The 221,956-nt window shown below is 50.5% G+C and overlaps 1 protein-coding gene, 1 long non-coding RNA gene and 2 pseudogenes across 5 annotated transcripts; 3 read left to right on the top strand and 1 right to left on the bottom strand.

The window, feature by feature from the left end:
• Positions 1-9,084: 9,084 nt before the first annotated feature.
• On the bottom strand, positions 9,085-136,382 carry TTC7A (tetratricopeptide repeat domain 7A). Of its 4 annotated transcripts, none has more exons than XM_058278502.2 (21): positions 136,002-136,382; positions 128,723-128,886; positions 120,744-120,912; positions 101,219-101,349; positions 97,449-97,564; positions 83,502-83,580; positions 82,597-82,754; positions 81,882-81,945; positions 73,796-73,933; positions 72,237-72,320; positions 67,802-67,906; positions 59,852-59,969; positions 57,738-57,795; positions 56,687-56,759; positions 51,306-51,466; positions 35,721-35,837; positions 30,627-30,724; positions 28,829-28,963; positions 20,798-21,000; positions 15,644-15,824; positions 9,085-11,170 (listed from the first exon to the last, which is right to left on the bottom strand). In XM_058278502.2, the coding sequence occupies exons 1-21, from the start codon at positions 136,183-136,185 to the stop codon at positions 11,025-11,027; spliced, it is 2,682 nt and encodes an 893-aa protein (XP_058134485.1). In that variant the 5' UTR covers positions 136,186-136,382; the 3' UTR covers positions 9,085-11,024. The 4 variants fall into 4 exon arrangements, with proteins under 4 accessions (XP_058134485.1, XP_058134488.1, XP_058134486.1 ...); XM_058278505.2 differs by lacking the exon at positions 136,002-136,382 and adding an exon at positions 130,659-131,124; XM_058278503.2 differs by lacking the exon at positions 15,644-15,824 and having other exon boundaries at positions 136,002-136,380.
• Positions 136,383-187,644: 51,262 nt separating this feature from the next.
• Positions 187,645-196,171, top strand: LOC139436748 (uncharacterized). The gene is made up of 2 exons (XR_011646096.1): positions 187,645-194,878; positions 195,277-196,171. It is a non-coding gene; the product is annotated as an uncharacterized lncRNA (long non-coding RNA).
• Positions 196,172-202,509: 6,338 nt separating this feature from the next.
• On the top strand, positions 202,510-203,285 carry LOC101419520 (putative monooxygenase p33MONOX pseudogene; annotated as a pseudogene).
• A 7,611-nt stretch (positions 203,286-210,896) lies between these two features.
• LOC101419084 (rRNA-processing protein FCF1 homolog pseudogene) lies at positions 210,897-211,639 on the top strand (annotated as a pseudogene).
• Positions 211,640-221,956: the final 10,317 nt, after the last annotated feature.

The following is a 221,956-nucleotide window of genomic DNA, read 5'->3' as shown; positions in this document are numbered from 1 at the left end:
GCCTCAAACCATGTGTACAAAAGGGTTTAGGAAAACCAGCGAGCATGGCAGATGGAAGGGAGTGTGGTGTTTAAGGGATCCTGCAGGGTCTTGAACAGCCGGTCACTTCTCCCCTCCCGTTAACTGCGGTGACCCCAGCTTTTCTAAGTCCCTGCCCTGGTTTCCCTGAACCTCCCTCCACGTGCCTCCCCATGCATAATCCCCCAACTACCCTCTGAATTTGGCTCCAAAGGGAATGGCTCTCCTGTCTGTAAAATATATCCCCCTGTTTCCCTGTGAAATCCTCCCTGCATTAAGTCAGAGCATGTCAAAACTCACAGCTGATGTCCTCTTCTCCCGCTGCTCTCTTTTCCTCCTTCCCCACCCTCACTCCTCACTGCCCTCTGGGCCCACAGGGACTCCTTCAAGACCTGGAGCCTGAGTGGCAGGCATAGGCTTTGAGGCTGAGGGCCTCAGGTTGCCTAGGAGACAGGCCCCGTCTCTAGACTCTGTTGTTGTTGTTTTTTAAGATTTATTTTCTTTTCTAGCCCCTGCCCTTGTTGTTTTACTGTTGCTGGGTCAGTTTGTTGCCTGCTTGTATTCTTATTAAGAGTCACCGGAACCAAACTTGGGACTTTCCATGTGGGAGGGACCAATTGCCTGAGCCACCTTTGCTCCCTGCTTTGTTGTGTCTCTCATTGTGTTCTTCTCCTTGTGTCTCTTTGTTGCATCATCTTGTTGCATCAGCTCGCCATGCCAGCCCATTGCACCAGCCTGCTGCATCAGTTTGCTGTCTTGCTTGTCTTCTTTAGGAGGCACCAGGAACCGAACCTGGGACCTCCCATGTGGTAGGTGGGAGACCAATTGCTTGAGCCACTTCTGCTTCCCCAGAATCACTTCTAATGTGCTTGATGCCACCTTCCTATGGCTTGGAGATGCCTGGTCTTGGGCCCACATGCCCAGGATTACTTTAGAAGCCCTATTAACTTGGAAACACAGTTCACAACCTACAAGATGAGAATCAATGTTCCTACCCTAAGCTGCATATTAGAATTCCCTAAAGAGCCTAAAAAAAATCTTAGTTCCAGGTAGCTCCCAGACCAATCTATCAGACTTCTGAGGGGAGGACTTAGGCCCAATTTGTTTTTTTTTAGGTACCAGGGGCTGGGGAATGAACCTGGAACCTTGTATATGGGAAGCTGGTGCTAACCACTGAGCACCATCAGCTCCTCTGAGTTGTTTTTTTCTTTTGTTTTGCTGGTTGTTTGTTTTTGTTTTTTCAGGAGGCATTTAGAACTGAAGCTAGGACCTCCCATGTGGGAGGTGGGCGCTCAACCACTTAAGTCACATCCACTCCATGGCCCAGTATTTTTACAGCCCATCTCCTACATGATTCCAATAACAAGCCAAGGTTATAAGTCACTGCTGGGATGATGTGAAGACACCAATTGCCCATCTCCCGGCCCCAAACAGTTAAGAAGAAGATGGAATTACTGCTCTGGGAAGTTACTTGCTAAGCTAAATTTTAGCATCTGGCTGAGTTCTAAGGGAAGAGATAGCACAGGGCTGATTTTTGGGGGGGGGGGGGCAGCGAATAGTACCTGGAGCATTACCAGGTGTAGGTTTTTCTGGATAGAAAGAACACCCAGGGGCCTGAATCTAGGCACTTCTTGCCACCCTCACTTCTGGCTGGTGGCCCCCAGACACTTTGATTTTGCCCAAGGGCAAGGCTGCAGGCATGCAGAAGGGTGTGGGTTCTGGACTCAGGGCAGCAGGGCCTGCCTAGCCTGCCCTCTGCTTAGTGGGGTTGAATGGGCTTGTGGGGACCAGTGCTGGAGACCCAGACCCTGGCTGGGCCGATACACAGCCTTCCCCGATATAGGCAACTCTGGATGGCAGGCCAAGCCAAGACTGGAACCGTGGGAGGCTGGGAGGTTGGGTGGTCAGTATTAGAGTGGACAAGGAGGAAGATGGGAGGGGGGGAGCAGAAGTTGGAAAAGAGGAATAGCAAGAAGACAGGGAGGCATTGGGGATGGACATGTGGTGGAAATCTTCCAGCTGATACCAGTCATTGCCTTAACAATGCCCTTGACCATATTCGAGCCCAGAAAATGGCACTTTCCTTCTAAAGAGTGGGGAGACCTCAAGGGGTCCAACCAGCACGGGAGGGGAGAGCACCGTGGCTGCTTTGGGTGGGAGTGTGGCTAAGTTTCTGAGAACTGTAAGCAGATGGGCTGGCTGCAGGAAGGTGGGCTGAGGTCCCATGGATGTCCTGGCTAAGGATGGAGCCTCCTCACATGTGGGCCACCTTGGCTCTGACTCGATCCCCACTGCATCTTCTGGTCACCAGAGTCGGGGAGGGACTGACAAGGCGTTCCATTCAATTCCCTGGGACCGAGAGGCTGGTGAAGGGGCAGGGTAGACAGCAGGACAGTGTGCTGGGAGCTGTGTGGGTTACACCTCGGGCTCAGGCCCAGTGAGGCTGGTCACTGCTACCTTTCCTCTTTCTGAAGTTTCCCAGAGCTCAGAGCTTCTGCCCTGCAACTGAGGGTCAGCAAGGAGAAGGGAAGTTGCTGAAGCTTCCCTGATTCAATAGGGCCAAGGGGATGCTTGGAAACATGTCAGGCAGAGCCAGGCCTGCTCAGGCTTCTATCCTCACCCCCCTGCTGGCTGGGCATGGGAGCCACTCCGCAGAGCCCAGGTTTACAAGGGACTCCTTGAGCCCTGTGTGCCCAGCCCTGTGCCAGGGGTAGTTCTTCAAGCAAATCCTTTATATGAAATTCCCATGGCTGCTTTAACAAACCACCCCCAACATAGTGGCTTCAAACAACACAAATTTATTACCAGAAGTCCAAAATTAGTCTTACTGGGCTGCAGTCAAGGCTGGGTTCTTCTGGAGGTTCTGATGGAGAATCCATTTCCTTGCATCTTCCAGCTTCTGGCAGCGAGCCTGCAAAGCTTGGCTCATGGCCCCATCCTCACGTGACTCCAACCCCTGCTTCCATCATCACATTTCCTACTCTTGAGTCTGGCCCTCCTGCCTCTTGTTTTAAGGACTCTGGTGATTATATTGTGCCCACCTATGTAACCCAGGATAATCTTCCCATCTCAAGAATCTTAATCACAACTGCAAAGTGCCTTTTGCCATGTAAAATAAAAGGTTCCACAGGTTCCAGGGATTAGGGCTGGATATATTTGGGAGCCATTATTCTGCCACCCACAACAGCTGGGCTGGGGGCGAGGCATCCTTCTACCTGAAATATTACCCTCACCCCTGGCCCTGGGTGTGCTAACTCCAACATCCCCCCTTGTTTCCACCAGGCTGGGTGGGTGCCTCTCACAGGTGCTCCAGCAGCCCCAGACACTTGTTTAAGGTCATTGTTGGGTGTGGGTTCCGTGGTCAGCGTCGGGGAGTTTTCTAGCACCTAGCACAGCATTAGCATGTGGTAAGTGCTCAATGAAGATATTTAGTACTAATTGAGAAATCATTTCTGGAGATTTGACCTTAAAATTGCAGGTGTAACATACAACAAACATATGCCCTGAACAGTAATAACAAAAAATTGCAGGTATTAGATGTTATAAACAAGCCCTTAAAAAGCAATCTATTTAGGGTGATAAAAAAGTTTTGGTGAAGGATGGTGGTGATGGTAGCACAACATCGTGAATGTGATTAATACCACTGACTTTATTCTTGAAAGTAGTTAAAATGGGAAAATTTATGTTGTAAATAAAAACTTAAAAACAACAACAACACCCAAAAAACTGTAACACAAAGAGGGAATCCTAATGCAAATGATGGATTTTAGTTAATAGTACAATTCTAATAATATTGGTTCATCAATGATAACAAATGTACCTTACACTAATGCAAAATGTCAATAATAGGGAAAACTGAGCTGGTTCAGGGAGTGGTATGTGGGAATTCTGCACTTTCTTTTTTCTGTAAACCTACAACTGCTCTGAAAAAAAAAATAAAGCGATCTAGATAAAAGTTACATTATGACAATCCACAGATGTTCTCCTGTGGGAAATTTGGTGTGTGGGGAGGTATAGGGAAAGCTCTCCTAATATTTTACAGATGGTACTTATGGCTCCAGATAAATCTAGAATGGCCACATTTCTCAAGGATTTAAAAAGTATCCTATTTTAAATACCTTAGATGGAAATGAAAATGAATGTTCTGGAAAATTGTGTTGAATGCCCCAAGCCTATAGCACTGACAAAGATCCTAATGGTAAAAGCACATATTTCTAAAGTAATTTAATTTATATAATATGATTTAGATGCATGTGTAACTTTATTAAGAAAATATAATAGACATTCATGTTGTCTATTTCGTCTGCCTGCCTGTGCGCTGATCCCCATTTCCGCGCCCACGCTCCCCAGAGTTGGCGTGTGCCATGGGTGAATGCATTGGGCCGAAGGTCTGGAACGCACGCTGCCTGGCTTCTAATCATTGTTCTAACTGGCTGAGGGACGTGGCACGTCACCTCCTTCCTGCACCTTGTTTCCTCCCTGAGATGGATACCTTTCAATGCCCTCCTGAGCCCTCTGCTTCTTGTGGGAGGCCTCTGCACCCTCATAGGTGGGTGCCCTGGAACAGGCACCCCCCCAGCCCCAGCTGGCCCCCAAATGCACAGGTGACAAGGCAGGGAAGAGGGGAAGAGGAGCATGCTCTCTGGGTGTGTGTGTGTGTGTGTGTGTGTGTGTGTGTGCAGGGCCACCAGGAACACACTCGGGGGCCCCCAAGCCTTCATGCAGCAACTGAAAGGATATGAGGGAACAAGGCAGATGGGAACCTTGGCCTCAAAGTTAGGCTGTAGGTGCCAGAAAGGTCATTCAGATTATACTGGCACTCTAGTGATTCCATCACCCTTTTGCCCCCTCAAAAGTGGGCGTCCATTTCTTTTGATTCTAGAGCTCTGCCTTTACGGAACGTCACCTACTCTCCATTTTTGCTTTTACCTTCCCACTCCTACCAACCAGCTGCTCACTGTTCTCTCTGCCCCGTGGTTCTGCTGCTTTTTAGCTTCTGCTGCCACCACCAACTGCTTCCCTTTTTATCTGTAGAACTCAAGATAGATGCCAGAGCCTCTGCATTCTTCAGCAATGGCAATGTCAGGAAAGGAGAGAGAGGCAGAGGGACTGTTCTAGAGTCAAGCAGACTGAGGAAGAATGAAAAAGAATGGCATGTGTGGTCCTGGACAAGAGGAAAACAGGGCTATAAAGATTAGTGACAAAATTGGAATAGTGATGGCAGGTTAAAGTATTGTTATTGACATTAAATTTCCTCACTTGTTAACTGTGCTATGGGTATGTAAGAGAATGACACTGCTCTTAGTAAAAACACTCTGAAGTATTAAGAGGTAAAGGGGCATGATTCATGCAACCTATTCTCAAATGGTTCAGGAAAAAAACCATATATTTTAAAAGATTTTTTAAAAATTTATTTCTCTCCCCTTCCCTCCCCATTGTCTGCTCTCTGTCCATTCACTCTGTGTTCTTCTGTGTCCACTTGCATTCTTGTCATGCGGCACCAGAAAACTGTTGCCTTTTTTGTTGCGTTATCTTGCTGCATTGGCTCTCCGTGTGTGCAGTGCTACTCCTGGGCAGGCTGCACTTTTTTCGTGCTGGCAGCTCTCCTTGCGGGGTGCACTCCTTGCACATGGGGCACACCTACGTGGCACAGCACTCCTTGTGCGCGGCAGCACTGCACATGGGCCAGCTCACCACACGGGTCAGGAGGCCCTGGGTATGAACCCTGGACCCTCCGTATGGTATAGGTGGATGCTCTATCAGTTGAGCCACATGATCTTCCCAACCATATGTAGTTTTAAAAGAAGTCCACAATGACTCATTTCTTGCCAAATGCTGGAGAGAGTTAAAAGGAAAAAGTGAGGGCAAGAGCGTGAGTGAGGACAAGAGAACAATGACAGTCCCTACCAGGGTGGGGGTGCTTCTGTACGGGCTGGCCCCATCACCACCAGTATAGTACAGGGTGCCCTGTCCTTCTCGTAGGCTGTGGCCAGCCTGTGGAGGGCAGATTTGGGTCCTGGAGCCCATCATGGTCCAGTCAGCAGATGGTCAGGACAGTGGAGTCAGGTGGCCCACACACAGGTCCCGTGGGGGGCCTTTACAAGTGTTCCGACTGCCTGGCATCTCTGAGGCACCGTTGGTATTTTGGGGGGAACCTCCAGCATCTCGAGTGACCTCTAAGTAACCTCCCCCTCCGGCTGTAGAGGGGGCTGAGTGGTGTGGGCACTGAGGATCACCACTAAAGCAGGGCCCGAGCCTCCAGCCAGTGGGGAAAAGCTTTCAGTGTGTGTGGGGCGGCCTGTGGGGCAGGACTCCTGGTGCTGCAGGTTTCCCTGGATCCCCAAGGTTCTGCCTCCCAGGTTCAGGTGGACAGGTGCTGTGAAAAGCCTCTCTGAAAGGGAGGTAACGGTAAGAGCGCTGGCTTGGAGGCAGGGACCTGTGCTCATAGGCCCTGCCATATACCAAGTCACGGTGGGTGCGGGCACCGTGAGCTCTTCATCTTAAATGGGGACAAAAGCCACCCTTTATGACTACGAGTGATGGGTGAAGTGCCCTGCAAACAGCACAGCACAGGGAGAACTTTAGTATTGTGTCATCTGTACTCTAAGAGAGCAGCCAGGCCAGGAGACCCCTACCATGGCCGCGCCAAGAAGTGGTGGTGATGGAAGGGGTGCTCCGGGGGGTGTGAGTCTGTTGTCTGCCTCTTCCAGGGGACCTGCATTGTATCTGCTGCCCAGAAAGGGCAAGGCCTGAGGGGTGATGCCAGTGTTAGTAGGGGCTGGGTCACTGCCCACCCACTCCACCTGCCCAAGTGGCCATAACTTGTACGGTGAGGCCCGTGCCTTCTGGGCACAGCTGCTGCATCAGGGCGAAGCACCTACCCAAGGGAAGTCAACCTACAAGCTGCTCGGTGACCCAGTGGGAGATGAGTGGGGAGGTGCCGCAGTGCTGCAGGTGACAGGTCAGGGCTGGGGCTGGAGGGGCCAGGGTGGCTCTGCGGCAGGCCTGAGGAAGCCAGCCTTCGCGTGACAATAGCCAGTGGCAGGGAGGGGAGCAGAGGGCAGCCAGGAGCAGACGCAGTAACTGCTCACCAGTGGAGTTTTTCCTTCGGGCCTGGCACTGTTCCAGGCTCTTTACACGTTTTCCTCATTTAATCATCGTAATGCACAAAGCAGGCACTGTTCAGTGTTATTTCACAGATGAAGCACAAAGAGGCCGAGTGACCGGCTCAAGGCCACACAGCTGGCCTTCCAATTCAGACCGGGGGACAGCAGTGGGCCCTTTCCTCCCGGGTTCTGCTGGCTCCACAGAAGGGCCACGCAGCTGTCGTGGCTGCACTCGGGGTCCAGGGGGATGGCTCTTGTCTCCTCACCTGAGCTACCTCCAGGGGAGCTCGGTTCCTGGCAACCACAAGCAGCCTGTTGAAAATGTGAAGGAATTATGGCCGGGGACAGCGGTCAAGACCTCCCTTGATCCCGGAGTCGCCCAAATCAGTACGTGCGGGTGGTCCCCAGGGCGCCTGTGCGTGATGCTCCCTGACTGTGGATTGCCATCAAGGGCTGGCGGCACGGGCCAGGCCAATGCGGAGGTTTGTTCGGCATGACGCTTCCCGTAGCCAAGAAATGTTTGCAGGGTGACAACACGAGTGCTGGGTGTGGGGTGTGTGTGTGTGTACGCAACGCTGAGCATTCTGGTACCAAAAAGGAGTCTCTGTGCTGGTGGCTGAAATTCCACTCATATTTGTGCCTGCCAGATAAACACTAACTATTGGAGTGCACAGTGGGGGCTGTGTCCTGGAAAGTGGGGGAGGGCCACGGGGGTGACAGGGCAGCTCCAACTCTTTTCCCCAGACTTTAACCCTTGTTGAGGACATGTGTTTGGACACGGAGGCCTGCTCCCTCCTCTCCAGTGCAGGCCTGGTGGGGGAGAGGTCCACAGACTGGGTGGGATTTGGGGGGTCAGGAAATGCCTGGGGCTCAGCACGTCTCCATCACTGCCAGGCATTCCAGCAATCTACCGACTGCAGGGCAGTGGAGGGCCTAGGAGCCCTCCCTTCCCCCATCCCTCCACTCTCTTCCCTATAGGATGAGCTTTCTACTTTCTTGCAGGCTGGCAGACAACACGACACCGCTGTGGCTTAAAGCAGTCTTTAATTTTCAACTGTGATGGCCAAGAGCTGGGATTAGGCTGTGTGATGAGTAATTTGATAACCAATTACAAAATCACTAAAGTTTTTTAATGTTACCTTGAAAAAAAAAAAAAAAGGAAAAAGTACCACAGCAGAAAAGCAGCTGGGTGCCCAAAGGCCCCAAGAAAAGCCCTTCCTCACGAGGACAGTAAAGCCATAGGGCTCGGACGGGGCTGGAGGTGCAGGTGCAAGAGGCCAGGGCACGGTGAGGCCGTGGTGGCTCCAGGGCGGCCGAGCGGGGCAGGCAGGCCTGGCTGTACCAGTCCTGCCTTCAGGGGAGGCCTCAAGGGCAGCTGTCTCCAAAGGGGGGTACACGAGAGTGACCTCCTCTGTACGTCTATCTCATCCTTGAGAGGTTTTGGAAGCATGTGTTACGATACCCCCAGTGTATTGGCAGGTGGCATGACGTCACTAGACGTTAGGGATGTGTTGGCGTGGACATCTCAGGGAGGGTGGCCGATCGGGACGCCGCCTAGATCCTCGCCACACCCCCCTCCTGGTGCTTTTCCACCAGGTGCTGATGGTGCCCCAATGGCAGCACCCACAGGTCAGGCCTAGCGGGGTCCTCCCTGGGGCTGTGCCCTGGATGCAGCAGGAAGCTCAGGCCCACGAGCCTCGAGGCCAGGGTGGAGGTGAGACTCTGCCCTGCGCCAGCCCGCCCTGCCTGGAACCCTTTGTCCCCTCCCCAATCTCATCACAGCCTTCCCGGAGGACCGCTCCCTCCCCACCTGCCGCCCCACTGTTTCCTCCTGGCCTGCCTGGCCCCCGGCCCTGGCCTGCTGGCTTCTTGGCCTCTCCAGAGCCCAGCTCAAGGCCTGCCCTGGGGATCACCGAGGACCTGGATGAACGAACGCGCCGCTTCAGACAGACATCAGAACCTGCTTTTCCCTTGAAGGGCCTCTTTATTTGATTTGCAGAGACAATGCCAGCAACCTGGCCTGGCCCTCTGTGGCTTCCTGTGTGGGAATATGTTCTAAGTCCAAGTACATTTGGAGTCTTGCCTATTGTCAACAACTGATTATCAGCATCTCTGGGCATCCCAGGGCAAATCAATAGCTTTTTCTTGTTTACTTTTTTCCTAACAGAATAAAAATAGAGCTCTATCATATATATATATTTATATACACACGTACACACAGAGAGCCTTCAACCAAGAGGCCAAGGATTCAGCGGCTGCCGCAGGGGCCCGCGGCCGCGTGGGAAGCCTGGGAGACCCAGGCTCTCCTGGGAAGTACCTGGGGGCGTGCAGTGCTGGGCCACTGCTGGGGGTGGGCTCCTCTCTCCTTCTGAGGAACAGACCGGGCTATGACAAACCAGGGCAGCCTCTGTCCCACCTTTCCACATATCTTAAAATGAGAAGCTGTATCAGACGGAGCTTCTAAAATGAAAACCCAAAGGACAAATAAAAAGGGAATTCCCTGATGTGTGCCAGGGGGACGACTTCTTGGGGAGGGTTCCAAGCCCACCTCCCAGCAGGGCAGACACTGCCCAGCAGCCCCTCGACCCAGCAGTCAGGAGCCGCCCGTACCCTGCAGCTGGCTCGACCTCAAGAGGGAGGGGTTGGGGAGCCCATCTCCACCCTATGAGCACCTGGGGCAGAGGAGCCAAATGGCCAGTGTGGGGCCCATCACCCTGGACCAACATGAACAATGGGGGGGTGGGGGGAGGCAGGGTGAAGGGAACCGGGGAGACTCTAAGAGACTGCCCACCTCCACAGACATCACCTGGAGAGGTGCCGCGGGCCTGAGCAGGCTACCTGGGCTGGGACTTGTTTCCCAGGGGGAGAGTGGGCAGAGATGGAAGGCTCAGTTAGGGCCGGTGCTTGGTGGCCCTGGGAGACACCAGAGGCCCTGAAGGCACTTGAGAGCAGAGGGGGGAAAGCACACCGGGGCCCACCTGGCCTCAGAGGGCAAAGAGGGGCATTGTCCTTTAAATCAAAGATCACACCCTCTTCCCACTTGCCAGCAGATTCTTCAGACTGTGACTGTCCCTGGCAAGACCTGAGTAATAAAAAGCCCTGCTTGCCACCCTGAGACTGGGAAGCGACCTGGTGGAGTGAGCGCCTGAACTCCAAGGCACAGAGGCACGGGAGAGGGAGAGAGCACAGCTGCGAAGCCCTGTGCCTGAGCTTGGGAGAGCCAGAGCTGCCACAACTCCACAGTCACCTAGGGATCTAAGTCAGACTGTCTCCTGAAGCCCTGAAGGGAATTTGGGAAAATTCTCTGGGCCCAGACAGAGGGCAGCTTGTGGGGTGCATCTTCGGTATTAGAGAGCAGAGAGCTAAGCTTTGAGTCTAAAGTGTACACCGAGCTGGGAAATCCAGGGGTCAGGGATGTCGGAAGGGGCAGGCAGGGTACAGAGGCTTCTAGGCAGGTGGGGGGAGACCCTGAGTGCACATTTAGGTGATGCACTGACGCCCGGCGGGGAGGGGTACACCATGGAGGTGAGGCCTCCCCATTGCCTTCTTGTCCATAAACGGAAAAATATCTGAGCCCCAAGGAGCAAGAGATTGGGTTTGGACGCAAAGCATTTCCACCCAACTCCAGATGAGCAGCTCTCGGGCCCAGCTGGCTCTGGAGGCAAAGCGGAGGCAGGAGGTGAGAACTGGGGCCGCTGCAGCCTGCAGAGGTGTTTGCTAGAGATGTATTTACCTGAGCTGGACACCTACAGTGCCGCCGTCCCTCCCCGGCCCACGCTCCCTGCTGCCTGCCCGCTCCAGGCGCCCTGGGCTGCAGCCAAGTGTCACAGCTCTCTGGGGATGACAGAGAAGGGCAGCACAGGGCTGCTGGCCTCCAGGTCGAGGGCAGTGAGGAAGCAGTCAACGGCGGCCTCGCACTGGCCCTGGGCCTGCAATACCTCGCCCAGGCCCTGCCAGGCCTCGTGGCAGGTGCTCTGCCTCTCGACGGCGTCCCGCAGCACCTTCTGGGCCAGGCTCTTGTGGCCCAGCCGACTCAGCATCAGACCCTGGGGACCAAGCACAGGCAGGATTAGCAGGGGTGCCCGGGGCTGAGGATCTGGGGGGCAGTTGCTGCCTGGGTCTCTGGCCTGGGCACTCTCTACCCATGAAAACCCTACCTGTCCCCGTCCAAGCCCTGCTCCCACCCCGGCCTTGGATCAGCCACAGCAGGAGCTGTCTTCCTCCTGGGCCTGAAGGGACAGGCCCCCACGTCAGCCCACCTGGCTTTGAGTCTCCCTATTACCAGCAGGGGGTCATGGACAAGCCACACAACTCCCTGGCCCTCAGTTTCCCCATCTGTAAATGGTAGGAAGAGAGTACCCACCCCAAGGGTGGTTGTGAAGTCTAAGCGCTTGGAACAGTGTCTGGCAGGCCATGAGCTCTCGATAAAGGGGACGACTGTCCCCAAGTCCTTTGCTGCCTGCCTCACGGAGATGCCCTTCGCCCCGGGGATGCCAATGGACGGAGGAATGTACATTGAACAGCTTCATTCACACAACCTGACAGGACCTGTCAGGAGGGGCAAGCTCCTCTGCCGGCATCCAGCAGCTGCTCTTCCTGGGGCCTCTGGGTTCTGGGATGCCCAGGTTCCCAGCCCAGCCTGGCAGGGGAGGATCAAGGAGGAGAGGCGGGTGGCCTGGGATAAGGGCAGGGGCTGGAAGAAAAGGCTAGATCAGCTCAGGAGAGGAGAGGCTCTGGAGGAAGGGGTCAGGAGCAGGCCAGGAAGCCTGCTGTTTGCCTCAAACAACTTGGTTGCCAGAGAGAAAGAAGATGTGACAGGAACTGACACAAGAGAAGTGAGACTGGCACCCTGTCCCCTCTATACCGTCTTCCACTGGGGACCAGGGCTGCCCTGTGGCAGCCTCAGGTCCCAGAAAGGCTGCTCTGCACCGTCCCATGGATCTGTGTTCCAGCCCTTGAAGACAGCTTGGGGAGGCACGACAGTCGGGCCCTCCTTCTCTCACTCAAAGACACGCAGTGAAGCCATAACCAGGCGGACTTCCTGGAAAGGCGGGGGCAGAGGTGGGGGTGCGGAGCTGCCTCCTGGGTGCCTGGAGGCCCCCTCTCCGGTGCCCGCCCACTGATGGCCATGTACATTTTTAGCTGGAACATTTTCCTCCTTGCCATGCTCCCCAGAGTTCGGCCCTCCGTTGCTATGGAGACCCACTGGGGAAGATGCACATGCCTGATTTCATAAAGTCCTCTGAGAGCCTGGAACACAACCAATTAGGCAGGAGTGAAAGGAGGCCCTGCGGAAGTCCCAGGAAAAGCCTCTCCCTCTCCAGAGGGGCCGGCTGGAGGTCCTGCACTGGGGCAGGGGCAGGGGAGCCATAGTCACAGTGCCTCTCCCAGCAACCTGGGGCAAAACCCACCCAAGGATCGCTGGGGCTGTGGCAGAGGACCAGGGGAGGACTGGGGGAGGACCACGGGAGGGCTGGGGAAGGCCAGGGGAGGACCAGGGAGGACCGGGGGAGGACCATGGGAGGGCCGGGGGAGGACCAGGGAAGGACCACGGCAGGGCCAGGGAAGGACGAGGGAGAAATGGGGGAGGACCAGGGGAGGACCAGGGGAGGACCAGGGGAGGAACGGGGGAGGACCATAGGAGGGCCAGGGGAGGACCAGGGGAGGGCCGGGGGAGGACCGGGGGAGGACCACGGGAGGGCCAGGGAAGGACCAGGGGAGAAATGGGGGAGGACCAGGGGAGGAACGGGGGAGGACAAGGGGAGGACTGGGGAGGACTGAGGAGGACTAGGGGAGGGCCAGGGGAGGGTTGGCAGACCGGGGGAGGACCACGGGAGGGCCAGGGGAGGACCAGGGGAGGACCACGGGAGGGCCAGGGGAGGACCACGGGAGGACCACGGGAGGATCGACGGAGGACCAGGGAGGAGTAGTGGAGGCCAGAGGCCGGGCAGGGTGGAGCGCAAGCCCAATGGTGGTGGCGCTGACTCAGGCCGGCCGAGGCCAGGGGCAGCGTCCAGTCTGGCCAGCAGGGCTCCAGGCCAAGCCGTTCTGCCCATACGACCGGAGCTTGGCGGCTCCCAGTGGAACGGGGCCCACAGGGAGAAGGGAAGGAAGGCGAGAGGACAGGCCGCCAGACACCCACACTAAGCACCAAAAATGGAAGGTCTGAGGCCTGTGAGTGCGGCCCAGGGGGAGCGCGGAGGAAGGCCGGGGAAGGCCGGCAGGGCGCTGCCAAGCCACAAGTCCCGGGAGGAGCGGGGCTGGAGGGGCCTCCGCGCCTTCCTCATTGGCTTCCACTGGAGGTTTTGTTTGAAAAAGGGCTCCTCTGCTAAAAGCACGCTGGGAACCACTCGGTGTGCCCTCAAGCAGGGCGTGCGTGCTTGGGACGCAGCAGCTGCGCCTCTGGGCTCCGCCACTGGGGCCGGCTCCCCTGAGCGCACCCTCGCCTGTCACTGGGCAGCGTCTGTCCTGCCCTGGTACTCTGAGGCTCTGAGAAGATGGATTTGAAGATGAGGAGCCTGGGGGCATGTGGGGAGCAAACGGCGAACGGGAGCTTCCCCAAGATGGGCAGGGGGTTCCTGTGGGGGCGGGAGGGGGGTGAAACAGCCCACTCCTCTAGTGGCTGGGGGAGCACAAGGCTCTCGGGGTGCGGGGGACCAGTGGTGACCTTAGATCCTGAAAGGAGACACCAGGCCGGGGTCAGGCTGGGGCCCAGAGGCCCGGGGCCTGTAACAGGATCTGCGGCCACCTGCCCTGACACCAGTTGCGTTCATGTTTGGTAGCAACTCTGAGCTGTTTGCTGCCTGGCAACGGGGCTGGGCGCAGCCCTGGGGAGATGCAAGGCCTCACCTCTCTGCAGCCTGCCCAGCTCTGCCCTGGGGGTCTGCGGACATCTTCCCGGTACCCCCCCATCCCACCCAGCTGTCCAGAGAACAGGTCTCCAGGGAGACAGAGGGAACACAGAGCCAGTGTCTCAGCACCATCCAAATGCCCCCACTCCCTCCTCCCCAGCCCTCACCCTGGTGCGGGTGCGGGCGCCCCACCCCATGGCAGGGGACCGGGCCTGCAGAGTGGCTCGCCACTTCTGAGCCCTCAGAGCTGGGAGACAGAGAGGCCATCGCCTGCCGCCCACCCACCCTCAGGGATGAGAAAGGCATGCTGGTGGTGACGCAGCACTGTGCCCACAGGGGTGCCTGAGTGGACCGCAGCTGCCGGCAGCTAAGGTAGGGGCGGGCTGTGGTGGGAGTCCCCAGGGACCCCGACCTGCCCACCCCACCTTCCCTACCTGGACCTCAGGGAGGAGGGAGTATCTGGCCACACCCCATCTTCCTAGGAAGTTGAGCCCCGGGGGCTCTTGTGGGAGGCCCCTGCCCTTCCCCGGCCTCTCCCGCCTGCTTTGCTGTCCTGCACAGGAGAGCAGCTCAGGGATGCTCTGGAGGAGGGTCCTGGACTCAGAGCCAGGTACACCGGAAGCAGTTAATAGATGCTCACTGACCCGGAGTTGCTGGCTGGGCCAGCAGGACAGGCCACCTGAGGGGCCCAGGGATCTGCTTGGGTCTGGTCCGGCCATTGTCTGTATGGAGACTCTGAGGGGGATCCCCCTTAGGAGGCAAAGGAGGTGCTCAGGGGCTGCGCCTGGGATGGGGACGGAGGGGGAAGAGGGCCCCGCTTTTCTTTTCGGAACTGCCACGGCAGACCCTATTAATTCAGCACCTGGCGACACTCCCCAGAGGGGAGAGGCTGCAGGAAGGTCCTAGGGTGGTACACCTTTTCTTTTGGGGGGAAGCCTGCTCTGGGAAGCAGCCTTAGTGCTAGGCTGGCTGTGACACCCCCACCCCCTGGTCCCCGGCCCCACTCTTAAGTGTTTTATTTATAGAAGTTATTTTGGGAATTTTCTTTCTGAGCTCAAGGCACATTCCTGGGATTCTGTAACAGTCTTTCCAGCTGGGAAGCCGGGAATCAGCTGGAGTCTGCTGGAGCCTCCAGGTCCCCGGGGCCCCCTGCCTGGGGACACTGGGGCTGTGAGGAGGAGCCTTGGGGGCTACCTCTGCGCCTGTCCCACAGGAAGGGCCCGAGGTACCAACACACCCCGCAAGGACAGTCAGCACATCCACGCCACCCGAGTCTGCGGCCCGCACCGCCAGCCCCCGCGTGCCAGCCGGAGAGCTGGTCTTTCCAGACATTACCAGTCCCCTCTGGTGTCAACCCCAACCTGTCCCACCAGACGGGGAACCAGGCCCCTCTCTGGGTGAGCACCTGCCCCTCCAACGCCACATCCCCCGCAGCAGGGACAGCTCGAGGCACAGGCTGGGCCTGCTTCCCCGTTGGAGGAAGGGACACAAATCCTTCTAGACCCCACCCAATGCCCAGCGGAAGTGCTCGCCGCAGAGCTCCCTGAGGCTCTGGCGTGAAGAGGACCCCGCTGGGAAAGGTCCCAGACTCACTTTGGGGTTCTAGAGGTGAACACGCTGTTTTGGGGGCAGGGCAAAGGTCAGGCAGGTGTACACTGGGGCACTTACTGCACAGGGAGGTGGAGGCACGTCCTGCTCTCCGTGGTCTGCGCCTTGGCCGGCCCCACCCAAGCAGGGCAGGGCCGGGTGGGCTCAGGAGGGACCTGCTTTGCTGTGACAGGTCTCTCGGGCTTGACTCAGGGCTTCCACGTCCCCCGTAAACCAAGATCATCTGAACATGGCCTGGGAGCTATGCTCCAAAATGAAAAAAGGCAAACACAATCATGCTGATGGACCAAACACGGACAGGATCGATTCACCGAATTCCAACAGCAGTCTTGGGGGCTGGCGTTGGGATCCCCACTGTGCAGATGAGGCCTCTGAGGCTCTGAGAGGTCAGGGAACTTGGCTAAGGTTCAACAGTAGGCAAAGGCAAAGTGGGGCTCCTGGCAGGTCAGTCGGACTCAAAGGCCAGGCTCCAACCTCCAGGCCCCACAGCTCTAACGCTGGGACTTGCGGTCAGTCCTCAGAAGCAACCCCAGGGCTGCCAAAAGGCTGCCCACCCCACCCTGCCGGTGTCTGGGAGCTGACCCTGCCCAGGGCCCCCCTCCTGCCTTCTCAGCATCCTGCTGGTGTATGGGACACCCCCGCAGCAGAAGGAAATGTGGGCCAAAGATAGATCTTCACCCCACTGTGAGGGCCATCAGGCCGAAACCGCCTGCCTCAAGGCAGGCTCAGGCTCAGGCCACTGGTCACCAAGCCTGTCACGCAAAAGTGCCTAATGCTGACTTAATTTTTCATAGCTCTCGGCTCACCTGAGCCCTAAAACTAATCTTTGAGGACACAAGGGCCTGAATTATTATCCCCATTTGACAGAAGAAAAAACTGCCTCAGTGAGATTTCACCCCAAGTGCCGCTCAGTATCTCCAATGAGGCAGGACTGGTTCTACCTTTGGTCTGTCACCCTCCTGTCTGCCCTGCCCTCTAGGACTGGGGACGGGGCCAGTCCTGGGATGGCATTGGATGAAATGACCTGTGCAGCGAGAAGGAGCACTTTCATCTTCAAGATCGATTCGTGGAACACTTGCAAAAAGCCCCACCTAGAACCTCAGGAGCTGGAGTGCCCAGAGCCTCTGGGCTCATGACTCTGCCCGTCCCCAGTGGGGCAGCGGGGACGGTGGTGGCAGCTCCAGGGGACTTAAGGTGTGCCGCAGCATGGCCCAGCCTGGGAAGGGTGGAGGCTGTGGAGATGGCTGCATGCCAAGGTCGTGCTCGAGCCCTAAACCCATTAAAGAATGGGATGCCCTGCTCCCTGCGGTGAGCAAGGGAGAGTAATTCATTGCCACGCTCTCACCAGAGGGCAAGAGAGGAGAGCCGTGCTGTTGCCCCATCTTTGCAGGGGCATTTGGAGAGAGAAGGGGTCAGGCCACATGACTAGGATTGCTTCGGAAATATATCCAAGGAATTACATCACAAGAGCCAAAACACAGGCAGAGCAGCCTCCCCACTGCTGCAAGGGTCCTTGACCAGGAAAGAGCCCGGGGGGGGGGATGGGGTAGTGGCTTTCCTCTTGGTGATGGAGCTACGGAACTTGGTCACTGAGAAGAAAGCACAGCCGCGGTCACCGGTAAGGGGCAGGGGAGTCCAGACTGAAGAGGGGCCAGGAAGCCCCTACGCTCTGTGTGCTCCTGGGAGAGGAGGGGCAGAGTGCCATCCGCCAACACAGGGACGCAGCCTCACCTGCCCACTTGGGCTGCGCCAAGACCCCCACGTCCCCTGGGAGGGTGCTTGGTGGCCTGGCCGCACCACCATCTCTCCTGGGCATTCCTTCTTCCCTCATCAGTGCCTTGGAGGGACACGGGGGGCCTTTCTCCTGTGGCACAAGCCGTGGAAGGTCTCCTGCAGGGGTAGCACTGAGGGGATCCTGGGAGGTGGCGGGGCAGCGACAAGCTCAGAGGAAGATGGGCAGCTGGCCTTGGGAGGGACCCTACTTCTTCCTCACTTTTCCTCAGGGGTGGGCAGAAGGCGGTCAGGCTTCCCCTTCTTAACTAGATTCTTCAGCCAGAAAGCAATTTCTGAATACCCTGGCTGAGTGGGCTTTCTGGCCACCTGGGGGGAGGGCTGGAGCAGAGCTGGCATAGATGCCAGGACCTCCTCTGGGATTCCCATCTGCAGAGAGCACGCCTTTTTCCTTCCGCTCTTGGTGGTCTCCTGAAGACCCCTGGCTGGGCTTGAGCCTGGCAGGGGCAGCAGCCTGCAGGACCAGAGCCCGATGGCACTACTTCCCCTGGAAAACTGCGATGGGCACGGTGAAGGCTCACCCTGGCAGAGCCAGGATTTGATATTTGAACCCTGGCTCCTAAAAGCAACAGCCTTCGACTCCCGAGGTCCCAGGGCTGGCTTCCTGGTGCCAGTCCCACCCTGAGGACTGTGGGGCTGCACCCTGCACTTTCACAGCACGCTAAGAATATCTCACCCTCCTCCTTCCAGATGTCAGGGGTGGCGATCACCCTCTACCTCCAAGGGCACGAGGGACCCAAGCTCCTCCAGTCCAGGCTTGGGTGTGGGGGGCACACTCTAGGGGGTGGGGTGGCTCTCCTCTATTTGTACCTATCAGAGGCTGATGTCCTATAAGGTCACATGCAAGGCCAGTATGTCCTGCCTGGGACAATGGTTCTATAGGAGGGATACCAGTTCTCCTCAATGTTCCTTTCTCTGATTAATTCTCCAAAAATGCACCAACCTCCAGAGGCCACAAAGGCTGAGACAACTAATGTGTCTCTCTCATGATCAGCCCTTGACTATTTTTACAATAAACGCCTTCTATAAACATCAAGCTGACAGAGACTGACTGAGAGTGGCTCCCACCAGGCTGTACCATGTTGAAGAACATCCCGCTGTCACACCTGGGCTCAGTGGAGATACCTGCTGTGTGGTCAGTGACGGCTGGCCTGGGCGAGGACCGCAGGGTGGTGGGACACAGGCCATGCTCTGCCTTCCCTGGTTCTGCAGCGCTGACTCTTGCAAGCATGTTCACATGCACCCTTCACTGATCGGGACCACAGTGTGGTCTGGGAACAATGAAGACTGACATTCATTTTACCAAAAAAGGACCTCAAAAGCAGGGAAGTTAAGTCTTTTCCTAAATCACCCGAGTGAATCAGGGCCAGAACCTGGATTAGATCCCAGATGTCCTGAGTCTGTGGCCAGTACACAGAAGATACTTAGCTCAGGGAACCCCTGAGATGGATACATGACAAAGTGTTTGTGGGTCTTTGGGAAAAGAGTGCTTTGTGAATCTTCCCCAGGGCTGAAATGTGCTATTCTTTATTCATGTGTGTGGGATGCAGGCAGGAGCGGAGCTTGTGGAAAGAGGATGGGCCGCCCACACTGGCGTCGACGGCCCCTGTGGTTGCCTGTAACTTTAAAAGTGGGCAGGCCTGGCTCCCACTTGCTCCAATTTCATCAAATCAGCAAGGCACCCCAGGAAGAGGAAAGGGACCATTTCAGAACATCTGCAGGGAGCCACTCTGGACAGCTATCCAGTTACCATGGAAACCCACTCTGGGAAACGGCTTCAATTTCAGGAAAACAGCTACAAACATTAATAAGCATAACTGAAAAATGGTACACCGCTACTTCAAGACTGTCCTTTTTATTGGATTTCGTCGGGTTTTAGGGACTGAGACTGAGGGCTCAAATCGGTGGACCCAGCGGAAGGCCGACGCCTCTGCCTGGTGGCAGGTCTAATGACAGTCTACATCCTCCCTCCCACTGCCCTAATCAAGTTTCTGGATGTGACCTCTGGCGAGGCATTTATCAGACAAGCTCATGTCTGAACTGCGGGAGGAAGGAGGATATGCTTTGCAAAAAACCAAACATTGGCTGGGCAGTCTGGAAGGCAGCATGGAGCCCCGGGGAAAGGCGGCGGGGCCGGGGCTGGATGTTGCTGCTTGGCTGTCTTCAACCAGCACTGCACACTCGCATGAGCCTAAGCCAGACATCCTGAAAGAAATCAGGCGGTGGGGGAAAAGCGCTGAGCTGGAAATCTCTGGTCTATTCCCTTCACAAGGACTCTGGGGTTGGAGAGGAACTTTTAACCATGACCTGGCCCAGCCCCAACCCCCACCGATGTTTACGTTCTCCTTGCAACATCCTCACTGAATGATAATTGAGTTGTGCTGGGCCTATTCTAAGAATTAGAATGTTTTTTCCCTGACACTGAGCTGAAATCTAATTTCCTGTAGCTTCTACTCATGAACAAATCAGATTCCTCTTGGCAATGATACCCCCTCACCCGTCTGTAATTATTCTCCTGATCTTTTTGTCTTCTCCAAGTGGGAGATGTTGGAACCCTAACGGCTATTCTCAACCGGCTCTCAAAAGGGACACCCAATGCGGAACCAGATGCCTAATGAGACTGGGCTGCTAAGTGTGGGCTCCTAATTATACTTCAAAAATCTCTTGTGTATGTGCAACCTTGTACACTTTTTAGACCATTACATTTATCCTGACAGTCACTCTCTGAAAGCAGTAAAGGAAGGCAGGGGAATAACGGTTATCTCTGGGGTGGACGATCAGCCATCAGGGAAGTTCTTGATAAATGTCTCCTGGACCAGAGAACCCCCACTGGACAGATAAGTACACCTGAGGATCCGGGAAGGTAGCTGGCTTGCCCATGACCCCCTGGGAGGAGATGGCCCAGCCAGGAGCCCCAGAGCACCAGCACCCTGCTTCCCCGGCTCTGAACCTTTGCCCCGGAAGGACCCTGCACGCTGGGTCAGCGGGCACCATGCCCTAGGACGGAGGCTGCTGGGCCCTTCCTACCACCCGAGGGCTCATTCCCGAGCCCGGCCGACATGAAAGTTCGTCCCAAATACCACTCCTCTGAAATAGGACCCCAGTCCCTGGCTGGAGGGAACAGCCCAGGGACCCCAGGGAGAAGAGCATTTCGGTACTTGCCTAGAATCTGGATTAGCCTCCAGGGCAAGGATCTAATGAATTAAAGCCTTTTGGGGCCAGATGGCCTTACACAGACTGACAGCAAAATAGAGGTCACCAAGAGTCCCCTCTCCTAGATTTTTTCATCCACCCAGGCGCTGCTGGAGTGGAGCAATCTGCCTCTACAACCGAGGGAGTTCTCTCTCCCAACCGGACAGGAGGAAGCCGCCTCCCCCACATGCCGGGGGCTGGCAAGGCCCTGCACCTGGCGGGCCGACTCACCAGGCTGTGCATGATGCGCACGCCGTCCGGGTTCACCGTGAGCGCCTCCTTGTACAGCTGCTCAGCCTCCTCCAAACAGCCCTTGCTCTCGGCCAGCCGGCCCCGCATGTAGAGCACTGAGTGCGAGGTGGGGAAGAGGCCGGCCGCCTCCTGGATGCAGAAGCCCGCTTCCTTGAGGCGCCGCTGCTCCATGAACAGCTCAGCTGCGAAACCAGAAGGGCGGTGGGAGGCGTGAGTGGCAGGAAAAGTCAGAGGCAGCCGCCCCTCCCTCACCCAACCAGCCCCCAGGGCTCAGGAAACACCGAGGTGACAGAGTGTCCCACTGAGTCACCGCACAGAAAGTGCTTCCTCCGGGGTCTGGCAGTGACATCAGGTGGTCGTTTCTGATGCTTCCTCTGTGGCGGGCCCTGCGCTAAGTGTGCATGCGGGGTGGCTCACTCAGGCCCCCTGAACCCCTGCAGAAGGGGTGCTTCCCTGCCTTACAGGGGAGGGCGCCTGGTCTGGAGAGGTTAGGTAGCTTGCCCAGGCCCCGGGGTCTCCCCCAGAGAGCCTGCTCTCGGGGAGCCTGTCTTCTTCAGCGTCTCACCACGTGACGCTGGGGTGAGGGAGTGAAAGCAGATAGTGTGGCTCTCCCCGAAGCCTCTGTCTCTGAGGTGGGTGAGGGCTGACCCTGAAGAGCTAACTCTACCCCAGCATGGTCGGGACGGGGCCAGAAGGAGAAGTCGCTGACCCTGCCTGGAGACGGGCTTGGGAGGATGAGGGAGAGAAGAGGCTCCGGGAGGGAGGCCACCCTGGGGCCGAGCTACAGGAGCAACCCCCCGCTTTCACTGTGATCCCACTGTGTGCCAAACCACAGGCCCTGGCAAGTGTTTCCTCTCAGTTAATCCTCACAACAACTCTTGGGGGGAGGCAGGTGCTGTTGTGGTGGAGAGAGGTGAGGCGCTCACCCGAGAACGGGAAAAGCTGGAACGGCCATCCCACCACGCTCCTCGGCCGCCCGCGGGAGCCCAGGTCCTTCTGGACCACCGAGCAACAGTGAACTCCCATACTCTTGCCAGCAGGAGTAAAGGATCTGGCCCAGAGACAGTTTGGCCTCCCCACCCCCAAGATCTGTCAAAAAATGGGCAGTTTTTCCAACCACAGCCACTCCCCATAAAAGTGCATTTTGAACCGATGCTGCACAGGTATACACCCAGAGCAGGTGCCTTTAGAAATGGGGCTGCGGGGTTGCAGCTCGGCCTCATGGCCCATCCAACCTTCCTTTCAAAGCAGCCCCCAGGCTTCGCTCCCTCTCCTGAGTTCACAGACGGGGAGCACAGAAGGGTAAGCAGAGCCTGGCTGCTCCAAGAGCTTTTCCTAGCAAAGGCCCAGGGGAGAGGGAGCACAGAAGGGTAAGCAGAGCCTGGCTGCTCTAAGAGCTTTTCCTAGCAAAGGCCCAGGGAAGAGGTTACACTAGTTCAGATTATGTCCGGGCTGGGGTGGAAAGCAGACTTCCCCAACGGAAGCTCCCAGAAAGAGGCAGGAAACCCAGAACCCGGGCCCAGGCCTCCTGCCTTCACATTCCGATAAGCAGGAAGGACTGACAAATGCTGACTGCAGCTCTCAGGGTGCTTAGCACCAGCATTTGCCTGAGGTTTGTCGTGCAATAAAAATAGCCTGCAACAACCTAAAACACTACCAAGAGCTCTTTGAAGGGCACTCTTTTTCTCTGGTGGAGGTGGGACTTCAGAGGAATCAGAATTAGTTAACCAGGCTCCCATGGTAAGGTGAGAGGGAAAAACACAGGCTCTTGTCCCCAGAGACAGTCTGAAGCAGAGATTACCAAGGCAGAAAGGCCAGGAAGTGGAGGCCAGGAAATGCAGGCTCTGAATCCGGGTCTGAGTGCCCTGCTGGGGGCAGTGGGAGGGTCATGGGTTAGGCTATCTCAGCCTCAGCAATTTTCTCCTGCTCTGCTACCACGTTCCCTTCTCAAGCCGCTGCCTGGGGTCCAAGCTGGCGGCCTTTATAACTGAGCATCCAGTGTGCAACTACTGGGCACTGACTGTGTACCTAGCCCTCCCAAGAAAAATAGAGTGTGTATGTGGGGGTGTTGCTGGGCCCTCAAATGGCTTGAAAGAGTGTTGTGGGCACTCAGGTAGGGTCAGCCTGGGCAGGCAAGGTCAGGGAAGTCTTCCTGGGGGAGGCAGCATTTGGGCTGAGGCCTGAGGGCCGTGGCAACATTTGGACTGGCAGAGAGGAGGAAGGCCGAGCTGACGTGGAGGACGAGGTCCACTAGAACAGAAGCAGTAGAAGCCCCCAGGCCCATAAGAAGTGAGGAGACACAGGAGGAAGTGTGGCTGGGGTGGGGGTGGGAAAGCCTGTCCCACAGCAGCCCCTCTGAGGCTTCCTCCATCACCAGGAGCACAGTCCAGCCAAGGGGCCAGGGAGCAGGCCCTCCACTCCCCTGGCGAGGGACGCCGGCGCAGCTCATTAGGCTGTTTACAACTTGCCACCCTGTCTCCGGCGGCTGTCTTGGCCCTTCCTTGGGGAGTGCCTGCACATCAACAGATTTCAATTACAAGGACCCTGGGCTCGCTCCTGCCTGGGGACCCAAGGGTTTCCTGAGGCCCTGGGCCTGGCTGAACTGGCCAAACACCAGGGAACAGGCCTTGCAAACAGGCCTGGCAGCTGGGCTCTGATGGCCTTTGTCACCCTCCAGGCAGGACACCAGACGACACACTAGCGAACCACAGAACGGAGGTCTCCTGATGGCCCCCGGCTCCCAGGGGCATGAGTGGGCAGGGCCTCAGCCCTGCAGATAGGCCCCCAAGACTGGGGCTGGAGGGAGCACCCCTTCCTCCTCTCCAGGCCTCCCGAGCAGTTGCCCTTGGGCCCTGCTTGCTGCTTTACCAAACATGGTGCTCCTCAGTCAGCCAGCCACGCAGGGCCGGAACTGCGTGGCACCACGCCCACCCACAGCCCTGATCCGCTCCCCCCGCCCCCCAGCCCTGGACCTCCCCTGGCCAGGGCTGGATGAGGCTCACTGTTGCTGAATTGCCCTTGAATTTCATCGTGGACGACATCACCCCAGCAAATGGGGACTCTGCTGCACCCTCAGTGTCCCAAGGCCCTGCTCCCCATGCCTGGTAGCCCCTTCCCCCTCTTTTCTTGACGTCCATCTCGGGGGGGGGGGTTCTGCCTCTTCCCACCATCTCGCTTTACCCCCACCCCCACCCCGAGCCTTGTCTGCCTTCCTCTCGGCAGACCACAAATGGAAAACATCTGCTCCCTGGAGCTCCGCAAGCGTCCCTTTTATGATTTTTCGGAGGCGGCCTGGTCTAACCCTATGCGCAGAGCTGGCTCCAGGCTTCCCAGCAGTGCTGGCTCCCTCCTATCTCAGTCAGCACCCTGGCCTGAGGCTGGGGCTCTGTCCACATCCCTCTGCAGGGAGGGCTCTGCCCTCGGGCTGGCCCTGACCTTAGCAGGGTGAGGGAGGGCTTAGGGCCGCCCCTAAGGCCTTGTAGGGCCTCTCCAGGTGAGGTCTGCATCCCAGAGAGACCCTCTCTGCTCCCCTGAACCTCAGAAAGGAGAGGGGGCCATCCAGGGAGGATGGGGGCAGGAGGGGGCTGCGGCTGGAGAGCAGCAGGCTAGCCTGGCCTCAGCGGGGCCAGCAGGCTGCCCCTCAGGGGAAGAAGCCTCATCCCCCGGGGAGCACCAAAGGCAGGAGAGGAGTCCAGGAGGGAAGCAGAATCCAAGGTCCTGAAGGGATGTCTCGGATTGGTGGAGGGACCCTCCCCGGTACAGACTAGCTGACTGACACAGAGCAGGGACGAAATTTGCCTGCAGCCACAAGAAGTCAGAGGCTGGGGGAGCCTGACTTCTCCTGTCACAGATTCAGGAAGCTGGAGGAGGGCGATGGGGGCAGTGCGGGGAGGAAAAGCCAGAGGGAGGAAAGGGGAACACAGGGAAGGACTGAAGGCAGGAGGGAGCGCGGAGGGCAGGAGCAGGGAGCAAAGAAAAGAAGGGAGGGGCGTGCAAAGGAGCCTGCAGGGCCAAGGGTAGGAAAGGCTTCTCCCCTGACGATACCTTCCTGATGATCATGAGCTTAGCCCTGCCCCAGCTGCCCAGCCCGCCCGGGCTCCCCGCCACCTACAGGACCAGACTGCGCACTTGGCGCTGGGGAGCTCAGACTCAGAGCAGAGAAAGCCCGTAGCCGCCCGGGACCCCTGGACATCCAGGCCAGGGAAGCTCTCCTTCACTCATTTTCCTCTCTCCAGCACACTCTCTGGAAAGCGCCCCCAGACACTCAGCACCCTGGAGCATTTGTGGGTGCCATTCTGCTCCCATTCTCACACAGACCCACAGAGCCAGCACTCCAGAAACTGGTCTCTCCAGAGCGGAGAGTTTCTGTGAAGCTTCTATGGGACTGGACTGGAAGGAGTCTTGAAGGGAGTAGGGGTGGGGATGGGGGAAGGGTTGGGAGAGGAAGAATGTGACATTTCCCAACCCGAGTGGATTAGTGATGGGACTTACTGCCCAAACAGACTGAGAAGCAATTTACCTTGAACCAAGCCAGGGGTTAGCTCATTCCGAAATGATAAAGGGATCTTTTTCCCTTCCTGCAAATTTGCTGCAGGGGTGTGTGGTGGGGAGGGCTGCTGATAATATTCTTGGCTGGGTCGGGTGGGCTAGGGAGAAGGCACTGCCTTGGTGTTCTGCTCCTGGCAACCCTTCAATCACCCGTGTTCGGGAGATGCTTGCTGTGACGGTGGCGGCCGAGGGAGGGGAGAAAGCTCGCGGATCAGGCGGTCCAGAAGCCTCCCATGCTCAGCACCTTCTCACTCCCCCTTCCAGGCTGTGGCAGCTGCCCCCCAAAATCTATCCTTCCTTCCACTACAGTGACAGACTCCCTGATTTTTAATGGAGCATATGGACACCCAGAATCATGGCATTTCTCAGAGTCCTTTGGAGTTAGACGTGGTCATATGACCAAGTTCTGGCCACTGGATCCTGAAGGTAAGTGATGTGTGTAAATTCCAGGATATGCCCTTACAGGCAAGGGCTGTATCCTTCTTCCTCTGTTCTAGTTTACCTTGGAATGTGAATGTGGTGGGGAGCCATCCTGGGCCAATGGATGAACTTAACATCCCGGGGATAGGGGCAACGGAAGTGGAAGGGGCCTGGGCACCAGGACCCAGGACAAAGCCGTCACAGCTGCCGAGGCCGTCATCTCCAAACTGTTACACAAGGGGGGAGTAAGTATGTGCCGTGTATAGTCACTGTCACATGCTCTCAAACCCATACCTGAATACTACAGCCAGCACTTACTTGGCACCAGGGTCAAACCATCTAGATTTTGTTCTTCATCTCTGGGGTCGATATTCAGGATAATATCCAGAGAAGGTCACTGTGCCAATTACTGAAGGGTGTGTGTTTATGTTGATATTCCCAAGACTAATAATGACAGGCTTCTGGAAAGCCATGCACCTGACTGGAGTCCTGAGAACACACTGGTATCCCTAACATAAAATAGCATATCTGAGAAATGCAGGCAGGCTTGTGAAATGCAAAACCATTTTCATTTGCAGATGGCAGTAAACAAGTAAAACCATGAAAACAATAGGCCTTGGGAGCCACAGTTTGACTGGATTGCTGTGGAATGTGGGTGCCGTGTTAGTGAAATAATCCCATTCCTGGAGTTGGGAGTGCAGCTTTCTACCCTGGGCGCAGGTGGTCTGCCCCACCCAAAGCCTTTATGGCTCTGTGTCTTAGGAGATCGCAGGGGAACCTTTGCCTAAGAGGAAGGCTTGTTTACTATTCCTCTCGACTTTTCAGCATTCCTCTACCTACTTAAGATGCAACAAGCTGTCAAGCCCAGCCCCACATATCACCTGCTTCCTGAGGGACTCTGGTATGTTAGCTGGGGCAATATTTGCATTATTAAAATGTTTCCATGTCTAGCCTTTCCGTGGATCCTGGTCGTTTTTTTTCCCAGATTCAGAACCTACAATGGTGGGTAGAAAGGAGTAGCCATAAAAACGTGTCTCTGTGAAACACAGGCAACGGAACACCTTAGGTTCTTAGCTAGCAGGCACATTCCAACTGACTCACCAAATCCACACATCCCAGTGTGGTGGACTGAGTTGTGCACCCCAGTTTAGTTCTTGGTCTTGGCCTGTGTTCTGGTGGGTGTGGACACATTGTAAGTAGGGGCTCTTGAAGGTGCTGCTTCGTTAAGGTGTGGCCCTACAGAGCCAGGCTGGGCTTTAATGACAAAGTGAAAGAGAGAGAAGCCACAGGGAGACCACAGAACTCAGAAGAAACCACGCGAGGAGGTGGTCCTGAGCCAAGAGCTGCGCTTGGGCAGTTCTAGAGGAAGGGTCATGTGGGCCCAGTGGCACTTTCAGGATTCCACTTATTCTACCATCTTCCTCTTTGTTCCTCTGCTGCTGCTGCCATTTTAGTTCAGTAAGCACTTACCTCCTGCCTTGATTCTCTCTCTTTTCACTTGAATCTACCGCTCACACCACTGGCACACAGCATTTTCAAACACTGCTCTCCAGCGAGTCACTCACTGCGCATCCCTTAGCCGAGCATTGAGGCATTCACGGCTTTGGTGGCAAACGGCCTTGAGCCCACAGTGACGACCGTGGACACGACAGCAGAAGCCAAATGCCATTCACTGGGCACCTGCTAGGTGCCATACGCGGTGTTAACTGCTTTACACAGGTTAGCTCCTCTGACCCCTTCAGGCCTGCGTGGAAACCAAGGCTCCAAGAAAGCAGGCTAGCTAGAAGTGAGCTGCTATTGGAACCCAGGTCTGTGGCACTCTGAAGCCAGGGCTTTCTTAAGCCTGCCTTCCTGATACTAACTACCCTTCCATCTCCAAAGTGGCAACAGCACCAATTATCAAGAAGGTCTGTCACCTGAATTGTAATGAACTTCGATGAACTCTGCCACCAGACTCCACTTTCTTTGGGGCCCTGTACTGGTTTGAATCTTCAATGAACATGAGAAAATCATGTTCTTACTTGAATCCATTCCTGTGCATGCAAGCTTATTATGCGTGGGAACTTTTGATTGGATTACTTCGGTGACGTGTGACCCAGGGTGGGTCTTGGTCCTCTTGCTGGAGTCCTTTATAAACAGAGGACTGAAAGCAGAGACACACAGAAAAAAAGTGGCAGAGACAGAGGAAGGCTGAGGGAGAGGTCCCGGAGGCCAGAGGCTGGAATAAGTGGGGCACTGAGACACAGAAAGAAGCCCCCAAAAGGCTGGAAGAGAGATGGCCCACAGGAGAGGGGAGAGATGAGTCATTTGCCTGATCACCCACAGCTAGGCTCAGGGAGAAAATAAGCCAGGAGTAGACGCCAGGAGTAGGGGCCCAGACCAGACAGCTGCCATGTGTCTTGCCATGTGGCAGGAGTCCAGGATCACCCGCAGCCGACCTTTGGTGAGACAGCATCTCTGATGATGCCTTGATTTGGACATTTTCACAGGCTCAGAACTGTAAGCTTTTAACCTAATAAATTTCCATTATAAAAGCCAATTCATTTCCAGTATATTGCTCCCAAATATTGCTTTTACCAAATGAAAATAGGCCCTCACCTCTCACCTCTTCTCTAGCTTCTCAAGGAGCTCTCTGGGGTTTGAAGTCCTTACTAGTTCTACTCAGAAGGTAGGCAAGAAGGAGAGAGGGGGCCTGATTTTGAGACTGAATGGACTTCCCATCTGTGTGGTCTACTATGACCTCAATACCTCTACGAGGTAGGCAGGCAGGTGCAGTCCTCATTGGGGGGACAGAAGGCAGAGAGCCAGATGGATGAAGTCACTTGCCCAAGGCAAACAAAGACAGAATTGCACTGAGAGCTCCAGGTTCCCGATCCCCAGCCCTTCCCGTGAACGTTCTGGAGCCCGTGGAAGCCTTGACAGGAGCCACATCCCCACACTCCCTTCTCCGGGAGAGGACGTGGCTCAGAGAGCCTGGGTGGCCTGCAGGCGGGTGGGTGGGTGTGCGGGACGCGGCTCCCCAGCTGGGGCTGGGGCACTCACCAGCCTGGAGCCAGATCTGTTCTAGCGTGGTCCACAGCTGCATGGGGCCCTGCTTCAGGACCGAGCTGGGCAGGGTCAACTCTGACATGGCCTCCTCCAGCCTGGAGGCTGCGATGGACGACGCCCGCTGGGAGCCTGCAGATAAAGAGGGCAGAAGCTGAGCAGCAGACCAGAGAGCTGCTCGCTGCAGGTCCAGAGCAGTGTCGCCCAACCCAGGGGAGACACAAGGCACCCGAGTCAGGGCAGGGTAGCATGGCCTAGCAGCCAGAAAGGGGCTCACAGACCACCAGGCAGGGCCCATCTGGTACTCTCACACAGGCTGATGACGGGAGCTTTCTGGGGGCTTCATAACTAGGCAGAGATTTCACAACTGGGGATCTATTGTTAAGGAAAACAATCATAAATACAGGCAAAGATGCTCATTGTACCATAGCCTGCAATACCGAGAAAAATAGCTATTACCTGAATGGCCAACAACAGGGATCAATTAAAAATAAATGGGCGTATGTACACGACAACATAGCCATTAAAATAGCAATGTATTAATACAGATGCCAATGCAGAAAGATGCTCACATTATACAGTGAGCAGAAGGAAGCAGATTAACAAAAGAGCACGGGCACATTGTGGGATAAAAGCATAGGCAGAGAATAAAATCTGCTAGGCCATTTATGAAGGTCTGGGGAGTGAAATGATGATTTCCTTTTCTTTCTTTTGATATTTTTACTTCCTATTTCACAACAGTGCGCATTACTTTTTTCCCACCTATAAAGTTCCCATTTGAGATTGATGGGTGAAAGATCCCTAGGAGCAGCCTGAGCCAAACCCTGTGACCGCTGGAGAATCTCGCCCCAGGGCAATTCTGGGCCACTGTGAGCCCTGTTCAGAATGCGTAAGCTATTGACATGTACAATTCACAAGCAGGGGATACTGAGCACTTTCTCTCTCAGGCAATAATAGCTCCAATAAACTCAGGAGACCTTAGGGCAAACCACAGGTCTCATAACTTTGTTCCTGGTTCTTCCCTCTTTAAGGCAAGGCAGTTCCTCCTTCCCTGAGCATTCCCTCCTTGGACACCGCAGCTCCACAGCCAGGCCAGCGTTCCTGAGAGGTGTGCCCGATAGGAAGCGCTCGGTTTGCCTTGTAAAACCAACACTGTCACTTGACAACTTGGCTTGGTGCCCACGGAAGTGAAAAAAAAAAGAGCAATCCCCACTAACTCCATTACGCTTTCATCCCCATGACTAATTCTTCTTTTTTATTTTAAAGAAGGGCTCTGCTTTAACCAGGTCCTCAGTTGAAAAAGTGAGCTTGCAGTTTCTGAACTCATTTGAGTTTCACAAGCCTTAGTTTTCAGGATGAGTTTTACCAGGGAAATGCCAGCTTTGAGCTCAGAGTTGTAAATATAAGCTTAATCCGTTCCTTTCCATCGAACTAGTAGTCTACTGAGAACATTGGGTAGGCTTTAGGCTCTAGCTTTAGTTTGAGGGGACAGTACCTGTGCTCCACAGATGTCTTCCTATCATTTCCTCTCTTTCCACCTCCCTGTCTACTCCAGCTCCCACTGCTTGCCCCAGGACCTGGAGCATCCCTCCCCAGAACCAGGGGCAGGCCCGAAAGATGCCCAAGGTAGCTTCTTCACTCTAAGGCCCTTGGGCAGCAGCCAGCAAGGAGCAGGGGTGGGTATGACCAGGCTGGGCAAGGTTCAGTCTAAGATGCCACACTCCCTGTCTGTGTTATAGGCCAGGGGGGCAGGCAGGGGCCCCCTGGAGAGCGGCCCCACAGGGCCCGTCCTTACCAGAGTCCACATCGTGGGCATCGGGCAGAGTCAGGTGCATGCCACTCTGCTTCTTCAGTGTGGGGCTCTCGCCAAAGCTGCTGTCTTTTTCTAGGCCTCTGGAAGGCAAGGGAGAGGCAGGGCTTGGTGAGGATGAGGGCTGGCATCACCCAAGGCCCAGCAGGGAGAATGAGGGAGGCTGGCTTCAGGTGTGCTCTGGGGCTGAGAGGCCAGGTTTGAGAAGGACCATGACAATGAGAATGGCAGGGCAGATCAGAGTTCAGACTTGGGATTCTAGAATCTGGCTTGCCTCAGAAGCTAAACTGGCATTCTTTTACTCCTCAGAACTTATACACACACATACACACACAGGCCTTCTGTGGGCCTGTCAGGCCATCGGTCTCTTCTCTTCTTCAAAGCTGCCACATTTTGTTCCCAAACCTTCATGCTGTTCATGCTGCTGCCATCAAGAATGTTCTTGTTTTCCCCTCTCCACCAAAATCACACCAATCCTTAAGGCCCAGCCACCCGGCCTGAGTGCCTCTCATCCATGTCAAGAGCCTCCCGAGCTCCTGGGGTCCTTGATGCTCCTTGTCTGCTCCAGGTGGGGAAAGCTGCTGGCACCACATGTGCACAGTGCCAGAAACTCTCCCACTGTCTATTGCCTCCTCTTAACGCGGCTGAGACAAGAAGCACCCCCAGGCCAGGGGAAGGTCTTTTCTACATATTGTTGCCCCCACACTGTCTAGCAGAGTGCCAGCCACAGAACAGGATCTGTGGACTGATTTCCAAGGAAAGCCTGATCTTCGCAGGCCCCAGCCCTCCTCGGTGAAGGAAGGCCCACGTGCCACTTCTCTGCTTCAGGTTCCCCCACTTCTAGCAATCAGGGTGGCCCCACAGGAGCCAGTGGGAGCCCCTGGAGTGGCAGACAAACAAGCACAGTGATCCCATTTCACCCCCCTCCCAATGTCCTGGGTTCTTGCAGCTCCCACACTACTTGGGAGGTCCCTCTTTTCTCAACGTGGGAGGTAGGAGGAGCCAGAAGTCAGCCTAGTCTGATATGCCCATCCTGCCAGACCCCAGGCAGATCCCTCCCACTGCCAAGGAAGCCCATGGCATTGAACCTGCTGGTGGGGTTACATTTGATAGAGGAACATCAAATTGGAAAGGGCAGTAGAGGAGAAGGCAGACCCTGCTGGGGCCAAAGGCTTCATTTCAGAGGGGCACCCAGATGATGGTCCCACAAAAAATGCCAGGACCAAGGATATGCTTGTGCACACTGGCTCAAGCTTGGGCATGAGCACGTGGGGCCATTTTTATGGGCAGTAAAGAAAATATATCCACAATAACACAGCGGTTCAGGGCTGGTTCCCTTCCTCCCCCCGCCCCTCCTTTCCATTTGTGGGACTTACCCATGTGTGGTGCAAAAGAGTCAGAGATACTAAGTTAAAATCATGGGACACCAGAGGTGACGACTTCTGTTTGACCACGAGAGTAGAGTGAGATGTTCCAGGGTTCCATAACCCTACAGAACCTGAGTCATCTTTCTCAGACTCTGCCAATCAGTTAAAGTGTTGTATTAATTGAGCAAGCATTGAATCAAGAAAAAGACAACCTAAAAGCAGTAGGGAAACCTTGTGGTACCCTTGCTGCACCTCCCCTCCACCCCCTGCTCAGTGTGGAGGCGCCCTGTGCACTCAGGGTGGGTCCCTGGTTCCAGTTCTGAAGGGAGCTAATTAACCTCTATGTGCATATTGGGATGTATATATGTCTGGGCCAATCTAGCTGGTGGCAGCCTGAAAGACTCAAGCAGGACAATCATTTCTGGCTCACCATCCCAGAACTTGCCATCCTGCCTGCAGAAGCAGCTTATATTGATTGACAGCTAAATCAATATAAGAAACAACAAAATAGCAGTAGCCTGGAGCAAAGGATTACTGGCTTTAAGAAATACAAGAGTGCCCTGGACGAGAAGGAAAGTCTACTTCATTGGGAGAAGGGGCATTCAGATCCCTGCAAATGGGGGAATTCCTAAGGCCATGACACATGCAAGATGCATGCTCAGAAAAGGCTGGAGATGACTTCATACGTTCACCTCAGGCTGCTCTTCTTGATAGGAGGGTGAAGCTCTGAAGGAGAGTACCAGCCAACACAGAACCAATCTGCAAATACTCAGAAAGGGGGTGCTATGAGAAAGTAATTTCCAGCAAAGATGCTATATTCAGTGATACTGTCTTTCAAAAATGAGGGAGAGATTAAGACATTCCCAGACAGACAAAAGCTGAGGGAGTTTGTCACAATAAGACCTGTCTGACAAGCAACATTAGAGGGAGTGCTTCAGATGGAAGGGAAAGAACACTACGCAGTGAATCATAGCTGCATAAAGAAATAAAAGATCACTGGTAAAGATAACTACATGGGTAGTATAAATGCCAGGACTTACATTTTTGGCTTGGAACCCCACTTTTTACTTTTTACAGGATCTAAAATACAAATGCCTAAAAAGTAATTATAAATCAATGGTTTTTGAAGCACAAAGCACAAAGATGTAATTGGATGGAAAAGTTGGGGGTGGGGGTATAGGACATAGTTTGTATATACTATTGAAGTTAAGTGTCAAACCAAATGAGATTGCTACAGATTTAAGATGTTAAACCCTATGCAAACCACAAAAAATTTTCTGAAAAATATACATAGAAGGAAATGAGAAGGGGTTCAAAATGGTTCACAACAAAAGATCAATTAAATACAGAAATAGGCAGTAATGAAAGATCTGAGGGACACAAAAGGTATAAGCTTTACAAAAACCAAATAGAAGAAAAGTCCTGCATTATCACAAGTTATTTAAAAATGTGGGGAGTGGGGATATGGGAACCTGTTATGCTTTTTATGTTTTTCAATGTAACGTTCCTTATGATCTATTAACTTTAATTTTAAAAGAGTAAAAAATTAAAAAAAAAAAAAGCTTTTGTATTTAAAAAAATGTAAATGGATTAAACTCTCCAGCCAAAAGGCAGAGATTAGTGGAATGGATGAAGAAAGCATGACCCAACTATGTGTTGTTTATAAAAGGTGCCCCTTAAATTCAAATATACAAGTAGTTTGGAAGTGAAAGAATGGAAAAAAATATTCCATGAACTAGCAAACAAAAGAGAGCTGGGGTGACTATATTAATATCAGATAAAATAGACATTATGTCAAAAACTATTACAAGGGATAAAGAAGGACACTACATATTGATAAAAGGGTCAATTAGTCAAGAGGATGTAACAATTATAAATACATAGGCATCAAACAGTAGAGGCCCAAAATATATGAAGCAAATGTTAACAGATTTGACAGGAGAAATTGTTATTTCTACTTTAACAGTAGATTTCAATACATCACTTTCAATCATGGATAGGCCAGCATCACCCTAATACCAAAGCCAGATAAAGATATCACAAGAAGAGAACAATATAGAACAATTTCTCTTATGAATATTGATGCAAAAATCCTCAACAAACTACTAGTAAACTGAACCCAACCATATAGTAAAAGGATTATACTCCATGGTCAAGTGGGATTTATCTCAGAAACACAGGGGTAGTTCAACATAAGAAAATCAATTAATGTAATACACCACATTAAGGGAATGAAGGGAAAAAGCCACGTGATAATCTCAATTGATGCAGAAAAGGCATTTGACAAAAATGTAACACCTTTTCTTGATAAAAACACTCAAAAAGCTAGAACTAGAAGGAGACTTCCTCAACATGATAAAGGGCATACATAAAAACCCCATAGCAAATCCCATACTCCATATCTCTAAGAGCAGGCACAGGCCCTGCCTTAAATCCAGGGAGACAAAGCTGAAGCTCAGACGGGGCCCCATCAGCCACTCAGCTTTTTTTTTTTTTTTTTTTTTTGTCTCTGGGCTACTTCCTGAGGCAGCAAGCTCTGGGGCAACTCCTCCACAGAAGAGGAAGTCCAGCCCAGGTGCTGCACCTGCCCAAACTGCTGCTGCCCCAGCCAGTGAGCAGCAGAGGGCGGGGACTTTGAACGCAAGGCCTCACGCCAGAGCCTGGCCCTCACCTGCACAACACCCGGCACCCCATCTCCCTTCTGAAAACTCCCTCATCCCAGAGCCTCCTCTGGAGAGCCTCCGTCGCTGACCCTGCACCACTGCAGCAAAGGCTACCGCCTGAGGGCTGACCCTGCTGGTCAGATGGCCCGGGCTCCTCCTCCATACATTTCACCAGGAGAGACTCCTCTAAGGGTTCTGCAAGCCTTCCGGGCCCCCAGAGTCCCTGTGAAAATGCAAATAACCACAAGAGTAGGTTCCCTGGAAGGCCTCAGGGAGATGACTCAGCAAGCAATCCCAGAGAAGGGAGGGGGCGCAGAAGCACTGGGAACCCGCAGGAGGTCCTTTCTCTTTGGGCTGCACAGGCTGGGTCTAGCAGTCCCGCTGTGTTTGAACAAAGACTTTCTGCAGTTTCAGGCAGGACAAGAGTCCCTTACTCTGGCCCAGGAAAAAGCCTATGGCAGGAGATCAGACCCTTGGAAACAGGATGAGTGGCGAGGGCCGGGGTGGCCCTTCAGGACCCCCGTCTCCTCCTCCTCCTCCTCCTCCAGCTTCCAAATGAACTAGGAAAGAAGGGGCAGTCTCCAAGGGCAAGGACTCAGGAGAGCAGTCCATGTCCCAGCACAGCTACTGATGAGGTGAGTGACTGTGCAGATGATATACGATCTCCGAGTTCAAGCCCCAGCACTGGGGTGAAAATAAAATCTGATGAAGTACAAAATGTAAGCAGCTGAGGTGCACAGTAAAGCAACCAGTCCAGCATTTGCCCTGCTGCTCAAGATCATTTCACTTCCTTCTTTCTCCTCAGGACTTTCAATTTCCTAAACAGGGTCCTTTGGTAGTTGGAAGAGGACTGTCAAGAGGTTTGAAAAGCCTACGTAAAAAGCCCCTTGAACAAGTTCCACACTCTTGCAGTCAAACATTATCACCCTCCCCCCCCCCAACCAGACATCATGGCTGCTCAGCAGGGGATCGTTGCCTTGACAACCCCCACCTGCCCCCCCTGCTCCCCCCCCCCCCATGGCAATCCAAGGGACGATGACAACACTCACCCCAGCTGGGAGAAGCTGTACAGGGTCTGCCAGAGCCGCAGCATCTGTCTGCAGGTCACGAGGGCTTCCTCTGGGCCTTTCAGGACCTGCTCCAGCTTCACCTTGGTGAACATCAGGCTGTGAGGAGACAGTGCAATCAGCCCCCTGCAGGGTCTGCTTTCACCTGGCTCTCCTCCCTGGGTGAGATCCTGAGGGCTTCGGGCCCACCCGAGCAGTCCCTGCCTGCCCTCCTCCCCAGCCCACGGCAGGCAGGGTGGTGGCCCCTGGGGTGGCCCTGGATGACTTGCTTTCTCTGCTCCTCGGTTTCTCCCCATCTCCACTGCCCAAGCATGAAGCATTAATCAGTGCCCACACTGCTCGGGCCACGCGCCTTCTTCACACACTGTCTCGCCCATCCTCTGAAGCACTGGCAAGGGTGATTATTAGTTTTGCTTTGTTTGCTGTTTCTATCCACATCCTCAGCTATCCAGCATCCTCTCTGAACACATGGCTATGTTTTGTACTTCCATGTCCCACAGCACCCAAGTCAGAGCCTTGTATAAAAGATAGGCCTAGGGTAGTGGACTTGGCCCAGTGGTTAGGGCGTTTGTCTACCACATGGGAGGTCCACGGTTCAAACCCTGGGCCTCCATGACCCATGTGGAGCTGGCCCATGAGCAGTGCTGATGTGTGCAAGGAGCGCGCCCCGTAAGGAGAGCTGCCCAGTGCAAAAGAAAGTGCAGCCTGCCTAAGATTGGCACTGCCCACACAGAGAGCTGACACAACAAGATGACGCAACCAAAAGAAACACAGATTCCTGGCCACTGACAACAACAGAAGCGGACAAAGAAGATGCAGCAAATAGACACAGAGAACAGAAAATCGGGGTGGGAAGGGGGAGGGGAGAGAAATAAATAAATAATCTTAAAAAAAAAAAAAAAAGATCGGCCTAGAAAGCAACTTGGAATTAATGAGTAAGGCTAAACAAGAAATGCCAGAGTTCTGCTTCCCATGTTGCTGGCATGTAATAGGTGCTCAATTAAAATCTACTAAATTGAATGGCAAACTTGATTTCTTGATTCTTTTTCTTAAAGATTTATTTTTTATTTATTTCTCTCCCCTTCTCCCCTCAACCCCCCCATTGTCTGCTCTCTGTGGCCATTCGCTGTGTGTTTTTCTGTGACCACTTCTATCCTTATCAGCGGCACCGGGAATCTGTGTTTCTTTTTGTTGCATCATCTTGCTGTGTCAGCTCTCAGTGTGTGTGGTGCCATTCCTGGGCAGGCTGCAGTCTCTTTCGTGATGGGTGGCTCTCCTTACGGGGCATAATCCTTGTGCCTGGGGCTCCCCTATGCAGGGGACACCCCTGCGTTGCAGGGCACTCCTTGTGCGCATCAGCACTGCGCATGGGCCAGCTCCACACGGGTCAAAGAGGCCTGGGGTTTGAACTGCGGACCTCCCATGTGGTAGGCAGATGCCCTATCCATTGGGCCAAGTCTGCTTCCCCAACTTTTTGATTCTTGATCTTCGAGGAGGGTCATGTTTTATTTTATCTCAGGAGTTCCCACTGAATTCCCAGCTCCCTTATATGTTCAATAGGACTAAAGCTAAATGAAATCCTATTCAATCACCATTTAGGAACACGGTTTCTGGGCAAAGGGAGAGAGCAACTATGGGATTTCTTTCAATCTGAAAACCTGGAGTCCTCTGAGGAAAGAAAGGTGTGTGGATGTGGCTGTCGGCGTGGATGGGAAGAAAGGGAGGGGCTGCGTCCCCCTGGAGGCAGGACCACAGTAGAAGCCACAGCCGCGACAGCCAAAGTATTTGACACAGACCAATCAGAACACTCGCTCGCCGAAAAACTGGGGTGAGGACCTGAAGGCCCTTGGCCCTTTGGAGCCAGTATTAACCGGTCAGTTGCTGGGAAGGTCTGGGGGTCCTGAAGGAGGCGTCCAGGCAGCTGGGGGCACTTGGTTTGTTCAAGTCAGTGGCCATTTACCAACCAGGATGGTAGTTGCAATATTTTACCACCGGTGCTTCCAGTAGTACTGACGCATACCAGCTGCCTGGGCGGCCTGTGGATTTGGCTGAGCCGCTGAGGCCCCGTTTCCATTCCCAGCTCTCACTGAGTGGTGAGCAGTGAGGCCTTTCTATTAGCGGCACCCACATGGGCAAACGTGACTGTCAGGGCCTGGAACTGACCGTGCCTGGGAGACCTGTCGGCCCACCTGAGGCTGGCACGCAGGTCTTCACTGAGGCCACACTGCACCAGACAGGCGGGGGCTGGTGGGGCGGGGAGGGTCCCCTGAGGATCCCCCGGAGTGTCCCCGTCAGATCTCCTCCCTCAGCTGGGGTCTTGGCCTTCCTTTCCTCTGCTGAGACCTGGCCTCTGGCTTTGGTCGGCTGGAAGCCTGGCCCGGCAGCCCCAAAAGGACTTGGATGTCCTTGCTCTGCTCCTTTCTTGTCACAGGTTGTTTTTCTTACATGGTTTTCTTGTTGATAGAGAAAGGAGAAAGCGGCGTTTGCCCTAGTCCTCTTTTCAGCGGGGGGGAAAGGGGGGGTTGTTTTAGTTTCCCGACTGCTAAAACAAACATCATTCCATGGGTTGGTTTAAGCAATGGGACTGTTTTGGCTCGGGGTTTTGTGGCCAGAAGTCCAAAATTGAGGCATCAGCTAGGGGATCCTTGGCTTGGCGCTTCTGTCACATGGCAGTCTCCTTTCTCCTCCGGCTTCCACTGACGTCTGGCTTCTCCTCCAGGCAGCTTTCTCTCCCATGTCCAATTTCCTTGGCTCGTAAGGACCTCAGCGGGACTGGGTAAGGCTGGGCACGCCCTAACATCTTCAGAGGTCCTGTGTACACATGGGCTCTCACTCAGAGGGTCAGGGACTGGGGCCTGGACATGCCTTTGTGGGGGGCATGATTCAATCCCCAATAGAGGATTCTGGTTCTGGGGCAAGTACTTTCTTCCTCAGTTTTCCTAAAAAATGCAATGTGCCTATTCTGCCTTTGCTCCCACAGTTCCCCCTACCTACAGGGCCTCTCCTTTCCCTTTTCCATCCGCACCCCATGCCTGTTGTTAATGCTCATGCCCCTCCAGCAGCCTTCCCCAGGCTCCTAGAATGCCCCATGCCCTCCTTGGGACATTTACTAATGATCCGTCCGGGAGGCCTCTAAGGTCCCCGCAGATATGGTGGCCTGAGCAGACGGCAGGCGAGGGATGCACCCTCCAGGAGGAAGGGGTGCAGCCCCCAGGTGGGCAGCTGCTGGGGAGGACTGGTCCTGCCATCCCTCCTCCAGTCCTCAGATTCTCAAAGGGGTGCACACTCCAAAATATCAGGGGCCTCCGCTAGGGAGCATGGAGCAGCAGCAGATACAGTCCTGCCCTCAAGGAATAATGAGAGTGCTCTCAACGACAAATCGCCCAGACAATCAAGGGCAGGATTATTGGACCAGACTCAGTGCAAGCGAAGAACAGGGACGGGGTCTCTCTGGGGTTGGTGTTTGATGAAAAGGAGGGGGTGGGATTTGGGGGGGGGGGAGGAATGGGGAGAGAGACACTTGGGGCTGTGAAGGGGACCAGCCCAGGGGAGCAGGAGGGAGGTAGTGAGGCGTGAGAGCCCCTCCTCTGCAGGGAACATCCGGGCCCAAGCTTGCCCCATGGCTCCTCCTCCCCAGGTAGCCAGAGGAGGGAGGCCCCTGGGCTGGCTGGCCCCAGGGTCAGGGGAACCGGGCTGAGCTCCCTGGCCGCAGACACGCCTCCTCTTCAGCTCACTCCTCTGCCAGAGCACCCCTTTCCACCCCTGCTCCGAGACCCTGACAGCCAGGATGGGTCCTGGGCAGGCCACACCATGTGCTTGGAACAGAAATGGCCGGAAGCCGAACTGGCGTCGCAGGGACTCTCATGCCAACAGACAGGCTGTGGCCTTGCGGCTGCTGACATTCCATCAGCATGAGTGACCCAGGGCGGAATTTCTCAACCCAACCACATCCTCTCCGGGCTGGACGAGCGTGCAACAGTCACCCTCTGGTCTAATCCTTTACTCCCAGACCCGGAGGCTGCAGATGAGCTGTGGGGGCGATTTCTGTGGTCTTGCAGTTCAGCACTGCCCACGACACAAAGTCCTCCTGCCTTGGCACGGCCTCCTAGGTGCTGGCCGTTCTGGCTCCACCTTCAGTCCTGCCCTCCTCCACACGACCTTGGGTGCCCGGTGCTGATCACATGGGTACTCGCAGTTCCCGGAGCTGCAGGACAGACTCCTGGGCTCGTCTGTGCTTCGCTTTGCTCTGCTGGGAACCACCCTACCCCCTCCGACATCCAGCCAGCTCCTGAGCAGATGTCACCCTTCCTGGACCCTGTGTCCCACTGGGCTGTGCACACACCACGTCCAGCAGAGCTGAGGCCGCACTGGGACGTGGACCTCTGTACACCTGCCGGCACGCCTCCAATTGACCTCTCCACTCTTGCCCTCTTGCAGCAGAGATCACCCAACAACTCCGCTCTGCTGGAAGGCGCAACGGCGGCGCCTGCTTTCCCGAGACGGCCAGCCTCTGACCCCGCCGGCATGCGGGGCTCCCTCTCACAGCGTCGGCTTCCTGCGGGCGCTCCTGGCCCAGGGTTTCAGAATGCCAGTGTGGGAAGGCTGACTGCTCTGGCGGCCGCCACGGCTGGGGGCAAGGCTTTCTGGCCCACATGATCCAGGGGGTCAAAGCTGTGGCCACGGCCTCCGCAGGGCTCCGCGGTTCCTCAGCGGAGCTCTGGGAGGCTGCTGGCAGTGGGAACTGGGGACAGAGCGGTTGAGCCTCCGGGTTCCCCACCCCCCACTTCAACCAGCCCAGAGCCTCCCTTTTGTGTTTTATAAACGGAATGTCTACCATAGCATCTGAAGAAAGGATTCTGAGACTTTTAAAAAAGCCTGCTCTTCAACCCAGCAGCTCTAGAAGCCCCAGGAATCACCACCCCTGCCCTCCTCTGTGCAAGATGATGTTCATTTTGCAACTAAGCACACACTATATTTTCCCCCTTTGCCACATTAGCTTAAGACTTTAATAATGAAGGTAAATTTATGACAAACATTTTAAAAGCCAGACATTCTAGAGACAGGCGCGGCCAGGCCTGCCTCTAGAGGGGCACGCTGCCATTCATGGTGTCCTGGGGGTGCACGCCCCCCGGGATGGCAGGTCCCTGCAGGACGGGGCCACGCCTCCCTACCCATCAGCACCACCCCCTCCCCAGCACCTAGCACGGCGCGGAGGCTGCACGGGGACCCGGCGCTGTGAAACGCACAGTTAAAACCCCCCCGCCTCGTTCTGGGTCTCACTCTCCATCAGGGTGGGTCTCTGGCGCCGCCACTGCCCAGGGCGGGTCCTGGCTAGGAGGCGGGAGAGCCACCACTTCACTCGCGAGGCCAACAGTGCAGCGCTGGCCGAGGCCACTTCAAACTGAAGTGACGGTCTCCTCTGCGTGGCACAGTGCCTCCGCGGCCAGGGGAGGAACAGGGGGTCTGTGCGGGGCCTGATGGGTTCCGCCCCTCCTCCCCGAGGGGTCCTCTTCCTAGGGATGTCACCCGGGCAAGGCCAAAAGCACAACTGAGGAGCGTCTCTGAAACCGGGATGCTGCCAGGTCAAGGGGCAAGTCTAGCAGCCGCCCACGTTTGGGCCTTCTGACGAAAGGCAGGCTGGAGCAGGAACGGCCACACCACCATCCTCAAACCCTGTGCCGCCAAGTCACTCAGAGTGGACAGACACTGGACCGCAATCAGACCCCCTGGCCAAAGTCCCAGCTGCTGCCGCCAGAGCTACAACACGGGGGCGAAATTTCCTGTCCCGCCTGCTCCACAGGACTCTCACGAGGATGAACTGTGATGACCCAGAGGAGCCACCGAGAAAACCCCACAGCTGGACGCGGATCTGAAGCCTGGGCCCCGAGAACGAGGCCTGCGGGGGCTGTGCCGGCAGAGACTGCCCAGTGCTGCGGTGCCCCTTCCCGCCCTCAGTGCCTCTGACGGCTCTCAGGAAGCCCCCAGGCTTCGTGCCCTGCCAGGAAGCCAGTGGGTTCCTGGGACCCGAGTGTGGCCAGTGAAAGGACGAGGCCAAGAGGGGCACAGAGCCATGGCAGCCCAGGCCCTGTTGCAAAGCTCTCCCTGTTAGTGAAGCTGTAGAAGTCAAAGGGGAATAAACACCCAAGTCTTTGAAGGCCAAAGGCCCCCGCCGTGCCATTAGCATCTGAAAGGAGATGTGAAAGTGCTCTCAGGGAAAGAGGCCAGGCTCAGCGCCAAGGCTGGGTGACCCTGCTGCGACCCCGGGGAGCACCTCCATCCATGCCCCCACCCGCCTCAGCCCAGCTGTGAGGGCACTGCCCGTGCTCACGAGCCCTGGATCCAGCAGGGGACGTCAGCGCAGCTACCAAGCCCACTCTTAAGAGCGCTGAGAATGTGGCCACGGAGACTTTGGTGGTCGCAGGGACTATTCCTCCCCCATGCCCACAGCTCTCGCTGCTTGACTCATCTGCTAACTGCATTTGGGCCAAGGAGGGAACCTGCCACCTGCTGTGGCACCCACACAGTCCAGGTCTCGGGGGTGCAGCCAGTGCTTGGCTGACCTGAACAGAGCCACGAAATGTTTCTGCCCGGCAGTGTCTGTCTATACCTGCTCTGGGGCCGGCCCCCTCTCCTGGCAAGGTCTGCTCCTCTGCTAACTGTTTTCAAAGGAGTGGTGCCACCTGTCCCTTGGCTGTGCCAGTCTTCCCAATTGCTCCGGCCAGGGGCTGGGGATAGAGACTGGCCTAGCAGCCACCTCCCCCACCTCCCTTCCAGGGCTCTGCCTAGCCAGCCGCAGGAGCAGGCTGCTCACAATTTGTCAAAGGATTAAGACTTGGAGCCTCTCCCATCTGAGGCAAAGACAATTTCCTATAGAGGAAAAATCTTAGGGTAAGCCTCCTGAGAACTGCGTGAGCGTGAGCCTTGGCAAAACCTTCTTTTAAAAAAAAGAAAGATTTTATAAACCGGCGATATTTTTGTGACAACGTCTCTGGCAAAGCAAGCCCTGCCCAGGGGCCAGCGGTCACCTCCTCTCTCCCCCTCTCCTGGGGCCTCCAGTCATGCTACTCCGGGGTGTCCGTCCATGCCCCATTTTTGGAGGGGATGGGTGCTGGCAGAGCAGAGCCAGCTGTGGAAGAAGGGCATGGCTTGTGGGTGCGGGGCACCCCGGGCCCACTTTTACTCATATTCCTGAAGGCAGCCCTCTGTGAAATCACTCAGCATCCGCAACAAAAACTGGACACGGTAACTGCTATGCACCTGAGGGAGTGCTCTGGCCCCGGCTCGCTTTCCACCAACCGGGAGGACGCGGTGCTGAAAACTCAGCCTTTGGCATCAGATGATGGGGGAAGGCTTCCAGGCCCTGCCACTTACTAGCAAGTTCCTTCACCTCTCCAAACTCTGCCTGCTGGCCAGTAAAGCAAAGCAATGGTACAGGTGAAAGGGCAGCTGGGCGGGTCAAGGCCAGTCAAGCCATCACCCAGATCACCGTAACCCCCAAGGAAGACTGTTCTTCTCAGCCTGTGGTGTCCAACCTGTCTTCCCCGCGAGACCCTGCACTTGGGCATGGGCCAAGTCTTTGCTGACTTTGCACCCCCAGTGCCTGATAGTATCACTCAAAAAGTCTTTGTGTAATAACCACAGACGGCAGTTGAGGCACAAGGACTCACGGAGGCTGGGAAACTGGCTGTTCCCAGTGCCAGGACCAGAGCAGCTCCACAGAGGTACAGGTGCAGCATCCCGTGCATGCCCTGCCCTCCCTGCCCTCCTGTCGCCGGGTCTGGGCGGCTCGTCCAATCCCACTGGCCGCTGTAGGACCCCTTCATGGTGGGGGGGGGGGTGGGGGGGGGGAGGTGGGTGTCAGGTGGGGTGAATGCCCAAAAGGGGGTATTATACTTTAAAGGACAGTAATTGGTAATTCTAGCTGATGGCTGTACCACTCTGCTTTAATGAAGAGTTCTATTTTTACAGAAAACACATAATTGAGTGAAAAAGCAGGCTGTTCTCTGAGTCAGGTGGCCACGCCTCTGGAAAGTCTAACTCCTCGGCCAGGGGCCAGAATCTGCACTCAGCAGCAGGGGGGCCCGTCCAGGGGGGCCACACCATGTGGGACTCAGGTGAAAAGCAGGGTACAAGGTTAACAACTCACATTCAAATCCCAGCCCCCTTCTCCTAGCCAAGTGACCTTGGGTGAGTCACTTTAACTTCTCAAGGCCTCAGTTTCCCTATCTGTAGAACGGGAGGACAGTATCTTTTAGCTCGGGGTTGCTGTGTGGAAATAATGCACATCAAGGGCCTGGCACTTCAGAGAAGACTCAATCCCTGGTTGCCACTATCGCCACAACCCAGGCTATGTGCAGGTGCTCGTTTATTCCCTCTGTGCCTCCTCATCTGCAAACAGGAATGCCGACAGTACCTCTACCTGAGGGGATGCTAGGGGACTCAATGGTGCCTTGCTGTTGTTACTCCTGAAGTCCTTGGGGTGAAAGCACCCCGAGGCTGTTTGACCAATCAGCCCAGCTTGAGCTCCAGGCCCTGCTCTGCCTTTCCTGGGCTCTTTGGCCCTGAGATGGTATCTAACTTTCCCTTTAGTTTCCTCACCTTGACAATAGGACTGTTGTGAAGATCAAAGAGGAAACCAATCAACCTAAAACAACCAAAACAATGCCCTGAAGGGGCCTAGCAGGGGGCTGTGCTTGTAAAGGTTGCGGTCATTCCCGCTGACCCAGCCAGGAGAGCACCCAGAGAGCTGGGAGCTGCCAAGCCGCAGGTGCCGCCTTCCTTCCTCCCAAATAAGACAGCCCACCTGGTCTACTCATCTGAGGGTCTCCTGGGGTGAGCTGTAGGCAGAGCAGAGGCCACAGTCCTGGTCCCAAAGCTGCTTCTAAACTCAGAGCTCACACTGTGCATTGGAAGCAATTAGGAAACAAGAAGACAAAAGAACAGCTTTGAGGCGCAGGAGCCAGAGGGGAGTCTCAGGATGGGCAGGATGCGGATGCAAAGAGGTGAGGAGGGGAGAGCCGAGCAGTAGGACCAAGGCATGGGGGTGGGCAGAAGGCAGGCGGCAGCCCAGAGCCCTGCCCACAGCTCGCCCAGGGCAGGAGGGGCAGCCAGTGCCACCTGGCTCACAGGGATATGGGACCAGAGGGGCCCCTGCCCTGGCCAGGAACACCAGGGAAGCAGCAGGTGGCTCAGGTTCCCCAGAGGCCTCCAAATCCCTTGGCTCTCTGGAAAAGCCTCAGCTGCAATGAACGAATTAAACCCACATTTGCCCTTTGGGGGTGTTCTTTTAAAGTGACTCTGACAGGAGTGACCTCCCTGGAAGGCAGAGGGCCCTACTTAGCCCCAGCTTCATTGTCTTCCGACAGACTAACCCCAACGTGGAAGGAACAAGTTGACTGTCGAGCAGCGCTTCTTAACCCTGAAAACCCAGGATCCCTCCTTGGGTCTGGAGGATTATAGTGACCCACAACCCGGCAGGCTCCTGCAGACCCGCCTCCTAACTCACCCAATGTGCTTGGACTTTGAGGCTTTAAAAATCCAGAGCCTGTGAGCTTCTGCTTCCTGCAGTTAGTTCCTCCTTCCTTGCCAGGCCCCGCCCGACTGGAGGGCCACCCCGGGCTGCCCCGGGCCCCAGTGCCTGCCTGCAGCCCTTGTAAGCAGGGAAATCAAGCAGCCAGTAGCTGGAAGCAGAGGGCTAAAACCACCTTTGAAGACAAATGGAGAATTCCTTCTGGGATATAACCTGCAAATGTCTGTCATCCCTCCTTCCTTTCTTCCCTCCTTACTGAAGCAAACAAGAAACAACCTGTCTTCCCAACTGAGTCTGAATATACTAGGCAGACCACTAACCCATAGATCAAGCTACCATGGCTTAAATCTACAGTGTCACACAGAGCGAGATCACAGGAAGTTTTCACGGAACAACCAATGAAGGGGAATGCTGAATGTCAAACCAGCTTAGCTGATGAGGAACTGACCTTTGGAGAAGAGATATGGTGATGTCCTGGTGATTATGCCGGGCTTAACACTTCCCCTAACCACATAAATGGCTTGCAAGTTTAACTGCTGTCTCATCAGGGGATATGGCAGCCAAAAATGTTTAATGAATTCAGCAAAGTGGAAAAATATATTTGTATTAATACCTTTGATTCCAATTCCCTCATTGGACCACTGGTATTTTAAGCGTTCTTTTGATGTACTTCAAGTGCCCTAATAAAAACAATCAAATAAACACCCAGGCTTTAAATCAGAGATGTGTACAGAAGCCCCAGGAGGCTCTGGCCCCTTCTGCTCGGTGAAATGTACCATTAGAAATACACCACGCACAACCGGAAAGCAAGGTGAGGCAGGCCAGGTAGATCAGCGAGTGCCCGTCAACTTGAACTTTCCATCCAGCCAGTCTGGCCTCAGCTAACGCCTAGTAATCAGCTCAAACATTTTCCTAAACAGTCTTGGTTTCTGGGGGAGACGGCTGTGATGGGTCCCATTTCTTTCGGTGCTGCAAGTTTCAGCTTGCCGAGAGGGCCATGTTGTCCCCACGCTGGGGAGAGCTTCCTGGGGCTCCCAGGAGCTTCCAAGTCCCCTAGGACCTGGGCTGGGCAGAAACTCCCAAGAGGGCTTTTCCCATTGCGGAGAGAGGGGCAGAGAAAACCAGTTTGCTCCCTGTCACCCCGTGCTCTAGGCTTTCCAAACCGGCGTGGCAGGTTGCCAGGCCTGGGGTGGGGTCGGTGACTGACAGGCTGGTTATCAGAAAGCACCCATCCTTAGGAACTTTGTTTGGTTACTATAGTGACCTTTACCACTGGCGGCCTGATTAAAGCACAAGGAATCTGTTACCTAAAACCAGCACCCCACAGAGCCGTGGCTTCAGGAACAGCTTATCGCTTAGCACAGGCCCACTCCCCTTGACCCCATCTGCCTGCCCCTCCAGGGTTGGGCCTCCCAGCTGCCTCTCACAATGAGAAGGCTAAACACGACCTCTCAGAGGCCACAGCCTGGCTGGGAACCAGGCCCGCACAGGGAATGCCGCCGTCCCCTGGAGGCCCCTGCAGGCCTGGGCCCCCTGGACAGCTGGCCGGGGCCGGCTTGGCCTGCACATGTTTCCAGGGCTTAGTCTGAAGTCCATGGGATTTCAGGGAGCTGCACCGGCATCTGGTTGCCACAGCGCCAGGTCCACGTTGTACCCTGAGGGGCCATCAGTCTCGGCCTCATCACGTTTCTGTTTTTCTAACTATGAGCTCTGCTAACTAAAAGGTCATCCCACAGCACGGAAGTCAAGATCTGCTTTGTTTTGCTTTCTAATCCCTGAATTCAGGAGGATTTTCCAAAGTTCAGCTCCGCAAAAGCTGAGGTTTACTTCGGGACTCCAGAGACTGCCTGTACAGGAACAGTGACCTCTCAAGCAGCTAAGGGGCCTGGAAACCTTTTCCTGGAGCTTCCTTGCCCTCATTCCGAGTCCAGCCTGTCCTCCTTCCAGCCCCTGGGCTCCTGCACTCACTGCCTCCCCTGGGTCTCCCCTTACAGTCGTACGCTGCCTGGGGGCAGGTCTTTTATACCCACCTGCGCTGCCTCCCCTCAATCCCACCTGGAAAGCAATTGTATGGCCTGCTCTTGTCTGAGTCTCACAACAGACCCTGGAAGCAGAGGCTTTGCTGCCCTCCCCATGGGCTTAGGTGAAAGGCGCCCGCTCCACCCTCCACATGCTCCCCTCTGCCAGGTCCCCTCCATGCGGCAGCCACAAGGGTCACACTGGCAGACCAGCTTCCCCCTTCAGTATGGCAGGTTCTACAACTAATGCACTGACGGTACCCACAGAAAGGAAAGACCCCAAAAGACATGCAATAGCCATCTGCTGGGGTCATGGTAGAGTAGAGACCCGGACCACTGGCCTTTCTGTGTCCCACGAATACAGACCGTGTAGGGGAGGATAAGATCAGGGAGAAGGGGTTTTATTTTTTGTTTGACTACAATGATATTTACTGGCTGTTTGTTTAATTAACTGCCATGGTAACAGCTGGAGGCACACATGGCTTGTTCCTAATGCAGAGAGCAGCTGGAGAAGCAAGACGCAGTTTCAATCGATGAGCAATGACATTTTTCCACGGTCCCTGACCCGGAATAGACTCAGTGACATTTCCGGCTAATCCATGGGTTTCATCTGAGGGGAAGAGTATTGATTCATTTGCAAGAAGCCACGGCCATACCCTGCGGTGGCTCAACACAGCTGATGGTAGATGGATTTTCTAGCTTTTTCCGGCCAGCTCAGATCAAGCCAGAGATCATGATCCTGAAGGCGAGGGCCTCATGGTGGCTGGAGAGAAAGAAGCCTGCCCTGCTTCTCCTCCCTTGCCAGCTGCCGCCTGCTGTGCTGAGCAGACCACACACAGTGAGGCACCGCAAGGGGACGCTCTTGTCCCCAGAGCCCGCTCACTAGCTCTGCAGCACAAATCCCTGCCCTGAGGGTGACACAGAAGCACCCCAGGAGGCCTCGAGGGACACGGGACTCAAGCGCTTTCCTGCCTTCTGCTCTGACTCCATAAATGTTTCACTGCTGCCAGCCCCAACGAGGCCGCAGCCACGGAAGGGCCCTCCAGCAGCTCTGCCATCCTCTGGATGGATGGCTCTGCACCCACAGCAGAAGCGGCCTCTTTAGAAGCTTCCTGCCTGGAGAAGTGGAGACACTGCATTCCAGTCCCATTCCTTGCAAGCCTCACGGAAACACCCGAGATAGAAGGCCTATAAATTTGTCAGTTCTGGGGGGTGGGCTGGAGTGGGGAGGTTAGGGCCTCTTTGAGAAACTGCTGAAAGCCGTCTCCTTGGATACGTGCACTTGCCCCAAATGTCGGTGCAGGTCCAGGGGTCCTTGGAGTCCTAGAAGCCAGCGCACAGACCTCCTGGGGGAGGGTCACCACCAAGGGGCAAGGACCCCCTGCCTGATGAAGAGCTTTCAGTGAGTCCAGCGTTTCCCAGGAAGGAGGAAGGAAAGGGGCAGGGTGGGGGGTGTGCCTGGAAGAGATGGCAGCAGCAGGAGGGGTCCAAGAACCCAGGAAGACCAGCCCAGGAAGACGGTGGAGGAAGGAGGCAGCCGGGAGACCCTCCTCTGGGGTGGGTGGGGTGAGTGCCGGGAGAGCCAGAGGGCCAGGCCCACACGGGCACAAGCCCCATTCCTCACGGCACCTCGTGCTGCTTCGCTCAGATTTTCAGGAAGTGGCTTAGCCTCTCCATACAGTCCAGGGGAGGTGCTGCTGCCTGTGGGAGAGACGCTCAGCAGCACCAACCAGCTGCTCGGCTGGCCGGGGCCGGGGAGGGCCTGGTGGGCAGGGTGCAGAGCCCCTTCCTTTGCTTCCGGGAGAACACCTCTCCTCGCCTCTGCTTCACACTCCTAATTTCCACGTAAAGTTTCATCTGGAAAACGGACTTGCTCATAAAACAGTGTCGGAAGCCTAGCCCAGCCTCTAGACTCTTCAGAGTCAGGATAAATGTAAGATGTCTTCAGACCCACAAGAGAACCCTGAGCCTTTTGCTCGACAGTTTGTTTCTGTCTAGGCTTAATGGAGAGGAAACCACACATGCGTGTGTACACACACACATGCACACACAGCACACATGCACACACTCACATGCAGCACACATATACATGCACATGCAGCACGCATGCACACACGCACATGCAGCATGCATGCACACTCACATGCAGCACACATGCACATACACGTGCATGCACATACACACATGCACACACACAGGCACACACATGCGCCAGCAGCAGACAGTGGGTCAGGCCCTGCCAGGTATGCATGAGGGCGGAGCTTAGAAAAAAGCAAGCCAGCTGAGACCAGGAAAGGACAATATTTGTCCTTCATGTACTTTCATTAAAAGCTAAAAATAAAATTAAAAAATGTTACCACAGTAGGTCCTGAGGTATTATGCTTGGGATTAATGAGTCAAGGTCAACAAACCTCTTGTATCTGTATTTCAGGATTCCCTACACAGGCTGTCTTTGAAAGAAGTGACTGGAAGTTTCGTATTTTCTTGAATGCAGTCAAGGTCAAGCGTCAGGGCTGCCTCCAACCACAAAGGGTGGTTGAGTTGGCCACTATCACCTCCGCTTACACCTGGCTATTGGCAGCTGGGACCCCTGCGCCAGGGGAAGGAGGGGTGGGCTCAGGAGTCAGGTGTGGGTGAGGTCTGTCTGGACCAGCACAAGTAGGTCCGGCTCAGCAGGGCCCGGGCTCCTGCCACTGGCTCAGTTCACCGGCGCTCCCACCCACTGAGCTCCCTCTCCTGTGAGCCATGTTGGTGAGTTTACGGTGAGGAAGCTCCACTCCCAAAGCACCTTTCTTCCAAGAGCCCTGGTGAGGTGGGAGCCCTCAGCTCCCCGGCCAAGTCCACTGCAAAACCAGCTGCAGTGCCAGGCCAAGGGCACAGGGGGCCCGAGCCTCATCCCGTGGTCAGCCCTGCCTCTGACGGCTGGAGGACAGAGGTGGAAGCCCAGGCTCCTCACACGAAGGGAACCTCCCTGGTCAGGGACAATCATAGCTTTCCTTTGTCCGCCACCTCCGCCGTGACCCCCACCTAATTCTTCGTGAACGTGTTTACGCTGCCAGTGCGAGTCACCTCTCAGGGTAACCAGGACCTGAGCCACCTCCTTGCTGTCTGAAGCGAGAGCCAAAGGCTGCTCCTAAATGGCCTTCCCTCAGACCCCAAGGTGGAAGAGGTGGGAATGTGGGTGCCTGGCCCTCCTTCTAGGTTTACAGGAGTGAAAGAAACAGGGTCTGTTACACCCAGTGTCAGCTGACCCTGAGGGGAGGAGGGCAGAAACCAAACCACAACCTCCCCACTTCCTTCCTGCAGAGCAATGCCCTCTCCTGCCTCAGTGGGCCCAGGAGGGCCCCATTCCTCATTACCCTGTTCAGGTGGCAGGAGGTCCTGTGTATGGGAGGGGGGCGGGAGGGTCTAATGCTGCCCCCCACCCTCCCACCCTTGGGCCAAGGGTAGCTTGGAGAGCCCTGATCCAAGAGGATGGGCACCTGGGTGATGGGGGTGAGTGAGGGGCCATAGAGCAGGGATGTTCTCCCACATGAGTGGACCACTCTGGAGCAGAAACCTCCCGCCCCCAACTGCCAGTAAAGAGCAGCCAGTGGGTCTGTTTGGAGGCAGGGGGATGGCGAACTTGAGTTCCACCAGCACAGCCAGTTTTCAAATCCCATCCTTTGCAGACTGTGCCACAAGTAAGATTAGAACACACAAGTTGGTGTCCTCGTGAGGCTGGTACGCAGAGCCCAGGGAGGGGTGCAAGCAGATGGAGCACACATATGGGAGCAGTCTTCCCTGAGGTCTGCGCAGCCCTCCCTTGAGCCTGCAGGTGCAGCCTGGAGTTTACCCCCCAACTACTCCCTGACCTCAAGCAGAACACTGGAGCCGTTCTACAACCCTAGGGGTCCTCGCCCCGCTGCCTCTCTCCAGCCAGGAGTGTGCCTGCCATGGGCGCCTAGCAGCGTGGGATGGCTGAGGGGCAGGGCGGCGCACACGGGTCCCTGCCCGGCAGTGTCCACGGGACCCGCTCACCTGAAGTTCTCGGGGTACTCAGTGAGGGCCATGTTGATGACATCCAGGGCATGCTGGTAGTGCTTCTGGGCGGAGAAGAGGAGTGCCAGCAGGTGGAGGGCATTGGCGTCGTCCCTGCACACTTTCAGTGCCTCCTGCAGCTGCTCGATGGAGCTGGAGATCTGCCCAAGAAAACCGCTCTTCAGTGACCTTCCCCATCGCCGGTCTCGGAGGCTTTGTCCCAAAGCACAATCCTGTCCCACGACTTTGGTGCCAACAAGGAAGGCCCCGACTGAACTCAAGTGAGAAAACAACCCCCCTCCCCAAACCAGATACCATGGCAAGGGGGGGTCCATTGCTACCACCACTCAGGAAGAGAGAAGCAGCTCCACAGTGCAGCAGAGGTTTTGGGTATATGCACAGGGGAAGCTAGAGGAGCGTATGATGTCAGGAGAGGCCACCATGGCTGCATGTGGAAATGCTTTCCTGGGCACCTTGGATGAAGGGGAAAGGGGGTGCCTGCCCTCCAGATGGGAGGTGATGAAAGGGGGTTGCTGCAGGCAGGGCGTGGCTTGCCCAAAGGCAGAGAGGCACGCAGAGGCATGGGGCCCAAAGTCAGGGAGACATGCCTCGAACATGGGCAGTGGGGGGCCTGCCCAGTTCTAGTTTTGTGTTGTTTTTTTAAATTCAACAAAAAAGTATCAAGCCTGGCTGTGCTCAAAGGAAGCAAGATCACCCAGACAGGATGGAGCTAGATAACAAAGGGTGTGGACCTGGGAAGTGGCGGGAAGCCCCTGCCAGGGTCCTCCAAGAAGCGGCCTGAAGACTTTCTAGCATGTCGGCAGAGCTCACCCAGCAGGAAGGGATCAGGGCCATCCTGACACACAGCTCCATTGCCAGGGGCTTCCCACCGCCCTTCTCTATGCTCCCTATGGACAACAGGTCCCACCTGCTCCAGAGAGCCCTGCTGTGAGCCCAGGAGGGGCAGGCGCAGCAGGGACGAGCACCTCCGTACTCCTGCCAACCCTGCCGGGGGGACCCCGAAACCCGGCCTCATCACTTGGGGCGTTGGGTGATTTGCAGTGGAGGCTGCGAGCCCAGTGTGCAGGTGGTAGCAAGGTCATCATGTCGGTGAGTTCCCAGCAACACCCCTAGGGAGACGGCTTCACGTGAAGCCCACACGCCTGCCTGTCCCCTCCCCGTGAAGAAATGGAAGGTGCAAGGAACTCTTGGAGACACCATTCTTGGTACAATATCCCCTGGGGTAGGTCCCAAGATCCCCCTGCATTGCTCTCCCCTCACCCTGAATCCCCTGAGCACCTCCACCCATCTCCTGCTCTGCTGGGAGGCAGCTACTCTCCGGGAACGGGTCCCCCGCTGCTGTGTTCTGGCCTGCAGGACCCCTGGCAGAGTCCAGGGAAATTTCCACAAGCATTAAGAACTTCGTGAGTCACCAGTAAGCCCTCTGCTTCACGGAGAGCGAGGCTGGAGCCTTCGGGGAGCGCGGTAGCCCGGCAGAGGCCCGCGTGGCCCGCAAGTTGCCGCTCCCCTCCCGGGCTCTGATCCTCCTCGCTCCCACCAAGCCCCCACCCTGGCTCTTGGCTCCCATCGCTGCTCAGGGGCTGTCCTGCCCGAGGCTCCTGAGGACCCACTTTCCTGCTGCTTCACGTGACGGGTCATGCTGCTCATTTCGGGGGCAGCGGGGGTGTGGTAGAAAGTGCATGATACCTGTGACTCACAGCCCTGGGTCCTAGCATTGGCCCTGCTGCTCGCTAGCCTTGTTTCTAGTGTCCCCTGGCTCTCTGATTTTAGTCTCCTTATCTGCAAAATGGGGACTGCTTTGCCTCAAAGGATTAAAAGAGCTGTGTAGGTGCAAGTGAAACCTGCTTATTCATTAGCCCCATTTGTCTTTTCAAATGTCCCGGCCCTTCAAGGTCCAGCACCATGGAGCTCCAGCAGCAGGGGCTGCCACATGGGGTGCCAACTCTGGGCCAGTGCTCGTGCCTGAGCTCACGGAGGTGGTGAACCTGTGCTGGGGGAACCAAGAGCCTAGACTCAAGGCTCACCCAGGTCAAGGTCATCCTCCCCCTTGCTGTGGGCCCAGTGCCCATGTCTCCTCTTTCCCCCCCAATTCTAGCACCTCCGGCCTGGACCAGTTTCCCAGGAGGCCTGTTGCTCCTCTCCCCAGCACCTGCTGCATCATCACTGCTCACCCCATGCTTAGGGCCCCGTTCCCTGCTGGAATGCAAATCCCTTCCTCTCCTGACCTTCAGCCATCTACCCCTTGGCCTGGAGACAGGAGCTATAATGCGCTACTCCTGGAGGGCTGAAGAGGAGGTTACAGCAGGCAGGAGGATGGAGGCCTGGGGGAGGGGACACACCAGGGACAAATGGCAGGCACCACCTGCCACTGTCTCGGAGGCCTGGCCCTGTTACCATCCACTAACCACAGACAGAGCAGACCACACTCTTCTTGGCACCTCTTCCTGCAATGATGGGGAAAGAACAACCTGACGTGTGGCTGACAGGTACATCCTTCCTCCTTCTCAGAGGGTCCTAGTGGCAAGGGCTTGGGTTCTGGGGTCAGACCCCAGCTCTCCCGCATCCTAGCAGGTGCCTTAGGGCAAAGGAGCTTGCCTCTACGAGCTGCAGCAAGTCTGCTGCAAAAAGAGACTGATGGTCGTGAAAAGCACCGGGCACAAGACATGTTTGAAGATGTGCATCTCCCTCTTTAAGCCCCCAAAGCCCTGGCAGGTAAGATCCTGCCTTCCAAGCCCAAAGCACATGCCGCCTCACCCTCCCAGGCCTGGGCATTGGGCTGGCTCCAGCGACTCTAACCACATCAGGGCTCCATCCTCCCCGAATCTCCTGAGTCTTTATTGGAAAGTCCTGCTCCTGACCAGACCTCAGATGCCAGCCTCCCCCGGCTCCCTGTGGGCCACAGGGCAAGCCAGACGGGGCTGGGTCCTAGTTGCCTGGCCGCAGCCCTAGCCTCCACCCCCGGCCTCTGTGCAGACGGCAACACAAGTGCCAGGCCCTGAGCTCTTACTCTGCAGACAGATCAGGGAATGGATGGAAGAAGAAACTAAGTTCGAGGTGGCCGCCTGCTTGTCTTGTCTGTGCCTATGTGATGCTGTTCCTGCCCTAGCGATTCTGCCAGAGCCGACCCTATTATTCTGGGTGGGGTATCCAAGTCCACAGCCGTCACTGCTCAGGGCAGCCAGACATGCTGTGGGCAGGAGAGGCCAGGAGAGGCCAGGGGGCCTCGGAGACCCAGGCAGACAGGGAACCACTGAGAGTCCATTCAGGGCCCTCAACCCCCTTAGGGTGCCAGGGCCTGGGGTCCCCAAGGAAACCAGGCAATAGGATCCACTGGCCTGGCCCAGCCTTGCCTCTGGGAGGACAACACCCGTCACTGGAGCTGGCTGAATAATTAATGATATTAAAAAATGCATTACCAAAGGGTTATTGTTAACTTGGTTGGCAAGAAAAGCCCAGGTTCATTTACGGAGGCCTAAAGATACGGTCTCAGATAGCTGCGACCATGCGTCGTGCTCACGGGGCAGGGAGCAGAGGGGCACCAAGGGCTCATCCAGTGATGACACCGGGGCCCAGACATCAGGAGCTGTGGGTGCTGTGAGGGGTCGGAGTGGGGGCACAGCAGCCTGGAGATGGAGTGACTCACGGGGGACAGGGGGTGCAGCAGGGTACAAGGGGCAGGGAGAGAAACAGCAACTGAGGAAACGACAGCAGAGCTGCTGGGGGAAATGGCTGAGACACAAAGACCCGGAGGGTGAGACGGTGACTCAGAAACAGACAGACATCAGGTCAGGACAGACAGCACTAGGACAAGGGTTTGGGTGTGAAGGGAGCGGGGAGGGAGTCCCGGCCATGAACGTGACTGTGCCAAGGAGAAGAAAAGCCAGGATAATTGGGAAACACAGTTTGAGGGGAAGGTGAAGCGATGGCCAAACTAAGAGCCCCACTCATCCTGGAGTCAGGAGAACGGAAGGCGAGACTAGAAGTCAACACTGACCAGTAAGAGCTGCCTCCTGGCCGGTGAACCAGGCTCCCGGCCCCCCATTTTCCAATGCGTCAGGGGAGCAGAGTACTTCAGAGACCACTGGGGTTCCCTTAACTGATCCTGGCAAGGACGGTCCCTAGTTGCATAAACATATACAAGTCAGAGAGCTGGCCTGAGCCTCTGTTTCCTCAGGTGTAACACCTGGTGTGGCCTCATCAGGTGGGGACACAGGCCCGCGAGGGACACGCAGTGGCTTCCACGTCAGCCAGGGCCACCCTCATCTGAGTAGGAGCAGATGGAGAGTTCTGCTGGCTTCTCTCCACAGTCTGGAGCTCAGCCCATTTTTTGGATGGCACAGGGGAGGAGGGCTGCGCTGCGGGAGGCCACGGCTGGTCTGCAGTGCCTGAGCCATCGGGGAGGAGGAGTCTGAGCCAGCACTCACCGCATCAAAGCCACCTGGAGGCTGGGGATGCGCACAGAGTCCAGGCCTGGGAGCCAGCTGGCACATAGCAGGAGAGACTGAAAGGCAGGGAGAGGGAAGGGGGTCTGCCTAGAGAGCTGTGCGGTCCCAGGGTTGAAGCCCTGAGGTCACGAGGCAGGCCCATCCAGAACCAACTCCATGTGCCAATCACTCTTTCCCTCCAGGCCTTGGAAAAGTGCATCAGAAGGTGAAGACAGGGAAGTAGACTTGGCCCAGTGGTTAGGGTGTCCGTCTACCACATGGAGGTCCGTGGTTCAAACCCCGGGCCTCCTTGACCCGTGTGCAGCTGGCCCATGCGCAGTGCTGATGCGCGCAAGGAGTGCCGTGCCACGCAGGGGTGTCCCCACGTAGGGGAGCCCCACGTGCAAGGAGTGCGCCCGTAAGGAGAGCCACCCAGCGTGAAAAGAAAGTGCAGCCTGCCCAGGAATGGCGCCACACACACGGAGAGCTGACACAAGATGACACAACAAAAAGAAACACAGATTCCCGGTGCCACTGATAAGGATAGAAGCGGTCATAGAAGAACACAGTGAATGAAGAAAGAGCAGACAACTGGGCGGGAGGGGAGGAGGGAGAGAGATTGGAAAAAAAAAAAGAGGGTGAAGACACCAACAAATTCTCGTCATGGTCACTCATCCAATTCTCAGGAGATGGAAATAGTCGAGGGGGAGTAAGGGCAGAGAATAATCCCCTCCCAAGTCACAGGCCAGCGGCTTTACCCACGGCTTCATCCTCACTAGGTCCCTCTGAGGAGGCGTATGAAGGTGCTCATGATACAGAAGGAAATAAAGGCTCAGAGCGCTTAAGCCAGGTGCAGAGGGTCACACAGCAGGTGCGCAGTGGGACCAGCACATCAGCAGTCCCCAAGGCCTGGGGGTTAGGAATCGTGCAACCCACCTGTCGGACGAGGGCCAGCTGCAGGGAGACATAGAGGATGACCTGGGGGTCGTCAGGTGCCAGCTGCTGGGCTCTGTGGGGGGAGGAAGTGACAAGTCAGGCACCAAGCGAAGAGCAACCAGCGTGTGACGTGGGCCTCGAGCATGCCCGCTCCATGCTGGGCATGAGGACGCAATACGCCAGGGGCCCTGCCTCGGAGGTCGTGGCACAGGCAGAAGGGAAGGCCCACGGCAGCCCAGGCAGGGTGCAGCTGGCTCCAAGAGGGCTGGGAGGGCAGCCCTGTGGCGACCTCCCTGGGATGAGCGGGCAGGAGGCGGGGTGCTTTCTCAGCTGCCTAAGTGGCAAGGAAGGAAGCAGGAGCAGCGCAGAGCCAGGGAGGCAGGGGTGTGTCCCCAGTCCCAAGAAAGCTCGAGGAGTCCGGGCCAGGCCCTGCCCGGCCATGCTCAGACATCAGGGCTTGGGGCAGGGGCTAGACACACCCAGGGGCTCAGTGGAAAAAGAGGCGGCGGGGACTTGGGGGCTATGGTGGGAGAAGGAGGAAGGAGCAGGCGTGGGCCTGGGGGAGGGCGGCTGCTGACAGCGGCCTTCTCTGCCTCCCGGCCCACCCCTGGCCCTGGGCTGAGGCTGGGCTGGGCAGGGCCTGGAGGTGGAAACTGCCCTAGCCTCCACCCCGGCCTCTGTGCAGACGGCGACACAAGTGCCAGGCCCTGAGCTCTTATTCTGCAGACAGATCAGGGGATGGATGAGGAAGAGCACCTGCTGCAGGTAAGGCACTGGGAGAGGTGCTTTCCTGCTCGGCCGTGGAATGCTCACAGGAGTTCTGAGTTACGGGGTATTATTCCCTTTTAGAGAGTGCGGCTGTAGCCCGGGCAGGTGCTCTTTCTGCGAGCAGGGCTCAGGCCTGCCCACCTGCCCCCAGAGGCCTGTCCCTGATCCCCCCAGCTTCCTTGTCAATAAAATACAGACAGTAACCTCTGGTCTGTGAATCTCAGAGGGTCCAATGAGGGTGCCACCAGAGGCAAAGGGGTGCTGCGAATGGGGGTCTCCTCACCTCTCCAGGGACTGCAGGGCTTTCTTGTGCAAATCATCCTGTTTGGATTTCAGGGTCGCTGCGGGAGACAAGATGGAGATGGCCATGCAGGTTACTGAGGGGTGCCGACCCAGCCCTGCACGCCCACGCCCCAGCCCGGGGCACACAAGCCGTGCAGGGGGCACCCCCAATGGCCCTGTCTGGCAGAGGCTTGCACTCCAGAGGTCCTGCACTGATGCCATCATTCGCCCCCTGCCCAATTACTGAGGGAGGGTCCGGGTGCCTGCCTGGCCCCAGCCTCCAGCACCTCCTTGGCATCCCAGCTCCTTCTACTCCACTGCCTTCTTCGCCACCTGGGCCAAGGTGACCCTCTCAAAGGCCCAAGCCTGCAGGTACTCCACGCCAGGGTGCTCTACCCAGGAGCCCAAGCTCGAGAGAGGCCACCACCTCTGTCCTGTGCTCTTCACCCGCAAGGCTCTTTGCTTAACCCCAATCCAGGCACCTCTCTGGCAGACTGGCTCTGACTTTAAATGGGCAAGGTAGGCGTTCTCAGCCTTGACCGCTCACTGTGCCACCTGGGAAAGTTTTGTGAATGACGGGGTGAGACCACATCAGAACCCCTGCTGCAGGGGCCCAGGCGGTGACAGTTTTAAGAGCTCCCAGTGTAGAAAGCAACCCTGCTTCTGAAGCGCAGCAGGAATTAGAAATACTGCTTGTGGAGGGTTAAAAGCCCAAGGCAGGGAATTCTCAGGTCAGAGCAAACCAGACTTTTCCAAAGGGACTGATGGCTCCCTCATTTAACTACGTGGACACCCCAGCTTTCCCTTCTGAGGCTCGCCAACCCCCTGAAGAAAACCAGGGCTCTCGCTGAAGAGCAGCAGGACACCCCCCCCACCCCCTCACCTCCCCCCTCCCCAGCCCCCGTACAGTTAACCCTCGCTGTGCCTGTCCTCCCTGCACATAGCCCGCTCCCCGGGGCTGGCGTTCAGGGAAGTGTGGGTGCCTGCCGGCTACTATTCCAGGCCCGCCACGCCCCTTCCCTCAAGCTGCAAGGAAATAGCAGTGGGAGGCTGCCTGAGGGCTGGGGGGAGCCACACAGCCGAGTGGGCAGAGGTGGGGGAGAACTCCAGGCTCAGGGCAGGTAGGAGTGGAACCCATCAGCCAACTGCATGTATTTATTAAGCACCTGCATGTACCTGGCAGCGTGCCATGTGTTGAGAGGGATTTGAAAGACCTGCAAAGTTTACAGGGGTGCTGAGAGTAAAGGCAGGCTGTGGGATTGAGGGCGGATGGTGTGTTACGGACCGGAAGTCCTGCGGGAGGTCAACAGGGGCAGAGGCCAGGAAGGCTTCTGAGGAGCCGGGGCTGGGCCTCAAAGGGTACGAAGAACCGGATGCAGGAGGAGAGTGTGCCTGAGAGGGGTGGCAGCCTGCGCAAGGGTGGGCCTGAGCTGTGTGTGTGTGTGTACCCCAGAGCAGGGAAGGTGTGTGTGTGTGTGTGTGTGTACCCCAGAGCAGGAAGTGTACGTATGTGTGTGCCTGAGCTATGTGTGTGTGTCTACCCGGAGCAGGGAATGTGCGTGTGTGTGTGTGCCTGAGCTGTGTGTGTACCCCAGAGTGGGAAGTGTGTGTGTGGCTATCCCAGAGCAGGGAGGGAGGGTGTGTGTGTGTGTGTGTGTGTGTGTGTGTGTGGAGGGTGTGTGTGTGTGTGTGTGGCTATCCCAGAGCGGGGAGGCTGTGTGTATGTGGAGGGTGTGTGCGTGTGTGTGGCTATCCCAGAGTGGGGAGGGTGTGTGTGTGTGTGTGTGTGTGTGTGTGGCTATCCCAGAGCAGGAAGGGTATGTGTGTGTGTGTGTCTGTGTGTGGCTATCCCAGAGCGGGGAGGCTGTGTGTGTGTGTGGCTATCCCACAGCAGGAAGTGTGTGTGTGTGTGTGTGTGTGTGTGTGGCTATCCCAGAGCGGGGAGGCTGTGTGTGTATGTGGAGGGTGTATGTGTGTGTGTGTGCGCGCATGTGTGTGGCTATCCCAGAGCGGGAGGATGCCCGCAGGAGGTGGAGGGATGAGGGGCCTCGGAGGCGGCCTGACTTAGGGAGCCGAGCCATCCTGAGGCGGAGGCCGTCTGGGCCCGGAGCTCACCTTCGGTGGCCTGCAGGCTGTAGGTGAGACCCAGCGCCAGGTAGCCCTTGGGGAGGAACTCCCCGGCCTTCTCCCCAAGGCCGATCACCATCATGGCGAAGCGCTCCGCCTTGTCCAGCTGCAGAGAGGAGAGGCAGAGGTCACTGGGGAGGGCTTTGCCGGGCTCTGTGTGGTCAGCCTGCTCAGTCCTGACTCTTGCAGTCATTTTGGAACAGAAAGTTGGTTCCCTGGGCCCTGGCACAGCAGACAACTCACACTCAGCAGCCCGGGACCCGTGGCAAGTGCAGACAACAGTGATTCCTCCTGCGTGGGCAGCATGGCCGGAGAGGACACATGCCACTGAGCTGAAGAATCACAGCCGTGTCCTCTCTAGCAGCCCCTGGACCCCCCCCCCCCCCCCACCGAGAGGCCTCGTGCTCAAGGTCACAGGGCTATGCCTCTGCTGGGCCGGCCCTAAACGCAACAGGGAGAGGCTCCCCTTGCCCTGGCCCCAAAGCTTGCTCTGGCTGATGGCATGAGCCCAAGACCAGGCCCAACTGGGCCAGCGCCTTTCTGTAGCTGACTGCGTCTGTCCCTGCCCTTCCCAGCAGAGGGGACACTGCCAACCCCACGGGGCAGGCAGGCTGCCACTCGGCTCTGTCTGTGTGCACGCTCACTGAGACGGGAGCGCCAACTTTTCAAGGGAAAAAGGCCAAGACTTTACGTCCTGGGAGTGGGAGGGACTGTTCCAGTTGGAAAGGGGCCAACTGGCGCAGGGCACGTGTGCACACACCATCACCCACAGCGCGTGAGGAAAGGGCAACAGGAGACAGGTGTCACGGGGTGCAGGGGGTCCACAGGGGACAGCTGGGACTCCAGCCGTGCCCACCCACAGCCCACGTGCCTCATGGTCCAAGAAAGGCCTCCTCCCTCCCACTCCACCCAGGAAATGTCACCCACTCCTGTGCCCAGCGTGGCTGTGTGCCGGCACCTGTGTTACCGACGATGCCAGCTTCCAGAGGGGGCAAGGGACCCCTGTGTTGCTGAGATTCACACCACCCCACAGCAAGAGGCAGATGAATCATCCCCAAACCCTCCAGACCACCCAGGTACTAGAGCCCCCTAAGCCCACGTCAGAGGTTCACAAAGTCTATCAACCGGGGAACAAGATTCAAAGCCAGCGCTGCCCCTGCCCCATTCCCACTCCTGCTCAGGCCTGCCCGCCCTGCTGCGGGGGGACGCTCTGCGCCTCGCGTGGCCCTGATCACAGGCCACACTAGCTGGGCCAGCAGATCCTCTCTGCCTTTACTGGGGAGTGACAGCCTGAGGCTGGAGCTGATGCCAACATTCAGTGGAGCGGTGTACAAATGGCTAGATGGAGCAGAGGCCCCATTTAAGAGAAGAGTGGCAACTTGACATTGCAGAGATGGCAGAGGGGCAGCTGAGGACGGCTGTGAGCCCTCTGTGGCCCAGTCCCACCCCTCCTTAGGCTGACCTGGGCAACGTTGGCAGGGCAGATCCCTGGGCCCCATGTGGTCACGCTCGAGCAGATGACCTGGAGGGGGGCTGCCTCCAGGTTGGTGGGCTGCTCGCTGACAGGAGGAAAGTGCTGGGGGAGCTGGGCTTCTGCCTTGGGCGTCATCAGGCCCGAGAACTCCAGGGTGGGGTAGAGTGGGCTGTGGCTGAGGGTCCTGATGGGACCACGGCCATCGGTGCTAAGATGGGTTTCCAGGGCCGTCTTGCCTAGCAGACTCAGGAAGTCTGCAGGGGCCTGAAGTCAGAGCTGTCTTGTGAAAAGAGCACTGGAGGACAAGTCCCCAGACACAGGCCCCAATCCTGGCTCGGCACCTGACAGCCATGGGGCCTTGAGCAAGGCCACTCATTTCTATGCCCCTCAAATGGGGAGTAGGACCCCCCCATCACCCTACTCCTCCCTTCCTCCCTGCCACAAACCTCTGCTGAGTGCTCTGTAGTTTCAGGCTCTGTGCTGGGCCCGCTGGGAAGGTGCACTGACAGGAAGACAGGAAGGCAGGATGCCTGGGTGGGCCGGCCTGGGGCACTGGAGCCCCCTGCGTGGCCCTGGCGTGGGGCTGGGAGGGCCCCAGGAACACGCAAGTGCGTGGCTGGGCGACCACAGGAGGCCACACGGCATTGGGGGCATGGGGCGCCATGGGCGGCCAGCAGCCATGGGCAGTACCCTCCCTCCTTCCCACCAGGCCCCTGCTGATGTGGCTCATCTCACACACTGTCTTCAGGCATTAAGAAGCAGAAGCAAGCTTTCTCATAAACCCGCAAAAACAAGTTCTAAAAAGAATCCAGAAACCCACAGCACCTCGTGCACATGCACCCTTCCCACGGCCACGTCCCTCAACTCAGCACATGTCGCTCCCAGCTCCTGCAAACTCATGCCGAGAATGGCAGGAACAAAGCTCAGCAAATGCTGACAAGCAGGGAAGTTCCTCTCCAGTTCACAGCCGGCAGAAGCTGGGTTAACAGGGCTCATCGCCCCTGAGCTTTATTTAAAAAGTGAAAACACACATCCCTGGCTAGTCTGACTTGTGGCCCGCCTGTCTTGGCCTGCATGCATAAGTTAATCTGGTCTCTAAGAGTGCTTCCACCTGTGTCTCAAGTCAAAGTCCCACTAGGCTTTGAGGCACCATTTCCCTCCGTGGCCAGCACCATTTTGTCTGCTCTCATCATGCCACAAAGCAGGGTTTTGCATGTGGAGCCATTGCAGTGCTTATGAAAGAAAAAACTTGTTATTCAGTTGTGTTAGGTACAACCAGGTACGATATAAGACACAGTCTTAAAATCCGTGAGTGCTCTGTCTAATCAACACAAGGGGAAAAGGCTGTCACAACACCAGCGACTTCATAGCACACCATTCTTCCCTCTGAGACAACAGTGGGAGTCTTCAAACCCTTGGGAATTCAGTTTGGCCACCTCTGCTCTAAAGTCCTATCATTCTGCCCGACTCCAGAATCAGCTCCACATCCATAACAAAGCTCTGAACGAGAGAGGCAGGGCAGCCTGATAGCCAAGAACACGGGCGCTGGAGCCCGAGTCCGGGTTCTGCCATTTACTAGCTGTGTGACCTCGAGCAAGTCAACTCACTTTGCTGGCCTTAGTTCCCTTTTCTGTCAAAGGGGATGATGACAGTGCCCATCTCACGGGGTGGCTGGGAGGGCGGAATGAACTAAGACCCCGGTAAAGGCTCAGAGTGGGGCTTTGGACAAATGCACACTATTACGAGTAGCAGCAATGGTATATGATATAGATGATTAGGTAATCATCGGGGGTTTTTAAGGTCTCAGCCTAAGAGATGGGGCAAGTGTCGCCTGCACTGAGTTCCTGCCCCCTGGAGCTGAATGATTTCACGAGCAAATTAGGAAGTGGCAACAAAGACCCTCTTGGAATCCAGAGAGGAGGTGACCACCGTCTGCCTTGTCAATTATGAGATGTACAAAACGAAGTTTAAAAAAGAGAGTTAGAAGTGGTCAGGTCAAGAGGCAGATAGGAAATAATTTTAGGAGATACAATTAATGGGCATCCGTGGAGGATTGTATCTGGACAATGTGAGAGACAGAAAATGATGAAAAGGTGCTGCACTGAGAAGGAAGGATTCTCAGAGTAACCTGACCCTGGGGGGTCAGGGAAGGGGAGTGACACGCTGGTGTCAGGCTGACCCCACGCACGGTCCAGCACACATAACCACTAGACCTACCCACCTACCCACTGTTGTGGTACTCACCCCCACTGCGCGTGATACCCTTGGGTATTTTTTACCCTGTTCTCTGACAGTCTATTTCAATTTTTGTAAGAGTTCTACTACCTAACCCCCGAATGAGTCCCAACTGTGATCTGAAAAACTCACCAAATGAATGGCTGACCTGCCCAGCACCTGACCATCGAGAACTGTCACAGGCACCCTTCTCCCTGCCCAGCACCTCACCTGCCCTTCTCCAGCCCCCAGGCACTTGCCCTGTGGTCTCAAAGGCTAACGGCCGGCAGCTGGCAGCTCTGCGGTCACCGTTCTGCTGCACCGGAAGCTCAGGTCACAGCACTGGGTCCTCCCTGCTCACCAAAGTCTTTCTAGGTGAGGGATTGGCAAAGTTCTTTTCAACCCTTCTCCTTCCAAAACTACACCGCTCTCGAATACCTTCTTTTCATTTTTATTTTCTATACAACCTAACATCTCCCCTTTGAATAACATTCAAATACATAATTCAGTGCTGTTAATTATATTCACAATGTTGTGCTACCGCCACCACCACCCATTACCAAAACTTTACAATCAACCCAAAGAGAAACTGTATGACTCAAGTGTTAACTCCCATTCCCTCCCTCCAGCCTGGCCCCTGACTTCATGAATTTGCTTTTTCTAATTCTTCCTTATCAGTGGGGTCATACGGTATTTGTCCTTTTGGGTGTGGCTTATTTCACTCAACAGGATGTCTTCAAGATCCATCCATGCTGTTGCACGGATCCAAACTGCATTCCTTCTACGACTGAATAATGCTCCATGTGCATATACATCACATTTTGTTTATCCTAGTACCTTCTTTACCTAGGGCAGGCCATCAGACTTTGCCACAAAAACCCAGGTGAGCAGCCTCTTCCTCCTGCCGTTTTAGATCTGCCCGATTCATAGCTACCCTCTGCGGTTTTCACTTTTCTCCTCTCTGGTCCTTGGGCAAAAGGATGCGTTTAAGGATATATGTTTTGATGGTTTGTTTTTGCTTTGCATAAGTAAAGAAAAATTTGCCGTGCCCTTACAAGTTCCTGTCTCTCTCCAGCTTTCCTGATTGGGTCCCTGCACAGACAGCCTCCTTCCCTGTCCGCTTTCCTCGTGCTCGCGGCTGCCCCCTTCAAGGGCTGCCGCTCTCATCTTGCAGGGGACCAAAGAAGATGCCCTTGGAATCGTCAACCTCTCCCCGCTTCCTGGACACTAGAGGACATTCATTTCTGAGCCTGCAGAGCTGTCTAAAGAGCTCCTCCATTCCTCCTGAGTTCCTTCCCACAGAGTCTGGAGCCTGCTGTTAGCTGTTCTACTGAAATTTCACCCCTCTTCCCAGGAGGAGCAGGCACTCTTTCTAGTCTGTGGCAAGATGGCTGGCATTCTTTCTTCTCTGTCTCGTAAACACTTAATCTTCCTGGCTCTGCTCACCCTGGATCTGAAAAAATGGAGGCAAAACCCAACAGCGAGTCCTGTCTAAGCACCTGCTGTTTAAGGGGCTGTAGCAGGGACAGCTACCTTCACTGGGCACTGGCGAGCAGCCAAGCAGAGGGCACTCCTCATCTCTGACATTCACGGCCACCCTGGGGCACATGAGGGCTCCAGCTTCCAGATGTGGAAATCAAGGCACAGAGAGGGTCAACTATGCCTTTAAAGTTGCACAGCTAGTAAGTGGTGAGGCAGGGATTTGAGCCCTCGCCCCCTCTGACTCCAAAGACTGTGCTCATCCCACGACCTCACATGCCCCCCTCAGACCTTTCTAGAATGAGCAAGCCTGCTTTTCACCATTTCACAACCTCCTCTCCGGACTGTGACACAACACCCATTTCTGATCTTCCCTGCCTCCTAAAATGGCCTCAATTTTCTTGATTATGTGAATTTTACATAATTGTGTTTGGAGGGATTTCAAAAAATACTTCCACCTCCCTTTTCTCCTGCCCCAAATGACTGGGCAGAGGCCACTGGCAGAGCCACGCCAAGACAGGAAGGCTGCCGTGCAGGTGCCCACTGCCTCTCTGGTTTCAGCCTGTTGGTACCAGGTCAGAGTTGGAGAAGCCCACCTGGGGTGGGTGGGATGGGAGGGAAACCTCAGGCCGACCCAGGGGGCCAGTGCTCTCCCACGCAGACCCCACCCCTGCTCCAGCAACTCCCGCCACACTGGAAACCCCCAGCACAGTGAGCGCGTGGCCATGCCAAGGCCTCTGTGGCCCCGCCCTCCTACCCTCTCTGGGGCAAACCTGCCCTCAGACCCGGCCCAGCCTTGGGCATCCCACGCTGGCTCTGAGCATGAGGACAGGACGTGGTGACAGCAGGTGCTCCGCCTCCAGGCACATGGCCACCCAGTTGGGTTTTACCCAACATGGCTCATTTTTCAAATGTCCCAGTTTTCAGCCTCCATTCCCGCAACCCAGGCCAAACTGTCCACCCCCAGACTTATGTCCCCTTCTTTTGGGCTTGACTGGGTGACAGCTGGGCCTGCCAGGGGCTGACACGAGCCAGAGGAGCCGAGAGGGCATAAGATGGGGGCACTGGGACCCTGCCCACCACGTCAGCACCGTCTTCCCGCTTGCAGGCCTGGAGAATGGAGAGCTGGGCTCCCGCCTCCTGGCTCCCTGGCAACCCCACGACTTGCACTGCCCAGTGCCAACCCAGGAGGGGAGGATTAGCCGCAGAGCCAGGGGCCAGGAGCACCCAACCAAACGCAGCCTTCCCATACCTGTCCCTGCTCGACGGACGGTGCCCCGCGAGGGGTCTTGTTAGCTATTAGTGAACACTATGTCCAGGGTTCTTGGGGTGGGGAGAGGGAGACAGGTGGTCAGAGATCGAGACCCGGTTAAGTGAGGACGTTCCCCTCTGGATGGGAAGGCAAATACCATACAAGGGTGAATTCATGGCCAAGGGATGCACCCATCTTAAGCAGGATCCATCCAACAAGCGCCAGGCACTGAGATCTGGGCTGGGGTTTCAAAGGAGAGAGAGAGAGTTCCTGCCCTCGAGAAACACACAGATGGTAACAATGTGATATGGGAAGTGCTCCCGGGCAGGGGTGAGCAGGTGCTCCGGGCAGCGACCGAGCAGGACTTCAGGACGTGCGGGGCCCTGGAGCCCGCCCCTCCCCTGGGATCTCGCTGGAGCCTGCACTGGACTCAAGCCCTGGCTCAAAGCAGCCCCTGAAACCCAAATATGTCTTCTCAGCTGACGTTAAACAGCTCTTCCTTCTCCCGATTCTGACAAGTCTGCGTGTTTCGCTTTCCTTTTGGGCTTTTCTATTTATGTTGTCATTGATTACTTTGCTCCTAACTCATCTGATTTCAATTTGGACTGATTTGATCCTAATTTTATTACCATGTAATCTGAATGCACATAATTACTGTAATTATGCTGCTGAGGGAAACAGCTCCTCCACGGCGGGAAGACCTAAATTTAGGGCTTCCTGGCAAGGGCGGCCGCTGGCTGGGTGGGCCCACTGCTCCCGCAGAGCTGGCAGCCTGGAGGGGCACAGACGCCCTCCCCCACGTCCCCTCCGCGAGACGGGTATTTCGGGCTTTGTCACAATGATAGGCTTGAGGCCCCTCTCAGAAGCCCTGGGACAAGGGGTCTGAGCTGAGGGTTGGGGAGCCCACCCTCCCTGCATCTGCTGGCTCATGCCCCCGCTTTCTGCAACAGCTCAGTCTGGGCCTCTGCCCACACCCAGAAGTGGTTCACAAGGACAAGCCCCCTCCAGAATGCCAGAAGCCAAGAGTCTTCCTAAAATCCTTGAGGAGCAAGGGGGTCTCCTACAAGCCATGGGCCTGGGGAGAGCAAGTTGTGATGGAACCAAGAGGAAGGAGAGGGGCGGAGAGAAGAGGCCACCTTCCCACTGTGCGGTGAGCTGGCTCTGACCCTCAGAATCTCTTCTCACAGCCCGGGTGTGCTGGATGTTAGGGGATCTGAAGCCTCACCTCCAAGGTGAACCCAGAAGTACCACCACCATCTCAACCGCTACTCTCTGTTGGCCTGTAGGGGCACCTCTACCCTCCCTACATGAGACTCTCCAGATACCACGTTGACAAGGCTGAGTCCCCAAACCAATGCCATCCTGAGCTGGGGGACTGCAGCTGGAGATGGAGGCTACCGTTTTTCTCCGGAGCCTGCCTCCCCACGCTTCCCCCCTCACCTGCCCACCTGCTGCCCTCCTCCCACAGGAAGCAGCCAGGCCCTGGCCCTGCCCGCCCCGCCCCCCACAGCGCACTCACCCAGTGCAGGGGCCCGATGCAGACCTTGGCGGCCATCAGGGGCACGGTGGGGTCGGAGGGCCGCAGCTTCACGCACTCGCACAGCAGCGACACGGCGTAGGCCGACTGCAGGAGAAAGGGCAGGAAACGCTGGCACTTGCGGCCCTGGGGTGCCTCCTGACCATGGTGGGGGGAGCCCCCGCACATCCAGCCCTTGCTCTGCACCCCTGTCCTCCCAAGAGCCAAGAAGAAGACTCAGCGGGAGGAGCCCAGGCTGTGTTGGTACCAAGTCCCTCCTCGGGCCTCGGTTTCCTCAACTGGAGAAAGGAGGCTGTGACCCTTGCCCAGGACACTTACAGGATGTGGTGAGAAGCTGATGGGGCAACAGATAGATGCTCTTCCACAGGAATTCAAATTTGAGCCACAGACTTTTTAGAGGTAGAAAGGGGCTCTCTCAAACTTCTGAGTTCCCCACCCTCAGCTTACAGGGAACAAGACGAGGCCAAACCTGCCCAGGGACTCAGAGGTTGGGCCAGGACAAGTGTCTGAGGCTCCTGCAGCAAGTCAGGGTCAGTACTACCAAGAGAATGGACCCGCCTGTCCACCCATGGGCCACCCCATGGCCCACCCATAAGGCGGGAGAAGGAAAGGCTGGCAGGGAAGGAGTTGCGGAAAAGAAGCCAAGCTGGCAGAGCCAGAGAGAACTTCCAGGCAAGCACCTGGGAATCCCCCAAGGCTCCAAGGCCTCAGGCGTGCAGATGGCCCCAGTCTTGACCTGCAAGAAGGTCAAGTGAGGAGGGAGGGGCCAGGAAGGGAGAGCAGCCAGGGCCAGTCCCAAACATTCACAATTACAGTAATGAGCCCAAGAGTAAGAGCAGGGGCTGGCACCTAGATAGAGCCTACTACGTGGAGGCAGTATTCTAAGTAAGTCAGGGTCAGCAAACCACTGTTCAGGCGCCACATCCGCCTGTCTTTGTAAATTTATTAGAACACAGCCACACCTATTATTTACATATTGTCTATGGCTGTTTTCATGAAACAATGGAAGAGTGGAGGAGTTGTGACCCAGACCACATGGCCCACAAAGGCAAAAATGTTCACCAGCTGACCCTTTACAAAGAGTCTGCTGACTCCAGTTCTGAGTGCTATACAAATATCAAGCCATTTCATCTTCCCAACACTTCTATGGGGTAGGTATTGTGTTCCTACTTCACAGACAAGAGACTGAGGTGCAGAGAAGTTATGTAGTTTTTTCAGGTCACAGAGCTCATGAGTGGCCAAGCCGGGATCCGAGCGCTTTGTGATTCTCGATTCTGTGCTCTGAGCCATCCCCTCTACTGCCTCTGTGGTGACGACCTCGGCCAGGGAGGAGGCTGCTTTGCCCTGCCTCCCTGCCCCACACACCAGCAAACAGCACCAGTACACTACACACACACACACACACACACACACACACACACACACGCCCAGGGCTGGGGCCTTCTGAGTGCAGCGCTTTTCCAGGAAAGCAGCCGTATCCCAGCATGCACATGCCTGAATGCCTGTGACCCCCAAAGAGGAGGGTGAACTCTGCGAACTGTGTCACTTCTCACTTTCTGGGGCCCCGCTCTTGACCGTGAATTAAGTCTCAACCTCCCCATCGACTCTGGAGGTATCACTGAGGAAGAGGCCCCCTGGGAGGCTCACCTGTCCATGGCACAGGCAGACACGGAGCTGGGACCTACTTGGTCTGCTGGGCACCCTGGAGCCCCTGCCTCTCTCTGGCTAGTCCCCTCCCCACCATCTAAGGAAGAGCTTTCCCAGCCCCAGACACGGGCACATTTCTCTAGGCTCTTGGGACTTAGTCAGGCTTTTTAGGCCAATTCCCAGGCGTCTTCCCCCAGGGTCTTGCTCAGAGCCCGGGGCTGGGTGAGGGGTTATGGCAAGACCACGGGAAGGGGGCAGGTGCATGGCTCTGGCCTGTGAGGAATCCACAGAAAGGCTGGGCAAGAAGACACACCCACCCCACCTCCTCCACAGCTCTCAGAAAACAAGAGGGCAGGAAATCACGTGTCAGAGGCCCGGAGACTGCACTGGGCCCTGTGCAAGCGGGACAGGGAGGCTGGGCGAGTGGGCTCACCCTCCACCTCCTCCCCAATCTCTCTCCAGGGAATGCAGCTCCCGGCAAACAGGCCATGGCTGCCCCGTGTCCCCTCCCCCCAAAACGCCCTCCAGCAGAGAGGCTGGGAAGGGGAAGGGCCCCTGCCATCCTCCGCTCATCCAGCAAGCCTCAGGCCTCTCCTCTGTCCTTCTCTGGGCTGCTGACCTCTGGGCCCTTGAAATACTGGATTTTCTACCCCTGACCCTGCACATTCCACCCCCCACCCCTCCCTCCCCCACCCCCACACAGACCAAAAACCGATGCTATTTAAGGAACCATTTGAGGACTCAGCAGTCAAGAAGTTGGCTCTTTTTTTGTCATCTGGTTACTTAGCAACGCAGCCCAGGCGTTTTCCGAGAAGAAACGACCTAAATCATGCGGTGGAACTCATCCATTATTCCTGCAGGATGGGGCACAGGATGCATCTCTCTCCACCCAACCTCGCTTTCTGGGAACCTTGATTCCCACCCCAGGTCTGGCCACTCTCCGCCCGGGACAACCAGGCAGGCTGATTTGTGTACCCAGTTTCCAGGGGGTGGAGAGTGCGCTTCCAGAACAATTTCCCCCTCGCCGACCGCCCTGGAGGGTGGCAGGCCTGTGTCTCCAGCCTGCTGGGACCTCATGCACTGCAACCTCATGCATCACCCCAACCCTGCATAAGCCCAGCTCTCTGTCCACCTTCTACCCACAGAGGCTCAGAGCCACGCATCCCGTCAGACACCAGCTCCTGGAGTCCTCAATCAGGGCCAGGCTGTGTCTCCAAAAGAAGGCCAAAGCCCTGACCTCCCAGGCTGATGTGACATTTCTCTTGACGCCAGGGGCTGCCAGAAGCTTCCCCAGAAATGAAAGCTAAAGTCTGTGTGGGGTGCATTTTTCTGAAGAGTACCCCGCTTTCCTCAGCTACCCAGCAGGGTCCTTGACCCCTCCCTGTAGATGCTCATTACTGCAAGATCAGAGGCAGCTTTCTCTGTTTCCGAGAGGGGGAGGAGCCGCCACATTTGCCTGGGCACCCTGGCAGCTGCCCCACACCCTCTCCCCTCAGCCCCAGGCAGGCTCTGCCCTCCCCACCTTCCTTGGCCCACCACAAGGCTCCTCCTTCCAGCCACTGCCCCTTTGCACCTGCTGCCTGCCTGCTGGCAATGCCGTCCCTCTCACTGTTCTCCATCCGCCTAAACCCTCCACAGCTCCTAGATGGGTTCCTCTCACTCCCTGGCCCCAGGTGGGCCAGAGCTGCACCCTATTTGTGCTCTGAATTCTCCATGAGCCAGACCTGACCCTGCTGAGCCAGGGCAAGGGTGGCTCATGCTGTGACTTCGAGATGCTCTGGGAGGGGGTCGACGTGATGGGGGAGGCGGGGCAGTAGCTTGGGAAGACAGAAGCAGGCGGGGACCCAGATGGCTCCCTCAGAGATTCTTGGCTGTACCTCCCGGCCTCTCCCCGCCTCGTGGAGGCAGCATTGCCGAGCCTCGGAGGGCCCTCCTCAGAGACCGCTGCGGGGCCCGAAATGGAATGAGGCACAGATGGCCGCAGAGGGGGAGTGGACAAGGAATTCCCTCAGCCCCATGAAAGGGTATTTACAGCTCCTGGAACAATCTGCAAGCTCATGCCACCTTATTTCCTGGATTCGTAGCATCCTCAGCCCCAACACCCTCAGCCCCCAGCTCCGGAAAGGCTTCCTTTCATGTCACTGCTTAAAATAGAGGCTTATGTAAGTGTGACTGATCTGAGAAAAACCAGGGGGTGCTGCAACGGGGGCCTGGGTGGATCGAGAACAAATGCACACCCAGGTTCCTGGGGATACGGCCAGCCCTTGCTGTGGACAGAGCGCCTTCTGGTCCTTCCCTGGCCCAGTGCCACACCCTTCGCTCAATTCTCCCAACAAACCCCCTTCTGGAAGCCGCTGCTCCACTAGCACCTGAGCCCTTCCCTAGACAGGTCCTGCACCGGGCAGGGCTCCTTTCCTGATGCCACCCTCGGCAGCAGGCAGCCCAGAGGGAACAACGTGCCTTTTGCCTGGAACCCACGTCTCGTGCAGTCGTGCCCACCGACTCGCCAGCAGGAACGCCGATGTCCGTATGCACACGGAGGAAAACACCCAGGAGCTCACTCACACACCTGGCCACACGCGGACACCAGATTCACAGACACTGTCCCCGTGCCGCGCGTGTCCTGGGGATGAGAACTGACTGGTGGGTAACGTTTCTGAGTCTCCATCCCCAGCCTGCCCTTCGACCCCTAGCTCCAGAGAAGACCCTGTGCCCACCCCAGGAAGAGGCCAGGGCAGAGCAGAGCCCCGTGGGAGTGAACGTGCCTTACCTTCCCACAGGCCACCATGGAGAGGGCCACTTGGTACCAGAGGTGAAATTCTTCGAATGCAAACTTCATGGCGCGCTCCAGGCACTGGGGAGGGAGATGTGGTCAGAACCTCCCCCACACCGGGTGCTCGCACCCTGGCCCACCCATGCCCTTCAGGGGTAGCCTCTGCCCAAGTCACTGCCCACAGGAGGCTTTGGGAGGCTGTACTCGGTCCCTGTTGGAAAATTCCAGAGAAACGCTGTTGCTGGTGCAGAGGTCTGTGTGGCCCTGCACCGTCTCGCCCTCTCCAGCCCTCAGCTCACACGTGCAAAACACCCTGGAGGGTGACCGTGAGGAGCAAACGAAATGAGATTTCTGAAAGTGCTTTCTCAAAATGTGGACCTTCAACCAAAAGATGGCCTCTGTTATCAGCATGCACGGCACCGTTCTCAGCCTTTTACACTTGGTAACTCACTGAATTCTCCCGACAGCCCCGTGAGGTGGGTTCTCTAATTACCCCATTTTACAGATGAGGAAGCTGAGGAAGAGACAAATTCGAATCTGGACAGCCTGACTCCAGAGCCCGTGAATAAAGAGCCTCCCCGATGTAAAGGTGCTGCCTCAGTCTGCTGCGCTCTACGGCCACAGAGGAAACGCACTGTTCCCCCGGCCTGCTGTATTCCAGGGGACCCCAGATCAGGGGTGGCCACCGTCAAGCAGGACTGGGGTATGGAGCTGGGTGGGGGTCCCAGGCCCAGACAGCTCGACATTCCAGTCCACTTATCACTGGATGCACGCTCCCTGTGAGGTCTTAGGAAGCAGCCAACCTGGGCCTCGGCTTCAGCATTTGTAAGCTCAAGAGAAGATGACCTACCCCTCTCCGATTAAAGAAGGCATCCCGCGAGAAAGCACAGTGCAAGGCACTTTGCACAAGCAGGGCTCAGCAGATGTCACTTTCCTTTAAGAAGCCTCAAACACTCGGGAAGAGGCTGGAGACTACCCCAAGAGGCCCACTCTCTTCGCAAGGGGATGCAGTCCCCAGAGCCGCTCTTAGTCTCCTACTCCACATGTGAAAGCTCAGCAATGTGGGAGGCCAGGGGAGCAGGGGAGTGTGGGCAGGAGGTGTCCCTTGGTCCCTCACCCCCACCCCGGGGACCACGCCCGGGGCCCAGCGCCCTGGCAGGTTTTCCCAGCAGGCTTGCCCAGGGGAAGCGGGTGGTCTGTCCCGCCTGGGCAGGAGGGAGGCCCAGGTTTCAGGCACACACCCAGCAGAACCTGCCAGGAGACGCAGTCCCCAAATACCAGCGTCACATCTGGGGGGGACAGGGGTGGGCAAGTTTCTTACTCGGGCTTCTCTGTACAAAGGCCACACGTTACTTTCAAAAGGAAAGAAAACCACACAGCAACAGTAAAACAAAAACCTCCTGGGGACGGTCAGCCGCCTCAGCACTGGGAATGGAAAAGTCTGCAGCCTGGGTTGCCCAGGTGCGGAGTGCACGCCTTGGTGGGGACAGGGCAAGGGGCCTCAGCAGCTCCGCAGATTGCCGCTCTGGGCCACTGGGCTCCTGGCCCGGCCGTACCTCTGCAAGCATGACGTACTGCCCCCTCCTGCCCAGGGTGATGCTCAGGAGGTCGTAGATGGCCGCGGCGTTCTGCAGGCTCACCGCCCGGTCCTCCTTCTGCTCCGGGGCCCGGCTCAGCACCACGTCGCGAGTTGCCTGTGGCGGGACATGGTTGGGGAGTGAGGATGGAGCACCGGCAGGCATCTGCCCCGCAGTCCCACTCCCTGTCCCGATCACCGCGGACCCAAGCCGGGCAGGTGGCCGCACTCCCGAAAACAGTCCAAGCCCCCCCTTCCCACCCCCACTCCCCCGCAGGATAAAACCCTCAGTCCAGGCTGGGGTGAGGGGGCAAATGCCGAGGGCTCCAGCACCTGGTAATCAATAGTTTATTCCAAAAATTTTCAAACCTACAAAAAAGTTGTAAGAATAATGCAATACCTATCAACCCTTCACCTCGATCTGCCAGTTGTTAACATTGACTGCATTTGCTTTTGCCTTTCTCTAATATTGCCGTTCTTGTTATTATTTTGCTGAACCACTTGGAAGTAAGTTCAAATGAAATGACCCTTCACCACTAAACACGAGAGGATAGTCAATCGCTTGTATCACCACAACAGGAATGCCAAATTCAGGAAACCTGACATCCATAAAATAGTGTTATCTACTACCAGTCCATACTCAAATCCCACCACCTAAGCCATTAATGTCGTTACAGCAATTTATTTTTTTCTCATTCTGGAGTCCAGTCTGGGCTCATGCCTTGCCATCCCTTTAGCCTTGCCACACCCCTTTAGCCTCCTCCTCCATCTCTCCCTGTTCTTCTGGACATTGCCATTTTTGAGGCGCTCAGGCCAGTCGTTTGGGGAGCAGGTCCTTGTGTGCTTATAATTGTCTACAAGCTGCAAGAGCTTCAGCTCGTATCTGAAAGTCCTGCGCCAGCTCTGCCGTGGCCCCTTGGAGCCCTCCTCGGCCCTCCCCGCCCCTTCCCGAGCCCGCGACAAGGAGCCCTCCCATGTGCCACCCTGTTTCCCTCGCCTCTGCGTCGGAGCTGTCCTTGGCGCCCTCCAACCGCACCACTCTCCTCCTGTCCCTAAAGAATCTCCCCTCACTCAAGGGCTCTGGAGGTTCTTGGCACCAGCACTCGACGGCAGCAGCTCACGGAGGTGCCAGATGGCTGCTTAGGGAGGGGAGGGGGCGGCAATGTGCATTATGAGTGGGCGACTCTCCACAATTTGAAGAGGGGGAGCTCTGTGTCACCAGGCCTGAAACCCCACCATCAAGGACTCGGGACCCTTCTGCCTTCCTGACAGGAAAAGGGAGCCGCTACCTCGGGCCTCACAGCCTCCCTCTGGACACAAGTACAGATTAGGGACCGAGGCCCCCAATCCAGGGAGGCCAGGAGCCCAGTGGCCTGCAGACTGCAGCTCTGGGTGTGTCCTGCCACGCAGGGACGAAGTACACTCTCACAGAGGCTTCTGGAAGCCAAAACCCAAGACCCAAGGAAGTGACTCACCCAGGAGGGATGCTAGGCAGTGAGGCAGGCCAGCGGCCACAGGAGGCGAATGCCGCCCACTCCCTGTGGGCACGGAGTAGCCCCAGGAGCGGGTGCTGGGGCCGGGGTCAAGGGAATCCCCAGCAAGGCTGGTGAACGAGCGCTGGTCAGGTGCTCCAAGAGGCCGGGGGGTAAAGTGGGGAGTGTCAGAGAACAGCCCCCTCCCAGTGAAATCCGCCCACGCAGGAAGAGAAAAGAAGTTCTGAGGAGAGGCTCGGCAGGAGCTATTGCACTGAACAAGTGGGAACACAAAACTCCTGTCCCCAGCCATGCACCTCCCACCCCTCCACCCACCAGCAACGCCCAGCACTCGCCACCCAGGGTGGGGCCCGGGGACGCCCCCACCAGGCACAGTGGGGGTGGGGGGTAGGGAATGAGAGGGTCGGGGTCACAGTCCCTGCTCTCAGGGAGACCCAGGGGGAGGGGGAGGGGGGCTACGGAAAAATGCAAGAAGCGTCAGCACAAGAGCCACAGACAGGAGTGAAATCTGACCCAGAACTTCAGTGGTGGTGGTGTCACGGTGGGGTGGGGCAGAGCCAGGCCATCTGCGGGGGAAGAGCCGTCCCCACAGACCTCAGCTCCGATTGGCCTGTCCTCAAAGAATACCCCCCACCAGACCCCCAATTCCCAATCCCCCCACCCACAAGACTGCCCTCAGGACAAAGTCTAAACTCCTCTCGTGGCTGCCCTCCGAGGTCCTTCACCTTGAGGCCTCGTCCAGCGCCCCCTCTTGACCTGCTCCCAGCCCTGCCCCATCTGTGGTCCTGCAGTGGTTCCCTCTGGCAACCAGAGCAGGACACCTGCTCGTTCCTCAAACTCAACTCGGGCATCCCTTCCCCCAGCCGTCAGCCTGACCTGCCCCCCCAGGCCAGCTCAAGGTCTCTCTCTACCGTCTCTGCACCCAGGCACACACCTCCACCTGGGCACACCCGGCCCTGTGCCAGCTCTCGCAGGCAGGGATCGCGTCCGGCTGGCCTCTGGAGTCCAGCCCCCAGCACTGCACCACACCACACCACAACTGCATGCAACCCATGGCATCTGAGGGAGAGCGGGTGGCATTTGAGGGAGAGCCCCTGGGCATGGTGTGGTTGGCATTTGAGAGCCCCTGAGCATGATGTGGGTGGTATTTGAGGGAGAGCTCCTGGGCATGGAGCGGGATTGTAGTCCTGCCCACCGCAGACCTTGACTGTTGAGAGAAGATGCCTCTTACTGTGTGTTTGGTGGGTGGGAGAGGGTGGGGACTGTCATAACCAGACACAAACTAGGTCGGAAGAGCAGGAACAGGAGAGAGACGAGCACAGCACATCTCAGCCTGGTGACCAGGCGGCCGGCAGGGAGGGCGTCTCCTCAGGGGTCCTGAGGGCTTCTGTGGACTCCCGCCTGTCCAACAGGGAAGCACAGCTCCTCAGAGGAAGGCTGCCCAGTGGGCACCACGGCCTGGGGGCAGGGCTGCTGTGAAATGTTCGGTGGTGGTTGCTGGGCAGCCACTGTGTCTGTAACCAGTGGCAACAGGGTGGGGTTGGAGGAAACCCTGGAAAGAAGGAAGTCATGGGGGCTGGCAGAAGATGTACAGAAGGGTAGGAAATTCTGTGCAGCTCTGGGGTCACAGCAGACCCCAGAGGACAGGGCCTCAGCACTGAGGAGGGTCGAGCCCTGTACCCACCCCGCCTCGCCCTCCTGCTCGCTGCACGGGACACACGTGCTCCGGGAGCGCAGCCGGACCTTGAACTAACCCCTCTCGCCACAGCCACAGTGTCTCCCCTACACCATTTAAATGGCAGCAGAATCCCACCTCCTAGGAAATCCTCCAGGTGAAATGCAGTTAACAGGCGTAAGGGCGCTTGTGACCCATATGCCATTGTCCTCCTTCCTCTTCTTGGAATAATGGCAGAATATTCTCCCCGGGTTTCTCTCTGCCTAGTGCACCCACTGCCATAACCCCGTGCCCACCCCTAGGCTCCCACCCCAGGGATGAACTAATCCCAGGCCTGCGTTTAATTCCAGGGCTTACCAGCTGTCCCTGCTCCTCCCCCTGTGGTCCCTCGGGGCAGCGTCTCCTAGAGCAAGAAGACTCCCCTGAGGCCTTCCAGCAGGTCAGAAGAGCAGTCCAAGAAACCACACTCCCCCCCCCACCCCCAACACCATCATCCAACAGCGGTCACTGCTGGCATCACCCACTTACGGTCTTAGGACCATGAAGCCAACATGGGCCCGTGAAAAGGCCCACGAGACAATCTCTACTTCCCCAGGTGGGCTGGTCTGCCTGGCACCTAAGGCAAGGACAACCCTTGTTCAAACAGCCATCCCTCCTCCCCTTCGTGTGTCCTTCAGGCGCTGAGCTTTCATGTCCACCATCTGTCTCATCCAGCCAAGCAATAAGCGCACGGACGGGGCAGGGATGAAACCACTGACCTCTTTTTGCAGGTGAGGAGGCTGAGTCCCAGAAGGTAAACTAATACAAGGTCCCAGGAGTGGAGGCTGAGCCTCTGCCTGCCAGTTCAGGACAGCTTCCCAGGGCCCAGACTGACCCCGGGCCTCCTCTGCCAGCTCTTCTTCCAACTCAGCAAGGCACAAGTCTAGTTCTGACCCTGTGCTGGCCCCAGGGCCTCAGGCAGCACTTTTGCTTCTGCCCAGTTCTATTTGTCCCCTCTAATCCTGGATGTGATCAGGGCTCCAGACCAAGAGAAGGAAAGGGAACCAGCCAGCCTTCAGAGCACTTTGTAAGTGGCATCTTGTATAACTCTGGCCACAACCTTGTCGTGGACTATCTTTCCTGTTTAGTGATGAGAAGACCGAAAGAGGCCCAGGCAAGCTGCTAAGCTATCCAAAGACACAGCTAGGGGTTTGAAACCCAGATTAGAGTGAAGCCATTCTGAGACTTCACTCCTTGGCTTCCTTTCCAGCCCCCAGCTGCCTCCGAGGACGCGTCCAATAGACTCGTCATCCCCATCAGAGGCTCTGAGAAGGCTCTGCTTGTGCTTATGAAAGAACCAAACTGAAACACAAGTCTGGGTTTTACCAATCACGGATTGCTCCTCAGAAAACGTGTCCCCAGCCCTGCTCTGCCCGGGGTTCAGAGCCAGCCTCTGCACTGGCAGAGGGGCCTCTGGGCCTGCTGCTGACACCCCACTGTAACCAGCCCCAGAGAGGAGTCTCCTGGCAGCATCTGTGCCCAGCACCCACCCCCTCCCCCGAGGATGCTCAGCTCGTGCTGCTAGCCCCACCAGCGAACAGAATTACCACCAGCTCTCAAGCTGCCAGGCCACAGAGCCAAGAAATAACAGACTCTGTGGCAGGCCCCACCTATCTAGCCACCCGGGCCAGGCCCACGCCAGCCCTTGCCCTCCTGCCACGTCAGTCTCCTGGGCAGAAACCACAGCCCTTCCCGCCAGCTAGGGAGCATGGCTCTCCCACCACTGCAGAGCAAAGTACTCGGGGCTGATCTGAGTTGGCACCATCATTATCCTCCACCAGCTGCAGCCTTCACCAGAGCAGGGCTTGTGTGAGAATGAACCAGGTGCCAAAGCTGGAACAAACTTTGCTCATCTGCAGAATCCTCAATGGATTCAAGCCCAGGAAGCACTTTCTTTTTTTACTTGTTAAAGTGAATGCTAATCTCAAGCCAATTTTTCTCCCAACCACATCTGCACCGAAGTATTTTCTAAAACAACTAAGTCAAAACCAAGTCCTTATCAGGACAAATGAACAGACAGCACATGCTCAAGGTGCTGGGCTCCTTCATGTGAACTTTCTTCCATAATTTGCTTAAACCCCCTCAAGAGGCCTTTTAGCCCCGTTTTACAGGTGAGGCAACTGAGGCTCAGGGAGGTAAGAAACTTGCCCAGGGCCACAAAAGTTGTGAATGGCAAACTCAAGGTTCAAACTGCCGGGTGCCTGGTGTTGGGTCTGAAACAAGGTTAATCTGTTCACCTGCAGGGTCCCAGGCCTCAGAGTCTAGCCCACCGCACCCTCATTAAACACCAGCCTCAGGCGCTTTCTTTCCAAGGGCCTGACACCAGCAGTAACGTCTTCCCCAGCTGAACGCAACAGGGACCCAAAGATTCAGTTTGCTTTAGCAGGTATTTTTATGCCACAGCTCAGTAATTTAAAAATGACAAAGGCTCTTGTACCTGCTGGTTCCTCGACTGTGTGAGAAAGTCAGACCGGTTTGATAGTTCTTTCGAGCACTAGAATTTGTAACTGGCATCCAGAAGATTGGGGGACTTCCTTCTGATATGGGGACCAGCAGTCCCTCTGCTGCCCTGGGCACACACTGCGCTAGGTGGGGTACCTCTGGGACAAAGGCTTTGAATGAACTTGTCATCACTGTTCCTCCAGTGCTTAGTAAAGGCCCAGCCCATTGTAGGAGCTCTAACAAGTCTGGATGGGTGGATGGGTGGGTAAGGGATGGAATTTTAAATGTCCTTATAGCTTTGAAGACTCAAAACTGGGTCCCAAGCACAAACCTTCAACCAGTTATACCACATATCTCTTGCACTGCTGTGAAGGTGTTTGTAAGGTTTCTATTTGCCTCCTGAAAGACAAGGGCTTCCCCATTCATTCTGATCACACACACTCAGCTTGTAACAAAATATTCAAGGGACCAGCCCCATACTCAGACACCAAGCAACTATTCCTCTGGGCCCCAAACCACGAAACATGAGCCGAAGAACTCAGGAAACCTGCAAATGCTCTTTCCTGTGCAGCTGCTCTGGTAATTCCCTAGGTGAGGAGATGATGAAGTCTCGTGAATGGCTGTACTGGAAGAGCTTTTACTGCAGCATAATGAATTCTGCAGGTATCAGGAGAAGCCAAGTAGCAGGCAAGGCAGCCAGCTGCTGTTCTGGGAGATTTCTTCCTCGGCTCATCCCCAGATATACAAAGGGAGATGAGGAAAACTGCACAGGTACTAGGAGGCCAGGCTGACCTGCAGGGCCCAAGCTGAAGGGCCAGGGAGGCTGGCAGAGCTGGAATCTACACCCTAGTTTCCTCACTAACCAGGAGTGGAACCTGGAGGAAAGGAGGATATGAAACAAGGGCAGGAGAGAAGCCAGAGGCAGTCTGGTCACTCAGAAACCGCTCCTAGCCCTGGAGGCCAGATCCAGATCGCAGGTGGTTACGGCTCTCTGTAAAGAGACACCAAAGCCAAGTCCATTGCCAGTGCTCTCCACCAACTCCTAAAGTTTTCCAACATCATACAGGCTGCGTGCAAGCAAGAGGGCACGACCAAGCCAGACACAAGAGAGGTGCCTCCTCCCAGACACAGCGCAAAGAGCACTTGAGCAGTTCCTCTGCCTTGTGTCCCAGCAGGGTACTTCCTGGACACCCTCCTGGCCAGCTGGCCTGGACCTCCAGACCCTTGTGGGCATGCCAGCCATCCACACCCACTTGCAAAAGGGAGGAAGAGCTGCTTGGAGGGCAAGCATTTTCAGGAAAACTCACCTGGCTCTAGTGTGGGCCACTTTGTAGTAAAAGGCCATTCTCTCGCTTTGAAATACAGGGCAGCTGGAGGTTTTGGGGGGGGGGGAACCCCGATGGAAAGGCTTCTGAATTCTGGGTCCCAGGGAAATGGCTTGGGGAGACAGAGCAGACTCTCCATCCCTGCTGACACCAACAGGCACTTTCCTATTTACAAACCTGTTCCCAAGGCTTGTCTCACTTGCTCCTCAAAATTACCCCCCTGCCCCTTTAACATGAGAAAACTGAGGAGGAGAGCAGATAGAAAGTGGTAGAATCAGGATTGAAACCCAGAAGCTGGGAATCCATGTCCTGTGCTTTGGAGGCTGTTCAGGGAGAAGAACGGGGAGTCCATTCATGACTGCAAGGGTTATTAGTATGTGACCTTGGCCAAGATACAGACCCGACCTGGACCTTACTTTTCCCATCTGTAAGATGGGAATATATTAGTATTAGATTGAACCATCTGAAACTGTTGCTATTAAACAGTGGTGTCCCGTTGTTTGGTCAAGCACCAGTCTGTCTGTCACTATGAGGGCACTGTGATATGAGATCTGCACCTATAACCAGGTGAGGTCATCGACAACCCACAGAGGGCACTGCTCAGTCATGGGCAAAGTTTCCTCCTCCAGGCAGGTGGAAGTCTTAAAAGCCAGAACGGAGAACTTCAGAGGTCAGAAGAGGAATTCAGATTCAACTTCAGCACTGGCTCTTGCCAGCAGGTCCAGCCAGCCGGCCAGCTTCCCCTGGGGAGTCTGGACTGCAGACTTCAGCATCACCTTTACAGAGTTCCAGATAGTGGCCCGCCCTCTGGAGACCAGAAGCGCCAGCCCCATGGTCACCGGAGCCAATTCCTTGCACTAAACCCATATATACCGTTGGTTCCCTGGAGAACCTTGACTGATACATGCAGCCAGGCCCAAACCAACGAGTGAGGTGCGTCCACGTGTGGGGGGCAGACCCAAGAAGCTCCCCTTTCAGGAACAGCCTGGGAGGCAGCGTTCTGCCAGGACCTGGGCGGCTGTGCTGGAGCCCCACAGCCTAACCCCACGGGGTCAGAGGGTCAGCGGCCCTCAAGGGGCCCCTTGAGCTCACCATGGACTCACTGATGAGGAGGAGCAGGAGGGCTTCCTCTATGTTATCCTTCGGGCAGTAGAGGCTGAAAGACACAAATGGCAGGTCTGGCTCAAACACAGTAAAGCAGCAGCACTGGTTCCCAGGCCGGCCCATCTGCACGAGTCAGCACCAGCCCTGGTAAGGTGACCCTGTCCTGCATAATACACAGGCACCAGACACCAGCTGCGGCTCCAACAGGCCCCAGAGTCATAGCCCTGCAAGGCTGCTGCCGGGGTGGGTAGGGGGTGGGAGGGTGCTGGGCCAGACGTGCTGCAGATGCCCCCAGGGGAAGAAAAGCCCTTTCCAGCACCCAGTGCAGCCTCAGTGGCTGGGGCAAGGGGTGGGAAAAGCAAGAAAGCTCTGGTGGGTTGGTCACAGATTCCACCTTGGATTACAGGTGTAAATAAGAGAGAAGCAAATTTGGTAGTAAGCAAGACTATTAGGGAGGCAGATAACCCCCAAACAATGTTTGGCTTTTGGGTGCTTATGGGAGCCTCCCCTCTCCCCCATCCCCTGCCCAGAGGCCTCCCTTCTCTATTCCATTTGCCTTCAGTGGACACTAAAGAGCCTGCCAGGAAGTGAGCTGGGTGGAGGTGGCAAGAGAGCTTGGGGCAGAAAGAGGGGCCACCCGTGGAGACCTGGCTGTGCCTGGGAGATAGCGGGGTCCACCCCGGAGGCCAGAGGCCGGGCTTACTTGTCTCCTTCGTAGAGGTGAGGTTTCCGCAGGGCCTGCGTGACAAAGGAATTCTCCTCCTTGCTCATGAACTCGGGCAGAGGCTGGGACAGGGGGCTCCAGTAGCACTCCTCACTCAGGGAGTGGAGCAGAACTCCTGCCAGGTGCTTGGCCGCCATCTGGCAGAGAGAGAGGGGCTCGGACCCAGGCACCGCTCAGCTCTCTCCCCATCCTGGCTTGGAATACCCTCCTCCCACCACCCAGACAAATCGGCCCACCGCGCAACGAGCTGCCCCTCTGGGAGGCCCCCACTCCCCTCCCAAGGGCCCCTCCACTGCGGCTACCCCATCCCTGGTGTGGGCCTTTAACAGGTCCTCCTCTAATCTTTTCTCTCTGTTTCTAGACAAGAGGTGCATTTCCTCCTCCCCCTGACCCCGGGAGCCCAGCACAGCCCTGTGCACTTAGCAAGCCCTCGAAGTGGTGGGGAAAAGAGCGTCAAGCCGCACGTGCAGGCAGCTCCTCTGCCAGATGCGTGTCCTGATCTCTCACCAAAAAGTCTAGGGCTAGCAGCAGCTGTGGCTCTGATTTTGAAGTGAGGTGACTTGAGGGCCTAAGGGGGCACCGAGTTGGGGCAGGAGAGCAGAGCCAATGCTTCTCACTAAAATCGGAAATCCCTAAGAACTAGCAGGCCACCTGGCAAGGACACCATTTTGCCCTGATCTCAAGCCAGGGGCTCCCTGCCGTGCTGTGACAAGGATGCTGAGGGTGCTTCCCAGGCTGAGGGGGCAAGAGGGCCGAGCTTGATTAGCCATGCCTGCCGCGAGCACGGAGGGGAGCGGGAGCGGGCAGGGGCCCTGCCAGGGCTCCTGTGGTCTCTCGTGAATAAACCCGCCCCAGCCAGCAGCAGCCCGGGGCCTCCCCGTTACCACTTTGAAGTTCTGCGTAGCTTTGGTCTCCACAGTCCGGAGCACCTCCCGGAGCTCTCGCATGCCTTTCACGATGTTCCTAGTGGGAGGGCAGCAGAGGCAGAGTCCTTGTCAGCCTGCTGCCCACAATGACAGCCTTGGCAAGCCACAGGGGCAGGGGGCCTGCCTGGTGGAGGCTGGAGGGTTAGTCGATAACAACCGATAAATGGAACAAAGGTCAGAGTTGTTACACCAGGACCCAGAGGACCAGGGCATCAACGCCCAAATGACGGGGGACACCGGCTTCCAGCTGACCACCAGCACCTCAAGACTGAGTGTCTCAAACAAGACATTAGCTTGGCCCAAGAACCCTTGTATTTGAGCCAACCTCCGGTTCTCCTTCACCAGCCACATCCCGTCAACTCCGGGATCCGTCCTCAGCCTTCGATCCCTTCCACCAGTGCCCTAGACTGGCCAGCCGGCAGCCCCTCGGGCCACACCAGCCAGTCGCAGCCCCTCCACTCGGCCCTCTATGTCCTGGAGCATTTTTCAAGTTTTTGAAAAGATGACCCACAGTAAGAATTACATTTTACATAGAGACCCCATACATACACACTCTTTCCTTACAAAAAACCTACGCAAGTTTCTTGAAATGATACCACTCTCTCCTGTGTGCAATTCACTCTGCTGTTTTCTGTTTTACCTCCTCCCATCCCTTTTTATTAAAATGCAGGCTGCAGCCCACTAAGGAGATTCTCACAACCCACTAACAGCTTGTGGCCTGTGCTTTGACGAACAGGGCTCCTTCCATCGATAGAGTACACTACCAGCCAGGCAGAAGCCACCGTGCTGCTCCCAGCTTAGGCCCCTTCAGCCTACCTGCCTGGAGCTTACAGAATCTGGGCTGGCCCTCTGCATGGCTGCCCACCTGTCGGGCCTGCCCCTTGCGTGTTTCAAACTCATCACCCACCACTCAAGCCCTTCCCGAAAAACCCACAGGTCCCATCGCCTGGAACAGCCTTTTCCCCATTCACCCTTCAAAAACCAGTTCCAACCTCCATGAAGCCCTTCCCAGGTCCCTCCACCCCTCCTCCCTGCATCCTCTTGCACCCCGTCAATGCCTCTTCCATGCGAGTGCCACATGCCTGCCTATTTCCTATACACAGGTCTGACTCCCACCCCAGCCCCCGTGAGTCCCTCCTGAGAGCAGGTCCTGTATCCAGTTGGTTCCTGAAATGTAGCCTCAGCTCCTGGCACACGGCACATGCTCAGGACATGTCTGGAGAGGGAAAGGAATTGCCTTTCTTGTGTGCTCAGGGGTTCCCAGGTTCTCACCACACAAGGGACAGTAGGGACTGCCAGGCAGCAAATTTAGAAAAGGAAAGACCACAGAGAGTGCAAAGTCAAGGCTGGCAGCAAGGCAAGTGGCACGAGTCTCCTCTCCAACTTAGTGCACAGAATGAATATGCTGCTGGGTGTGCCTGGGACCTGGGGGCCGTGAAAGGTCCCATTTATAGATCAAGTTCCTGCCTTCCAGGAACCTCTGGTGGCAGACAAAAAGCCCCAAATGCACAGCCCACCGGCATTACAAACTCAGACCCTGGTTTGGGGCCGAGCACAGACACGAGGACCCAGGGGTGAGGGAGAGTCACAAGGACCTTTCCTGGCCTGGCCACTGCTTGTGAAGAACCTGGAGGGGCAGGCAGGACAGGCAAGCGCAGCCCGCAGAGGCAGGCTTAGGTCCCGGCGCTGCTGCTGCCCCGCCGTGGCCCACCTCTGCCAGCCGCGGCGCCCTCGTCAGCAGGGCTAATGGTCGTCTGCATGCCACTTGCACGATTTTGCCGCTCTCTGCATCCCACCAGTTCTATTATTCATTTAACACTTTTCTTTATACCTTCTTTTTACTTCAGTAGCTATCTCACCCTAGTAAAAAATACTGGAAATCATGGATTTGGTGTCATAGTTATTCTTTGGCCAATACATAATAGACATGTAGTTTTAAAAGGTTAGTCTGTGCATCAGTTAAAATCCCTTAAAACTGCAAAAGGTCCTCATCCTCTATTCTGAGAAACAATGGCATAAATGAGTGGTTCTTAAAGTGTGGTCCCTGGGCCTGCAGCCTCAGCAGCCTGGGGCATTTACTCGAAATGCAAATTCTGAGGCTTAGCAACAGACCTCCAAAATCAGAAACCCAGGGGTAGGGCCCAGCAATTAGTTTTAACAAGCCTCTAGGGGACTCTGAGGTATAACTTGGGGAACCCCTGGTTTAGACAATCTCTCGCGTCTTCTAGTTCTCCTGGTCAAAGGGAGACAATCTGAAACAGAAACCCCAGCTTCGCAGCCACATCCGGAAGTGTAACCTTGAGAAAGCGAGGAAGCCTCGGAGTCCCACCTTCCCGTCTGTAAGAGGAGATGCTTCCTCACTACCTCATAGTGTTCTCAGGCAGAGGAACATACCGGAAGCCCCGAGCATACCCCAGCACTTCAGGGCCACACGAACCCAGCCCGAGCCCCCCCACAAGCCTGAAGGAAGCATCTGAGGTGGAGACCCTGTTGTCCCACTGAGGCCTTCACCTCAGAAAGAAGCCCAAGCTGCGCACAGGTCCAGGCCAGTCTGGTCAGATTAGAGAAGAGCCCTGTACAGTCCCCACCAGGAGAGAAACAGAAAGGACACTGGACTGCATGAGCTCTCCAGAAGAGAGCGACGAAACGGCCGACTCTGGGAAGCCGGCCTGCTGGGGAGCTCTGCCCTGACAGCTAAGCCACGGCGCAAGCTGAGCCGGGGCTGCCCCAGGCCCAGGCGGCCTCGGCTCCCGGGGACTGCGGGTGATTTTCCACTCCACAGGCTCCCTGCCAGCCTCCTCCCTGTCAGGCCTGGCCCGGGCGGCTCCTGCAAGGCCGGAGCCAAGAAGCGGCTGTGGTCCTTCCTCCCCACTGCGGCCAGCGGGCTCTCGCCCTCTGCCCCACCTGCTCAGGGCCCCTCGAGGTCACCCTTCAGTCTACATCCTCCACACTCAAAAAGCGTTCCCGGGCCCTGCCCCGGCAGCACCTGGGGGCTGTGAGAAAGGCAGGCTCCCAACACACACACAGCAAGGAGCTGGCCCTGCACTGCAAGGACACCATGTCCCAACAGCTGTGTATTTTGACTATTTTCAAATCTACAAGGGATTCTGGTATTTAAATAACTCCCAGGGATCCTTTAACAAGTAATCACCCTCAGGCATCTTTTGGGTAAATCCCAATTTTTATTCAGTGTGCTTAAAGGGAAAAACCAACACAGGCTCCAGGGGGCAGGGCAGGATGGGGAGAGGTTTGGGACTGTCCCTGTCACTGACACCTTCTGAGATGTCTGGAATACCCGTCTACCTCCACTTGCCACTCTGGGAAATGAGAAACCAGGCAGGGCTTTGCAAGGCTTTCCCTCCTCGAGATGTCAAGCAATCCCATGGCGTGTCTCAAGTTGCCTGTGCCTGGTAGAGCTGCGGCTTTGCTGGGCCATTTTTGGCTGCCCAGAGAGGCCAGCTTGAAAGATCTCTTTGTTCTCCGTCCCTCATGCTGACCTTTCTGAGCAAAGCTGCCCACTTTCAACAATATCCAAACAGGGCCTCAAACAAACCCTGGCCCCGAGACAGGCTGCGTGGGGAGAAGCAGGAAGCCATTTATTCCAACTGAGGTTGAACCCATTTGGCTAGGAACAGAAATAAAGGAGAGGTGCAGTGATGGGTCAAGAAAAAGCGTTCGTCTCGGGGAGGTCTGCAGGTGCACTGGCAGGAGGAAGTGGGAGGCGCTCTGTCCCCTCATCGGGAGCAGGCAGCAGGGCAGAGCTGTCGGGGGTTTCGCAGTCTGTGTGAGGTCAGTGCAGCAGGTTTCACTGTCCCAGGTACAGCATGGTGCGTGGCGCAGAAGGCAAAATAAATCACTGCTGAGTATGTGCATTAATCCCCATTTTCCAACAGAATTGAAGCCTCAGAAATGCCCCTCTTTCTATCACTTACCCAAGGGTAAGGGCAGGCTTATGGCAGGGACCAGGGAGCTCAGATTTGACTCCCTTTTAACCAAAAAGACTCCAGAGAGCTTTTGACCTGGTACTGTCACACATTCCTCTTCTGGCAATTTTGAATTCCAGAGCTTTGGGGACTCAATTTATTAAGTCCTACAAAGTATCTGCTGCATACCAAGTGCCATCATCCACCCTGCTCACAACGGGCATTCAGCAAATCTTGGTGGAATGAACGAAGAGACCAAATGAGTGAATGAATGTCTCATTCACAGATCTGCATTGAAGGGGCTCATGGTCTATTAAATCAACCATGTTCCAGATTTATTCAGAGTCTATCAAAGTGTTTTGCCTACAGCAGGTGCTCAACAAATATTTTTGGTGTGATATGAATTGAAACAGAGAATAATGAGAAACTGCATGGAATTCATCACTGAATAAAACCGAAACAGATACCAGCATGTGTGACCCTGACCAGATGTCCCCATTTCAGGGCTGGCACTCTTATCTGTATATGAGATTTCCAGTCAATGACCCAGAAGAGCAGAGGCTGTCGGCAGATCCCAACAGCTGGAGGGCCGAATTAGGGGACAAGGTCAGGTGAAGCTCAGATTGTAGTCAAGTGGGTCACTCCTGTCACAGACCCAAATCATTTGGGAGACACAAACTCTCCTCTCCGTCCCCAGCGCCAGAAAAGGCTAACATTTCCCTGCACAGTGTTGAATGGGATCAGGCAGAGGAATCTTGCCTTTTAGGGAAGGGGGTGAGGAAATAGGTGCTACCAGTAAAGAAAGGCTGCACCTGGAGGGAGGCTCTGCCCGTGTGTTCTCCCCAGCAGTCTCTCTGTGCCCCAAAGCAAGGAAGACAACCCTCAGAGGCTTGAGAGTTGGGGAACTGCAGTCTCTGAACAATCTGTCTCCTGCTCCCCTGCCCCCCCGACCAGGCAGGTACCAAGTGGCTGCTGAGAACAAGACACACCCCTCACGGGGTCAGATCACACAGCACGCTGGGTTTTCTAAGGCGTCTCCTCACTTGGCCTCCCTTCTCCCCATAACCTCTGAAGCCTGGGTTGCCTCCGCCAGCTGGGCGTAGCTGGCAAGGTGCAATAAGCACACATAACAGAAAGGGACTGACAACCTGCCAGCCCAGGGAACTCCCTTGGAAAACACATAACACTCCCTTCTCTATTGTTTGGTTTTGGTAAAGTGAGTACATGTTACATTAGTAATTTTTAAAATATTTTTTAAAATATGCACACAACAGCCCACCTGGTTCAAACACTATATAGCTCAGGCCTGCTCAGAGCCCTGAGCCAAGAATGGGCTCTGCAGAAGGAAGGGGAAAAAACCAACCCAAAGAGAAATGGCCCTGTGCCCATTCTCTGGGTGAAGGGGTGGAGTCGGCCTATGTTCTTGTTCTTGGGAGACACCCAGGGACTCAGTCCTAGTGAGGAAAGAGCCATGGACAGGGACAATCAGCAGCCCTGGCATTGCATTATCCCAGCCCCCTCTGCTGCACAAAGAACCAAGCCCCTTCCCGGAGCCTCCCCTGCAGCCAGGACCATCGGTCCCAGCTGCTACCACCATCCCCTCCCCCAAGAGCATGTCACAAAGGCGTGCCCTTCCTGGCAGCTGGGGTCCACAGAACTGCCCAGGGAGATTCCACTGGAGTCCACGGCTGCCCTCTGGTGGCAGCGAGGGGAAGTGAGTCCCTGGCTTCCCAGGACCTGCCTTGGGTGAGGGGGCCCCCCCAGTTTCTGAGTGTCCTTCCAGGCCGGTGTTTTCTGATAAAACTCCATTTGGAGCCTGCTCGTCCGCCACGGAGCAAGGGCAGGAGTCATCTGGAGAAATGAGCTGCTAGATCAATAGGGCCAGGCCCCTGGAAAGAAGGACTGTCCCTCAGACACACTGAATGAGTCACTGGCACAGAGCGCAGACTCAGCAGGAGGGAGGCCAGGCTTCCCCGAAGCTCGGCATGAAGCAGGGAAGCTGGGGGTCAAGCGAAAATCACCCACTTTGCATGATGGAGAACGCGGCATCCTTTCAACGATGTCAAATCCACAATCGGAGGGCCAGGCTGGACCCCTGGCGGAGTGGCACAGCTGTGGCCGCAGGACCCAGAGGCAGATACTCCATTCTCAGCAGAGGCCCGACCCCTGGAGGCTGCTCCACCCCAGCCCCCTGTGGGAATGAGCCCGCCTCTCAGATACAGGCCCGGAAGCCAGTGCTACCACTCCTCCCTGCCCCTCAGCCCCAAAGCCCCCAACACCTGAGCAGCCCCTTGGGCCCTGGCCGCTCCGGCTCCTCAGGGCCTGCAGGGCGGCCCTACCCCAGGCAGCCCCCCTACTGCCCACCTTCTTTTCCTCCCCAGCAGTGAGCATTGCCTGAACTCGACTCTGCACGGGGTTCCCTGTTGAGCCCCTCCTCCCCGGGATGGAAGCCCCACCTTCGGGGACCACAGCTCCCACGCAGCGTGTCACGGGCACTGCCAGGCACTCGGTGGGCACACAGGCCGTCTGTGAAGTGAACTGCCAGGCTCTTCTCTACACTTTTTCACTTCGCCCCATGCCTCTCTTGGGCTCTGAGCTCCCTGATCTCCCAGTTCCCAAACACCCCAGCAAAAGAGCCCAGGCAGGGGCTGAACTTAACAGCAGCAGGTGGCTCCAGTGCTGCGGAAGAGAACTCTCGGGGCTGTGCTGGAGAAGATGACTGAGTGTTGGGTGTCTCGGTCCCAACCTGGTCCTGAACTTCTGCTTCTTGCACTTTAGGCTAAGGCAGAGGTTCTCAACCAGGCGGCATGTGTCCCTGCCTGGAGATAGTTTTGGCTGGCACAACTGGGCAGGAGGGTGCTACACACAACTGGGGTGTAGGTGGAGGCCAGGGAAACTGCTAACCACCCTTCCATGCATAGGCCAGCCCCCACAAGAGAGTTATCCGACTCAAAATGTCCAGTGCCAAGGCTGAGAACCATGGGCCGGCCAGGGTGACTATTCCTTTTCCTTTTTTTTAAAACATCCTAACAATAACCAATGTTTAAAGAAAATATAGGAACTAGTGGTGATTCACCTAGGAAGATGAATGGGAAGTGGGTTTGGCTCAACTGATAGAACATCTGCCTACCCCACAGGGGGTCCAGGGTTCAAACCCAGGGCCTCCTGACCTGTGCGGTGAGCTGGCCCACGCGCAGTGCTGATGCGCGCAAGGAGTGCCGTGCCGTACCACGCAGCGGTGTCCCCCACGTAGGGGAGCCCCAAGCGCAAAGAGTGCACCACGCAAGGAGAGCCGCCCCACATGAAAAAAGTGCAGCCTGCCCAGGAGTGGCACCACACACACGGAGAGCTGACTCAGCAAGATGACGAAACAACAAAAAAAGAGACACAGTTTCCTAGTGCTGCTGACAAGAATACAAGCAGACAAAGAAGAACACACAACGAATGGCGAGAGAGCAGGCAAGATGGTGGGGGGAAGGGGAGAGAAATTTTTAAAAAAGGCTCACTGAAGTAGGCCTACTGTAGCCAAGCCTTGCTGTGTGCAAGCAGAGGCTGGGGCAAGGGGGCTAGATATACCCAGTTCAGGTCCAGGGACACAGGCTCATCACCTGGCAGCCCCCTCGCTTTGGGCAATTTATGTAACCTCTCCTTGCCTCAGTAAAGCAAGGATATTATTAGCACCTACTTCACAGACTTACACAGAATGGCATCAGCACGCTGCCTGGATGCAGGAAGTGGCTGACGAATCTCACCACTATGCGGAGGAAAGGCGTGGAGGACTTAGGGAACGCCCAGCCAGGCACACGGGGCGGCACCCCTGCTTGAAACCTCCGTCGTGTTCTGGGGTCACCTCTGGGCTGGATGTGGCCCCGTGTCCTGGGCACTGCCGCCCACACTTTGGAGGCTTTAAAATGTTGGGGCTATTTTGATTCCATCTCCCATCTTCTTTATTTGGGAGACGGGAGATGAGCCAGGATCCTGGCCTGAAGGAGTGAAATTTGTGCTTCAGAAGGCAAGGGGGTGAATGAAGGGGAGTTACAGGAACAGAGAAGCAGTGGAAGTTACGCAGGCTTTGGGGGAGCGGGCACGGTCGGCTGACGCTGGCTAAGCCTCCACCTGCAGCCGTCCCCCTGCCCTTACCTCCCACCCCCCTGCACACCCACACATGCTCAGGCACCCCCCTGCATACACAGCCTGAGGGTACGGAAGGCAGATGGGTGGGTGCTGACGCCTTCTGGGGAGGATGGGACCACCTTCAGGAAGATGCACAGCGCGTGGCCCTCTGAGAATGGTGACTTGAGACCCCCAAGGGGACACAAAGGGCGCTGAGTTACCACATCTAGCCGGCCCACACTCCCAACCGTCACCAGGGCCGTCCTCCCATGGGCCCCCGGCTGCCTTCCACACCAGAAAACTGGGAACAGCACAGGTTTCAGGGCCACTCAGATCTGCCCAGCGGTCACCTCTGTGCCCTCACTAGTGAAACGGGGTCAGGCTGCCTCCTCCACAGAGCTGTACACAAGCCCATGCCCCAGCCTGGTACACGTGCTTGATAACTGCTGGCTCGTTCCTGCCCTCTGGCCGTCCTTGACGTTCACCTTAACCTCAAAGCGCTACAGAAAATGCAGGTGTGGGGTGCGTGGGTGCTCTCGTCAGAGAGGAGAGTCTCAGGGGTCCTCCCTAGTGCTCCCGGTTGTGCGCTAAGGTATCTTTTCATTCCTTCCTTTCCTTTGACACTCGCTCCCACCAGGCCGTAGGGTAAACAAGCAGCTAGGAGAGCGGAGGAAGCAGGAGCTGGGGAGGGAGAGGTGGGGCTGGCCGGGGGCTAGAAGCGGCGTCCACCGCTATGTCCTGCCTGACCCCACCCTGACTTCCTCACAGATGGCTTGCGCAGCCCCCACGTGTCGACCAGAAGCTGGGACACAGCGCCTGTCGAGGGCCAGCACGGGAGGCTGAGCTCCCTGAGGGGAACAGCTGGCTCTAGGCCAGGGGTCCTTAACAAACCCCTCCTCAGAATGCAGGAGCAGGTAGTTTTATGACACTCAACCAGCGTCAGGGCTAACAACAACCATAATTTCAAAGTATGGATGAGCGTAAGCGATTTTTCAAGATATGCACCAACTGTAATGCGATATGAAATGAATACTACTGTAACTTATTTATTACATACATTCACAAGTGAAGGAAATGCTGGATTTCAGTTAGACATGAGAAAAAATAAAGAAAATAAGTTGATTTTTTTTCAGTTCAAGCTCACAGACCCCCGGAAAGAACCCCTGGCCTGGGCCATGGCAGCGCATCTTCATGGTTAAAGAGTGCTGGCTCCGAAAGTCAGCCTCGGACGAGCCACTGAAATTCCCTGAGCCTTGGTCTCCCCTGTGAAATGGGCTCACGACAGTACCCACATCAGAGGGCTGTTGGGAAAATTAAATAACACCATGCACGCAAAGCACTTACCAGTGCCTGGCACAGATTTGGTGCTTCCTAAGTGGCATGCGGTGTTTTACCAAACATTTGTTAAACGAACAAATGGCAATAGAATATGAAGCCAGAACTGTCCTCAATCCCGGAAATCTACTCCTTTTGTGCCTATAAGAGTCCTTGCAGGTGGAGTTTCCACCAACACTGTAGAGCAGGGATCAGTAAACTTCTTTCTGTAAAGGGCCAGATAGTAACCATTTTAGGCTCGGCCAGGAGGTCACTCACACAAGTCCTCAATTCCACCTTTGACACTATCTGTACACGAATGGCTGTATTCCATTAACACTTTATTTACAAAAACAGACCATGGGCTATTGTTTGCCACCCCCTGCTGCAGAGCTGCCCCTCCTCCCAGCCTCTGCAGGCAGGGAGCTGACGGCTGCACCCCCAAAAGGGTCCCTGAGCTCACCACTGCAGTCTGAGGGCGCCCGTCAGTAGGGTGGGGGTGGAGGGGCGGGCAGGGGCTGCTGGGCAGTAAGGCCTGGAGCTGGCAGCCCCTGGCTCTCAGGAGCTGAAGCTTGGCAACCAAAAAGGACAAAAATCACCATTGGGGTGAGATGCCTTGGCTCTCTGGGGCCCCAGATTCGCATGTACCCAACAGGACACCTTCATCAACCTGGCCTAGTGCTTGAGAAATTTTTTTAAAAAAATCAAAAGGTGACAAGTTCATGCTTGGGTCAGCAGCCCATCCAGCTGTGGGCTGACTTGAGAAATAATAAACATAAATGATAAGATAATGGCTTTGTTTTCTAAGCCGCTGTGATGCCCAGGAGCTCAGCTATGGGGTAGACACTGCATTGCCACCAGCCCCATTTTATAGGCAAGGGACACATGGCCACGTGGCTTTCACGCCCAGGTCTGCTGGTGCCAAAACTGCAGGTTCACCCCTTTCCCACCTGCCAGGTGTGAGGAGAGAGCACGGAGGCTTGGGGTCGCCGCGCTCGGTTGGGGCTCTTTCCTCCATTCTCACCCTTTGGAAGGCAGCGGCTCATGCAGCACCCCTGGCCTCCTCTTACCTCACTGAGGCTGCAACATCACAGAGAGCACACAGGGGAGAGAGAAGACAGGGGCTCAGGCCTCCTCGAGCCTGGAGGTCCCGCGGGGGAGGGAGTGCCTCCCCAGCCCGCCCCAGGCCTGTGCCCGCCTGCCTGCCCGCAGCCGGCCCAGCACCCTCTGCCTCCCGGGAGGGGCCAGACAGGGCATGCTCTGCATTGTGGGTGAGGAACCCCACTTGCTTCTCCTCCTGGCAGTTGAGGACTTACGCCCACAGGGAATGGGGGCGAGGGGGGCGGGCAGCTCTGACAGGACAGGGCTGCCAGGCTGGACAGGGATTCCTGCCAGGTGGAAAAGCTGGCCGGGCCAGATCCCCACACTTCACACAGACTGCTCCCCTCGGGGACCCAGAGTACTGTTTCCCAAAAAGCGGCCCCCTAGAGATGCATCCCCAAACAGAGCCTGGACAACGCCACACACCTTTGCCTGCACCTGGACATTTATTATGTTCACTCGTGTTCTAAAAGCTCTGAGAAGTCTTTAACCCGTGTTTCCTAAACTTATTTGGCCATGGAATCCCCAGCCCCATCCCACCTTCTCGGCCCCTTCCCGGCTCCCCAGCTCTGTGAACCTCCCGCCCGTGGGGCCCAGTTCAAGGTCCACCTCCAAGAAGTTGGCCCTCACGGTCCGGGCCGCACAGGCCCTCCCCAGTCGGCCATGCGCCCACCCTGCCCAGCCCTGAGCTGACCTCCAGCGGGCTCGGCACCTTCACCTTGACCCCATGACCCTCAGAGCAACTGCGTGGAGAAGACATATGAGCCGGAACATGAAAGCAGCTCATGAGCAAGTCCTAAGCGGAAAAAGGAGGCCACCAACCAGCTGTTTCGTTGTTAAACAACCGAAAAAAGAAAAAATATATCTGCATATTTACACATAGAAAAAACATGAAAGACAACCGCCTGAATGTTAATAGTGGTTATCTAGAGCAAAGGGCAGCAGACTTTTCCTGCTAAGAGCCAGAGGAAACACGTTAGGTTTGGGGCCACACAACTCTGTTAGAAGCAGGCACTGAGAACATGTAAGTGGCCGTGGCTGGGTTCCAATAAGCTTTATTTATAAAAACGTAATAAGTTGGTCAGAAGACCACAACTTGCCATTCCCTAATCTAAAGATAAAAACATGATTTATATTCTTATGTAGTCCCAAATTTTTCCATAATAAACAATATCACTTATATAAACTAGGTTGGGGTCAATAAACTATACTTAAATATATATATAGTTTGTTCTTAAAACATAAAAGCTATAACTCACTCCTAAGAAAAATGCACATTTAAAATGACAGAGATATTTCACCAATCAGATTAGTGAAAACTCAAAAGTTTGATAATGCGCTATGTTTCATTTTCATGAAATGGGTACCCTCACACATCCTGGTGGAACAGACACTGGAACAGACTCTACAGGGCAAAATTGGCAGTATCCAACAAAATTAGTGATGCTCAGACTTTGTGACCTAGAAATTCCTTGTCTACTAGGAATTCTTCCTACTGACAGACCCATGTTGTGAAAGAATGCACGTGCAAGGTTATTTTCTGAGGTATGCTTCTCAGAGGTATGCTTAAAAAGAGTCCAGGCCTAGAAGTGACCTAAATGGTCCATCGGTAGGGAACCGATAAAACTTACAGTATATCCACACTAAGGAAACACTGTGCAGCCATGCAAAAGAAAAGGAAGGTCTCTCTACCCAAGACATATATATAGATATTTAAATTAAAAGGGCAAGTGGGGGAAATGGATGTGACTCAAGTAGCTGAGCACCTGCCTCCCACGCGGGAGGTCCCAGGTTCGGTTCCCAGTGCCTCCTGAAAAAACAAAAATGAACAAGCAAAACAAATGAAAAAATCAACTCAGCTAAGCCAATGTGGCTCAGTGGTTGAGCACGAGCATCCCACATATGAGGTCCTGGATTCAATCCCTGGCCCGCAGTACCTCAAAAAAAAAAAAAAAAAAAAAAAAAAAGCAAGGGGTAGACTATTTACAGAAAAAAGGGGTTTGTGTGAGCATATAAGTATATAATTGTTACATACGCTGAGAATTTTCTTCGGAATGACACAGAAGATTCTGGTACCTCTGAGTACAGAGGAACGAGAAGGCTGGAGGATTGAGAAGGGAGGAAGACTTCTCTTTTGTACCTTTTCAATGAAGAATTATGTGAAGAATCACCTACTCAAAAAAAAGTTAATTTAATGGGGGAAGTATATGGGAATTCTGTATTTTCTGCCTGATTTTTCAGTAAACCTTAAAGTTTTCTAATAAAAAATTATTTGGAAAATTTAAAAAAAAACAGTCAAAAGAAGGAAGAAGGTGAAATCTAACAAAATCGTACTAACAATCAAATATGGCCTTCAAAGAACCCCAGCTAGTCCCTCAAAAGCAAGCTGGCCCTTGGTCTCCACGCCTGAGAGGAGGAGCTAACACCTGCTTGGCCCGACCTGCCGACCAGCCCCCCGCAGGGAGTGGAACAGGCTGCACCAGCATGACTTGCCTCCAGTGCCCTTGATGTCCTCACAGCCCCAGGATTGTGAAAAAGCACAGGAGGGAGCGGTGGAAACAAAAGCTCTGCTGTGGCACAGAGGAAACCCCAGGTGCGGGAGTCTCCCCCAAACGGAGGCCTCGGCAGGCAGGGAGGAGCCCCGGCTGCCGGCCAAGGTCCCTCCTGATGTGTCTTCCCCCACCCTGCCCCACGCAACCACTGCCTGCGGCACCCCATGCCGGCCACGCCCTCCCGCCCAGAGGGACGCTCTCACACAGAGCCATTTGCAGAGGGAGGGGACCCTGCTTAACCAAGGAACAAAAGGCCGAGGCAGGCATCCCAGGCTCCCGCATGCTTCTCGGGGCGGTGGGGTGGGGATTCCCAGGGGCTCCAAGCACCACAGGAAAAGCAGCTTTTCTGCTACCTCATCAGCAAGGGACAACCACACCCTCAAAATGATGCCTGGCCTTTATTTTTACACTTCCCTTCATGTCTACCCACCGTTTCTCCCTTAGAAGCTGGAATGAGTGGGAATCTCCTTCCTCGTTGGATCTGGGGGGAGACTGAGGCCCACGGAAGCAGAATGACTATACCTCATTTATCAGTGATCACAACCAGACTATCACCCCACTTCCCAGCTCACAGACCGTGCTCTTTCGAGTTCATTTCCTAAGCTCCCAGACTCCCATAACTCTCCCCTCGAAAGACCACTCCTGTTTTCCTTCTCAGCAGCCCTCCCTCGAAGCAGGTGCCTGCTTTGTTTCAGCAGCTTCCTGAAGCGTGGCTTTTCCAACGTAAGTGCTTTGCACACGCCAAGCTGACAAGATGTGACACAAACCAGCCCCGTCCAATTCTCGAGGGCACGTGCATGCGTGCACACACACCAGAGAGGGGGAGGCCACGTCCAACAGAACGTCCAAAGCGCCCCGGCCCAGAGAGGGACGCCCAGGTTCCGCTCAGCGTGGGGACCTACCCCTTCTTCAGGTTTGTCACATAAGCACTCTGGAGGGCAGCTTCCAAGAAGTAGGTGAGCTCGTAGTCAGCCGGGTGAGAGACTTTCAGATGCCTTGATGTGGTGTTATTTGTGGTCTGGAAAGGGGAACACAGAGAGAAAACTGTCCTGAAGGTTCGGGAGCCAAGAGGCAGCCAGCCAGGGGAGGTGGTCCCATCGCCACCCTGTGTCCCCTGTACCTCAGGGGTATGCCGTGCAATTCTCAGAGAAAACTCAACGTAACTCACTTTAATTTAAAATATATACAAAGCATTTTCTCCCTAACCGAATGCTAGATGCCCTCAAGCCCCCCATCTAGCATTACTTAATAATCACAGAGCTTTATAAACTCATTAGCTCATGTAATCCTTAGAGCAACCCCATCGTGGAGGAGTTATCATCATCTGCATTTTACAGACGAGCAAACTGAGCACAGAGAGGCGGGTTGACTGTCCCAAGTTCACAGAGGCTGTGGGTGGCAGAGCAGGGCAGTCAGGCTCTGAGTCCAGACTCTGTGCCCCTCCTGTGTGAGGACTGCCTGCCTTTCTCAGCCTCGTCGAGCCCTCACTGCCTGAGCCCAGGCTGCTTCACACAGGTGGCTGTTCCTCTGTGTAGGCAAATGTCATCTTCCACTAGACTTTACTCCCAGAAGTTTTGTCTCCTAATTTCACTGTTCCCCAAATCTTCACCCCACTCGGGGCAGAGAAGGGGAAATGAAATACTTGCTGAACAGCCACCATAAACCAAAATCAATTTCAGCCTCACCACTGTCCTCCAGAGCTGGTTGTATCTGCTTTTTATAGATGAGGAAACTGAGGCTCAGCAAGTGCCAAAAGGTCATAAAGCTGGTGTGGATCTGGACTTCGAACTCAAGTCTGGCCAGCTCAGAGTCCAGGCTAGTCTATTATTGTCACTCATACAAATATCTGAGTGCCTGCCATAGGCCAAGCACCGGAATGCTGCTTGTCATGGAGCCACAGGGCACCTGAGGTCCCAGGCCAAAGGCTGGGACTCCTGGCTCCAGGAAAAGCTGAGAAACAATGACATTATCTTAACAGAGCCGTCACCTAAGTCTTAGCCCCAAGGGGGTCACCCAGCTCCGCTGAGCCTGAGCAGGGCCTCCCTTCACTATCACCTCCCTGGTCTGACCTGAAGGAGATCCACCTTATCTCTCTGGAATCAGAGTAGACCAATAGAGGGGTTCTTAGTTCCTGTGGTTGGAGCTGGGGCATGATGGTTTGAAACTGTATGTACTCCAGAAAAACATGTTTTTAAAGCTAACCCTTCCTGTGGGAGTAAACCTACTGAAAGTAGGACCTTTAGATGAAGCTGCTTCAGTCAAGGCATGGCCTACCTCAACCAGGCTGGGTCTTCAGGCCACCCCTGGAGGGAAGCGGATTTGACTCAATGGATAGGGTGTCCGCCTACCACATGGGAGGTCCAAGGTTCAAACCCAGGGATCCTGACCTGTGTGATGAGCTGGCCCACACGCAGTGCTGATGCACGCAAGGAGTGCCGTGCCACACAGGGGTGTCCCCTGTGTAGGGGAGCCCCACACGCAAGGAGTACACCCCATAAGGAGAGCCACCCAGCAGGAAAAAAGTACAGCCTGCCCAGGAGTGGCACCGCACACATGGAGAGCTGACACAGCAAGATGACACAACAAAGAGACACGGATTCCTGGTGCTGCTGACAAGAATACAGGCGGACAAAGAAGAACATGCAGCAAATGGACACAGTGAGTAGACAACTGGCAGCGGGGGGGAATGGGAGAGAAATAAATCTTTAAAAAAAGAAAATGAAATGTGGACAGAGAGAAACCCAGAAGAGAAGGGAGAGGCCAGCAGACACCACCATGTGCCTGGCCATGTGCAGCAGAGAAGCCAAGGATCACTGGCAGCCCGACTCTGGGAAGAAAGCATCGCCGTGATGACACCTTCATCTAGACGTTTTCCCAGCCTCAAAGCCGTGAGCGAATAAACTCCCATTGTTTAACCTGACCCATTTCATTACTAAGACATGGGCCTTGGGAGGGACACACAGCATCTCGGAGAACGCACGGGGTTCCAAGGCCTGCCCTCCCTCCGCTGGAGATGATCTGTCTGCCCACGTCTTCCCAGCGTTGATTCTGGCCCGTGGCCCATTACAGCCCATTACTCTAAAGCCCAGGCTTCTGGTCGAGTGCAACACTGTCTCCTCCAAACCACGTGCAGTTCAAATGTGAAGAGCTCCTAAAGCTTGGCGTCCAGCGGGGACCCACGTGTCACGGCCCCTGCGGAGCTCAGTCAACCACCTGGGGCCTCCAGTGAGCCTCTGTCAGGGCAGGGGCACTTGCTTCTTCCCCCCAAAGTCCAATTAAGAGAGTGGCTCTCAGCAGCGGGGTGATTTAGCCCCCAGGACATCTGGCGATGCCTGGAGACATACTTGGTTGTCACAGTCAAGGGGATGGTGCTGCTTCTAGTGAGCGTCCCACAATGGCCAGGACAGCCCCACAATAATGGGGAATCTTCTGGCCCGAGAAGTCACTACTGTCGAAGCTGAGAACGTCTGCTCTAGGGGAGTCATCCTGGCAGGACTCCTTCAGTAAGGTCTGTCACAAAAACAGGTGCCAGGCTGACACTTTAGCTTTTGCCAAAGTGGGTGAGAATCAAGCGTCTCCTGGGCTCCACATCTCTCATAACCACCTCCTCCGTGGGCTGCCAGGCCTAACCTCTTCTGCTACAGAGCCTGCCAGCAGTAACCGGAGCCCCTTCGTCACGATGGACCGACTTCAACCCCTCGTCACACTTCAGCTTTCTCACTTGTAAAATGGGAATAGCCACAGTACCTATTCCGTACATTATGAGGGTAAGGTGTAAGAGCAAGCACTCGGGAGCGGATGTGGCTCAAGTGGTTGAGCGCCTGCTTCCACCTGGGAGGTCCCGGGTTAGGTTCCCGGTGCCTCCTGAAAAAACAAAAACAAACGAGAAGCAAACAAACAAAAAAACCAACTCAGGGAAGCTGATGTGGCTCAGGGGTCAAGCACCGGCTTCTCACATACGAGGTCCTGGGTTCAATCCCTACCCCCGTACCTTGAAAAAAAAAAAAAAAAGCTAGTACTCACTAAATGTTAGCACTATCTTTGTTGAATTGGATTGTCCGGACTTCCTGCCTGTTAAAAGGGAAGAACTGGGAAAATGAGCCCAGAATCCAACAAGTTAATACAGACCGGCCCATCACGGGGGCCTGGAAGAAGGCCTGAGAACTTCCAGACCCTGCCAGGCCCTGCTCGTCAGAGCTCTGCCAGCCTGTGAGAGTCCTGGGAGGCGGGTCCCTGACCCCAGCTGCCCCGGAGCACCCAGCACGGAGTCCCTGGAGCAGCCGAGAGCAAGAAGGATCTCTAAAGGCAGTCACCAGGCCAGCGGCACCCCTGCCAAGGTAAGAGTGGCGAGCACATGATTTTCTCTCGAACCTCAATTCCCCTCATCTATTGAACAGGGCCACCTGTAATCCCTACTTCCCAGAACTGCTGTGAGTACATAAGGTGGCGGACACCAACTGCGCTGTCACGCCCCCAGGGAGGCTCCGGGCCCTCCCAGCCGGGGTGGCCTGTCACTCCCCCAGACTGTGTCCTCTAGTGGCCTTTCCAGCAAGGAAGCGGAGGGGCCTCAAGCAGGCGCCTTTTTCTCATTTGCACAGGGTGGCCCGAGGTGGAGAGCACTTATGCCCCAGAGAGGGCAGCAGGTCGCGCGGCGCTGTTACTCCCAGCTCACCTTATCCAATTCCTGCAGAAACACCTGCGCGATCCAGGAGGCCCTCTCGAAACAGGCGATCACCTCCTCCTCCCTCTCCGTCAGGCGGTGGCGGGAAGCGATGGAGTTGGGTAGGCGCTCCAGGGAGAGGCCTGCGGGAGGAGGGGGACACCTCAGACCTGCCCGGCTCAGGCCCCCGACTCCCAGCCTTCCCACGGGCCCAGGGTGGGCTCATCCCCGGAGAGACCTGGAGCAGCCGGCGGGAGGGAAGGAGGAAGCCAAAGCAAAGGTGTTACTAGCTGCGGCTGGGCGCAAGCAGCGGCCCCCCGGAAGGCATCTGTGCCCCCCCCGGGGACCGACTACATCACCCCAACATCCAGCTCCTCCCTGAAGCCACGCCTGACCCCGTCTTCCAGCTGCTAAGAGAAATTCCAAGGCCCTCAGCACCTTCTACATGGTATTCTGGTTATTTATGTCCAGTTCTTCTCTCCCTTCTCAGGGGAGGTGCTACGTGGGCAGCACGGAGGCCTCCGTGGACCACCACAGCCCCTACTGCGTCACCCTGCACTCAATGGGAGCGGGCGTGATGCAGCATTTTCTACGTTTCCACCCGTGAGATAAAGTTTCTACCTCACATAGGTTATTTGTGTTCCGGTCGTACCTGCCCACAGTGAATGCTTCTGTTTACCTCCCCCACACTCACTTCTTCTCGCTGTAACAACACCCTCCTGCGTGGGGTTCAGAGGGCAATGACCCCCGTCTCTTCCAGGAGGCTCGTGAGCCAGGCTGAGCTGGTCACCAGGGCCACAGGGACTGGAAGGGCTGAGCACATGGCCTAGGCCAGGCCCAGGAGAACCCATCTCAGCATTTTTCCTCCTTCCATAGGGTCAGCCTAGAAGGGGTGAGGAGATGCGGTGGCACATGGCGAAAGACACTGTTTGAACACCTAGATTTACCCTTGCCTGAAGCTCTAACCCGAGACTTTCTAATACATGAACCAATAAATCCCTCATACCTTTATTTTATTTTGTCTAAGTCCATTTGAGTTGCAATTCTGTCACTTGCAATTAACACAGCTGATGAGAGAACACTGTCCTCTAGGCTGTTGGTTCCCAATGAGCAGAATCCATGTCTATGTCATCTTTGGGCCCCACAGAGTATAGTACTGGTAGAAGTTTGACACAGTTATGAATTCCAAAAATAGATACTAGATTATGTTTGTAAACTGGTCTGAACCTGGGCATGATTAAGTTACGATTAGGGCTTTGATTGGGCCATGTCCCCAAGGGGTGGGGACTCACAGATAAAAGGCATGGCAAAGGAGAGAGCTGAGGGTTTCTGATGTTGGAGTTTTGATGCTGGAGTTTTGATGTTGGAGTATGATGCTGAAGTCTTAAGCTGGAGCCCCAGGAAGTCAGCACACAGAGGAAAGAGAAGCAAGCCTCAGGAAGGGAGGACCTGAGCCAGGAGAAGAACACAGAGGAAATAGACATGGCTCCTTAGACACGGCAGAAACCCCAGGGAGAGAGACAGAGCTGTTCGCCTGATAGACTATAGCTGACCTTGTGGAGGAAACAGAGGAGCTGAGCCCAGAGGAACCCAGGAAGCCTGAACCCTCACAGACATCACCAGCCATCTTGCTTCAACACGTGGAAATAGAATTTGGTGAGGGAAGTAGCTTATGCTTTATGGCCTGGTATCTGTAAGCTCCTACCCCAAATAAATACCCTTTATAAAAACCAACCAGTTTCTGGTATTTTACATCAGCACCCCTTTGGCTGACTACTACAGTATTTTACATGTAGTAGGTGCTTAAGATGAACTTGCTGAAGGAAAGTATAAAATGGAATCCTCCACCATTCCCTGCCCTACAGTCTGACATCCAACTGATGATGGAGCCCTTAACATTTCAAACCTCCCCTCCCCTTCCCTTACTACCCTATTTCAGGTTCTTCTCTCAACTGGATGACCACGATGGTCTTCCAACTGCCTCCCTACTTCTAGTCTCATTCCCCTATCCAGGACTCTGCAATGCCGTTAAAACCCTCCAGTGGTCCACATTGCCAGGAAAAAGGATAAACTCCTGACACTTCACACTAGGCCCTCCAGGACCCAGTCCCTGCCACCTCTCCAGCCTTGTCTCACTGCACCTGCCATATTCACTGCCAACCCCTTACTCTTTTTTTTTCCATTAGGAGGCACCAGAAATCGAACCCAAGACCTCTCATGTAGGAGGCAGGTGCTCAACTGCTTAAGCCACATCCACTCCCTATTAGTTTTTTATTATTGTCTGCTCATTGTCTGGTCTTCGTTTTTCTTTAGAAGGCACAGGGAACTGAAACCAGGATTTCCCGTGTAGGAGGCAGGTGCTCAACTGCTTGAGTCACATCTGCTCCCCCAGCCCCTTACTCTTAACTTTATGTTTGGGTGATACCACCTGTCTGATTAAGTTGCTCAAGCTGGAATGCACCCCACACCCAACCACCCAAAAAGAATGTTCACTTTCTGAGAAGGCACTGTTTGAGTGCCACCTCCTCCACGAAGCCTTTCCTGACATACCCTGGCATAATCAACCATTCCCTCCTTTGGGCCCCAGTACATCCTATACATCTTCCTACCCCACCATTTTCTATTCTCATTTGTTCACACATCTGTTTCCCAATCAGACTTATGGGCATCAACCTGACCTTATTCACCTTTGTGCTACGTGGCACCCAGTGGGCACTCAATAAGCCTTGGCTGGACAGATGAAGAAACAAACAAGACTGGTCATGTTTGACAAAGTACAAAGTGCTCTGCAAATATAAGGGACTATTATTATTTTCTTGGCTAGATTTCAACTCATATGGATTAGTGATCTTGCCCTCTGCCAGGCTGTGATGAGACCAGGTCCAAAGGTTGAGGTGCCTCGGGCTGGGGGAAGAGAGGCACAGAAAGTGAAGGCCTTTGCTCAACACAGAGGGGGTCGCCAAGTGTCACTGTGCTTCCTGCCAAGTGAGTCAGGACCAGGAGGGCGAAGCTTCCCTCACCAGAGGACTAAGAGGGGGAGGAGGAACGAAGGCAGGGGCACAGGAAGTCCGGAGAGGAGGAGCAGGCAGCCCCAGCCCATCCTCCCTAGATGTGTGGCCTGTCACCTGCGGGAAGGTGGGACACACCCACAAGCTGCCCAGAGGCCTGGCCTGGGAGTCCAGCTGCAGACGGCAGCAGGCTGCAGCCAACTCGAGAAGACGCAAAGCGCATTTGTTTTACCGCAGCCTCCCTGCAGCCCTGGAGCAACGTGCAGCTGGGTGGGTTCCCTCCTGCCTCCCCACCTGGGCCCAGAACTGGGGTGGGTGAACCCTGCTGACCGGCAGTTCAGGCCGCCAGCCCCAAGCCTCTTGGGGGCTGGCCACTGCAAAGTGGGGAATCCAGTAGCATTTGGCTGTGGGCCTCCACTCCCCCAAAATGTCAGGTGTTTCTTCCACTTCCATCCGGGGCTTCTCCACCCCGATTCTGCGAGAAGTCTAAATGCAAATCCTTGTTGAAAGCTCAAAACCCCGCCTCTCCGAGGCCTTTCCCGCTGAAGTGAAACCTCCCAACTTCTGAACCAGAAAGACATCATGCACCTCCTTGGCAAATGCCTTCCCCTACTATGCCCATTTCTGATTGATCTTTGCACTCCAGCATGGGGCCTAGAGTAGGGGTTCTTAACCTTTTTCTTTCCAGGGACCCTTTTTTGCCAGTCAGGTGAAAACCACGGACCCCTTCTCAGAACGTAGCAGCAGATAGTTTTATGACACTCAACACTGGCATGTCTTTAAGTTAAATTTTAGAATTATTCAAAGTTACGTTTCATAACTTTCCTATAATTTCAATACCTGATAACTTAGCACAGTTCAACATCTGTTCAAACTGTCACTTTTGGCAAACATTTAGAAATTCAAGTTTTCCTACAATGTCATAAAACCATCTCCACCTTCCTTACCAACCACTTTCCAGGCAGTTATCTACTGCACTCAGAACACGCTACATCAAAATAAAAATCATAAATAAATCCATACCATACTGTGAATTATTTCATAAATATATCACACCTGCACCAACACATCCCCCCAAGAACTTTTGAATTTTCCAGTCAAGCTTACAGACCTTCTGAAATCTTCCCAAGGACCCCTTGGGGGTCTCTGGACCCCTGGTTAAGAACCCCTGGCCTAGAGTTTAGTAAGTGGAAGAATGGACAGACTCATTTATGCTGAGCGTACAGCCCAATAAAGTTTCTCCCTCTCCATTTAGAAGGTGGTTTTTAGAGAACTCATGAACAAACTGTGGTATATTTATATAATGGAAAACTACTCAGAAAAGAAAGAAAAAAAATCTCGATATGTACACCATGGATGAATTGCTCAGAAATTATATTAGGCAATATAAGCCAGACATCACAGAGTACACATTGCATGATTTCATTCATATGGCATTTAAAAAAAAAAAAAAGACAAAATTAATCTGTATTAACAGAAACCAGTGGTTACCTGGGAGTGGGAGAGGAATTGGGAAGAGGCCTGTGGGATTCCCTGGGGTGACGGCAATGTTCTGTGCCTTCACTGGGGTGTTAGTGATATGACTGTCTACCCTTGTACAACTCAGAGAATTACACACTTGAAGATTTGTGCATCAACTGTATGCAAATCTACCCCAAAATAATGGAAATAATGCATTTTTGAAACGAAATAGTTAAAATTCCAGAGAACTAAAAGATCAAAGTGGAAGGGACACTTTCAATGAGGCCTTTCTAGAAAATAATTTCAAACATAAATAAGACCAAAAAAGCTCCTGGCGCTGATAATGGCTTCTCCTAAGCAGGTCACTGTCCAGTCACCCAGTTCTGCCCACACAAAGGGGCTTCTTCACCTTATCTTTGCTCTTTGATCGATATGATGGTCTGTTTTCTTCTCCACAAATGTCCAGTCTGATACCCACCCAGGGATTCCAACTCTTGAGTTCCTTCACCCTCTGCGCAGTCAGCGTTTCTACAGAAATGGCCAAAGCACCACACTAGACCCCAGATGGAGATGGGAGGCTCCCGAGGGCCTCCAAGGATCACAGTGGTTTAAACGCAGCCCAGCCCAGTGGGCAGCATGCCAGGGGCTGCCAGGAAGCCCGTGGCACTGACTGATCATTCCCACTGGCAGAGGGGACCTTTCTGTAAAAATGCCCAGTTCTACAAGCCTTTTCAAGAGGAGGGTGTGGCAGTTTGATAGGGTTTATGAATTCCAAAAATAGACATTGGATTATGTTTGTAAACTGGTCTGTACCTGGGCGAGATTAAATTATGATTAGGGCTTTGATTGGGCCACGTCAGTAGGATGTTGAGTCGCCTCCCCGCCTCAGTGTGCAGGGACTTGCAGATAAAACTGCACAGCAGAGCAGAGGAGTTAGTTGGAGTTTTGATGTGGGCATTTTGATGCTGGAATCTTAAGCTGGAGCCCCGGGAAGTAAGCACACAGAGGAGCTTGGTCATGAGGAAGGAGAGAAGGCCCCGGGAAAAGAAACAAGTCATTTGCCTAATAGTCTACAGCTGGCCTTGTAGAGCAAGGCAAAGCCCAGAGAGTATCATAGTCTACAGATGACCTTGTGGAAGAAACAGAGGAGCTGAGCCCACAGAGAAATGAACCTCAGGAAGAGAGGAACCCAGGAAGCCTGAATCCTGGCAGATATCAGCAGCCATCTTGCTCCAACACGTGGCAAAAGACTTCAGTGAGAGAAGTAACTTATGCTTTATGGCCTTCTAACTGTAAGCTTCTACTCCAAATAAACACCCTTTTTTTTTTTAAAGATTTATCCATTCACCCATTTCTCTCCCCTTCCCCCTCCCACCCCGGTTGTCTGTTCTCTGTGTCCACCCGCTGCGTCTTCCCTGCCCGCCTCCGCTGCCGCGAGTGGCACGGGAATCTGTGCCTCTCCCCGTTGCGTCATCTTGCCGTGCCAGCTCCCCGCACGTGCGGTGCCACTCCTGGAGAGGCTGCACCCTCCCTCACGCTGGGCGGCACCCCCACGGGGTGCACCCCCCGCGCGCATCAGCACTGTGCATGTCTTCACATGGGTCAAGGAGGCCCAGGGTCTGAACCACAGACCTCCCATGTGGTAGACAGACGCCCTAACCACTGGGCCAAGCCCACTGCCCAAATAAACACCCTTTATAAAAACCACCCGATTTCTGGTATTTTGCATCAGCACCCCTTTGCTGACTAATACAGAGGGTTTGCCTTCTAATTAACTCTGAACTTTCAGTTTGGAGGCAAGCTGGTCCTGGCAAAGCCCTGAGCTGGTCCCGCTTCCTCAGATGACTCATCGCATCCCGGGCAGGCGCCTTCCAAGCAGCACCGTCCCTGAAGCCTTGGGCTCTGGATATAGAAGTGCAGAACACAGAGCCTCCTCTGCAAGGGAGCCGCTCTTTCCAGACAGGCAGACGCCCTCCCTTCCAGCCACCCAGCAGGCCCAGGCCTCACACCAGAGTTGGGTACCCCAGCTGGGGGCAAGGGGGGAAAATATGCAAGTCACTGTTTCAGTCCTCAGGAAGGAGCATCAAGGCCAGGGAGGGAAGCACCCTCACAAATCACACTCAACACGGGCAATTGGCCATTGTGTGTCTATCAAAAAGCCTCCAAAAAGTGCATATCCTTTGACCCGGTAACTGCACTTCTAGGAATTTATCATTTAAAAAAAAATCAGAGGAGGTGGATGTGGCTCAACTGATAAGAGCATCCACCTACCATATAGGAGGTCCAGAGTTCGAACCCAGGGCCTCCTGGCCCGTGTGGTGAGCTGGCCCATGAGCAGTGCTGCTGTGCACAAGGAGTGCCGTGCCACGCAGGAGTGTCCCCACTATAGAGGAGCCCCATGTGCAAGGAGTGCGCCTCACAAAGAGAGCCGCCCTGCGCGAAAAAAGCGCAGCTGGCCCAGGAGTGGCACTGCACACACGGAGAGCTGATGCAGCAAGATGATGCAATAAAGAGACACAGATTCCCCGTGCTGCTGAGCGTGTTAGCAGACACAGAAGACCACACAGTGAATGGACACAAGAGAGCAGACAACGGGGGGAAGGGGAGAGAAATAAATAAAATAAACCTTTAAAAAAAAATCAGTGGTGTATGTAAAATATATGGCTTCAAAGATATTCACTGCAGTATTATCTACAATGGCCAAAAAGAGAGAGAGGGAGAGATTTATCCCACAGGTCCAATAACACTACATTCCAACAGATCCTGGCCATGAAACGCTATGGTAAGTAGTGTACTGAAACACGCTCCTAAAATATTAACCTTTAAAACGTATATTACAAAACATGACTGTATGAACTTATTTTTGTTTCAAAAACAAACAGGAAAAAGAGGCTGGAAGGATATATCTCAGATTGTTTACAGAGATCTAAGACTGTTTCGCCAAACACAAAACCGGGTCACTTACAAAGCCTACCACGCAGCCCGGCCGTAACGACTGAACTAGATGGTGGATTACGAAGCGCAGAGCGCACGTGCTCAGAAGGCGTTTTCAAGCCACGCTCACGATGACCTCTTGGATGGAACTCTTCCCTAGGGTTAGGAATGAGAACTCTAATTCAAGGATTAACGATTCATTCCAAGACCTGTTGGCTAAAAAGGGCCAGCATCGAGACTAGATCCCGGTCTTCTAGATTCAACACCCTCTGTTCTCTTGGCCCGCACTCCTGGGGGCCCCCCTTACCCCAGTGGCCCACCAGGCTCCCGCACCTCAGCTTCTGGCCAGCCCCCGCTTGCTCTTCGCCCCCTTTCTGTGGGCATCCGAGGGCCGAGCTATAGCTCTCCACCCTGACAGAGGAAGGCTCGGTGCTGGGTCGACAGGAGCATTCTCCTCAAACGCACCCCTTCAGAGCCTGTCCACACGCCTCACCCCCACAACCACGTCCAGGGGTGGCCGCCAGCGATGCAGGAAAGGGCTGCAGGGGAAGGATGCGGGCTCCCACCTCCACACACCCCCAAATCCCCTGACCAGATTAGATTAGCATCTGTCTCTTGTTCTGTTTTGTATCCCCCCAGCTTGGTGAACACACAACTAACACACCCAGCCTCCAAGACGCCCCGGGGGCGGTCCACTCATTCTCCTCTGTCTGCAGGTCAGCTCCCTCTGTGGACCCCAGGCTGGGGGCCAAGGTACCAGTACCCCAAGCGCTGACCCCTATCCCCACAAGGCAAATGGCCCATGCCCCTTTGAAGAGGCGAACAAAAACAGCTAATCCCTGCCATGCCAGGACAAAGAATAAAAAATTTTTAAAAATTTTAAAAATTCCTGCCCTTGGAATAGCCTGATGCTTTCTTTTTTATTTTTAAAAGATTTAGAAAGCCACAAAACACCAAGTAAGAGCAGAATAGCTTAGTGTTGCATTAACCAAAAGGACAGGAAAACAACATGAGGGATGAGGAAAAAAGAATTTGGGGGGAATCATAATCCCCACAGCTACTTAATGTATTTTACTTTTTCACTTTTCACAGCATCTTCACCATCTCGCTTCAGTATTTTTATGTAAACCAAGGTCATTTTTCTCCGCAGGCAGGCCAATCTGATTCCAGTCAGCCCATAGCATGACTGGCCCGAGCACATCTGCGGGCTTCCAGGGCCTGGGCTGTGAGGCAGAGGGGAAAGGTTACACCATCGACAGAGCCACAAGAGGCTGTAAATCAGGCGCCAATGAGGGGCTCGGGGCAGGACCGTGTGTGGCAGGAGTGGGGAGGGGGTCACCCCTGCGTCGTTACCACCCAGAGCTCACACTTGAAAAACAAAAGTGGCATGGGCCTGAGGGTAGACAAGGGAGGCTGTGTGCCATGGAAGAGCCCTCTGAGGTGAACAAACAGGGGGTGTAGCAGTTTGATATGGTGATAAATTCCAAAAATAGATATGGATTATGTTTGTAATCTGGTCTGTACCTTCTGATTGGGCCACGTCATTAGGGCTTGAATCTCCACCCCTTGGTGTGTGGGGACTCACAGATAAAAGGCACGGCAAAGGACAGAGTTGAGGGTTTCTAATGTTGGGGTTTCTGATGCTGGAGTTTGATGCTGAAGTCTTAAGCTGCAGCCCCAGGAAGTAAGTACACAGAGGAAAGAGAAGCAAGCCCCGGAAAGAGAGCCAGGAGAAGAACACAGAGGAATAGACTCGTCTCCTTAGACACGGCAGAAACCCCAGGGGGAGAGACAGAGCCATTCACCGGAGAGTCTACAGCAGACCTTGTGGAGACAACAGAGGAGCTGAGCCCAGGAAGCCTGAACCCTCACAGATGTTGGCAGCCATCTTGCTCCAACACATGAAAATAGACTTTGGTGAGGGAAGTAACTTATACTTTATGGCCTGGTATCTGAAAGCTCCTACCCCAAATAAATACCCTTTCTAAAAACCAACTGATTTCTGGTATTTTGCATCAGCACCCCCTTGGCTGACTTGTACAGGGGGGATGGAGCTTTCTGGGGCAGAGCTGTGTAAGGCTTGAGATGTGGAAAGAGCAGGCCCTTCAGGTTGAGAATCCAAGCTGGGGAAGATCCCTTAGGGCTTAGACCAGCAAAAAAGAGGGGAAAATCTGGTCCCCTGGATCTACAACAGCCTTTGTCCTTGAGTCTAAGACTCAGTTCCAGACTTCACAGAAGATCAACCCAGGCAGCAAGTTGGATCAACCAACTGGTGGGCCCGATTTGAAGGGAAACAGGCCGTGCTACACCCCTCGGTGTGGCTACCTGGGGCTAAAGTTCTAAAACACCAGCAAAAAGGGACACCTTGAGCCTTGCTTGACTCTTGAACCCTTTTCATCCCCCCATCCCTCCCATACTCACCCCCTGTTGGCTCCAGCAAGGTATAACTATACCCCATCTCCAAATAAGCCACAACCGCCCCCACCCCACCCCTCACCCTTCCCTTTGGACTTTTCCTTTACCTAGAAGGCACCTCTTTCACCCATTTATACATAATTCATCCTTAAGGTCAGGTTCAACTCCCAGCTCACCCATGAAGTCTCCATAACTAGCTGGGGCTGATTCGTCTCCCTCTCAGAAACAAAGTGGTTCAATCCAGCAAGGACTTTTTGGGCATCAAGGAGGAGCCCAAGAGCTGGAGTTCAGAGAGAGGAGAGTTCAGATATTGACCCTATCAATAAATGGTTTAACCTGAGAAGACTTAATTTTGCTTGAAGTCCAGGGCTGCCCTCCACACCTTCCATCTACTTTGGTAAGGGCACATACACTTTTCTTGAAGAAGCCATTCCTCAACTCGGTCCATGAGATTCGGATGGGGGAATCCACCTCTGGCACCAACCCAGCAACCTAGGCACTGGCTCCCGTCATTGGCTCCAGGGTGGCCATGCGACCAGGTCCACGAAAACCTTCCCCGAGGTACTCTCCTCTGAGGTTATGAGCACTGCATTGCAAGGACCATGTAAACCTGGTGCAGCTGAAAAAGACCTCACAAGGTATTGACTGGGAAGGGACAGTGAGGAGCAGACCCCGGTGGCTGGAACACAGAGCCACAGGCAGGAGGAAAGAGAAAGGCAACTGGCTCGGGGCACAGAGAAGATGACACCCATCTCGAGGGACTTAGGTGCTGGGAGGAGACAGGGCTGACAGCCACGAATGCATGGACCGAAAGAGCCGGACTCTGGGTGGCCCTGCAGAGAGGCCTCTGGAGAAGACCAAATGATTTCATATTGTGGTATTGTGGGAGTGTTTCATTTTTTTAAGGGCAGTTGTAGGGTTATGAAAACTCTACTATTATTAGTCTTTAATACTAAGTAAATGGAAGACATTCCCAACCAAGCAACAAGATGATGGATGGGCTGCTCAACCAAGAAAAAATGCCACTTTCTTTGCCGGGGCTTCCCCAGCTCTGTGCTCGGTCAGAGGGCAGCAGGCTGGCCCAACTCACAGTGGGCCACGGCAGGGTCTAAGCGAACAGGGCAAGGGGGGACAGGCTTCACATTCGGCATTTTATGCTGAAATATAAAAATAACTTTTCTGAACAACTCACCCACCACCACCACACCTGGGATGCTCCACACAGAGCAGGCCTGGAGAGTGGAGCAGGCCTGGAGACTGGAGCAGGCCTGGAGAGTGGCGCAGGCCTGGAGAGTGGCGCAGGCCTGGAGAGTGGCGCAGGCCTGGAGAGTGGCGCAGGCCTGGAGAGTGGAGCAGGCCTGGAGAGTGGAGCAGACCTGGAGAGTGGTGCAGGCCTGGAGACTGGAGCAGGCCTGGAGAGTGGAGCAGGCCTGGAGACTGGAGCAGGCCTGGAGAGTGGCGCAGGCCTGGAGAGTGGCGCAGGCCTGGAGAGTGGAGCAGGCCTGGAGAGTGGAGCAGACCTGGAGAGTGGTGCAGGCCTGGAGACTGGAGCAGGCCTGGAGAGTGGAGCAGGCCTGGAGACTGGAGCAGGCCTGGAGAGTGGAGCAGGCCTGGAGAGTGGAGCAGGCCTGGAGACTGGAGCAGGCCTGGAGAGTGGAGCAGGCCTGGAGAGTGGAGCAGGCCTGGAGAGTGGTGCAGGCCTGGAGAGTGGAGCAGGCCTGGAGAGTGGTGCAGGCCTGGAGAGTGGAGCAGGCCTGGAGAGTGGAGCAGGCCTGGAGAGTGGAGCAGGCTTCCCCAGAGGCTGCAGCTCTAGTCAACGTGGGGCTGAGGAGCCTCGGGAGGCCAGGGTCCCGGCTCCTGGACCCTCCAGCTGCCAAAAGCCCAGTGAGAACCTCCTCTGGGCTACCCTTGAGAGACAGATCACCAGCACCCAAAGGCCCAGTCCTTCCTGGTGTGGCCCCGGCCCCAGCTCAACCCCATGGCTCTGCACTGAGTGCCGGGCACCTCTCCTTCCCCTGGGCTTCCATATCGCCAGCCCGTATCCTTCCTCAGTGGAGGGAATCCATCTCAGAGTCAACTATAGTTGATTGGCTTTCCATCACCCTCTTGTGGGCTCCTCTCTTCAGAAAGGATGCAAGTTTTGGAGACAACATCTGACCCCCAGTTCACCTCTCCTATGTAAAAGCTTTGTGACCTTGAACAACCCCAGTTTCTTCATCCATAACGTAGTCCTAACAACTGCCTCTCACAAAGTAGAGATGAAGGGTAATCAACAAATAGCTACTGAACAAGTATGCCAGGGTAGTGCTACTCAAACTGCAAAGCGTGTATAAATCACCGGGGAATGCTGCTAAAATGCAGAGTCGGATTTGGTGTGTCTGGGAAGGGGCCTGGCAGGGCCGGCCGCTGCTGGTCCACTTTGAGAAGCACCAGTCTAGGGCATCATTCTAGGGGCCAGGGATATGGGGTTGAGCAGTCAAAATCTCTACCATCAGGAAGCTAACATTCTAATGTTTTGTTTGTTTTTGGCAGTGGTCGCCAGAGCCAGCTAGTAACAGCTCATGAGAACTGATTGTTAAATTTTCAGGAATATTGTGAGCTGATTGTTAAACACAGACAGCCATTGTTAAAAATAAGTTACAAAAACTTACAATTAAGTAAATCACATTTAAAATAAAGGTCATAAATACAGTTCACCAAATTATTTTGCATACTTTACTATTATCTCTGCTCTCGAGCTTACTTACATCTATGCAGCCGGGTGATGAAAATACTGGGTAACGATGTACCACTGCACATCTCTTCCCAGCTCCCTCCTTGTGTATCTGAAATTAGCCATGGTAGGAGGATTTACACCATGGAAACTGGCAAAGACTACAAACCAGGCTGTTTTTTCTGGTTTGCCAGTTGTGAAACATGTACCCACATGCCACTGAACAAGACAGACCAAAAAAACCACAGATAACTCAGAATTTCAGGGACTGATAGGCTCTAGGAAGAGCAATGAGAGTAAGGTGGCCTGGAACATTCAGGGAAAGGCTCTCAGAGGAGGCAGAAACCGGTATGAGAATGCAGCCCGAGAAGCTCCCAGGAGACAATCCCAGGTCCTAGGAGGGAATGGGCCTGTAGGCCTCAGGGCAAGTTGAAGAACAATTATGACTGGGAAGCGGATGTGGCTTCCAGGGTTCATATGGGAGGTCCAGGGTTCAATTCCTGGGACCTCCTGGTGAAGGTGAGCTGGCCCATGTGGAGAGCTGGCACAGCTAAGATGACGCAACAAAAAGAGACACAGAGGAGAGACACTAAGAGACGCAGTAGACCAGGGAGCTGAGGTGGCGCAAGAGATTGAGCACCTCTCTCCCACTCTGGAGGGTCCCAGGGTCGGTTCCTGGTGCCCCCTAAAGAAAAGACAAGCAGACACAGAAGAACACACAGCAAATGGCCTCAGAGAGCAGACAACTGGGGGGGGGGGGAGAGAGGGGGGAGAGAAATATATCTTTAAAAAAAAAAAAACAATTATGAGCAAGAAAGCCAAGGAACAAAAGGGCATATACAACTTATCATTTATATAAATTTTTAAAATCTGCAAAGCAATTCAAAAATAGTTTAGGAGCACATGCAGATATGATAAAGAAAAAGAAACACACTCAGCAATGCTAACTTCCAAATCCAGGAAAGAGGTTAGTTCTGGGAGAAAGCAGGGGAGGTCAGGGAAGGTGACCCCAAGGCTTCAAGTGAAAGTGTTGAATTTCTGTATGTCTGAAATATTTGTTAACACATTAGAGAGGGAGGGAGGTGTGTCATCGTGGTCAGCAGTAGTGGAAGGGGCAGAGCAGAAGGTGAGCTCTGAAGGGTAGGTGGAGGCTGGAGTGCACAAGGCTGCATGGCCTCATATGGCAGCCACCAGCCACGTGTGGCTGAAAAGCACTTCAGGTGTGGCTAGTCTGAACTGAGACTCTGTGAGGTAAGACACACCTCGGATTTCAATGACTTAGTATGAAAAAAGAAGAATGTAAAGTATCTTAGCAATAATTTTTTAAACTGATTAATTACCTGTTGAAACAATAATATCTTGGATCTACTGGGTTAAATGTAGTATTAAAATTGATTTTAGGGAAGCGGGCTTGGCCCAATGGATAGGGTGTCCGTCTACCACATGGGAGGTCCGCGGTTCAAACCCCGGACCTCCATGACCCGTGTGGAGCTGGCCCATGCTCAGTGCTGATCCGCGCAAGGAGTGCCCTGCCACGCAGGGGTGTCCCCCACATAGGGGAGCCCCACGTGCAGGGTGTGCACCCCGTAAGGAGAGCTGCCCAGCGCAAAAGAAAGTGCAGCCTGCCCAAGGATGGTGTCGCACACATGGAGAGCTGACACAACAAGATGATGCAACAAAAAGAAATACAGATTCTTGGTGCCGCTGATAAGGATAGAAGCAGCACAGAAGAACACACGGCGAATGGACACAGAAAGCAGACAACTGGGGAGGGAAGGGGAGAGAAACAAATTTTAAAAATAAATAAACCTTAAAAAAAAAATTGATTTCACGGAAAGCGGATGTGGCTCAATTGATTGGGCTCCCATCTACCATATGGGAGGCCCCACAGACAGCTGATGGCCCATGCCTGCAGAGAGCTGACACAGCAAGATGATGCAACACAGGGAGACAAGCAGACACAGAAAACGCACAGCAAACGGACACAGAGTGTAGACAGCAAGCAAGCTGCAAGGAGGGGGGGAAATAAATAAAATTTTTTAAAAATTGATTTCACCTGTTTCTTTTCAATTTTTTAACATGGCTACTAGAAAACTACAAATTCCATGTGGGGCTAGCATTAGATTTCTATGGCACAAATAGATATAGAGACTTGAGGACCCCAATAGGTTTACTTTTCATTCCTGTTGCAATGGGAACCACTAGAGGTGCTAAGTAGGGGGGGGCAATGTGGTCAGCAGGCTTTGGAACCCCAAAGTTCACTCTGCTGTGTGGAGAATGGACTGTAGAGGGAAGAGAACAGAGAACAGGAGTCATCTGATTTGGGATTAAATTGTAGAGGCAGAGCCCAAAGATCTTTGATGGATTGGATATGGAGGTTTAGAGAAAAAGAGGGGTGAAGGATGATGTCTACATTTTTTGGCACAGCAAATTAAGATCGGGGTGGAGTCAGGGAAGAGTCAAGGGCTGCAATTTGTTCAAGTAAGCTTGAACACCTATTGACATCAAAGCTTGGGTGCCACGTATGCAGTGGTATTTAATACTCCAGTCTGGAGCTCAGGTCTGGAGATATAACTTTAGGCAGCACTTAGAGCCAAGGCACTGGATAGAGTGTGGACAGAAGAGTGGAGGACTAAGGACGGAGCCCTGGGCACGCTCCTCTCCCCCAGACATTTGAAAGAAGCCCAGCCAATGACAGAGAAGGGAAACTAGGCCGGCGGCGGGCCAGTGAGAGAAGAGGGCTTCGTGATGCAGCAGTCAGCTGGGTCAGCTCTACTGAGAAGGGCAGGAAGACGAGAACAGGGCAGTCGTCCCTGGCAAGGAGTGGCCCCAGGGGACCATGTTGGCAGAGGATGCGAAGGGAGCCTGGCTGGTGAGGGCTGAGAGAGCTGGAGGTGAAGAAGGGGAGGCGGCAAGTCTAGAAATGGCTCCAAGTGTAACTAATTCTTTCATAGCGCTTGTGTAATACCACATACAAAAGTCTTAAGCCAGAATCCATAACCGGACGTGCAAACCAGAATAATCTGAGGCACTTCCCCAGCCCACCCTCAGAGCTCATGGCTCCCAGGCCTGGGATGGAGCCTGGACATTTTTTGTTTTATTGAACTATAAAAATCATACCACGCGAAGTACACAGGCCTTAGTCACAAATAGGACAAGTATTTGTACCCTGGGCCCACTTATTTTTCTCAGCTCCTCAGGGGTATCAGATGCTTGTCCCTAGAAGAGCCACCACTGTCAAAAGATGGCGACCGAGATGGCCACCCGGCTCAGCTGGCCTCAGAGCCGACTGACCTCAGAGCGCACGCCTTCTCTTTCTCCCACACTCTCTGGAGTGCCCCTTAGATGAGGCCCACATCTGGTCACACCCCATCTCACCTCTTCCTCCACCCTCACACTGCGCGGCCCCACTAGCCCCTCACTGCTCGTTGAGCACACTCCATTGCTCTGGTCCTGACATTTCTGTGCTGTCGCTCCCACTTCCCGAGCCTCAATCCTGTGAGGTACCAAAGCCAATTCCACATTCCCCTCCTCTGGGCAGCCTCCTCTGGCCTCCTCGGTCCCTCCTGCCTGCTCCCTTCTCTGAACCCTGGAGCAGGCTCCTGCTGTCCTGCATCTCGCATCCCAGAAAGGCTCACAGCACAGGGTATGCTTGGACGTCCTCGCTTACCCTCACCCTCCAGACAGGCTTCATGTGTGATAATCCTGACCCGCACACATCAGACACCCAGCTCCCAGAGGGAGTGGTCAGCACCGCACGTTTCCAGGTATGCCACCAAACTTTAGGCATATTGGACAGGCTTGGGGAAAAGGACTGGATGGGGGACTCTGCAGGCAGGGGAGGGGCCACAGCTCTGCCCTGGGCCTGCAGGTGACCCGGGAGCAGCAGGCAGCAGGAGAGGCCCATTGCCAGGTGAGCTGCTGCTCTGCAGCCAGCAGCTGGGGGCAGGACCCGGGAATTGACAGAGCCCGGGACAGGGCCTGGCCCACGTGCCAGGTGTCACCACAAGGTCCTAAAGTCCAGTCGCTTACTCCCAGCAGGACCATCTTGAACATCGGGATCAGCGTGGGCACATGTGCAACTGAAATGCTGGGGGAGTGGGAGCACGGGGGGCTGGGCCCCGCTCTCGGACGTGGGAACAGGCCTTCCCAGGAGGGCATTTTATTCTCCTACCTTAGTGAAAGAGTTGTGATTTTTATACTGTTTCTGAACAAGCAAATTACTTAGGGACAATAACTTTCTTCCCCTTAGAGAAGACAGAGGGTCATGGGCCCCGTCCTCACACAGGCAGGATGCTCATGGGCTTCCGGCAAGGGACCCAAGACTGCGCCAACTGCTGCCTTCTCTCACGCTCGCGGGCTGGAGTCGAAAGCCCTCCCTGAGCATCAGGAAGCGTCCTCAGGCCTAGTCCACGTCCTTCCCACTTCAGAGGGGGGCCAGGTCCTTGCAAGGCACAGTGGCAAGCCCCTCTGCGCTGAAGGGAAGAGTCTGACTGAACTTTTTATGTCTTTGGGGGCTGGTCCTGACTCCCCCAAGGAGAACAGCAGCGCTGTGCTGGAGACCCCCGGGGAGGCCCCCAGAGGCCCTGTCCTGTCCCGATGGCCAGGTATTCCTGAGAACTCCCTGTCCCACTAGATGGGACCACAGAGAACCCCGGAGCACAATCCAATGCAAAAAGGCAAATAAAGCTGTGGGGTAATGGCCTGCCCAGGGGGAGTGTTGGAGAGTGGGGGAGCCAGGCTCCTGCAGGAGGCTACCCAGAAGAGAGAGCGGGGAACGGGGCAGCAGGCTGACTGGAGGGACGATTCCAGCTCAACCACTAGCTGGCTCACATCCGCGGGAGAGCTGCTTCACCGTTGTCAGCCTTGGTCTCCTTATCTCCAACAGGAAGAACTGGCTCAGGTAATTTCTATGGTTCCTTTCAGCCTGAACATCTGGGCAGCTTTATCGTGGTGTTTACAAGCTCTGGCTGCCTGGGTTCAAATCCTGGCTAGACCAATTCCTGGAGATCCCATGAGTCACTTCACCTCCTCCAACCTTAACTCTTTATCTGAAACAGTGGAATAAAGAGACCACCTACTTGAACAGTTACCACGTGGATTAAATGAGGTCATGCCTGGCATGCGTGAGGGCTTAATTGTATTCTGTGGACTCTGTGGCCTCTGGCTCACAGAAGTGAGTCAGGACCAGCCATCGGCCATCCCCACCCCCTTTTGGGTGTGGTCTCTATTCTCTACATGGAAAGAACCACCAGATCTCCCCAAACCCCGGAAAATCACCATCATGCAGCCACATGCATGGCCTCAGGCACACCCAGGATCAGGCGAACCTCAGCGTGCCAAGCAGCAGGGCGGTCACCGCGACAGGAGAGGGAAGGCAGGCGGGAGGCGGCCGCGTGCAGGCGCCAAGGGTGGGGGGCTAAGCACAACCCGCGAGCGAGCAGCCCCCACCAGCGGTACCTGGCTGCTTACCTCCCCTGCAGGACCTCTGACCACCAGGCCTGTGTTCCCCCAAGAAGCTGGAAGCATGCTGGAGAGAGTAGAGAGCAGGAGACAGGGAGCAATATGTACTGAGCCAGGTTTACAGGAAAAAGTACAGAAAAGGAAACCCAAGGAAGCGTGTTGGGTGGGAAGTCCACGGCAGAAGAGGCTTCTTCCAAGAGGCCCCAGAGACCCAAACCCCAAATGAAGACCACCCCCAAGCCTGGCCTACGTCAGGGCACAGCAAGGGGGATGAGAGGGCAGAGGGAGAAGACCCCCCGCAGGCCTCCCACAGCGTGGCACTGATCTGCCCAGAGTGATGTGAACAGCTCGCAGTGGGGAGAGGGGACTGCAGGATCCAGGGGTGGACAAACAATCCTTAAGAACCCCTACCAGCCAGATCCCAGTCACCCCCCAGAGGGATCCAAAGGATTTGGAGAAGTGCGTGTGGAGGAGGACAGCTCATGTGCCAAGGCCAGAGTCAGACGGCGGAGGTCCTAGGCCTGGCTCCACCAGGCATCTCTGGGTGACTTCGGGCAAGGTGCTTTTCCTCTCTGGGCCTCCTTTTCTGCATATATAAGGAGGGAGGAATGTTCCTATCTATGACAGAAAAGAGGGGGATGCACCCTCATCAACATTGGGCATCAAATCTCTACAAGGGCACAGCATTTCTAAACTCTTCTCTGGGGCTCTGTCTGTGCTGGGAGAGGGGAGACCATGGGACATCTCACAATCTGGGCTGAGGTCTCCCAACCTCACTGCCACCAGGGGCCGCCCCTCGGGCTCTCTGATCCCCTGAAGCCCAAAGCTGGGGGAGGGCTTTCACTGACACTGAGCCTGTTCAGGGGTCAGTGCAGCAGCACTATTTCCCAGGCTGGCCCATCCACGGGTTCTCGTGAAACTCCCTGAGTCCCCAGGCAGGAAGCTGTGAGCTCCCCGTGGTAGGAGCTGGGTCTGACCTGTCATCACTGGATCCCAGCACCTGCTCACCAGACCTCACAGCAGGTGCTCAAATACTAGGACTGACAGGTGCCTCTCCAGCAGCGAGCACCCAATTTGCTGCACCCGGTACCGGTCACTAGAACCAGCCTGACATGAGAGAGCACGTTTTTTAAGGCTTTCTCAACCTGGTCATACAACTCAGCTGAGTCATCTTGGTCATGGTAACCAGAAGAGGGCAGTGATTACCACTGCGGTCCTAGAGATAACTAAACTGCGGCCAAGGGAAGGTGAAGTGGTCTGCCCGAGGACACACGGCTGGGTAACTGTGTGCTGGAGAAAGCACACGTCTTCAGTCCTGCCACTCTGGCCTGGGTCCCACGGTGCACACTGGTGTGGCTGGTCACCGCTGGTGTCTGCACTGGCTGGTCAGGGGTTGTCAGTGCCCAGGCACTACCAGGAGTTAAACTTTGTGATCATGGTCCCTGCAGGCCCACTGCCCTACAGCCACCTCTGCCCCAGGCCCTGCGCCGGAGTGTAAGAGGCGGACATGGCAGCGGGAGCCCAGGCCGGCGTCCACAGCTACCTTTGATGACGAAGGCCTCGGACAGCAGCCGCATCTGGTAGAGAGGCTTGTTCTCCACAGACATGTCATCGATCCCGGCCCGCGCGTACATGCTGGCGGCGTCGCGGTACGAGCCCTCCAGGTAATGCAGCTTGCCCAGGATCAGCACGGCCTCACGCAGGTACTGTGGCTGAAAGGACGAGGACCTCGTCAGTGGACTCCTGCCACAACGCGGCCGTCCCCACCCCACCCGGGACCCTGGGGTGAATGCCCCAGGAGCCAGGACGATTTGCCTAAGTGCTGCTCAGGTCCCACCAGGAAGCCCGGCGGCTCCCTTCTCTCCACGCCACCTTCCTTCCTCAAGCCTACACCTCACTCCTAACGAAATTCCCGCGAGTCCCGAACGGCAGCAGGCACCGCGCCCTTCACCCCGGCCAGGCTCCAGGCGGCCTGCAGACTGCTCCCGCCTTCTCTCTCCTGAAGGCCAAGGGCTTCGGCCTGAGGCTGGGCCCTCGGGAGATCAGGCACTTGTCCTGAACGCCAGAGGGGAGCCAGCGATGAGCCACGTGTGGTGCTGTCACAATTTGGGGGTCCTCTTTAAGAAATGAATGGAGATTTACAAGGGTGTGCTGAGGTGCGAGGCCTTGAAAGAGCCCTGTGTGGGAGGGCCCTGAGGCTTCAGCCCCTGGGGGAGGCCTCCAGCCCACGGTTAGCACTGCGGCCTTTGAGGGGAGAGGAGGAGGCCCATCCTCAGCAGGGCGCAGAGGACAGAGGCGCCTGCCGGGCAACGGGCCTCATCACACCAGAAGTGATGGGGGTTCAGAGTCGGGGACGTCGAAAGCGCCTGACCTGCTTCTATTCCACTACTCTCTCGAGAGATGCTTCTGCCCAAACCTCCGCCCCACTCAAGGACTCTCGCGGTCTCCCTTAGGGCCTGAGGAGGCCCGGGGTGCCTCTGGCCACCCCTGGTTGGGGTGCTGCTCACAGCCAGCACACCCAGTGCTGCTGACTAAGGCAGCTGGGCAGGCCCAGGAGACCCTGCCTGGGCCACTGGATGCAGGTCCGAGCCCTCCCACCACTCGATGCCATCTGCTCAGCCCCCTACCTCCATTCCTGGGCTCGGTCAGCCAACAACCCCTCAGGGCCACTCTGCCACCCGGCATCAATGCTGCCAGAAGTCTCCCCAGAGACGCAGCTCTGGACCCAGACTTGCCTCGGTCACTGGCAGGAAGGCTCTGTCCCTGCCTCCCTGAAGGGAGATAAGATTCTGGGGCATCTGATTCTGGGGAAGCCTCTACCATGCCCCACCATTCACTGCCCTCTCAGAAGCCAACTAAGAAGAACGGAGAAGAGAAGCAAAGCCAGGCTCCAGGGAAGCCAAACTCTCTTTCCCTCGGTAGCTTTAGTTTGGGTAAATACATTTTCCTCCTCCTTTGCCTTTGCTGACACAGGTCCATCTGGAGTGGTCCCTCCTTCCCCTCAGTCCATCCAGATCCAGATCCTCTTCCATCCTTTGGGCCCCTGCTCAGGCCACCTCCTCCTAGAAGCCCCCTACCAGTGCTCTCCCTCCTGCTGGCCTGCTGCAATGCCTGTCCAAGTGGACCGTTCCTTCAGCCCTGTCTGCTTGGCTTATGTTCTCTCTGACTACAGATTAACTCTCAAAGGCTGAATTCTTCAAGGGCATTTACTCATCTCCCCAAACAGGCCATCTACCTCCTAGGTCAGGGCCAAAGCACATGCACCCCCAAAGGCACACAGCTCACACTCCCTCCAAGCGGGGCAATGGTGCCGCCATCCCCCCACTGGCTGCCGCCATCCCCCCACTGGCTGCAAGCCACAGGCACGTGTCCTCCCACCTGGGCCTCAACTTCCTGGTAACACCCACTCCAAACCTCCCATCATAGCAATGTGAGTAGTAATGGAGCAAAGTCCAGAAAAGAGCTTTGAACTTTTCTTGAGAAAGGAGCTAGGTAAATACAAGGTATGAGTAATTATTATTATTATTATCCTCTCCTACTACAGATGGGGAAATGGGCAGCTGGGCTCTGAGGGACACATTTCAGGGCGTGATGACAGAGTGTGGCTAATGATGGCTCCTGGTAGACCCACAACGGTTTACAAAGAGCTTGGGGGAAAATTAAGGACCATGCAGTGAATGTTTCAAAAAGCCAAATTTATACTATTTAAAAGTCTGTCCTTTACCTTGAAAGCAGTACATCCACTTTGCATTTTGTATTAATATTCTTTCTTTTAGGGAGTCATGGTACTACAAGTTTGGTTGTTGTTATTTGCTTTTTTCATGTCCTTACTTGGCAAAGTGCAAAGCTGGCTATGCTCTGTGGGTCCCATGCATTTGGATTTGAGATGTCCTTGGTCCATCAATGCAACAGTCAGGGAACCATTAGCCCCCACCCCATGGCTGGAGGTCGCTTGTCTGGGGAGCAGTCCCCACACTGAGCACGATAGGCACTATTCTCTTTTGCCTCAAGGTCTGTTAATAAAAAGGGAGAAATGACCTCATACAGATACCAGGATACAAGGAGAGAAGAGATGAGGGAATGCTTTGGACATGTAAAAGGGGACCTAGAGCAGGGTGTGTCGGCCAATCTCAGTCCAAACTTGCTGGTCACATTTTTCTCTCCATTCCAGGACTTTGAGGGGCAGGACTAAAAAGCGGCAAAGGGCACTAGAGCTTAGGATGTGGAGACAGACAGGCCTGGGTTCAAATCCAGCACCCACTACTGCAGACCTTGGCTAATTGACCCAACGTCTCCCAGCTCTCGGGATCATCACCCAGGAAATGGGAATGAGAGTAATGAGATGGTGCGCTGCCTGGTTCCCACTGGATTACAGAGGTTATGACCAGTGGCTGGTTTCTGCTGACCTCCAGAAAGTGGAGCTGGACAGGGTCCCCTCGAATGAATGCCTTGGGCCCCACCTCCCCTCCTCAGCCATCAGAGCTACTCGGGATGCAGGGGATCCACATGGGATTTCAACATCTGCCAAAGATACGCCCAGACCTTTGGAGGTAAGAAAGAATCCCACCAACTACATTTAATATTCTATTTTGCCCAATCAACATCAAGTTCTTGACTTTGACCTAGAAATAAACACATACAATGGGGTGACAGCGAGTTTCTGTTATGGGTACCTATGTGCATCTTTGGTTAATTAAACATGGTAAAACTTGTATTTAATAAATGTGATCTGGTAGATGGAACACTTTTCATAATGATACATGTGGAATGCCATTTATTCAGCTATTACAAAAAATGGAGTACTAGTATGGAGAAAAGTGCAGGTGAATATTTTAAGGGAAAAAGAGCAAACTGTCAAATATATCTCCCGTGATTCTAATAAGAAAAGAAAGCTGGGGAGTAGATGTGGCTCCAGCAGTTGAGCACCTGCTTCCCACGTGCAAGGTCCCGGGTTCAATCCCTGGTACCTCCTAAAAACAAAACAAACAACAAACAAACAAACAAACAAACAAAGGGGAAAGTGGATATGGCTCAGGTGACTGGGCTCCTGCCTATCACGTGGGAGGTTGCTGGTTCGGATCCCAGTGCCTCCAAAAGAGCGCAAGCTGGTGCGATGGGCAGGCATGGCAAGCTGACACAACAAGAGACACAAGAAAAAAAAATATAATGAGACACAACAAAAGCAGGGAGCAGAGGGTCCCAGGGCCTCCTAAAGAGGATGGCAAGCTGATGAGACAGGCAGGCACGGCGAACTGACGCAGCAAGATGATGCAACAAGAGACGTGGGGAGGTAAAGCATGATGAGAGCCACAACAGAGCAGGGAGCGGAGGTGGCTTAAGTGATTAGGCGCCTCCCTCCCACATCAGAGGTCCTGGGTTCGGCTCCTAGCACCTCCTAAAGAAACAAGAAAGATGAACAGACACAGCAAATGCAAACAAGGAGGGGGAGGGGAGAAATAAATAAATAAAATAAATCTTTAAAAAAAGAAATAAACCAATTCAGGGGGAGCTGATATAGCTCAGTGGTTGAGAGCTGGCTTCCCACATACAGGGTCCCAAATTCAATCTCCAGCCCCAGTACTTAAAAAAGAAAAGTTGTATGTGTGTGTTTTGTTGTTGTAAAGAAAAAGTTGTGTAGGACACATGGAATGATGAATAGTGCTCAACCCTGGGGATGGAAGTGGACATGGCATATAAGAAACTTTTATTATTATTCAAATTATTTGTGTACTGAATTTTTTACAATAAGCATGCACCTTTGTTATTTTTTAAATAATTTTTTAAAAATTAAATGGAGGGAAATGGATGTGGCTCAAGCAGTTGGGCTCCCGTTTACCACAAAGGAGGTCCAGGATTTAATGCCCAGGGCCTCCTGGTGAAGGCAAGCTGGCCTGTGCGGCGAGCTGGCCCAGGAGGAGTGCCGGCCCATGTGGGAGTGCCGCCCTGTGCAGGAATGCCAGCTGATGCACCGAGCTGGCACAGCAAGTTGATGCAACAAGAGACAAAGAGGAGAAACAATAAGAGATGTAACAGAACAGGGAGCTGAGGTGGTGCAAGAGAATGATTGCCCGTCTTGAAGGGCCCAGGATCAGTTCCCAGAGCCACCTAATGAGAATACAAGCAGACACAGAAGAACATACAGTGAATGGACACAGAGAGCAGACAACGGCAGGGGGGGGGCGGAGGGGAGGGCTATGTGAGGGGGAGAGAAATAAATAAATCTTAAAAAAAAAAATTTAATGGAGCCTATTAAGAAAAAAAATAGAAATAAGTCTTGGTGAGAAAGAGCTTGGAACCCACCAATCAAGTCTGAACCCTTCCCTTGACAGATAAGGGATTAGCGGCCTGAGAGGTCAAGCGACTATTTGAACCCAACACAAACCCTGTCAAGGAGCTCAGAAAAGTTTGCTCATGGGAAAGCAGACTTGGCCCAGTGGTTAGGGCATCCATCTACCACATGGGAGGTCCGCGGTTCAAACCCCGGGCCTCCTTGACCCGTGTGGAGCTGGCCCATGCGCAGTGCTGATGCGCGCAAGGAGTGCCCTGCCATGCAGGGGTGTCCCCCGCATAGGGAAGCCCCACGCGCAAGGAGTCCATCCAGTAAAGAGAGCCGTCCAGTGCCAAAGGAAGTGCAGCCTGCCCAGGAATGGCACACAGAGAGATGACACAACAAAAAGAAACACAGATTCCCGTGCCACTTACAACAACAGAAGCAGACAAAGAAGATGCAGCAAATAGACACAGAGAACAGACAACCAGGGCGGGAGGGAGTGGGGGAGAAGGGAAGAGAAATAAATAAATAAAATAAATCTTTAAAAAAAAAAAAGTTTGCTCATGACAGGTTCTAACTACCCAGCAAGACAGCTTCCATATGGACAAGGCAGGGATAGATGGCTTGGGTGAAGCCCCCAAAATGACGGGCTGATCCAGGCTGATCTGCCTCTTTCCGTGGTTGTCCCCAAGAAACTTCTAACCCAAAGACATGTTGAAGCTTCTCTACTGAACACCCCTGAGGCTTTCCGTCTCACTCAGAGTGAAGGCCTCACAACCCTGCAAGACCTGCCTCCCACTCCACTCTTTCACATTCCCCTTCCACCGTCATCTCTTTTTTTGGCTTCCCCAGCTTACTTCTCTCCAGCCAATGGCCTCCTTCTGTTCCTCAAGCATGCCAGGCACATTCCCACCTCTGGGCCTTTGCACCTGCCGTTCCCTTCCCTGGAAGCTTTCTCTCTAAGTACCTATGAGCTCGTTCCCTCGCTTCCTTTAGGTCACTGCTCAAATACTGCTTTCTCTGCGAGACTGTCCCTAGCCACACCATCTGTGATGGTTGGGCTAATGTGCCAACTGGCCAGGTAATTGTGCCCAGTTGTTTGATTAAGCAAGCACTGGGTTAATTGTAATATAAGGACATTTATGGACTTTAGTCATTAGTGAGTTCACTGCACAGATGGCTGATTGCATCTACATCAGCCAGGGAGATTGCCATCAGCAATGCGTGACCTTTTAGCCAATCATTTGAATGCCTTAAAAGGGGAAGTGATTTCAGCATTCAGAGAGAATTTCCCAGCCAACATCCATGGGAGCTCAAGGACCTTCATCAGACCTTCATTGGAGCCCCTGGTTTGCAGCCTACCTGCGGAATCTGGACTTGTGCATCCCCACGGTCACATAAGAGAATTTTATAAAATCTCATACAATTTACAGATATCCCCTGCTGATTCTGTTTCCCTAGAGAACCCTGACTAATGCACCATTTAAACTTCTAATTCTGCGCCAACACTTCTCATTTCCCTTCCTTGCTTTGTTTCACTCTTCACAGTGCCTGTCACCATCTGACATCCTGTGGAGGTTACTGATTCATCTTGCTGATGGGTAACCAAATGTACGCCCCACAAAAACAGCATTTTCACTGCCTTATTCAGTCTAGTTTTCTCAGTACCTCTAACAGTACCTGGCACATGGTAGGTGCCCAATAAATATTTGTTGACTTCATTAACAAACCACGGAGCGACCCGAAGCGCAGGCCAACACCCCCTCCTCTGAAAAGCCTTCCCCACCCCCTCTCCTCCTCCCTTCAAGGAATAGACCCTCCAATCCCAGATATTTCTCAGGGGCTCGAGGCCGTACCTGAAACTTCTACAACATCCCAACCTCCCTCCCCACTCCACGTATGCCACGCACACTGCAGACAGAACGAGCCACACGTTCCTTAGCCTGGCATTCCAGGAACCACTCCCAGGCACAATGCAATTTTACAACCTAGTTCTGCATCATTCACCTTCACTCACGCTAAACTGACCGACCTCCTGGGCCCTCCAGGGGCCTTCAATATGCCAGTTCCTGGCTTGGAATGCCCAGCCTTACTGCCCCCATGTGTCCATATCTCTCCTCCCTTCGAGGTCCAATGCTAATGCTACCCTCGTCCTGACTCTGCTGCTCACCCCACCCCACCCTCAAAGCAGCAGTCCCCTTGCATATACCACTTGCCTCCTCGTGCACATCACTCCTGTGGGGTGTATCACGCCTGCCTTGGACCAGGGCTTTTCATCTGCTGCTAGACCTGCAACCCTTGAGGTTGGGGGTCCATGCTGGATTCATCTTTATTGCACTCAGAGCACGTAACACAGTTACCTTGCCCGTAGCAGGTGCACAATAAAATGTTTAAGTCAATCCATAGCTCTGGAATACCTCTTGAAAACTCACTTACTCTTTGGGTTGCCAATGACATACCCATTCTCCTACTTTAGCTCAAGATACAAAGTAAACTAGAACAGTCTCAACCTTCAATGTGCACACAGATCACCAGGAGACCTTGCTAAAATGCAAGGTCAAATTCAGATTCTGCATTTCTAACTAGCTCACAGATGATGCTTGCACTGCTGGCAGGCAGACCATGCTTTGAGCAGCAAAGGTCTAGAGAAAATTGTAACCATATTTCCTTGCATACAGCAGATGCTCAATAAATGCACATGGACTGACACGGGTTTGTCCTGTTATTGAGCTCTTCCCTAGCCAGCCAGCTGGGCACGTGTGCTGCCTCCAGCTTGAGTACAGGCTCACTAAGATCTTATTTCCGAGGCCCCCAAAGTGCTCAAAGGGTCAGACACATATGAGGTCAACCCAGTGCTGTCCAATATAAATACAATGCAAGCCACATGTGTAAGTCTAAACTTTCTAGTAAAATTTTCTAGTCCTGTTAAAAAAGGTAAAAAAGGGCAAAATTAATTTTAATAATGTATTTTATTTAACCCAATAGATCCAAAATATCATTTCAATATGTAATTAGTATAATATAGTATTAATGAGATCTTTTGGTCTTCATTTTATACTACGTCTTTGAAATCCAGTGAGCATGTTACACTTAAACAGCACATCGCAATTCAAACATGCTATATTTCAACTGCTCAAGAGCCAGACACGGCTAGTGGCGACTGGACTGGACAGCACAGGGCTAACGCTTACGAGTCGGTTGCTCCAGTGACCAAGTGACCATGGCAGCACGTGGGAGGCAGGGGGACTCACCGACAGCTTCCCGTGGCTGAGGACACTGCACAGGTAGCTTTTGGCTTCATTCATCCTGGGCTCATTCTTCTCCAGCAGAGGAATGGAGTCCTTTACCTTAGGGTGGTTTTCTTTCAAACACTGCTCCAGCTGGGCCTCAGCCAGGAGCAATTTGCCGAAGTCATCTGAAAGACAGGGCAGGGATGAGATGGGCACATGGGGCAGGACCCCCGGTACAAGATGGATGGGTGGAGCAGTATGTGCCCCTGTGCCTGCCCCCTGGCCCCAGCAAATAAGTGGCTCACGTCCAAGAAAACAGAGACATTTTCCACAAACTTAAACATGGCCACATTCAAATTTCCCCTTTGGGCTTATTTCTTGCTGTTTGATGTTTGCGAAGGCAGAGTTCACAGGACTTGGGACAAGTTCCCAAAACTTCAGAATTTAAAATGAAAGGAAAAGTCATATCCATGCCATGGGTAATGAATTCTTAACCCAGTAAGGAATTCTCTCCAAACTAGAGGAAAAATATGAGGTGGACTAAGGCCTTTTCATATGCTCCTAATTTCTCTGTAACCATATTTGGGTTACTCCATTTTTAAGGCATTTATGACCCAAAGCTTAGCAGTCAAGCCAAAAGTAAAGGTGGGGAGTAGATGACTTGTGTAGCAAGGCAAACCCCGGGACAGGTTTAGTGCTAGCACTTTCCAGAGCGCTCGCACGTCTGTTCCTCCTCTGCAGCTGGCACTGCTCGGCAGTGGTTTTAAACTGCAGGTGTAATTTGCTGCCTCTCCCGACCACACTGAACACTCGAGGAGAGGCCGAGCATTCGCGGTGCGGGGTTTGAGGTTGGGCGGAGAGTGGCTTCCCGACAGCCTCAGGTCGCTGTGCTCTATGTGACTGGCTCATCACCCCTCCGCAGTGACAAGGGCAAGGAGCAAGCCTGTCACTTGGAGGCACCCAACAAATATGTGTTGAATGAACTGGATCCTCTAAACCACCCCGTGAGGAAGCATAGGGCTGATCGAGCCAAGGGGCGACCCAAAACTGTGTCTGAGAAGGTCCAGTTGGACCCATCCTTTTCCCAGTGTCCTTCCTACTGCCAGGATGGCATTCTCAGACACAGCCCTACCCAGGGACACTCCTCACTCAGTATCTCCCCCAACTACTCACAGCTCAGAGCCACTGGCCCAAAACTGGGTAAAGGAGTTTCCCTTCAGAAACTAAAAGCTCCAAATCCAAGGAACACAGCCACAGGATGTTTTGTCTCTGACAAACATCCCTCCTCTGAGGATGACACAGCCTGCCATCAGATCCTTTGCTTTCTCACGATTTTTAAAATTAACGTTTTAGAGAAATGGCAAGGAGAAAAAAAAAAAACATACCTGGTTCAAACTATCACCCATTGCTGGTAGAAATATAAACTGATAGAACCTCTATTGGGGCAATTTGGCAACATGTATCAAAATTATTTTTGTACATCCCCATTGGCCTAGCAGTCTACTTCTACAGGTGTCCCTGCACATATGTAAATGACCTGTGTACAGGGACAATCCTCTGGCATTACTTATAAGAACAAAAAAATTAGAAATAATGCATACCCCTCAATAGAGGAGTAATGAATGAAGAATGATACAGCCATAAAAAGGGGTAGCACATAGTCATAATAAGGAGTGAGGAAGTGCGTCCTGTGCTGGCCACGGAACGCACATCAAGATAAATGGATAAAAAAGCAAAGTGCCCGGCAGTATGGGAATATGCCACAGCGTGTTTTTGAAGCACACACCAACATCCACTAGCCTTTCTGGCTATGGGCGGTGGGTTGCAGCAGGGGCCAGAGAGGGTTGGGGTTAGGGTTAAGGTTAGGGTTAGGGCCAGGAGGCTTTTGATTCTCTGTTATCTTCGGAATTTTGAACCATGTGACTATGGCCTAGTCAAAAGTAAAATTCAAACCAACACAGGAGTGAAAGGCAATCTCCTCCATTTCCAAATCAAAGTTAGGCGAAGGGTGGACTGTTCAGCCGCATTCCTGAGTTAGAACCGGGCTGTGTGATGCCGGCAAGATGCTTTCCCTCTCTAACCTGTTTTACACCTGTAGAGCCGGGGGGCGGGGAGCACGGTTTGGAAACTGCCAAGAATCAGGGATCCACTCAGAACGTCGGCCCCTCCGCGGGCCCCGCCTCCCGGGCTGGTCGCGGCCTGTGTGTGACGGCGCGCGGGAACGGCTCACGGGCACGGCACGGAGACCAAGCGCACGGGGACGGCTCACAGGCGCGGCACGGAGACCCAGCGCGCGGGCACGGCTCACGGGAGCGGCAGGGAGACCCAGCGCGCGGGCATGGCTCGCGGGCGCGGCACGGAGACCCAGCGCGCGGGCACGGCTCACGGGAGCGGCAGGGAGACCCAGCGCGCGGGCACGGCTCACGGGGGCGGCACGGAGACCCAGCGCGCGGGCACGGCTCGAAGGCGCGGCACGGAGACCCAGCGCGCGGGCACGGCTCGCGGGCGCGGCACGGAAACCCAGCGCGCGGGCACGGCTCACGGGCGCGGCACGGCTCACGGGCGCGGCACGGAGACCCAGCGCGCGGGCACGGCTCGCGGGCGCGGCACGGAGACCCAGCGCGCGGGCACGGCTCGCGGGCGCGGCACGGAGACCCAGCGCGCGGGCACGGCTCGCGGGCGCGGCACGGAGACCCAGCGCGCGGGCACGGCTCGCGGGCGCGGCACGGAGACCCAGCGCGCGGGCACGGCTCACGGGCGCGGCACGCGGGCACAGCCAAGCGGTGGCCCGGAGGCCCCGCCCTCGGTCCACCGCACACCCTAGGAGCCCTCCCCGGAGCTCCAGCCTCGGCTCCCTTTATGCGCAGCGAAACCAGCTTCCTTCCAGGCAACCCTCAAACTCGAAATGCTCCCCACGGTGTGCGCCTTTCCTCAAAACAATGGGCGTGTCCCCTAAACCCCGTAGCATGCGCCTTTCCTCAGAATAATGTGCGTGTCCTCTAAACCCAACCTGTTCAGAGTGTCGGGGGACTGGGGTGGGTCCGAGAAAGTGACACAATCCCGAAGATGTAAGTGCAGAAATTTAGAGTACAGTTTAGAAATGTGATAATTGACAGAAAAAATAAGTCTTTATAAATGAATCTTTAAAATAAATAAAGATTATAATAAATATTTTTTAAAATTTTTAAATCTTTATTAAAAATTTTTTTTTAATCTTTTAAAAAAAGAAAAAAGGCAGGGATGAGAATTGCTCTCCGGTTCATTTCCCTGTGCACTTCAGACTACTTCGTTTACTAACACTTGAGGTCCCACAAGCCTTTCTGCCCTCCCCGTTCGTTCCTGCACTCAGTTGATTTGTTTTTGTTGAACAAGCACTCCATAATTCACGTCTTTTCTTCCTTTGCCCTCTTTTCCACCCCACTATTCTCAAGTGGCCAGTCCGTGGAAGTTGAAGGATATTTTGGAATTGAAAGTTCTAGATTCTCATTTTTAAATAAGAATTCAGGCGGATAGAGGGGTTCCTGTCCTTTTCCAAAACAAGGCAGAACAAGTTGTTCTTCGGCAGCCTGGTGTCCCGATCCGGGTTTGTGCTCCAGCTTCTTGGGGCAGTGGGGCTAGGAAGACCCCTGGGCCAGTCAAACCATCCCTGTGGCCTGGGTGTGATTCTGGCAGCGCCCACCTCCCCACTCAGGAGGCCCCGGGGAATCAACCCCTTAGCGCACGCTGTCGCCTCGCCTCCCCTCGCCCTTGTTTTGAAGACCTCCTTGGCTACCTGCCTGGCAGCCCTGGCAGCCCGTGCCCCTCCCCAGACCCCTTCTCAGGAGCCCCCTTCTCAGGCGTCAGTCCCCGCGCTGGAACGCTATGGGGAGGCAGTCTCCCACTCCACGGCCTGATGCGTAGCAGTCGTGACACCTGGGCCCAGCCTGCGTCCCAGGGCTCAGCCCAGGCCTTCCCCCCTCGGTCAAACGGGGGCACAGTGGTTTCTGCAGCTGCTCACTTCACAGGGCTGCTGGGGCCTGGAACCTTCCAACCACGGCAAGAAGAGGAAGAAGCCGAAACTAGTGAGAGGCCGCCTGCCCCCAAACACACCCACTCTTTAACTTCAACTGAAGAAATGCTCAGCACAATCTCCAGTTCAGCGGAACTACGATTAGGAGAGACTCAATGTGGATGCTAGAGGGCTGGTTAGAGGGACAGATGTGATAAAAACAGGTATAGTAAACAGGTAATGGTAGACTCGAGGTGGTAGGTGTTCACTGAAAAATTCTTTCAACTTTGCTGTATGCCTGGAGTTTTCACTATGAAATGTCAGAGGAAAAAAGGGAGACCAAAGGCAATGTGTGACTTTATATTTGGATCCTGATTCTAACAAACCAACTATGAAATTTAATTGTTAGAGTTTTTGGTATGATAATAGTATGGCGGTTATAGTTTTCAAGAGTTCTTATTTAATAACTATATACTGAAATACTCAAGTGTATTTCAGGAAGGGTTATAGCTCAAACAAGACTGTTTAAGAGCTCATAATCGTTGAAGCTGGTTGATGGGTACATGGGATTTATTCTTCTCTCTGCATTTTTATGTTTTTTAAATTTTTCATAATAGTGTTGCCTTTTTTTTTTTTTTAACCACTTGGATGGGCTCTTTGTTTTCAACCATCACAGCCAGGCATGCTGGGGTTCCCCTGCTGCCATCCCAACCAAAGCTGAACGGATGTAAGTTAAGTTTGAAAGTAAGTGTGCAGCGTGGTATCAACTACCTTCCCTGACTCCACCCCCAAGGGGGCAAGTAGCCTCCTCAGACAGGAAAAGGGTGTGGAGCCCATCTTCTTAAACACCTTCTGAACCCTCACCCCACCCGACCAGAAAGATCCCCCCAGCCCAGCTCCACCTGCTCCTCTGACCCTACCTGGAGTGGAGTCTGGCCTCTGTAAGCTACTTTTTAAAAATTTCTGTAGGAAATTTCACTGCCATGGGGGACGCGGGGCCTCAGTCTGTAAAATGGGGATCAATTCCCTGCTGTAGCCCCTTCCTCCCCCAACCCTACAAATGACGTAACTGACTGTGAGTGTGCTCCAGGCCAAGCGGGGCTTAGAGAATCCCCGCCTGGGTTGCTGGGGGGTGGGCACTAGCATATCCAAAAAGAGCAAGCTCTGCCAAGTAGTCACGGAACCCCTTGACAGAGACAACCAAAACAGCAGACAACCCCAAAACTGCTCCATGGATGGGCCTGGGGAGCCACTTGTTTTCCTTCCTCATGCGAGTGTGCTGAGGATGGTGTGTCTGGATTTAACAGTGGGAGGAAAAAAGCACTCACAAAGCCAAAAGCCCAGGTGGCAGGAGAGACCCCACCGCCAGGCCAGCCCAGGCTCCCTGGCCTCTGCTGCGTTGCCAGTGGACCTGGAGGCCGGATCAGGGCCTTGGTGTCTCTGTCTCTAAAATGGGGACAATAACTCTTGCCATTCTCACAGGGTTGTTTCCAAGAATTAAAAAAAAAATTTAAACAGTGAAAGCACTTTATAAACTATAACCTGCCATCCCATAGTAATATTTCCCAGTATTCTGCAGAATGTGGTCAAAGTAAGTTTGGGAAATGCAATATTTATCCTCTAACCCTGACTTGGACATGGCATGGCAGGTGAGCACATTAAAGGCTCTGAGAAATCCTGAAGTTTAAAAAAATCCTCTTTAATGTTACTGAATCCATTATTTCCAATTCCTAAACGTACTGACTTCCTAAATCCTCTTTTTGTAGGGTACTTACTAAGTGCTCAAGCTCTCTGAGACCTCTGAAGAACAGCCTAGGAAATACAGCCTGGCCTAGATGGCACGTTCCTCTGTAATGCCAGCCTCACTCAGATTCCCACACTTCACCCAGCACCCAGTGCCACCTGCTCAGTTCCCATCCCCCACCCCCACCCACACCCCCACCCAGCACATCACCCCACACGGGACACCAAGGGGAACCTGCAATGTACCTCTTCTGCCCTGGAAGAGGGGGGCTCCCCGGCTTCTCCCAAACATGCTTTTTCAACTTGGGGCACTATCTGTCTCTGTCCTACTCAGACCCACCCCAAAGCCTCAAACTGACAGTCCCTGCCACCTAACCCCTCAAGGCAGCCTTCTACCCTTCGTCTCTTCTGATCCAACATACCCTGACCTTCCCAGACACTCACAGAGGCCAAAGTCCTGCCGCTTCCTTCAAGTCCTCCCTTCCTCTCAGCTGCCCTCTGATCACCTCCCTGCTTCCCCATCCACTCTGAGTTCTTCCAGAGCAGGGATTTTGTACCATACCTCTTCCTGAGGTTACAGTATAAGTTAAAAGGATGTACTTGGAAACCTGGGTTCAAGTTCGGTTTTCACTATTTACTGGTTGGGTGATCCAGTTACTTAACTTCTCGGTGCCTCACTTTCCTTGAGGAAATAAGAGCAGCTGCCTCATGGGATGGTTATGAGGCGTTCAGGAGTTGAGGAGAGTGCTTAGGACAGTGTTTGGCACACGTGAGAGGTCGATAAGCACTTGCTATCATTCTTGTTACCATTCCTGCTGCCCTTCAAAGTCCTTCTTTCTGTATTTCTTCACGCGCTGCCTCCTTCCACAAAGGCTCTGCAGCTGCTGCGCCTGCAGCGCAGGGGGGCTCTCCCGGCTGGGCTGCAGGCGGCAGAACCGGATCTGAGGTGGGAGGCTGGGGCGGGGTGTCCCCCACTGCCACACGGGGGTGCATTCCCGCCCCGGCACAAGAGCCCAGCCCAGCCAAACCAGCCCTACCGCCAAAGCCACCCGCTGCCAGGCCTAGGTGATTCCGAGTCCCACCACGGATGAGGAAACCGGGCTTGCCAGGCCTCCTCCCCACTTCCCCACCCCCACCCTGCGCTGGGGCAAACCCCCACCCGTGGCCAGAACTCTGTTTTCAACCTTACGGGGGGGAAACCGAGGGCAGGCCAAGGAAAGCCAGCAGGAAGTGTAAGTAGTCACAGCCTTCACTGGATGGAGGCTGGGGCATCTCCGGACCCAGGTGGAGAAAGAGTCCGGCCCAGGCAGTGATAATGTGCAGATACCATTTTACAGCAGACGAAGTCACCTTACATGATCCCAAAGGGCATAGGACAAAAGTTTTTCTCTTTCTCCCCAAAGTAGAAGAGCCCTTCTAATGACCTAGATTGACTCTAAGACCAGCACTTATGAAGGGTAATCCCGAAGGCGGCCGTCGCGGGCCGGGGACAGTCGTGGCGCGCTTCCTGGAAGAGAAGGCGCATTTTGCGCGCTGGATGTCTGGGAAGCAGCCGCTTCCCTCACTCACCGATGTCCTGAGTGGTGAACGCGACGTTCGGGCTGGCTCGCCGGCCGCCTCCACCGCCGGGCAGCACTAGAGTCTGCAACTGCCCGACCAACTCGCGCACGCGGTCCCAGTGGCCCTCGGCGCGGCAGCGCTCCAGCTCGCTCTCCACCTTCAGGTGGGAGCCGTACGCGCCCTTCGCAGCCATCTTCGAGCGGGCGCTGTCATGGAAGACGCGGCCGAAAAGTGGAGACCAGGCCGGGGACGGCGCCCAGGCTGGGGCGCACACGCGGGCGGCGGGGTGGGAGGCGGCGCCGGCGGCGGCGCGGGCCGGGGCGGCGGCGGGGGCCCGGGCGGCGGCGGGCGGGCAGCAACACCATCCAGCGCGCCGCCCGGCGCCTCCGGGCTGGGGCTCCGGCTGCGAGGCCCGGACGCGTCGAGCAGCAGCCTCCGCCGGCGCTGCAGCAGCTCGTCCCGCCGCTGCCGCCGCCGCTGCTGCAGCTGCTGCCACAGCCTCCGCCCCGGGCCCGGGCGCCGCCAGCTGCGGACCCGCCCCCGGTAGCCGCTCCACCCCCAGCGGGGCGGGGCGCGACCTCGGCGAGCGCGGCGCGCGGGCGGCCAGCGCGGCCACAGCAGCCAGGCGCGCGACGGGCGCTCTCGGCCGCCCCGGCGCCTGCCCCCCGCCGCCGCCGCGCACTGGGCGCTCACTTTAATGCTGCGCGGAGCCCCCGCGCCCGGGGGCGCCTCGCTCCCCACCCCCTCCCCATCCCAAAGGGGCGCTTGGCCTGGGAGACCCGCGCCCCGACGACTCGGCTTTGTGTGGTGGCCCCGTCACCACTGCTGCCTCCGGCACGTCACAAATCCAGAGAGAGGCCGGCGGTCGCCCCCCAGCGCGACAGCGAGCCTTCCCGGCCCTGCCCAGGGGCCTTGCACGCCAGCCCCGGGCGGGGGAGAAGACCGGCCGCGTCCCAGGCCTGCGGCGCTGGGCGCTGGCACCCTGAGGCTTGTATTTTTTTTCTTGTTTGACAGCACGGTTCCTCTTTCCAGCTTGGCTCTCCCCGCCCTAACAGGCTGGCCTGTTCTGTGCGGAACCTCCGTTGCTCTGGATTTCTTAACTTGGTACTTAGTCATGTCCTTCTGCTGCCTGAAGACAGTGAACCAAGCTGTGGGGAGCACTGAGCAGGGCCTAGCCCAGCGCCGTGGGATACCAAAAGTTCACGGTTATGGGAAGTGGCCAGAGGGAGGGGGGCCAGTGTTCCCCCTCTCCCGGGCGGTTACGGGTGGCCCTCCTCCCGGCCGCGCCCAGGGTGACCGGGACTCACCGGCCCAGCAGGGGGGTTGAGGCCAGCACGCGAGAAACCCCAAGACAGAAAAAAAAAGGGGGGGGGGGGAGGAACTATATTATGTGGCACAGATGGAAGCGTCTAGAAGACAGGAGAGGCGGCAATCTTTTAATTTTAGGCTCCTTAATTGTTGAAGGCTCTCAGGTTTTGTTGTCTACGTTCCTCCCCGACATGGAGAGGTCACCCCTGCCGGACACGTGGCCTTCCTAGCAAGCTTGAACACTTTCAGTGTCAGGACACTCACCACTTCGTGTTTATGGACTGTTGCAACCGTGGGCTGGTTATGGCGAGCGCAGCCCTGGCTCAGGATACTTACTTCTCCTGGCAGATTGCCTCCCCACCTAGCCACTCCTCCAGCTGCTGAGGACAGCCTCCCTGCCTCCCCCTCACCCCCAGTTCCACCCGTGAGTGCCCACCTCTCCAGCTTCCAAATCCGGCTCTACCATTCCTTCCTCGACTGGCAGGATTTCCAGCTCCTGGTGTCTATTCTGGAGAGGCCAGGAGGTAAGTGGAGGAAAACTGGGACAAGTCACTTAATCAGCCTATAAGCTCCTTCTCCACCTGCTGCTGTTAACGCTTCAAGCTGGCTTTTCGTAACTTTTGGCCCCCCTTGATGGTGGGCAGAACCAGATTTCACTTGGAGATGCGCCTGTTGGGTTAGGGTGGCCTGAGAATGCCCCGTGATTTGCCCCAGGCCTGGCAGTCCCTGGAGTCAGCCCTGGGGCGAGGAGTGAACAATGGGGTTGATAACAGATGTAGGGAAACCTCCCCTCTTGCCTCTTTTCTCCCCAGTCCTTTGCCAACCCCGCCTAAAGGTCGCAGAATACTAGGGAGCCAACCAGCCAGAGTTACAGCTTGTTTCTTTGACCTGGCACCAGAATTTGCGTGGGCCCTGCAGGGCATCGGGGGACAGGAACACCATCTTCACAGTTAAAGGTTATGAGGTTATAACGAGCTGTGCCGCAGGGTCGGGGACCTGGGCCTGACCCCTTCAGTAGTGCCTTCCAGCTGGGACAAGACCCCACCCAGCCCTCCATGACCACCGTTTTTCAGGGGAGCAAGAGACTGTTCAGAACAAGAACAAACAGTAACTACGAGTGAATCAGTAACATTTGGCAAACTAAAAGGCATAGAGAGAGAAGGGTTTTTTTGTTTTTTTGTGTTTTCAATAATCTGACCTCTCAGATGAGAGTTAGGCCACATTCCGATGAGGACTGCTGCCATGCTGGCTCACCACAGCTACCATGAAATCCTGGCTGAGAAGGCAAGGCTGCTTTTGCTGCTCACCACGGAGAGGGAGAACGCGGCTGGCCTGGACAGTCTTAGCAACATCTCAGCGAAAGTAATAGAGGTTCATTTAGGTCAAGCTACCTGCTGAGCGATGTTGAGTATTTTCTGTGAGCAACGAAGATTGTGTGGCATGAGGGACTATGTGGTTTAAAGGAGACCCTAAAACCAAGACTCTGCTAGTTTAGCTGCTGCTCTTAAGCAAGATGGGGAGGCTTTTGGCGCTGGGTGGCGAGAGAGGCTGTTTTAGTAAGCCCCTGGTCTTGAGGATTCCAGGGAAGTTAAGCCAGATCACCAAGAGCTTGCTGAGATCTCTGACATATGCATTGGTAGAAAGAGTTGTGATAATTAGCTGGGCCCTAAAAAGGAGGTGTTGAAAGGGCTATTTAACTCATGATTGTCCTGTTCATGTTTGAGTTCTGCAGTGGAAGGTTTAGTTTGGTTACCCAGGACTTGGTTAAGTCAAATAATGGTATGGAGATTTCAGAAAAGTTGGGGACCCACTGCCTGCAGTGACCAATAAGAGGAATCCTCTCATTTGTCTTTTAGCCTTCGGCCTGGGTATGTTTTACATGGTGCATGTCTGCAGGATTTACCTCCATGGAGTAAATCTCATCTTAGATAATTCACTTTATTTTGGAAGGAATAAATACCGTCTTAGATAATTCACTTTATTTTGGAAAAATGGTAACTTCTCTATGGAATCCGCATGCCCTCTCTGAGCTAAAAGTTAGTAGACTGATAGATCCACACTAAAGCTAACCTCATTTTTAAAACAACAAAAGTCACGTACATAGTGGATAGAATAGAATCATAGGACAGTTTTAAGGCCTTTGGGACCTGATTAAGGACTTGTGCCTCAAGAAATTTGGGGTCATAACTGTCCAGGTATGTTGTTGACTTTCCGTGGAGAAGGCAAATAAGTCTTGAATTTTTATCTAAAGGGACACCAAAGAAGATATGTATGATTGTAAAACATGTTGTCTCCAGAGGCCTTGAAGATAAAATCGTATTTGCATTTGGTACTATAGGAAAGTGGAAGTGATTATTTTTATTTATGGCCCTGAAATCCTAAATGAATCTATATTCCTACTCAATGTTTTTTTTTCATTATTTAATTTTATTTTTTTTTAAAGATTAATTAATTTATTTCTCCCCTACCTCGTTGTTTGTACTTGCTGTCTGCACTCTGTTCATCATCTTTTTATGAGGCACTGGGGACCAAACCTGGAACCTCCCATGTGGGAGGGAGGCACCAAATCACTTGAGCCATTTCAACTCCCTATTTGTTGTGTCTCTCATTGTGTTTCCTTGCTGTGTCTCTTCATTGCGTCATCTCACTGTGTCATTTCATTGCACCATCTTGTGTCAGTTTGCCACATCAGCCCATCGCAATCAGCTTGCTGTCTTACTCATCTTCTTTAGGAGACACTGGGAACTGAACCTGGGACCTCTCATATGTTAGGTGGGCGCCCAACTGCTTGAGCCATATCTGCTTCCTCAGTGGGTTTTTTGACTGACAGAATAAGGGTGTTAGGATGACTCATACAAAGTATAAAGACTCCTTTCTTTATAAGGCTTTTGATTATTAATTTTAGTCCCTCTTTAGTGTCTCATTTTAGAGGCTGTTAATGCAAATTTGGGGAGAGGTTTGTGCTTAATACTGGAGCAGGATTAGCTCCAGTAATATTGCCAAAATCAGCAGAATTTTTTTGCCCACTAGAAAACTTCAATCTATGCTTGATTGATACACAAAAGTACTGATAAATCAATATCCAAATTAGCTAGTAGGGTGGTGTAAAAGTAATTGCAGTTTTGCACTGTCAAAATTTGCTGTTTGATATGGGCATACATTATTAAATAAATGGAGTTATGTTATACATCATTTTAATGTGCATTTCTCGCTTTTTTTTTTTCTAATGACATTACTTGCTGTTTATGTTATATTTATTTTAGACTATGGAATTGATGTTAGATAAAAAGCAAATTCAAGCAATTTTCTTATTTAAGTTCAAAATGGGTCATAAGGCAGCGGAGACAACTTGCAACGTCAACAACTCATTTGGCACAGGAACTGCTAATGAACATACAGTGCAGTGGTGGTTCAAGAAGTTTTGCAAAGAAGACAAAAGCCTTGAAGATGAGGAGCATGGTCGCTGGTCATTGGAAGTTGACAACCACCAACTGAGAGCAGTCATTGAAGCTGATTTCTCTTAAACAACATGAGAAGTTGCCAAAGAGCTAGTTGACTTCTATGGTCATTTGGCATTTGAAGCAAATTGGAAAGGTGAAAAAGCTTGATAAGTGGATGCCTCAAGTGTTGATGGAAAATCAAAAAAACTGTCATTTTGAATTGTCTTCTTCTCTTATTCTGTGCAACAGCAATGAACCATTCCTTGATCAGATTGTGACTTGTGATGAAAAGTAGATTTTTTATGACAACTGGCAACAACCAGCTCAGTGGTTCAACTGAGAAGAACTCCAAAGCACTTCCCAAAGCCAAACTTGCACCAAAAAAAGGCCACGGTCTCTGTTTGGTGGTCTGCTGCCAGTTTGATCCATTATAGCTTTCTGAATCCCGAGGATGCCAATACATCTGAGAAGTAAGCTCAGCAAATCAGTGAGATGCACCAGATACTGCAATGCCTGCAACCAGCATTGGTCAACAGAAAGGGCCCAATTCTCCACAACAATGCCCAACTGCACACCACACAACCGACGCTTCAAAAGTTGAACGAATTGGGTTATGAAGTTTGGCCTCACCCGCCATATTCACCTGACCTCTTACCAACTGACTGCCACTTCTTCAAGCATCTCGACAACTTTTTGCAGGGAAAGTACTTCCACAACCAGCAGGATGCAGAAAATGCTTTCCAAGAGTTTGTTAAATCCTGAAGCATGGATTTTTATGCTACAGGAATACACAAACTTATTTCTCATTGGCAAAAAAATTGTTGATTTTAATGGTTCCTATTTTGATTGATAAAGATGTGTTTGAGCCTAGTTATTATAATGAGTTAAAATTCATGATCCAAAACAGCAATTCCTTTTGCACCAACCTAATATGACCTCATTTCCTTAGGGATTTCAAGGAAGAGACCAGTACGAAAGCAATTAGTGTGGCAGTTCCATCCTCACAGTAAAGCCCTCCTTATTGAGTTGAGTGTCATATCCCAGAGGAGAAAAGAATATCCTCAGTTAAAGGTCCCAGGTTGACTGCTATGGCTGGAGCGTGGGGAATGCCTGTCTGAGGGTTATTACAGGGCCCATACCTGAGTAGGTTATTCACTCCAAGGAAGAGGCTATAGGATGGTGGTCATGTTTGATTGATATTGTGCCATATCAATAAGAAGTTTGCAAGGTTGTCTTTTAATTTTCAGAGAAATTTTCCTTTGAAGGTTAATGGTAGACATTCTAAGGAAATTGAACACCTTTATTGATGACTTACTTAATTTCCCCCCTTTTGTTCTTTAGTTCTAGAGCACTTTTCAAAATATTCAGCCAGGTTTTGGAGGCCTGGCAATGGAGCTATTTCCCATTCTAGGTTTTGCTTGCGTATCAAATCCCCTATTTTTTGCTTAAGTCCATCCACAAGAGAGGGAGAGCTGGGATCACACCTGCTGCAGGGTCTACTCCTGAATGCTGTCACTAGATATTCGAGCACCTGTCCCTGAAGTCTCCAACTGGACTTGCAGGGCTGAATTAGAGTACAATCTATTTTCATGGGAAATACTTTGGGGATGATAGCCTCCAAAGACCTTGACCAACATCCATACCTCTTCTAAACCCCTTTGGTTTCCGATGCAGTTCAGAGTCTTTTGAATCACCCTTGATGATCTCCCCATTCTGACTTTTTTACCAAACCTTTTTGCATCTGAGGTTCCTACTAACATATGAACTAATTGGCATATATCTGGGTGCCCTGCATTATATATCCCCAAAACTATTCTAAATTCTTCAGCAAATTTCTCTATCTTGTCTAATCCTTGAAGAGTCTTCAACCCTGGCTTCCAACTAAGAATGAGACCAGGGCTAGACATCCACCATAAGATTTCTCTGTTTTGAAGGGGGTTTGCCTTTAAGAGGTTACTGAGCTTTGAGGGAATCTGGCGCACCAGGAAGGTGAGGAGTGGGCAGAGGAAGAGAGAGGAGAGGGGCACGAGGAGCTGGAGGAGCCTAGGATGGAGAAAGAGGAATGGTAGGTTCAGGTTGTGATTTGCAGTGAAGATCAAAAGATGGTTTTAAGTTCACATTTTTTTTTTTTGCTTTGGCCATGGAGCTGCAATTTTGGAATCAATTTCTTTTGGACACATCCTCCTATTAATTTTTAAAATGGAGACCTTTGGCTGTTTGAAATTACAATCTCTTTTAGTTCTAAGGCACCTAAGTGAATAATTTTGTTAATATCAAAAGTTCCCCTTAACAACCAAAGAGACAATGACAGTTACATTCAGTGCATGATCCTGGACTGGTCCTGATAATGGGGGCAGGGAAAAACCCAAAAGGGCATTATTGAGAAATATGAAAAAAAAAAAAAAAAAAGGAATAAAAAAAGGAATATACACTGAAAGGTTTATATCAATGTTAAAGTTTTTGAACTTGATAATTATACTTAAGGTAGTTATGTAAATGAATATCCTTGTTCTTAGAAATTGAACATGGAAGTATTATGCATTTAAGGAGCATGATATATATTACCTACTCTCAAATGTTTAGAAGGTAGATAGATAGACATATGGGTGGCTAGATAGAATGATATAGTCAATATGGTAAAATGTTAAAATTGGTGGATCTGGGTATCTCAAGAGGTAGTTTATTGGAGTTCTCTGTATTAGTGTTGTGTCATTTTTGCAATTGTCCTGTAAGTTTGAAATTATTTCAGAATAAAAAGTTTAAGTAAAAAAAATTGACGATAGTGGCCACTATAATCCTAAACTATCCTTGGTAAAATTACCTATTTAGAAAGATAAATGCACAAATTTGGGCTGTAGCATCAATACAGAAGTCCCTAGGCAGAAGTCTGTCCAGAGGAAGGTGAGGTTTATACTGAGACATCTCAAAAGAGAATGTGGGAAGTTGAAAGCGTTGCTTATACATCTCCTAGCGCAGGGTCCCCCCACTTCACAGCTAGTTCTTCTCCAAACTAACCCTGATGAATTTGCAGTGTCTGGCAAATAGAGAGTTGGGAGTGATCTTTCCCTGAACTGAACCCTCCTGGGGGGAAAAAAAAAGACAACTCTGAAGACTCTGAAGAAAGTTCTCATAGGTTTTGACAATTGGCTCATGACAAAATTTGCTCCTGGGTTGGCTTAGGGTGGGACTCACCCCTCCTCTTCATATGAACCTTACTCTTACAGATGCTTTGGCATTTTGATATTGTTTATGAATTCCAAAAATAGATATTGGACTATGTTTGTGAACTGGTCTGTTCCTCTGGGCATATTAGATTGGATTAGATTCAGAAGTTTCACTTTTACTTGGTTAAATAATGATTAAGAATTTGATTGGGCCACGTCAATAGAAAACAACATGGCAGAGCAGTTAGTTGGAGTTTTGATCCTGGAGCCTGAAAAGTAAACACACAGGAGAAGAACACAGAGGGGGGAAGCGGATGTGGCTCAATGGATAGAGCATCCGCCTACCATATGGGAGTTCCAGGGTTCAAACCCAGGGCCTCCTGACCCATGTGGTGAGCTGGCCCATGTGCAGTGCAGATGCGCGCAAGGAGTGCCCTGCCACACAGGGGTGTCCCCTACATTCGGGAGCCCCATGCACAAGGAGTATGCCCCATAAAGAGAGCCGCCCCATGCAAAAAAGTGCAAACTGCCCAGGAATGGCACTGCACATATGGAGAGCTGACACAGCAAGATGATGCAAGAAAAAGAGGCACAGATTCCCAGTGCCACTGACAAGAATACAAGCAGACACAGAAGAACACACAGCAAATGGACACAGAGAGGAGACAACTGGGGGGGGGGGGGAGGCAGGGAAGGGGAGAGAAATAAAGAATAAATCTTTTAAAAAAATGTTAAAAAGTAAAAAATGAAGAACACAGAGGAATAGAGATGGCTCCATAGACATGGCAGAGGGCCTGGGAAGAGAGACAAGCTGGTTCATCTGAGAGTCTACAGCTGACCTTGTGGAGAGAGCAGAGCAACTGAGCTTGAAGAGAAATGAGCCCGGTGAGAGAGACAAGACTTGTCCCAGCCTGCAGCCAGATTGGAAGAAGCTGGGAGCATGGAGCCTTGGGAGGAGGAGGAAGACTGAACCCTTGCAGACATCTCTCACCATCTTGGATCAACTCATGGCAACAAACTCTGGGTGAGAAAGTACCTCTTATGGTACCTTGAGTTGGACTGTTTAGGGCCTTGTGACTGTAAGCTTCTACCCCAAATAAATACTCTTTATAATAACCAACTGATTTCTGGTGTTTTGCATCAGCACCGCTTTAACTAATACAGATGCAAAACAATAAAATGACAAGGATGGACCTATATAAGTGGCAGCATTATTGTATTAAGGCAAATATCCACCAAGGAAAAATATTTTGAAACCTGATCAAAGGGTTCCTAAAAAAGTGTTCTTATTCCTAGGAGAAAAATTAGTCTCAATATTTAGGGCACTCAATGAAAAGGAGAATTTTTAAAAAGAACTTGAACCTCAGACCCCATGTAAGACATATCCCTCACCATTGTGATCAGAGAGACCCCAAGCAGGAGACTTGAGGGCCTCAGAGAAGCACACTATTTCTGTGTCCTTGGTCTTGGGCCTCAGTGGCAAAGAGGTCATGACTATATCTTGGTTGGCCTCAATAGTTAAATGCTTGCTCCTTGAAATATCACCAAAACAACCTTCTGATAATGCAGAGCTGAGTCTGTCTCACTGTGGGAAGGAAGAGCTCTACCCTGATAGTGTCAAGCTAGTGTCTAGGAGAAGGAGTCAAACTGGGTATATTTATGAAGTTTTGGAGTCTATTTTAAGACAGCTCTTTGAGTGAGAGGGCTTAAGACTGGACAAGGAGAATGATGAAATAGGTCATGATTTTTGGACAGAGCAAGATGAGGGTTTTCAGGTAAGGGATACAGAGTCTTTGAGAATAAACAGTGGTTTGATGTGAGCTATTGAAAAGTTGCAAAGTTTATTTTAAAATGGCTGCTTCTTGAAGTTTCTGCAAAAAAATGCCAAATTTTTATAGCTCTTATCATCCCGGGCAAGAGTTCCCTGAAATAGTAAAGTTATATGAGTGTTGACAGTGAGTTGTGTGGGTATAGAATGTTTTATTTCTTCCTGTATACTAATTCCAAGATTTATTACATATGATTCTTAGGACCCACAGCCCCCATCAATCAGATTGCTCCACCCTAGGTGGAGGACATGTCCTCTACACCACCTACTCCAGTCTCTTCATACCATTGTTTTTGCCTCTTGGGGTCCCTAAACATCTTGTGTTCTTGACCTGTTAACACATATTAGAGTCTGACCAATGCACTGTTCTCTTATCACCTCATCTTGCTGTCACCCCAAACCTAAATTTCATTAAATTGTGGATGAAAACTTTGCTTCATGGTTAGCAGTCATTTCAGCCATTCTGATATCGTCATGTATGATATGGATTAGAATGAAAAACTGTCTTTCTCCATCTTAGGCAATCAGCCAGCCAACAGTCCTTGCATTCTGAAATCAACTTTTCCTTATTACCGTAATTTTTCGCTCATAGCATTTCTGGTGCTTGGTGTCTCATGTCTTGACTTTATTGGTACTGTGGGCTCACCAGCTGAACCAGCTGTCCCAGAATATTGACATTAAAACTCAGTGAGGAGCTGGCTGTGTGGTCAGTCTTTCCTGTTTGACAGCTGTCAGAAAAATTATATGATCATTAGAGTAAAGGCTGAAGACCTACAAAGGCAAGCATCAACACCATGAACTCTTTGTGCTGGTGCATTGTAGGTGCTCAGTAATTATTTGTTACGTGAATTTTCGGATCCCAGAATGTCAAAAGTTTCCCTGGCCTATTGGGCGTTTCTGATCCCTATCCATCCACTTCATGATTGAGATTCCCACACACCTCTCTGTGTTCTGACCCCTCCCACACACTGCCATCCTGGGGTCCCAGGTGACTCCTTCTTTTCCTAGGTGGGTTCTCTGTCTTCTGTGTCCTCTCCCAGGGCTGCTACATTGCTCCTCTCCCCAGAGCAGGTGCCCATATTCTGCCTGCCTACTGCCAGCCTGGGAGAGAAGTCACCCTAATACACAAGTCATCAGGGCCTTTTCAGTTCACCTTAGGTGGTCTGATTTTAAGCCCCACCACTTCTACGGCCAGCCTTGACTGTCTGGTCTCTCAAAGATTATAGCAGTTTTCAGCCTCAAAATGTAGCTTTGCACCCAGAACAACTAACAGGGAGGTGAGGATGGATGTCCACCTCCAATGGAACCAAGAGTGTCGACAACTGCAAGCAAGAGAGTCCCATCCATCAGCCACATGGGATCAAAACCCCCTTTCAATTAGAGGGGGAGTGGGCATCACCATCTCACAATCCTCAGGATTGGGGAATAATGGACTTACAGGTATTCTACTATAGACTTATTGTGATTCTAGCAATGGAAGAAATTATATCATTGATGGGGAGACAGTAGCCACTGGAGGTGCTGAAGTCAGTGAGAGGGAAAAAGGTATAATATGGGGACAATTTCAGGACTTGGAATTGTCCTGAATGACATCGCAAAGACAGATACAGGACATTATATCCTTGCCATAACCTACAGAATGGAGTGGGAGAGAGTGTAAACTATAATGTAAACTATAATCCATAATGTGTGGCAATGCTCCAAAATGTGTTCATCAATTGCAGTGAATGTACCACACTAATGAAAGAAGTTGTTAATGTGGGGAAAAGTGGGAGGTGAGGGGAGTGGGGCATATGGGAATCCCTTATATTTTTTATGTAACATTTTATGTAATCTATGTATCTTTTAAAAATAAATTTTAAAATATATTTTAAATGTAGCTTTCTTCTATCAATTTTCCAATTGTTTTTTCTTTTTTATATATTTTAAAATATTTTGTTGTGAAAGATACAATGACAAGAAATTGGATAAAGCATAATTATTATGTAGTGTGATGGTTTGAAGCTGTACCTCACAGACATGTTCTTAAAGTTAATCCATTCCTGTGGGTGTGGACCCATTGTAAGTAGGACCTTTTGATAGGGCTATTTCAGTTAAGGTGCAACCCACCTCTTTCAGGGTGGGTCTTAATCCCCTCATTGGAGTCTTTTATAAAGAGAATGAATAAAGAGAGAAAAAGAGAGAGCCAGGCGTCCAACCCACGGGGACCTCAGATCCCCACACAGAGCTGAGCCTGCTCTCCTTCCATCCCCCTCCTCGGCCGCTTCCTCTTGCTCAGGCAGGGAAGCAAGAAGCTAAAAGCAATGAAACCTGGAGGAGAAGGGAGAGACCAGCACTCTGCCATGTGGCAGAGGAGCCAAGGCTCACCCACCGCCAGTCTTCAGGAAGAAAGCCTCACCTTAATGATGCTTTGATGTGGACATTTTCCCAGACTCTAATCATAAGTGAATAAATTCCCTTTGTTTAAGCAGAACCATTTCATGATATTGCCTTAAGCACCCTAGGAAACTAAAACAAAGCAAATTCTCATTGACCACCAACTACAATGAAGAAATAGGGTGTTACCAGCATTCCAGTAGCCCCCAATACACTTTTTCCCCAACACAACCCCCTCCCTCCTAAAGGTAACTGCTGGCTTTTATGGTAATTACTCCATTGCTTTTCCTTATTTTTATCTACTAAGCCTGTATTCCTAAATACTGTTTTTTGGTTTTGTTTTTTTTTTGCCTGCTTTTCAACTTTATATAAATGAAATCATACAACAGATCTTCTTTTGTGTCTGGGTCACTCACATTGTCTTATGCAGTTGAAGATCACTCATTCTTTTTTTTCTTTTGCTTATAATTATATGTCATTATTATTTAGATGTTTAAGCTCTCACAATAGGTTTTTACAAGCTGGTGAACACTGACAGATTATTTCTCCCACAAAACAATAATCACCCATTCCCAGACAGTGTAAATATATACTGGTGAACTAACATTAATATACACCACCATTTTGTCAATTACATAATAGAACAAAGTTACACAGCCCAAAAGGCATATAAAATCTTAGCTGTCTGCTGAATTCATCAGCAGAAAACTTTTTTTCCCAAGAGGTTTGGAAGGGAAGGAAAAATTATCACACTTCAAACAAAAATAATAGTTGGTAAGCAACTTCCAGTAGATATGGAAAAAAAGTATAAGAATTTCAGAAATTTTGTGATCAATAATTATTGTAGCTACCATAACAAAGCATCTCTAACTTTAAAAAAAATTTATTAGATTAAATAACATATGCTACATGTTCTGCACAAGACAAAAGCAACATTTTACTAAAAATATTTAATAGCCTCCTCCCATTCATTTGTCAGGCCTTTCTGGTTAAATTGCACCCCAAGGTGTAAACATTAAATTAACTGTAAGGCTTTTTCATCTGGAGACATTAAAGACACATGCTTCTGTACAATGCAGATTTTCAAAATGGAGGTTTTCTCTAACATCATAAAATTAGATTTATAGATAGACATCACATAATCAATTATAAACACTACTGCTATAAAGAAGCTTATACAGGCGCCAGACTTGGCCCAGTGATTAGGGCATCTGTCTACCACATGGGAGGTCCACGGTTCAAACCCCGGGCCTCCTTGACCCGTGTGGAGCTGGCCCATGTGCAGCACTGATGCACGCAAGGAGTGCCGTGCCACGCAGGGGTGTCCCCGCGTAGGGGAGCCCCATGCGCAAAGAATGCACCCTGTAAGGAGAGCCGCCCAGCACAAAAGAAAGTGTAGCCTGCCCAGGAATGGTGCCGCACACACGGAGAGCTGACACAACAAGATGACGCAACAGCAAGAAACACAGATTCCCGTGCTGCTGACAACAACAGAAGCGGACAAAGAAGAAGACGCAGCAAATAGACACGGAGAACAGACAACGGGGGTGGTGGGTGGGAAGGGGAGAGAAATAAATCTTAAAAAAAAAAAGACACTTATACATGTCTCCTGATAAATGTATGACATATTTTCTAGGATATACACCTGGAAGTGGAATTCCTAAGTCATAGAGCATGCATATCTTCAACTTTAGTTAATAATGCTAAATAGTTTTTTCACAGTAATTGCACCAATTCTCACCTTCCCAAACAGCCTAGCATGAGAATTCCAATTACTCCATATCCTTGCTTACACGTGGTATTATCATGTTATTTTTTATTTTTTTAAGGAGGTACCAGGGATTGAACCCAAGCCCTGTACAGGTACTCAACCACTGGCTACATGCACTCCCCAGCGTGAGTTGGTTTATTTCATTTGTTCGTTTTTTAGGAGGTACCGGGGGTTGAACCTGGGCCTCATACGTGGGAAGCAGATGCTCAACCACTTAAACTACATCCACTCCCCTTCATAGTATCTTTTGATAAAGAGAAGTTCTTAATGTTAATATAGTCAGACTTATCATTCCTTTCTCAGTGTTTTTCATATCCTGTTTTGAAAATATATGTTCTTACCTCTAGGTCATGAAGAAATCCTTTTATGATAGCTTTTAAAACTTGATTGTTTTTCTTGCACAATTAGGTCTGCATTCTACTTGCAATTAATTTTTTACATGTAAGGTAGGAATCAAGTTTCATTTTTTCTTTCTGTCATGCATCAGCTGATTTCCCAGCTTTATTTTACTGAAACACCATCTTTCTCCCCCATACTCCAAAGTGCCATCTTCTGCTTATGTCATCTGTCCATATGTGCATGGGTCAATTTATGGGCTATCTGTTCTTTTCCAATTGTCTGTTTGTCTTTCCTCAAGCCAATATCAGAATATCTTAAAACAAATACACATATCTGGGAGAGCAAGTCTTCCCACCTTGTTCTTTTTTGTGAATTTCTTATCTCTCTTTCATTTCCATATAATTTTAAAAATCTGTTTGTCAGATTCATCCAAGAAAATGTTAGAATTTCATTGAGATTACATTACATCTATAAATTAATTGGGGAAAGTTGGCAAACAAAGATTGAGTTCTCCAATTCATGACAAGGTATTTATGTACTTAGGTCTTAATGTCTTTTAATAACCTTTTACAGTTTTACCTTCAGAGATCTTTTTTTTTTAAGATTTATTTTTATTTATTTCTCCTTCCCTCCCCCTGTGTTGTCTGCTCTCTGTGTCCATTCGCTGTGTATTCTTCTGTCTCTGCTTCTATTCTTGTTAGCGGCCTGGGAATCTGTATCTCTTTTTGTTGTGTCATCTTGCTTCATCAGCTCTCCGTGTGTGTGGTGCCACTCCTGGGCACGCTGGACTTTCTTTCATGCTAGGCAGCTCTCCTTACGGGGTGCACTCCTTGCACGTGGGGCTCCCCTACACAGGGGACACCCCTGCGGGGCAGGGCACTCCTTGCGCATGTCAGCACCGTGAGTAGGCCAGCTCACCACATGGGGCAGGAGGCCCTGGGTTTGAACCGTGGATCTCCCATGTGGTAGGCGGACGCTCTATCCATTGAGCTTCCCATATATATTGTTTAAAGATTTATTTTTTTATTTCATAGACCTTGTATATCTGTTAAAGTTATTTCTAAATATTTGATATTTTTTTATTCTATTATAAATGGTATCTTTAAAATTTTTCCAACTTGTTTTTTAATATCTAATTTGTTTCCAGACTTGGAGTTGTCCTGGGTGATGCTGCAGGGACAGTTACCGGACATTGTATGTCTTCCCATGGCCCACTGGGTGGAACGTGGGAGAGTGTGGGCTATAATGTGGACCATTGACCATGAGGTGCAGCGGTGCTCAGAGATGTATTCACCAAATGCAATGAACGTCTCATGATGATGGAGGAGATCATTGCTATGGGGTGAGGAGGGGGGTAAGGGGGTTGGGAGTATATGGGGACCTCATATTTTTTAATGTAATATTAAAAAAATAAAGACAAAAAATTTTTGTTTTCCAGGAACTTGCTGAACTCTCCTATTAAGTCTAATAATTTATTTTAAATCTTTTTTTCCTATGTACAAATTGCCTATGTACAAATTGTGACTAAAGACAGTTTTGAATTTCCTTTACAATGCTTATACACTTTTTCCTCCTCTTGCATTATTGCGCTAACCAGGACACAAGTAAAATGTTGAATAAAAGTGGCAGGCATCTTTGTCACATTACTGATCTCAAGATAACATTTTCAATGTTTTATCATTAAGTATAATATTTGTTGTTGAGTTATTGTAGATAGGCTAAATCAGATTTAGGAGGTTCCTTCCATTCCTAGTTTGTTTAAAATCTTTCTCTTTTAAAATCTTTAAAAATTTTTAAAAAGCAAACTCTAGATTACATAAATGTTACATCAATAATAAAGGGAATTCCCATATACCCACCCTTTCCCCTCCCACACAAAAAATTTCTTTTTAATTATGATTGAAGTTGAATTTTACAAATGTTTTTTCTGCATTTATTGAGATGGTCATATGATTTTCTCCTTTAAATCTGTTACTATGGTAAAATACTTTGATTTTCAAATGTGAAACTACCTTTACATTTCCAGAATAAGATCAACATGGTTGTATTAGTTTCCTATTGCTGCTGTAACAAATGACTCCAAACTTAGTGACTTAAAACAACACGTATTCATTACTTTATGGTTCTAGAGGTTAGAAGTCCGGAATAGGTTCTATGAGCTAAAATAAAGGTTGGCAGAGCTGCATTTCTTCTGGAGGCTGTAGGAGAGTATCTGTTTCCTTGTCTTTCCCAGCTTATAGAGGCTGCCTGCATTCCTCAGCTGGTGGCCCTATCCTCCATCTTGAAGGAGCGTCATTCCAACTTCTGCATTCTTTTTTTTTCAAGATTTATTTATTTATTTTATTTCTCTCCCCTCCCCCCGACCCCAGTTGTCTGTTCTCTGTGTCTATTTGCTGCTGCATGTTCTTCTTTGTCCGCTTCCGTTGTTGTCAGTGGCTCGGGAATCTGTGTTTCTTTTGTTGTTGCGTCATCTTACTGCATCAGCTCTCCGTGTGTGCGGCGCCATTCCTGGGCAGGCTGAACTTTTCTTTCGCGCTGGGCGACTCTCCTTATGGGGCACACTCCTTGTGCGTGGGGCTCCCCTATGTGGGGGATACCCCTGCGTGGCACGGCACTCCTTGCGCGCATCAGCACTGTGCATGGGCCAGCTCCACACGGGTCAAGGAGGCCCGGGGTTTGAACTGCGGACCTCCCATGTGGTAGACGGACGCCCTAACCACTGGGCCAAGTCTGCTTCCCACTTCTGCATTCTTTATCACATCTCTCTGACCCTGACACTGCTGCCTCCCTCTTAGAAGGTTTTGGGGATTAGGAAGTGAACCTCTTTTTGGGGGAAGGATATTATTCTTTCTACCATATTGGTCATAATATATTTTGCTTTCTATATATTGCTTGATTTGATTTGCTAATATGATATCTTGTTTGGAATTTTTGCATCCACATTCACAAGTGATATTTGGCTAAATTTTTTGTTTTAGAACTGTCTTTATTGGCTTTTGGTATCAAAGTTATGCTAGCTTTGTAAAATGAATTGGAGGGCATCCAATTTTTTTTCTCTTCTCTAAAAGGGCTCTCTATGGTAAGTGTTATTAAATATTGATTCAATTTCTTTAAAATTATAAAACTTCAAATTTTCTTTTTCTTATCTGGTCAATTTTTCGTAAGTATTTTTGTTGGAATATGTTCATTTCAATTAGTTTTCATGTTTTAGGCATAAAGTTTTCATAACTTTACTATCTATCTTTTTAGTGTTTGTAGGATTTGTAGTGAAACCTGCTTTTTCATTTCTGGTAATAGTTATTTGTACATTCTTTCCTTCTTTCCTTTTCTTGATAACTTGCCAGGGATCTATCAATTTTATTGGTCTTTTCAAAAACCCACCTTTTGGTTTTATTGATCCTCTCTATTATACATTATTTTCCATTTCATTATTTTTTGTTGGTGTCTTTATTATTTCATTTATTTTGCTTATTTAAATTTCTTTTGTATTTCTATAACTATCAGGAAGGGATAGGTTATGCTGTAGTAACAAATGACCCCCTCAAATTTGAGATCTTTCAACAACAGTTTTTTCTCACTCAAGCTGACTGTTTGATCCAGGTTGGCTGAATTCTACCCAACATTGTCTTCATTCTGGAATTCAAGCTGGCAGAAATGTCTGGAATGTTGGCCATTATTATGTCAGAGGGAAATCGTACACTATATGTTGGTTCTTAAAACTTCTCTTTCAATGTGACACATACTCTGTATATTTCCATTTTCCAGAGCAAGCAATATGATTAAGCCTGACACCAGTGCCCAAAATGGCAGTGAATATATGTGAACAATAATATTTTATACTACATCTTATTTTTCTAACTTTTTGAGATAAAACCTTACTTCATTTTAATTTTCAACCTTTCTTATTTTCTAATATATGCATATAAAACCATAAATTTGCCTCTGTTAGCTATATCCCACAAACATTAATACATAGAAATTTTGTTAACATTCAGCTCAGAATATTTTCTAGTTTCTATTTGATATCTTATTTGACCTACATGTTCAGAATAGTTTCTTAATTTCCAAAATATGTGTGTAGATTTTTAGTTGTGTGTGTAATTGCATTGCATCAGAAAATATACTTTATATGATTTTAAAGCTTAGCCATATTTTATATTTTTTAAGCCCTAGCATTTGATCTTAAATTTTTGTAAGTATTCCATATGTGCTTAAAAATTCTAAATTCTTAATTGTGCAGTCATTGGGTTAAGTGTTAAATACATTCTCATAGGTCAAGTTCATTGTTGTGTTGTTCAGACACTTTACTTTTTCTTATTGATAGTTTCTATGTCATTTTTATCAGTTACTGAGAAAGATATTGTATTAGTCAGCCAAAGGGGTGCTGATGAAAAATACCAGAAATCTGTTGGCTTTTATAACGGGTATTTATTTGGGGTAGAAATTTACCATTACCAGGCCGTAAAGCATGTTACTTCCCTCACCAAAGCCTGTTGCCACAGGTTGAGCAAGATGGCTGCTGACATTAAGCCTTCCTCTTCCGGTTTAGGATCCATGGTCCCAGCTTCTTCCAATATCAGCTGTAGGCTGGGATAAGTCTCAGTTTTCTTTTTCTCATGGCTTGTTTCTCCCCTGGCTCTGCTGCTCTGCTCTCTCCAGTGTGTTTACTTCCTGGGCTCCAGTTCAAAACTCCCTAAACCTTGCCCTGTTGTTTTCTCTGTGAGTCCCCACCCATCAAGTAAAAGAGAAACCTCTGACAGACCAGTTTACAAACAGATCCCAATATATTTTTGGAATTCATAAATAATTCCAAACTGCGACATTCCACACTCAGAATTCTAAACGACATTACAATATTCAAAAAAACTTAAATCTGGGAAACGGACTTTGGCCCAGTGGTTAGGGCGTCCGTCTACCATATGGGAGGTCCGCGGTTCAAACCCCGGGCCTCCTTGACCCGTGTGGAGCTGGCCATGCGCAGTGCTGATGTGCGCAAGGAGTGCCGTGCCACGCAAGGGTGTCCCCCGCGTGGGGGAGTCCCACGCGCAAGGAGTGCGCCCGTGAGGAAAGCCGCCCAGCGTGAAAAGAAAGAGCAGCCTGCCGAGGAATGGCGCCGCCCACACTTCCCGTGCCGCTGATGACAACAGAAGCGGACAAAGAAACAAGACGCAGCAAATAGACACCAAGAACAGACAACCAGGGGAGGGGGGGGAATTAAATAAATAAATTAAAAAAAAAAAAAAAACTTAAATCAGTATAATGCTAAATACAGAATCATATCACAATCAGTTTAAAGAAATGCAGTTTGTCTTGGGACAAAGTCCTGTCTGCTGTAGACCTCTGAAACTTATGAAACCATTTTTCTGCTTCCAATACACAAATGGACAAAGGATAAACATTTCCATTACCATAAAGAGAAATTGGGAGGAAAACATGAGTCACTGGTTCTCTACAGTTCAGTAAACCTGCAGGGCATATTCCATTTGATTTCAAAGTCTGAGAGTCATTCTTACGATGATGGTTTCTTCTCCCTGGGGCCTCAGGAGGACTCACCCTTTCCACAGGCTTGCTCAATGGCCATTTTCTTGGTTCTACCCTCAACAAGCATCTAGGTGGTGACCAAGCTCCAGACCTCACCCTGCAAGAGCATTGGGGTAATTGCCGCACTTTATCCAAACTTTGGGTTAGTCTTAGCCCCCCTAGTATAGTGAGGTGAAGACAACATCCTCCCTAACCTTTAGTGTACAGGTCCGACCCTCTCAGACAACGAGTTGGTGACCTTGCCTTCCCTAATCCACGGAGGGCAGGCCCACCCCTCTCGGACCTGTGGGGCATTGACCTCAACCTCCCTAATCTTTGGGGAATGTGCTCCCCCCTCTGTACCTTGGGGCAGCAAAACTCTCCCTGAACATCGGGCAGGAACATACACCCTCTTCAAGGGAAACTCACCCTTTCTGTACACATGGGTGGGGTTCCTCTCTTGGTCCAAGGCGATGTCTTAATTCCAGATCTCAGCTTCCATGGTTTTCCTCTTGAAGTTGTTTCCCCTTCAATCTCTCCCTTGCATGTCCCTTTTATTCCAGGCTGACAGTGATTTGGTTCATACAGCTCTCTCAAAAAGTTTGTTGGTTTAGCATGTAGGAAGCAGGGGTCCAAGCCACCAGACAATAAGACTTTCTACAAGTCTTTTTTGGAAAAATGCATTTTAAATCCTGATTTACAACTTCCAAGTATAGTTAAGTTTTCAAATGGGGCACTATTGTCTGGGAGCTTGATTTTCAGAGGCTTGGAATTTCCAGAATCAGTTTCTGTTCTCTTTGTGCCTAACAATCAATCCTCAGCTTATCTCTCTCTTCTAGCATTTTGCTATAAGCTGCAAGGAGAAACCAAGCTGCATTTTCTGAGTTTACTTTGGAAAGTTCTTCAGCTAAATGTCCAGCCTCGCCATTTTCAAATTCTGTCTTCCATAAAACATCGGGAGTTAATCTTCCTAAGTTCTCTGCAACTTTAAAACATGGATCATTTTTCTTCCAGTTTCCAATAATAGTTACATCACTTATGTCTAAGGCCTCATAAACAGTCTCCTTAGAATTCATATCCCTATCAACAGTCTCTTGGGAAGCAGATGTGGCTTCCAAATGGGCTCCTATCTACCATATGGGGGATCCCAGTTTCAGTTCCTGGGGCCTTCTGGTTAGGGCGAGCTGGCCTGTGCAGGAAGCTGGCCCACATGGAGAGCTGGTCCATGCAGAGACCTGATGCAACAAGATGACACAATGAAAAAGAGACACAGAGGAAAAGACAATGAGAGACATGACAAACCAGGGAGCTGAGGTGGCTCTAGCTATTGAGTGCCTCTCTCCTACCTTGCAAGTTCCCAGGATCGGTTCCTGGGGCCTCCCTAAAGAAAAGATGAAAAGAGAAGACAGAGCGGACACAGCAGACCACACAGTGAATGGACACAGAGCAAATAGAGCACAAGTGGCAAGGAGGGGGGGGGGCAGGATAAATAAATCTTTAAAAACACAAACCAAAACAAAAAGACAATCTCTTCAAAGGAATCTAGGCCTTTTACATCAAGCATCTCACAATTCTTCCAAAAAATACCACTTACATTTATAAAACTGTCCCAGCATTTTGCTGATTGCAAAAGCACAACTCCACTCTCCAGTACAAAATTCTGTATTAGTCAGGGTTCTCTAGGGAAACAGAATCAACAGGAGATATCTGTAAATAGTATGAGATTTTATAAGAGTCTCTCATGCACCTGTGGCTGTCCAAAGATGAGCTGGGAAATTCTCTCTGAATGCTGAAATCACTTCCCCTTTTAAGGCATTCAACTGGTTGGATAGTGTCACTTATTGCTGACATCACGCTCCCTGGTCAATATAGATGTAATCAGTAATCTACATGACAGTAAACTCACTGGTGACTAAAGCCCATAAATGTCCTTGTATCACAATTAGCCCAGTGCTTCCTTGACCAAACAACTGGGTACAATTACCTGGCCCATCTATATTTGTAGACATTCCCTTCTTTTGGGAATTCTATTAATTTTTTGTTTATTTTGAGGCCATGTTTAGGTGCACACATCTAGAATACTCTATCATTGTACAATGATTCTCTTTACCTCTGCTAGTGCTTTTTGCCTTAAAGACTATTATCTCTGATAGCATATTTTTTTAGTTATATTTACTTGCTTTATGTTTTCCATTTTTTTACTTTCAACTTCTCTATTTTTATTTTATATTTTGGACTATATGGGCCCTATCATTCATTTTGATTTTCCTGTAAACTCAGAAATGAGTGATTACCCTAGATATTACAACATGCCTCCTTGATTTATCAAAGGCCAAAATAAATCAACATTTTTATCCTCCTCCCTAATAAGACAAGTATCTTAGATCACTTTTCCTGCATTTACCCTCTTTCTGGCTCCTGTGCTTGTATTGTTGTATATTTTATTTATACATATTAATTACAATGTATAATTTTTGTGGCTTTTAAATCCTTTAGGATATTGTTATTGTGGCTATTTGATACAATCATAGAATTTACCCACACATTTACTGCTGTTTTTACTCATCATGCATTCCTGTGCTTCTGAGTTTTCATCTGAGATCAATTCCTTTCTACCTGAAGAATATTCCTTTAGAAATTCCTTTAGAATTTCCTAAGCTGAATTCTGAAATGACCCCTAATGATCCATGTGCTGTATCCTATTATGGGTGAAGCGATTATAAGCTCTTCCCCCTGAGTGTAGGAGAGATCTGTGGAGGTGACAGAATATCACTCCCATGGTGAGCCTGACTTTGAATTAATCAAATGGAAGGTTATTCTGGTTGAATCTGATTATCAGGTAGCCTTTTAAAAAAAATAAAAAGTAAAACATATAGAGAGATGCTCTTCTGCTGGCTTTGCAAACACAGCAGCCATGGTTTCTCCAGCTGCAAGGAAATAAATCTGGCAACGACCATAGGAACTTGGAAGAGGACCCTGAACCTTAGATCCCTACCCTGGCCCAAACCTGATTTCAGCTTTGTGACACCCAGTTAAGCCCTGCCTGGATGTCTAACCTATAGAATTGTGAGATAACAAATAGCTATTGTCTTGAGCTGCTAAGTTTGTAATAGTTACTCAGCAATAGAAAACCAATACCATGTTGCTGCTTGTGGAGAAAGCATTCCATTTTTTTGTCTAAAAATGACTTCTCATTTACTATTGAAAGATATTTTCACTGGATAGTGAATCTTAGACTAGCAGTTTTCTTTTCGCACTTTGAAGATATTATAACATTTGCGGCCTTCCATCATTTCTGGGGGAAGTCAGCTCTCTGTCTAACTATTGCTCCTTTAAAAACAATCTGTCCCTTTTTTTTTAAATCCCTCTGCTTATCTTTAATATTATTCTTTGGTTTTCTGCAGATTTATATTGATGTGTCTAGAGTAGATTTCTCTTAATTAACTTTGCGTGGGATTTATTGCTCTTTGGGAACTCCAGTTATAATGAATAAAATCTTTTTGTTTTCTGGTTGTTTTTTGTTTTTTTACAGCCTCTGTCTGAAAATTCCGTTTCTAGAGTTGTGTACGTCTGTTTCCGTGCTTGTGTCTTCTACTCTTTGCTCATGCTGCCTTGTTTCCCCCGACTAGTCTTTTGCTGTGAGGACATCGTATTGGAAAATTACTGTAGCAATAAGTTGAGGTTTGGGATGATTTTATCTTCCTCTGAAAGGATGTCCAGTTACTTTTGCCAGGTGCTGGGGGGTTCTATGACTGTGATCACCTTAATCCAAAAAACAGGGTTTGAGATTTTCTGGGCAACCGAGACAAGTTGAAACTGAGCGGTTCCGCGAGAGGGCTCATCGCTCTGCTCTTCCTTTTTAATCCCTGAGGAAGTCTTCCTTGATCCTCTCCACTCCTACTCAGGCTTGTTTCGGCGTGCTGGCCTGGGTGCTGCCATGGCAACCTGGACCTAATGCGCTTTCATAGTATCATCTTACATTCTCCCCTCCACTAGGCTGTGATAGGTGAATACATTCCTATCTCCAGCATTTAGCACACAGTACCTGAAAAATAGAGACGCTAAGTGTTGCAGAACTAAGCTTTACAGAAACCTCCTTGACCGTGTCCCCCGACCCTACCTCGAGCAGATGGCTGATCCCTGGAGAGTTTCCACTGCTCACAGCTGCTCTTTCTGTAAAGGGATCCTTCTATGGAGGGAATGCTAAGAGGTGCTTATTTCTTCGAGGCGAGAGCAAAACAGACACAGAAATGAGAGGCCAAGGGCACCTGAGTGAGTAAACCTCCTGGAATGAGCAGAAATGATGGGGCAAGCTCAAACGTTTACAGGCTGCGGAATTGGCTAAGTCTGATCCCATTACACCCAGATCCCCAAGGGAAGAGGGGCTCCTGGGTGACGACTGGGTGACACTCTCGTAGCCATCTAAGAACTCAGAGTGCTTTTAACGAAAGGAATCTTGCATAAGCAGCATGCAGAGCACACAGGGCCATGGTATGTATTCACCAAAGCTCTTTTTGTCTTCCCCTGCCTTTTAATCCCATTCAGTGGGAGTTAGGGTGGCCCTTTTCCTGGCCTCAGGTGGAATTCCTGGCAGACCCATAACTTTTCTGGGTGCTCTTGGGTAAGAGTCCGGGAGTTACTGTATGTAGACTCAATTCAATAATTAAAAGGGCCCAGTCCAGCATACTAATCAATACTTAACCTTCATTTGAACGTAGATTTCTCCCCCACACCTTCAAAGCTAGGAATCATGGCAGGTGGGCTGTGTGCAGCCTGGGAGGAGGCTACGTTCAACTTCTTTATTTTCTCATTGACTTCCTCTTCTTGTTGCTAATTCTGACCTGCAGGGTCAAAGTGGAGGAAGGAGGAGAGGGAAGAGGGGTAGAAAATTTCCTGGTAAAATGGTTTATTGGGCCCCACACCTGGGAACCTGTAGGTTCTGTGGCAGGTGTTTAAAGCTGACTTAGTGGGGCTTTTGTGGGGTCCTTGGAGACTCCCCTTCTGGCCTCATCTGCCTCAGCTCCTTTTTCTTCAGGCTCTTCCTGCTCCCCCACAGGTCTGCCCCAGTGCTCGCTTCCCAGCCTTGAACTTCTGGGGTCCCCGTTGTCCTCGCAGGCCGCACATTTGATCAGGCTCCATCCCTGGTGGACGTTGCCTCTGCCACCTCCTTGTCTCGTCCCCAGGTTCCATTTTCATTCCCAGGCCTCTTCCCTCAGCGGAGCCTGCCGAGCTCTCTCCAGCCAGCACCAGGGCCACACCCAGACTCTCTGAGTGGTCGGTAGTGGTCCATCCCCCGCAAAGTTCCTCTCACTAGCCTGGAGGGAGGGAGCAGGTGACCCAGAGATTTTTCCAAAGAAATCTTTGGCATAAAACCCTCCGAGAGGGAACAACTGTGGCTCAAGCATTTGGGTGCCTGCCTACCATATGGGAGGTTCTTGGTGCCTCCTAAAAAGAAGATAAGCAGAAGGCAAGTGCAAACAATGAAGGCGGGGGGGGGGGGGGGAGTATAAATAAAATAAATATTTTTTTAAAAATCCTCCTAGAACATCCTTTTTTTCATTTCCTCTCTCAGGATAAGGGGACTAAGAGACATGTCATTAGATCTTGAAAATTTCCTTTGAAAATCTGCATCTTTGTGGTCTGACTCCCATTCTACTATTATTAGAGGCAGTGTCTAGATACTTGGCTTCATCTCAAGAAAGAATTCAAGGACGAGCTACCAATTAATCAAGCAAGCAGAGCATTTATTGGGGATAAAGCAAAAAAACAAAAGTATACCTTCAGAGTTGAAGGCAGATTCTCAAGGGGGAGAAATGTGAAGCTCTGCCCTGGGGTCCCCTGTTTTATGGGGTACAGCGGCCCAGGGTCTGCGCTGATTGACACATTTAAGACCAAGCAAGGAAAATCTCTCGGGTGGTTTAACTTGTTTATTGGGGTGGGGGCTGCTGACGGGGGTGATGGGCTTCTGGATTCTGTCCATAAACTCTGCAGGGCGTGCTGGCCGGTAGTGATTGGCCTCTGGTCACTGTCCTCTAGTCTCGAGGCAGCCTGAAAGTGGGGGGAGGTGGGGCGCCTCCTGCCCCTTCCCTCTTTCCCGCCATGTAAGGATGCTGCTGGCTGCCTTCCGAGAACCAGCCATCGCAGGTACGTGCTGTGAGCTGCCCCTTCCTAACTTGCCGGCGTGACTCAGCAGGCTGACGCTAGCCAGCAGGCCATTGCCTCAGTTTCTGTTTGTGTGGCTTATTAGGTTTTCTGGCCCCTTCCTCCTTAGGTCCCTATTCTATCCTGCCTTATACTTTGATGCCCAGTAACTCTCATATCTTGGCATTCCATCACTATTGTTTTTTTTCTGATCAAAAAATAATTCAAGCTTCTTATAAATTAATTTAATGCATACATTTAAAAGAAAGTTATGCTCAATGCAATCTCATCTTCCAGAGATAACAAAGCTAACTCAGCAATAAGATTTTGCTATATACCTTTCCAGACTTTTTTGATACATTTGTACCTTTTTGAGTAACAAAAATGGGATTGCAATATACATCTTGTTTTAGAATCAGTTATGTAACATCGTGGATATAATTTTCTTCCTTATAAAAATCTACTTTATTCTTTTTACCAGCCATATTCCATTATTTGGCTGTACCCCATTTAATAAATACCCTAAAGATGAACAGTGAGGTTGTTTCTAATTCTTTGCTGTTATAAACAAGCTTCTATTAAAATCCTTGGATGTATATCAATAATTTCTTTAGGGGAACGGACTTTGGCCCAGTGGTTAGGGCGTCCGTCTACCACATGGGAGGTCCGCGGTTCAAGCCCCGGGCCTCCTTGACCCGTGTGGAGCTGGCCCATGCGCAGTGCTGATGCGCGCAAGGGGTGCCGTGCTACACAGGGGTGTCCCCCGCGTAGGGGAGCCCCACGCGCAAGGAGTGCACCCAGAAGGAGAGCCGCCCAGCGCGAAGGAGGGAGCAGCCTGCTGAGGAATGGCGCCGCCCACACTTCCCGTGCCGCTGACGACAGACAACAGAAGCGGACAAAGAAACAAGACGCAGCAAAAAGACACAGAAAACAGACAACCGGGGGAGGGGAGGGGAATTAAATAAATAAAAATAAATCTTAAAAAATAATTTCTTTAGGATAGATTCCTAGAAGTGCATAATGGGTATAATATTTTGAAAAATTTAAACTCTTGTGTTTCTCATGGTCTTTTCCATAAATCACATTCTCCACTGGCCACGCAGCTCTTAAAGCCCCAAGGAAGGGAGGCACCTGAGGAAGGAGAGAAGTAAGACAGCACAGCTCTGGCCAGAGTGACAGTAACTAGAAAGCTCGCCTTGCCCGGCCTCGGTGCCGTGTTCCGGGAGGAGGGAGAGGCCTGTGTGTTCTCCCTCCTCTCTGGAGGAGGAGGCTGACTCCAAGGTGGAGGGTGGAAGCAAAGGAGGGGCTTTTGACCTGACTTCCAGAGCTGCTGCACTCCTCCCCACGCTCCTCATCACGGTCCTCACAAGAAGTTGGGGCCTCCCCAGGAAGGAAGAAGTGGGGTACAGTCTCTTTGGGCAGGCAGAGGGCCAGAGTATAGCTCCTCAGCATTTCTCAGCAGCATGAGAAGTGGCCGGAAGTTTCCAAGTGCCCCGTGGAGGGACCCTGTCAAGGTCATTGATGATTGCGGGGTGGGAAAGGGATGCAAGATCAAGAGGGCAGAAAACTCAGAGTGGGGCCAAGGATGAACCCCAGCAGACCTCAGAGGCATTTTTAGCTCAAAATGAGAGGTCTGGGGTGGGGCCAACCCATAGTGGGACCATGGAACCCCTGCTGAGAAGAGATAAAGCAGGCCAGGAGTGAGCAGCCGTGGGCTGCCAGCAGGACAGTAGAAAAACCTGCCTGCATGAACCTCGCCTGCACCACCACAGAGATATGTGAGCCCTCCTACCCCCTGCACACCCAAAAGCTATCCCGAAGTAGAGGAGAGAAAGCAGAGAGACGGAGCAATTGTCTGCATAGACTAAGTATCTAAGAGACTGTTTAAATTACTGAATTAAACTGCAGTTTAGAGGAGGGACTAAATTTCCTTTACTCTCTCACTTCCCAACAGGGCGGGACTGAAGAAAAAGGTCAGATTAGTTACAGAAAATCAAAAAGCTACATTTGTGTTTGAGATCAGAGAGTATTGTGGAAATTTGCAACTCACCCTGTATTAGCCAAAGGGGTGCTGATGCAAAATACCAGAAATAGGCTGGCTTTTATAAAGGGTATTTATTTGGGGTAGGAACTTACAGATACCAGGCCAAAAAGCATAAGTTACTTCCCTCACCAAATCTATTTGGAGCAAGACGGCTGCTGACATCTGCAAGGGTTCAGGCTTCCTGGGTTCCTATGTTCCTGGGGCTGGCTTTTCTGTGGGTTCAAGGTTCCTTTCTTCCAGGGGCTGGCTTCTCTTTCCTCTGCATGCTGACTTCCCAGGGCTCCAGCTTAAGTCTTCAGCATCAAACTCCAACACCAAAACTTCAACATCAGAAATCCCTACCTCTGTTCCTTGCCATGCCTTTTATCTGTGAGTCCCCACCCACCAATGGGGGGAAGAGGGAACGACTCAACCCCCTAATCATAACTCAATCATGCCCAGGAGCAGATCAGATTACAAACATAATTCAATATTTCTTTTTGGAATTCATCAATAATATCAAACTGCTACACTCCACCCTCTGAATTCCAAAAAGATATTACAATATTAAAACGAAACAAAACAAAACAAAAACCTGGAATCAGTTACAATGCAAGTACTAAATCATATCACAATCAATTTAAAGAAACACAGTTTGTCCTGGGGCAAAGTCATATCTGCTATTGACCTCTGAAATTACGAAACAATTTATCTGCTTCCAATACACAAATGGATAGACATAGGATAAACATTTTCATTACAATAAGGAGAAATTGGGAGGGAAACATGAATCCCCGGTCCTCTACAGTTCAGTAAAACTGCAGGGCATTCTCCATTCAATTTCAAAGTCTGAAAGTCATCCTTAAGAAGACGGTTTCTTCTCCTTGGGGCCAAATGGGGACCCACCCTTTCCACTGGCTTGCCCAACAGCCATTTTCTTGGTTCCACCCCTCTCAGACCTGTGGGGTGCTGACCTTAACTGCCCTAATCCTTGAGGAATGTGCTCCACCCTCTCTGTACCCTGGGGCAGCAAAACTCTCCCAGAACATTGGACAGGAGCATCCACCCTCTTCAACTGCTGGGGCAAACTCACCCTCTCTGTACGCATGGGTGGGGTTCCTCTCTTGGCCCTAGGTGATGTTGGAATTCCAGATCTCAGCTTCCATGGTTTTCCGCTTAAAGCTGTTTCTCCTTCAATCGGGAAGTGTGGGCAGCGCCATTCCTGGGCAGGCTGCTCTTTCTTTCACACTGGGCGGCTCTCCTTACGGGGCGCACTCCTTGCGCATTGGGCTCCCCTACACAGGGACACCCCTGCGTGGGGTGGGACTCCTTGCGCGCATCAGCACTGCGCATGGGCCAGCTCCACACGGGTCAAGGAGGCCCGGGGTTTGAACCGTGGACCTCCCATGTGGCAGACGGACGCCCTAACCACTGGGCCACGTCCGTTTCCCTCCATGACCTTTTTATTCCACGGGCTGACAGTGGTTTTTTTCATACAGCTCTCTCAAAAACCTTGTTGGTTTAGCATGCAGGAAGCAGGGGTCCAAGCCATCAGACAGTAAGACTTTCCACAAGTCTTTCCAACATAACTGCATCTTCCATCCTATTTACAAGTTCCAAGTTAGTTAAATCCTCCAACTGGGCACTTTCATCTGGGAGCCTGATTTCCAGAGGCTTGGAATTTTCAGAATCAGTTTCTGTTTTCTTTGTGCCCAACAATTCAGTTCTCAGCTTATCTCGCTCCTCTAGCATTTTACTATGAGCTGCAAGCAGAAGTCAAGCCTCATTCTCTGAGTTTACTTTGGAAATTTCTTCAGCTAAATGCCCAGGCTCACCATTTCAAATTCTGCCTTCCATAAAACATCTTGCTAAGTTCTCTGCAACTTTAAAACACAGATCATCTTTCTTCCAGTTTCCAATAATAGTTTCATCATTTTCTTTTAAGGCATCATAAAAAGTCTTTTTAGCATCCATATTGCCATCAACAGTCTCTTCAAAGCATTCTAGGCCTTTTCCATCAAGCATCTCACAATTCCTCCAAAAAATACCCCTTACCCATTTATAAAACTGTTTCAGCATTTCAGTAATTGCAAAAGCACTTCCCCACTCCTTGGTACCAAATTCTATATTAGTCAGCCAAAGGGGTGCTGATGCAAAATACCAGAAATTGGTTGGTTTTTATATAGGGTATTTATTTGGGGTAGGTATCTTAGCTTCTGTTTATTTGTGAATATTTTAAACTCACCTTCATATTTGAAGGACAATTTTCCCAGATAAATAATTCTCGGTTGGCAATTTTTCTCTTTCAGTATCCTAATTGTAGCATACCACTGTCTTCTCTCCTCCATTGTTTCTGATAAGAAATCTGCAGTAAGTCTTACTGGGCATCCCTTGTATGTGATGGTTTGTTTCTCCCTATCTGCTCTCAGAATTTTCTCTTTTACATTTGACGGTTGACATACTGAGTAGAATGTGTTTGGGGTAGGTCTACTCTTATTTATTCTGATTGGGGTGTGCTGTTCTTTCTTTTTTAAATATGAAAGTTTATTTCATTTTATCATTCAACTCCCTGAGCTTCTGCTCGTATTTTTCCATTCTTTTTCCTCTGGGTTCTCTCTTCAATTTCATCTGTTCTGTCTTCTGTATCACTTCTTCTTTCTTTTACCATTTCAAGTCTGCTGTTGTATACCTCTAATGTGTGTGTTTCTTTTAAGTGATAAATTTCTTTTTCTTTGAGACATCTTATTCATTCAATTAAATATTTAATAAGGTTTAGGATAAGTACTGAGCACTAAGAATACAAACATGAATAAGGACAAGGTCTTGCCCTCAAGGATTCAGATATACACCAATAAAGAGTGTTAAACACTGTAACAGCAATGTACAAAATGCTCTGGTGTGCAGGATTCAAGCACTAAGTACTTGGGATGACTAAAGAAAATATTATGGAGTAAGTGATACATAAGTTACCGTATCTTGAATTTGTGTACACAAGTGGGACAAGACAAAGGATAACAATGTATTTAACACACGAGAAGTGGATGTGGCTCAACTGATAGAGCATCTGCCTACCATATGGAGGGTCCAGGGTTTGATACCCAGGGCCTCCTGACCTGTGTGGTGAGCTGGCCCATGTGCAGTGCTGCCATGTGCAAGGAGTGCTGTGCCAAGCAGGGGCACCCCCATGTAGGGGTGCCCCAAGAGCAAGGAATGTGCCCTGCAAGGAGAGCCACCCCATGTGAAAAAAGCACAGCCCAGGAGTGGCACTGAACACACAGAGAGCTGACACAGTAAGATGGTGCAACAAAAAAGAGACACAGTTTCCCAGTGCTGCCTGACATTGCAAGCGGACACAGAAGAACACACAGTGAATGGACACAGAAAGCAGACATCGGGGGAAGAGGAGAGAAATAAATAAAAAAATCTTTATAAAAAAAAGAACATATTTAACACAATGACAATAAAACATCAAAGAAAGGCATTCAACCATGAAACAGCATGATGTTTTTGGAGAACAGCTAGTCATTGGATATTACTTGTGAAAGGGGTATTATTGATGGTGGTTGGAAAGGAGGTTGTAAAATAGTAATGGACTGTATCACATATATGTTTTGTCATCCTAAGATGACTTTATTGTAGAATGCAATTGGGAGCTATTGAAGGATTTTCAATAGGGCAGACTTTTTTATTTGATATGTTGTTTCAGTCAGAATAGGCTAGGTTTCCCAGACTAAAATTTGATTCCAAAATCTCAGTGCCTTAAAACAACAAAGGATTATTTTTTGTTTACATTATATATATATTTTTGTTTTTCTGAGGAACATGTGCTTTTATTTCACCTGTTCTTCAAAATTCCTTGTCTGATTGCCAAGGTTAAGGGCAAAGGAAATGGAATCAAAACAGTTATAGTCTCCTACCCTCTGGTTTCTTGGACGTACCCTGGCCAGCTGACAGGGAGGTGAAGAAGGTCAACCACCATACCAGGGAGCCAAGAGTGCCTACAGCTGCAAGCAGGAGAATTGCATCCATCATCCATGTGGAATCTAAACCCCCTCTTGATGTAGAGGGGGACTGGACACAACCATCCCAGGTCCACAAGATGAAGGAATAGAGTATGGATTAGAGTGGACTTACTGGTGCTCTGCTGGGGAAATACTGTGATTAGTAAGGGAAGGAATTATAGTAGTGATGTGGAGAGGGTGGCCACGGTGGCTGCTGATGGTCAGGAGAGGAAAGAAGAGATATGGTGTGAGGGCATTTTCAGGATTTGGAGTTGTCCTAGGTGGTGCTGCAGGGACAGATGCTGGACGTTGTGTGTCCTGTCGTGGCCCACTGACTGGACTGGGGGAGAGTGTAAACTGCAATGTGGACCACTGTCCATGTGCTTCAGCGGTTCTCCAGAATGTATTTGCTGGGTGCAGTGGATGTGCCACAATGATGGAAGAGTTTGTTGATGTGGGAGGGATGGCATAGGTGGGGTGGGGGGTATATGGGGACCTCATATTTTTTTAATGTAACATTTAAAAGAAAATAAAGAAAAAAGAAAAAAAAAACAGTTATAGTCAACATGGGTGATGTTGCAAAGGCACTTAATCGCTTCCGGTGTATCCCACCAAATCTTTTTTTTATGAGCTGGAAACACAGACCCAGTTTGATGTTAAGAATGAACATTACAGGAAGCAGATTTGGCTCAACTGATAGAATGTCTGCCTACCATATGGGAGTCCCAGGGTTCAAACCCAGGGCCTCCTAACCCGTATGGTGAGCTGGCCCATGCACAGTGCTGATGTGTGCAAGGAGGGCTGTGCCGCGCAGCAGTGTCCTCCACATAGGGGAGCCCCATGCACAAGGAGTGCTGTCCCATGCAAAAAAAGCTGTCCCATGCAAGGAGAGCTGTCCCATGCAAAAAAAGCACAGCCTGCCCAGGAGTGGTATCACACACATGGAGAACTGATGCAGCAAGATGATGCAATAAAAAGAGACACAGATTCCCAGTGCTGCTGACAAGAATGCAAGCAGACACAGAAGAACACACAGCAAATGGACACAGAGAGCAGAGAATGGGGGGGAGGGGGGAGAGGGGAGGGGGTAGTGGGGAGAGAAATAAATTTTAAAATCTTGAAAAAAAAAAAAAGAACATTACATTGTCAATGGATCTCACAAGGCAAATAAGCAACAAGATATGTTGGATAGAGTCATTAAAATTTTTGTTCTCTGTCCTAAGTGTGAGAGTCCTGAAACAGATCTTCATGTCAACCCAAAGAAATAAACAGCAGTAAATTCTTGTAAAGCCTGTGGCTAACAAGGCATGCTTGACACGCATCATAAACTCTTCACTTTCATTCTCAAAAATCCACCTGACTGGGAACAGGTGTAGCTTAGTGATGGAGCACCTGCTTCCCACTCTAATGTGTTTTTTAGCTCATCTATCATGTCTTTCATTCCCATGAGCTTTGCTATTTTTCTATTCAGGTTTTCAAATTATTTGTGCTCACTCAGTGTCTTCTTGATGTCCTTTATCTCTTTAGCTATATTGCCTTTCTTTTCTTTTGTTTTTTAATCCTCAAGACATATAAAACATCAAGCAATGGTAGCAACCTGGTAATCTTAATGAATACTGCATGGCACATGGATTTTCGTGCATAAATTTTTAAAAAACTACTAACAGTACTAGAAAACAATGACATTAATGGAGCAAATACACTAAAGCAAAACAGGAACATAAGAACAAAACCTAAGGCATTCACAGATAACATTTGTCAGTCATTTTCACTTATTTCTTTTTTTTTTCCCAATGAAACATGTATTTAATTCAGATTGTGAACGTTAGCAACACATCAGATTCACATCTTTTGGATATTTATGTTGTAATAGTGATACTTTGTCAAGATAAGGCTTATAAGACAAAGAAACATGTATTTTTATCAGTTGCTGAAATTAAGCATTATATCAGATCCACCACTTTCTCAATGAAACTTGTGTTTTAATAGTGTTACTAAGGCAATATCAGTCCATAGAAGTCAATGAAACTTGTGTTTTACTCAGTTTGCCAAAATAAGAATTATATCAGATACTTTTTCAGATGAAATGTGGTTATATGTTTATATGTTACTGTGAAACTAAACAACGTAGTTTCACATTTCTCTACATAAAACTTATTTTTCAACATTCTGGCAAAATCAGATTTACAGCATAGAAGAGAGTGGAACAAAATTTGAAACAAAATCCAAACACTAATCCTAGCCCTAACTCTTTTTTTTAAATCATTTTTTCTTTTTTTTTAAAAGATACATAGATCACACAAAATGTTACATTAAAAAATATAAGAGGTTCCCATAGACCCCATACCCCCTACTCCTCCCACATGAACAACTTCTTTCATTAGTGTGGTACATTCATTGCATTTGATGAATACATTTTGGAGAATTGCTACACAGCATGGATTATAGTTTGCATTGTAGTATACACTCTCTCCCAGTCCATTCAGTGGGTTATGGCAGGATATATAATGCCCTGCATCTGTCCTTGCAATATCATTCAGGACAACTCTAAGTCTCAAAATTGCCCCCCATTTTACAACTCTTTTTCCCTCTCCCTGCCTTCAGCAACTCCCATGGCCACTATCTCCACATCAATGATGTAATTTCTTCCATTGCTAGAGTTACAATAATTCTATAGTAGAATACCAGTAAGTCCACTCTAATCCATATTTTATTCCTCCATCTTGAGGATCCTGGTATATTGTCTTTCAACTTACTGAATTGATATAGGAGATTTGTGTGTAACTCATTGATTAGTTGTCTCAAATCCTATGTTTCATCTGGCCTTTGACATATTCTTTTGTTTAGGCTATTTCTTCCATTTTCTTAGTATGACTTGTATATTTTTGCTGATGTCTAGGTATCTGATTATGATGGTGAGTTTACGCATATGTTCAATTTCTCTCTTTCATAGGGATTTAATGGTGGGAGGCTGTGTTTTACTGCTGTTCTTTGATTCTTGGTTCAACCTATTCTTGGTCTTTAGGATTTGTCCCTGTTAGTTTCTCAAATCTGGGCCCTGGACCCAGTAATGGGTTGCAGACCCACTTACTAGGGCCTTGGGGAGGGAGACTGTTAAGGTCAGAAAAAGCCTCTTTTAGTTATTCATTTTTAATTTCCTCTCATGCACCTCCTTGGTTGGCCAAAAGATGGCAGTCTTTGGCAGCCCTCTCAGTTCAAAGCCTGATTGGAGTGTGTTCACTGCAACATGGACTGGATCATTGTGACAGAGGTTCCTGTCTGGAGGCTAAGAGCCTCGTAATTCAAACTTTCTCAGAGGCAGTTCTCCAACCTTCGCTGGCAGCCCCTTCTCTTTTCCTAGGTAGGAAATAATTCCACTTGCCTCTGCATCCTCAATAACCAGTCCCATCAGTAGGGAGGGTGATTGAGAGGGTTGAGTTTTTTTAGTCCCTTGAGGGCTCCCAAGGCAAACAATGGTATGGCCCTGCCCCGCCTGGTAAGGCTCCTGGGACACAGCAGACCAGATCCACGGGTCAAAAGCTGAGTCAGCTGGGGAGTGGATGTAGCACAGTGGTTGAGCTCTTGTTTTCCATTTACAAGGTTCTGAGTTCAATCTTGGGTGCCTCCTAAACAAAATTAAACAAAACAAGCTGAGTCAGCCTTAGGCTGTGTCCCTCTCTCTCCCATTTCCTGTGGAGGTGACCCCCTTATCTGTAGCCCCTGGCTTGAGGCCTGAGAATTCAAAATTGTCTATAGGGTGGGGGAGGGCACTGGCAACTACAGCTTTAAGCCACAGTTTTGCCATCAAGATTCTTTTCCTTTGCCCCTCTCTCTTCTAGATGGTGTCCAGCCTTCCCCTGGTGTCCTAAACCCTAGACTATATTTTTTCCAGGCTGTTTCTGCCAGTCCTCTAGCTAATTTTCTTGATGAGGATAAAGCCCTGTGTTTTTCTAGTCCGCCATCTTCCCAGAAGTCCCACATTCCCATTCTTTGACTCATAAATGAGTAACTGCTCTACTTGCCCCCACTCTTATATCAGAATAAAATGCTTGTTAATCATTGGTTAAGATTGGTTAAGATTCTCTCCTGCCCCCAGACCCTTGAACTTTGACCCACTCTTAGCCTAACCCAACCTACAGCGCCTCCTTAAGGGCCTCTCTCAGAGAATAGGGAAAAGGCTGACCTTGGAGTGAAATATTCACAGATCTATCTACTACCTGCTAATGCCACCCTCTCATCCTGATGTGGGCTATGGGTGGGAGGCTGTTCTTCTCTTCATAGATAACCTAAGCTGTGTCCTGACTTGTGGGTGTGGGACAGTGAGAGGCTGCAGTCCTGCCCTTGGTGACATGGCAACAAATCCAGTCCCAGGAAACAGTTTAACAATGCAAACTCTATAAACTTTAAATATTCAGGGAAAATGCAAACCAAATGTGCTAAAAGCTTATCTAGAATGTATGAAGTCCATGCTAAAAGCTTACCTAGGAGGTGGAAGATATATGCCAATTCAAGCCTATTGAGCACTGAAACAAAGAACCATTTTCGCCTTTCCTCTCTGTATAAAAGGAACTCAAAATTCTCAGGGCTCAGGTTTGAAACAGAAAACTCCTGAGTCCAGCCGGCCATCAATAAATCATTTTTTCCTTCTCAAAATCATTCCTGAGTCCTGGCCTTTCTATACGCAAACAATTGAACCTCTCTGGACTTCTACAACAATCCTACCTCTCTACACCTGGTTCTTTCATTTCCATAAAGGAAAAGCCCTTTTTGCCGAACTCTTGAGAGGCTTGCTGATCTAACGGTCAGAGCATTCTCCTGAATGCAAGAATCCCCTCATTCTACTGCAATAACCTCTTAAACCCTTTGCAATAATCCTTTTGAATAAAGCTTGTCCTTACCAACTCTGGATTTTTAAATTTGATAGCATATATTTCCATTGTCTACGAGAGCATTTATTTTCCTATACTCTTAAAACACTGGGTATTTTGCGTTTTTCTTATCATTTATCTAATAGGACAAACATAATAATTAAGCCTTTCTTTGGTTTGCAATGAGGTTGAGTAAATTTTGCATTAGGACATGACACTTTCTGGCCCCCAAGGCAACGTTCTCTCTTTGCCCGAGTGTTCATTTTGACCTCAATAGTAAGTTTTGATTTAGGCTCTGTTTTTAGAGAACCCTCGCTAAGACAAACGAACTCCAGGGTGGTCTGAAAGAGGCCCTCTCCTTCACCAGATCCCAGGGCCGAGGTCAGCCTTGAGGGCAGTAAAACCTGAAGGAAACTTTCCCCCAAAGCCAACAAGCAGGGCTTCTTTAGGCCTGATCTGTCACCCTCCCCCTTTCTAGAAGCACACTTCCCACTCACATCCTGACTGTGCCTAAACAGTGTCATTTCATTCTAAGGGGCTCCTTCCCGTGGCACTAGGAACCACAAGAACAAGTGTGGGCTCCTGCCGGAGACAGACTAGACCACCTATGCATCAATTAGGTGTTACCCACGGCTTGGCACAAAAAGATGACCTTGACCTGATTCCCCTTTAAAGAGATTTCAACAAAGAAACTCAGAATTGTCAACAGTGGAGCTAGGGTTGTGAGGATAATAGATAATGAATTGAGCCCTGGGCAAGTCAAAGCCAGGAAGGTTTGCAGAGTAGAGGAGCTGTTCCTCTTGTCTCAGGCACCTCTTCCAGGGAGGTGATCTGGATCTCTGGCAGCGACCTTGGAGCTACAGTGGCCCTGGACTCTATGCACAGTCTGCTCAGGGGCTCCAGTACCTTCAGCTCAGCCCCAGGGCTGATATAAAGTACAGTGCACTGAACTGACATGTACTATATATTAAAAAAATACCGAAAACGACTTGAATGAAAGCAGGTCAGTTCCCTAAAGGCCTATTTGTTGAAGGATCAGTTATCTCAATATCCAAGTCTCCTAATTTTTATTTACCAGCATTTCCAGATGTTATGAAAGAAACAATAGAAGTTAATATATTTATGGAATATATTTATATTCATGAAGAATACATTCTAGAATATAGTGAGTAAGAATGCTTTAAATTAGGATATTTGAGAAGAATATCTTGAAGAAAAATATTTAAAAATAATATATTCCTGGGAAGTGGCTGTGGCTCAGTCAGCTGGGCTCCCATCTACCATATGGGAGGCCCTGGGTTCGCATCCCGGGGCCTCCTTGTGAAGGCAGGCTCGCCACAAGCTGCAGAGCGACACCCGGCCTGCAAGCACCACAGAGGGCCGACTCAGCAAGGTGCGCAACAACAACAAAAAAAGGAAGACAAGCAAAAACACAGAAGAGGGTGCAGCGAATGGATACAGAGAGCAGACAGCAAGCAAGCCACAAAGAGGGGGGCGGAAAATAAAAAAATAAATACAGACACAGAAGAATGCACAGCGAATGGACACAGAGAGCAGACAGCACGCCAAAAAAAATCACAAGGGGGGTTATAGAAAAGATAATATATACCTGAATATTCATAATAATACTTTAATATTCAAATGTGCCCTTGTTAAGCTTTGGCAAATAGTGCATTTGGAAAATTAGGAGAATTGGATGAGGAGAGAGTTGACACTGAGGTTTTTCTGGGGGGGGTACTGGTCTCAGGAACCAAGGAATTTGCATTTTAATGAACACATGGCATCAGGAGAAGACATTTTAGGTCAACAAAAGTGAAGGCTCCCCTCTCCCACCCCATTTCCACCTCATTCCCTCAAACTCAAGTCATTCTTCACATAACCCTAAGGATCCTATCACTCTCTCACCTAAAAATTTTTGATGACCTTGTCAATACTTGGGGATAAAAGTCCATAGTCGAATCCACACTCCCGGGAATATAAAAGCCTGCATGATCTGGCCCTTCTCCTTTTAGAGAGGCCTGATGCCTCCCTCTCTCCAAACACACAAATACATTAGCCCAAACCCTTTGCTCCAGCTGAATGGAGCTACTCCACATTTCTTGCACACATCGCAGTCTCCAATCCTTATTTGTACATGCTCCTCCTGTGCTTGAACTGGCCTTCCCTCCTGGAGTAAAGCTTCCTACCCCCCTGACCACATAAGATGCTGAGCACCCAATTCTTACCTTTCAGCCTTTCCTTGCCTTGCTCACTCCATCTAATCTTTTTTTTTCTCAAAGGAGATACTGGGGATTAAACTCAGGACCTCATACATGGGAAGCAGGAGCTCAACCACTTCAGCTACATTTCTCCTCAACCACCTAGTCTTTTAAAATGTAGCTGGGATCCTAACAGCACTTAATGCTGTAATTGTCTCTCTGTGCTTCCAAGAGACTGTAATGTCCTTGTAGTCCAGAAGTGTGTGTGTCTGTGTGTATATGTGTGTTGTGTATGTACGTGTTTGTGCAGATATGTACTTGCACATATATATGTGTGTTTATGCATATGCGTGTAAATGTGTGCATGCACTTTCACCCGCATCTCCCAGTGGTGTGGCCTGTGGCAGATGCTGCCATTTGCCTACTCAATATCTGTAAGAAAGAAATCTTCTTCTGGAAGAAAATAAGGCTCACCCAATTGTGGAGAAGAAAACAATTTATTCTCAATCTTGCAAGAAGTGGCGCACAACCAGAAAACCAACCAGAAAACATGGCTGGCACCCTATACAAAGAAGAATGACACAATTTATACCCCTAAGCCTAGCACACAAGCCCTTCCTCTGTTTCTCCATAGATTGGAAACTTCAGAGGTTACAGCCTATCCGAGAAGACCTAGCTTTCCCGCGCAAAAGTTTGTGATTAACTGCTTGCCCCATCACATTCCAACCATTTTAGTTTCTACCTGCTCCCCTTTGCCAAATAAGGAATGGAATTTAGTGCTGAGTTGGTATTGACTTAGCTCTTTCTTGGGCATCTTTTTTACTGCCTATAGGACGGCTTAAGCTGGTTTCCTTTGTTCCTGCTTAACCCGGGAGTGGGAGACTGAGGCAGTAGGCTGCCAGGTTACATTAATCAGTATTTTCTTCCTTTATGTGAAAACTAAACTAATTTTCGTTTCTTACACTATCCATTCTAACCTTCTCCCTTTACTAATGAGGCAGGTTATTGCAGGGTACCTGGAGAAGACAAGCCATACATGGCCAGCAGACAACATGGCTGCAAGGCCTTGCTGGGACCTTGAGTATAACCTTGAGGTCCCAGTTCTCTTTCTGGGACCTCCCCGTGGCTCTGGATATTCCAAACAGGCCTCACCATTGGCCCCCACCATAGGTGGGGTAACTAATAACTGCTGGGGCTCACCCCCTGATCATTAGCAAGGGGGAGGAATAATGACCTCTTTAAAAGGTAACAGGGAAGCGAATGTGGCTAGAGCGATTGGACTCCCGTCTACCATATGGGAGATCCAGGACTCAATTCCCAGGGCCTCCTGGTGAAGGCAAGCTGGCCCGCACGGTGAGCAGGCCTGAGCGGAGAGCTGGCCCACACAGAGTGCTGGCCTGCGTGGCGAGCTGGCCCAGGAGGAGTGCTGGCCCTTGCAGAAGCCAGTCTGAGCAAAGAGCTGGTGCAGCAAGATGATGCAACTCAAAGAGACACAGAGGAGAGACAATGAGAAACACAGCAGACCAGGGAGCTGAGGTGGCGCAAGAGATTGAGCACCTCTATCCCACTCTGGAAGGTCCTAGGATCGGTGCTGCCTAAAAAGAAGACAAATAGATGCAGAAGAATGCACAGTGAAAAAAAGAAAAGATAACCACATTAGGCAGAGCAAGCTCTCTCTGCCTTGCCACACCAAATCTTGGTGTCTATTTCCATCTTTCTTTTTATGGACCTAACTAAACTGGCATGTTCATAATTCATTTATGCATCATAGCCAAGAACCTAGAGGAATCCAATGCTTCCCCAACTTCACTAACATCACCTCAATTTTGTTTCAGGGTAATACTGCACCCAGACTTCCTTGTAGTTAGGGGTGGGCCTCTGATTTGATTCTTACCGATGAGGTTTAAACAGAAGCACCTGGGCAGAATTTCCAGGAAAGCACTTTTAAAGGGCTCAGACTTAAGCAGGAGTGGGCCTTTTGCCACTGGCTCATTCCCTTCCTCTTTCCCAGAATGTGGACATGATAAGAGTGGAACAGATTGTGGCTACAAGGTCACGCCTGGAGGAAGGTAGAGCAGAGGAAAGAACCTGGGCCCCTAATAGCACTAGAGTCTTGTTGAAATGTTGGAAGTTGAGAGATTCAGTAATCGCGTATGGAAGGCCAGGACCCAGTAATAATTTTGGGAAGGATAAAAAAGAATTTATTTGGGAAACAGACTTTGGCCCAGTGGTTAGGGCGTCCGTCTACCACATGGGAGGTCCACAGTTCAAACCCCGGGCCTCCTTCACCCGTGTGGAGCTGGCCATGCGCAGCGCTGATGCGCGCAAGGAGTGCCGTGCCACGCAAGGGTGTCCCCCGCGTGGGGGAGCCCCACGCGCAAGGAGTGCACCCGTGAGGAAAGCCGCCCAGGGTGAAAAGAAAGAGCAGCCTGCCCAGGAATGGCGCCGCCCACACTTCCGCCGCTGACGACAACAGAAGCGGACAAAGAAACAAAACGCAGCAAACAGACACCAAGAACAGACAACCAGGGGAGGGGGGGAAATTAAATAAATAAATAAATCTTAAAAAAAAAAAAAAAAGAATTTATTTATGATCGACTGGGCTCAGGAGTGTCTCTGTTGAAAAACCTGAGCCCCAGATAAGATTTTCAGGTTCTTTTTATACAGAGGAAGAGCCAAATGGTGCTTTGTTTGAGTGCTTGATAAGCTAGAGTCAACACATATTTCCCACATTCCAGGTAGGCTTGAATTAACATATTTAGTTTGCATCCTCTCTGAATATTCAAAGTTTATAGAGCTTACATTGTTTAATTGGCTTCCTAGGACTGAAGTGGTTGGCATGATAATGAAAGGTGAAGCTGCAGCTTTTTATTGTTTGACACACACAGCCCAGATTACTTATGAAGAGAAGCACAGCCCCCATCCATAGCTCATATCAATAAAAGTCTTCTGGGAAGCTGATATGGCCCAATGGATAGGGCATCCGTCTACCACATGGGAGGTCCGCGGTTCAAACCCCGGGCCTCCTTGACCCGTGTGGAGCTGGCCCATGAGCAGTGCTGATGCGCACAAGGGGTGCCCTGCCACGCAGGGATGTCCCTGCATAGGGGAGCCCCAGATGCAGGGTGTGTGCCCTGTAAGGAGAGCCTCCCAGCGCAAAAGAAAATGCAGCCTGCCCAAGAATGGCGCCACACACACGGAGAGCTGACACAACAAGATAACACAACAAAAAGAAACACAGATTCCCAGTGCCTCTGATGAGGACAGAAGCGGTCACGGAAGAACACACAGTGAATGGACACCGAGAGCAGATAACTGGGGGAGGGGGAGGTTATGGGAGAGAAATAAATTTTTTTAAAATCTTAAAAAAAAGTAGTCTTTTTCTGGACACTTCTTCTGGATTTCACATTATTTGAGAAAAATCTATTTTTACCAGTTTGAGACACTATATATCAGGTTTTTCTGATATATAATATGTTAGATTTTTCTGTTACAAATTACTAAAATAGTTAACACAGGGACCACGCAGGATATTTTGAATGAATGAATGAAGTAACAATTGAATAGAGGTGTTCCAGCATGGGTTAGGCACTGAGAATCCAAAGCCAATTCACAGAAACTTAGCAAAGCCCTGAGCCCTTGAGCTGTGGGGGTTAAGGAAACAGAACCAGGACCCGTAGGCTCCTGATTTCAATGAGGGCTGATAATGGTTTGCACATCACAGACCATCCTTGATCACTGCTCTAGAGAACAGACCTCCAGTTTCTTGCCTGAAGGGACTGCCCTCTATGTGTCTATGTATCAGGATGGGGGGATGTCAACTATCCTAGCCTACAAGCTTTCTTACTACTGTACATCTGTATCTGTTAACAACCTTGCCTTGAGCTATGCTACATTTCTGCAAGGGAAATGAAGGTTCTTTTCCCTGGCATCTTCCTCTGCACATACTAGATATTGTGGCTTTTTAGCCTTGTATGATTCCTCCATTTGCTATGGTCTTCTGGATGTGTTGAAGTCTCTCACCGACTGATGACGCCACTTCTTGAATTTTCTATGTCCTCCTGGATTTATAACAGATTTAAATCCTTATAATAATTTTTAGTGGGGGCTTGGGAGGAAGAGGAGACTTTTTAGTTCAAATGTCATTTTTATTTGTAAAGGTTTTTTTTTTTTTTAAATTTTGAAATAACTTCAAACTTACTGGAAATTGCAATAATACTAAAACAATACATAGAACTCTAACATACCCTCCCACCCAGACATTCAGATTTTAAAATGAAATATTCAGAGCTCCAGATTTGGAAAATTTTCATATTTAATATCCTTACAATAAGAAGCAGTGAAGATAGAAGCTATAAAATAGAACTTAAAACTTAAAAATGTAATGAATCTCAATTTGGGGATTACTTACTACTACTACTGTTAATTTAAAAAGGAAAATATGTATTGGCTTAGGTTGCTTATGGATTTTGAATTCTTAAAAGTGACTATTGTTTCCTCTTTGGGGTAATTTTTCCATTGCCTGTGTATCAATCAGGGTTCAGTCATGAGAGCAAAGTCACTATGGTAATATGAGATGAGGGATTTATTAGAGGAATCAGACCTTACATGATTGTGGGAGGAGCTGGGAAAGCAAATCTCTGGAAGGGAGTTGGCGGATCCGGAAAGAATCTGAGACCAGCTGTCACAGTGAGACTGCAAAGGGTGAGCTCATGAGGAGACCTCTGGAAACTGCTCCTTCTGGGGTAGCCGCCTGCAGGTCCACAGCCAAGCATCTGATGGCAGATAGGGGCCACTGGAGGGTGACCAACTCTATTTGTTGGCCCAGGACTGTCCGTGTTTTAGCACTGAAAGTCCTGCATCCTGGAAAATCCCTTGGTTCCAAGTGAACAGGGACAGTGGGTCACCCTAAGCCACTGCTGGATAACAATATCAACATTTGGGAAGAGGAGCAGAAGTGGAGGGGAGGATAACAAGGACTAGCAGGAAGCTGCTGGGCATCTCTGCAGCTGTTTATCGTGGCATCTAATTATGACAACCTTCAGAGAATCATGACTGCTACTTCATTTTCACATTCAAATTCACGCAAGTTCTTCTTTTGGCCATGTCTGACCTGGAACCATGCAGGCAAGGGGGTTCTGGGAAACACAGTTCCCAACTTAATCAAGTGACATGATACAGAACACCACCTCACAGAAAGCAAACTTGGGGAGATACGCAAGTACTTTTTAAGCCAGGAGACTTCTGGTTGGAGAGCATAAGTTGGAGAAAAATGTTTTACTTTTTAATCTTCCCTTTCTCCTGAATTTTCTTGGGATGCTCACTGCCTGTTCCTTCCATGCAGAAATCAACAGTGACAGCCTAGACTTTTAGGGCAAGAATAGGGACCTATGAAATGAGAACAAGAGCAAATTAAGAACCAAGGAGAGTAGTTATAAAAATATAATAGTTGAAATAAGAAACACAACAGATGAGATCAATAATAGGTTTTTACTGTTGAACTAGTGATCTGAGATCAGATTAAGGAACTCTCTAGGAAGGCAGCAGAAAGGGATAAACACATAGAAAATATAAATGCAAAAAGCAAAGAGAGAAGGAGAAAAATCAACATATGGATAATGAGGGTCCCAGGTGGAGGAAAAAAAATAAAAGGAAAGGGGGAAATGTTGAAGAAATGGTGAAGTTAAAGTTCCCAGGATTAGAGAAGGGTGTTGGAGAAAAATGGCACTCACTGGGACATGGAGACGGATATGATCACAGGCAGAAAATTTATTGAGAAGCTCTCCCAACAGAGGGAGTCTGAAGAACAGACTTCAGCCCACTCCTGGAATGGGGGGATTTGAATTTATACAGTACTTTCCAAGGCAGGGAAATGATAGTTGGTGGGAGGGGCTTGAGGGTCCGAGTGAGGTGCAGGGACCAATAGGAAGCCCTAGAGGTGAAAATTTTCCCGGGCATGGCTAGAGAATAGTGGTTTAGGGAGTTGGGTTTCTTTGGAATGCTGGAGGAGTGGGTGTTTCTTTGACCTGTAGGGAGTAAAGGGTTTCTTTATCTCCCTTTGATATGCAGGTACTGAAGATTTTCATCTTCCTCTGATATGCAGGTAGCAAAGGTCTCCATCTCTGCCCTTTACTCCTCTCTCTTCTTGGTTTCTTTGTTTAACCTGTGGGGCAGTCCCATGCCCTTAGACATGTAGGCTTATGGGGGAGGGGGTTAGCCTTTCCCCAGTGCATATCACGGGGAACTGAACTACAGCTTGGTAATTATTGCAAACCTCTAACAAAGGGCTTCAGGTGAGAGGACCATAAGTGTCCAGCAGGAAACAGCAAAGCACAGGCTGAGATACATTATAGTGAAGTTTGGAAATATCGAAGTCAAAGAGAGAAAAAGTACATTATCTATGAAAGAAGTAGAGTCAGATAGATTCAGACTTCTTAACAACAAGAGACAAATAATATTACTTAAGTACTGGGAAAAACTCTGAATCTAGAATTTTATATATGGACAAATTTTCATTTCAATTTGAGAGGGTAATAAAAATATTCTTAGGTATGTAAGGCCTCAGAATTTTGCCACACAAAAATCTACGATGAAAATACCTTTGAAGGAAGAGTTCAAATAAGAGAACAAATCCAGGAGAAGCTGCAAGAGATATGGGATGTCATGGTGATAAAAGATTTTGATAAATTTATTGTGGCTACAGGAAAAAAAAAAAAAGCTAGGATGGAAGTAAAGAAAAAGAGAGCATTTATCCAGAATAACGTTTAAAATTCCAAACAAAACAACATGATGGGGAAGGAGAAGAACAAAGGGAATGATAAGGAAATGCTAATCTGTTTGATTTAGAAAGAAGACACACACACACACACACACATATATATATAAAAGCTTAGGAAATCAACAGCCATTGGGCTTTCCATCATGAGTGATGTATTTTTTATTATAGTTGGGGGATAGAAGAAGTAAGGTCATTACATTCCAATAGTTATCATTTCCACCCTCCACCCCCTACTCTCAGTTTACACTCTGTCTGAATTCAGGATATCCCAACACAAACCCAAATGCCTCTCAGCACCACATTTTACCAAAATGAGAAATATGAGTAAGATAGGGAGAAATACAAAGACTTGCCCCAGATTTACAATGCCTTGATTAAAGCAGAAGTTTTACTGACCTCAGTATTTTGAATTGTCCCTTCTTCCTTACCTGAGCCTTTTAAATCCTGGGACAGTGCATTTTCATAAAATTTGGATGGGGTTTCAATTTGTAAATGGGAAAAATATGGTTGTGACAGGGAAGGTAGGAAAGATAAGTGGCATGATGCTTCTAAAGCAAGTCCTTATCAGGCAGAGCTATTTTAGGAAAGAATGTATATGAAAAGTGAGCTCCTGAAAAGTAATTCTTAAAACTACCCATGCCTGTGGACCGCTTGGAATGTCTTCCTGGACTCTCAGAGGTTCTCATATGTGTTTGAACAGTGAAGTTATAGGTCGTTTTCACAAGTAGAAAGAATACAAGGAATGTGGGATTGGCTGGATAGTTCTGACAGCTTTAAGCACAGGAGAACTTTGAAAAAATGACTAACTCTGAATTTTAAATTCTTGACTCAAACTGTCCTAGATGCAGTGTTTGATACAATATAAGATGCATTTACAAACTAACTGTATAACTCTCACCCTACCCCCTCTTCTCCTCCCCCACAACCACTGGCCCGCCGAGCCAGATAGGAGAAAGCCGCCTGGCTGGCCACCGAGCCTAAGCTTCTGCTTCTGCATGATAACCACAAACTTCTGCTTCTGTATACGCCTGCTTATATGAACCTATCAAGCCACGCCAGCTAAGCCCACCTGCCCTATAAAAAACTCCCCACGGCCTGAAAAGCGCGCGCTCCTCTCGTTACCTGAGAGTACCGCCCGGCAGGCTTTCCTCCAATAAAGCCTGTTTTCGACTCTGGCCCAGAGAATTTTCTTACACTAACCATGTTACTTATGAGAAAATTACAGCATTAACTGAGAACGTATGGGACTGCAGGAATTAGAATGGGGAAATCTAGGTGGATTTGGATGAAGACTGCCTAGAATTCCTAAAGCTCACTGAATCTCCCTTGCCCGTAGAAAGAGCTTTCTTCCTTCTGTCCTCTGCTCTCTTACAGGTGAGTGTAAGACTGAGGGAAGAGGCAAGGAAGTGCAACCCATTGGGGCCCACTCCCCGTGGCACATGACACAATAGGGGAAGGGGAAGGACTGGGTCTGAGGGCAAATAAGCTCAGGAAAGCACACCCTTTGTGATTGCCGCACAAAATCCTGCCTTAGCCGCTCCCTGTCAAGTAAACATACTTTGCATTCTCTTAATTGCAATCACCAGGGCTCATCTGGTTAATTTCTGCTCTCACACCTTATCTCCTTGGAGGGACTGGGAACTCATCTTCTCTTCCCGAACCATGCTAGGGATTGTGGAATTCTTCGAGGATGCTCTCCTGGCCCTTATTCGCAGACATCTCCCTCAGTATTGCTTTTCCACCACTAGGTCCCATATTGGACCCTACGGGGCTTGCCATCTCCTGGAAATTGCCGTTGGAAGCGGGGACATGATCCTCTCTCCTCAAACTTTACCCAAGTCTTGAACCCTGGGTCAGCTTGGGATCATTTTAAAAGGGATCCTGCCCAAAAGGGTCTCTTCTGGAGAGCCAGGGGAAACCTGATATTGAGAAAGGTCCAGGAGACACCAGCTGAAAAAGAGGAAGTGGAGTGAGAGCCCAGTAGTGGAACCCAAAAGGACTCCCAAAGGCACCCAAGAGGGAATCAGCACTGAACATTAGCCAGATCCAGAAGGGGTGAAGCCATCTTCTGATTATACCAGTCAAGAACTTCCTTATTCCCCTGGCTCCACTCCCCAGTTCAAGCATGGTTTGGTCAGAAACAGCTGTAGGAAGAGGGAACAGTAATTGAGAGAGAAAGCTAATTACAACACTTCCCCAAAGGCAGACTGCCCACCTGCAAACATTCTCCATTTTTAATGGGGGTTGGGGGTGGGGGGTGGGAGTCTTGCCTTTGAATAGATTGAAGGTGAATAATAAATATATTGTACTGGAAGTTTCTCATTACTAAATTAGAAATTACAGTGTTTTGCAAATACAGTGATCATAAGTTTTTCTTTTTCTTAAGAGTCATCAGGAAAGCCATGAACCTGCATCTTTTTCTTCTAGTGGAAGGGGGAAAACTTACCTCCAATGAATACATTACAAAGGGATAGTGGGATTAAAAATAGTTGGATCTTGATCACTTCATTCTAGTTGTGCTTGTTTAATGTAGTGGTTATACACTGCAAGAGAAAATAAAGGGCATGCTTGCTGTGGTTCATCGATATCATGGAACACTATATGGCAATAAAAAGGAAAAAACCATTGACACACGCAAAAATCTCGATTAATCTCTAGGGAATTGTGCCCAGTGAAGGAGCAGACCATGAAGGTTACAAACTGTATCATTTCATTTATATAACAGTTTTGAAATGACAATTTAAAATTGGAGAACAGATCAGTGGTGGCCAGGGTTAGGAACAGTGTAGGGGGCTGCAGCATGGGAGAGGGAGATGTAATTATAAAAGGGAAACAGAGGGATCTTTTTCTCTTGGAACTGTTCAGTATCTTGACCTTGATGATGGTTACAGAAAACTACAGAGGTGATAAAAGTATATAGAGCTTAATACACACACAAATATTATCAGTAGAAATATCCTGGTTGTGGTATTGCACTATAGTGTTGCAAAATGTTATCATTTGGGAAAACTGGGCAAAGTGTATCAATGTCTCTGTATAATTTCTTTACAAAAACCTCCGATTATCTCAAAAGTTTTAGTTAAAATATCCAATGGCAAAAAAAAAGGCAAAGTTTACTAATTCCTTGTGAAGAATCTTATAAATTAGGCTTGCATTTCAGTGCTTCTGTATTAGTCAGCCAAAGGGGTGCTGATGCAAAATACCAGAAATTGGTTGGTTTTTATAAAGGGTATTTATTTGGAGTAGGAGCTTACAGATACCAGGCCATAAAGCATAAGTTACTTCCCTTAACAAAGTCTATTTTCACATACTGGAGCAAGATGGCTGCTACATCTGCAAAGGTTCAGGCTTCCTGGGTTCCTCTTTTCCAGGGTCTTGCTTCTCTCTGGATACAAGGTTCCTCTCTTCCCAGAGCTTGCTTTGTCCTGGGTTCAGGGTTTCTCTCTTCCCTGGGGCTTGCTTTTGTTTCCTCTATGAGCTTACTTCCCAGGGCTCCAGCTTAAGGCTTTAGCATCAAACTCCAACATCAAAAACCCTCAACTCTGTCCTTTGCCATGCCTTTTATCTGAGACCCCACCCACCAAGGGGCGGGGACTCAATGCCCTAATGATGTGGCCCAATCAAAGCCCTAATCATAACTTAATCATGCCCAGGTTCAGACCAGTTTACAAACATAATCCAATATATATTTTTGGAACTCATAACTACATCAAACTGCTGCAGCTTCTGTTATAAAGAGTAGGAAAACCCACCCCTTAGTGTTCCAAGAGGTTTATGATTGGGATCACCATTGAATCTGTCCCAGTGTTTGTTTTTATCATCCTACTTCTGGTACCAAATTATTTACCTGTTAGGAATGGTTTCAGCTACAAGTTACACAACACCCACCTTGAAATGGTTTAAACACTCATGAACTAGAGTAGGGCAAGAATGGAAATAAGGAGGTAATTTAGGAAGCTCTCATAGTAATCTAGGTAACAGATGATGGAGCACTGAACTAGAATAGTAGCAGCAGAAGTGTAAAGAAGTGGAAGGACTTGAGCTATTTTGATAGCACCAGTGGGATTTGCTAAAGGACTAGCTCTAAAGGTACAGGAATAAGAGAGCAAGAATTATTCCTAGAACTTTGCCTTGAACAACTGAGTGGATGGCAGTGGCTTTTACTAAGATGGGCAAGACTCAGAGAGGTGCAGATCTGGGGGTCAAAGTCAAGAATTTTGGGATTCATGTTAATTTTGCCATACCAGTTAGATGTTCATGCGTATGTCAAATAGGGTGTTCTTTAGAGGAATTAAGAATTATAGGGAGAGGTCACTGTTAAGAGGTATACATTTTGGATTCATCTTCATAAAAATGGTATCTAAAGCCATGGAACTAGACAAAATCACGTAAGGAGAGTTAGTAGAGTGAGAAAATAGGGAGATCACGGCAGAACCCTGGGCACTTTGATATTTACAAGTTGAGCAGAGGATGAGAAGCTAGCAAAAACAGCGCAAGAAAGAATTGCCAAGGAGGCAGGAGGAGGGCAAGGAGTGTGCAGTATCACAGAAAATGAAAAGAAAAAAGTGTTCATAGAAGGAGTGATAACCCCGTCAAGTAGTGCGGACAAGTTGAGTAAGATTAGGGAGAACTGACCGTTGGATTTGGCAATGTGGGTATCAGTGATGAGCTTGACAAAAGCTTTTTCCGTGGAGTTATGGGGGCGAAAGTCTGATGAGTGCGTTCAAAATAAAATGAACAAGGACCAGAGACTGCAAATACAGACTTATCTTTCAAAAGATTTATTTAATAGCTGCTATAAACTACAGAGAAACGGAGAAGTTAGGCATGGAGAGGAGTTGGTCACGGTAAGCCGTATTACAACATGTCTGTACGCTGATGCCAATGACCCAGGCAGAAGTGTCCCTGAGAAGAGTCACAGAAGGGCCCCATCTGTAGCCGTTCAAGCCAGCCCATTCTCATTAGAACACTGGAGGCATCAAAGCATTCCAGGTACTGCAGAGGTGTATGTATCCCTAAAAAACGTCCCTATCCTGGAGGACACGTTCGTGTGGTTGGAGAGTTAGGCTTAAACGAGTGAAAAGCTAAATAGCAATTTTTTAAAATCCCAAGTTAAAACAAGCCAGTAATTAAGGAAAGAGGGTTAGGGGAGGGAGAAGTGCCTGGGAAGGGGTGGGTCTAAACTGAGCCGCCCAGAAAGGCTTGCTGGGACTCGCCAAGGGGAGCGAATGGATACCGCGGATGTTACGGCTCTTTGGCCCCGAGCAAGCAGAGCCTGGAAGTGGTCAATCTTGGAAACGGACGGCCCAAGGCAGACTCCAGCGCCACTCTTCCCCACTCACAGGGAAGTGCCAGCGTCTCCTGGCCACTGTGCAGGAAGAGGAGTTCGGTATCCTACCACCTTTCTTTCCAACTTGCAGGTCAAGGATCCAGGCACTCGTGACGGCGGGGGAGGGGGCGGAGCTAGAAAAGCCCGTCCAACCGGGCCCGCGACCTACGTCCTACGCCGGGTTACGTCCTGGGGCTTCCGCGGTTGCCTAGCAACAGTCAGGCTTCCCGCGGCCCAAGCCGGGCTCACGCCGAGGGTCGTCCCCCGGGAGGGCAGGTACAGAACCTGCGTCTGCAGGGTCACTGCTGGCCCGGACCCTTTACACGTGGAGTCGCCGGAGCGGTCCGTTCGTCCGGCCCCGGGAAGGGGGCGGGGCCCCGCGGCGTCAATGGGCGGGCAGAAGGGGGCGCGCGTGCGCAGGACTGACCGGGGAGGTGTAGGGGGTGGGAGGCCTGGGGGTCGCGCGGGGAGAAAGAGCGTTTGAGGACGGGAGCTGGTGAGGCTCATCTTGGAGGGCTTCGCGTCTGGAAAAGTGGTTTGGCGGTGAGGACGGCGAGGGTGAGTGAACCAGGGAGTAGCTGAGGCCGGGGCCGCGCCCTCTGAGGGTCGTAATTCACTCTGAGGAAGAAAGGCGGTGGAATGGAATGCTGGCGTCCTCCTGGGGCAGATGCGGACGCCTTTCTGGGGGCTTGGGGCCTCGGGTTCCGGGTGGGAGGAATTAGCGGTCTGGGTGGGGTCTCGTTCCCCACCTGGGGTTTTGCAACCAGGTGGGCCCGGCCGGCGTCGATCTCTGCCCGCTTCGCTGACCCCTGGGGATCCCAGGACCTGCTTGTGGGGCCATCAGGGTGGATGGACATTGCCCCGGCCAGCTTCTGAGGCACGCGGCCCGGGCGTCATTCTCCTTCTGCCCCGGGTATCCTCAGTTCTCTCGGGGGCAGAAGACAGGGCCCGCCCGTACGGGGAGTGAGGGGTGGTGGTGGTGGGAAGGTGGGGGAAGCTGACTGCCTCTAGAATTGCCCTTTGGAGCATAGCACCCTTTTGCCCAAGCCAGAAACCTGGGCGTCATTCTCACCTCCCTCTCACCTTTGTCCTCCCTTATCTAATCCATCACAGAGCCCCCTCGGATTTGTCCGTTACTCTCCCACTTCCTGGCCACCGTCATCTCGTTCCTAGATTACCTCAGTAGCCTCCTAACTGGTCCCCTGCATTTCTTCTTGAGCCTGTGAGGTTTCTTAAGTATAAAGAAGCCAGACTCAGGGTCTTAAACACAAATCTGATTATGTCAGCAGACACTTCTCCCATTCCCTTAACGTCCTTGCGTGGATTCCTGTTGCTCTTCCAAGCTCTCCAATCCTTGCAAGGCCCTTCGTGGCCTATCCTTTTACTTTTTTCTAGACTCATTCTTCTCCACTAAACTGTCTTCAACCATATTGAAACTCTTAACAATTCTTGGCTTCAGCCAAGTTCCTTCTGGGGTCAGGTGTTCATTACATTATGTTCCCCCTGCCTAAGGTGCCATTCTTTGGTTAAACAAAATCGTTTTTATTCCTTCATGTGTTACTTAAGTGTGGGCCACAGACATGTCCTCAGTACTTTGTGCAGTTCCAGGCTGTTAAATGTATAAATGACGACTCGAAGCTCCCTGGGCTCCCCAAATGAACGACTAAATCAGGTTTTATTAAATACCTGCTTTTTAAGAACCAGTTCTCAATCCCCAACCTATGTAGGTTTCTTTAGCTTAGGAACTCCATTATTTTCTTGCATTAATCCAGTTCCCTGACAACAGTAAATGGGCAAGTGCCGGTCATAGTTATTCTTTTGTAGCATTGGCTCTGGGTACAGGATGTCTGGATGTTGATGAGTGTGGATACCTTGAGTGTGAGTTCTTAACTGAGGACCCCCAGTTTGGGAGAAAAGCTAATAACAGCTGCTGCTGTGGTCTTTGTGGGAAGAAGGCTGGCTCCAAACTCTTCAATTCTGATAGGACTAAGGAGACAGTGAGGGAAGGGTGAACCAGGCCAAACTGGTGGAAACTTCCAAGGGGAAGTTATTTTTCCAGCTTAGGCCAGATCTTCTGTGATAGGGACCAACACTACTTGTTAAGACCCCACCCTGATTAAGAGGTGAAGGTGTGCTATCCCTAGGTCCGCTAAAGAATGAGTTTGTGAAAGACAGAGAAGAGAGGGGCCCAACCTTCAGAGATTAATTAGGAAGGAAACAGACAACATGTTTCTGTATAGTAAGGCCAAATGAGAAGCCTCAGTTGGTGTTGGCTAGAAGAATCCGGAGGTGGCCTTGGAATTGGACCTGGAAGGAAGAGGATGGACAGACAGATGGAACCAGGGGGAGTGAAGAGGCCTTTGGAGCAGTGACGGGAGGCTTGTTTGACTGGCTTTTGGTGGGGTGCAGTGGGAAGCATCCAGGTTGGCAGGGCATACCCGAACAGACAAGGGGGCACTTTGAAAACTAAGCTGAGGAGTTCAGCTTCTGCTGGCATAGTGCTCCATTCGTACAACATAGATGTTGTCTTTCAAGCTCTGATACAGTCAGGGCACGGTGGGGGGTCCGCTACTGATGATGGTCCAGTGCTCCCCTCCCAGGACTGAGGCTTCTCCTAGTGAGGGAGGGGGTATGTCAAGGCATTTCTTGTGTTCTGAAGTCCCTGCAGAAATCTCTTTTCCTTCAGAGATTTTTTTTCCAGCTTGTCCTTTATAATTTCTCAAAGAAGGCAGGTGAGCCAGGAAACTGCTGGGGCTTATCTGCCAGGCTCTTTGCTCATGGCCTTGAACTAAATGGTTGGGGGGGGGGGGTTGGGGGAGTGGATGATGCAACTTGTTCTTTGGCAGAAGTGAGCTGCTTGTGTTTCATTTTGGATGTGACCATTTTAATTTGTTAGGTGGCAGATTCCCTGTTATTGCAGTGCTCAAGAGGGATTTTCTCCTGTTTCTAGATTTGTTTTTTGTTGTAGTCTAATGATTAGAAACCTGCAATAGCAAGCCAAAATAGGATGAGTTCAAAATTAATAGATCTTGATCTTTATCCTGCCTCCCTTGAAGAAGGGATCATTTGCACCTACAGTTACCATATTGTTAATCACTTTTGCTTTCTGTGCTATTGAATAGGATCCTCCTGCCCCCCAATCCCCACTGTTTTCACACCAGTTTGGTGTTACATACCAAGCATCCAGTCACTTAGTTGTAGAAAATTGTGCCATGGATTCAGTGACCACCCAGCTCAACTATCTATCTAATAGACATCTCCAAAAACAAGTTTTTGTCCTCAGTTATAGTGATGTGAAAACTTAACAGCACGTCTATGAAGGGTTTGGGGTACTTTCCCATTTTGCTAGGTACTGGGAATGTGTTCTCAGCCCCGCCCTGGCAGAGCTTAGTTAGCAAGGGGCAGTTTTCAAGATTGTGGTCACAGCTGCTATAAGTGAAAGGACTTGAACTTTCTGAAGGGGAGTACGGGGAGCAGGTGCTAAGGCACACTTGGAGTCAGAGGAGGCTTGCTAGACAAAGGCTTGGGGAGACCTGGATTCCTGTCTCTGGTTCCACCTGTCCCAGAACTCTTAAGAAGTGTGGTCAGAACAAGTTGTTCTGCCCTGGCCTGGCTAGTCAGTCCCTCCTAAGGGTAACAAAAAATCTTGTTTTCCTGCTTCCAGATACGGTGGCAGTGACCTCGTTAGGGCCTGGGCACTCCCATTTGGTAAAATAGAGGTATAGTTTCCAGCTATTCCTGAATTCTTTCCTGGAGATGAGAAAATCTTTTTACCATCTCTATATACTTTTTTTTTTTTCATTTTTAAAATTTTTATTAAAGTATGTAATTTGTACATGAATATACATAAACAATAAGTGTATAGTAAAATTTGTGAATTTACAAAATAAACATGCATATCTTCATATAAGGCCCCCATACATCTCCCCACCACCAACATTTTACATTGTTTTGAAACATTTGTTACAAATAATGAAAGGGTATCATCAAAATATTACTACTAACTATAGTCCATATCTTATAGTTGGTATAGTTTCCCCCAACTCTTCTTTGTTTTTAAACAAATCAATTTTATAGATGCATATTAGTAAAGCACAGTTTCTCCAAAGTGTACAATCAATTATTATTAAAGCATTTTCATTATTTCAGTAATAATAATAATAAACAGACAAACAAAATTCCTCACCCCCTCAGTCTCTCTGTTTCCCCTGCTGTACATAGCTGCTATTTTTGGCTATTCTTGTACAAATATTTATTTGTTTATTAAGTAGTTTTACTGAAATATATTCACATACCATACAATCTATCCAAAGTGTTTACTGACTTTTTTTAGCTGATAAAAAATCCTTTATTGTAAAATTGTAGAATAAGTAGAAAAATAGATTGAAAGAAATTACAAATTTTAAATGAGAGTGCAAGGCCAGGTTAGATTTAATATAATCAATTATAAAAAATAGCATAGCAACAAACCTTTATAAATATAAATAATAATTCAAATATAACAGAAATTAATTATGACATTTCTATTTTTATATCAGTTCTAACTATTGGACATAATCTCTAAAAATGAAATAAATTATTGATTTAGTTATTTAATTTCCATTTAGACCATAAATCTTTTCTATATAATCAAATTCCTATTTTGGAATTCTTCACATCTTATTGGAATGAATTACAGGAGATAACAGTTTGCCAACTCATAATGTTATGAGGCAGGAAATCTCAAAATCTTGTTCAACAGTTGTCATGCTATAAATCATTATTGATCCAGATAGATTATTTTAATTAAAGAGTATGAATAAGAAAGGGTTAAAGAAAAATGAAATAAAGTATCCAAAAATATATCTCTTCTCCAGCCTCCTCAGTTAAAAGCAAGTGTTTATTTTGTATGAAAAAATTACAGAATACTGATCATAGGAACAGTTTGCCATTTGTACTGAGTAATTATTGTTCATATACTATAATGTTGTTATTTTACATTTATCTTGTCCAGCTCCTGTTTGGTTACTATTTGCATGGAATACCTTTTTCCAACCTTTCACTTTTTTTTTTTAAGATTTATTTATTTATTCCCCCCCCTCCCATTGTCTGCTCTCCATATCCATTCACTATGTGTTCTTCTGTGTCTGCTTGTATTCTCATTGAGCAGATCTGGGAACTGATCCTGGGACCTTCTGGAGTGGGGGAGAGGCGATTGTTCTCTTGTGCCACCTCAGCTCCCTGGTCTGCTGCTTCTCTTTCTGTCTCTTTTTGTTGCATCATCTTGCTGTGTCAGTTCTCCACGTGGGCCGGTACCCCTGCATGGGGCAGCACTCTGCGTGGGCCAGTTTGCCACATGGGCCAGCTTGCCTTCATGAGGAGGTCCTGGGTATCGAACCCTGGACCTCCTATATGGTAGATGGGAGCCCACTTGCTTGAGCCACATCCGCTTCCCTAACCTTTCACTTTTAATATGATTGTGTCCTTATGTCTGAAGTGCGTCTCTTGTAGACAACATATAGACAGCTCATACTTTTTTATCCATTCTATCAGTCTGTGTCTTTTTATTGGGGAGTTCAAGCCATTAACATTCAGTGTTATTACTGTAAAAGCATTACTTACTTCATCCATTTTGTCCTTTGGCTCTCTCATTTCAATTCTATTGTCTGTTTTCTTATTCTTTAGTTTACCCTTCCTAATAATCTTCATTTCTAAACTCTTCTCCAAATCTCCCTTGTTTTTCCCTTTCAGGCTGCAGCACGTCCATTAGTGTCTCTTGCACATCTGGTCTTTTGGTAACATTCTATCAGTTTTTGTTATCTGTAAAGATTTTTTTTTTTTTTTAATATTTTTATTTATTTAATTCCCCTCCCCTCCCCCGGTTGTCTGTTTTCTGTGTCTTTTTGCTGCGTCTTGTTTCTTTGTCCGCTTCTGTTGTCGTCAGCGGTGCGGGAAGTGTGGGCGGCGCCATTCCTCGGCAGGCTGCTCCCTCCTTCGCCCTGGGCGGCTCTCCTTATGGGTGCACTCCTTGCGCATGGGGCTCTCCTACGCGGGGGACACCCCTGTGTAGCAGGGCACTCCTTGCGCGCATCAGCACTGCGCATGGGCCAGCTCCACACGGGTCAGGGAGGCCCAGGGCTTGAACCGCGGGCCTCCCATGTGCTAGACGGACGCCCTAACCACTGGGCCAAAGTCCGTTTCCCTGTTATCTGTAAAGATTTTGAACTCACCCTCATTTTTTTTTTTTTTTTAAGATTTATTTATTTATTTATTTCTCTCCCCTCACCCTGGTTGTCTCTTCTCTGTGTCTATTTTGCTGCGTCTTCTTTGTCTGCTTCTGTTGTTGTCAGCGGCATGGGAATCTGTGTTTCTTTTTGCTGCATCATCTTGTTGTGTCAGCTCTCTGCGTGGGTGGCTCCATTCCTGGGCAGGCTGCACTTTTCTTTCGTGCTGGGCGGCTGTCCTTATGGGGTGCACTCCTTGCGCGTGGGGCTCCCCTACGTGGGGGACACCCCTGTGTGGCATGGTGCTCCTTGTACGCATCAGCACTGCACATGGACCAGCTCCACACGGGTCAAGGAGGCCCGGGGTTTGAACCGCGGACCTCCCATGTGGTAGACGGATGCCCTAACCGCTGGGCCAAGTCCGCCACCCTCACCCTCATTTTTGAAGGACAGCTTTGTAGAATACAAAATTCTTGGCCTGCAGTTTTTCTTTTAGTACCTTAAATACGTCATACCACTTTCTTCTCTCCTCTGTGGTTTCTGATGAGCAGTCAGCAGTTAATCTTAATGAGTTTCCCTTGCATGTAATGCTTTTCTTTTCTTTTGCTGCTTTCAGAATCCTCTCTTTATCTCTGATGTTTGTCATTCTGAATAGTTGGTATCTTGGGCTTGGTCTATTCAGATTTTTTCTCTTTGGGGTGTGTTGTCCTTCTTGGATATTGATATTTATGTCCTTCATAAGGGTTGGGAAGTTTTTGGCCATTATTTCCTTAAATATTCTTTCTGCCCTTTTTCCATTCTCTTCTTCTGGAACACCAATAATGTAACTATGCATGTGTGTTTCACATTGTCATTCAATTCCCTGAGACTCTGTTCCATTTTTTCCATTCTTTTTTCTTTCTGTTCTTCTGTCTTTTCCAATTCAGATGTTCTGTCTTCAAAATCACTAATTCTGTCTTCAAGCAATTCAAATCTGCTCCTTTGTGCCTCTAATGTATTTTTAATCTCATCCTGTAGTCTCTTTCATTCTCATAAGGTCTGTTACTTTTCTTTATGCTCTCCCAGTGTCTTCTTAATAGCCTTTATTTCTTTAGTCGTATTTTCTTTAAATTCTTTGAAGTGATTTAGAAGTGTTATGTGATTATCATTGATTAATAGTATTAAATCCTATATCTCTTCAGGATATTTGGTTTGTTCTTTGGCTGGGCCATCTCTTCCTGTTTGCTAGTATGGCTTGTAATTTTTTGCTGATGTCTAGGCATCTGAATATGTTGGTGCATTTACTCTGATGGCTAATTTCTGTTTCTTGCCTTTTTTTTTTTTTTTCCACAGCTCTTCTTTGATATTTGTTTCATCTTATTCTCAGTCTTTAAAATTGCCCAGTTTAAAGCAAGCAGATTTTCTCCCAGGGGTTGGATACAGAGAGCGGTTTTTGTCAATGCAGTTTCCAGATGGGCCATCAGATGGTACTTGTCAGTGTACCTTTCCACAGAGGTGTTTCAGTCTCAGCTTTTCTGTGTTCTGGATTTGGCTGGCCAAATTCACTGAAGAAAAGCATCTGACCCCCCTCCCCTTTTCCTTGAAATAGCTGACAGGGAGGTGGATGTTTTTTTTTTGTTTTTTTTTTTTTTTTAAAGATTTATTTCTTTATTTAATTTCCCCCCCTCCCCTGGTTGTCTGTTCTTGGTGTCTATTTGCTGCGTCTTGTTTCTTTGTCCGCTTCTGTTGTCGTCAGCGGCTCGGGAAGTGTGGGCGGCGCCATTCCTGGGCAGGCTGCTCTTTCTTTTCACGCTGGGCGGCTTTTCCTCACGGGCGCACTCCTTGCGCATGGGGCTCCCCTACGCGGGGGACACCCTCGCGTGGCACGGCACTCCTTGCGCGCATCAGCACTGCGCATGGCCAGCTCCACACGGGTCAAGGAGGCCCGGGGTTTGAACCGCGGACCTCCCATATGGTAGACGGACGCCCTAACCACTGGGCCAAAGTCCGTTTCCCAGGTGGATGTTTTTTATCCTCTCGGTCAACTGCAATGAGCCAGGTGTTTCACCCCTGCTTAATATCTTGGCGGTGGGAGAGGGAGCCCTTTCCAGCTGTCATGGGGGATTGCTAACTCATGTTTGTTGTTTCAGCTTCTTCGTCTCTCTGTCCCTCACCCTCTTGGGAGTTGTGTAGCACTGTCCTTGTCCCCTGACCCCCAAAACATGTCCCTCAGACAGCTTTTGGCTCTTTCCCTGTTGTTTTTGTGAGATCATTCAGCTCTGCCTGTTAGTCTGGCGTCATCTTCCCACAATCCTCCATATGGTATTTGAACAGAATTATGGGATAGATTACATGACATGCTTTTAGTTTATTAACTTATTCTACTTTTGTAAAGAAAAAATATGTTTCTGGTATGAAATTTTAGAAGCAATAGAAAAGCATAAAGACGCAAATCAAAATCGCCCATACTTATGACTCAGAAGATTATCTTTGCTGACCGTTTTTAGTCATTTTTCTGAATGTGGAATATACATTTTTTTTCACAAAAGTGAAGTATTATTTACAGACTTTTGCAGCTTGCTCTTTTTCGTTTACTTTATACTGAACTTTTTTCCTTATCATTGAATAAAATCGATTGCATTATGATGTTACTGTTAAGTCTAGATGCTACTTTTTAGCACCCTGGAAATTATATATCCAAATGAGCATTGTCCTCTTAGGAAGGGGGTCGTGGGAGGTGATGCGACTAATGGGCAAAATGGTTTGGGATATTTTTCCAAGCTTTGTAGGGGCTGCATGCTCCCAAGGTCCTACCCTCTTGGGCCTTTTAGGATGAGTGAGAAGGGCTGCAGCACCTCTACCTCCCAGCCCCAGGTACAGAGAGTTGACTACAAGTGACAGTTTCGGAGCTGAGCCTGGGTGCCCGTGTGTGTAAGGTGTGACCAGCAGCTCCTGCTCCTGTTCTTTTCTGCTCTAGGTTTGGGATTATGGGCTATTTGGCCCCTTAGAAATCACTGGCCCTTGTAATCTAACAGAATCTCTTCACCTTTTAGGAAGTGAATGTGTAGGTCAGGTATTTGTGTTTGTATCTAGGTCCTCTGGCTGTCCTTAGGCCAGTCTGTAAGCCCCAGGAAAGGCCCGGGCTTAGTATTCCCGGCTAAGGCTCTAGTAGGGGAATAATGCGAATAAAACACACCCTGCCCTCAGGGAGTTTGCTTTGTGGCTGACTGTGACTTCTTCTTGTTAACCACAATCCCAAAGTTAACCCAGACCCAAGGAGTACTTGATGGAATCTTAACGTCTCTGTAAGTCCCCTTTACAATGCTTTTTCACAGCAGTTGAGTTACTTGGGAGTTGGAGGAGGCAGGCGTTAGCGTCCTCTTCTCATGTCCACTGCCACATGCCTTGACCTGGCCTGCTTTCTCCTGCTCTGGTCTTGCCCCTCCTCACACTTCCACACTGTGCTGTCAGATTGGTTATCCGGAAGCCAAACTCTGCTCCCCTGTCCCATTCAAGAATCCTCAGAGGCCCCCATTTATTCTCTGGTAAATTTTGACCCCCTGCCCATTGTTTATACTCTGTCTACTTCATTCCCTCTAGGCTCCAGCCCAACTAAACTACTCTTTCCTGCTTGTCAGCACCCTGTCACTCTGTGTACCTCATTTCCTCAGTCCCTTGCTGTACATTCTCAGCATGCTTATCCATGCAGGTCCAGTTGAAGTGTCACCATGCCTGCCAGCCTTCTCAGACTTTTCCTCCTCCAGAGAAGTTTCTTCTTCTGAACTCCCAGAGGGGTTTATCTTTTTTGAGTGCATCTTACTTTCTGCCCTCAGTATTCTAGGTAGAAAGACATCCTCTCACCAACTATAAGCTGCTTGTAGGCAGGAATAATCTTTGAATCCCTTTAAACTCTCATTGAGTTGCTTGGCAGCCAGAAGGTACTTCAGGAAATGTTGTGGACCCCCCCATTTGATTGATAGGGAACTGGAGTGCTCAAGGTTTCCCTTCCACAGTGTAGTGCAAAGCTGGCTTTGGGCCCAGTTCTACTACCTTGCTGCTCTGTGTCAAGTGTTGATAGAAACCTTGGTTCTGCTGTTCACGCCTTTATTTTCTGTGCCCCCCCCCCAGTAGGTGCTGATAGCCATGAGATCCCTGCGATTGTTGAGAACCCCTTTCCTGTGGGGCCTGCTCTGGGCTTTTTGTGCCCCACGTGCCAGGGCTGAGGAGCCCAGGGCCAGCTTCTCACATCCTGGCAGTGCGGGCCTGGATAAGAACACTGTTCACGACCAAGAGTACGTATCAGCATGGGAATGTGGCCAGGGGCCTCCCTGGCATCTTCAGCTGAGGCCAGCTACCATGGCACACCCTTTCCTCTTTTCTTTGTTCCATTTATAAGGCTCCTTGACATTTTTCAAGGATGGTATTTACTCCTTATTGTCCCCTGTAAGTCAACTATCCATATCATAGATGGTGGATCTTGAGGCCCAAATGAGATTAATGGAATTAGTCTCTCTTTCACCACACAAACATGCACACACACACACACTCAGTAATAATGAGAGAATCCAGAAGAGAGCTAAGGTTTCTTGACTCTGACGAGACTTTTTCTTTTAACTGCACATTCAAACATTGAATCATTTGTTGGAGCTTTTGTTCTGGGCCAGGTAGCCACACACATGATAAATTTTTTTATCCTAGAATTATTTATTTTTAAAAGTTCTTTTTAAGGGAAGCTGATGTAGCTCAAGTGGTTGAGCGCCTGCTCCCCATTTATGAGGTCCTGGGTCCGATACTGGTACTGCCTAAAAACAAGACAAACAAACAAAAAAACAACTCTCATTGGGGAGCGGATGTAGCTCAATAGTTGAGTGCCTGCTTCGCATATACAAGGTCCTGACTTCATTCCCTAGTACCTCCTAAAAAAAAAAGCTCTTTTTAATTGATAGCCCTAAAATGTCATAACATCTTTCAAATAATAAAGAGAAAAAAGTCACCCATAATCTTGTCAGCAAAATAAATGAACTGACTTTTCCCTTGCTCTTTTCAGGGAGCCTTTATATTTGTCATCCTTGAGTGTGGGCTGCCACTCTTGGTTGGTGTTCTGAGATGGATAGACTTTAAGATCTTGAACTGTTCTGTTCTGAGTCCCTAAGGTGTCTGCCCAAGTCTTTTCAGTGGTCTGAGTCTGACTGTTGGTTTTTAGGCATATCATGGAGCATCTAGAAGGTGTCATCAACAAACCAGAGGCGGAGATGTCCCCACAAGAACTGCAGCTGCATTATTTCAAAATGCACGATTATGATGGCAATAATTTGCTTGACGGCTTAGAACTCTCCACAGCCATCACTCACGTTCATAAGGAGGTAGGTCAGGCAGCAGCTGGTGGGGAGGGTCTTGGAAAGGCCTCCCTTCTCTGCTCTCTCTGCTCTCAGTCCTTATGATCTGTGCTTCCTGTACCATAGTGTTGCTACTTCTCCATTCTCTGCTCACTGCTCAATTTTGCCTCTTTTCTTATTCCACGGTTATTTCTGCAAAGGGTGCCCTGCTGAGGCAGAAGCCCCAGGGCTGGGCATTTGTACCTTTAAGAAATGCTACAGACCTTTCATAGTTTGAAAACCAGTACTACAATGCAGGCCGCATCCAGAACGTAGAGCGGGGGAGAAGTTATTTCATTTGAGAAGAATGGCATATCAGGGAACCACGGGATAGAGAGAGTACGCAGTAGTTGAGGGTTTGTGTGATATTTGTACAGTGCTGTGTAGTTTATAAAGCCCTTTTAAATAGAGTATCTTGCTTGATTTTTGCAACAGCCCTGTAAAGTAGGCAGGGTCATGTGTTATTACTCCCATTTTCTGGGTAAGGAAACGCCCACTCTGCCACTGTTAGGAAGGAGGAGAGGCAGGTGGTGAGATGGGTGTGATCAGGTTGGTTGCCAGGACTGCAAGTTGGGGTTTGTTTTGAGGGTAGTAGGGAGCTGCTAAAGATTTTGAGCAGAAGAATGACATGACTAGAGGAATGTTTCAAGAAGATCCTTTGTTGTCGGAGGCAGACTGATGAAAGGAATAAGAGATTGGTGCCAGGGAGAAGAATTAGGATTCGGTAGTCCTGGCAGGTCAGGGTGGTAGTGGCAGCAGGAGAGGAAAGGGTGGATGTGGGAGATATGGCAAAGAAGAATAAGCCAAGGATGTGAATGGAATTAGCTTTGAACTCAGCATAGTGAGCCCTGCTATACCTGCTCTTCCTGAGCCTCAAAGATCACAACAGGTTTTGCCAGTCAGTAGTGCCTGCTTCCTCTTGTTCTGATACCAACATGTTGTCCAGGGTCCCACTGTTTCCTCTTTATCAGGACAAATTGTATGCAGAGTTACTCTTGGGAAGGCTTAGGCTGTGAGTGTTTCTTTAGGATGGGTTTATGGGTCATGGAATTTATGAAACTCTGAATTCAATGTAAGCTGGACCTAGAGTTCTACAATGAACATGTGTTACATTTGTAGTTAGAAAACAATGAAGTTATTTTAAAAATAAGCAACCCAACTGTCTAGCAACAGGATGAATGGATAAATACATTCAATGGAATATTACTCAACCATAAAAAGGAATGAAGTTCTGATACATACTGCAACATGGATGAACTTTGAAGACATCATGTTGAGTGAAATAAGCCAGTTACAGAAAACCCCAAATGTTGTATAATCTGATTTATATGAAATAATTAGAATAAGAAAATTCATAAAGATTGAAAGTAGATTATAAGTTTCCAGGGATCAGAGGAATGGAAATGGGGAGCTATTACTTATTGGGTACAGAATTTCTGTTTGAGGTGATAAAAAAAGTTTTGTTAATGGATGATGGTGATGGTAGCATAATGTGAATATAATTAATGTCACCAAATTGTATTGATGAAAATGGTTAAAATGGGGAAAAGATAAATAAACAAGGGCCTACTTTGATTCTTTTAATCAAAAGAAATTTCCTAATTAAATTATTATGAGTTGACTTTATCTGATATATGAGTTTGTGGATTCCTAGGCATAGCCATGGACTGTATTTAAGGGGTTTCTGGACATGTATGAGCAAGACATTTTGGGTGTTAGCTAAGCACTTCTTCTAGTAAAGTGTGCAACTCATCATTATTTATATTTTATATTTTATAGGAAGGGAGTGAACAGGCAGCACCAATGAATGAAGATGAACTGATTAACTTAATAGATGGTGTTTTGAGAGATGATGACAAGAACAATGATGGATATATTGACTATGCTGAATTTGCAAAATCACTGCAGTAGAGTTTATTTGGCTTTTTTGTAGTTATATGCAAATGTGATACATTATAATGTGAACACCTTTGGAAATACAAAATAATTTATTTCCAACTATTGCTGCAATATTTTGGTAAAAACCTGTAGCAACTTGTTACACTGGGGTGAGAAACAGAAAATGAGAAATAAAAGAGAAGAGGAACAGGACACATTATAATCCCTAAGTACTGTTAAACCTCTTATTGGACAAGAGTCTGATTAAAGAAACTTTTTAAGAATATTGGAAAATTGGAGCTGAGTACTCAGGAATTTGAATTTGACTGCAGAATACTGATAATCTCTTGTTTTTAATTCATGCTACCTGAAAAGTAAGACAACAAGCTTTGCTAAGTGGACCCACTTTTCACTAACAGAGAAGGAATGTAATGAAGCCAAATCTCCCATTGTTTCCTCTCTTTGGTAGATGTTGTCAGTATTCTCTAAGGTCCCTGGCCTAAAGGATTATTTGCTATGGGTAAGGAGATATTTATAAGGCTGTTTCAAAGCCACAGCATAAGAATGTCAAATGTTGAGTGTAGTTGCCCACAGAGGCCCAAGATTCTGGATCCTGTGGCATTTTGAAAATTTGATGCACCATTGACCTAAGTGATTAACCTTTTTCAGTTTTTCAGCATTTTATAAAACTACTGCCACATCCTTATACTTTGTTTCTTTTATGTCTCTTCAGCCTGGGAGAGACTTGGAATAAAAGTGTTCTCTAATCAATAGAAATGTTCTAGTTTTCTTAATATCCCTATTTACCTCTTATTTCTAGCATTTCAGTTTTGCAGTTTAGATATTAAGAATGTAAAGACTTTACTCTTTTTGCTTGATACAGTAGGGGTAAAACTACCAGCTGGTCTAGCTCAGGTGAGAAGTTAAAAAAAAAAAAATCATTCACCAAACATAAGGATTAATCCAAGTTACATTTCAGAAGGAATGTTGTTGAAGTGATCTTTCCTAGCCTGATACGTGAATTCTTCCAGACCAGTAAAATTAAAAAAGGAAGCTTAAAAACTCTTGTCAATGTAAATCTCAGTAGTTGAAAATTAGAAACAGCAGATTGTAATTTGGTTTATATTGGCTGTAATGGACACACTGTAATAGAAAATGTGATAATGGTTGAGATAAAGAAAGTGTATAAAATTTGCTGTAAGATATATAGAGACTTATTTTCTTTATTAAAGTATTCTTATAAGAAAACCTATGTATTTGTAAAAATGGTTTCCTGTGTCAAGTATTTGTGCAATCAGAGCTGAATTGTAAACTATTCTTGTAATATTTAGTTATTTTGAAGGATTTGTATACTGAATTCAGGATACATGACCAATAAAACTGATGAAACAAAGCAGAGTAGTTGATTTTGTCCACATGGGCTGCTGCTTCTCATCTTCCACGTGGTAGGTTTGTTTGTTTAGTACAGATGCTTACATGTGCCTGCATTATTACACGTCCCATGATTCCCTCTGGCTATACCCTACTCTTTTTATTTATTTATTTAATTTTTATTGTGGTAACATATACAACATAAAACTTCCCATTTTAATTTCTTTAAGTATACAATTCAGTGGTGTTAATTACATTCACAATGTTGTGCTACCGTCAACACCGTGCATTATCAAAACTTACATTATGGGGTGTTGCCGTTGGCACAAGACTGCCCACAACATGGTTGGGTCAGGACTCTGCCACAGCATCTAGAGAGATACAGGTCCTTGGAACCTATTTAGTTCTGGAGCTTGGGCCACAAGCAGCCCCATGGTGGTGGAGAAACAATCTCTGGATGGAAATTTCCTGGGAAGTTTTGCTAATTTCCAGCAGCTGCCTACATTTCACTGTGGTGGCAGGGACTCGGCTGTGGAATTCTGTCTAGAAAAAGCACTTGGATCCCAGTCTATAGCTTCAAGACAATCAGAAGTACCTGCTCTTGAGCTTAGTGGGCCTCTAGGCAAGATGTCCCTATCCATCGAGATGTACCACTGGGCATTCAGCTATGACAATGCTCTTGAGGGCCTTATACCCGTGACTCCTCCATCAGACATGAGCAGTGCACCCCAGAAGCCTGTGATTCCAGAGCACATGTATCAGCACCTTGCCAAGGTAGAGAAAGGAGAGGCCAGTGTATCCTCCCCTGCTGTGGACAAAGTTCCAGTGGTGAAAGCTAAAGCTACCCATGTTATCGTGAGTTCTCTTATCACGAAACAGACCTGAGGAGAGCATTCAGTGTTTTGAGCCTCAGGCAGTACTGAGACATGCTGGCTCCACACCCCACGAGGGCCTTACCACTGAGGACACAAGTACCTTTGAATGGCAGAAGCTCTCACAAACTAAAGCTACAGAGTGGAGAGAGAATTAAAAGAAAAGCTGCCTGAATCAGTTTAGTCTACTCCAAACCAGCACCCTCTACTTTTCCCCAAGCAGAAACCCAGAGGCTGGTTCACTTCTGATTCTTCCACAGCTTTACCTGGCCCAAATTTTAGCATCATGGATTCGGAAGTGGGGATAAAGACAGAAACTCATCAGAAAAATGGAGTCTCCTTGGCCTAAGATCCCTCCAGAAATCTTATTGAGGAGGCTTTGCCACCCAGGCCTACAGAGGAGCACAGATGTCCTCTCCAGTGTAACTTGTCCACGTCCAGGCCACCTGCATGGCTGAGGACCCCGCAACCTTCAAGCCACCCAAGCTGGATATGCCAGTGATGGGAAGAACCATTGGTGCAGACCCATAATCTCAAAAAACACCATGACTTGGGTGTGCCCCTGCCTGTGGGGTAGAGGGCTTTCTCTTCCAGGGACTCTGGATAGAGGATGTCTTGCTCCCCACTCCCATTTACCTTGGCTCTGACATAGGAAAGGTATATTTTTTAAAAACCTGTTAAACTGGGGCTAGAGTTGGAGACATAGTTGGCTTTTGAGAAACATTAGTGCAAAGCTTGTCTTTATTGTGTGGAAGAAGTCATTTTGTACTACTTTAGTTTCATGTTAGACTAACTGATCTCACCAGTGATGTATTGGGGCCCTCATTACCTTTCTTTTTTTAATTTTTCATCATTTACGCTAGATAAGAACTTCAATGATTGCTTATGAGGTAAATAATGTGGTGATGTTCCAAAACTCAGGTTTCTTGATTCCTTTACCACTAGCAATGTGAGCATTGACAAATCGTGGAGTGGTGATGTTCACTGACTAGTTTAAACAGCCTGGCCCTCTTGATGCTCTGCTCCTCCTGTGCTCTGGCCTTGTGGTGAGGGGGACCTAGATCTGTTTGACATCTCGGTACAGTTGAAAGCCATTCTTGGCAGGCGCCCTTCTTCCTCTTGTTGCAGCTGGACTTCCTGGTCTTTTGGGAGATCTAAGGGACCACTGTGTCCTCCAGTCCATACTTCATGCATACTTCTTGGGTCAGTGCTCTTGGAGAGCTGTTTCCCTTTGATGTCACAGAGCAAACACCAGGTTGTGCATATCCTTTCTTGCACTTTAAATTGAGATTAATTTTAATAAACTCCAATTTGGTTGAAATCTTCCTAAAGCAAACAATTCAGTATACTGGTCTGGTATAGGTCTATGGATGTTAAACTTTTTTTTTTTGAAAAGGAGTAAAACTTTTGCTATTTACAGATGATATGATTCTACACCTAGAAAGTCCTGAAAAGTCTACAACAAAGCTACTAGAGCTAATGAATAAGTTCAGCAGAGTGGCAGGATACAAGATTAATATGCAAAAATCAGTAGGGTTTCTATATGCTAGTAATGAGCTATGTAAGGAATTCGGGAAAAATTCCATTTACAATAGCACCTAAAAGAATAAAACATTTAGGAATAAACTTAACCAAGCACATAAAACTAAAATGTATTTCTGTATTAAGAAAATTACAATGCCCTGCAAAAAGAAATCAAAGAAGACTTAAAATGAAAAGATTTTTTGTTCATGGATTGGATGAATTAAGATGTCAATTCTACCCAATTCAGATTCAATGCAATCCCAATAAAAATTCCAACAGCCTTTTTAAAAGGATTTGGAAGGATAAGGGGTCCTGAATAGCCAGAAACAGCTTAAAAAGAAAAAAGAAAAAAGTTGGAGGACTCTCATTTCTGGACTTTAAATCATATTACCTAGATGCAGTGATAAAAACACATGGTACTGGCACAAAGATAGACATATAGACCAACGAATTGATTGTTCAGAAACAGACACTCATATCTATGGTCAAGTGATTTTTGACAAGGCTGTCAAACGTACCCAGCTGGATCAGAACAGACCAACAAATGGTACTAGAAGAACTGGATATCCATAGTTAAAAGACAGAAAGAGGACCCTTATCTCATGCCTTATACAAAATTAACTCAGAATGGATCAAAAACCTAAATATAAAAGCTAGAACCAAAAACTCCTAGAAGAAAATGTAGGGAAACATCTTCAAGACCTGATGGTAGGTAGTGGTTTCTTAAACCTTATTCCCAAAGCACAAAGAACAAAAGAAAAAAATGGATAAATGGGACTTCCTCAAATTTAAATGCTTTCATGCTTCATAGGACTTTGTCAAGAAGGTGAAAAGGCAACCTAGTTAGTGGGAGAAAATATTTGGAAACCACATATCTGATAAGGGTTTGATGTCCATGCTATATGAAGAGATCATACAACTCAACAATAAAAGGGCAAGCAGTCCAATTTAAAAATGGGCCAAAGACCTAAATAGACACTTTTTCAAAGAGGAAATACAAATAGGGAAAAAAAGCACATGAAAAAATGTTCAATATCACTAGCTGTTAGGGCAATGCAAATCAAAATCCAATGATATATCCTCTCACACCTCATAGAATGGCCATTATTAAATAATACTAATTTAAAAGCAAAACAAAACGGAACTACAAGTGCTGGAGAGGATATGGAGAAATAGGAAGACTCCTTCACTACTGGTGGGAATGTAGAGTGGTAGCCTCTGTGGAAAACAGTTTGGCATTTCCTCAGGAAGCTAAATATAGAAGCTAGGATGAGGGCAGAGAAGGGGTACTGGTGCTTAATGTCTGTAGAATTTTTAACTAGTTTGACTGCAAAAGTATAGAAATAGAGTCCATGGTAACACATTATAGTGAGTGTAACTAACATGGCTGGTTTATAAATGGGATTGTGGCTGATAGGGTTAGTTTAGAGATGTAAATGTCAATTGAAAGAAAGCTAGAGAATAATCTAGGGACTGAACAATAGTGAACTCAGAAGTGGATGAGGATGCGGTTAATAGTACAAATACAAGAATGTTCTTCTAGGAACTAGAACAAGATGTTTGTCACTATTACAAGTTGGTAAGGATTTGGTGATGCATGGGGAAAAATATAATGAATGTAACTTAGTTCTGTTAAGAGCAACATTGTAATACTTTTGCATCAGTGTCAATGAAGGTACTATATCAGTGCTGAGAGTCAGTAATATGGAGGCATGGGATATTTTTTTTTTGGACTAAGGAAAATGTTAAAAAATTTACTGAGGTGATGACAGCACAACTCTGATGAAAGTGAGACCCCTGAGTTTACATTTTGGATGTCTACACAGTGAACCATGTAGTGGATGATGGACTGTGGTTAACAGTACAGATATGAGAGTGTTCTCTCATGAACTATAACAAATGTACAATACTAATACCTGGTGTTAATAATGGGGAGGTATGTGGAAAAAATATACCAAATGTAAGCTATGGACCATAGATAGTAGTAATTTTTGATGATGTTTTTTCATAATCTGTAACAAATTTTCCACAACAATGCAAGGTGTTGGTGGAGGGGTGATGTATTCTGCACATTATGCTTGATGGTTCTTTAAGTTTGCAAATTCTCTAATAAAAAATAGATATTTAAAAAATAATGAATGACAATTGTAAGATGACAATAGAAGGCATTGCAACTCCCGGCTCTAGAAATCCGCCCCAAATCAAGAACTAGAGCACAGTCTTGATTAGTCAGTGAAACTGGGAGCCATCTCTAACTCCAGATCACCAGATGTGAGGCTGGCAAGCAGGTTGAGAGGGGTGGGTGGGTTGACAGTGAAGGAGGGTGGCACCAAGGGGAAGCAAGCTTGTTCATCATCCAGAATTTTAGAAAGGCTCAGATTGAAGGAACCAGCTACCAGGAAAGGTGGACATGAAGCGGGGAGCCAAAGGCAGAGGGGTTCTTTGAAAGCCCACCCCCACTCAGCATCCACACAATAGCCCCTTCTAACTTGGTCAGAATACTGGAGATTGACTCAGAATAAATTGAACCAGAGACCCTCTCAGCTTTGTAATAACAAGCAAGAACGGGTAGGGATGAGGGGCCCCACCAAAAACTGAAATGAAATTCTGCATGTGATTGGGAAGCCCTCACATGGCTCTAGAAGGCCAGCGACCAGGCTCATGTTCCTCGGGAATGAAGTTAAGAGTTCCTTCTTTGGAGAATTGAACTGTCCAGGAAAGGACCTTCAAATACTGACATTTGACAATTCCTGCCTGATCGCCAGCAGAGAAGCCTCCAGATGAAGCCTCTCCACACAGGTACGGCTTCCAAGCAGCTTGTTAGTGTTTCACTCTCAAATATGAATGCATTACTGGGAATTGTCAGGCATTTGAGGAAAACCTTCAATGTGAAAAAACAGAGAAAGAAATCAAAACAACTGAGAAAAGGAACACTGAGGAAAATGATACAATGCAGGGATTAGCAGACAACCTCAAAAACGATCATTATTCAGAGAGAGAAGACTAGATCGCTTCCACAAAACACAATTAGGATGCCATAAAAAAGGAACAATTAGAGAAAGAGGATCTAGGGGGAACAAATGATTCACCTCCCTGTTTTTCAATAAAAGGGTTAAAAGAAAAAGTCAAGGAAATCTCTCAGAAAATAGAACAAAAAGATAAATACATGAATGACTGCAGAGAACAAAAGATAAGCGGATGTATTGAGGCACCCCAACATCCCAATTTGGTAAGTGTTTTTAGACAGAGAAAAGAAAACATGGTGGGGAGGAAGTAACCAAAACCAACTTAAAAACTAGCTTAAACCGGTGTAAAAGGGAAGTGGGTTTGGCCCAATGGATAGGGCATCCGGCTACCACATGGGAGGTCCAAGGTTCAAACCCAGGGCTCCTGACCCATGTGATGAGCTGGCCCATCACAGTGCTGATGTGCACAAGGAGTGCCGTGCCACGCAGGGATGTCTTCCATGTAGAGGAGCCCCATGAGCAAGGAGTACACGCCCTATAAGGAGCCACCCAGCGCAAAAAAAGCACAGCCTGCCCAGGAATGGCACCACACACGTGGAGAGCGGACATAGCAAGATGACGCAACAAAGAGACACAGATTCCCAGTGCCACTGACAAGAATACAAGCAGACACAGAAGAACACACAGCAAATGGACAGAGAGCAGACAGTGGGGGGAGGGGGAGGCGGAGAAAGGGAGAGAAATAAATAAAAAATAGATTTTTAAAAACAAACAAAAAAAGGGTATAAGAACAAAACACAAATGGGTGTTGGAGAGGTGGTGACTGAGAATTGGCTGGCCGCATTCCTGAGCCGACTGAGACCGGCCACGTCCCCAGGACCTGCTTCATCCCGTCTCCAGCTCTGCCCTCTGCTGGCTTAGCTGTTTTCATTGGCTCCAGAGCATCCTTCTTTTGGGCTTCAAGTCTGTGTCCTGGTGCTCCTGCGCCCTGCCTGTGCCCCCCAAGGCCATATGACAGAGTGCGACGAGGATGCCCTCTGGCATCAGATTACCTGGGTGTGAGTCCTGGTACTGCCACTCAATAGGTGTGTGACTTGGGCATGCGACTCATGCTCTGTGCCTCAGTTTCCCCATCTGACCATCAGGGTGATAATGATAGTATTGCCCCATAAGGCTGTTGTGAAGATTAATCGAATTAATATATGGTTAACATAGGTAATGCCTTTAGAATGAAACCTGGCGCAGGCCTTGGTTGGGTGCAGCATCCCGGGATGGTCTGGGGCCCCCTCAGTGGTAACATGACTGGCAGTGGGAGGCAGTGTCCCATTGAGGGAAGCCAGGGTACAATGACCAGAAGAGGACGGGTGGGTGGCTGCTGGGCGGCACGCCCTAGGACGCCCCCTCCCTCCACTCCTGTCCAGGAGCCTGGTCCCATGGCTCTGATGAGACCACCATAAGGCGGTGCCTGAAGGCACATGTCCCAAAGCTGTCCCTATTTGAGAGGACAAGGGCACAAAAGGCCTCCAGCAGAGCAGTCCAGGGGTTTCCCGGCACTTGCATGAGGAGAAACTGTTCTTTACTCCTTTGTTGTCATGGTGTCATCTGGCTCTGCCCCTCCCTGCCTGGAACCACTCATACATACGTCCCCAAAGCAAAGGATAGTTTTCAGACACAGTCCAGTGTACAACCATTTTAGGGAAAAAAAACAAGCAAAGAAACCTCTGCCAGGGCACCATAGGGCTATTTGGACCAATTTATGCCTGTCGACCTCTCAACCCAAAGCACCCACGCTGGAGCCACCTCCACCCATCCAGGCATTTCCTAGGAAACGCGGGTATTTGCCTTGCAGGCAGGAGACCGACAAACGGCAAGGCCAGCCGCCCGTCCAGCCTGGGTGCTGGGTGCTGACAGGTCTCTGGCTTCAACCAACGTGTCCACGTCGTTGTGAGGCTTTAATAAAGTTAAAAACCTTTTATTATATAACTTTATAAAGTTAATAACCTCATTTCATTAATATGGAAACTAGGATAACAACAATTAGGTAAGGCACCCAAGTCCCACAGCCAGGGAGAGAGAACAGAAATATGTCAGCAGGTGGAGAGACGAGAGAGGGAGGGCAAGTGGAGGGCGGGCAGTGTTGTGGGCTGTGGGTGCACTCAGAGCAGCCCCAGGGTCCCGAATCACAGAAGGGGTCTGGGGCTTGCGAGGCCCACGAGATGGGCGAGGATCAGTCTTTTGCAGGAGAAGCTCAAGGGAGGGGAGCTTGGGTATCAAATGCAGTATATTTTTACAATAATATGCACTGAAATGTGTAAATGTCAGCTTCTTTTCTCACTCCGTGCCTTCCTGCTTGTTATGCTATGATTTGCATGCTCACTTTTAGTGCTGTAGGAATAAAATGCTCTTGTTTTATTATAAAAAGAATATATTTTTATTAAAGATAATTTGAAAATACAAGAATAGTAGAAGAACGACAATATGGTCTCCTTGTCAGTACAGTCACTGTATTTTGGTATATTTCCTTTTAGTATTTTTTCCCATTTTTAAAAACATTGTAATCATGGTATGTATAAAATTTGTATATATTTTTATCAAAGGCCTGTCCATAGTTTATGACATAGTCCTTGTAAACTTCATTTTTAATGACTTCAGGGCATTCCATTGAATGGGTATACCACACGTATCAGTCCATTCCTCTTGAGAGAACTAGATAACAAATGAAAGCGTTGTAATTTGTGCTGTTAAAAATTACACTGTGATGACTATCTTTATACACCAAGCCTTTTCAGGTTTTATAATTATTTCTTGAGCAAATTGAATTACTGTGGTGTGAGCAATTTGAAGCTTTGGTAAGTATTGCTGTCCAAAAGAGTTGGGCTAATTAATACTTTATGTGCTATTGTATATGAAGAGCCTTTTTCCTTTAGCTAGACCCATAGCATATCCCAACAAGTTTCCCTAAACGTAGACCGACTAGACATTAATACTTTTCAGTTTTTGGTCAAAATAGCACTATAGACACTAGCACTATGTACATCTACCATTTTAGTCAGTCATGCATTTCCTTGTTTGTTCTTTCATTCAATGGGTGTTTGCTGTGTGTTTGTCATATAGCCTTTCTGGTTTAGGTGCTGGATTTCAAAGCCTTTGAAGAAGAAAAAAAGAAAAAAAGCTTTTTTTCTGTCATATGCCTAGTTTTCCCTGAAGGTACTATCATAAGAGGATTTGTACAGCATTCCCAACAAAAACAAGAGCTGACAGTGGATGAAGATTGTGGGTGGGTGGATGAAGATTGTGGTTAATAGTATAAATATAAGAATGCTCTTCTTTTACACAGTGCTAAGTGATGACACATGGGAAAATTATAACTAATGTACCATATGGATGATTCAGTAATATTGTAATATTTTGCAGCAATGGAAAGAAGATATTTTTTCAATACTAAGGGACAACAATAGAGAGTATAGGAGGTATGCAATTTTTCCTTTTGGAGTAATGAAAGTGTTCTAAAATTGAATGAGGTGATAACAGCACAACTCTGATGAAAAAACGAGAGCCATGAATGTACACTTTGGATTGTATAAAGCATGGGACTGTGTATATAACACAGGGAATCCAGGGGTGGATGATGGACTGTGGCTAACAGGACAAATACGAGAACATTTTCTCTTGATTGATAAATATGTAATACTAATATAGAGTGCTAATAATTGGGAGGAAGTACGAGACTGAGGCGTGAACATGAGGAAGCAAAAGAAAACAAAGAAGTTGCAACCATGAAGCAAATGCTTAGTCTCAGAGATCAGAGGCTTAAAGAAAAGGATAGATTAAAATCTAAAAAGAAAGAAAAGAAAGATCCCAGTGCACTCAAGGAAAGAGAAGTTCCCCAACACCCTTCCTGCTTATTCTTCTAAAATAAAACCTAGCTGGGCCCACCTTACCACATCCTGGTTGACACCAACTTTATCAATGTTTCCATTAATGCCAAACTGGATTTAGTGCAGTCGATGATGGACTGTTTGTACGCCGAGTGTATCCTTTGTATAATTGACTGTGTCATGGCTGAAATTGAAAAATTGGGGCAGAAGTATTGAGTGGCCCTAAGGATTGCCAAGGATACAAGATTTGAGCAATTACCATGCACACACAAGGAACTCATGCAGATGACTGCTTCGTACAGAGTAACTCAGCACAAGTCTTACACTGTGGCCAGTTGATCGAGACCTTAAGTGAAGAATAGGAATGATCCCTGGAGTTCCTATCATGTACATTTCTAACCCTAGGTACAACGTTAATCAGATGCCAGATGATTATGGAGCCCCCCTTGGTTCTAGTCCTTGCAAGACTAAGTTTCTCTATCTTCCTCCTACTGACTTTCTGTTACTAGTTCATTAAACATACTCTCTTATGAGCTGATTGAGTTTCATTAAGTGCACTCACTTTTTTGGGTAAAGATTTATTTATTTTTAAAATTTCTCTCCCCTTCCACCACCATCCCTCCATTGTCTGCTCTCTGTGTCCATTCTCTGTGTGTTCTTCTTTGTCCACTGGCATTCTTGTCAGCGGCACTTGGAATCTTTTGTCTTTTTGTTGAGTCATCTTGTTGCGCCAGCTCTCCATGTGTACGGCGCTACTCCTGGGCAGGCTGCACTTTTTTCGCATGGGGCGGCTCTCCTTACGGGACGCACTCCTTGTGCATGGGACTCCGCTACATGGGGGATGCCCCTGCGTGGCAGGGCACTCCTTGCGCACACCAGCACTGCATGTGGGCCAGCTTACCACATGGGTCAGGAGGCCCTGGATTTGAACCCTGGACCTCCCATGTGGTAGGCAGTCATTCTATCAGTTGAGCCAAATCCGCTTTCCAAGTGCACTCACTTTTGATACTGTTTTGAAAATGATATTTTGCATCATTTAAAAAAAAATTGGGAGGGTTGGGGGAAAATACAACAAATGTAATATATGGGCTATAGTTAGTAGTAATATTTTGATGATGCACTTTCATAGTTCGTAGCAAATATTTCACATCAATGCCAGTTGGTGGTGGTGGGAGATGTATGGGAACCTTGTATGATGATATGCATGTTTTTTTAAAAATTAAAGTTAGTAGATCACAAAGAACATTACATTAAAAAACATGAGGTGCCCATAGTACCCACTCCCCACCCCCATCCCCATCATTTTTGTAAATTGTATTTTTTTGAAGATATATACATCTCAAAAATGTTACATTAAAAAACATAAGAGGTTCCCATATATCCCCACCTCCCCACCCCACTCCTCCCACACCAACAACCTCCCCCATCATTGCAGCACACTCATTGCACTCGGTGAACACCTTTTGGAGCACTGCTGTACCAAGTGGATAATAGTTTACGCTGTAGTTCACACTCTCCCCTGGTACATTCAGTGGGTTATGGCAGGATACATAATGTCCAGTCTCTGACCCTGTAGTATCATTTAGGACAACTCCAAGTGCCAAAAATGCCCCCACTGTTTTGTGACTTCACCACTTTTACTATACATTTATTGTTTATATATGTTCATGTGTGGATGATATACTTCAATAAAGTTTTATTAAAAAATAAGAGCTAAATCATATTCCTACCTGAAGATGGAATCCAGAGCTTTGAATATACATACAGTATTAAGGACCTGTTGAATTAAGTCCTCCAAAAGACATGTGCAGGTCCTAACCCCTGCACACCTGTGAATGGGACCTTATTTGGAAATAGATGTAATTAGCTAAGATGAGGCCCACCTAGTCCAGGGTGCTGGTTCTTTACGAAAGGAGGGAAATGTGGATACGGAGACAGACACCAAGGGAAGATGGCCACGTGAAGACCAGCAGGGAAGGGCGTGGAGCTGCCACGAGCCAAGGAGCATCTACAGCTGCTAGAGGCCGTAAGGCGAGGAAGGAGCCTCCCCGCCGGGCTCAGAGGGAGCACGGCCCTGCTGATGCCCTGATTTTGGGCTTCCAGCCTCCAGAACTTGAGGAGTAAGTTCTCGTTTAGAACCCTGCAGTGTGGGAGAGGGAAGAAGAGGTGTGATGTGGGGGCGTTTTTGGGACTTTGAGTTGTCCTGAATGATACTGCAGGGACAGATGCAGGACATTATGTATCCTGCCATAACCCACTGGATGGACCGGGGGAGAGTGTAAACTACAGTGTAAACTATCATCCACATGGTGCAGCAGTGCTCCAAAATGTATTCACCAAATGCAATGAATGTGCCACGATGATGAAAGAGGCTGTTGATGTTGGAGGAGTGGGGGAGGTGGGGTGTGGGGTATGTGGGAACCTCATATTTTTTAATGTAACATTTTTTGTGATCTATGTATCTTTGAAAAAAAACAATTAAAAAACCCAAAAACAAAACAAAAATAAAACCCTGCAGTGTGCGGTAGTTTGCTGCAGCAGCCCTAGGATGCAAATGGAGGCCCCAGCCCAATGTCCACCATTAAACCAGAGACTTAGTAGCAGAAACCAAGGACATGATGTCTGAACTTTTTGATTTTTTAAAAAAAGACAGCCAGACTTTCACTTCAGGAAAGATACAGTAGGCACACTTTTCTCTAATTTCTGTAGGCACAACTAAACCCCCTGGACATTCTCTACAAAACAAATACAAGGAGACTCCAAAAGAAGGGGAGAAAAAGGCAGACTGGCCAGGGAGCTGCGGATGCCACAGCAGTGAGTCCCCTGGGCTTTCTTTTACCCTCATATACTCCAGACATGGAACAGAAGAAGCCAGGAACCCAAAAATGCCAAGGAATGTAGGAAAAAAGGGCCTCAACGAAAACCTGCTTTCTCTAGTCTAAGGACAAAGAAAAGGGCAGCCTAGCAAATAATTTAGAAAATAATTGCTCCACTCCAGCCAAACACCATGGAAAAAGCTGTGAGTGGGGAGCCTAGACTCCCACCCCTCCAGGCTGCAATGAGACTCCCCTCCCCCTCCTGTGGGGTGGTGTCAGAGGAGGCCAAGCAGGAGCTGGCACTCGCACCACCATCCAGTGGTAACAAGGCCATCTCTCTGCAGTGTCTGTAGAGACCATGCAGGGAACCTGAACTCCCATCCTCACCCACCCTCCCCGTGAGCATCAGCAGAGGTCAAGGGAGGAATCTGGACTTCCACCTCCCCCTTGCAGGAATGAGGTGGCGCCCCCCACCCCTTCCCCTGCCAGTGTGGTGTCAGAGAAAGCCAGTTACAACAGAAGGTTGAATAAGATCCAGCCTCATAACATAATAAGACAATGTCTAGGTTTCAGTCGAAAACCACTTGTCATACCAAGAGCCAGGAAGATCTCAAACTGAGTGAAAAAAAACAAAAGATGCACAAAATCAGATAATAGATGTTAGCATTATTTAACAAAGATTTTAAAGCAGTCATGATAAAAAATGTTCCAGTGAGCAATTACAAACATGCATGAAATAAGTGAGAAAGCAGAAAGTCTGGACAAAGAAATAGAAGATATAAATAATAGCCAAATGGAAATTTTAGAATGGCAAAATACAATAACCAAAATTTTAAAAAAACCAACTAAACTCAGTGGATTGACTAAATAATAGAATGGAGGGGACAGAGGAAAGAATCCATGAGCTGAATGATAAAACAATAGGCAGGAAGCAGACTTGGCTCAATGGATAGAGCATCCGCCTACCACATGGGAGGTCCAAGGTTCAAACCCAGGGCCTCCTGACCCTTGTGGTGAGCTGGCCCACGTGCAGTGCTGATGCGCATAAGGAGTGCTGTGCCACACAGGGGTGTCCCCTGCATAGGGGAGCCCCATGCACAAGGAGTGCACCCCGTAAGGAGAGCCTCCCTGCACAAAAAAAGTACAGCCTGCCCAGGAGTGCCTCTGCACACTCGGAAAGCTGATGCAGCAAGATGACTCAACAAAAAAAGACACTGATTCCCAGTGCCGCTGACAAGAATGCAAGCAGACACAGAAGAACACACAGCGAATGGACACAGAGAGCATACATCTGGGGTGGGGAAAAGGGGGGAGAAATAAATAAAAAATAAATCTTGAAAAAAACAATAGGCATTACCCAATGTGATCAACAGAGAGAAAAGAGACTAAAAAAATTAGCCTCAGGGACCTTGTGAACTGTAAGAAAAGATCTAATATTCAGGTCATCAGAGTTGCAGAAGGAGAAAGTGGGCAGAGTTGAAAAGGGACTCAAAAAAACTGACTAAAAACTTAACAGATTTGGCAAAAGGCAAAAATGTATACATTTATGAAACTGAGTAAACCCCAAACAGAATAAGCCCAATGAAATCCACACCAAGAAATATCATAGTCAAACTTCTGAAAACAAATGACAAAAAAAAATCTTGAAAGCAGCAAGAGAGAGAGATGAGAGAGCACCTTACCTCTATGGGAAAAACAGTTTGAACAATAACAGATTTCTCATCAGAAACCATGGATGTCAGAAGGAAATGGCACATTTTTCAAGTGCTGAAAATCATGAGCAGTCAATCCAGAATCTGATATCTGTAGAAATGAAGGGAAATCAAGATATTCTAGATGAAGGAAAACTAAGAGAATTTGTCACGGGCAGAGCTACCCTAAAAGAATAATGGAAATTTCCCTAATCAGAAGGAAAACATTAAATAAAGGAACTTTGGTTGCCCTTGCCCAAAATATCACCAGTTTGCCACACTAACAGAGTTCTGCCAACAGAGGATCAGCCCTTTGGGGTTTTATAAGCACCAAAGTTATAAATGCTTCTGAAAACGCAAACCTAATAGACATGTATTCAAGTAAGATTTGAGCCCCCATCACTCCCCCCGCCTGCTCTGTACCTCGGGGGGGGGCGGGGAGGGGTGCGCACCTCTTCTACATGGCAGAGTTCTGTAGGGTCCCTGTGTTGGTAGAACAAAGCCTGTATTCTCTTGTTGCCTGAACACAGCCTCTGCACCAGTGCATGGCATGGGCAAGGCCCCGAAGGAGTGCTCATTGCACATTTATTGACAGTCTGCCTGTGATGAATTGTTGAATGCCAACCTCTTTTTTTATTTTTTTAAAGATTTATTTTTTCTTCCCCGCCCCCATTGTCTGCTTTCTGTGTCCCTTCTCTGTGTGTTCTTCTGTGTCCGCTTGTATTCTTGTCAGGTGGCAAGGGAATCTGTGTCTCTTTTTGTTGCATCATCTTACTGCATCAGCTCTCTGTGTGTGCGGAACCACTCCTGAGCAGGCTACACTTTTTGCATGGGGTGGCTTTCCTTGTGGGGTGCACTCCTTGCAAGTGGGGCACCCCTGTGGGGGATACCCGTGTGGCATGGCACTTTTTGCGCACGGCGGCACTGCACATGGGCCAGCCCATCCCATAGGCCAGGAGGCCCTACATTCGAACCGTGAACCTCCTATATGGTAGGCAGATGCTCTATCAGTTGAGCCACATCCGCTTCCCTGAATGCCAGCCTCTTAAGGCTCAGATTTTTATCGTTGATTATGCTGGTGATGTGAACTATAAACCCTTAGGTTATTTTAATACAATCATTGTCATTTTCAGTTTGACCACTAGGTGGCAGCAATGTCCCACAGAATGTGCTCCTTTCCCACCTCAGTTACTCATCCAGGGGCAATCAGAAACAAATTTTCAGTGTCAGTTCTCTTTCACGCCTGGAAAATCCTTCTCCCTCCACCCCACCCCAGCCTTGAATTTCCTAGACAGGGTCATCACCGCATTATTTTGTTTCTCCAATAGGGAGGCTGCAGAGAAAGAAAATGGGAGAGGGTGGGTGAGGAGGTAGACTGCCCAAGTTCAGACACACAAAATGATCTGACTTACCTGCGTGGGTAATTCAGTTCTTCCCCACGTATGCTGAATACCTACCGAGCGCAGACTTCATACTACACTTCAGTTACATGGATAGATTGTTCCCACCACAGATGTGTGGCCATCTGCTGAGAATGAAAGGAAAGAGCAAGTAGGAGGTGGTCTTTAGGAGAATGGAAACAAGTTTAGAGTCGCAGTCACAGGCCTGGTAGGGACCTGCTGGTCAGGAGCGGAGGCCCAGATGGAATGACAGGAGAATTTGTCGGCATCCAGTCTGCATTGTAAGCGGTTTTCTCACACGCACTCAGTGGCCCTGGTTGGCAAGAAGGAAGAAGGAACTGGTTAGGAGGTGGGAGAATGACGGTGACCATGAGGTCCAGGCTAAGCGAGGGGCAAACGAAGCTTGGGGCTGAGAGCCGGAGGGCAGAGGAGGCCACCACAGGTGCGAAAGGCGCGAGGGAGATCGGGAGAGGCAGAAGGCAGCTGGTCTGGGGAGGGGCCATTTCAGACTCAAAAATCTTGTTGGTAGGACAAGTCTGGGTTATGTAGAGTGACCCTGGATAAAGGGGATGGCGGGGATGCGCACGTAGGTGAATGTTGCTGCCCTTCTACCTCGGTGACCAGTGGGAGGTCAGAGTGCCCAGCAGCACCTGTGCAGTGTTAGCAGGGCCTGCACCCCTAGAACCTATAGTATAAAGTGGGTCCCCCGCACCGGGGGGCCCGCAGAGTCTGACCAGGGCTGGAGTGTCTAAATTGGTTCACCAGCTTCTGGAGCTGCATTTCCTCATGCGCAGTGTGGCTCTGGGCAGGGGCCTCTGCTTTCAGAACATGGCTGGCCTTTAAATGAGCAGCTTCTCATTTATCCTCTGAGGCAGGACATGATAGCATGGCATCTGCAGGGGCCTTTTCTTGGGCTTAGCTTTCTTTGGGGCTTTCCTTGAGCGCCCTCTACAGGTACTCTTCAGAATTACAGCAAGAAACAGTCCTGGTCTGAGCGGTTGTGCCCAGTAATGCAGGGCTGGTCACTCTACTTGTCAAATTAAAGTCTGTAACAGGCACTGTGACTGCAGTGAAGCTAAAACATGCAGGGGGATGAAGCCTTGAAGGCAATGTGAAACCATGAAATCCGTAGTTGTGATGCGACTGAAGAATTACGGTCTGTACAAAATGTTCTCTATACAAAGTGCTCTATCACATTGCCAGTATATACTATTAAAATGATTTCAGAAAGCATTTTAAGAATTAACGGTGCTAGAGAGAAGTGGATCCCGAATCTATCACCCGTGCTATTCTTAGATGAAATAGGATTGGCAAGAGACCTTATTGTGTTTGGGTCCGTGAAACCGGTAGGAACACAACACTTTGCTTCAAGGTGGAACAAAAGCCTTTTAGTCTTCAAATCCAAGAATGTGGTCAGCTGACATGGAACGCGTCCCTGAATCCCAGAGCTGTGAAGGCCGTGTTCAGAGACACGGGCTTTTAATTGGGTGCCCGCTTGCCCTCCCTTCCACACTAACCTATACGTGAGCAGAAGCTGGGCTGACCGCCCCCCCAAACTCCCTGTATCAAACAGCTGCAAGAAAAGACCCCCACAGCACACACACACACAAGGAAAACAACAAAACTATTTTAAAAACTAATGACTTGGATGAAAATACTACAAGTGAACTACTTTAGGGAAAAGTGTTACTAAACTTGGCAAGGAAGGGGAGAGGCAGCCGCTCTGGTGTGTGCCGGCAGCTCTAAACCAGCCAAAGCAGCCCGTGGCTAGACCTCGGGGAGGCATCCATGCTTTACAAATGCTCTCTCTACTGTGCCTTCTTTGCCCAATAAAAATGCCTTCTGAAAAATTCCAGCCTGATTGCAGCTGAGCAGAGAAAAGAGCTTTCCCCCACACTCTGGTGGATGGCTCTTCAGGGGAGTAAGGGCACCCCAGAAGTTACAGAGGGGGAAGGAAAGGGGGAACACAATTTACATTTGGAAAAGGGGGTAGATTGAAAGAGCCCCACCCAGAGAGGAGAGGCACACTGAGCTTCTCATGGAAGTATGAATCCAGTGTCTGACTCCAGCAACTTTGGTAACCCCAGAAGTTATCAAAGCTGAGAAAATCCTCCTGCCACCATTCCTGTTCAAAACATCTAAGGACCACGTCATTAGGGCATGCAGGGTTGAGTCCCTGCCTCCATGGTGGGCTATATATACAGACATTCACTCAGGGAGGACAGAGGAGAAGATACACAGGATAGAGAGAGCTCCATAGACGCAGAAGAGAGAACTCAATGTTGGAGCCCTGGAGCAGTAGGAGCCATTTGCCTGATAGCTTACAGCTGAAGAGAACGGAGCATGAGCCCCATGCCCCCCTGCAGCTGAGGTCAGAAGCTGGGCCCACGGAGCCTTTAGAGGAAAGAGGAAGCCTGAACCCTCGCAGATATGCCTGCCATCTTGCTTCAACATGTGACGACTGACTTTGGGTGAGGAAGTAATCTTGAGTTGGAGACTCTTTAGGGCCTGGTAACTGTAAGGTTTTACCCCAAATAAATAGCCTTTATAAAAGTCCCCCCCAAAAAAAAAAAAGTCTGAGGAGGGGAGCAGATGTGGCTCGAGTGGTTGAGCCCTGCTTCCCATGTACGAGGTTCTGGGTTCAATCCCCAGTTCCCTCATAAAAGAAAGAAAAAAAAAATCTGAGGAAATTGAAATCCAACAGAGGTAAGAATATTAGCTTTTTTTTTTTTTTTTTTTTTTTTTTTATGTTATCTTTCCTTTTGCAGCATAAGCCCCAAAGAGAAATCAAACTGACTTGTTGATTCTCAAGTCTTGAGGAACAGACTAGGGTCGCACTGCTGCACGACTCAATTCGGTGAACATTACTGAACTTCTCCAAGAAGGCGGGATCGTGCGTGGAGCCAGGAGTCTCAGACGTGGGGGTTAAGTCCAGGCAGGGTTCCTCGTAGCCATGTGGCCACTCAAGCCTCAGTTCCCTCCTGTGAAAATGTGCGTAATCTGGTGCCTGCTGAGGAGTGTTGTGAAGAGTAAATGCAAGGTGCTCGGTGCAGAGCCTGGGGTGTGGCTGTCCAACTAACTGCCTGTATCGATACGCTGCTGGGCCAGGATTCATTCAGCCAATTCTGATTGTTCTGTGAGGACATAAATGAAGATAAATGAGATCCAATCTCGGCCTTCGAAGAGTAGAATATTGGACCAGCTATTGTGAGACTGGGAGATATAAGAATGTATATATACCCCCATATATCATTTATCAGCTATTCTGAAATGTACTTTTCCGTATTTTAATACTTATGAGGGGAGCCGATGTGGCTCAGTGGCTGAGCGCCAGCTTCCCACATATGAGGTCCTGGGTTCAATCCCCAGCTCTGCTACCTCAAAATTTTTCTAAAAAAGCACATTTAGGGGAGCAGATGTGGCTCAAGTGGCTGGGTACCTGCCTCCCATGCGGGAGGGCCTGGGTTCAGTTCCTGGTGCCTCCTGAAAAAAACAGAAAAAAATAACAAGCAAAACAGGCAAGAGAACCAACTCGGGGAAGCTAATGTGGCCCAGTGGTTGGGTGCCAGCTTCCCAAATACAAGGTCCAGGGTTCAGGCCCCGCCCCCAGTGCCTCATTAAAAAACCACAGAACACATGCATTTGGCAATGCTCTTTCTTTGCTTGGTGGTAAATAAAAGAATGGTGCGGCCTACACTCAGTGACTCTGAAGACAGAGATCCTGCCCCCGCCGTGGCCAAGCAAAAGCGGAATTACAGTTCAGACAACCCAGGCTGCTGTCCTCTCTTCTGGGGTCTGTCTGCTCCCCACTGCCTTTGGGGGATGTGAGGAGTGGGAGGGGACTTAGGGGCAGTTGTCCCCGGGCCCCAGCCCCTTAACAAGAATCTCCACTGATTCTGGAAGTTGGGTAGAGGAAAGCACCAGTCAAGGAAATGCAGGTGAACGTACAGATATGTGGCCCATGGTTTGCACACTAAAGTGTGTATCAGAACCACCTGGGGGGCTTGTTAACAGAAACAGAGGGCTGGGCTGGGTCCCCAGAGTTTCTGGTTCTCTAGGTCTGGGACTGAGTCTGAGAATTTGCATTGTAACAAGTTCCCAGGGTAATGCTGACGCTGCTGGCCTGGGAAACGTTTTGAGAAGCTCTGGGTATAGAAGATGCTTCAGGTGCAAAGAAGACCTTGACTTTCTGAGTGTGATGACACCCTGAAGGAAGGTCTCCCAATTGCGTGGAGGTGACTGGACTGACCACCTTCTTGGACACTGAGGTTTGGGGGGCCCCCACACGCCAACGTGCAGGTCTAGGTGTAGAATGCAGATCCCGAGGCCCTGCCCACACTGGCGGCTGGGTCTGGGGTGGAGCCCCAGGTGATTCAGCAAGTCCCAGCCCCTTCCTGGTGCGAGGGGATTCTTTGCTCATGGAGGAGTGTCTGAGCCATGGGCTTAGGAAATGATCGTTACCTGGAACCAGGAAACCTGGATTTGAATCCCAGCGCTCCTCCTTCATGGTGTGCTGTAGCTCGCTCATCCTGGGCAGTGCGAAATCAACTGTGGTGGGAGGATTCACACCACAGAAACTGGCAAGCCCTACAAGTCAGAGTTAGTCTCACCCCCCTTTCAGAGAGCCAGTCTACCAGCACACCACTATGATTTCATGGCTGGGTGACCTTGAAGGTATCACTGAAAGTCATTCTGTGCATCTGTCTTTCCATCTGCAAAGGGGATAATAATATTTTTCACTTCTGAGAGTTATTGTGGGAATAAATTAGTCTTCCAGAACGAGAAAGCATCTAGCCCAGTGGTAGGTTCTATCGATTTGGAGTTTATTCTTTTTCTCCAGAAGTTTCTGATGTTTTCTCCTTGGGAACTTGCCAGGGAGAGAATTAACTGAAATGAACATTCTTCACAGTTCAATTCTAATCTCCAT

This window comes from Dasypus novemcinctus, chromosome 17 (assembly GCF_030445035.2).
Source record: "Dasypus novemcinctus isolate mDasNov1 chromosome 17, mDasNov1.1.hap2, whole genome shotgun sequence".
Taxonomy (NCBI): Eukaryota; Metazoa; Chordata; class Mammalia; order Cingulata; family Dasypodidae; genus Dasypus; species Dasypus novemcinctus.
Note: the sequence above shows the minus strand (reverse complement) of the source record. Positions and strands in the feature narration are given on the sequence as shown.

Bases quoted from the DNA above. Each gene is read 5' to 3' on its own strand.
- TTC7A (XM_058278502.2), bottom strand. From the start codon at position 136,185: ATGGCTGCGAAGGGCGCGTACGGCTCCCACCTGAAGGTGGAGAGCGAG. The intron at 128,887-136,001 runs GTGAGTGAGGGA...CCTGTCTTTCAG, and splicing joins GTTCACCACTCAGGACATCG to ATGACTTCGGCAAATTGCTC. The intron at 73,934-81,881 runs GTGAGCTCAAGG...GTCCCGCCACAG, and splicing joins TCCTCATCAGTGAGTCCATG to GCAACTCGCGACGTGGTGCT.